This window comes from Erinaceus europaeus, chromosome 2, assembly GCF_950295315.1.
Source record: "Erinaceus europaeus chromosome 2, mEriEur2.1, whole genome shotgun sequence".
NCBI lineage: Eukaryota > Metazoa > Chordata > Mammalia > Eulipotyphla > Erinaceidae > Erinaceus > Erinaceus europaeus.
The window spans coordinates 3609450-3884569 of record NC_080163.1 but is presented as its reverse complement, the minus strand read 5'-3'; the positions used below and the strand labels follow the sequence as shown (position 1 = coordinate 3884569).

At 51.7% G+C, this 275120-nt stretch overlaps 10 protein-coding genes across 36 annotated transcripts in view; 4 read left to right on the top strand and 6 right to left on the bottom strand.

Annotated features, from left to right (window-relative positions):
• Positions 1–10839: 10839 nt before the first annotated feature.
• On the bottom strand, positions 10840–18763 carry DKKL1 (dickkopf like acrosomal protein 1). Of its 2 annotated transcripts, XM_060174668.1 has the most exons (6): positions 18596–18763; positions 18146–18317; positions 15761–15883; positions 14249–14389; positions 14054–14146; positions 10840–11191 (listed from the first exon to the last, which is right to left on the bottom strand). In XM_060174668.1, the coding sequence occupies exons 2-6, from the start codon at positions 18296–18298 to the stop codon at positions 10883–10885; spliced, it is 819 nt and encodes a 272-aa protein (XP_060030651.1). In that variant the 5' UTR covers positions 18299–18317; positions 18596–18763; the 3' UTR covers positions 10840–10882. The 2 variants fall into 2 exon arrangements, with proteins under 2 accessions (XP_060030651.1, XP_007536046.2); XM_007535984.2 differs by lacking the exon at positions 15761–15883.
• A 3467-nt stretch (positions 18764–22230) lies between these two features.
• Positions 22231–47963, top strand: TEAD2 (TEA domain transcription factor 2). 10 transcript variants are annotated; one of them, XR_009545277.1, is made up of 14 exons: positions 22231–22338; positions 24063–24300; positions 27422–27486; positions 27925–27999; positions 29353–29460; positions 29560–29618; positions 34327–34391; positions 36304–36452; positions 38176–38349; positions 40168–40311; positions 40358–40375; positions 43175–43293; positions 44220–44372; positions 47144–47963. XR_009545277.1 is itself a non-coding variant. In XM_060174521.1 (14 exons), the coding sequence occupies exons 2-14, from the start codon at positions 24069–24071 to the stop codon at positions 47255–47257; spliced, it is 1473 nt and encodes a 490-aa protein (XP_060030504.1). In that variant the 5' UTR covers positions 22231–22338; positions 24063–24068; the 3' UTR covers positions 47258–47963. The 10 variants fall into 10 exon arrangements, 9 of the variants coding, with proteins under 9 accessions (XP_060030504.1, XP_060030493.1, XP_060030477.1 ...); XM_060174521.1 differs by having other exon boundaries at positions 27925–27987; positions 43165–43293; XM_060174510.1 differs by lacking the exon at positions 40358–40375 and adding an exon at positions 40496–40513 and having other exon boundaries at positions 43165–43293.
• CD37 (CD37 molecule) lies at positions 47958–58546 on the bottom strand. 3 transcript variants are annotated; one of them, XM_016193833.2, is made up of 9 exons: positions 58418–58546; positions 58092–58169; positions 57900–57972; positions 52076–52200; positions 51915–51989; positions 51444–51557; positions 49900–50142; positions 49294–49377; positions 47958–48369 (listed from the first exon to the last, which is right to left on the bottom strand). In XM_016193833.2, the coding sequence occupies exons 1-9, from the start codon at positions 58478–58480 to the stop codon at positions 48292–48294; spliced, it is 933 nt and encodes a 310-aa protein (XP_016049319.2). In that variant the 5' UTR covers positions 58481–58546; the 3' UTR covers positions 47958–48291. The 3 variants fall into 3 exon arrangements, with proteins under 3 accessions (XP_016049319.2, XP_060030622.1, XP_060030625.1); XM_060174639.1 differs by lacking the exon at positions 58418–58546 and having other exon boundaries at positions 57904–57972; positions 58092–58161; XM_060174642.1 differs by lacking the exons at positions 57900–57972; positions 58418–58546 and having other exon boundaries at positions 58092–58234.
• Positions 58547–61611: 3065 nt separating this feature from the next.
• Positions 61612–97393, top strand: LOC103125223 (orphan sodium- and chloride-dependent neurotransmitter transporter NTT5). Of its 3 annotated transcripts, none has more exons than XR_009545255.1 (13): positions 61612–61703; positions 64562–64618; positions 72919–73687; positions 74030–74187; positions 74281–74407; positions 74621–74796; positions 75866–75976; positions 76124–76365; positions 88651–88837; positions 89432–89633; positions 89740–89899; positions 90554–90742; positions 96285–96399. XR_009545255.1 is itself a non-coding variant. In XM_060174301.1 (13 exons), the coding sequence occupies exons 2-13, from the start codon at positions 64589–64591 to the stop codon at positions 96833–96835; spliced, it is 2616 nt and encodes an 871-aa protein (XP_060030284.1). In that variant the 5' UTR covers positions 61612–61703; positions 64562–64588; the 3' UTR covers positions 96836–97393. The 3 variants fall into 3 exon arrangements, 2 of the variants coding, with proteins under 2 accessions (XP_060030284.1, XP_060030293.1); XM_060174301.1 differs by lacking the exon at positions 90554–90742 and adding an exon at positions 96587–97393 and having other exon boundaries at positions 96237–96441; XM_060174310.1 differs by lacking the exon at positions 90554–90742 and adding an exon at positions 96587–97391 and having other exon boundaries at positions 96285–96441.
• Positions 97394–101920: 4527 nt separating this feature from the next.
• Positions 101921–116937, top strand: LOC132533356 (orphan sodium- and chloride-dependent neurotransmitter transporter NTT5-like). 2 transcript variants are annotated; one of them, XM_060174159.1, is made up of 11 exons: positions 101921–102600; positions 104381–104538; positions 104646–104769; positions 105259–105437; positions 106894–107004; positions 107092–107330; positions 109728–109911; positions 112131–112332; positions 114256–114415; positions 114532–114697; positions 116114–116937. In XM_060174159.1, the coding sequence occupies exons 1-11, from the start codon at positions 102384–102386 to the stop codon at positions 116552–116554; spliced, it is 2181 nt and encodes a 726-aa protein (XP_060030142.1). In that variant the 5' UTR covers positions 101921–102383; the 3' UTR covers positions 116555–116937. The 2 variants fall into 2 exon arrangements, with proteins under 2 accessions (XP_060030142.1, XP_060030135.1); XM_060174152.1 differs by having other exon boundaries at positions 106894–107330.
• Positions 116938–129192: 12255 nt separating this feature from the next.
• Positions 129193–191105, bottom strand: TRPM4 (transient receptor potential cation channel subfamily M member 4). 6 transcript variants are annotated; one of them, XM_060174141.1, is made up of 26 exons: positions 191013–191105; positions 190687–190754; positions 176146–176320; positions 175685–175865; positions 175400–175563; positions 174503–174686; positions 173398–173459; positions 172853–173044; positions 172084–172183; positions 166237–166349; positions 163939–164277; positions 163596–163730; positions 159672–159801; positions 159276–159421; positions 155544–155656; positions 155115–155192; positions 154836–154973; positions 151817–152248; positions 135642–135774; positions 134471–134645; positions 133545–133722; positions 130525–130718; positions 130118–130250; positions 129856–129928; positions 129664–129769; positions 129193–129457 (listed from the first exon to the last, which is right to left on the bottom strand). In XM_060174141.1, the coding sequence occupies exons 1-26, from the start codon at positions 191034–191036 to the stop codon at positions 129453–129455; spliced, it is 3771 nt and encodes a 1256-aa protein (XP_060030124.1). In that variant the 5' UTR covers positions 191037–191105; the 3' UTR covers positions 129193–129452. The 6 variants fall into 6 exon arrangements, 5 of the variants coding, with proteins under 5 accessions (XP_060030124.1, XP_060030125.1, XP_060030127.1 ...); XM_060174142.1 differs by lacking the exon at positions 154836–154973; XM_060174144.1 differs by lacking the exon at positions 175685–175865 and having other exon boundaries at positions 191013–191078.
• A 3132-nt stretch (positions 191106–194237) lies between these two features.
• HRC (histidine rich calcium binding protein) lies at positions 194238–200595 on the top strand. The gene is made up of 7 exons (XM_060174126.1): positions 194238–195310; positions 195602–196513; positions 196603–196673; positions 197831–197899; positions 198137–198191; positions 200263–200299; positions 200474–200595. The coding sequence occupies exons 1-7, from the start codon at positions 194455–194457 to the stop codon at positions 200508–200510; spliced, it is 2037 nt and encodes a 678-aa protein (XP_060030109.1). The 5' UTR covers positions 194238–194454; the 3' UTR covers positions 200511–200595.
• A 117-nt stretch (positions 200596–200712) lies between these two features.
• On the bottom strand, positions 200713–245189 carry PPFIA3 (PTPRF interacting protein alpha 3). 3 transcript variants are annotated; one of them, XM_060174124.1, is made up of 29 exons: positions 245029–245189; positions 239812–240066; positions 239482–239583; positions 238937–239101; positions 235145–235219; positions 232376–232450; positions 230952–231173; positions 228989–229135; positions 228771–228905; positions 228049–228132; positions 227817–227948; positions 227384–227446; positions 227199–227278; positions 225106–225250; positions 224513–224700; positions 221417–221639; positions 219087–219250; positions 218848–218975; positions 215916–216009; positions 211924–212005; positions 209923–210123; positions 206013–206075; positions 205808–205834; positions 203973–204148; positions 203069–203166; positions 202523–202698; positions 202358–202426; positions 201986–202157; positions 200713–201578 (listed from the first exon to the last, which is right to left on the bottom strand). In XM_060174124.1, the coding sequence occupies exons 2-29, from the start codon at positions 240049–240051 to the stop codon at positions 201520–201522; spliced, it is 3585 nt and encodes a 1194-aa protein (XP_060030107.1). In that variant the 5' UTR covers positions 240052–240066; positions 245029–245189; the 3' UTR covers positions 200713–201519. The 3 variants fall into 3 exon arrangements, with proteins under 3 accessions (XP_060030107.1, XP_060030106.1, XP_060030108.1); XM_060174123.1 differs by having other exon boundaries at positions 224513–224706; positions 245029–245188; XM_060174125.1 differs by lacking the exon at positions 205808–205834 and having other exon boundaries at positions 224513–224706; positions 245029–245187.
• Positions 245190–246076: 887 nt separating this feature from the next.
• Positions 246077–253589, bottom strand: LIN7B (lin-7 homolog B, crumbs cell polarity complex component). Of its 3 annotated transcripts, XM_060174138.1 has the most exons (6): positions 253323–253462; positions 252968–253086; positions 252776–252847; positions 249037–249246; positions 246770–246933; positions 246077–246190 (listed from the first exon to the last, which is right to left on the bottom strand). In XM_060174138.1, the coding sequence occupies exons 1-6, from the start codon at positions 253357–253359 to the stop codon at positions 246169–246171; spliced, it is 624 nt and encodes a 207-aa protein (XP_060030121.1). In that variant the 5' UTR covers positions 253360–253462; the 3' UTR covers positions 246077–246168. The 3 variants fall into 3 exon arrangements, 2 of the variants coding, with proteins under 2 accessions (XP_060030121.1, XP_060030120.1); XM_060174137.1 differs by lacking the exon at positions 252968–253086 and having other exon boundaries at positions 253323–253565; XR_009545220.1 differs by lacking the exons at positions 246077–246190; positions 252968–253086 and adding an exon at positions 247314–247446 and having other exon boundaries at positions 246800–246933; positions 253323–253589.
• An 18654-nt stretch (positions 253590–272243) lies between these two features.
• The window catches only part of SNRNP70 (small nuclear ribonucleoprotein U1 subunit 70), a 20300-nt gene continuing 17423 nt past the window's right edge, over positions 272244–275120 (bottom strand). For 2 of the 3 annotated variants that reach the window (XM_060174118.1, XM_060174122.1), the window contains 2 exons: positions 273156–273243; positions 272244–273077 (listed from right to left, as the gene is read on the bottom strand). In XM_060174118.1, coding sequence (XP_060030101.1) covers positions 272411–273077; positions 273156–273243 — 755 coding nt within the window. In that variant the 3' untranslated portion in view covers positions 272244–272410. The remainder of the gene's footprint in view (positions 273078–273155; positions 273244–275120) is intronic. The other variant, XM_060174119.1, reaches the window with a different exon arrangement.

Sequence of the window (275120 nt, the reverse complement as noted above, 5' to 3'; positions counted from 1 at the left end):
TTCTAGCCTTCTGAGAGTTCTCCAGACTGTTCTCCACAGAGGTTGGACCAATTGACATTCCCACCAGCAGTGCAGGAGGGTTCCTTTGACCCCACACCCTCTCCAGCATTTGCTGCTGTTACCTTTTCTGATGTATGACATTCTCACAGGAGTGAAGTGATATCTCATTGTTGTCTTGATTTGCATTTCTCTGACCATCATCAGAGACTTGGAGCATTTTTTCATGTGTTTCTCGGCCTTTTGGATCTCTTCTGTGGTGAATATTCTGTCCAAGTCCTCCCCCCATTTTTGGATGGGGTTATTTGTCGTCTTGTTGTTGAGTCAGGCAAGCTCTTTATATATGTTGGTTATTAAACTCTTATCTGATGTATGGCATGTAAAGATCTTCTCCCATTCTGTGAGGAGTCTCTTGGTTTGGGTAGTGGTTTCTTTTGCTGTGAAGAAGCTTTTTAATTTGATGTAGTCCCATAGGTTTATACTTGCCTTAGTCTTCCTTGTAATTGGATTCTTTTCATTGAAAATGTCTTTAAAATTTATGCGGAAAAAAGTTCTTCCAATATTTTCCTCTAAGTATCTGATAGTTTCTGGTCTAACATCCAAGTCCTTGATCCACTTGGAATTTACTTTTGTATTTGGTGAAATAAAGTGATTCAGTTTCATTCTTCTGCATGTTTCAACCCATTGTTTCCAACACCATTTGTTGAAGAGACTCTGCTTTCCCCATGTAATAGTCTGGGCCCCTTTGTCAAAGATTAGATGTCCATACGAGTGGGGCCTCATTTCTGGGCTCTCAATTCTCTTCCACTGGTCAGTGTGTCTGTTCATGTTCCAGTACCAAGCAGTTTTGATGACAATGGCCCTATAATACAGTTTGAGATCTGGGAGTGTGATGCCTCCGGTTCTGTTCTTTTTTCTCAAGATTGTTTTGGCAATTCTAGGTCTTTTCTGGTTCCAGATAAACATTTGTGGCATTTTTTCTATTCTCCTAAAAAATGTGCTTGGGATCTTGATGGGGATAGCATTAAATTTGTAGATGGCTCTGGGTAATATATTCATTTTGATGATGGTAATTCTTCCAACCCATGAGCATGGAATATCTTTCCACTTCTTTGTGTCTTTTTCAATTTCTTTGAGTAGTGACTCATAATTTTCAGTATACAAGTCTTTCACTTCTTTGGTTAGGTTTACTCCTAGATATTTTATTGTTTTTGTTGCTATAGAAAAAGGAACTGATTTCTGGATTTCAATTTCTTCTAACTTAGTGTTTGCATAGAGGAATGCCACTGACTTTTGAATGTTAATTTTATAGCCTGACACATTACTGTATTGCCTGATGATTTCCAAAAGCTTCTTGCTGGATTCCTTAGGTTTTTCCATGTATACTATCATGTCATCTGCAAATAAGGAGAGTTTGACTTCTTTTCTTCCAATCTGGATGCCTTTAATTCCTTGCTCCTGCCTAATTGCTATGGCAAGAACTTCCAACACTATGTTGAATAGTAATGGTGATAGTGGGCAGCCAGCCCTGTCTAGTACCTGATCTGAGGGGAAATGCTTCCAGTTTTTCACCATTGAGTATGATGTTGGCTGTAGGTTTGCTATATATAGACTCCACTATCTTCAGGAATTTTCCATCTATTCCCATTTTTTGTAGTGTTTTGATCATAAAGGGATGTTGTATTTTGTCAAAGGCTTTCTCTGCATCTATTGATATGACCATGTGGTTTTTGGTCTTGCTTTTGTTGATATGGTGGATCACATTGATTGACTTACGTATATTAAATCAACCTTGCATGCCTGGGATAAACCCCACTTGGTCATGATGGACAATCTTTTTGATATACTGCTGTATCCGGTTGGCTAGAATTTTGTTCAATATTTTTGCATCTATGTTCATCAGAGATATTGGTCTGTAGTTTTCTTTTTTGGTTGTGTCCCTGTCTGCTTTTGGTATCAGGGTGATGTTGGCTTCATAGAAGCTGGCAGGGAGTATTCCAGTGTCTTCAATCTTCTGGAAGACTTTTAAAAGTAGAGGTATTAGTTCTTCTTTGAAAGTTTTGTAGAATTCATTTGTAAAACCATCTGGTCCAGGACTTTTATTTTTGGGAAGATTTTTGATAACTGTTTCAATTTTATTAGCTGTGATGGGCCTGTTCATGTTATCCACTTCCTCTTTACTTAGTTTTGGAAGTTGGTAGGTATCTAGGAAATCATTCATTTCTTCCAGGTTCTCTAGCTTGGTGGCATATAGTTGTTCATAGAAGCCTCGCATGATATGTTGAATTTCTGCAATGTCTGTTGTGATATCTCCTCTTTCATTTACTATCCGATTTATTTGGGTCTTCTCCCTTTTTTGTTTTGTGAGTCTGGCTAAAGGTTTGTCGATTTTGTTTACTCTTTCGAAGAACCAACATTTACTTTCATTGATCTTTTGTATGGTTTTCCTATTCTCAATGTTATTTATTTCTGCCCTAACTTTAGTAATTTCTGTCCTTCTGGTTGCTTTAGGATTCCTTTGTTGTTCTTCTTCTAGGTCTTTAAGATGTGCAATCAGGCTGTTTATTTGTGCCTTTTCTTGTTTCCTAATGTGTGCTTGTATAGCTATGAACTTCCCTCTTAGGACTGCTTTAGCTGTGTCCCAAATATTTTGATAGCTTGTGTCTTCATTTTCATTGAACTCTCGAGACATTTTGATTTCTTCCTTGATTTCCTCTTTGACCCAGAAGTTGTTAAGAAGTGTACTGTTGAGCTTCCACATTTTGGCACTGTTACTTTTGTTGATTGTTAAGTGTTAGTTTCATTCCACTGTGGTCTGAGAAGATGCTTGGGATGATTTCAGTGCTCTTGAATTGGCTGATGCTGTCTTTGTGGCCTAACATATGGTCTATCCTTGAGAATGATCCATGTGGATTTGAATGTGTATTCCAGTTTCTTGGGATGAATGACTCTGAAAATGTCCAATAGTTCTAGTTTATCTATCTCTTCATTTAGCTCCCTTATGTCTTTACTAATTTTCTTCCTGGATGATCTGTCAAGTTGAGATAGTGGGGTGTTGAAGTCCCCTACTATGATTGTGTTATTGTTAATATATTGCTGTAGCTCTTTCAGTAGAAGTTTGATGTATTTAGATGGCTTCTCATTGGGTGCATAGATGTTAATAATTGTTAAGTCCTCTTGATTGACTGATCCTCTGAGCATTAAGTAGTGTCCATTCCTATCTTTTTTAATCTTATCTATTTTAAAGTCTATCATGTCAGATATGAGAATAGCTGTTCCTGCCCTTTTTTGTGGGCCATTGGCTTGTATGATAGTTTTCCATCCTTTCACTTTAAGTCTGTGTTTGTCTTGTTGAGTTAGGTGAGTTTCCTGTAGACAACATATTGTTGGGTTGTGTTTTCTGATCCATCTTCCTACTCTGTGTCTTTTAATAGGTGAGTTCAGGCCATTGACATTTATTGATATAAAAGATTGAAGATATTTTAACGCCATTCTTGAAGAGTTTTAGAGTGTTTTGATATATGTCCTATTTGTGGTGGTCTGGTTGTTTATAGGAGACCTTTCAGAACTTCTTTCAGGGCAGGCTTGGTGATGGTTGCTTCCTTCAACTGTTGCTTGTCTGAGAAGGTTTTGATGCTTCCATCTAGTCTGAATGACAGTCTGGCAGGATATAGTATTCTTGGCTGAAAGCCTTTCTCATTGAGCACTCGATAGATATCTTGCCATTCTCTTCTGGCCTGTAGTGTTTGTATGGAGAAGTCTGCTGCTAATCTTATGGGTTTTCCTTTGTAGGTGACTCTTTGTTTTTCTCTTGCAGCCTTGAGGATCCTTTCTTTATCCTTATTCCTTTCCATTCTAAGTATGACATGTCTTGGTGTCTTTAGGTCTGGGTTAATTCTGTTTGGGACCCTCTGGGCTTCTTGAATCTTTATGTCTTTGGTGTTGTCTAGAGAAGTTTTCAGCTATTATGGCCTGGAGAATGCTTTCTTCCTCTCCTTCTCTTTCTTCCTCTGGTAAGCCAATAATGCGTATATTGTTTCTTCTGAAGTCATGCCATAGGACTCTGTTGTTGTTTTCAGCATCTCTTAATCTCTTTTTGAGATCTCTTACATCTTTTTTAGTTGTCTCTAATTCATCCTCAATCTTGCTAATTCTGTCTTCAGCCTCATAGATTCTATTCTCTCTGCCCTCTACTGCTTTCTGGAGTTCATCTATTTTGTTGCCCTGCTCTGATACTGTTTTAGCTTGTTCAGCTAGTTGCCTTCTTCGCTCAGCGATTTCAGCTTTCAGCTCTCTAATAACCATGAGATAATTAGAATTTTCTTCCATATTCTCATTTATTGTTCCTGCATTTCTGATTACAATTTTTTCAAAATCTCTACTCACTCCTGTTATTATTTCCTTAGCTAATGTTTGGATGTTGAACTCATTGTTTTGTGCTTCACCCTCTGGAGGACTTTTAGCTGGACTCTTGTCCTGGTTTGAGTCTCCAATATTTTTTCTTGTTGTTTTAACCATTTTATATATTATGAGTTCCCTTTATCAGTACTTTTCAAATTATTGATCACTATTGCCTGGATTGACTTGTGTCTAAGTAATTTAATTAAAGGCTTTACCGTGGTGGGAGTTAACAGTTTTTTCAATCCCTGAGTTGGAGCTCAGTGGTGTAAAAGCCTCTTTTTTTTTTCTTCCCTGTAGGCTATGGGAGCCTGAGGGCTTTTCAACTATCAATAGGCTTCTTAGCTTAATCACTGACTCCTGACCAAGAGATAAAGCAGGGTGTGGCAGAGATAATCCAGTGGTTATGCAAAGAGACTTTCACAGCCCCTCAGCTATGCCACTGAGGTATAGGTCTTCTCCTGAGTTTCCTGGTTAGATCTCTGTCCCCTGGTGTCCCTCCCTGCCACTGCTCCAGACTCTGAGGGTAGTAGCAATGGAGACTCAGAGTTGCACTTGGTGAGTCTCTGGGGAGTCCTCTCCTCCCTTCAGCTGTCCCCTTGTTGTGGAGCAGACTGGAGGTGGTGTCTCCACTGATAAACTGCTGAACTGTTAGCAGTCACTTAATCTCTCCTTAGGCCCCTCTCTCCTCTCTGTCACCAGCCACGCGTGTTTGTACTCACGGGTGATTTACTGGGTTCCTGTGGTCATTCTAGTCCTGTCTTGTTTCAGTCCGGGTGGTCTCCTTTGGTATTCCTAGTTGATCCAGGAGAGGAGAGAAGAGAGGAGAGGAGGGGAGAGAAAGCGATCTGCTGCTCGTAGCTCTGCCTCCGGAACAGGAAAGCCATTTATTTTTTATTGGCTAGGACAGAAAGAAACAGAGATAATGGGGTGGGGAGATAAAGATAGACACCTACAGACCTGCTTCACCACTTGTGAAGTGTCCCCTCACACCCTGCAGTTTGGGAGCTGGGGGCTCGAATGGGGACCCGGGGTCCTTGTCCTTCACACTATGTGCGTTTCAGCCAGTGCGCCACTGCCTGGGCATGACCCCACTCCTTTCTCTTCTTTTCAAGTGCTTTTATTATGTAGATGTGATTTTTTTTCCTCAAGGGTTATTGCTGGGGCTTGGTGCCAGCACTATGAATCCACTGCTCCTGGAGGCGATTTTCCCCATTTTGTTGCCCTTGTGGTGTTGTGATTGTTATTGTTGTTATAGCTGTTGTTGTTGGATAGGACAGAGAGAAATGGAAAGAGGAGGGGAAGACAGAGAGGAGGAGAGAAAGACAGACACTTGCAGACCTGCTTCACCGCCTGTGAAGCGACTCCCCTGCAGGTGGGGAGCCGGGGGCTCGAACTGGGATCCTTGAGCCGGTCCTTGTGCTTTGTGCCACCTGCGCTTAACCCACTGCACTAACACCTGACTCTCGTGATTTTTTTTTTAAAGTATATATTTGGGATAGTTCACCACTGATGCCATCTGGTCCTGGAGTTTTCTTTGTGGGAAGACTTGAAATGACAAAGTCGTGTTCTTGTATGAAAACACAACCACTCAGATGCTGCACTTTATTTCTGGCAAGTGTGGCTTCCACGGAATTTGTCCTTTTTATCTGAAAACTCAAATCACTCGCACCAAGCTGTTCCTCTTCTTATCACTTACGTATTTAATTTTTTTTTTTTTTGCCTCCAGGGTTATCACTGGGGCTCGGTGCCTGCACTACGAAGCCGTCGCTCCTGGAGACCATTTTTTCTCATTTTGTTGCCCTTGTTGTTGTTACTTTTATTGTTGCCATTGCTGTTGTTGTTGGATAGGACAGAGAGAAATCGAGAGAGGAGGGGAAGACAGAGAGGGGGAGAGAAAGACACCTGCAGACCTGCTTCACCTCCTGTGAAGCAACCCCCCCCCGCAGGTGGGGAGCCGGGGGCTCAAACCAGAATCTTTACGCCGGTCCTTGACTTCACACCATGTGCACTTAACCCACTGCACTACTGCCTGACCCCCTCACCTACCTATTTACATGAGAGCTAGAGAGGCATAAAGAGTGTGTATAAGAGATCAGCACCAGGGCGGAGGTAGACAGCATAATAGCTATGCAAATAGATTCTCCTGCCTGAGGCTCCCAGGTACAGTCCCACACACCACCAGAAGCCAGAGCTGAGCAGCACTCTGGGAAACTAATATAAAATAAATCTTTGAGTGTCAGGTGGTAGCGCAGAGGGTTAAGCGCAGGTGGCACAAAGCTCAAGGACTGGCTCAAGGATCCTGGTTGGAGCCCCCGGCTGTCCACCTGCAGGGAGGTTGTTTCACAGGCGGTGAAGCAGATCTGCAGGTGTCTGTCTTTCTCTCCCCTTCTCTGTCTTCCCCTCCTCTCTCCATTTCTCTCTGCCCTATCTAACAATGACGACATCAATAACAATAACTACAACAACAATAAAAAACAAGGTCAACAAAAGAGAAAATAAATAAATATATTAAAATGCCGGGATAGCCTGAGGGTGCTTCTTCCTGAGCAAGTGGAGAGAACTCAACTGGAGCCGATGAGGCTGCTGCGTGGGAGAGGGAGCAGGAACTCAGGCCGCACTAACTTTGCAGGAGATACACTCTGGAACTCTAGGAGCCGGAAAGCAATTCCAAGTGATTTTACTCAGAAAAGCAGCTTATATATATACTAGCCAAGTAGGGTGGAAACAGGGTGTGACCTACAGAGGGTGGAGCGACAAAAGATTGGTGAAAAACCAGGGTGTGACAAGGAGAGGGCACGGAGCAGGCGAGAATTCTACCACTGAACCACCAATGCCCTGGAGGCAGGGTGGTGCTTAGTTAACAGCGGTTTATGCAAATAGACCGCAGCTTTGAGTGGGATCAAACCAGTTCCCTGCAGGCATGCAGGTGCTTAGTTAAGCAGGATTAGAGACAGAAGCTTTAAGCCATGGGAACTGGCATACTACCCAACATTAAAAGATAAAACAAATCTTTAAAGAGAGAGAGAGAGAGAGAGAGAGAGATGGAGGTGTCACAGCTTTAGAGCTGACTTCACCACAGTTGGGTCAGAGCTCAAACCTGGGACTCAAGTGACAAGCCCTGTGCTATCCATCTGTTTATTTATTTCCTTTTTGTTGCCCTTTTTATTGTTGTAATTATTGTTATTGATGTCATTGTTGTTGGATAGGACAGAGAGAAATGAAGAGAGGAGGGGAAGACACAGAGAGGGGGAGAGAAAGACAGACACCTGCAGACCTGCTTCACCGCCTGTGAAGCGACTCCCCTGCAGGTGGGGAGCTGGGGGCTTGAACCGGGATCCTGACGCTGGTCCTTGCGCTTCAGCCACCTGCACTTAACCCACTGCGCTACCGCCTGACTCCCCCATTAAGCTGTTTTGCCAGCACTCTCATGCATAAAACTATCTGGTGAGTCGGATGGTAGCACAGTGGGTTAAGCACACGTGGCGCAAAGTGCAAGAACCAGTGGAATGAGCCTGGTTCGAGCCCCCGCCTCCCCACCTGCAGGGGGTTTGCTTCACAAGCCGTTAAACAGGTCTGCCTGCAAGTATCTTTCTCTCCCCCTCTCTGTCTTCCCCTCCTCTCTCCATTCTCTCTGTCCTATCCAACAATGATGACATCAATAACAATAAAAACAACAAGGGCACCAAAAGGGAAAATAAATAAATATAAAAAATAATTTAAAACAACTATTTATCTGAGGATGGTGAAGTAGCTTGCTTGGATAGTTTGCTGCTTAAGCCTGGAGTCCACCACACTGAAGGAAGCTTTGGTGCTGCAGTCTCTTTCACTCTCTCACTCACTCACTCTAATTCTCTGGTAGAAAAAAATGTATATATATATATATATATATATATATATATATATATAGAGAGAGAGAGAGAGAGAGAGAGAGCGCATAAATACACTAGCAAAACAGACAAAATCTATCCCAGATGCATCAGTTGAACAATGGCCATGGCAGTGGGAAGTACTGCAGCCTTCAAGCTCCAGAAATAACTGTGGATATATATGTATTGATCCATTTTATTCATCTATTCAAAGATTAGCTTTGGTTTTCAGGCATTTGGTTCTGTTTCTGGCAAGACTAATCAATAAAGAAATAAAAATAAAAAGATGCAGGTGCATTATACTGAGCTCACTTGTTACAATGCTCAAGGACCCAGGTTCAAGCCTCCTGGTCCCCACCTGCAGGGGGAAAGCTTTGCAAGCAGTGAAGCAGGGCTGCAGGTGTGTCTCTGTCTCCCTCCTCATCTCTCCACTTCCTCTTAATATCTCTATCCAAAAACAAAAAACGAGAACCACATCAGACACATTCTGTGCCTGGAATTAAACTTGGGACCTCATGTTTTGTTTTTCCATCAGGGTTACGGGGGTGTTGCTGGGCTGGGTGCCTGCATGACAAATCCATTTATACAGGAGGTTTCTTTTCATTGTCCTTCTTCTAGAAGAGAACTGGGGGGGGGGTAGGTGTTAGAGGCAGTAACTCTAGAATAGTTATAAGTATAGTTGCTTTGTGAGTTTGAGTTTTAAGAATAGTTTAAATATAGTTGCTTTTTGCCCTCCTGCCCAGTGAGGTGGGAAATTCCTTGCCCTTTTCCCCTCAACAGAACCTAAAAGGCCATCAATTATTTTAACAGACCCTGCATTGAACAGACCTCCTCATGACCTTTGCATAGGAATACTGTCACCAGGTAGTTCAAACAGATGGCCTGATGAATTACAAACAGATGGCCGGGTGGTCCCAACAAAGAGCAAAGGAATGTGGTGACCCCCTCCCACTTAGGCAGGGACCTATTGGTCTGGTGTGATGTTTAGAACTAGCCCATGCTTTATTCTGAATAGATCAGGCTATTGATAAGTTTGAAATGATTGGATATAGGCTAATAAGGTGATGTGTTCCCCCCTCCCTGAGTGGAGTCTGAATTCCTATAAATTGTGTGGTTTGAGCCTTGTTCAGGGTCGAGCTTGGTAGACTAACACCAGTCACCATCTCGGCCCGGATTGCAATTCGTCAATAAACATCTTTGCTTCCTTACAGTGGATGGTGGTTTGATTTTGCTCTTTAACAGTAGGTAGATAGGGAGAGACACTGGTAGCTCTGCTTCACCACTTCTGAGGCTCCCCCTCCCAGCCGTCTTGCAGATGGGGGGCTGGGGCTTGAACCTGGGTCCTTGTACACTATGATGTATAGCTCAGACATATGTGCCATGCCCTGGTCATTTTCCATTAATTTTTAATGCTTTTAAAGCTAACATTCACTAGGACCAAAGTCAAGCTCTTTTTCTCTTCCTTTTTTCTTAACTAATTTTTTTTTACTTTTTTCAACTTTTTAATATTTTATTTTCCCTTTTGTTGCCCTTGTCGTTTAACATTGTTGTTGTTATTGATGTCGTCGTTGGATAGGACAGAGAGAAATGGAGAGAGGAGGGGAAGACAGAGAGAAGGGGAGAGAAAGAAAGACACCTGCAGACCTGCTTCACCGCCTGTGAAGCGACTCCCCTGCAGGTGGGGAACCTGGGGCTCGAACTGGGATCCTTACGCTGGTCCTTGGGCTTTGCGCCAGGTGTGCTTAACCTGCTACGCCAAGCCCACTCCCAATTTTTTTTTTTTTTTTTTTACCAGAGCACTGCTCAACTCTGGCTTATGGTGGTGCTGGGGATTGAACCTGGGACTTTGAGGCCTGAGGCACGAGAGTCTCTTTTCATAACCATCATGTCTTCTTTCCTTTTCTTTCCAGAGTAATCCTCAGCTCTGACTTCTGGTGTTGTGTGTAGGGCTTGAAGCTGGGACATCAGAGTCTCTGGCATACAAGGCTTGTTGCCTCACCACTGTGCAACCTCCCCTGCCTACTAATTTTTCCCCCCTAGAGCACTGACCAGCTCTGGTATATGGTGGTGACGGGGACTGAACCTGGGAATTTGGAAGCCTCAGGCCAGAGAGTCTTTCTTCTGCATAACCATTATGCTATCTACCTATGTCCCTAAAGTAAATTTTTAATAAAATTTTCAAATTTTAAAAAATATTTATCTATTCCCTTTTGTTGCCCTTGTTGTAGCTATTATTGTCGTTATTGATGTCGTTGTTGTTGGATAGGACAGAGAAATGGAGAGAGGAGGGGAAGACAGAGAGAGGGGGAGAGAAAGATAGACACCTGCAGACCTGCTTCACCGCCTGTGAAGCGACTCCCCTGCAGGTGGGGAGCCGGGGGCTCGAACCGGGATCCTTAACGCAGGTCCTTGCGCTTTGCACCACCTGCGCTTAACCGACTGCGCTACCGCCGAACTCCCCAAATTTTCCATTTTTAATAAAAATGTCAATAGGCGCCACGTCTGACTGCACCCTTGGTCACATGGGAGGTGAAGCTAGCTAGCTAGATAGCCAGCCCCGGCAGCCGGATGGATGTAAGAAAGCACTTTATTTCCACTGGGGGCTGGGGTCAGTTTCCCTACAGCTGCTGGGAGGGCCTGAAGATGTAGAGGAAGCGGGCCTTGCGCACAGGCAGCCTGGCCCGCGGGGAGCCCTGGGCGCCCTCCTCCAGGTCCTCGCGGGTGCCCTCGCGGAGCCCGTCCCGGATGGCCTGCAGCCGGTGCCGCCTGTCACTCAGCCACGAGCCGCCCTCCTGGGCCTCGGGCCGGGCCCTCCGCCGCGGCAGCTTCATGATCCAGAAGGCCACCCTTGGGCGCAGCTCCCGCCGGGACGTGTCCTCGTCCTTGGGCTCCGGGACCAGCACCTCCCTCTCTTCTATCCTGGGTACCTGGGGGAGGAGGAGCGAGGCAAGGTGGGCGGCCCACCCCAGGGTGCTCCGTCTCCACTGGCGACTGTCAGTCTCCTCTGCCGCCACCAGGGGGCGCAGTGGGGCAGTTCCCCGCGCTCGCTCTGCCATGGACAAAAAGCCTTTGGGTCTGGGTTGAGGTCGAAGGGCCAGGCGGTGGCCCATCTGGCTACGCGCTCACATGACAGCACCCCGGTTCAAGCCCCCTGCAGGAGGAACGCTTCATGAGTGGTGGAGCAGGGCTGCAGGTGTCTCTCTCCCTCTCTCATTCCTTCTCCCCTCTCAATTTCTCTGTCTCTATCCAATAATAAATTTAAAATAAAAAGATTTTTAAAAATGTAAACAAAATAATAATACTCTGGCCAGGGATGCACACTTCACGATGCTGCATCTCTCTTGATTTCTATTCCTCCTTCCCCATTCAATTTCTCTGTCCTATCAAAAATAGAGAAATAAAGCGGTGGGTAGATAGCATAATGGTTATGCAAAGAGATTCTCATGCCTGAGGCTCCAAAGTTCCAGGTTCAGTCCCTTGTGCCACCATAAACCAGAGCTGATCTGTGCTCTTGGTAAATAAATGAATAAATAAGTAAATACCTGCCAGGAATCATTATGGAGGCATTAAGCCCTGGTATAACCCTGCTAGGGAAAAAAAAAAAAAAGACTTCTATCAGCAGGGAGGTGACCCAGGAGCTAGAGCACTGGGCTTTATAATTATCTGTAAACATTTTATATATATATATAATTTTATAAATATATATATACATTTAAATATATATATATATATATATATATATATATATATAGTGAGAGCAGGGGAGATAGCATAATGGGTCTGCAGATAGACTTTCATGCCTGAGGCTCTGTGGTCCCAGGTTCGATCCCCATACCACCATGAGCAAGAACTGAAGTCTGGTAAAAAAAAAAATCACTATATATATATATATATATATACACACACTGTTCAGCTCTGGCATATGGTGGTGCTGGGAATTTAACCTGGGATTGGAGAGCCTCAGGCATGAAAGTCTTTTTTGCAGAACTCCTGGGTCCCAGACTTTAAATTAAAAGCATGTGCTAGAGTGATGCTCTGATTCTCTTTCCTTCTCTCTCATGTTAATACTTGACTACATCTTGTATTTACAAGCAGTGAAACAATACTGCAGGGGTGTGTCTGCCTCTCTCCCTCCCTCCCTATTATTGGACAGAGAAATTGAGAAAGGAGGGGGAGCTGGAGAGGGAGAGACAGGGAGACACCTGCAGCCCTGTTTCACCATTTGTAAAGTTTCCCCCTGCAGGTGGGAGCCAGGGGCTTGAACCCGGGCTCTTGTGCATTGTAGCATGTGCGGTCAACCAGGTGAGCCACGACCTGGCCCTGGTTCATCCCTTTTGGCTTGGTGGCTGGGCAGTGGCACACCTGGTTGGTCGCACAGTTTACCATGGGCAAGGACCCAGGTTTGAGTCCCCACCCCACCACACACGTGTAGGAGAGAAGCTTCACAGGCAGTGGAGCAGGTCTGTAGGTGTCTCTCTGTCTCTCTCAGGTTATAGTTTTGTCCATGCTGAGTACATTTTAGAGGCTAGTGTCCTGGGTTCATGCGCGCAAGCCCCATCTGTTCCCCCTCTCTCCTCTCAATTTCTCTTGTTCTATTTAGCAAAATAGAAAGGAAAAAAGGGAGCCAGGCGGTAGTGCAGCTGATTAAGCGCACATGGCGCAAAGCACAAGGACAGGCATAAGGATCCTGGTTCGAGCCCCCGGCTCCCCACCTGCTGGGAGTTCGCTTCAAGGAGGTTCTGAAGCAGGTCTGCAGGTGTCTGTCTTTCTCTCCCCCTCTCTGTCTTCCCCTCCTCTCTCCATGTCTCTCTGTCATATCCAACAAAGACGACATCAATAACAACAACAATAATAACCACAACAATAAAAAAACAGGGTAACAAAAGGGAATAATAAATATTAATAAAAAGAAAATTATAAAATGCAAGAAAGGAAAGAAGAGGGAGTCGGGCGGTAGCGCAGTGTAAGCGCACGTGGTGCAAAGCGCAAGGACCAGCTTAAGGAATCTGGTTCGAGCCCCCGGCTCCCCACCTGCAGGGGAGTCGCTTCACAGGCGGTGAAGCAGGTCTGCAGGTGTCTGTCTTTCTCTCCCCCTCTCTGTCTTCCCCTCCTCTCTCCATTTCTCCCTGTCCTATCCAGCAACAACAACATCAATAACAACAATAATAACTACAACAATGAAAAACAACAAGGGCAACAAAAGGGAAAATAAATAACAGAAAGAAAGGAAGAAAGAGGAAGAAATGGCCACTGGGAGTGATGGATTTGTGGTGCCGGCACCAAGCCCCAGCAACAACCTGGTGGTAGGAAAAAAGATTTAAAAAAAAACACTTAAGGGTGGGAGTAGATAGCACAATAGTGATGAGAGACTCTCATGCCTGAGGCTCTGAAGTCTCAGGTTCAATACCCCGCACCTCCATAAACAAGAGTTGAGCAGTGCTCTGGTACAAAATTTTAAAAAAAAATTATTTTAATTGGCAGCAATTAAAACTGAGGGGTTGGATGGCGGTGTACCTGTTACAATGCGCAAGGATCTGGGTTCGAGCTTTGCGAGTGGTGAAGCAGGGCTGCAGGTATCTGTCTCTCTCCCTCTGTCTCCCCTTCCCCCCTTCCCTGTTGATTTCTGGCGGCCTCTATCCAATAAATAAAGATAACAAACACAAAACAACTCAGAGGCTCAGAGAGGTTCATCGGTTCCCTCCCAGAGAGGGAGACTGAGAGTCAGCTTGCTTCCTGCTCCTAGCGAGAGACTTTTTTTTTTTTTTTTTGGGGGGGGGTCAGTTTCTAACCTTCCAGGCAACTTCCCCTTTCCCCTCGGCCGGCTCCAGGGACGCCACCACCTTCTGAGAGATGAGTACCTCTCCTGTCTTGTTGTCAGTCACCTGTGAGGGGAGGAGAGAGAGGCCGCTGGATGTTGCTGATGGTGACAGGAGGATCAGGGAGGAGAGGGGCTGTGGGAGGGACCTCCCGGCGCAGACGGGCACCTTGTCTATCTGGAGGTGGCTGGACACGGTCCTGTTCCCCAGCCTGCGCTCCTGGTCCTCTTCCTGGTGGTAGTTCTTTGGGAGGCTCCGGAAGTCCATGGGGGTTGAGAAGAAGCTGCCTATGCCTCGGAGCAGATCATCCTGCGGCCAGAGGGGAGGGACGGGGGAACAGCTCCAACCTGAGACTTCCCAGAAGTCTGCTGCCCCGCCAGGGTGTCCCGGACGCCCTGCCTCCTGTCCCCGGGTCTCCTCCCCTCTCTTCTGACCCCTCAGTTCTTACCAGGTTACCCTCTGCCCCCTCTGTCTGTTACGATTTTATTCTCTTCTATTTATTTATTGGCTAAAGACAGAAAGAAATCAAGAGGGATGGGGGAAGATAGTGAGGAAGAGAGACAGAGACACACCAGCAGCCGTCCCTCACCAACTGTGAAGCTTTCACCCTGCAGGTGGGGGGGACTGGGGGCTCGAACCCGGGTCCTTGTGCACTAGAATGTATGCACTCAACCACATGTGCCACTGCCTGGTACCCCCTTTTTTTCCTTAAGATTTACTCTTTCCTTTTTAATTTCTTTATTGGGGAAGTAATGTTTTACATTCGACAGTAAATACAATAGTTCGTACATGCATAGCATTTCTCAGTTTTCCACATAACAATACAACCCCCACTAGGTCCTCTGTTCTTTTTTCTTTTCTTTTTTGCCTCCAGGGTTATTGCTGAGGCTCAGCGCACTATGAATTCACTGCTGCTGTAGCCATTTTTATTTTATTTTTTTGGATAGGACAGGAATTGAGAGAGGTGAGGAAGACAGAGAGGGGGAGAGAAAGATAGACACCTGCAGACCTGCTTCACCACTTGTGAAACGACTGCCCTGCAGGTGGGGAGCCGGGGGCTCCACAGGGATCCTTGCACTGGTCCTTGTGCCTCCTATCCTGTGTGCTGCACCCGCTGTGCCACCGCCCGGCCCCTGATTTACCTTTTTTTCTTTTTTTATAATTTTTACTTATTTATTCCCTTTTGTTTTTTATTGTTGTAATTATTGATGTCGTCGTTGTTGGATAGGTCAGAGAGAAATGGAGAGAGGAGGCGAAGACAGAGAGGGGGAGAGAAAGACAGACACCTGCAGACCTGCTTCGCCGCCTGTGAAGGGACTCCCCTGCAGGTGGGGAGCCGGGGGCTCAAACTGGGATCCTTCTGCCGGTCCTTGTGCTTTGCGCCACGTGCGCTTAACCCGCTGCACTGCCGCCGGAGTCTCAATTTACTTATTTTCATGAGAGACACAGAGAGACCAGAGCACTGCTCAGCATGTGAATCTGGTTGTCTACCACCGCACAATTTCCCCTGGTCTCTGTTATGTTTATTTATTTACTTAATTTTATTAAGGTTTATTATTGCGCTCAGCTTTCAGCTTGGAGGAGGCCAAGACACAACTTTCTTTGGCCTCCCTGAATCTGGGCTCCTTGGACACCAGCTGCCACCGCTGCTGTTTGACCCCAAGGAGATCAAAGCGGTACCTGCGATGCACTGGTGGGGAAGTCGGCGCCACGTCTGCCCTGGCCCCCAAGACTGGCCCGTTCGGTGTGTCTCCCGAAAAAGCTGGTGATGATATTGCCAAGTCTACCGGTGATTGGAAGGGTCTGAGGATGACAGTGAAACTGACCATCCAGGACGGGCCCAGAACGAGGTGATGCCACGTTCAATCCCCCACACCACCATAACCCAGAGCTGAACAGTGCTCTGGTAAAAACAAAACAAGACAAAACAAAATGATCATTACTAAGGAAGGGGGCCAGGTGGTGGCACACCTGGTCAAGTGCTCACATTATAGTGCACAAGGACCCAGGTCTGAGTCCCCGGTTCCCACCTGCAGGGGGAAAGCTACACAAGTGGTGAAGCAGGGCTGCAGATGTCTCTCTGTTTCTCTCTCTTTCTCTCTATCTCCCCTTCCCCTCTCAATTTCCCTCTGTCCTATTCAACAACAATGACAGCAATAACAACAATAACAGGGAGTCGGGTGGTAGTGCAGCGGGTTAAGTGCATGTGGTGCAAAGCGCAAGGACCGTTGTAAGGATCCCAGTTCCAGCCCCCGGCTCTCCACCTGCAGGGGTGTCGACTCACAGGTGGTGAAGCAGGTCTGCAGGTGTCTATCTTTCTCTCCCCCTCTCTGTCTTCCCCTGCTCTCTCTCTGTCCTATCCAACAACAATGACAGCAATAATAACTACAACAATAAAACAAGGACAACAAAAGGGAATAAGTATAAAAAACAAACAAAAAAAACAACAATAACAAGGGCAACAAAATGGAAAAAAAGAAGTACAAAGGAAGATGCTTCAGTAAAGGATTATTTGATAGTGTAAAAATTATACTATTATTATTATTATTTGGCTGGGGAGATAGCATAATACTTATGCAAAAAGACTCTCATGCCTGATTCACCAAGGTCGTAAATTCAATCCCTAACACCACCATAAACCAGAGCTGAGAAGTGCTCTAGTCTTTCTGTCTGTATCGCTTTCTCATTAAAATAAGATGAATAGGGAGTCGGGCTGTAGTGCAGCGGGTTAAGCGCAGGTGGCGTAAAGCACAAGGACCGGCATAAGGATCCCGGTTCGAGCCCCTGGCTTCCCACCTGCAGGGGAGTCGCTTCCCAGGCGGTGAAGCAGGTCTGCAGGTGTCTATCTTTCTCTCCTCCTGTCTGTCTTCCCCTCCTCTCTCCATTTCTCTCTGTCCTATCCAACAACGACAACAACAATAATAACTACAACAATAAAACAACAAGGGCAACAAAAGGGAATAAATAAATTAAATAAATATTTATAAAAAAAATAATAATAAGATGAATAGGGCCGGATGGGTGTGTACTTGGTTGAGCATACGTGTTACAATGCACAAGGACTGGGGTTCGAGCCCCTGGTCCCCATCTACAGGGGAAAAGCTTCAGGAGTGGTGAAGCAGAGCTGCAAGCGTCTCTCGCTTTGCTTTCCCTCTCTATCACCCCGGCCCCTTCCATCTCAATTTCTGGCTGTCTCTTCATCCAATAAATAAAGATAATACCAAAAAAAAATTTAAAATAAGAAATAAAGTATTTGTTCAAGTGATGGATCACTACTCTGCAATTTAAGAAGACGAGACTGTGTCCTTAGGGGCAAAAATGGATGGACCTGCAGGTGATTCTGCTTAGTGAGGTAAGGAAGAAGGCGAAAGGCGACTGCCATGGGGTACAGGGAACTCAATTGTCTCTTAAGATGCTGTGAGAGCTGCGGTGGTTATAGTTAGGGGTGTGGAAGGGCACATTACTGTACATCATTAAGAAATCACTAAAAAAGGGGCCGGCGGTGGTGGCGCACCTGGTTGAGCGCACGTGTTATAATAGTACACAAGGACCCAGGTTCGAGCCCCCAGTCCCCACCTGCAGAGGGAATGCTTTGCAAGTAGTGAAGCAGTGTTGCAGGTGTCGCTCTGTCTCTCCCTCTTTATCACCCCCTTCCCTCTCAATTTCTAGCTGCCTCTACTCAGTAAATAAAATAAAGATAAAAAAATAATAAAAAAAAAAAAGAAATCACTAAAAAAAAAAAAAAAAGGAAAAGAAAAAAGATAAGAGGTGAGAGAGATAGGAGGGAAGACACTACATCACCACTCAGGAGCCAAGAGCTCTGCTTCACCATTTATGAAGCTACCCCGCCCCCCATGGTAGAGACTGGGAGCTTGAACCCAGGTCCTTGCTCCTTGTGTGTGGTGATATGTGTGGGGACCAGGGGCTTGAACCCGGGTCCTTCTGCTCATAGTAAGTTTGTTCGCTCAACCAGAACCCCCCCCCCGGCATTTCCACCTCTTAGTCTCCTCCATCGGTCCCCACCCCACTTCTCTGTCCCCCCACCTAACCCCAGCCGGGGCTCACTTTCAGGAAAAGCCGAGTGAAGGTCTGGAACAGGCTTTGGAGGCCGAGGAAACCCGGGGAGCCCTCCAGCTCGGCTTCGCGGAGCGGGATCGCCCCGACGGGGCGCACGGCAGCCCAGGGCAGCAGCAGGAGCAGGGGCAGCGGGAGCCACATGCTGGGGCGAGCGGGGAGGCTGCGGGAGGGCGGGGCTCAGCCACGCCCACCAGGAGACCACGCCCACAGAAGCCACCTCCTCCGGCCACGCCCACGCAAAACCACGCCCCCACCCAGGTCCATTCCCCTTCCCTACCCAGGCCAGCTCCCCTCGGGGCGCCCCATCGCCCCTGTCCAGTCCCACCCACTCCAGCCTGTCAGGACGCCCCTCCTCCCGGGCCGGCCTCGTGGATTCGGCCTCGTCCTGGGATCCCTTCCTCACCTCCGTCCCCATTCATTCCCAGATCCCATTTGCACCTGCTCCCACGCCCCGCCCCTTCCTCCTGGACCCTGCCTTGTTGGCAGACCCACAGGCCGGTTCACTGGATTCTCCTGGACCGCAGCGTCCACGGACAGTTAAAGCCAAACAGCTGCGATCTCGAGCCCCCGCGGGGTACCTGGGGCGTTGGAGGGGGAGCTCCGCGAGCCGCAGCCCCGCCCCGTTTGTCTGACCACGCCCCACAGGTGACATCACCCGAAAGGCGGACCGCGATTGGGCGAGCACGGCCTCTAAGTCAGAGCCACGCCCCTCTCCTTTGTCGGACACGCCCCTGAGGTGAGGGCAGCTGGTTGGGTCAGCGGTCAAAGCCACGTGGTCGTGCCACGCCTCGGCCGCTTGAGCTCGGGGGTGGAGACCCGGCTCCCTTTCCTGGACAGATAGTCACAAACCCTGCACCTTGGGCTGTCTTCTCCAGGTCTTGTCCCCAACGCCCTCAAATCCATTCTCAAGCTTCCTCTGCTGGTGGAAGGTCGGGATCTGCACTGTCCTGCTCTGGGAGTCTACTCCTTAGGTTTATCTGTCTGTCTGTCTATCTTTCTATCTCTTAATAATCGAGAGAACCAGAGCACCATTCTGCCACATGCAATGTTGTGTTTGAGCTCCGGACCTCATGATGGACAGCTTCTTTCTCTTTTCTCCCCGCCCCCGCCCAGCACTCTCAGCTCAGACTAATGGAAGTGTTGGATTAATGGAAGTGTTGCATCATGAACTTGGGACCTTTGGTGCCTCAGGCATGAAAGGTTTTTTTTTTTTTTAATATTTTATTTATTTTTGAGAGAGAGAGAGAAACACCAGAGCACTGGCCAGCTCTGGTTTATGGTAGTGCAGGGGATTGAACCTGGGACTTCAGAGCCTCAGGCATAAGAGTCTCTCTCTTTCTTTTTTTTCCTCCAGGGTTATTGCTGGGGCTCAGTGCCTGCACCACGAATCCACTGCTCCTGGAGGCCATCTTTTCCCTTTTGTTACCCTGGTTGTTTTTATCATTGTGGTTATCATTATCGATGCTATTGATGTCGTTTTTGGACAGGACAGAGAGAAATGGAGAGAGGAGGGGAAAACAGAGAGCAGGAGAGAAAGATAAACATCTGCAGACCTACTTCACCACCTGTGAAGCGAGCCCAGGGGATCAAACCGGGATCCTTAAGCTGGTCCTTGCACTTTGCACCACCCGCGCTTAACCTGCTGCGCTACCACCCGACTCCCATGAAAGTATTTTTACATAACCATATGTTATCTCCCCAGCTCCTTTTACTTTAAAAAAAATGTGTGTGTGTGTGTGTGTGTGTGTGTGTGTGTGTGTGTGTGTGTTAAAACAAGAGCAACAAAAAGGGAAAAAATGGCCTCCAGGAGCAGTGGATTTGTATTGGAGGCACAGAGCCGCAGCGATAACCCTGGAGGCAAATATATATATATATATATGTGATAGGAAAGAGAAAACTGGTGCATGCAATGCTGGAGATCAAACTTGCAACCTCATACTTGAGAATCCAATATTCATTCTTATCCCAGACATCATGAATGAATAAAACTTGTGGCCAAGTAGGTGGCGCTGAGGACAAACTATGGACTCAACCACAGGTTCTAAATTCAATCCCAGCATTCACCTGTGTTGTGATGCTCCGGTTTGCTCTCACACTCTTTCTCATTAATAAACAAATCTTGGGCAGGGAAGACAGCCCAACAAATAAAGTATAATTTGTTTAAATTTATTGGATAGAAAGGGGAGGGCAGGGGTAGATAGCATAATGCTTATGCAAAGAGACTCTCATGCCTGAGGCTCCGAAGTCCCAGGTTCAATCCCCCACACCACCATAAGCCAGAGCAAAGCAGTGCTCTGGTAAAAACAAACAAAAATTCAGAGAAGTGAGTCAGGCAGTAGTGCAGCTGGTTAAGTGCAGGTGAGGCAAAGTGCAAGGACCTGGTAAGGACCCCAGTCGAGCCCCCGGCTCCCCACCTGCAGGGGAGTCGCTTCTCAGGTGGTGAAGCAGGTCTGCAGGTGTCTGTCTTTCTCTTCCCCTCTCTGTCTTCCCCTCCTCTCTCCATTTCTCTCTGTCCTATCCAACAAAGACCACAACAATAACTACAACAATAAAAAAACAAGGACAACAAAAAAAGAATCTTAATATTTAAAAAATTCAGAGAAATAGACAGGGGAGAAGATAGAAACACACCTACATCACTGCTTCTGCAGGGGAAGCCTGGGGACTTGAACCTAGGTCTTTACACACATGTGCTCTCAATCAGGTGTGCCTTTTATTTTTTTTCCTCCAGGGTTATTGCTGGGTTCGGTGCCTGCACCATGAATCTACCGCTCCTGGAGGCCATTTTTTCCCCATTTTGTTGCCCTTGTTGTTGTAGCCTCGTTGTGGTTATTATTATTGCCATCGTTGACATTGTTGTTGGATAGGACAGAGAGAAATGGAGAGAGGAGGGGAAGACAGAGAGGAGGAGAGAAAGATAGACACCAGCAGACCTGCTTCACCGTCTGTGAAGCGACTCCCCTGCAGGTGGGGAGGGGGGGGCGGGGGGGGGGGGCTCGAACGGGATCCTTCTGCCGGTCCCTGCGCTCTGCGCCACCCGCTGCGCCACCGCCCGACCCCCAGGTGTGCCATTTTTAAATAAAATATTTTTAAAAATAAATATTACATATATAAATGTATATACATCACTTAAACTCATAAAAAAAGAAAGGACTCAGGAATCATGATGCTAACACTCTCCTCTCAGGGTCTCCCTGAGATAGCTGCTCCCTCTGGCCCATCAGGGAGTGCGGCCTCAGGCATCTCCACTTCTTCTGGACTCCACGTCCTCTCTCTGCCCAGGACTCAGCTCCCTTGAGATCACAGGAAACAGAATTGCCAGCAATCCAAACTCGCTCCTCAATCCTCAGAAATAAACTTGCAGTTGAACAGAGAACCGTTCTTTTGTCCTTATACATCCCCACATGCACAGCATACAAACAGGCAGCGAGAGGGTGGTCAAAAGTCCGAGTCCCAGCAGACCCTTCTCCTTCAGACTCAGGACTATAGGCCCCCAGCCCCTCCTTTCGCAGACCTAGAGGTCCCCCAGGCCCAGTTTTCTCAGACCCAGGGGGCCCCCCAGGACCTCCACCCTCAAACTTTAAGGTCCCCTTAGGCCCTTTTTTCTCAGACCCAGGGGTCCCCCCGGCCCCTCCTCCCTTAGACCCAGAGGTTCCCCCAGCTCCTCTCCCCTCAGATTCAGTTGGCTATCACCAACTTCCTCGCTCAGACTCAGGAGTTCTTGGGGGGTGTCCCCCAAACCGTCTTCTCTTCCCAGGAACCCAAGCATGAGCACTCCATTTAGACTTGGCTAGGGGAAAAAAAAAAAGCAAAGAAACGAAAGAGAGGAGAGGAGAGGAGAGGAGAGGAGAGGAGAGGAGTGGAGAGAAGAGAAGAGAAGAGAAGAGAAGAGAAGAGAAGAGAAGAGAAGAGAAGAGAAGAGAAGAGAAGAGAAGAGAAGAGAAGAGAAAAGAAAAGAGAAAAGAGCCTCTGCAAAGTGTCAGGGTCGGACCCCTTCCCGTTGTCCGGCGCCGGGCCCGCCCCCCCTCGGTCCCTCCCACTTTTCCCAAACAAAGCTTCCCGCAACTTTGTGGCCGCGCCCCGCCGCCCGCCCGCCCGCCCGCCCGCCCGCGGCTGCCCGGCCCGGCCAGGCCGGGAGGTAGGAAGCGCCCGCGGGACCCGGGGATCCTGCTGTGGGCTGTGTGAGTCGGGGTGCTCGTGGGGGGACCCCGCTTTTGAGCTCGGGGGCGAGTCTGAGTGTGGGGCTGGAACTTTAGGCGGCGGTGGATGGGTGTGAGCTTTTTTTGGGGGGGTTCGGGAAGGTTGATGCGCCCCCTGGAGAAGAAGAGGTGACTTTGGGGGTGCAGGTCTGCGGCACTGAGGACTGGGAGGGAGCAAGCACCCCAGGGTGGGCTTCCGACCGAACTGGCTGCTGGGGGTCATTTGTTGGGCACCTGGCCCCTTTCGGGGAGGGACGCCCCCCGGGGGTGGGGGCGAGCCGGGGGGGCCTTTCTGGGGTCTTCATTCGGTTCTCTTCGAGGTCTGGGGCGGGACCTGCTCTCCCTCTGCTCCTCTGTCCCTTTGTCTGACCACATGGGGGAGAGCTGGGTTGGCTTTGGGGCCCCCGGGGTGGGGGGGGCTGTCCCGAGGCTGCTCCACCCAGCTGGGCCCGGGGTCTTTGTCTGGTCGGGGGCGCAGGTCGGGGTCGGGGCCTGGATCCCCGGGGTGCTGGGGGGCCGCGGTGGAGGCGGGATCGGCTGTGTTGGAAAAGTTTCCCCGCTCCCGGCCTCCGGAAAGTCACTGGAACTTGAGTTGGAGCCGAGCCCGCGGCGCCGGGGGGAGGGGGAGGGGAGGGAGGGGGAGGGGAGCGCTCTCGCCGGCCGGCCCCTCCCCCGACGGGGGTTGTGGGAAGCTGGGGGAGGGGACGCCTGGGCCCTTTGTTCTGGCTCTCCGAAGGCAGGGCGCCCCTGCCCCCCAGCCCGTGCTTCGGTGGGTCTCTACTGGGGCTTCTGCCCGTCCCTCTCTCTGTCCATGTCTCTACAAGTCCCCCCGCCCCGTGTCTATCCCCCATCTCTCTGGATCTCTCCCCCCAGTCGCTGTCCCCCACCCTCTTTTTTTTTTTTGTTAAACCAGAGCACTGCTCAACTCGGGCTTATGGCGGGGGGCTTGAACCTGGGACCTCAGAGTCTCAGGCATCGGAGTCTCTGTATAACCATTATGCTGTCTACTCCTGCCCTCCCTCTCTCTCTTTGGGTTTATGTTCTGTCTCTTTGGGTCTCTCCCCTTCTCTCTCTCTCTTTGGGTCTCTGTCCTCCTCTGTCTTTCCCCCTGTCTCTCTAGGTCTCTGCCCCCCTGTCTCTCTGGATCTCTTGTCTTCCCCCCGGGTTCATGCCCCCCTGTTTGCTCTCTGTGCCCCCATTGTCCCTCTGCCTGGCCGGGGCCTGTGCTCCCCCCCCACCCCCCACAGCTGCTGCTCACATCCGAGCACCTGTTCTTGCTGTGGAATTGAGATCTCGACTGTCCCTCTTCCCATGCTTGTCTTCTTCAAAACCAACTTCATACCCAAAGATTTAGCCCCTGTGGGCCTTGAGCATTAATCTCTGGGCCCTTCAAGACTTGGTCACAGCCCAGACCCTTCTGGCAACTCCCAGATCTCTCACACCTTCAGCTTCCTGTGAATCTGGCCCAGGAGTCCAGGCCCCCTGCCCCTCCTCTCTCACAAGGAAGGGCAGCCCCGTCTCCCTCACACCAGGGGCCGCCAGTCCCTCCTTCCTCACACTGGGCCCCCCAGTGCCTCCTCCCTCACACTCAGGGGTCCCCTAGCCCCTACCCCCAACTCGGTTGTCATAATCTAGACCACTCCAACCCTTCCAACCTTGCGCTCCCTCTGGGCAGGTCAGGGGAACCTTGCTCTGTGTTCCTCCAGGCCCAGATGGGGGAACCCCGGACTGGGGCCCCCCTGGACGATGGCAGCGGCTGGACAGGCAGTGAGGAAGGAAGTGAGGAGGGCACCGGTGGCAGCGAGGGGGCCGGGGGAGATGGGGGCCCAGATGCGGAGGGCGTGTGGAGTCCAGACATCGAGCAGAGCTTCCAGGAGGCCTTGGCCATATACCCGCCCTGCGGCCGCCGCAAAATCATCCTGTCTGATGAAGGCAAGATGTACGGTGAGTGAGTGCACCTCCGTGCTCTGCACCCACAAGGGGGTGACTCAGGTTTGATCCTGGCCTCCGCTGCACTAGCAGAAGCTTCGGTGTGTGGTGTCTCTCCCTCTTGTCTGTAAAAATCATTCTTGTGCGGGGCTGGGCGGTAGCACAGCAGTTTAAGCACACGTGGTGTGAAGCTCAAGGACCAGAGTAAGGATCCTGGTTTGAACCCTGCTCCCCACCTGCAGGGAGGGTCACTTCACCAGCGGTGAGGCAGGTCTGCAGATGTCTTTCTCTCCCCCTCTCTGTCTGCCCCTCCTCTCTCCATGTCTCTCTGTCCTATCCAACAACAGTGACATCAGTAACAACAATAACTACAACAATGATAAACCAACAAGGGCAACAAAAGGGGAACAAATAGCCTTCAGGAGCAGTGGACCGGGCTCCAGCAATAAACCTGGAGGCAAATAATAATAATAATAACAACAACAACAACAACAATGGTAATTCTTGTGGTCCGGGAGGTGGCGCAGTGGATAAAGCATTGGATTCTCAATCTTGAGGTCCTGAGTTCAGTCCCTGGCAGCACATGCGATGTCTAGTTCTCTCTCTCATGAATAAATAAACTTTAAAAAAATAATACTTCTCAATATTTACACAGCTGTAAACACTGTGGAAAAAATGTGTCCTGGTGCCACAATGATATTTTTTAAAGATTTTATTTATTTATTTATTTATTTATTAATGAGAAAGATAGGAGGAGAGAGAGAGAGAGAGGACCAAACATCACTCTGGTACATGTGCTGCTGGGGATTGAACTGAGGACCTCATGCTTGAGAGTCTAGTGCCCTCCTGGACCACCCACAGTGATTTAAATTTTTTTTATTATCTTTATTGGATAGATGCAGCCAGAATCAAGAGAGTAGGGGGTGATAGAGAGGGAGAGAAACAGAGAGACACCTGCAGCCCTGCTTTACAACTCACCAGGCTTTCCTCCTGAAGGTGGGGACTGGTGCTTGAACCTGGGTCCTCGCACATTGTGAATGTGCGCTCAGCCCGGAGCGCCACCACCACCCAATCCTTGCGCCTCAGTGATTAATTTATTATTTATATTACTGGATAGAGACAGAAATTGAGAGGGGGAGAGAATGAGAGGCAGAGAGATACTGTAGCCCTTCTTTACCACTTGTGAAGCTTTCCCCTTGCAGATGGGGACCAGAGGCTTGAACCCGGGTCCTTGTGCATTGTAGTGTGTGCGCTTAACCAGGTGCGCCACTGCCTGGCTCCAGGCCGCAGTGTTTTAGACGGGAGCTCTAGCCTTCCCCTCTGCTGCGGTGAGCAAACTGCAGAGAGATGTGCCTGGGGTCACACAGCCCATAAAGGCAGCTGGGATTTGTCTCTTGTCTTTCCTTTGGCCCCGGGTCCCAGCACATGTGCAGTTCTGCTGCTCCTTGTGGACTGAAGTTTATTTCTTATTATTTTTTAAATCTTATGTATTTATTATTGGGTAGAGACAGAAATTGAGGTGGGGAGACTGAGATAGGGAAAGAGACAGATGCCTGCAGCACTGATTCACCACTCAAGAAGCTTCCCCCTGCCCGGCGGGGTGGGGGGGGGACCAGGGGCTTGAACCCAGGTCCTTCCTTGCACACTGTTATGTGTGCTTAACCAGATGCGCCACTGCCTGGCCCCTTACTTTATTTATTTATTTTTGCCACCAGGGTTATCACGGGGGCTCAGTGCCTGTATTACTCCACTGTTCCTGGTGCCCATTTCTGTTTTCATATAGACAGAAGTTGAGATGGGAAGGGACGACTGAGACACAGATGCATTCACCTCTCATGAACTCCCCACTCCCCCCACCCCCTTGCAGGTTGGGACTGGGGCCTTGAACCTGGGTCCCTGTGCATGGTAGTGTGTGCCCTCTACAGGGTGTGCTACCATCCAGTTCCATATGTTTACTTCAAAAAAAGATTGATTATGGTTGGGGAGGTAGCATAGTGGTTATGCAAACAGACTCTGAGGCTTGAGGCCCTGAGGTCCCAAGTTCAGTCCCCCACACCACCATAAGCCAGAGTTTAGCAGTGCTGGGTGTGGGGGGTTCAAGTCCTTAGTCTCCACCTGCAAAGGGAAAGCTTCATGGGCAGTGAAGCAGGCCTGCAGGTGTCTCTCTTTTTCCCTCCCTGTCTCTTACTTCTCTCTCAATTTCTGTCTGTTAAGTAAGTAAATAAAATACAAAAAAAAAAAAAAAAAGGGAGTCGGGTGGTGGCGCAGCGGGTTAAGCGCACGTGGCACAAAGCGCAAGGACCGGCATAAGGATCCCGGTTCGAGCCCCCGGCTCCCCACCTGCAGGGGAGTCGCTTCACAGGCGGTGAAGCAGGTCTGCAGGTGTCTGTCTTTCTCTCCCCCTCTCTGTCTTTCCCCCTTTCCATTTCTCTCTGTCCTATCCAACAACGACAACATCAATAACAACAACAATAAAACTACAAGGGCAAAAAAAGGAAATAAATAAATACATAAATATTTTTTTAAAATTTTTAAAAAAGAAAAGATGCATTGTGGTCTGGGAGATGGCGCAGTGATAAAGCTTTGGACTCAAGCATGAGGTCCCGAGTTCCATCTCTGGCAGCACATGTGCCAGGGTGATGTCTGGTTCTTTCTCCTCCTATCTTTCTCACAAATAAATAAAATCTTTAAAAAAAAAAAAAGATTGATTAGCACAAAAGAGGGAAGAGAGAGAGAGGCACTCAGGCACATGCAATGCCAGGGATCGAACTCAGAACCTCATGCTTTCAAGTCTAGCACTCTAGTCGCTGCTTGTAAGTAAATACTTTTGTTTATTGAGTTGTTGAGAGAGAGACAGACAGACAGACGGGGGGAGGAACAAGAGCATCACTCCGGTATGTGTGGTGTGGGGGTCAAACCGGGAGCGTGCAAGCCCTCTGCTCTACCGGCTCAGCTGTCTCCCTACTTCTGGCTTTGGGACTTGAACCCAGCTGCCTGGCTCACAGGCTGAGGGTCTTAACTCTTTGCCCTCAAGGAGACCCACAGTCCAGCAGGCCCCAGGTGACTGGCACCTCCTTCCACGGTGCCCTCGCCGTGGGGAAGTTCTGCTGAGTGTCCTGCCCTCTTCCTGCTCTAGGTCGGAATGAGCTGATCGCACGTTACATCAAACTGAGGACCGGGAAGACGCGGACTCGGAAGCAGGTCTGGGGCCAGTGTGCGGGCCCCTGTGCGGGCGGGGCAGGTCCAGGGTCACAGCCGAGGAGGAGCCGTTGTGTGTACATGGTCTTTCTTGGCCGCTCCCCCCATGCGTGGTGAACAGTGTTAGAACCAGAAGAGGGAAGCGGGAGGGGAGGGTTGGGTAGGGTGGGGTGGAGATAGCATAATGGTTCTGCAAAGAGACTCAAATGTCTGAGGCCCTTGAGGTCCCAGGTTCAATCCCCAGTACCATAGGGAAAAAAGCACAGAAGACAGGTGACCTGGGTTTGCTGGGTTTGGGGGAGCCGAGCTGTATGAGCAGTGAGAGGGTGGATCTTGTTTTGAGCTCCGTGGCTGGCAGTTCCTTGGAAAGAGGGCCTGGCATTGGGTGTGAGGAGCCAGAGGCTGTGGGCTGAATGTGCTGCTTTCTCTCCCACTCTCCAGGTCTCTAGTCACATCCAGGTCTTGGCCCGAAGGAAATCGAGAGAAATCCAGTCCAAGCTCAAGGTAGGGGCCCCGGTAGATTCCTTCAGACCAGGGGCAGAGGCCTAGATAGAGGGAGGCAGTGTCTTCCGAGAGATGGAGAGAGACAAGAGACAGAGAGAGAGAGAGAAATGACTGAGACTTCAGGTGGGGGAGGTACAGAGATTCAGAGTGTGAACAGAGACCCACAGCAAGGGGGACAGAATTCCTTTAGGACAAGCAAGAAGAAAATAGTGAAAATCGTGTATGGGGCCTGTCCCCTGGCTTCTGCCCTGCGTCCCTGTCACTCCCCTTTCTGTCCCCTCTGGTGTCCTTGTCAGCTGTTCCCTCTCATGGCACAGGAATCTCTTCATCTCCGGCTTCCTTTCTTGTTTCTTGGCCCCTGTGCGTCCTGTCTGCTCTGTCTGCCCCCAGGTCTGCATTTTTATTTTATTTTATGGCCACGAGGATTATCACTGGTACACAGCTCTCAGTAGCCAGCTCCCCTTTTTTCTTTCTATTTTACTAGACAGAACAAAGAAATTGAGGGGAGGGGAGATAGAGAGAAAAAGAGACAACTGCAGACCTGCCTCACCGCTTGTGAAGTGTCTCCCCTGCAGGTGGGGAGCGGGGCCTTGAACCTGCGTCCTTGCACATGGTAATCCGTGTGCCACCGACCGGCCCCCTGCTCTGGGAGGTTTCACACCCACTTTCTCCTCTCTATTCTCTGAGCTTCCTATTCCTCCTTGTCTGGAGACCCTCACCTTCCCTTCTGGATGTGAGGCCTTTCCTCACTGGATTTCGGGACCATCACTTCCTGTTCTCTTTTGTGCCTGGAATCCTCGTTTCCTGTCACTCTACATCCAAAGGCCTTCCCAGCTGGTCTTTCTGTGATGGTTTCTCCCTCTCTCTAGCAAGAGCTAGGAAGTATTCCCGCCTATGCCCTCTGGGGCTGCAATTCTCATTTCCTGTTGCCTACTTGTCCAGAAAGCCTGCACTTCCTGCCCTTGCTTGACCTGGAAGCCCTTCTCACTGTCTTTTATTCTGGGCCTGCAAACCTTTTCCCCCCTCAGGGCCTGGCTGAGTCCACTCCCCTGTTCCATCTTCACCCCTGCTCAGCTCATGGGGGCTGGGTCTGGGCTGGGCTGGCAGGTGTGCGTGTGCGTGTGTATGTAGAAAGTTTGGGGGAGTCCAGGCCTCACTTCCTGTCGTGTTTTCTCTCCTTTGGCACCCTCCCCCACCCCCACGGGCAGGCCCTGAATGTGGTAAGTGTCCCTGCCTGTCCCCCCAGAGGGAGTCCCCCCGTCACCCCCACCCATGGTCTTACCTCCCCAGCTCCTGTGTCTCCCCACACTTGCCCCCCCCCCCCAGGACCTCCCCACTGACACCCGCCTCCTGCTTTTCCTCCAGGACCAGGTCTCCAAGGACAAGGCTTTCCAGACAATGGCCACCATGTCCTCAGCCCAGCTCATCTCGGCTCCTTCGCTCCAGGCCAAACTGGCACCCGCCGGTCCTCAGGTGGGCTGTGTTGGGGACCCTGGAGCTGGGGACTGGAGAGGGGGAGGGACCCTGGCTTCAACAGATACTCTGACTGACTCAGCTCTCTGTTTGCTCCAGGCCTCTGAGCTCTTCCAGTTCTGGTCGGGGGGCTCGGGCCCCCCTTGGAATGTTCCAGAGTGAGTACTTTCTCTTTTGTCTCAGTCCCTGTGCCCCACCTCTGCGCATCTGCTTTCTGCTCCCCGACTTCCGATTCTTAAATCGTAGGTTCTGGAGCCGGACTGTGTGGAGTTGGAGCCCGGCAGGGAGGCTGAGGTCATGTCCCCAGGGTGGGGACAAGGGCTGAGCTGGGATGCTGAGGAGGAGACAGGAGTGAGGAGGTGGTGTGGGCTGGGGAGGAAGCAGAAGGTCTCGGGGGGGACAGAGGAGATGGCTCACCCGGGGGAGCGTGTCCCTCATTTGTGAGGTCCTGACTGGAGTCCAAGCACTTCAGGGTGGCACCAGGGCACACTCTGTGGGTGATGGCGGAGTGGTGCTGTGGTCTCTTCTCTCTCTTTTTGAATTTATTGTATAGAGACAGTCAAAAATCGAGAAAGAAGGGGGAGACAGAGAGGAAGACAGGCAGACACCTGCAGCCCTGCTTCACCGCTTGCAAAATGGTGAAGCACTTCCCCTTCAGTTGAGGACTGGGGGCTCAAACCTGGGTCCTTGTGCAGTGTATTGTGTGTGCCTAACCAGGTGTGCCACTGCCCATCCCCTCTCCCCTCTCCCCTCTCTCTGAAACAAAGAAGGGGGGAAAATAGTCCAACTGGTAGAGCACAGGACTTGCACACCTGACATTCCTGATTTGATCCCAACTGCCACTTGTATCAGAGTAGTGTTCTGACCTCCCTTTCTCTCTCTCTCTTTTTATTTATTTATTTTTTAATTTTTTAAAAAATATATTTATTTTATTTATTTATTCCCTTTTGCTGCCCTTGTTGCCTTGTTGTTTTATTGTTGTAGTTATTATTGTTGTTGTCGTTGTTGGATAGGACAGAGAGAAATGGAGAGAGGAGGAGAGAAAGACAGACACCTGCAGACCTGCTTCACCACCTGTGAAGCGACTCCCCTGCAGGTGGGGAGCCGGGTTCGAACTGGGATCCTTATGCCGGTCCTTGTGCTTTGCGCCACCTGCGCTTAACCCGCTGCGCTACAGCCCGACTCCTTTTTTTTTTTTTTTAAAGATTTTATTTATGAGAAAGATAGGAGGAGAGAGAAAGAACCAGATACCACTCTGGCACATGTGCTGTCGGGGATCTAACTCGGGACCTCAATGCTTGAGAGTCCAAAGCCCTATCACTGTGCCACCTCCTGGACCTCTCTATCTCTCTCTCTCTTCCTGTGTATTTATCACTGCCTGCGAGCTGGAGCAGTGGCTAAAGCTCTGGACTCTCAAACACTAGGTCTCGAGTTCAGTCCCAGCATCTTATGTGCCAGTGTGATGTTCTGGTTCTCTCTGCTCACCTCTCTCTCTGATTCACAAATAACTGAGTTTTTACAAACGAATGAACACAAATCTTAAAAAAAAAAAAAGGGGGAGGAGTGGGTATGTGTGGGGGGTGCTGATGGCATACCCAGTAGAGTACATATACACACACTTTTTTTTTTGCCTCCATGGTTACTGCTGGGGCTTGGTGCCTGCACTATGAATCCACTGCTCGAGAAGCCATTTTTTCCCCTTTTGTTGCCCTTGTTTATCGTTGTTGGCTAGGACAGAGAGGGGGAGAGAAAGACAGACACCTGCAGACCTGCTTCACCACCTGTGAAGCGACCCCCATGCAGGTGGGGAGCCGGGGGGCTCGAACTGGGATCTTTACCCTGTCCTTGCGCTTTGCGCCACGTGCACTTAACCTGCTGCGCTTCTGCCCAAACTGCATGTACACATATTTTTATCGTGTGTGAAGACCTGGGTTCAGGCCCCTGGTCCCCACCTGCAGGGTGGACACCTCATGAATGGTGAAATAGTGCTGGTGTCTTTTTCTTTCCCTTTCTATTACTCTGTCTTAATTAATTAATTAATTAATTAATTAATTAATTAATTAATTGTTTTCCCTTTTGTTGCCCTTGTTGTTTTTCATTGTTGTTGTAGTTATTGTTGTTGTTATTGATGTCGTCCTTATTGGATAGGACAGAGAGAAATGGAGAGAGTAGGGGAAGACAGACAGGGGGAGAGAAAGACAGACACCTGCAGACCTGCTTCACCGCCTGTGAAGCGACTCCCCTGCAGGTGGGGAGCCGGGGGCTCGAACCGGGATCCTTATGCCGGTCCCTGCGCTTTGCGCCACGTGCGCTTAACCCGCTGCGCTCCCGCCCGATTTCCTCTCTATCTTTATTTTTAAAATATTTTTTAAATAATCTTTATTTATTTATTGGATAGGGACAGCCAGAACTCAAGAGTGAAGGGCAATATAGAGAGGGAGTCACCTGCAGACCTGCTTCACCGCCTGTGAAGCTTTCTCCCCCTGCAGGTAGAGACTGGGGGCTTGAACCCCGGTCCTTGGACATTATAATTGTGCACTCAGCCAGGTGTGCCACCACCCAGTCCCTATTTCTATCTTTATCAGAAAAATAAAGGAAAAAAAGGCTGATGGGCATGGTGGAATCGTAGTGCAGGCACTGGCCCCCAGTGGTAACCCTGCTGGCAAAAAAAAAAGAGAAAATCAAGAATGCAGTTGTCACGCCAGTTAAACATAAATAAAGAATGCATGGCTGTAGGCCGGGAGATTGTGCCATCGTGGGACTTGCAGGCCTTAGAAACTGGAGGACCCAGGTTCAATCCCTGGCATCACCACACAGTTGAGCAGTGCTCTGGTCTCTCTCTTATCCACTCATAGAAGATGAATAAGTGAATCTCTAGACTTAAGAAGAAGGAAGGAAGAAAGGTAACCCGGGAGATGGCACAGTGGATCAGGCACTGGACTCTCAAGCATGAGGTCCTGAGTTCAGTCCCCGGCAGCACATGTTCCAGAGTGATGCCTGGTTTTCTCTCTTCTCCTATCTCAAGCTCATTAATAAATAAATAAATAATATATTTAAAAAAGAAAGAAAGAATGAATGAATGAATGAAAGAAAGAAAGAAGGAAGAAATTAGACCAGTAAGGCCACTCGGCTGCACTATGGTGCCTGTGCATGTGTGAGGCCCTGGGTTCGGTCCTGGGCGCTCCGCTCCCCCAAGAAATAAAGGAGGAGTTGGGGAACAGGGTCTGAATTACCTGTGGAGATACCAGATTGAAGAGAACGCGAAAGCCTGTAAAGAGCCCTCTGGGTTCCGGGTGGAGAGACTTCTGAGGGCTGTTCTGAAGAGAAGGCCTCTCCGGGTTTTCCTGGGCCGCTGGAGGATGCCTACATTCGATGTTGATTGTGGGGCCTGCGCCCTGTGTTTGTGCTACTTCACCACTCTGGGCTGCCTTTGTTTTTTCTTTTCTGAATGAGAGAAATCGAGAGCGAAGGAGATAGAGAGATAGGAGAGCTCAGTGGTTATGCAAATGGTTCTGTTGCCTGAGGCTCCGCAATTCCAAATTCAATCCCCACCACCTCCACTACCATAAGCCAGAGCTGAGCAGTGCTCTGGTTCAAACAAACAAACAAACAGAGCGAGAGAGAAAGAGAGACACCTGCAGCTCTGCCTCACCACTTGGACCTGGATCCAATGTGGACTCAACCATGTGTGACCCTCAGCTGCTTTTTCACTCAGGAAGAAACTACAACATCAGAGCTTCCTCTGGTGCCATAGCACCTCCCATGTGGTGTTTGGGCTTGAGTCAGGGGCTGCACATGCAGGGCGAGTACCCTAGCTGGTAGCTAGCTGTCTCTCGCGTTTGAGGCGGGAGTATTCAGTTAACAGAGAGGTGGGAAGAAGAGAACCAGAGTGTCACTCTGGCACATGTGCCGGGGATTGAACACAGGACCTTGTGCTTGAGAGTCCAAGGTTTGGTCCACTCACTCTGCAGCCTCTTGGGCCACTTACTTGATTGTATGTATTAATTAATTATTATTTTTTAATTAATTTATTTTCCCTTTTGTTGCCCTTTTTATTGTTGTAGTTATTATTATTATTTTTTAAGATTTTATTTATTAATGAGAAAGATAGGAGGAGAAAGAACCAGACATCACTCTGGCACATGTGCTGCTGGGGATCGAACTCGGGACCTCATGCTTGAGAGTCCAAAGCTTTACCACTGTGCCACCTCCCGGACCACTTGTATTAATTTATTTTTATTAACATTATTATTCTGCCTCCAGGGTTGTCACTGGGGCTCGTACTGGCACTATGAGCCAACTGCTCCTGGTGGCCATTTCTTTTCCATTTTATTGGATGGGACAGAGAGGAGGGAGAGATGGGGAGAGAGAAAGATAGATACCTGAAGACCTGTTTCACCGCTCATGAAGCATCCTCACTGCAGGTGGGGAGTGGGGCCTCAAACCTGGGACCTTGTGTGGATCCTTGTGCGCAGTGCTATGTGCGCTTAACCGGGTGCACCACTGCCCAGCACCCTGAAAATTTCTATATACTAAGGAAAAACTAATATAGAGAGGGAGAGACACCCAGCAGCATTCCACCAAGTGCTGTCCCCACTGAGCTAGCTCTTGACCCCCACATGGGAATATTTGGGACAGAGACTCGTTCTTGCCTGGACCAGGCATGGATGTAGCCCAGTGGCAGGGTGTGTACTGCGTGTGTATGAAGCCCTGGGGTTCGGTCCTTGCAGAAAAGTTCAGTCAGCGACCTGTGCCCTGGTCCTGAGGTAGGAAGGGACGCTTTAGCTCCGGCATTAAGGGAGCGAGTGTTCGCTCCTCCACGAGAGACTTGTCACTGTGTTGATCCTGGCTTCCTTTTCTCCTCAGTGTGAAACCGTTCTCACAAACACCATTCTCCTTGTCACTGACCCCCCCATCTGCTGACCTCCCAGGTAAGAGCCTGCTCTCTCTCTCTCTCTCTCTCTCCCCCCCCCTCTGTCCTCTGCCTCCTTTCTTCCTCCTCAGCCCCAAACCGCCCCTCCTCCAGCCTTCCATTCTTTTTTTTTTTAATATTTATTTATTCCCATTTGTTGCTCTTCTTGTTTTATTGTTGTAGTTATTATTGATGTTGTTGTTGGTTAGGCCAGAGAGAAATGGAGAGAGGCGGGGAAGAAAGAGAGGGGGAGAGAAAGACAGACACCTGCAGACCTGCTTCATCGCCTGTGAAGCGACTCCTCTGCAGGTGGGGAGCTAGGGGCTCGAACCGGGATCCTTAAACTGGTCCTTGCGCTTTGCCCACTTGTGCTTAACCCGCTGCGCTACTGCCCAACTCCCCAGCCTTCCATTCTTAGTAAAGCCCAGCTCTGAGGTCAGCTATGGGGGTCCAGAGGGGTGGTACATGAGCCAGGCACCCTGGACTTGTGTCATTTTTTTAAAAAAGTAAATTTCCTAACTTTTGATTTAGAAATATTTTATTTTAGTGAGAGGGAGAGAGACTCAGAGACCAGAGTTTTGCTCTGCTCTGGCTGGTGATGGTGCTGGGGATTGAATCTGGGACCTCAGAGCCTCGGGCATGAAAGTCTCTTGCACAACTGTTTCTCCAGACCAGGAAAATTCTTTTCAACCTCAGCTGACTGAAACCCAAATCAGACCAGGGGTAGACAGCATAATGGTTATGCAAAGAGACTGTCATGACTGAGGCTCCCAAGTCCCGGGTTCAAACCCCTGCACCACCACAAGCCAGAGCTGAGCAGAGCTCTGGGAGAGAGAGAGAGAGAGAGAGAGAGAGAGAGAGAGAGAGATCCGCAGTGCTAACATCTGGACTCGCTCATCTCTACCTGCCTTTAGGGCGCCTTCACTCAGGGGCAGGCTCTGCCCAGCTGGCCAGAGATGGCTTCTTGAGGTCCATGCTGGCAGTACTCAGAGACAGTTTTTGTTTTTTTAAACATATACTACAGTTCTTTTATTTACTTTTAACTTTTAAAAATATCTTGTTATTACACTGAGAAGGAGAGAGAGGGAGAGGGGCCAGGCGGTGGCACAGCTGGTTTAGCACACAAATCACAGTGCACAAAGACACGGGTTCAAGCCCCAGGTCCCCACCTGCAGAGAGAAAGTTTCATAAGCGGTGAAGCAGGGCTGCAGGTGTGTCTCTCTTCCCCCCCTCTCAATTTCTCTGTCTCAATCCAATAATAAATATATACAATATTTAGAGAGCGAGATAAAGAGATAGAGATACTTGCAACATTGCTTCACTGCTTGTGAAGCTTACCTACCCTGTGGGTGGGGACCCAGGGTTTGAACCCAGGTCCTTGTGGGTGGTAACATGTGCTCAACCAGGTGTGCCACCACCCTGCCCCTGGAACTCAATTCTTGGGTGAACGGCATCCGTCAGGCTGCAGGAGATTTCCGACTAGGAATGCTTTGGGCTGCAGGTCACAGGATGCCTGCCCAGCTTATGGTGATCACTACTACTGCCTTCAAAAATGCAGCTTTTCAGGATTCCACGTAGTGTCATTCTGCCCCTGAGCGTCTGTCCTGCTGTCCCCACGATGGCTGTTTGGACTTCCGGGTACCATGTCCCAAACCGGACTTGGTCAGGGGCCAAAAGCTTTCTCCTCCCAAAGTTCTGTCTCTTTCATTCAGGAAGAAACTCCCTCTCAGAAGCCCCCCAGCAGACTCCCCCTAACGCCTCATTGGCCAGGACTGTGTCATATGGCCACCTCTAGCTGCAAGGGAGGCTGGGAAAGTGAGTATGGAGCTTTTTCAGCTTCTAAGTGGAGGCAGGCCAGAGAGCACACAGTGCCCGAGCTGTTCCACATGGGCCCAAGATGTGTGGCGTCCTTCCTCTCTCTCCGTCTCTAGGGTATGAGCCCCCCCAGACCCTCTCGCCCCCTGCTCTGCCCCCGCCGGCCCCGTCACCCCCAGCCTGGCAGGCTCGGGCCCTGGGCACTGCCCGCTTGCAGTTGGTGGAGTTCTCAGCTTTTGTGGAACCGCGGGACGCTGTTGATTCTGTGAGTGCGCTGTGGGGGTTGGTTCCTTAAGGGTGTGTGTCTGTGTCTGTATGTCTGTATGTCAAGGGGGCTGGGATGTAGACAGTTAGCCGAAGGGGAAGCATAGAGCAGAGGCTTTCACCTGTTAGCTTGTGTCACAGTAGAAAGCGGCTCATTCGGGGGCTGGATGGTGGTGCAGCGGGTTAAGCGCACGTGGCACGAAGAGCAGGGTACGGAATAAGGATCCCGGTTCGAGCCCCCGGCTCCCCACCTGCAGGGGAGTCGCTTCACAGGCGGTGAAGCAGGTCTGCCAGTGTCTGTCTTTCTCTCCCCCTCTCTGTCTTCCCCGCCTCTCTCCATTTCTCTCTGTCCTAGCCAACGACGACAGCAATAACAACGATAAACAACAAGGGCAACAAAAGGGAAAAGTAATAGCCTCCAAACCAGTGGATTCGTGGTGCAGGCACCAAGCCCCAGCAGAAAAAAAAAAGGAAGGGGCTCCTTCAGCCTACACTCGGGACCACCCTCCAGAGTCTCTGCAGCGGCCCCTGACTGAGCGTGCACGCCTGCCAGGCTCCCACATGGGCCCGATGCTGCCGTTCCAGGGCTTGGGAACCACTAGCTGCAGGGACTGGGGGTCACAGGGTTATGGATGGGGAAGCTCAGCTCTGGAAAAGTAGGACGTGCCTCATTCAGTCACCAGAGAGCTTGGGAGACCCGCTGTGGGCCAGGCTCTGGAGTGGGTGCTTGGACCCTGCGAGAAACAGAGCTTGTTTGTCTGCTCGAGCCTTCTTCTTGGGCCGACAAAATAGCTTGCTTGGACAGTGCATTGCTTTGCCTTGCGCTTGACCCAGGTTCAAGCCCGGCCCTCACCACATTGAAGGAAGCTTCAATGCTGTGGTCTCTCAGTTTGCCTTCTGGTTCTTCCCCCAGTTTGTCTTGTTCTAGGATGGAGATAGGTGTCAGATCAGTCAGGATGAACTAGCTGTTTGGAGAGACAACCTCTACTTCTAGGAACTGAGCACCGCAGAAATATATATATATATATATCATTTCTTTTTATTTAAAAATCTTTTGAGCAGGTTGTCGGGCAGTATTGCAGTGGGTTAAGCACACATGGCGCAAGCGCAAAGACCGGCATAAGGTTCCCAGTTTGAGCCCCGGGCTCCCCACCTGTGGAGGGGGGTCGCTTCACAGGCGGTGAAGCAGGTCTGCAGGTGTCTGTCTTTCTCTCCCCACCCTGTCTTTCCCTCCTCTCTCCATTTCTCTCTGTCCTATCCAACAATGACAATAATAATAATAACAACCATGACAAACAACAAGGGCAACAAAATGAGAAAAATCGCCTCCAGGTGCAGTGGATTCATAGTGCAGGCACCAAGCCCCAGCAATAACCTGGAGGCAAAAAAAAAAAAAAAAAAGAATATATTTTTTAAAATTCTTTTTTTTAAGCTTTATTTTACTTTATTTTTTTATATTTATTTTTTATTTTCCCTTTTGTTGCCCTTGTTGTTTTTTATTGTTGTAGTTATTATTGCTGTTATTGTCATCGTTGTTGGATAGGACAGAGAGAAATGGAGAGAGGAGGGGCAGACAGAGAGGGGGAGAGAAAGACAGACACCTGCAGACCTGCTTCACCTGCCTGTGAAGTGACTCCCCTGCAGGTGGGGAGCCGGGGGCTCGAACCGGGATCCTCTCACCGGTCCTTGCGCTTCGTGCCGCTCCTTACCCTGCCCCTCCTCAGTACCAGAGGCACCTGTTTGTCCACATCAGCCAGCACTGCCCCAGCCCCGGGGCGCCTCCCCTGGAGAGCGTGGACGTCCGGCAGATCTACGACAAGTTCCCGGAGAAGAAGGGCGGCCTGCGAGAGCTGTACGACCGGGGTCCACCCCACGCCTTTTTCTTGGTCAAGTTCTGGGTGAGTTCTGCCACCAGGTCCTGAGAGGTGGTGCAGAGGGTAGAGCGCGGGCCTTGCAGGCTCTGAGGTCCCGGCTTTGATTCCGGGTGTCTCCTGTGACCAGAGCTCACCATGATGGTCTCAAAAAATTTTATTTTATTATTATTATTTTGTTTATTAATTAGGTGCCGGAAGATGACTCCTCACTTTAGTGTGTGTACGTGTGTGTACGGGCATTTGGGCTTGAGCCTTGGTCTCCGCTGAGAGCACCTGCACGAGTGGCGGAGCAGGGCTGTGGGGTCTCTCTCTCTCCGACTTAAAAAAAAAAGTCTGTCAGCAGCAGTGGGATGTGCAGTCACCAAACACCAGTGAAGGGACCTGGTGGTGGCGGCACCTGGTTAAGCACACACATTACAGGGTTCAAGCCTCTGGTCTCTCCACCTGCAGGGGGAAAGCTTCATGCGTGGTACCGCTGAGCTGCAGGTGTCTGTCTCTCTCCCTCTGTATCTCCCCCTCTCCTCTCAATTTCTGTCTATCCAATAATAAATAAATGAAGTCAAACAAACAAAAGAGCACCAGGGAAAACCCCGCCCTTCCATCTGGGGCTCCCATGGGGTGCTTGTCCTTAAACCTGGGGTCTCACATGTTAGGCTAGATATGTACTCTGCTCACTGAACTGTCATGTCATATGTGCCCCCACCTCCCAGTCACTCTATGTAGCAGGGTTAAGTGGTTTCATGCAGCCCAGTGGGAGATCAGGTGTTGTGTTTTGATGATTTTCACCAGGGTTATCACTGGGGCTCAGCGCCTGCACAATGAATCAATTCCTTTCTTCCTTCCTTCCTCCCTCCATCCCTTCATTGCTTCCTTTCATATAGAGCCAGAGAAGTTGAAGGGGGCAGGGCACTGTTGGTGGGGACTGGGGACTTGAACTCTTGTCCTTGCATATGGTAATGTGGTTAATACCTGGGACTCGAGCTGACAGATCTTAGAACCCCAGTCACAAGACTGTTGCATCACCATTATGCTAGCTCCCTGGTCCTGGGAAGTCAGTTACCTACAGAGCAAAAGCTTGCCCCGTGCTGCAGTCTCTCTCTCTTTGGAGATTTATTTATTAGTGAGAATGATAGGAGGAGAGAGAACCAGACATCACTGTGGTACTTGTGCTGCTGGGGACTGAACTCAAGACCTCGTGCTGGAGAGTTTAATGCTTTATCCACCGTGCCACCTCCTGGATCACTTCTGTTTCTTTCCTTTTCTTTCTTTCTTCCTTCCTTCCTTCCTTAATTATCTTTGATTGCTTGGATAGAGACAGCCAGAAGTTGAGAGAGAAAGGGCTGGTAGAGAGGGAGAGAGACAGACACCTACAGCACTGCTTCACCGCTTGTGAAGCTTTCTCCCTGCAGGTGGGGACTGGGGGCTCAAACCTGGGTCCTTGTACATTGTAATGTGTGCACTTAACCAGGTGCGCCACCACCTGGCCCCACTTCTGTTTCTTTTTTAAAGATTTATTTATAAGTAACTGGAGGAGGAGGGGGATCAGAGTATCACTCTGGCATATATGATTCTGGGGATTGAACTTGAGACCTCATGCTTCAGAGTCCAGTGTTTTTTTCCACTGTGCCACTTCCCCAGCCAGGCTGCTGTCTCTGGAGACTCACTAAGTGCAAGCTGTAAGAAGGGTTATTTAACCAGTGACTGGGTGCTGGCCTTTTTGCCCCCATGTGGTGAAAGGAATCGCCTTACTCTGGGTGCCTCACATCGTGGTCCCTAGTTGCCGGAGATAAGCCTCCACTCAGGGCCTCTGACCTGTCTGTGCTTACCCCCCCCCCCCAACAGGCTGATCTGAACTGGGGCCCCAGTGGCGAGGAGGTGGGGGCCGGAGGCAGCACTGGTGGCTTCTACGGCGTGAGCAGCCAGTATGAGAGCTTGGAGCACATGACCCTCACCTGTTCCTCCAAGGTCTGCTCCTTTGGCAAGCAGGTCGTGGAGAAGGTGGAGGTGAGGCCGGAGGGCTGGAACCGGGCAGGTGGTGGAGAAGGTGGAGGTGAGGCCGGAGGGCTGGAACCGGGCAGGTGGTGGAGAAGGTGGAGATGAGGCCGGAGGGCTGGAACCGGGCTGGTGGTGGAGACGGTGGAGGTGAGGCCGGATGGCTGGAACCGGGCAGGTGGTGGAGAAGGTGGAGGTGAGGCTGGAGGGCTGGAACCAGGCAGGTGGTGGAGACGGTGGAGTGAGGCCGGAGGGCTGGAACCGGGCAGGTGGTGGAGACGGTGGAGGTGAGGCCGAGGGCTGGAACCGGGCAGGTGGTGGAGAAGGTGGAAGTGAGGCTGGAGGGCTGGAACCGGGCAGGTGGTGGAGACGGTGGAGTGAGGCTGGAGGGCTGGCACCGGGGTTGGGGGAGCACCCAGCTACCAGTCGATTTGTGGCAGAAGTCCGCGTGGGTGGATGGTGGATCTAGGATGCGGGGCTTGTGGAGAGTGTCCTGGCCTTGTTTCGCTTCTGCCACATGAGTTATCTATCACTGGGGCTCGGTGCTGGCCTTCTGAATCCATTGCTCCTGGTGGCCATATTTTCTTTTCTTTTTTTTTCCTCCTATTTTATTGGCTAGGACAGAGAAAAATTAAGAGGGGAGGGGGAGACAGAGAGAGAGACGCCTGCAGACCTGGTTCACTGCTCATGTTGTTTTCCCTTATCTGCAGGTGGGGATCGGGCCTCGAACTTGGGTCCTCGTGTGTGGCAATAATTGTGCACTCACATGGTCCCCAGCCTAGCTTTTTAAAGTTTTGTTACAGGGCTCACGCAGTGGGTTAAGTGCACATGGTGCAAAGCGCAAGGACTGGCAGAAGGATCCCGGTTCGAGCCCCCGGCTCCCCACCTGCAGGGGAGTTGCTTCACAGGCGGTGAAGCAGGTCTGCAGGTGTCTGTCTTTCTCTCCCCTCTCTCTCTGTCTTCCCCTCCTCTCTCCATTTCTCTCTGTCCTATCCAACAACAGCAACATCAAAGGCAATAATGACAACGAAATGGGGGAAAAATGGCCTTCAGGAGCAGTGGATTTGTGGTGGAGGCTCCGAGCCCCATTGATAACCCTAGAGGCAAAAATAAATAAATAAAGTTTTAGTCATATTTTATTTTTATTAGATTCTTTTTGGAGGCGTTTCCTTCTCCAGACATCTGGCTTATGGTAGTGCTAGAAAATGGACTTTATTTATTAACTTCTTTTAGAATTAAATATATATATATATATTTATTCATTTTGGATAGAAATTGAGAGAATAGAAATAGAGTGGGGGGAGAGAGAGATACCTGCAGCCCTGCTTCACCACATGTGAAGCTCTCCCCCTGCAGGTGGGGAGTGGGGACTTGAACTTGGGTCCTTGCACATTGTAACATGTAGTTAACCACATGTGCCACCACCTGGTCCCAGAAAGATTTATTAATTGAGAGTCACAGCATTACTCTGGAACATGCGGTGCCAGGGATCGAACTCGAGACACCTTGTGCTTGAGACTCAAGTCCAGTGCTTTATGTGCTGCGGTGCCTCCCAGGCCACTCCTGCTTGTTTTAAAATTTTTATTTCTATTTTTTTTTGTCCCTGGCCCTTTACCACTTGTCCAAGCCAGCTTTTTCAGATGCGGTGAGACAGACCTGTGAACTGGCCCACTTGGATAGTGTGATGTTTTGCTGTGTGCACAGCCCAGGTGCGAGCCCAGCCCCCACTGGGTTGAATCAAGCTTTGGTGCTGTGATCTCTTTCCCTCTGTCTTATAAAAAAGTCAAAACAGAAAGAATAAAGAATGTGGTGGAGCTTCCCCTGCTGTGGTAGAGGCCTGGCTTGAACCTGGGTTGTACACATGGCAAAGCAGACGCTCTATCCGCGGGAACTATCTTACCAGCCCTATTTAATTTTCTTGTACTTTATTTTGCCACCAGGGTTATCACTAGGGCTCAGTGCCTGCCCTAAGCATCTACCATTCCTTGTAATAATACTAACTTTAGGGGAGTCAGGTGGTAGCACAGCGGGTTAAGCCCACGTGGCACAAAGCGCAAGGACCGGCGTAAGGATCCCGGTTTGAGCCCCCGGCTCCCCACCTGCAGGGGAGTCGCTTCACAGGCAGTGAAGCAGGTCTGCAGGTGTCTGACTTTCTCTCCCCCTCTCTGTCATCCCCTCCTCTCTCCATTTCTCTCTGTCCTATCCAACAAAAATGTCCTCAGTAACAATAACAACAACAATAAAACAAGGGCAACAAATGAAATAAACAAACTTTAAAAAAAATACTAACTTTAAGTTTTCATGTAGTAGGGATTGATAAGAATCCAGTTAGTTCCTAGACAAGGTTCTTACTATGTGTGTGTGTGTGTGGGGGGAGAATCCACTGTTCATGATGGCCTCCCCCCCACCTTTCCTTTTTGTTTTATTGGATAAGACCGAGAAGTTGAGAAGGGAGGGGGAGCTAGAAAGGGAAAGAAGGTGAGAGACCTGCAACCCTGCTTCACCACTCGTGAAGCCTCACCTCTGCAGTTGGGAACCAGGGGCTAAAACCCATGTATGCCACTGCCCAGCCCCTCTATTTATTTATTGTTTAATGAGACAGACAGACATACTGGAGCACTGCTCAGGTCTGGCATGTGGTATTGACAATCCATCCTGGGACCTCTGGGACTCAGATGTGAAAGTCATGCACACTGACTGTTTATATATTATATTATATTATATTATATTATATTATATTATTTATTGAATAGAAACAGTCAGAAATCGAGAGGGAAGGGGAAAATGGGGGGAGAGGCACCTGCAGCTCTGCTTCACCACTCATGAAGCTTCCTTCCCTCCTGGGAGTGGGGACCAGGGACTCGAACCTGGGTCCTTGTGCATTGCAACATGTGTGCTCAACCAGCTGCGCCACCACCTGGCCCCCCGGCTGTATCCTGGCATCTGCAGCGCCAGGAATTGCACCAGCCGCCTCAGGTCAGCCGGTTCTTATTCTCGTGCTGAGCTGTCTCCCGTGCCCATCAGATCAATGGTCTTTGGGGATTTGTTGCATGGACTGAGAGCTCAGCTGGAGGCCATGTCACCTGTGGGTGTGGGAGTCCCTGAGAATTAATTCAAAGGTAAGACACGATCGAGAGACTTGGAGCCTTCGTATTTATTTATTTTTTTGCCACCAGGGTAATACTTGGGGCACTGGCACTATGAATCCGCTACTCCCTGGGTCCATTTTTTCATTTTCTTTTTTCTCTGACAGGACATAGAGAAATTGAGAGGGGGAGGGGAGAGAGGGAGAGAGAGAGAGAGAGAGAGAGAGAATATGGGAGTCCTGCACATCTAGGTCACCACTTGTGAAGCTTCCCCTCTGCAGGTAGAGAGCTGAGGGTTGAACCTGGGTATTTTCTCACTGGACATGTGCACTTAAGCACCTTCACCCCCACCCAGACCCTGAGTCATTGAGATTCAAAAGGCTCGTAGCCGGGAGGTGGTGCACCTGGCTAAGCCCATGTTATACAATGTGTAAGGAGGTGGGTTCGAGCCCCCGGTCCACATCTGCAGGTGTCTATCTCACTCTCTTTCTTCTCGATTTCTCGCTGTCTCTATCCAATAATAAATAAAAACTCAAAAGGCTCTTCTGGATAGGGCCAGTGAGCCCCAGGGCAAGGGGGTCCTGGGGTTACCTACAGGGAGGGGTTGCTGAGATCTCAAATTCAGAGGTTAAGTGGGGGCAGTTCTTTGGAGAGTTTGAGGATATCAAGGTTCAGAATGCGGTGACTTTGAGGGGCTGGAGCGGCCCCCACGCCAGGGCTCAGGGTCCCATCTCCAGTGTTTGCAAACTGGCCAGTGGAGGGGAGTGGTCATGAGGGAGACCCTTCATCAGCCCATCCTCCCCCCTTTGGCTTCAGACTGAGCGCGCCCAGCTGGAGGACGGCAGGTTCGTTTACCGTCTGCCGCGCTCACCCATGTGCGAGTACCTGGTGAATTTCCTGCATAAGCTGCGCCAGCTGCCCGAGCGCTACATGATGAACAGCGTCCTGGAGAACTTCACCATCCTGCAGGTAAGGCCCTAGCGGGGGGAGCGGCTGTGTGGAAACCCCCCCCACACCAGGTCTTGAGGGAGGGTCCCATAATAGTGTCTTCAGCCAGGGTACCCTCCACAATCCTGAGGACCCCAGTACAACCTCAGCCTGGGAGCCTAGATGAGGACGGGTCTGGGGGCCGGGCAGGGGTGCACCTGGTTGAACGCACACGTTAACCATGCCCAAGGACCCGGATTTGAGTTCTTGCTTCCCACCTGTGGGGGTTTGGGGGGAGCCTCACCATACAGGTGTCTATCTCCTCCGCTGTCAATTCTTCTCTGCTCTATCAAATGACATGTAAAGAAAAAAGAAAGGGGGCCAGGTGGTGTTGCGTCACAGTGACCTGGGTTCAAGCCCCTGGTCCCCACCTGTAGGATGAAAAGCTTCATAAATGGTGAAGCAGGCCTGCAAGTGTCTCTCTGTCTCTTTCCCTCTCTATCTGCCCTTTCCCTCTTGATTTCTCTTTGTCTCTATCCAGTTTTAAAAAAAAATGTGGGAGTTGGGCGGTAGTGCAGCGGGTTAAGCGCATGTGGCGCAAAGCGCAAGGACCGGCGTGAGGATCCCAGTTTGAGCCCCCGGCTCCCCACCTGCAGGGGGGTCGCTTCACAGGCGGTGAAGCAGGTCTGCGGGTGTCTATCTTTCTCTCCCCCTCTCTGTCTTCCCCTCCTCTCTCCATTTCTCTCTGTCCTATCTAACAACGACAACATCAATAACTACAACAATAATAACTATAACAACAATAAAAAAACAAGGGTGACAAAAGGGAAAATAAATATTTTTTTTTTAAATGTGTGTGTGTGGGGGGAGATAGCATAATGGTTATGCAAAGAGACTCTCATGCCTGAGGCTTTAGAGTCTCAGGCTCAATCCCATAATCCACCATAAGCCAGAGCTGGTTAAAAAGAAGTGTGGGGGCTGGCTGGGGGGTCACTTCACAAGCCGTGAAGCAGGTCTGCAAGCGTCTGTCTTCCCCTCCTCCCTCTCCCTCTCCCTCCCTCCCTCTCTCTCTCTCTCTCGTCCATCTCTCTGTCCTGTCCAACAACAGCAGCAGCAGCAGGTGGCAACAATAACAAGGGCAAGAAAATGGAGGGAACGGCCTCCAGGAGCAGCGGATTCGTAGTGCAGGCACCGAGCCCCGGCCATAACTTTGGAGGCAAAAAAAAAAGAAGAAGAAAGATAAAGGGGGGGGGGGCCGGGGGCTGGCATAGAGAACTGCATCTACGAAACGCTGCTCCCAGGGCAGGGCGCTTTATTTGGATAGAGACAAATAGGGGCAAGAGAGGGGGGTAGAATCGCGACACCCGCAGCATTGCCTCATCACTCTTGAAGCTTCCCCGGATCCTTGCTCACTGTGACGTGTAACAGTTGTGCACTACTCGGTCTGCCACCATCTGGTCCCACCTCGGTCCCACACAGGGCTGACAGGACGAAGACTCCACAGACGGCCCTCCACTTAGGGGACATGGCAGGGACAGCTCCTCTTCCTGCTCCCGGCACCACCTGGCTCTCCCGTGTGGCAGAGAGGAGCTTCCAGACCAAGACTGGTGAGGGAGGGCAGCTCCCATAGTCTTCTTTTTTTTTTTTTTTTTTGCCTCCTGCACCATGAATCCACTGCTCCTAGAGGCCATTTTTCTCCCTTTTGTTGCCCTTGTTGTTGTAGCCTTGTTGAGGTTATTGTTATTGTTGATGTCATTCGTTGTTGGATAGGACAGAGAGAAATGGAGAGAGGGGGAGAGAAAGACAGACACATGCAGACCTGCTTCGCCGCTTGTGAAGCGACTCCCCTGCAGGTGGGGAGCCAGGGGCTTGAACTGGGATCTGTAGGCTGGTCCTTGCGCTTTGCACCATGTATGCTTAACCCACTGCGCTACCACCTGCCCCCATAGTTTGTTCTTGTGGTTGCATTTAAAGAAGGTTTTGCTGGCCTGAGAGCTGGAATGCTTGCTCAGGAAGAGGCAAGGCCCTTTCTGTTTTTTTTTTTTTTTTGCCTCCAGGGTTATTGCTGGGGCTCGGTGCCCGCACCATGAATCCACCACTCCTGGAGGCTATTTTTTCCCCTTTTGTTGTCCTTGTTGTTGTAGCCTTGTTGAGGTTATTAATGTTGTTGATGTCATTGTTGTTGGATAGGACAGAAATGGAGAGAGGGGGAGAGAAAGACAGACACCTGCAGACCTGCTTCACCGCCTGTGTAGCGACTCCCCTCAGGTGGGGAACCGGGGGCTCGAACTGGGATCCTTACACCAGTCCTTGCGCTTTGTGCCACATGTGCTTAACCCGCTGCGCTACCGCCCGACCCCCCCCTTTTCTGATTTTGTTTACACCTCTTGCCCAATATCTTGGGCCGGACGGTCCACATCCTGTGCATATGGGAGAACAGAAACACCTCAGAGTAGCCTTACTCCCTGGGATAGGCATCCGAGAGAGAAAATCCCCTTGATTTAAGGAGCTGGTGTCTGACCATTGTTGGAGTCTGCTCACAAAGAGCTCTCAAATGGGGGGGGGGGGGCATATTTTAGTCAAGAGGGCCTGGTACGATGGGATTCCCCCTTACTTTGGGGAACTGTACAGAAGTGGGGGGCCCTCCCGTGACCCTGTCACTTGACAGTCTATTCAGCATCAGGGTGAGGCACGGTGTGTGTGGGGGGCAGATGGGTCCCCCTTTCCTAGGCACATGTTGCCCTGGTGAGGGAGGGCACAGTGCTCCCTTCCGGTCCAGGAGTTTCAGCCCTTCCTCCCGTTCTCCTCGGCAGGTGGTTACCAACAGGGACACGCAGGAGCTTCTGCTCTGCACCGCCTACGTCTTTGAGGTCTCCACCAGCGAGCGCGGGGCCCAGCACCACATCTACCGCCTGGTTAGGGACTGAAGGGGAACCCCGGCACTGGCTCCCCACATACACCCAGAACACCCTCCTCCTATGAGGGACCTCAGCTCTCCCCTTATTTCTTCCTCCTCATTTTGATGAGGGCTTGGTTGGTGAAGGCGGGGGAAGCAGGATGCTCCATTAGCTGGGAACTGAGGGGGCTTAAAAAAAAAAAAAAAAAGGATGGATGGATGGATCAGAACTCACAGGAGTGTGTCTGGAAGGACAGATCATTCCAGAACCTCAGGGACTGGGGTACAGGAATGAGACAACCCCAAAATCTAGCACTGGTTTCTCAGTCTCCAACAGATACCTCCCCACCACCACTCTCCTGGATTTTTATTTTATTTTTTAGGGGCGAGAGCTTTAGTGATACATTGGCTTACTCCCTCTCTGATTTTCAGCCCCTCTGTTTTCCCAGTCTGCCTCTTACCACTCCTCCCCTCTCACCCTGATCTGGGATATTTTTATGCAGGAGCAGAGCCAGGTGGGCCCTGGAAATTTCCTTTTATATATATTATATATAACAAGAGATATTTATAAGTGGGTGTTAGGGTCATGACTTTTGCTCGGCTGGGCAAGCAGTGAGGGGCTGCCTGAGGCTTCATCTCAGCCCTTTTCCCAAGTGAGCCCAAGCCCAGGCTTGCCTCCCTCCCCCCTGCCCCAAATGTGTTGGTTTGTGTCTTGACAGAGGATAAAGCTATTTTACCAAAACAACACAAGGGATTTATTTGGACAAGAGGAAAAAAATAATAATAAAGTCTTGTGGGAGGTAGTATAGAAGCAGGTAAGGCAAGGAAACAAAGTCTCTTTGGGGACAGGAAGGGGGGGGGCAGGAAGCCCCAGGTCCCAAGGGAGAGGTGACAGCAGGGGGGAGGGGCTGGCAGACACCTGGGTCCCCAGGGGACAGGACGCTGAGGGCTCAGAGGCTGGGGTGTGAAGTGAGGATTAAGGAAATCTTTACCCAGCTGGCTGGAGGGGAAGTACCCAGCAAGCACACGCTGGAGGAGGGTTTTGGGAAGGGGGTGGGGGGTGTCCTAGCGGTACCGAGCAAGCCGGTCGTAGACGTGGTCCAGGTTTCTGCACAGGAATATGGAGAGCATCATGAAGCTGAGCTACACGGAGAAAGGAGACGCGGTCAGAGAGATGGAGGGATGTCCGCCGGAGCGGTGCTGCTGCTGCCGCCGACTGCAGAAGCCAGGCTGCTCATCTCCAGCGAGAAAAGTTAGGGGCTAGGACCAGGGCAAGAAAATTAGGCAGGGTGGGCCAGGGGAGAGGCTCTGAGAGCTGGGTCAGAAAGGGGGGGAGGTGGCACCCCACTGCATCTAGCGCAGGTCTAGAGTCTGGGAAAGAGATCAAGAGCAAGCCCGGCGTCTCTTTATTGTGACTGCTTCTCTGTCTCCCCCTCGGGCTCTAGTTCCACCTCGGTGGTCTCCATCTCCACGCCCGTGCTCCCGATCTCTGGCTGCTGTTCCTCCTCTTGAGCCCAAAGGGACCAAGCTCCCAGGGCCACGGGCAGCTTACCCTGCGGGGCTTTGTCCCCCCAGTTGGGGCAGGCATTTGCCCTACCCCAGCCACCCCACAGGCTGCCGCTACGCCCGCCGCTCAGTATGTCAAAGCACCCGCTGCTGCTTTCTGCGCTCAGCCCGGGCGCGGGATTCGAACCGTCAGGGCCAGGCCCTTGCGCGTGCTCTTGCAGCCGGATTTCCCGGCGGCGCGCCAGGCGCTGCAGCCGCAGACTCAGCCCTGCCACACTCACCTGCGGGGAGGGGGGAGAGGGAGGGGCATGGTGGCCGCTAGCTGGGCTGGGCGCGAGGGAAGGCCAATGGGGACGGCACGGCGAAGGGCGGGAGCCAATCAGAGTTTGTGTAGGCTTAGGCTCCGCCCCCTGCTCCGTGGAGTGACAGGGCCGCCTGGATGGACCGGTAGCCTATCACGCGTGCGCCTTCCCCAGAGGTAGGGGGAGCAAGCTCTTTGGGGCAGGGCCGTCTACGGTCTGAGGATTGTAGGGATCAGGGGGGCGGACGGGGCCAGATCACCTCGAGTAGGCCGACGCCCAGACAGATCCCCACTATGGAGATTAGATTGTTGTGCAGCCACTTCTGGAGGCTGTGCTTGCAGCCCTGGAGGTGGGAATAGAGAAAGGTCATAAGTAGAGTTCACTTAGGGATTGGCTCGCCCTACAATACTGGCCGGCTCCCCCAGTTATTGGGGGGTCTTCTAGCCTCCTCGCTCCCATTCTAGTCATCAGTGGGGCAATCCTGCCCTCTTATTTTCTTATTTCACCAGAGCACTGCTCAGCTCTGTGTGGTAGTGTGGGGGACTGAACCTGGCACTGGAGAGCCTCCGCTATGAAAGTCCCTTTGCATAACGTGCTGTCTTTCATCTTGGCCATTTCTACAAGCGCCATCCTCCCGCTCCTAACTTTAGCCTTAGCACCGCCCACCGTAAGCCACGCCCACCCAGGCGCCTCCCCTGTGGCTTCTATAGGTCCTCCCGGCAGGTCCCGCCTTTCTGAGCTCCGCCCTCAAGGGACCACCCCTTCGAGTCCCCCCATAGGCTCCTACTTGGGCCACGCCCCCCGCACCAATGAAGGAAGCCACGCCCACAGGCTTCCCCCTTCCTAGCGATCCCGCTCTCCCCACCTGCGGGTAGATGTTGTCATCTGCAGGGACCAAGCAGAGGTCTGAATTGTGTGGGGGCCGCACCAGGGGTCCGAGCCGACTGAGCTGGGGGAAGGAGAGCTTGCCGAAGGTGATGGAGTCGGTGGCGGAGTAGTTGGTGGCAGAGGAGTTATAGCAGGAGCAGGGCACTCGATTTTCCGACTGGTTGCTCAATCTGGAGAGGTGGAACCAGTCCTGGGGAGAGTTCCAGCCGCAGCAGCGCAGCTGGAAGAGGGCGAGTCAGGCGGGCAGGGGCTGCGGGGCCGCAAGGTTAAGGGGGTGGGGGACGGATATAGGTCCTCTGATGGAGCCTACACTTTGCCGTGCTGGAAGACCTAGGTTTGAACCCCCAGACACGGCATGACAATGCCATGCACACCACCAGGGGAAACGTCATGAAGTGGTGTTCTTTGCCCCCACTCACTCCAGACTGACTCCCTCCCAACCCCAGATTGAGACAGAGACACCAGACCCCTCAAAGTTTCCTTCACTGTGGTGAGGGTTGAGCTCGAACCCCCCAAAAAAGCAAGCGAGCTAGCTATCTTGCCAGCCCCTCTCCTCTTAGAAAAAAAAAAAAAAGGTCAGGGAAAACCTGCCAAGAGCATCTGAATTGCACAGCATGAGGCCCCCACAGCTGCCCACCCCCACAGTGTGGTAGCCCACCTGTTTGAGGGCACAAACTACCATGCCCAAGGGCCCAGGTTCAATTCCCTGGTCCCCACCTGCAGAGGGAAAGCTTCACAAGTGGTAAAGCAGTGCTGCTGGTGTCTCTTCTTTGTGAAGCTTTCCCCCTGCAGATGGGGACCAGGGACTTGAACCTGCATCCTTGTGCACTGTAATGTGAGTACTTAACCAAGTGCACCACTGTCTGGCCCCTCTCAATTTCTGACTCTTATCAAAAATTTATTTATTTTTGTGATGAGGCTGGGGACATGGCATAAGAGTTATCCAGTGGTCCGGGAGGTGGCGCAGTGATAAAACTTTGGACTCTCAAGCATGATGTCCCAAGTTCGATCCCTGGCAGCTCATGCCTGAGAGTGATGTCTGGTTCTTTCTCATAAATAAATCAAATATTTTTATTTTAAAGTTATCCAAAAAAAAAAAAAAAAAAAGACATTCCTGCCTGAAGATCCCAGGTTCTATCCCCAGCACCACCACAAGCCAGAGCTAATCAGTGCTGTGGTCAAACAAAAACCAGGGGGAAGGGTTTCAGGAAACGGAGATAATGGAGGAGGAATGGGCTCGGTGGCGGGTGCAGGTTGGGTAGTCACAACAGTGTCAAGGAACATCGTTGGGGGGGGGGGCATCGGACTGGGAGGGATGGGTCCCGGTCTCCCCTCTCCCTGCCCTGGAGCTGGGGAGAACTAGGCTGCAGTGTGGTCAGGTGGGCAGTGCAGTGTAACTCAGCCTCATGCAGGGAGAGGCTCTGAGTGACAGGGGCGAGGGAACCTCACTAGGGTCTTGGGGCAGAGGGGGGTGTGGGACCATGCCAGGGCCCCAGAGCTAGTGCTGAGGGTATCACTCACCTGGAACTGCACATAGTCCCAACTCTCCTCGGCCTCCGTCTGCTTCGTCTGCTTGGGGTTTGTGCGGTAGGAATAAATCGTCCGCAACACGATGTCCTTCATCTTCCGTTCCAGCTATGGGGAGACGTGTGAGGCTGGGTCTGGTGTCCCTTCCCGACCGCACCCCATGGCCCGCTCTCTGCTTGTAGCACAGATTTCCTCTAGCTCTCTGTCTCCTTCTACCCTCTGACTTGTCTTTCTTTCTGGTTCTCCCATCATCTCTCTTTCCATCTCTGTCCTCCTGTTTCCCCACGTATGGTCTCCTAAAAATAAAATGGGTCGCGAGAAAACCTTTAGGTAAATGGACACTAGCGAAGTCGATCTAATGAGATGATACACATTTCAAATAAACCGTGACGGGGAGGGGAGGCAGAGCCGTTCCTTCTGTGAGGACAGGGAGGGCCAGTGGGGAGGGAGGGGAGGAAAGCTCACCAGGACCCGCTGGGTGGAGATGAGGATCCCCAGGGTGATCTCCGTGGCAAACAGGAGCAGCAGAATCCCAAAATACTGAGGAAGAGGGAGGGGCAGGGCGCAGTGAGGCCCCTGGGAGTGAAGCTGGGGTTGGTCGAAGGCAGGGAGGGAGCAGGACTCACCAGGCCCAGCAGGCAGCGGAACTCCTTGAGGGCCCCCACACAGCCCAGGAGGGCCAGGCCCATGGTGATGATCCCGCAGGTGGCCAGGGCCTTCGACCAGATCTGCAGGGGCATGAAGGACAAGCCTGGGGAGGGGTGGGTTGGGATGGGCACAGATCATTAGCCCTGTGGGCACAGCCACCACAGCCCCATCCCTCACCCAGGTGGAGGGCAATCTCCTGGGGTGGCTCTTTTTAAATTTTTTAATTATCTTCATATATTTATTGGATAGAGACAGCCAGAAATTGAGAGGGAAAGGGGAGATAGATCTGTAGCCCTGCTCCACCACTTGCAAAACTTTTCCCCTGAAGATAGGGACTGGGGGCTCGAACCCAAGTCCCTGTACATTGTAATGTGCTCTCAGCCAGCTGTGCCACCACCTGGCACCTGGTGGCTCTTTCTGACGCTGTTTTCTCTGGCCCTTCTCTCTCTTAAGTCTTCTATTCCCTCTCTGGATCTCTATTATATTTTCTTTTTTGTATTTTTATTTATTTTGGATAGAGACAGAGAGAAATTGAGAGGAAAGGGGAGATGGTGCCAAGGAAAGGGGGTGGTGCACCTAGTTAAGCGCACATAGTACTAAGCGCAAGGACCCAAGCAAAGATCCGGGTTCAAGGTCCTGGCTGCCCACCTGGGGTGGTAAGACCTCACAAGCGGTGAAGCAGGCTTGCAGGTGTCTGTCTTTCTTTCTCACTCTCTATCTCCCCCTCCTCTCTCTGTTTCTCTGTCTTATCCAATAAAAATGGAAAAAAAATGGCGGCCAGGAGCAATGGATTCATTGTGCTGGCACCAAGCCTCAGCAGTAACTATGGCAAAAAGTCTTTTAAAATAGAGAGGGAAGGGGAGATAGATAAATGGGTAACACCTGCAGGAAACACCTGCAGCCTCGTTTCACTGCTCGTGGGGACCACTGGGGACTAGAACCTGGGACCTTGTGCACTGTAATGTGTGCGCTCAAACAGGTGCGCCACCACCTAGCCTCCCATTAACATTATTACTATTTGTAATAATGTCACTGGAGTGTCACTGCTCCCAGCCCTTTTTTTTTTCATATAGAAGGACAGAAGGGTTGGGAAGGGGGCTGACACCACACTACTGAGGCTTCCCCCAGGGATCTGGGGACCAGCTTCAACCTGGATTGTGCTTGTGACAAAGCAGCTCGCGACAAAGCAGACGGACAGTCCTACTGAGCTATCTTGCTGGCCCCGTTATTATTATTATTTTATTATCTTTATTTATTTATTGGATAGATAGAGACTGTCAGAATTCGAGAGGGAAGGGAGGGAGAGAGACAGAGAGACACCTGCAGCCCTGCTTCACCACTTGTGAAGCTTTCCCCCTGCAGGTGGGGACTGGGGACTCAAATCTGGGTCCTTGTGCATCGTAACATGTGCGCTCAACCAGGTGTGCCACCACCCGCCCCCCCTCCCGTTATTATTTTATAAATACCCTGTAAACAAAAATTTATGGGGACCAGGAGATAGCAAAACAGTTATGCAAAAAAAAAAAAACAAACCAAAAAACTTCATGCCAGGGCTGGGCAGTGATGTACTGAGTTAAGTGCACACATTATCATGTGCAAAGACTTAGCTTTGAGCCCACACTCCCAACCTCGGGGGGTGGGGGGTGATTCACAAACTCTCTCTCCCCTCCCGTCTTATTTTCTCTCTGTCCTATCCTATACAAAATATAGAAAGAACAGGAGCTGGTGGCGGCGCACCTAGTTGAACGCATGTGTTTCAGTGCGCAAGGACCGGGTTTCGAGCCCGCCGTCCCCACCTGCAGGGGGAAAGCTTTGCGAGTCTGTCTCCCTCTCTTATCAACCCTTTCCCTCTCAATTTTTGGCTGTCTCAATCCAATAAATAAAGATAATTTAGGGAGTCAGGCAGTAGTGCAGCGGGTTAAGCGCACGTGGCACAAAGCGCAAGGACCGGTGTAAGGATCCCAGTTCGAGTGCCCGGTTCCCCACCTGCAGGGGAGTCGCTTCACAGGCGGTGAAGCAGGTCTGCAGGTGTCTGTCTTTCTCTCCCCCTCTCTGTCTTCCCCTCCTCTCTCCATTTTTGCACTACAAATCTACTGCTCCTGGAGGCTATCTTTTTCCCTTTTGTTGTCCATGTTGTCTGTTATCGTTGTTATTATTTTTATTGCTGTCATCGTTGTTGGATAGGACAGAGAGAAATGGAGAGAGGAGGGGAAGACAGAGAGGGGAAGAGAAAGACAGACACCTGCAGACCTGCTTCATGCCTGTGAAGCGACTCCCCTGCAGGTGGGAAGTCCGGGGCTCAAATCGGGATCCTTAGGCAGGTCCTTGCGTTTAGCGCCATGTGCGCTTAACCCGCTGCACTACCGCCCGATCCCCCCCAAAATCTTTAATGTCTGAAGCTTTAGACCCAAGTTCAATGCCCAGCAACACAATAAGCCAGAGATGAACAGTGCTCTGGTTTCTCGCTCACTTGCTGTCTCTCTCCCGTCTCTCTGTATCTTTCTCTCATTAAAATAAAAATAAGGGAGCCCGGCGGTAGCGCAGGGGTTAAGCGCACGTGGCGCAAAGCACAAGGACCAGCGTAAGGATCCTGGTTCGAGCCCCCGGCTCCCCACCTGCAGGGGGGTCGCTTCACGAGCGGTGAAGCAGGTCTGCAGGTGTGTATCTTTCTCTCCCCCTCTGTCTTCTCCTCTCTCCATTTCTCTCTGTCCTATCCAACAACAACGATAGCAATAACAACAATAATGGTAACAACAACGATAAACAACAAGGGCAACAAATGGGAAAAATTGGCCTCCAGGAGCAGTGGATTCGTAGTGCTGGCGCTGAGCCCCAGGAATAAACCTGGAGGCTGGAGGCAAAATAAAAAATTAGGGAGTCGGGCGGTAGCTCAGCGGGTTAAGCGCACGTGGCGCAAAGCGCAGTGACGGGGTAAGGATCCCGGTTCGAGCCCCCGGCTCCCCACCTGCAGGGGAGTCGCTTCACAGGCGGTGAAGCAGGTCTGCGGGTGTCTGTCTTTCTCTCCCTCTGTCTTCCCCTCCTCTCTCCATTTCTCTCTGTCCTATCTAACAACGACGACATCAACAACAACAATAATAAGAACTATAACAACAATGAAAATCAACAAGGGCAACAAAAGGGAAACTAAATAAATATATAAAAAAAATAGGGAGTCGGGCGGTAGCGCAGCGGGTTAAGCGCACGTGGCGCAAAGCGCAAGGACCGGCGGAAGGATCCGGGTTCGATCTGATAGAGAGCGAGCAAGCGGGAGGGAATTGAGCATCGCTCTGGTTTGTGCAGTGCCAGGGACTCAGTCCGGGCCCTCAGGTTTGTAAATGTTATCAGACCTGAACTATGTCCCTCTCCCTTCCCTTCTCTCCCTCCCTCCCTCCCTTCCTTCCTCCCTCCCTTTTATTTTTATTATCTTCATTTATTTATTGGACAGTGACAGAAATCGAGAGGAGGGCAGAGCAGGACGCTCCAAAGTTCCAGGTTCAATTAGTCTCCCGGAAACCATAAACTACCATAAACCAGAGCTGAGCGAGAGAGAGAGAAAGGGGCAAGACAGAGAGACACCTGCGACACTGCTTCACCATCCACAAAGCTTTCCCCCTGCAGGTGGGGACCCGGGTTTTGAACCCAGGTCCCTGTGCATTGTAACATGTGCACTCAACCAGATGCACCACTAGCTCCACTCGGCCCCTCTTTTTAAAAAACTGATTAGACCTCAGTTTACAATCTGATAAAATTTATTTTGGCAGTTGGGAGGCAGCGCAGCAGGTTAAGCGCATGTGGGGCAAAGCGCAAGGACCCGCAGAAGGATCCCAGTTTGAGTCCCCAGCTCCCCACCTGCAGGGGAGTCGCTTCACAGGCGGTGAAACAGGCCTGCAGGTGTCTGTCTTTCTCTCCCCCTCTGTCTTTCCCTCCTTTCTCCATTTCTCTCTGTCTTATCTAACAACGACAATATCAATAACAACAATAACTACAACAGCAAAAAGACAACAAGGGCAACAAAAGGGAAAATTAGTAAATAAAACAAACCAAAAATTATTTTGGGGGGCATAATTTCTCATATCTCTACGTGTATAAGACTCAATCCACCCACCACCAAAATTCCAGTGCCCTTGAACCAGAGATCCCCTGACCTCTGCGCTCGTGCTCTCTCTCCCTGTTTTTAAGGTTTTATTTATTTATTAATGAGAACGATAGGCAGGAGAGAGAGAAAGAACCAGGCAAGACTCTGGTACATGTGCTGCTGGGGATTGAACTTGGGACCTCATGCTTGAGAGTCCAGTGCTTTATCCACTGCGCCACCTCCTGGACCATCTGCCCCCATTCTCTGTCTCCATTCCCCTCTAATAACCACCATAGTTTGGGGTCCCCTGATCCTTTTCTCCCAGACTACTGCTCAGCTCTGGCTGATGGTAGTGCTGGGGACTGAACCTGGGACCTGAGAGCCTCAGGTATGAAGGTCTTTATGCATAGCCACCGTATTGTCTCCCTGTCCATCTGTCCCTTTTCCTCCTAGGCCACGCTCTCTCCTCCTTGTTCTCAGTCTCTACTCTTCCTCCTCCTCCAGCCCTTGTCTTGTGACACTGGCTCAGTCAGTGTCTTAGGGAGATGTGACAAGAGAATCTTTAAACATTTATTTATTCCCTTTTGTTGCCTTTGTTGTTTATTGTTGTATTGTTTTTGTTATTGATGTCGTCATTGTTGGACAGGACAGAGAGAAACGGAGAGAGGAGGGGAAGACAGAGAGGGGGAGAGAAAGACAGACACCTGCAGACCTGCTTCACCGCCTGTGAAGCGACTCCCCTGCAGGTGGGGAGCTGGGGTCTCGAACCTGGATCTTTATGCCGGTCCTTGCGCTTTGTGTCACCTGCGCTTAACCTGCCCTGCGCTGCCGCCTGACTCCCAGTAAGAGAATCTTAAATCATGTCCTCAATACACCGATTATAATTGAATGAATAAATGATCTCAAGCTTCCCTGAGCCCTGGGAGGTGATGGTTTCTGCCTAGATGCCTAGAGATTTTTAGGGATCTCGGGAGGCTGGCATTCAGCCCAGCCCTCAGTGGCGGCCACTTGTGAAACAGGAAGTGGGAGGGTTTTGAACTATCTCCTGAGTATTTTAATGTATCTCATTTCCCTTTGTCATCATCTCAACTTCACTTCTCCCTACTGATTATTTTTTCTTTCTCTCTTCCCTTTCTTTCTTTCTCCCTTTCTTTCTTTCTTTCTTTCTCCCTTTCTTTCTTTCTTTCTTCTAGAGACCTGAGACAGGAGCGAGGCAATGTCTCCACAGCACTAAAGCTTCCTCAGGCGTGTGGGCGCCGGGCTCGGACCCGGGCCGTGAACACGCCACAGCAGGAGCCCCTCCAGGTGAGCTGTGTAGCTGGCCCACCTTGGGTGTATTCCAGCACTGCTGCTGCTCTGCGTTCTATCTGCTCTATTTCCTGTCTCTCTGTGTGTCATCTAGTAAGTGACTTCCCTTCTCTGGCCCTCAAGGGAGGGGAAGGCTTGTGGCAGGATCTGATGAGCCTCACAGCACAAGCCCTGCCACATAGGAAGTGTCTGCGGAATGGCTGGTTTTTCTTTGTTATTATAGTAAATACCCACTTCTCACTTGCCAGAGGGAAACACAGAGCAGAACCTGGGACCTGGTGTGGTCACCTTGGGCCTCCCTGGGGACAAGCGAGAGAGCCCCCGAGGTCACTTGGTGCGAGAGGGGGAGAGGCTGGGTTCATGCCCGCTTCCAAAAGGAGGTAAGGGGGACCCTCCCTGGACTGGCCCAGCCCCCTCACCCACAAAAGACACAAAGCTGCTCTTGTCGATCAGAATCCAGATGCCGAAGCAGAAAATCAGACTGCCTAGGACCTGGGGAGAGAGGAGAAGGTGGCGGTGGGTGCTGGGTCATGCCTCTGGTGCTGGCATGGGGGGAGAGGGGTGGGGAGGGGGGAGGGTGAGGGGATGGGGAGACCCCTGGAGTGACTCACAAAGAAGAAGAGGTTGAAAACGAACAGGAGGTATTTGATGAGGCTGAGACAGCTGTCATGGGCCGAAGACATCTTCTCCTGGACGAGGGAGCCACCAGTGGAAAGGTCAGCGGAAGAGGTATTGGCGGCCGGGGAGAGGGGCAGAAAGACAGAGGTGGTGAGGGAGAGGAGAGAGCGAGCGAGCAAGAGAACGAGTGATAAGGCACACAGAAAAAGAGGAAGTTCCAGGGCTGACACCCCACCCCCTCCTTCTGCACACAAGGTGGCTTCCTTCCCCGTCTCTGTCCCTGTCACCCTCACTGTGGGACAGCCGCTGTCACCTCTACCTGAGTGTCTTTGGCCTTCGGAGATACCAAGGACACTGGAGGCAATCCCTCCCAGTTTTCCATGGCTCAGATTTGGGGGTCCCACACGGACTCCTGATTTACTTGTCCCCACTTCTACTGAACTCCAGGACCCCAGGCTGGACCTGGGCAGTAGTGACCTCACAGACACTCTGATGTCACTCACCCCCACTGGGTTCTGTCACCTCTGTCCCCACTTCCCACCCAGGGTTTCTGTCCCCCCATGTCTCTGTCTTCTCTTTATTTGGGTCTCTGTCTCATGTCTCTCTGGATCTCTGTCTCTCTCTGGGTTTCTGTGTCCCCCCCAGGTCTCTGTCTCTTTATCTGGGTCTCTACCCCCTGTCTCTCTGGGTCTCTCTTTCTCTCTCTCTGAATCTCTGTCTCTGGGTTTCTGTCCCCCCCCCCATAGGTCTCGTCTCCTCTTTCTCCTTGTTGATCAGAACCTTCTCTGAGTCTCTCTTTCTCTCTGTGTGTGTGTGTCTCTCTCCACCTCTCTTTCTGAGTTTCAGTGTTGCCCCCTGCCCTCAGTTTCTGCTTCTCTCTGGATCTCTGTCCCTAGCGCTCTGGTCTCTGCCCACCCTAACCCCATCTTTGCCCGCCCCACTGTGGGTCTCTATTACCTTCTCCTCTAACTCTATCTTCTCATTCTCTTGAGTCTTGACGCTTCCTCTCTATTTGCGCCCCCCGCCCCCAGCCTTTTCTCTCCTTCTCCTCTTTCTCAGAGTCTTAATCTGCTTATTAGACCACGGCAACAGGTGCAGACCACAGAGCTCCACGTGCTCGGGGCTCCAGAGGAGAAGTGAAAGTGTTGCAGGTCCCAAATGGGAAGGTCCCTGGAGTATGGGGGCAGCTGGGTGTTGCCAGCACAGCCCAGAAGGCTGAGCCCCTGGCAGCACTTCCTGCCTTGGCAGTGGGGCCCCAAGAGTAGGTGGCAGCCTGGCTCACAGGAGCCAGGGTCAGGTTTGGGACCTGCGTGGACTGAGCCTGGGCTGAGGGGTCTGGTGGGCTCTTGCCTGAGCTCCATCTGGCAGAGTTTGAAGTCTCTCCTCTGCACTCCCCACTGCTGCGGATCCCCAAACTGCTCACCCACTTCCAACCACAGGCATGATGATACCAGCCTGACCTCCACCCAGGCTTAGAGCCCCAGATATCTTATATGATGTTATATAATGTGTTTCCAGATCTCTTCTGAGAGGTCTCATTCACTTAACACCCCCCCTTTTGTTGCCTTTGTTGTTGTAGCCTTGTTGTGGTTATTATTGTTACTGTCGTTTGTTGTTGGATAGGACAGAGAGAAATCAAGTGAAGTGACTCCCCTGCAGGTGGGGAGCCCGGGGCTCGAACCGGGATCCTTACTTGGGTCCTTGCGCTTTGTGCCACGTGCGATTAACCCGCTGCGCTACCGCCCAACCCCCCAAAACTTTTTTTTTTAATTAAAAAGTATTTATTGTGATCTGGGAGGTAGCACAGTGGACAAAGCATTGGACTCTCAAGCATAAGGTCTTGAGTTCAATCCCCAGCAGCACATGTACCAGAGTGATCTCTAGTTCTTTCCCTCTTTTTTTAAAAAAAATATTTATTTATTCCCTTCTGTTGCCCTTGTTGTTTTATTGTTGTCGTTATTATTGTTGTTGTTGGATAGGACAGAGAGAAATGGAGAGAGGAGGGGAAGACAGAGAAGGGGAGAGAAAGACAGACACCTGCAGACCTGCTTCACCGCCTGTGAAGCGACTCCCCTGCAGGTGGGGAGCCAGGGGCTCGAACCGGGATCCTTATTGCCGGTCCCTGTGCTTTGCGCCACCTGCGCTTAACCCGCTGCGCTACAGCCCGACTCCCTCTTTCCCTCTTTTCTATCCCTCTCATTAATAAATAAATAATAATAAAAATTTAAAAAAATTCTTTTTGCAGCCTGGGAGTTGGTGCGGTGGGTAAAGCATGGGACCAGTGAGCCCCAGCCTGAGGTCCCAAGTTTAGTGTCCAACACTGCAGGTGCCAGAGTCATGTTCTGGGTCTCTTTCTTTCTACCTCTCGCAAAAATAAACAAACAAAGGGCCAGGCGGTGTCGCTCCTGGTAGAGCGCACACATTGCAATGCACAAGGTCCTGGGTTCAAGCCCTTGGTCCCCATTTGCAGGGGGAAAGGTGCACGAGAGGTGAAGCAGGGCTGCATGTGTCTCTCTTTCCCCTCTGTATTTTCCCTTCCCCTCTCAACTTCCCTTTTTCCTCTATCAACAATAAAATAAATGAATAAACGAGATTTCTTTATATCTTTTTTTATATTTATCGATTCCCTTTTGTTGCCCTTGTTGTTTTATTGTTGTAGTTATTATTGATGTTGTCGTTGTTGGATAGGACAGAGAGAAATGGAGAGAGGAGGGGAAGACAGAGAGGGGGAGGGAAAGACAGACACCTGCAGACCTGCTTCACCGCCTGTGAAGCGACTCCCCTGCAGGTGGGGAGCCGGGGGCTCGAACCGGGATCCTTACGCCGGTCCTTGTGCTTTGCGCCACGTGCGCTTAACCCGCCTGACTCCCATAAATGAGATTCTAAAATATGTATTTTTAAAAAATTTATGAAGGGGAGCAAGGACAACAACAACAAAAAATAAAAGGCCTCCAGGAGCAGTGGATTCGTAGTGGACGCACCGAGCCCCAGCAATAACCCAGGAGGCAAAAAAAAAAAAAATTATGAAGGGGGGCTGGGGCAGAGCTGGAGAAGGTTTGGTCCAGAGGGAAGCAACTGCGCATGCGCTCCCAAGCACCCGCGCCCTCAAAGTACGTCTAAGGGGCGGCGCTTCACCCATTGGGTCGGTAGGGGGCGCGCGAGGGCAGCAGCGGAACATGCCCAGGATAAAGCTCAAGGAGGTAAGGCGGAGAGGACTCAGTCACTTCGTGCGTGGGCGGTAGGCGGCAGCGCATGCGCAGAGGCCGAGAGACTAAAGTTTCGCGTGGTGGGGATGAGAAGCGGTCGCGCATGCGTAGAGACACAGCGGCCTAGAGGCGCGAGAGCGGGGGGGGGTGAGAAGCGGTCGCGCATGCGTAGAGACACAGCGGCCTAGAGGCGCGAGAGCGGGGGGGGGGTGAGAAGCGGTCGCGCATGCGTAGAGACACAGCGGCCTAGAGGCGCGAGAGCGGGGGGGGGGGGTGAGAAGCGGTCGCGCATGCGCACAGAGGAGGTGCCCGCGGGCCGGTGTGTGGGATCGCGTCTCGGTGGAGGTTGGTCCCCGCCTCTTCGCCGCCTGGAAAGTCTCCCCGGACCTGGAAGCCGGGGTGAGGGCGGCCCCAGGGAGCCCTGAAGCGCCCCTCCGGATTCAGGGTGCCTGAAGGGCGCCCCTCTCCCCGCCAGGCTTGGGGGTGGGGGGCCGGGGGTCTCCCTCCTCCGCCGGGAACCTGGACGCTGGCGTCACCCCTGACCCCTGACCCCTGACCCCAGCCGGTGCCGACCCCCCTTCGCACCTTTTGGGGGCACGCGCCCGTTGGGGGGCAGCTCTCAGGTGACACCTGCAAGTGCTCAGTCAGAAGTTAAATAATAAGAAAAGTGGAAAAGGAAAGAAAAAGGAGGGAAAAAGAAAAGGGGAGAAAGGAGTCGGGCGGTGGCGCAGGGACCGGCGGGAGGATCCCGGTTCGAGCCCCGGCTCCCCACCTGCAGGGGAGTCGCTTCCCGGCGGTGCAGCAGGTCTGCGGGTGTCTGTCTGTCTCTCCCCCTCTCTGTCTTCCCCTCCTCTCTCCATTTCTCTCTGTCCTATCCAACAACAGCTATAACAACAATAACAACTACAACAAACACAACAAGGGCAAAAAATGGGAAAAATGGCCTCCAGGAGCAGTGGATTCATAGTACAGGCACTGAGCCCCAGCAATAACCCTGGAGGCAAAAAAAAAAAAAAAAAAAGAATTGTACCCATGTGTCAATAATCGTAATGTAAACCACTAACCTCCCAATCAAAAAAGAAAAATAAATTAAAAATATTTTTTAAAATATTTATCTATTCCCTTTTGTTGCCCTTGTTGTTTTATTATTGTTATTGTTATTGTCGTCATTGTCGGATAGGACAGAGAGAAATGGAGAGAGGAGGGGAAGACAGAGAGGGGGAGAGAAAGACAGACACCTGCAGACCTGCCTCACGGCCTGTGAAGCGACTCCCCTGCAGGTGGGGAGCCGGGGGCTCGAACCGGGATCCTTAACGCAGGTCCTTGCGCTTTGTACCATGTGCACTTAACCCGCTGCGCTCCCGCCCGACTCCCACTAGGTAGTTTTAGTGTTGTAAATGTGTCAGAGGAAGGGCTGTAAGCACGCTCTGTACTCACAGAGCACCGAGGGGTCTGGGAGGAGGCGCCTTCCATGCTCAGTAAGGAAGTCCTGGCCTCTTAGTGTCTCTGAGCTTGAAACTCACATGTGGTTCTCGGAGTTTTAGAAAAGATTTATCTCTTTTATTTTAATGGAAGAGAGAGGGGAGAGGGAGAGATGCCAGAGCACTGTTCAGTTTTGGTTAATGGTAGCATCGAGGACTGAACCTGGGGCCTCTGGTGTCTCTGGCAGGACAGTCTGATGCATAGCCTCTGCACTACCTCTCAGGGAGCTCCCCCCCCCCCCCGACTTTCTTCTTAGGTGGGACAGAGTGGCTGGAGTGGGGTGGAGGTGGGTAGTTCTCTCCTCGCAGGAGAGTTCCATCAAGCTGACGTCTGTCTCCAGTGGTTTATTTTTTACTTATCAACCCATGCTTTCCTGATCATGAGATAACACACACTTTTCAGGCACCATACCAACTACAGATTAAATAGCAGAGAGCTGTAAAAATAGCTGTTATTGGCTGGGGGTGTGGATTGGCCCGTCCATGTGCAGTGGGGGAAGCAATTACAGAAGCCAGACCTCCCGCCTTCTGCACCCCACAGGATCCTGGGTCCATGCTTCCAGCGGTTTAAAGACTAGGAAAGCTTCCAATGGAGGGGGTGGGATACGGAACTCTGGAGGTAGGAATAGTGTGGAATTGTAGCCCTCCTGTCCTGCAGTCTTGTCGATCATTATTAAATCACTAATGCTAAGAGCAATGCCCGTTATCCTGAGAACCGCGAGGCGGCGTCTCTAGGAGAGTAAGCAGCTTGCCAAGCCCAAAGGCCTTCGCGCCCGGGAACCACATGGCAGCACCACGCAGAAGGGCGGCTTCTTGAGCGGTGGGCCACAGTGTCACTCTTGCCTTCTTCTTGTTCTCTCCTGATGCTCTAACTGAAAATAAAAAGAAAGAATTAAAAAAGAAAGTGGTAGAGACCGGCCATCGGCACACTGGATTAAGTGCATCTAGTACCAATAGCAAGGACAGGTGCAAGGATCCGGCCCCCCACCTGCAGGGGAACACTTTATAAGCGGTGAAGCAGGTCTGCAAGTGTCTATCTTTCTCTCTCCCTCTCTATCCCTGCCCCTCTCAATTTCTCTGTCTTATCCAATAAAATGGGGAAAAAAAAAAAAAAAGCCACGAGGAGCGGTGGATTTGTAGTGCAGGCACTGAGCCCCGGCTGTAACCCCCGGGGGGGTGGGAGGTGGAGTAGACAACATACTGGCTAGTCAGAGAGACTTTCATGCCGGAGGCTGCAAAGACCCCCAGGCTCAGTCCCCCACACCATCATAAACTGAGCTGAGCAGTGCTCTCAGGAAAAAGAAGATCCAGTAGGATCAGTAGAATCATGCGGGTGCAAAGTCTCGCCAGGAAAAAAGAAGTAAATTAAAAGATTTGTATGTGAGTTTTGCTTTTTTTTTTTTTCTGAGATGCTTTGGAGACAGTGTGTCCACCCACACCTGAGGACCCCCGAGGCCCAATGCCAGACACACCCCGGGCCCGCCACGGCCTGTCTGCAGTCGGCTCCCCCACGTCTGAAAGGACGCAGTTCCCTCACCCTTCCTTCCTCGACATTCTCCTTGTGGCCTCCTCCCTCTCTCTCTTTATCGGGGAGGTTAGTGGTTCACAGTGGACAGTAAAAGGCAGCAGCTGGTCCATGTGTCACATTTCTCAGTTCTGCACACAACACTCTGAGCCCCACTAGGCCCTCCCCCGCCATCATGTTCCAGGATCTGAACACTGCCCCTCGCAGAGCCCTTTCCTTTTGCTTAACACTCCCCGCTTTCTTTCCCCCAGCACCCACCTTTGTGAGGAGCCGTAGAAATGTCGACAGAGGCGCAGACGTCAAAGAGTGTCAGGTAGAGTGGGCAGAGCAGACAAAGCTGCGGAGGAGAGAGAGGCAGTGGCCGGAGGGAGGGGCAGGAGATGGGAACGGAGGAGGTGAGCAGCTTTGTGGAGTGGAATGGGAGCGGGGAGGGTGGAGAGAGTGGCGGGTGGGCAGGGGCTGTAGCGCTGGGCAGGGGGAGTCTCTGAGCGATTGCAGCCTGTGACGACGTCACGCCAAGGTTCAAGGTGGGCTCAGTGTTAGCAGACACGAATGAGCTTCAGGAGCTAGTGGACCAAGACCACTCTCTCAGGGGACGAGCTCTCCACAGATTCTTTTCTTTTTTTTAATTTTTAATTTTTTTTTTAAGAAAGGATTAATTAACAAAACCATAGGGTAGGAGGGGTACAACTCCACACAATTCCCACCGCCCAATCTCCATATCCCACCCCCTCCCCAGTAGCTTTCCCATTCTCTATCCCTCTGGGAGCATGGACCCAGGGTCATTGTGTTTTGCAGAAGGTGGAAGGTCTGGCTTCTGTAATTGCTTCCCCGCTGAACATGGGTGTTGACTGGTCGGTCCATACTCCCAGTCTGCCTCTCTCTTTCCCTAGTAGGGTGGGGCTCTGGGGAAGCTGAGCTCCAGGACACATTGGTGGGGTCTTCAATCCAGGGAAGCCTGGCCGGCATCCTGATGACACCTGGAACCTGGTGACTGAAAAGAGAGTTAACATATGAAGCCAAACAAATTGTTGAGCAATCATGGGCCCAAAGCTTGGAAGAGTGGAGAGGAAGTATTAGGGAGGTACTCACTGCAAACTCTAGTGTACTTCTGCTTTCTTACTTTGGTGCCATACTCCAAACTCAGTCAATTTCTGCTTTGCGTTTCTACTTTTTTTTTTTTACATGCCTAACATTCCCCAGATTCCCATTTAACAATACAACCCCCACTATTTCATTCATCATTTTTCATGGACCTGTATTCTCCCCACCCACCCACCCACCCCAGACTCTTTTACTTGGGTGTAATACTCCAATTCCATTTCAGGTTCTACTTGTGTTTTCTTTTCTGATCTTGTTTTTCAACTTCGGCCTGAGAGTGAGATCATCCCATATTCATCCTTCTGTTTCTGACTTATTTCACTCAACATGATTTTTTCAAGGTCCATCCAAGATCGGCTGAAAACGGTGAAGTCACCATTTTTTACAGCTGAGTAGTATTCCATTGTGTATATAGACCACAACTTGCTCAGCCACTCATCTGTTGTTGGACACCTGGGTTGCTTCCAGGTTTTGGCTATTACAAATTGTGCTGCCAAGAACATATGTGTACACAGATCTTTTTGGATGGGTGTGTTGGGTTCCTTAGGATATATCCCCAAGAGAGGAATTGCAGGGTCATAGGGTAGGTCCATTTCTAGCCTTCTGAGAGTTCTCCAGACTGTTCTCCACAGAGGTTGGACCAATTGACATTCCCACCAGCAGTGCAGGAGGGTTCCTTTGACCCCACACCCTCTCCAGCATTTGCTGCTGTTACCTTTTCTGATGTATGACATTCTCACAGGAGTGAAGTGATATCTCATTGTTGTCTTGATTTGCATTTCTCTGACAATCAGAGACTTGGAGCATTTTTTCATGTGTTTCTCGGCCTTTTGGATCTCTTCTGTGGTGAATATTCTGTCCAAGTCCTTCCCCCATTTTTGGATGGGGTTATTTGTTGTCTTGTTGTTGAGTCAGGCAAGCTCTTTATATATGTTGGTTATTAAACTCTTATCTGATGTATGGCATGTAAAGATCTTCTCCCATTCTGTGAGGGGTCTCTTGGTTTGGGTAGTGGTTTCTTTTGCTGTGAAGAAGCTTTTTAATTTGATGTAGTCCCATAGGTTTATACTTGCCTTAGTCTTCCTTGTAATTGGATTCGTTTCATTGAAAATGTCTTTAAAATTTATGCGGAAAAAAGTTCTGCCAATACTTTCCTCTAAGTATCTGATAGTTTCTGGTCTAACATTCAAGTCCTTGATCCACTTGGAATTTACTTTTGTATTTGGTGAAATACAGTGATTCAGTTTCATTCTTCTGCATGTTTCAACCCATTGTTTCCAACACCATTTGTTGAAGAGACTCTGCTTTCCCCATGTAATAGTCTGGGCCCCTTTGTCAAAGATTAGATGTCCATATGTGTGGGGCCTCATTTCTGGGCTCTCAATTCTATTCCACTGTTCAGTGTGTCTGTTCATGTTCCAGTACCAAGCAGTTTTGATGACAATGGCCCTATAATACAGTTTGAGATCTGGCAGTGTGATGCCTCCGGTTCTGTTCTTTTTTCTCAAGATTGTTTTGGCAATTCTAGGTCTTTTCTGGTTCCAGATAAACATTTGTGGCATTTGTTGTATTCTCCTAAAAAATGTGCTTGGGATCTTGATGGGGATAGCATTAAATTTGTAGATGGCTCTGGGTAATATATTCATTTTGATGATGGTAATTCTTCCAACCCATGAACATGGAATATCTTTCCACTTCTTTGTGTCTTTTTCAATTTCTTTGAGTAGTGACTCATAATTTTCAGTATACAAGTCTTTCACTTCTTTGGTTAGGTTTATTCCTAGATATTTTATTGTTTTTGTTGCTATAGAAAAAGGAACTGATTTCTGGATTTCAATTTCTTCTAACTTAGTGTTTGCATAGAGGAATGCCACTGACTTTTGAATGTTAATTTTATAGCCTGACACCTTACTGTATTGCCTGATGATTTCCAAAAGCTTCTTGCTGGATTCTTTAGGTTTTTCCATGTATACTATCATGTCATCTGCAAATAAGGAGAGTTTGACTTCTTCTCTTCCAATCTGTATGCCTTTAATTCCTTGCTCCTGCCTGATTGCTATGGCAAGAACTTCCAACAGTATGTTGAATAGTAATGGTGATAGTGGGCAGCCCTGTCTAGTACCTGATGTGAGGGGAAATGCTTCCAGTTTTTCACCATTGAGTATGATGTTGGCTGTAGGTTTGCTATATATAGACTCCACTATCTTCAGGAATTTTCCATCTATTCCTATTTTTTGTAGTGTTTTGATCATAAAGGGATGTTGTATTTTGTCAAAGGCTTTCTCTGCATCTATTGATATGACCATGTGGTTTTTGGTCTTGCTTTTGTTGATGTGGTGGATCACATTGATTGATTTACGTATATTAAACCAACCTTGCATGCCTGGGATAAACCCCACTTGGTCATGATGAACAATTTTTTTGATATACTGCTGTATCCAGTTGGCTAGAATTTTGTTCAATATTTTTGCATCTATGTTCATCAGAGATATTGGTCTGTAGTTTTCTTTTTTGGTTGTGTCCCTGTCTGCTTTTGGTATCAGGGTGATGTTGGCTTCATAGAAGCTGGCAGGGAGTATTCCAGTGTCTTCAATCTTCTGGAAGACTTTTAAAAGTAGAGGTATTAGTTCTTCTTTGAAAGTTTTGTAGAATTCATTTGTGAAACCATCTGGTCCAGGACTTTTATTTTTGGGAAGATTTTTGATAACTGTTTCAATTTCATTAGCTGTGATGGGCCTGTTCATGTTATCCACTTCCTCTTTACTTAGTTTTGGAAGATGGTAGGTATCTAGGAAATCATTCATTTCTTCCAGGTTCTCTAGCTTGGTGGCATATAGTTGTTCATAGAAGCCTCGCATGATATGTTGAATTTCTGCAGTGTCTGTTGTGATTTCTCCTCTTTCATTTACTATCCGATTTATTTGGGTCTTCTCCCTTTTTTGTTTTGTGAGTCTGGCTAAAGGTTTGTCGATTTTGTTTACTCTTTCGAAGAACCAACATTTACTTTCATTGATCTTTTGTATGGTTTTCCTATTCTCAATGTTATTTATTTCTGCCCTAACTTTAGTAATTTCTGTCCTTCTGGTTGCTTTAGGATTCCTTTGTTGTTCTTCTTCTAGGTCTTTAAGATGTGCAATCAGGCTGTTTATTTGTGCCTTTTCTTGTTTCCTAATGTGTGCTTGTATAGCTATGAACTTCCCTCTTAGGACTGCTTTAGCTGTGTCCCAAATATTTTGATAGCTTGTGTCTTCATTTTCATTGAACTCTCGAAACATTTTGATTTCTTCCTTGATTTCCTCTTTGACCCAGAAGTTGTTAAGAAGTGTACTGTTGAGCTTCCACATTTTGGCACTGTTACTAATCTTTTGTTGATTGTTAAGTGTTAGTTTCATTCCACTGTGGTCTGAGAAGATGCTTGGGATGATTTCAATGCTCTTGAATTGGCTGATGCTGTCTTTGTGGCCTAACATATGGTCTATCCTTGAGAATGATCCATGTGGATTTGAGTAAAATGTGTATTCCAGTTTCTTGGGATGAATGACTCTGAAAATGTCCAATAGTTCTAGTTTATCTATCTCTTCATTTAGCTCCCTTATGTCTTTACTGATTTTCTTCCTGGATGATCTGTCAAGTTGAGATAGTGGGGTGTTGAAGTCCCCTACTATGATTGTGTTACTGTTAATATATTGCTGTAGCTCTTTCAGTAGAAGTTTGATGTATTTAGATGGCTTCTCATTGGGTGCATAGATGTTAATAATTGTTAAGTCCTCTTGATTGACTGATCCTCTGAGCATTAAGTAGTGTCCATTCCTATCTTTTTTAATCTTATCTATTTTAAAGTCTATCATGTCAGATATGAGAATAGCTGTTCCTGCCCTTTTTTGTGGGCCATTGGCTTGAATGATAGTTTTCCATCCTTTCACTTTAATCTGTGTTTGTCTTGTTGTGTTAGGTGAGTTTCCTGTAGACAACATATTGTTGGGTTGTGTTTTCTGATCCATCTTCCTACTCTGTGTCTTTTAATAGATGAATTCAGGCCATTGACATTTATTGATATAAAAGATTGAAGATATTTTAACGCCATTCTTGTAGAGTTCTAGAGTGTTTTGATATATGTCCTATTTGTGGTTGGTCTGGTTGTTTATAGGAGACCTTTCAGAACTTCTTTCAGGGCAGGTTTGGTGATGGTTGCTTGCTTCAACTGTTGCTTGTCTGAGAAGGTTTTGATGCTTCCATCTAGTCTGAATGACAGTCTAGCAGGATATAGTATTCTTGGCTGAAAGCCTTTCTCATTGAGCACTCGATAGATATCTTGCCATTCTCTTCTGGCCTGTAGTGTTTGTATGGAGAAGTCTGCTGCTAATCTTATGGGTTTTCCTTTGTAGGTGACTCTTTGTTTTTCTCTTGCAGCCTTGAGGATCCTTTCTTTATCCTTATTCCTTTCCAATCTAAGTATGACATGTCTTGGTGTCTTTAGGTCTGGGTTAATTCTGTTTGGGACCCTCTGGGCTTCTTGAATCTTTATGTCTTTGGTGTTGTCTAGACTAGAGAAATTTTCAGCTATTATGGCCTGGAGAACGCTTTCTTCCTCCCCTTCTCTTTCTTCCTCTGGTAAGCCAATAATGCGTATATTGTTTCTTCTGAAGTCATGCCATAGGACTCTGTTGTTGTTTTCAGCATCTCTTAATCTCTTTTTGAGATCTCTTACTTCTTTTTTAGTTGTCTCTAATTCGTCCTCAATCTTGCTAATTCTGTTTTCAGCCTCATTGATTCTATTCTCTCTGCCCTCTACTGCTTTCTGGAGTTCATCTATTTTGTTGCCCTGCTCTGATACTGTTTTAGCTTGTTCAGCTAGTTGCCTTCTTAGCTTAGCGATTTCAGCTTTCAGCTCTCTAATAACCATGAGATAATTAGAATTTTCTTCCATATTCTCATTTGTTGTTCCTGCATTTCTGATTACAATTTTTTCAAATTCTTTACTCACTCCTGTTATTATTTCCTTAGCTAATGTTTGGATGTTGAACTCGTTTTGTGCTTCACCCTCTGGAGGACTTTTAGCTGGACTCTTCTCCTGGTTCGAGTCTCCAATATTTTTTCTTGTTGTTTTAACCATTTTAAATAAGTTAACAGTTTTTTCAATCCCTGAGTTGGAGTTCAGTGGTGTAAAAGCCTTTTTTTTTTCCCCTGTGGGCTATGGGAGCCTGAGGGCTTTTAAACTATCAATAGGCTTCTTAGCTTAATCACTGACTCCTGACCAAGAGATAAAGCAGGGTGTGGCAGAGATAATCCAGTGGGTATGCAAAGAGACTTTCACAGCCCCTCAACTATGCCACCAAGGTATAGGTCTTCTCCTGAGTTTCCCGGTTAGATCTCTGTCCCCTGGTGTCCCTCCCTGTTGCTGCTCCAGATTCTGAGGGAAGTAGCAATGGAGACTCAGAGTTGTATTTGGTGAGTCTCTGGGGAGTCCTCTCCTCCCTTCAGCTGTCCCCTTGTTGGAGCAGACTCGAGGTGGTGTCTCCACTGATAAACTGCTGAACTGTTAGCAGCCACTTAATCTCTCCTTAGGCCCCTCTCTCCTCTCTGTCACCAGCCACGTGTGTTTGTACTCACGGGTGATTTACTGGGTTTCTGTGGTCATTCTAGTCCTGTCTTGTTTCGGTCTGGGTGGTCTCCTTTGGTATTCCTAGTTGATCCGGGAGAGGAGAGGAGAGGAGAGAAAGCGATCTGCTGCTCGTAGCTCCGCCTCCGGAAAAAATGATGATTCTTTTCTTTTTTTAAGAAATATTTTTATTATATTTATTTATAGAGACAGCCAGAAGTTGAGAGGGAAGGGGAGCGGGGACTCGAACCTGGGTCCTTGTGCATTGTAACATGTGCGCTCAACCAGGTGCGCCACCACCTGGCCCCAAATTCTTTTTTTTTTAAATTTTTTAAACTTTTAAAAGATATTTTATTGGTTAAGTGCCCATGGTGTGAAGCGCAAGAACTGGCAGAAGGATCCCGGTTCGAGCCCCCGGCTCCCCACCTGCAGGGGAGTCACTTCACAGGCGGTGAAGCAGGTCTGCAGGTGTCTGTCTTTCTCTCCCCCTCTCTGTCTTCCCCTCCTCTCTCCATTTCTCTCTGTCTATCCAACAACAATGACAGCAGTAACAACAATAAGAATAACTACGACAACAATTAAACAACAAGGGCAAGAAAAGGGGAAAAAATGGCCTCCAGGAGCAGTGGATTCATAGTGCAGGCACCGAGCCCCAGCAGTAATCCTGGAGGCAAAAAAAAAAAAAAACATATATATATATATTATTAATTGGGTTGTTGGAAAAGTTGTGACTCATTTTTTGCATAGAAAACACAGGAAAGTATGCCATGACTATTCCTTTTTTTTTTTTTAATTATCTTTATTCCTTTAAGAATAGAGACAGACAGAAATCGAGAGGAAAGAGGAAGAGAGAGTGAAAGAGAGACAGACACCTGCATCCCTCGCAAAGCTTCTTCCCCTGCAGGTCAGATTAATGGGAGGATTACACCCGGTCCTTGTGCACTGCAATGTGTGTGCTCAACCACGTGCGCCACTACCTGGCCCCAAACCATTTTTATTAATTTTTTTTTTTTTTAATGAGAGAGAGACCAGGACACTGCTCTGTTTTGGCTTATAGAGGTGCCGGGGATGGAACCTGGGGCCTTTGGTGCTTCAGGCATGAACGTCATTTTGCATAACCATTATGCTGTCTCCCCCACCAGAGCGCTGCTCAGCTTTGGCTTATGGTGGTGCTTATGGGGATAGAAACTGAGTCCTCAGACTCTTAGGTATGGAAGTTATTTGCATAACCACTCTGCTGTCTCCCCAGACTGCACAGAATCGTGCTTTAAAAAATAAAGTGCTTGGGGGTCGGGCGGTGGCGCAGTGGGTTAAGCGCACGTGGCACAATGCGCAGGGACCGGCGTAAGGATCCCGGTTCGAGCCCCCGGCTCCCCACCTGCAGGGGAGTCGCTTCACAGGCGGTGAAGCAGGTCTGCAGGTGTCTGTCTTTCTCTCCCCCTCTCTCTCTCTGTCTTCCCCTCCTCTCTCCATTTCTCTCTGTCCTATCCAGCAACGACAACAAGAATAGCTACAATAATAATAATAATAAAAAACAAGGGCAACAAAAGGAAATAAATCAATATAAAAAAAAACCTTAGTTATGAGGTGGAGAGGGAGGGAGGGAGGACATGCTTACATGCTTGGACGCTGGTGGTAGGGACAAAATCAACAGGTTTGCTTTAAGGAACCGTCAAAGGTTATTTTGAAACCCTGTCACTCCCTAACTCTAATATTTATTTATTTGATAGGACAGATAGAAATTGAGGAGGCAAAGGGGAGACAGAGGGAGCGGGAATGAGAGGCACCCGCAGCCCTGCTTCCCAATTGTGAAGCCTCCCCCCTGCAGGTGGAGGCCTGTGCACTGAACTGTGTGTGCTCAACCGCCGACACTGCCCCGCTCCCCACACCTGACTCTAACACCAATAGCTTTTGGCGTCCTTCAGTTCCCTGCAGGAAGATGAGCCCGACCTTCGTAAAGCTGAAGCAGCTTCCGAAAGTCAGCTGGAAAAGAAGACGGAATCTTCAAGCCCGTCACTAGCCAGCCTGCCGGCTGCTGCCACAGGATTCTCTGTTTCTCCAAGAAGCCAGAGTCAGGAACCACTGGCCAAGTCCCCATCTACTGACACAGAACTCTCTGACTCTTTTCCAAAAAGCCAGATTTGGGAAGCGTTGGATAAATCCCTGTCTTCCAACACAAATCTCTCTGATTATATTTCAAGAAACCAAAATTTAGAACCACTGGTCGAATCCTCCTCTTCTGACACAGGACTCTCTGATTCTTTTCCAAGAAGCCAAGTCTGGGAAGCCCTGGGCATGTCCCCATCTACCGATACAGAACTCTTAGATTCTCTTGCGAGAAGCCACACGTGGGAACCCTTGTCTCTGCCACCCTGGGTTTCCGATACCCAGCTTCTGAAGGACCGGATTGCTAAGGCTGAAGCTTGGGAGGCTTATGCCTGGGTGGCCCAGAGAAAGATCAGCCAACCCAGGCAGAGTTCCACAGTGGACCTGCCACTTGCCCCAGTCATAAAAAATAAACGGTCCTTTGGGGCCATCCCGAAGGTCAAGAAGACAAAGGCCTTCGAGCGTCCGCTGTGGTCCAACAAGTTTGAATACATCCTGATCCAGCTGGGAAACACGCTGAGGCCTATTAACTTCTTCCGCTTCTCCTCCCTGTGGATCAACAACGGGAGCTGTGAGTCTGGGCCCTGGGCGTCAGGGGTTCTCCACACTTCACACACTAAGGCCTCTGGGATGCGAGGGGCTGGAGCCAGGTGCAGGGCGTCTGGGCCTGAGCACAGCAGGGCCAGAAGCCCGGCGCAGGGTTGTGTGGGTACGGGGTATGGGAGGGCATGTAGCTGGGTCAGCCAGGAGTGAGGCACCAGGGATGAGACGTTTGGGACCAGGACAGGTGTAGAAACGGGTGGACCCCGATGCTCTGACCCCCAAGGGGGTAGCAGTGGGCGGTGGTTTCTCTGGGCGCCTTGAGAAGGGCCGGGTGGCTCCCAGAACGCTCTTCCCCGAACGCCCCGCACAGGCATTTTCCTCATCATCTACGTTTTCTTGATGTTCCTGGTTGGACTTCCTCTCCTCTTCCTGGAGATGTCAGTGGGTCAGAAGGCCAAGCACGGCGGCATCGCCACGTGGAGGGAGATGAGCCCCTGGATCGGCGGTCTGGGCTACTCTTGCATCATGGTGAGGAGTCCCGGGCCACCCACCTTCTCCCCACACACACGGCCTGGCCTGTCAGGTCCCACCCTCGCCTCCTGGCCTTGCTCCCCGTCCCAGGTTTGCTTCATCACCAGCTTGTACTTGAACGTGACCAACAGCTGGGTCCTCGCCTACCTGGTCCAGTCCTTCCAGCACCCGGTCCCATGGGAGAAATGCCCCTTGCTGAAGAACTCCAGTGACTTCGGTGAGGAGGGCGTGAGGGGAGAAGGAGGGAGTGAAGAGGCAGGAGGGAGGGAGTCTGGAAGACAAGGGAGCAGGGTACACAAGAGGAAGCTCGGAGCAAAAGAGAGAGAGAAGTGGAGGGGTAGGAGGAAAGAGGAGAGGGTGACAGAGGACTGGAGAGGAAAAGGAGAGGTCGCCCCGCCTGGCAGAGGTGTCCAAAGCCAGGTCCCTCCAGACCCTGAGTGTGTGCACACGACACCCTCCACGTTCTACTGGTACCGCGTGACGCTGAAGGCCTCAGACAGAATCGAGGACGACGGGCCCCCAGCACTCAGCCTCATCCTGCCCCTGTTCGCCACCTCCAGCTTCTTGTGCATCTGCGTAATCAGCGGCGTCAAGTACACCGGCAAGGTGAGCCCCTTCGAGCGGACGCCCGCACAGCCTCTGACACTTAGGTGCTCACCCACGTTGGGACTCGCCGGCGATTTCTCCCGGGACTTGCACTCTCATCGGCCCCTGACCCTTCACCGAAAGCTCTCCCCCCCTCTCCTCCTCTTCTTGCCTGTTGCCACCAGGGCTAACGCTGGGGCTCTGTGCTGGCACCATGAATACATGGCTCCTGGTGGCCATTCCTTGTCTTTTCTTTTTTTCCTATTTTATTTGACAAAGAGATACTGAGAGGGGAAGAGGAGATAGGGAGGGAGAGAGGGAGAGAGAGAGAGAGAGAGAGAGAGACCTGCAGACCTGCTTGACTACTCGTGAAGCGTTCTGCTGCATGTAGGGAGCAGGGGCTTGAACCCGGGGTGTATTATGGATCCTTGTGCTTAGTGCTATGAGTGCTTAATCTGATGCACCCCCCCCAAGCGCCGTCCCCCCTCCTTGTATTTGATAAATAGAGAGAAATTGAGAGGGGGAGATAGAGAAGGAGAGACAGAGACACCTGCAGTCCTGCTTCACCATTCACGAAGCATCCGCCTTGCAGGTGGGGACCAGGGGTTTGAACCTGGGCCTTGAACACATGGCAATATATGCACTTAACCAGGTGTGTCACCACCTGGCTTCCTGAAAGCTCTTTTCTTTCCTTTTCTTTTCTTTTTACTTTCCCTTTTGTTGCCCTTGTTGTTTTTTAATGTTGTAGTAGTTATTATTGTTGTTGATGTTGTCATTGTTGATAGGACAGAGAGAAATGGAGAGAGGAGGGGAAGACAGAGAGGGGGAGAGACAGACAGACACCTGCAGACCTGCTGCACCGCCTGTGAAGTGACTCCCCTGCAGGTGGGGAGCCGGGGGCTCAAACCAGGATCCTTAGGCCGGTCCTTGCACTTCGCGCCACATGCGCTTAACCGGTTAATGCTGCACTACAGCCCGACTCCCTGAAAGCTCTCTTCTAACCCGTCCTCATTTTGGTCAGACCTTTTGATCCCTGTCGACTGGCCCCTGCTGGCTGTGTGGCCACCGCTGTGTCTCTCTGTTGCGCCAGGTGATGTACGCCTTCATCCTCCTACCCTGCCTCATCCTCATCAGCTTCTGCACTTGGAGCATACTGCTGAAAGAAGGGGTGATCGTGCGTCAGTTTCTGTTAGACGCCAACGTAAGTCTTGAAGTCTCTCAGTCTTGAAGAGCACCTCTGCTCTCTTCAGGGCGTCCTTCCCCCCACTGTCTTCATCTCTGTGCCTTCTTCTTGTTTCTGTTAAGGTCCCCTTCCTCGACACCTCTCATACGCCCCTCCTCCCCGTAGATCTCGGCCATCTACAACATCAACGTGTGGTACCATGCGGGGAAGCAAGTCTTGTTCACGCTGAGCCTGGGCTTTGGCTCCGCCGTCTCCATCTCCTCCCACGCGAAGCCCTACACTAACAGTTTCAGCGACGCGCTCATCGTGGTCATGATCAGCCTGACCACCACGATACTCTCCACAGTGTTCATCCTCGGGACCCTGGGCTTCTGGGCCACGGTCATCATACACCGCTGCCATGAGAAGTGAGACCCGGCCCTTTGTTTGTTTGGAAGTGCCGGCTTTTGTTACTATTATTATTATTTAAGCATTTAGTTATTGAATAGTGACAGAAATCCAGAAGGAAGAGGGTGGGAGACGGAGAGGGAGAAAGAGACCCCTGCAGCACTATTTCACCACTTGTGAAACTTCCCCCCTTGAGGTGGGGACTGGGGGCTTGGCCATGGGTCCTTACGGATTGTAGCATGTGTGTTCCGTCAGGTGCACCACTGTCTGCCCCTTCCTTTTCCCTCCTTCCTTCCTTCCTTCCTTCCTTCCTTCCTTCCTTCCTTCCTTCCTCTCTTTCCTTTCTCTCTTTCCTTTTGTTGACCTTGTTGTTTTATTGTTGTAGTTATATTGATATTGTTATTGGATAGGACAGAGAGAAATGGAGAGAGGAGGGGAAGACAGAGAGGGGGAGAGAAAGACAGACACCTGCAGACCTGCTTCAACGCTTGTGAAGCGACTCCCCTGCAGGTGGGGAGCTGGGGGCTCGAACTGGGATCCTTCCACTGGTCCTTGTGCTTTGCGTCACCTGCACTTAACGCTGTGCTACTGCCCAATCTCCCAGACCACTCCTTTTTTAATTTTTCTTTTAACCAGAGGTTTACGGTAGTTAGGAGGAATTGAACCTGAGATCTTGGAGCGTCAAACATGAGGATCTGTTTGCAGAACTATGATGCTGCTTCCCCACCCCCATCTTTTAGTTGAAGGTCCCAATATTAGGGAACTACAATTCCCGAGACCCTAGCCTTCAACACCTTACACAAAAGGCCGCCGCTGTGTCCCAGGGATGTGGTGTAGTGGCCCTGCGGAGCAGTTTCATGTTTGAGGCTCCAAGGATTCATGTTCAGTCCCTCCAACTACTATAAGCCAGAGATGAGTAGGGCTCTGGTTAAAAGAAGAAGAAGAAGAAGAAAAAAAAAGGCACAAAGATCCACATTGAGTGGTCCCAAAGGTGGCACAGTGGATAAAGCTTTGGACTCTCAAGCATGAGGCCTGGAGTTCAGTCCCCAGTAGCACATGTGCCAGACTGATGACTGATGTCTGTTTTTTTTTTTATTTAAATTTTTATTTATAAAATAGAAACACTGAGAAGACCATAGGATAAGAGGTGTCCAAGTCCCACCACCAGAACTCCGTATCCCACCCCCTCCCCTGACAGCTTTCCTATTCTTTATCCCTCTGGGAGTATGGACCCAAGGTCATTGTGGGGTGCAGAAGGTGGAAGGTCTGGCTTCTGTAACTGCTTCCCCACTGAACATGGGCATTGACAGGTCGATCCATACTCCCAGTATATTTCTCTCTTTCCCTAGTGGGGTGGGGTTCTGGGGAAGTGGGGCTCCAGGACACGTTGGTGGGGTCGTTTATCCAGGGAAGTCCGATTGGCATCATGGTAGCATCTGGAACCTGGTGGCTGAAAAGAGAGTTAACATACAAAGTCAAACAAATTGTTGACTAACCATGAACCTGAAGGCTGGGATATTGCAGATGAAGATTTGGGGTCTCCGTTTCGGAAATAGCTAGTAGGTCTATGTTAGGTATATTGCAAAGGGCCCATGGCTTTATTAATTTTTGCCTGAGCCTGACATCTGATATGCAGGTGGACTCAAGTTATTGTCTGGGGTGGGGGGTGATGTCATGGCTGGGAAAAGGGCCAGAAAGCTGGATCAGTGAAGAGAGTAGCTCCCAAATATGGGAAAAGTGTCTAAATATTGCTGATTGTAAACCCCACTGATTTGATCTGGGCTCATATTCAGCAAGGAGCCTGTGTGACCACATTCTGTGGTCCTGAGCAGGAGCATTCCATGGTGCACTAATTTCAGGACTCCTCTTCCTCAGGTGGTAGATAGAGCATGTTATTCCAAATCCCCTTCAGAGGATGGAACAGTTTCTACCATTGTTGGACCACATTGAGGGCAGGGTCCTATGGGGGCCCACAAAGGGGTCCATTATGTTGTTCCTGATGGAGATGACCAGTGACAATGGAGAGAGGCATCTATTCGAGGTCTAGGCCCAGCATGTCTGTGTGGGAATCTCAGGACTCCCCGACTAGGGCCCCAGCTGATGGGGTGGCCTGATAGTGACTAAAGAGTCATCGTTAAAGTCTGCCAGTCTTATTCAGCTTTTGTGGTCCTTGCTTTGTTTGATAATGTTGATGTCTGGTTCTTTCTCTCCTATCTTTCTCATTAATAAACAAATGCTTTAAAAACAAAAACAAAGATCTGCATTCAAACAGCTCAGGTGCACTTAACAATCCTTTATTTTCCCTTGTACTGAAAAAACGGAGATTCTTTTTCTGGTTCTAGAAGCCTTTAGACTCAGTCACCACTAAGACCCCCCTCAGAGTAACCCCACAGAAACAGCTAAAAGGCTTCAGATACTCAAGATCACACTAGTGCCAAGTATCACGGTGTCCGAGACCACACCTGTGCAGAGAGACGTCCACTCAACAGCACCCTCGTCCTTAGTCGTCAGCCACATGCACGGATTCCTGTCAGACAGCAAACACACTCAGCTCGCCAAGGGACTTTGCAAACCCCAGCCTGCCTTGTCTGCCTGTCCCTGCTCTTACTTCCCATCTGACTGTTAGACAAAGAGTTAGAATGTGTTTTTTGTCTACTACAAAGAATTAGATGGGTGGATTTTTAGTTTGGATGGAGGTGGGGAGGAGTACCAGGTCTTTAATCAGGCAGTCATCAGTCCAGACTGACCGGGAGCAGGAGTGTTGGGGAGCATGGAAGACCTCCCCCCTGGCCAATCTGAGTGGTGCTTTGCTTGCTTTCTCTGTACCTTCTACCTTTTAGTATAAGATACCAGGCACGTACTTAAGCCACGGAAGTACAGCCTGGGAGGTGGCAAGGAGGGTGTGTGTTGGACTCTCAAGCATGACGTCCCCAGTTTGATAAAACATTATTTATGATTATTATATATATTTTTTAGAATTCAAAATAATATATGCCTATTTTATTAAATAATATAGTACATTACAAAACCATGTTTGCCAGCAGGATTCTAAAATGACCCCCAGATTGCCAAACCTTAGTATACATGCATTCGCTAGTGCCCTCTCCTCTTTTTTAAAAATTTTTTTATTTATAAAAAGGAAATATTGACTAAACCTTAGGATAAGAGGGGTACAACTTCACACAATTCCCACCACCAGAACTCTGTATCCCATCCCCTCCCCTGATAGCTTTCCTATTCATTATCCCTCTGGGAGTATGGACCCAGTGTCATTGTGGGAGGCAGAAGGTGGAAGGTCTGGCTTCTGTAATTGCTTCCCCACTGTACATGGGCACTGGCCGATCCATACTCCCAGCCTGTCTCTCTCTTTCCCTAGTGGGGCAGGGCTCTGGGGAAATAGACCTCCAGGACACATTGGTTGGGTTGTCTGTCCAGGGAAGTCTGGTCGGCATCATGGTAGCATCTGGAACCTGGTGGCTGAAAAGAGAGTTAACATACACAGCCAAACAAATTGTTGACCAGTCATGAACCTAAAGGTTGGAATAGTGCAGATGAAGAGTTGGTGGGGGGGGTGCCCTCCATTCTGTAGATAGCTAGTAGGTATATTTTAGTTATATTCCAAAGGGCCTGTGGCTATACTATTTTTTTTAAATCTTTTTCTTTTTTCCCATGAGCCTGAAATCTGATATGCAGGTGGATCCAAGTTATTTTCTGGGGAGATGATGTCATGGCGGGAAAAAGGACCAGAAAGCTGGATCAGGGAAGAGAGAGTAGCTCCTTAATATGGGAAAGGTGTATAAATATTGTTGACTATAAACCCCATCGATTTGATGTGATCTGGGGCCCATACTCAGCTTAGGAGCCTATGTGACCTCTACATCCCTCTAGATCTGAGCTCACAATCTTTGGTCATGAGTAGGAACATTCTAGGCTGCCCCAATATCGACCCATCTTCCTCAGGTGGAGCATAGAGTATGTTGTCCATCCTCCCTTCAGAGGATGGAACATTCTTTGCCATTGTTAATCCAAGTTGAGGGCAAGGTCCCATGGGGACCCACAAAGGGGTCTGTTGTGTTGTTCCTGATAGAAATGACCGGTAACAATGGAGAGAGGGATTTATTTGAGGTCTAGGCCCATCATGTCTGTTTGGGAATCTCAGGACTCCCCGATTAGGGTCCCAGCTGATGGGGTGGCCTGATAGTGACTAAAGAGTCATTGTTAAAGTATGCCAGTCTCTTGCCCTTATTCAGCTTTTGTAGTCCTTGCTTTGATAAGGTTAGCTTTGGGGTGAGTGAGAGAACTGTAATAGGAAGTAGGTGAGGAGGGTATCTAATTATAAGTAGACACTATTTCATTATGAACTTGATACTGACTCACTACAGACTATTGTGTATTTTTGCTTTCAGGTATATATTTTACCTTAATTTATGGATACATGTGAACATATGCTCTAGCTTACAGGACCTGGTCTATATAGGTTTTGGGGCTTTGTTAGGAAGTGAACCACCTGGAATGGAATTAGAGAATCCTATGAAAGGAAAGGTCTTTCCCGAGTAATGAGGGTGAAGGGTTGGCATTCCACACCTGATGTCTCTGGACACAGTCTGAAGTGAAGCATGCTGGGGTGGTACTTGTTGAGTTGATTAGGTTGGGATCAGCGGATGCAATATCATTTGGTATGAACTGAGAGAAGCATGCAGGAAAGTGAGCCCCACCCTAGAGGTTCCAGAATTGGGGAAATATAGACTCTATAGAGGAAGTGGGAGGTTCCTGCTGTCTTAGGGTTTAAGAATACAATAAATAGTTATTGCTATAATCACCGTATTTGGCAATTGGGCTAACTTTGAGATATCCCTTTGTTAGAATTACTTGCTGTGTCATACACAACATCAACATAATTTATGTCCTTTGACATTATTTGTATATAGCTGTGCCACCGGTTGCTTCCATTCTCCCTGGTCTAAGCTTTTATTTATTTATTTTTTATTATTTTAAATTTTAGTTACTGCATAGACAGCCAGAGATTGAGAGGGAAGGGGGTGACAAAGAGGGAGAGACAAGAGAGACACCTGCAACAACACTGCTTCACCACTTGCAAAGCCTTCCCCCTGCAGCTGGGGACAGGGGGCCTGAACCTGGGTCCTTGTGCACCGTAACATGCTCACTCAAACACCACCCGGCCCCTGGTCTAAACTTTTAAGAGAGTCAACATATGAAAGACTCAGCCTGTGTATTAAAAAGACTCAGTGTGTGATTTTAAAAGTTTGAGACATTCAATCAATTTTCCCCTTCAATATCAATTAAATAGTAATTTATATGACTACAAATTGATAGGCGTGTACATAAACACCATTCCCACTCCAAAAGACTGTGTCCCATTCCATCCCCCCCCCCCCGCCCTGTGAAGCTGAACATCCACCCTCACCCTCAACCCAGGGTTTTTACTTTGTTGCCCTACTTATTATATATAAATAAATAAATAAATAAATAAATATATATATATATATATATATATATATATATATATTTAGAGAGACAGAGAAGTTGTAACTGCGAAGAGACCCTCATGTCTGAGGCTCCAAGGTCTCCGGTTCAATCCCCCTAACTGCTGTAAACCTTTGGTTAAAAGAAAAACAGAAAAACAAGCACAGGAGGGGTGGCGTGGCGGTGGTGCACCTGGTTGAGTTACATGTTACAAAGACCCAGGTTTGAGCCCCCTGCTCCTCGCCTGCAGGTGGGAAGCTTTGAGAGTAATGCCTGCAGCTGTATGTGTGTGTCTCTCCCTCTCTGCCACCCCTTTCCCTCTCAATTTCTGGCCGTCTCTATTTAATAAATAAATAATAATAATTTTTTTTAAAAAAGAAAGAGAGGGAGGCTGGGTGGTGGCACATGTTACAGTGACTACACAAGGACACAAGTTCCAGCCCCTGGTCCTCACCTGCAAGGGGGAAGCTTTGTGATTGGTGGTGACACAGGGCTGCAGGTGTCTGTCTGTCTCTTTCCCTCTCTACCTCCCCCTTCTTGGTTTCTGGCTGTCTCTATCCAAAAAATAAATATAATGATGATGATGATGATGGGAGTCAGGTGGCAGTGCAGCAGGTTAAGCACATGTGGCGCAAAGCGCAAGGACTAGCATAAGGATCCCGGTTTGAGCCCCCGGCTCCCCACTTGCAGGGGAGTCGCTTCACAGGTGGTGAAGCAGGTCTGCAGGTGTCTGTCTTTCTCTCCCCCTCTCTGTCTTCCCCTCCTCTCTCCATTTCTCTCTATCCTACCCAGCAATAATGACATCAATAACAGCAATAATAATTACAATAAAACAACAAGGGTGACAAAAGGAAATAAATAAATATAAAAATAATAATAAAGAAGTGAATGTCTTTATAAAAAAATTGAGAGGGGATGGTGAAATTGAGAGGATATAGAGGGAGGGAGAGAGAGAGAGACACCTGTAGCCCTGGCACTTGTGAAGCTCCCCCCGCCGCAGGTGGGGACCAAGGGTTTGAACTTGGCTCCTCGTACACTGTGATGTGTGTGCTCGGCAGGTGTGCCACTGCCTGGCCCTAAAACAGAAATATTTACAAGAGTCACACAGCAAAATATGCAGCATAAAGAACTATAAAATAATTCCAGTTTGAAGTAAGACCTAGAAGAGAGTTTTGCGTTCATTCATTTTTATTCCTCGGTTATTTTTTTTCATTATTTTATTTTATTTTTTATTTTTTTCCCTCTAGGGTTATCGCTGGGGCTTGATGCCAGCACTAGGAATCCAGTGCTCCGGTGGCCATTTTTTCCCCATTTTTATTGGATAAGATAGAGAGAAATTAAGGGGAGGAGGAGATAGAGAGGGAGAGAAAGACAGACACCTGCAGACCTGCTTTGCCTTTTGTGAAGCTCCCCAATGGGAAGCTGGGGGCTCGAACCTAGATCCTTGCATGAGTCCTTGTGCTTAGTACTCCGTGTGCTTAAGTGGGTGCACTACTGCCTGCCCCACCTCCAGTTATTTTTTAAGAATTTATTTTTCCGGGGAGTCGGGCTGTAGTGCAGCGGGTTAAGCGCAGGTGGCGCAAAGCACAAGGACCTGCATAAGGATCCCGGTTCGAACCCCGGCTCCCCACCTGCAGGGGAGTCACTTCACAGACGGTGAAGCAGGTCTGCAGGTGTCTGTCTTTCTCCCTCCTCTCTGTCTTCCCCTCCCTCTCTCCATTTCTCTCTGTCCTATCCAACAACGACAACAACAATAATAACTACAACAATAAAACAACAAGGGCAACAAAAGGGAATAAATAAAATAAATATAAAAAATATATATACATAAAAAGAATTTATTTTTCCTTTTTATCTTTCTTTTTCTTTTATCAGAGCACTATTCAGCTCTGGCTTACTATAGTGTGGGGACTGAACCTGGGACCTGCAAGCCTCAGGCGTGAGAGTCTCTTTGCATAACCTTTATACTATCTCCCCCACCCTTTTCTTTCCTTTTCTTTTCTTTTCTTTTCTTTTCTTTTCTTTTCTTTTTGCCACCAAGGATTATCACTGGGGCTCAGTGTCAGCACTCCAAATCCACCACTTTTGGAAGTCATTTTTCCTATTTATTTTCTTTCTATTTTATTTGATAGGATAGAGAGAAATTGAGAGGGAGGGAGACGCCAGCAGACCTGCTTCATCGCTTTGTGAAGATTTGCCCCTGCAGGTGGGGAGAGGGAGTTTGAACCCCAGACTTTGTGCCCAACCAGGTGAGCCACTGTCTGGGCCCCTGTTCTCTGGTTTTGATTATGTCAAACTTGAATGGTTAGATTTTGCTGTCATCGTGACTGGTGATAGTACCTAGTGATCTTATTGTATTTATTGGGGATTAATGGCTTACAGTCAACAATAAAATACAGTAACAAAAAACCCACAAAATACAGTAATTTGTGCATGTATAACATTTCTCAGTTTTGCACATAATACCCACTGACTTAATCAAACACCTAGGTGTTTCTGTGAAGATCAATAGTTCTGCATCATGGAGCCAAGTTGCTTCAGTAATCACCTCCAGGACTTTATTGCTCCAGGCTGACTTTTCCAGATAGAAAAAGTTAGACAGAAAGACAGAGACAGGGAGTCGGGTGGTAGCGCAGCGGGTTAAGCGCAGGTGGCGCCAAGTGCAAGTACCGGTGTTAAGTATCCCAGTTCGAGCCCCCGGCTCCCCACCTGCAGGGGAGTCGCTTCACAGGCAGTGAAGCAGGTCTGCAGGTGTCTGTCTTTCTCTCCCGCTCTCTGTCTTCCCCTCCTCTCTCCATTTCTCTCTATCCTATCCAACAACGATGACATCAATAGCAATGACAATAATAACTACAACAATGATAAAAAACAAGGGCAACAAAAGGGAAAATAAATAAATTTTAGAAAAAGAAAGACAGAGACACAAGAGAGTGAGAGAGATCTCAGAAGTTTACAGCTCAACGCAGTGGGTCTGCACCTGAACCTGGAACGCTCACGGCAAGGCAGCACACTGTCCAAGCCAGCAGTCTGGTGGACCCCACAGCTGCTCGGGAAATCCCTTTTCCTCTGATAACTCATTGTCTTGGCAATATTTCTATTCTTCTCAGAAGACTAAAAAAAAAAAAAAAAACACCTCTCCAAACTTTGCCGTTATTTTCAGTGACAAGCTGAGTCCAGATATTGAACCTGCCGTCCCCAGCAGGACCTGTAGTCAGGCTGCTGGCCTTTCTGAAGCCTGGATTTCCCTCCTCTTACCAGTGAAGTCATAGCAGGCCTTCCCCTTGAGGTTTCTGGTCCTTCTGCCAGCCATGACATCGCCTCCCCAGAGAATAATTAGGACCCACCTGCATATCAGATTTCAGGCTCAGGCAAGGAAAAAAAAAAAACAACCAAACAGTAGTATAGTCACAGGCCCTTTGGCATGTAACTAAAATAGGTCTACTAGCTATCTACAAAATAGAGGACCCGGGAGTCGGGCTGTAGCGCAGCAGGCTAAGTGCAGGTGGCGCAAAGCACAAGGACCGGCATAAGGATCCCGGTTCGAACCCCGGCTCCCCGCCTGCAGGGGAGTTGCTTCACAGGCGGTGAAGCAGGTCTGCAGGTGTCTATCTTTCTCTCCCCCTCACTGTCTTCCCCTCCCTCTCTCCATTTCTCTCTGTCCTATCCAACAACGACAACAACAATAATAACTACAACAATAAAACAACAAGGGCAACAAAAGGGAATAAATAAATAAAATAAATATAAAAAAAAGAAAAAAAAGAAAAAGAAAATAGAGGACCCCCCCCCCATCTCTTCGTCTGCACTATTCCAGCCTTTAGGTCCATGATTGGTCAACAATTTGTTTGGCTTTGTATGTTAACTATCTTTTCAGCCACCAGGTTCCAGATGCTACCATGATGCCGACCAGACTTCCCTGGACAGACAACCCCACCAGTGCGTCCTGGAGCTCCGCTTCCCCAGAGCCCTGCCCCACTAGGGAAAGACAGAGGCAGACTGGGAGTATGGACCGTCCAGTCAACGCCCATGTTCAGCGGGGAAGCAATTACAGAAGCCAGACCTTCCACCTTCTGCCTCCCACAATGACCCTGGGTCCATACTCCCAGAGGGATAATGAATAGGAAAGCTATCAGGGGAGGGGATGGATACAGAGTTCTGGTGGTGGGAATTGTGTGAAGTTGTACCCCTTTTATCCTATGGTTTAGTTAATGTTTCTTTTTTTAAAAAATATTTGTTTATTTATGTATTTACTCCCTTTTATTGCCCTTGTTGTTTTATTGTTGTAGTTATTATTGTCGTCATTGTTGGATAGGACAGAGAGAAATGGAGAGAGGAGGGGAAGACAGAGGGGGAGAAAAAGGTAGACACCTGCAGACCTGCTTCACAGCTTGTGAAGGGACTTCTCTGCAGGTGGGGAGCCGGGGGCTCATAATGTTTCCTTTTTATAAATGAAAAATTTTAAAAAAGATACAGGAAAATCGAGATGGAAGGGGGAGATAGAGGGAGAGAGACAGAGAAACACCTCTCGTGAAGCTTTCCCCCTGCAGATGGGGACCAGGGGCTTGAACCTGGGCCTTTGAGCACTGTAACGTGATGCCTGGCCTGCAATGAGTTGAGGCTTTTTTAAATATTTTATTTATTTTCCTTTTTTATTGCCCTTATTGTTTTTTATCACTGTTGTGGTTATTATTATTGTTGTTATTGAAGTTGTTCTTGCCAGATAGGACAACAAGAAAGGAGGGGAAGACAGAGAGGGGGAGAGAAAGACAGACACCTGCAGTCCTGCTTCACCGCCTGTGAAGTGACCCCCCTGCAGCTGGGGAGCCGGGGGCTCAAACTGGGATCCTTACGTGGGTTGCTTAACCCGCTGCGCTACTGCCTGACCCCCATGAGTTGAGTTTTTTGTTTTGTTTTTTCTTTTTGTTGCTCTTTTTTTTTTTTTTTTTAAATATTTATTTTATTTATTTATTCCCTTTTGTTGCCCTTGTTGTTTTATTGTTGTAGTTATTATTGTTGTTGTCGTTGTTGGATAGGACAGAGAGAAATGGAGAGAGGAGGGGAAGACAGAGAGGGGGAGAGAAAGACAGACACCTGCAGACCTGCTTCACCGCCTGTGAAGCGACTCCCCTGCAGGTGGGGAGCCGGGGGCTCGAACCGGGATCCTTATGCCGGTCCTTGTGCTTTGCGCCACCTGCGCTTAACCCGCTGCACTACAGCCCGACTCCCTGTTTTTTGTTTTTTAAATTTATTTCTTTATTGGGGAATTAATGTTTTACATTCAACTGTAAATACAGTAGTTTTTACATGCATAACATTCCCCAGTTTCCCATTTAACAATACAACCCCCACTATGTCATCAATCATCCTTCATGGACCTGTATTCTTCCCACCCACCCCAGAGTCTTTTACTTTGGTGCAATACGCCAATTCCATTTCAGGTTCTACTTGTGTTTTCTTTTCTGATCTTGTTTTTCAACTTCGGCCTGAGAGTGACATCATCCCATATTCATCCTTCTGTTTCTGACTTATTTCACTCAACATGATTTTTTCAAGGTCCATCCAAGATCGGCTGAAAACGGCGAAGTCACCATTTTTTACAGCTGAGTAGTATTCCATTGTGTATATAGACCACAACCTGCTCAGCCATGAGTTGAGTTTTTAAGGTTCCACAGGACATGTAGTGCTTCAGTATGAACAGAGAGAGTGTGGACTATGCAGCGAAAGGCTGGCAGGAAGACCAGGCAAGGCTAAAGAATCAGCAGGCCTCAGACAATGTCTTGGAGCATATGGGGGAGCCAGCACCACGGCTCTGTAAAGAGGTGCCCCTACCTGGGGCTCCCAGTCTCAGGCTCAATCCCCAGAACCCCCCAAAACTAGACACAAGCAGGGCTCTGGTAAAATAAATTAGTTAATTAATTAAAGTAAAAAAGTACTGAGGGACTGGAGAGGCTGCATAATAGTGATGCAGAAGACTCATTCTCCTGCTTCCAGGTCCTGGGTTCAATCCCCAGCATCACCAGAAGCCAGAGTTGAGCAGTGCTCTGGTCTCTGTTTAAAAAAAAAAAAAAAAATATATATATATATATATATATATTGCCTCCAGGGTTATCACTGGGGCTTGGTGCCTGCACTATGAATCCACTGCTCCTGGAGGCCATTTTTTTTCCCTTTTGTTGCCCTGTTGTTTACTGTTGTTATTATTATTGTTGTTGTTGGATAGGACAGAGAGAAATGGAGAGAGGAGGGGAAGACAGAGGGGGGAGAGAAAGACAGACACCTGTAGACCTGCTTCACTGCCTGTGAAGCGACCCCCCTGCAGGTGGGGATTCGAGGGCTTGAACTGGGATCCTTATGCCATCGCCTGCCTCCCCCATCTTTTTTTTAAGTGAAAGAAACAGTTGAACCTAGCAGAGCTGGGTAGCACAAGATGGCCCTTCAGTGCTCCCTGGAACCCTCCAGAAGTTTTTTTTTTTAAATATATTTATGTATTCCCTTTTGTTGCCCTTGTTTTATATGGTTGTTATAGTTATTATTGTTGTTGTTATTGATGTGGTCATTGTTGGATAGGACAGAGAGAAATAGAGGAGGGGAAGACAGACGGGAGAGAAAGACAGACACCTACAGACCTGCGTGACTGGCTGTGAAGCGACTCCCCTGCAGGTGGGGAGCTGGGGGCTCGAACCGGGATCCTTAAACTGACCTTGCGCTTTGCTCCACCTGTGCTTAACCCGCTGCACTACCACCGGACTCCCGGCTTTTTTTTTTTTTTTTAGAATGATACATTGGGCCACCGACTCACTTTCTTCCCCCCCTCCCCCCAGGAATGCTGAAACGATCACAGATTTGGTCATCAAGGGCAAGCTTCCTGCTGAGGCCCTGCCTCCTGAGTACCTGAACGACAACCCGACCCAGGTCTTCACCTCTTGGTTTAACAACCTCCCCCAGAGCACCAGGGACCTGGTCCTGAACTTCCTGACAGAGTGCAGCTTGGAGAAGCAGCTGGAAAAGGTCGGTACCATAGGTGGCAGGGGCCCAGCTTCCCTCGGAGCCTTCAGCAAGACGGAAACTGCGGCTTTGCCGAACACCAGGGCCATTAAATTCCCAGAAGCCCCACAACTGTGTCCCCCAGGGGAAAGCCAGACAGGGCTGATTGCCCCATGCCCCGGGCGGGCACCTAGCTGCTCGCTTCCTTTCTCTTTCTTTCTTTGCTTTTTTCTTTTTTTTGTGTGTGTCTCTCTAGGGCTGCCCCTGGGGCCTGATACCTGTACTACAAATCCACTGCTCCTGGGGGCTTATTTTTCTTTTTCTTTTTCATTTTTGTTGTCCTTGTTTTTGTTGTCGGCTAGGACAGAGAGAAATGGAGAGAGGAGGGGAAGACAGAGAGGCGGAGAGAAAGACAGACACCTGCTTCACTGCCCCTGAAGTGACCCCCCCCCCCCCCCCGCAGGTGGGGAGCCGGGGCTGGAAGCCAGATCCTTACACCTGTCTCTGTGCTTCTCGCCCTGTGCGCTTAACCCGCTGCGCCACCCCCTGGCCCCGGCACACCTCTGTGCCGTCAGCTTTGCTGCGCGCACATTTCAAGGCCTCTTCCCCCCGGCACAGGTCGGGGACGGCCCAAGCTTCGCGTTCCTGGTGTTCACTGAGGCCATGTCATTCATCCCCGGCTCCGTCTTCTGGACCATCCTCTTCTTCGTGTTCCTGTTGTCGGTGGGACTGAGCTACCTGGTCGCCATCACACAGGCCATCATCACCACGCTCCAGGACACCTTTGCCACTTCCAGGGACTGTACGAAGCTGCTCTCCGGTACTCTGACCTGCACCCCCACTCCTCCCAGCGACCCTCCCGCAGCGGGGGCCTCTGCCTCGCCCCGGCCCCCTGTGACCTGGCCCCCAACCCACTGTCTCTCCAGTCATCATCTTTCTGCTCCTGTTCCTGTGCGGCCTCTTCTTCATCCGCCCTGCGGGCATCTACTACCTCAGGCTACTGAGTGAGTACTGGGCCATCTTCCCCGTGACCGTCATCATGATACTGGAAACCGTGGCTGTGGTCCAGGCCTTAGGGGTCCAGAGGTGAGAGTCTGGGATCTGGAGGGTGACCCTTTCTTGTCTCACTTCTCACCCAACTCCAGGGACTTGGGGACCTTAGACTTTCAGGGCCTTCTTGATTTTTTTTTAACCTTTCTGGGTACTTACGGTGTGTGTGTGTGTGTGTGTGTGTGTGTGTGTGTGTGTATGTGCATGAGTATGCCAAGTACCCCAGTCCTCAGGAAGTTGGCATCCTAGTGGCAGAGGTAGATAGGGGTGGGCATGGGTGTGGGTGGGTAGCTCAGGCACAGTTGTGGCAGGGTCTTCCCAGTAAGGGGAGTGGACTCCTGAGTGAAATAGAACAGAAGAAGCCATGGCAAGGTGCGTGTGCGTGTGTGCGTGCGTGTGTTTAATGGTAGGTCACAGGGTCATGGGCTCCGCACTATACTCACCAGCAAAGCCCGTGCCCTACTCTCCCACCTCCCAGAGATAACCACCAGAGCTCTCACACATCTTAGAAACTGTCTACTTGCTTCTGTTGTTGTGCCCTCCCAAGGTCATCTGATCTCTGGATTCTGCAGATGAGTGAAGCTGTCTGGTAGCTGTCTTTCAGCTCTTTGTTTATTTTGCCAAACGTCACCACCTCTGGTTCCATCCATTTTGTTCCCAAGGATGTACTGTTGTCATTTTTGATTGCAGAGTAGTATTCCACAGAGTGTGTCCCAGAACTTCTGCAACCAGTCCTCTGCTGACGGGCATTTAGACTGCTTCCACTCTCTGGTGTCATGGGTGACGCAGCTGTTAACTCAGGGCTGCACGTGTCCCTTCCAGCTAGTGTCCGAGTGTCCGCTGGACAAATACCTAAGAGCACTGTTGCTAGATCATAAGGTACTTACATTTTTTTGTTTGTTTAAAGACACTCTCTTTTAAAAATGTTTTTATCTTATTTATTATTAGGTAGATATAGAGAGAAATTGAGAGGGGAGAGTGAGATAGAGAGGGAGAGAAACAGAGAGACATCTGCAGCCCTGCTTCACCACGCATGAAACTTTCCCCTTGTGGGTGGGGACCAGGGGCTTGAACCTGGATTCTTGTGCACTGTAATGTGTGCATTTAACCAAGTGTGCCACTGCCTCCCCCCTCCATTTTTTTTTTTTTTTACCAAAGCACTAATCAGCTCTGATTGATACTGGTGGGGGGAGATTGAACCTGGGACTTTGGAGCCTCAGCATGAGAGTCTGTTTGCATAACCATATGCTATCTACCCCTGCCCTTTAAAGACCTTTCCATACAGTCCCCCCAAGGGGCTGCGCCAATCTGCATTCCCACCAGCAACGTAGCAGAGCCCCCTTTGTACCCTACATGGCAAGGCTTTAAGAACACGTTCCAGGAGTAGAAAGAGCAAGTCCCAGGGGCCAGGTGGTGGTGCCTCTGGTGAACCACACACACACACACACACACACACACACACAAACACACTCACACACACACACACACACACTCACACACACACTCACACACACACACTCACACACACACACTCACACACATACACACTCACACACACACTCACACACACACACACACACACTCACACACACACTCACACACATACACACTCACACACACACACACACACACACTCACACACACACACTCACACACATACACACTCACACACACACACTCACACACACACACACTCACATACACACTCACACACACACACTCACACACACACTCACACACACTCACACACACACACACTCACACACACTCACACACATACACACTCACACACACACTCACACACACACACTCACACACACACACACACACACACTCACACACACTCACACACACACACTCACACACACACTCACACACACTCACACACACACACTCACACACACACACACTCACACACACACACACTCACACACACACACACTCACACACACACACTCACACACACTCACTCACACACTCACACACACACACACTCACACACACTCACACTCACACACACACACACACACACACTCACACACACACACACACTCACACACACACACACTCACACACACACACACACTCACACACACACTCACACACACTCACACACACACACTCACACACACACACTCACACACACTCACACACACACACTCACACACACACACACTCACACTCACACACACACTCACACACACACACACACTCACACACACACACTCACACTCACACACTCACACACACTCACACACACACACTCACACACACACACACACTCACACACACACTCACACACACACACACACTCACACACACACACAAACACACACACACACACACTCACACACACACATACACACTCACACACACACACACTCACACACTCACACACACTCACACACACACACACACACACAATGCGCAAGGACTGGGTTCAAGCCCCTGGTCCCCACCTACGGGGGGGAAGCTTCACGAGTGGTGAAGCAGGGCTGCAGATGGCTCTCTGTCCTCTTCCCTCTCTGTCTTCTCCTCCTCTCTTTATTTATTTGCCTCCAGGCTATCACTGGGGCTCGGTGCTTGCACTATGAAGCCACCGCTCCTGGAGGCCATTTTTCCCATTTGTTGCCCTTGTTGTTGTAGTTATTGTTGCCATTGCTGCTGCTGCTGTCATTGTTGTTGGATAGGACAGAGAGAAATGGAGAGAGGAGGGGAAGACAGAGGAGGAGAGAAAGACAGACACCTGCAGACCTGCTTCACCGCCTGGGAAGCGACTCCCCCGCAGGTGGGGAGCAGGGGCCCGAACCGGGATCCTTACGCCACGTGTGCTTAACCCGCTGCGCTACTGTTCAGTCCCCCTCCCATCTTAATTTCTCTCCGTCTCCATCCAGTAATACAGACGAACAAACAGAACAGGTCCCAAAGGCAAGCGGAAAGAGCCCTGCCTGGAGGGTTTTGAGGGACACAGAGACCAGAAAGGTTGGATTAGAAGGTCAGGTGACGACACTGGACGGGTCGTGGGAGCCTTCGAGCACGTTCTCTCCCTGCAGGATGGGGGGAGGCCCTGGCGAGTTGTGAGGCGGTAGACAATCATACTCAGCCTGTGTTTCTTTCGTCTGTCTGTGCCAGGGCCTTGAGCATGAGCAATTCCATAGCTCTCAGTGGACTTTTTTTTCCTTCTAATTTCAGAAGACAGAGAGACAGGGAGAGAGACACCCGTGCACCACGGTGCTGTTCCCGGAGCCCCTGCCAGTGCTGCACACGACGCTGCCCTGTGGCACTGGGGGCTCCGACCTGGGTCCTTTTGCAGGGGCAAAGGGACTGTAAACCTGCCCCCCATCCTTTTCCTTTAAAGGTATTTAGGATTGCTGTGTGGCAAGCAGACTCTGAGGAGTCAGGGTTAGGGCAGGGGAGCATCTGGCAGCTAGTCCTGTGTGTCCATGCCTGAGGACGTGGTCGTGAGGGAGAGATGCTCCGCTCTCTCACAGAAACCGAAGAAGACATCGTTAAAATGAGAGCTGACGCCAGCTCGGACTGTGACTGCACTGGGGGATGTGGTCGAATTCCTTTTCTTTTCACTGGGTCTCCGTGCTTGCACAATTGCAGACTCTCCCTACCTTCCTCCCCTCCTTTCTCCTGTCTTTCTTTATTTCTTTTCTTTAGAGAGTGGGGTTTAGAGAAAGAAGGTGAGGTACCACAACACTGCTCCACAGCCCATGAAGCTTCCTTTTCTCATGGGCGCCCGTGTGACGGCTAGGGACTTCAACTGGGGTCCCCACGCATGGTCACGCGCATGCTCTACTCACTGAGCCATCTTCTGACCCTCTAGTCTGCTTTGTTTGAAAGATGTGTGTATGTGTATGTATAGTATATGTGCCTGTGCCTGTGCCTGTGCCTGTGCCTGTGCCTGTGCCTGTGCCTGTGCCTGTGCCTGTACCTGTACCTGTGCCTGTACACAGAGAGAGAGACGCCACAGTACTGAAACTCCCGTCAGTGCACTGGGGGTCAGGCTTGAACCTGGGTCAAGCATGAGGCAAAGCAGCGCCCTCCCCCAGCGAGCTATTTCACTAGCCTATGGTCTAATTCTTCTCCTCCTCCTCCTTCTCTTCTTCCTCCTCTTCTTTCTCCTCCTCCGCTACCTCCTTCTTCACTTCTCTTCCTCCTCCTCCTCCTCCTCCTCCTCCACCTCTCCCTCCTTTTCCTTCTCCTTTCCCCACTCCTCCTCCTCTTTGTGTACCTTCTCCTCCTCCTCCTCCTCCACCTCTCCCTCCTTTTCCTTCTCCTTTCCCCACTCCTCCTCCTCTTTGTGTACCTTCTCCTCCTCCTCTTCCTCCTCCCCTCCCCTCCCCTCCCCTTCCTCCTCCTCCTCCTTTTCCCTTCTCCCATTCTCTTCGCTACAGGCTTATTATTTTTTTTATTGGGGGATTAATGTTTTACAGGCAACAGTAAGACAGTAAATACAGTAGTTTGTACATGCATAACACCTCCCAGTTTCCCACATAACAAAACAACCCCCACTGGGTCCTCTGCCATCATGTTCCAGGACCTGAACTCCCCGCCCCCCCAGAGTCTTTGACTTGGGTGCACTACACCCACTCCAGTCCAAGTTCTGCTGAGTGTTTTCTTTTCTGATCTTCTCTGCCACAGGCTTATTTCTGGGGCTCACTGCCTAGAAGACAAATACCACCGTTCCTCACAGCCATCCCCACCTTTTTTTTCCTTCAAAATTATAATATAGAGAGAAATAAAGGAACAGAGAAATTGAGAGGGGTGTGGAGAGAGAGAGAGAGAGAGAGAGAGAGAGAGAGAGACCTGCAGCCTGTTCCACCGCCAGGGAGCAGGTGGTTCAAGGGCAGAAGACAGAGGTGCAGAGAGCGAGGGGGACCAGTTCCTGGAACCAGCTCACGTATTCTCGAGGTCACTCAGCCACTCAGTGGTTTCCAGAGACTTTCTCCGTGTCAGGAAATCCGGGTGGGTCTGGAGTCCAAATGATGATGAGTTACTCCTCTCAGAGGACAGAGGGAAGCATTTATAGACAGACACTCGCGGCACAAGGCAGGCTTCTGGACAGAGGTAGAAAGGGAGCGGCACTGTCGGCCAGAGCCCACCCACGCTACTCCTGCAGGTGGTGCAGAGGCGCCCAGAGAAACTGCATGTGTGCGTGGGTTCCCTGAGGATGGGCAGCTTTCTTCTTTAAATACGTTTTGTTGATTGATTTGATTTGATTTGATTTTGCCTCCAGGGTTATCACTGGGCCTCGGTGCCTGCATAATGAATCCACTGCTCCTGGAGGCCATTTTTCCCATTGTTGTTGCTTTTATTGCCCTTGTAGTTGTTATTATTACTTCTATTGTTATTAGATAGGACAGAGAGAAATGGAGACAGGAGGGGAAGACAGGGAGGGGGAGAGAAAGACGGATACCTGCAGACCTGCTTTGCCGCTTGAGAAGCGACTCCCCTTGCAGGTGGGAAGCTGGGGGCTCAAACCGGGATCCTTACACCAGTCCTTGCGCTTTCACACCACGTGTGCTTAACCCGCTGTGCTACCGCCTGACCCCCAATTTATTTATTTAATATTTATTTATTTATTTCCTTTTGTTGCCCTTGTTTTTATTGTTGTAGTTATTGTTGTTGTTGTTGATGTCGTCCTTGTTGGCTAGGACAGAGAGAAATGAGAGAGGAGGGGAAGACAGAGAGGGGGAGGGAAAGACAGACACCTGCAGACCTGCTGCACCGCCTCTGAAGTGACTCCCCTGCAGGCGGGGAGCCGGGGGCTCGAACTGAGTCCTCACGCTGGTCCGTGTGCTTAACCTGCTGTGCTACTGCCAGATTCCCGATTTATTTACTTTTTAATGAAAGAGAGAAAGACCAGAGCACTGCTCAGCTCTGGCTGATGGTGGTGCTGGGGGTTGAACCTGGGACCTCAGAGCCTCAGGCAGGAGTCTTTTTGTGCTATATCCCCAGTCCTTTCTCTTTTTTAATTTTATTTATTTATTTATTTATTTACGAGCCGGGGAACACACAGCAGAGCTTAGCTTTGGCACATGCAATGCCAGGGTTCAGACTCGAGACCTCATGCTGGAAAATCGAGCGCTCTGCACTGTGCTGCCTCCCAGAATGCCCTTCCCTTTGATTTTTGTGTTTGCCGCTGGGTACCGAGTCCCTGGCACATGTTCACGGACTGAAGGAGAGGGGAGACTGGGTCTTTGTCCTGAGGGCATTGGGCACCAGTAGAAGTTTCCAGAACAGAAGAAGGTCTGGCATCTTTTCTTGACGTGGGATGGGATGGGAGACCGACTAGAAGGGGCGGAGGCCAGGCTTGAGGGGACACGGACCAGTTGCAAGGTGCTGACGCTGGGCTGGGGGACAGGTCAGGCCCCAGAGGCCCTCCCAGCAGCTCCGGGCGCTTTTTTCCCAGGCTTCTCGGCAACATACCGTTTCCCTGCCAGCACCCCGTCTCCTACTTCTGGATGTGGTACTGCCTGATTCTTGTTCTGCTGCTCAGCCTGCTGGTGATGTCTCTGATTCGCCTGTACCATTACCCCATGACCTACGTAGCCTGGGACTCCAAAACCGTGAGCCTCTCTCCCACCCTCCCCAGCCCCCCGCCTTTGGGGGGGGGCACACTCCCTGTCTCCCCCACCCTCGCCTCCTCCCTCCACAGCCCTTCCTCTCCCAGGAGCCTCAGAGGCTCTGACCCTCCCTCTCATCTCTCCACAGTCCACCAAGGTGGTCCGAGACTTCCCCCTGGTGTACGTGTTCTCCCTGGCCGGCCTCTTCACCATCGTCGTCCTCCCAGTCCCCGGTTACTTCATATACTGCCTCATCCAGGGCATTCCCTTCAACCCTTCCATCGGGAGAGACTCCTCGGCGTCCCTCAGAAGCCTGACCCGAGGCATCAAGCAGCCTTTCAAATTCATGCAGAGGAAGAAAGTGCTCAGTATCAGCCGGGACAACGGGACAACGTGACTTCCTAACCGGGTCCTTCCTTGGCTCACAGGGTCTGGTTGTTAAAACCTCCCTCCCCACGAGGCCATACCTTCCCTTGTGGTGTCCTCTCCCCAGCCCCCCAGCTTCAGTCGTACAGCCGCCCAGCTCAGCAGGACGCGGCCTCCCAGACCCAGAGCTCCAGGGGCGGGCGAGTCGCCACCCAATAAATGAGTTGTTGGAACCTGGACTCCTTGTGAGCAGATTGTGTGTTCTGTCCCCCACTTCCCCCAATTCTTTCTTTTTTCTTTTTTCTTTTTTTAAGAGAGAGAAATTGAGAGGGAAGGAGGAGATAGAGAAGAAAGAGAAACTCCTGCAACTCTGCTTCACCCCTCGTGAAGGTGAGGTTGGGGCGCTTGAACCTGGGTCTTTGAGCATGGTAAGAGCTGCACTCAACTGGGTGCATCGCTAACTCGGCCGCTAAGAACTGGTTTTAGAGAGAGACGCCAAGCTATCTGTGCACTGAGTGTAGTTTGCAGAAACCGCACATTTGGGGGGAACTGGATGAGGTGCAGCTGGTGAAGCGTCATTGCCATACCAGAGGACCTGGGTTCCAGCACCCCTCTCCCTGCTCTCCACCTGCAGGGGGGCAGCTTCACGGGCAGTGAAGCATGTCTGCAGGTGTCTGTCTCTCTGTCTCCCCCTCCCCCTCAATTCTGCCATATCAAAAAAAAAAAAGAGAGAGAGACTGTCAGGAGCAGTGGATTTGTTGTGCAGGCCCCAAGTCCCAGCGATAACCCTGCTGGCAATACAACAAACAACAACACGAACAAAGAAGGGCCGGGTGGCTGTGCACATGTTACAATGTGCAAGGGCTTGGGTTCAAGCCCCCAGTCCCCACCTGCAGGGGGAAAGCTTTGCGAGTGATGAAACAGGTCTGTGGGTGTCTCTCTGTCTCTCTTATCACTCCCTTCCCTCTTGATTTCTGGCTGTCTCTAGCCAATAAATAAATAAAGATGATGCCAAGACCATATTTAAAAACAACAACAACAAACAAAGAGCAGACATTTCACCCACAGTGAGCGAATATGTCATCTGTTTCTACTGCGCTCTTTCTCCATCCTGCGTCTGGAACCCTCATGTGGGTGCATCTTAGGGGTCTGACTAAGGAGCTGGGTTTGGCCAGGGAACATAGAATGTACTGTTATATGGGGAGGGGCGAGCAAGGGGAGGGGTGTAGGGGGAAGAGAGGGGACGCCATCTGCTCCACGGCCCGCCAGAATCTGCCTGGTAACTGATGACGTCAAGGATCTCCTCCCCAGGCCCGCACCCCCCAAACCAAAGAAGTTGAAAGAAGCTGCTAGCGGGAGTTGACCCCCCGCAGAGGTCAGGTTTCTGCAGAGCTGGGGTGGCTGGGGACCCCAGGGAGGCGGCCCCGGGTTCAGAGAGACGGGGTCCAAGGGGCGGTAGAGGACCCTGAACTTGGGGTTCAGAGCTCAGACCTGCGAAGCTCCCAGGGAGGGGTCCGGGTTCTCGGCGTCTGGGGGGTCCCCGGTTCTCAGCGGCTAGGGGGTCCCCGGTTCTCAGCGGCGGGGCGGGGTCCCCGGTTCTCAGCGGCTGGGGGGTCCCCGGTTCTCAGCGGCTGGGGGGTCCCCGATTCTCAGCGGCTGGGAGGGGGGTCCCCGATTCTCAGCGGCTGGGAGGGGGGTCCCCGATTCTCAGCGGCTGGGAGGGGGGTCCCCGATTCTCAGCGGCTGGGGGGGTCTCCGATTCTCAGCGTCGGGGGTCCCCGGTTCTCAGCGGCGGGGGGTCCCCGGTTCTCAGCGGCTGGGGGGTCCCCGATTCTCAGCGGCGGGGGGTCCCCGGTTCTCAGCGTCGGGGGGTCCCCGATTCTCAGCGTCGGGGGTCCCCGATTCTCAGCGGCTGGGGGTCCCCGATTCTCAGCGGCTGGGAGGGGGGTCCCCGGTTCTCAGCGGCTGGGGGGTCCCCGATTCTCAGCGTCGGGGGTCCCCGATTCTCAGCGTCGGGGGTCCCCGGTTCTCAGCGTCGGGGGTCCCCGGTTCTCAGCGGCTGGGGGGGTCCCCGGTTCTCAGAGGCGGGGGTCCCCGGTTCTCAGCGGCGGGGGGTCCCCGATTCTCAGCGGCTGGGGGGGTCCCCGGTTCTCAGCGGCATCTCCTGCGATCTTAGGGGGGTGTCGCCTGCCTCGCGCGGGGCTGAGCCCCCCGGCCGCGCGCCCCCCCCCCCGCACCCGCTCCAGCGACCGATGCTCCAGACACGCGCATCGGTGGCGGGTAAAGGGGGCGCAGGGCTCCTGCCTCCCAGCTCCCGGCCTCTCTGCGGGCCCCGCCTCTGCTCCCCCCCACCCTCCACCTCTGCATCCCGACCCCTTGCCGCCCCTCCCACCTCCCCGGCGTCTCAGGAGTCTAGGGGCTCCGGATGCCGTGAGTGGCCCCCCCCCTTACACAGGAGGGGGCTCACAGCGGGGGCGCAGGCGGGGGGGGGGGGGGGACACCGAGAGCCCCCACCCCACCCGCCTCACCCCCACCCCACCCCGTGTGGCGTCAGGCCTGGAGCTCAGCTCAGTGGTGACAGCAGAGGTATGAAGACCAGGGGCGGCCGCGGGGTGCGGGGCAGCGGCGGGGGCACCCAGGGGTGCAGGGGCGGCCTGGCAGGCCACAGAGCGGTGTGCTCCCTCACACGCACATACACTGACTAGTTCAAAACGAAACAAACCAACCCAAACAGCTGGGGGCAGCCCAGGAGCTGGCACGAGTGACTTGCAAAAAAACTGCGTCCCAATATATATGTGGGCTGGAGGAGTCAGGGAGATAGCTCAGCAGGGTAGAGCACAGGACCTGCACCGTGCATGCCCGAGACTCCAGAGGCTGCAGGTTCAACCACCTGACACCACGTAATGCCAGAGCAGTGGGATGCTATGGTATCTGTCTATATGTCTGTCTGTCTGTCTATCAAAATAAGTTTTTTGGTTTTTAAAAAATTTTTTTTAATTTTATTTTATTTTTGAGAGAGATGCAGAGAGAGAAAGACACAGTGGTTATGCAATAAACTCATACCTGAGGCTTTGAGGTCCCAGGTTCAACCCCTGGTACCACCAGAGCTCAGAGCTGAGCAGGGCTATGACTTTAAAAAGTGTACTCCCTTCTCTCTCTCTCTCTCTCTGACTTGATTTACTAGTTGAAAACTGAGCTGGGGGGGGGGGCAGGCGGTAGTGCACGGAGTTAAGTGTACAGGGGACAGGTATAATAAGAACCCCGGTTCGAGTCCCCGGCTCCCCACCTGCAGGGGGGTCAGTTCACAGGTGGTGAAGCAGGTCTGCAGGTGTCTGTCTTTCTCTCCCCCTCTCTGTCTTCCCTCCTCTCTCCATTTCTCTCTGCCCTATCCAACAACGACAGCAATGACAACAATAATAACAATGGCAACTAAATGGGGAAAAGTGGTCTCCAGGAGCAGTGGATTCATAGTGCAGGCACCAAGCCCCAGCGATAACCCTGGAGGCAAAAAAAAAATAAAATAAATGAAAAAAAAAAAAAAAAAAAACGAGCTTGGTGTGGCCAGGCAGCTGGACTGACAGGCCTGAGGTCCTGAGTTTGATCCTGCCGGATCCAGATCCCGCTGTCACTTGTGCCAGAGAGGCTCTCTCCTCTCACTCTGTCACTCATAAAGCTTCTTACAAAGCTGACAGGGGAGAGCTTCAATGGGAGAAGTTACACGTGTGGGAGCCTCTTCCTGAGTTCAGTCCCTGGCACTGCATTTTTAAAAAGGAGATGACGGGGGATGGGAGGCACAGCAGAATAGCTCTCACCTGGACAGCTCTCCCGCACCACCCAGGTTCAAGCCTGGTCCCCACCAGTCTGGAAGAAGCCTGTGTGTGCTGTCTTTCCCTCTCTCCCTCTGCGTATTTCTCTCTCTCTTTCTTACAGATTGTTTTTGTTTGTTTGTTTGTTTGTGATAGGAGAGAGAGAGCAAGAGAGCACAGCACTCTGGCACAGGTGCTGTCGGGAATGCACCCTCAGACCCCATGCTTCTGGGTCTAGTGTCATCACGACTCGACTGTGCCAGCCCACAGCTCTGGGCGTGTCTCTCTCTTTCTTTCTTACTTTCTTTCTCTCTCTCTCTTTCTTTCTTTCTTTTTTAAATTTTAATTTATAAAAAGGAAACACTGACAAAAACCATAGGATAAGAGGGGTACAACTCCACACAGTTCCCACCATCAGAACTCAGTATCCTGTCCCCTCCCCTGACAGCTTTCCTATTCTTTAACCCTCTGGGAGCATGGACCCAGGGTCATTGTGGGATGCAGAAGGTGGAAGGTCTGGCTTCTGTAATTGCTTCCCCGCTGAACATGGGCGTTGACAGGTGGATCCATACTCCCAGCTAATCTCTCTCTTTCCCTAGTGGGGCGGGGCTCTGGGGAAGTGGAGCTCCAGGACACATTGGTGGGGTTGTCTGTCCAGCGAAGTAAGGTTGGCATCATGCCTGTGTCTGGAACCTGGTGGCTGAAAGAAAAGTTAACATATAAAGCCACACAAATTATTGACTAATCATGAACTGGAATATTGCAGATGAAGAGTTGGGGGGTCTCCATTTTGTAGAGAGCTAGTAGGCCTATTTCAGTTATATTCTAAAGTGCCCATGACTATACTACTTTTTTTTTTTTCTTGCCTGTGCCTGACATCTGATATGCAGGTGGACCCCAGTTATTGTCTGGTGAGATGATGACATGGCTGGGTCATGTCTCTCTCTTTTTCTTTTTTTACTATTTATTTATTTATTCATTTTTGTTGCCCTGTTGTTTTATTGTTGTAGTTATTATTGTTGTTGTCATTGTTGGATAGGACAGAGAGAAGGGTGAGAGGAGAGAGGAGGGGAAGACAGAGAAGGGGAGAGAAAGACAGACACCTGCAGACCTGCTTCACCGCCTGTGAAGCGACCCCTCTGCAGGTGGGGAGCCGGGGGCTGGAACCGGGATTCTCATGCCGGTCCCTGCGCTTTGCGCCACACGTGCTTAACCCGCTGCGCCCCCGCCCGACTCCCCACCATGTATCTTTCTATCTGAAAGAGTGGTGGTGGCGGTGCACCCTGTTAAGTACACGTGGTACAATGCACAAGGACCTGGGTCCGAGCCCCACTCTACACTTGCAGAGGGGAAGCTTCATGAGCGGCACAGTTCTCTGTTAACCTGCTGTGCTGCTGCCCTCTTTCAGTTTCAATTCCTTCCTTCCTTCCTTTTTTTTTTTTTTTTTTGATAGGACAGAGAGAAATTGAGAGGGAAGGGGAATAGAGAGGGAGAAAGAGCAAAAACCGCCTACAGCACTGCTTCACCACTCACGGAGCTTGCTCAGCCAGGCGCACCACCAACCAGCACCCCCAGTGCGTTTTTCATTCATACCAGACTGCTGGAGCTTCTCCTGGTGCCATGATCCCCCCCCGTGGGGTGCCAGGGAGCAAGTCTGGACCCCACGCATGGCAAGGCACGCGCCTGGCCCAGCCAGCTCTCTCTGCAGCCCGATCCCGCCATTCCTGGTGACTCCAAGGTTCTCTCAGCAGTCAGTGGTCCCGTGAGCAGGACATGGAATCCCTGGAAGAGATATCCAAGGACTCCGCACACGGGCCGCCCTCAAAGCCCCCGGCCTCAAGTCTTACAGTTAAGGAGATTGTGGCTGCCAGGCACCTCAGACACTGCCCCCAGACCAAGAGGACTGTGGACATCCTGACCCACACGGTCTTCACCGTGGGCATGGGCTGCATATGGCGCTTCCCCTACCTGTGTCACCGCAACGGAGGAGGTAAGGCTGGGGGCCTGGGGCCTGATCCTGAGGAAGGCAGAGCTGGGCACAAGGCCCTGGGTTCAAGCCCCCAGCCCCACCTACAGGGGGGAAGCTTCACGAGCACTGGAGCAGCGCTGGAAGTGTCTATCTCCTCTTCCCATGTCAGTTTCTGATTGTATCAAAAGATTCAAAAAGGGGGAAAAACGGGAGTCAGTGGTAGCACAGCGGGTTAAGCGCACATGGCGCAAAGCACAAGGACCGGCATAAGGATCCCGGTTCAAGCCCCCGGCTCCCCACCTGCAGGGGAGTCGCTTCACAGGCGGTGAAGCAGGTCTGCAGGTGTCTGTCTTTCTCTCCCCCTCTCTGTCTTCCCCTCCTCTCTCCATTTCTCTCTGTCCTATATAACAACAATAACAACAATAATAACCACAACAGTAAAACAGCAAGGACAACAAGAGGGAACAAATAAATAAATATCTAAAAAAAAATTTTTTTTTTAAAAAAGGGAGAAAAACACGGCTACTGGGAGCCACGGGTCCTTGTGCAGGTCCCAAGGCTGACCCTGGGGAAGGGCTAGAAAGACAGCATGCAGGCCGAACAGATTTTAGTATCTGGGGCTCCAGTTTCCCAGGTTCAATCCCCAGCACCACCATAAGTCACAGCTCTAGTAAACAAACAAACAAAACAATTCCTGGTGACAATAAAAAAAAAATTAAAGGGAGTCGGGCGGTAGCGCAGCGGGCTAAGCGCAGGTGGCGCAAAGCACAAGGACCGGCATAAGGATCCCGGTTGAACCCCGGCTCCCCACCTGCAGGGGAGTCGCTTCACAGGCGGTGAAGCAGGTCTGCAGGTGTCTGTCTTTCTCTCCCCCTCTCGGTCTTCCCCTCCTCTCTCCGTTTCTCTCTGTCCTATCCAACAACGACGACAACAATAATAACTACAACAATAAAACAAGGGCAACAAAAAGGGAATCAATAAAATAAATATTTAAAAAAAAAAAGAAAAAGAAAAGAAAACATCAGCCCCGGAGGGGCCGAACAGAGCACACAAGAGACCCTGGGACAGTAAGAAAACAAATCTTAATTATAATAAAATGACAACGGGGCTGGTCAGTGGGACACCTGCTAGAGTGAGTGCTCACATCACCATGCTCAAGGACCAGAGTTCAAGCCCTTGGTCCCCACCTGCAGGGGAAGCTTCATGACTGACAAAGCTGTGCTGTAGCCTCCCCTCTCTCCCCCCCTCCTCTTCCCCTCTCAATTAACCCTGGTGGCAATAAAACAAACAAACAAAACACCCAAAATGGGAGTTGGGTGGTGGCGCAGCAGGTTAAGCGCATGTGGCGCAAGGCACAAGGACCCGATGGATCCCGGTTCGAGCCCCCAGCTCCCCACCTGCAGGGGAGTCGCTCCACAGGCGGTGAAGCAGGTCTGCAGGTGTCTGTCTTTCTCTCCCCCTCTCTGTCTTCCCCTCCTCTCTCCATTTCTCTCTGTCCTATCCAGCAACAATGATATCAATAACAAAAATAATAATAACCACAACAATGTTAAAACAACAGGGGCAACAAAAGGGAAAATAAATAAATATATAAAAAAGAAAAAAAATCACCTGTAAAAAAAGCAGAAGTAAGGAGAGCAGACATCCCTCCCGCTCCGCTCCAGCCGCAGTATCCAGCAAAAGGTCCACAGACACACCGCCAGCATCAGGGGTTCCCAACATGGAGTCACAGGCAGGACGAAATCGGGGAGTGGGGACCCCAGAGGTGTCTGGGGCCTCACAGCCCTCACCCCGGCTGCAGGCAACTACATCCTGATGTATTTCTTCATGTTGCTGCTGCTGGGCGTACCCCTGCTCTACATGGAGATGGTGCTCGGCCACTGGCTGAGGGTGGACCACCTGCACATCTGGAAACAGCTGGTGCCCTGGATGGGCGGCATCGGCTATGCCAGCATGATGGTGAGGGGGTGCCCAGCTCTCCCCCAGCCACCCCTGCCCCCCTGCGCCCTCCCACCCCCGTCGCCCCTCACCCCACCTGGCCCCAACCCCCCCGTGCGTCCCCTCAGGTGTGCTTCCTGGTGACCTTGTACAACAGCATTGTGGTCACCTGGACCTTCTCCTACCTGATCAGCTCTTTCTCGAGCCCTGTGCCCTGGGGCTACTGCCCGCTGGAGACCGTCAACGCCTCTGGTGAGGGGGGCCGGGGGCGGAGCCAGCATGTCATCACGTACACTTGAGGACAGGGTTCGAGCCCCTTGTTCCCGCATGGGGCAGCTGCCGGGAGGAAGAAGCAGTGGGGGTCGTGGCGCTGAGGTGGCTCTCAACCTCGATCTGAGAGAAAGGGGAGGACGTGGGTGCTGGCGCTTACCAAACCAAGTGCCACCAGCCCTGGGTGCCCCCCTTAGTGGGGTGGGGAAGCCGCCTGAGTCGTGAGCCCCAGCAATAACCCTGGTGCAGTTGGAGAGAAAAAACGGGCTGGGGAGACAGCATCGTGCTTCTGCAGAAGATCTGTGCCTGAGGGTCTGAGGTCCCAGGTTCAGTTCCCAGCACCACTGTCAGCCAGAGCTGAGCAGGGCTCTGGGGTGTGTGTGTGAATTAACTAATAGGCTCAGACAGCAGACAGAGTGGCACCCAAGCCCTGACACCCCTCCCCCTTCCCCCCCCCGCCCCCCCGCCCAGGTATCTCTTGCCTTCAGGCTGGGCCCCACCAGTATTTCTGGTACCACACCACCCTGCAGGCCTCCGGCCAGATTGAAGAAGGGGGCCACTTCCTGGTGCTGAACCTCACGGCGGGCATCTTCACCATCTGGCTCCTCCTCTTCCTGTTCATGGTCTTCGGGTTGCGTGTGTCCTTGCCCGTAAGTCCCTCCCCGCTCCCACCCCACCCAGAGCCCCAGCTGCCAACCCCAGAGCTCGGGGAAGCTCACCTGGGGGTGGGGAGATTTATCCTGCATGAGGTCCGGGGTTCAAGCCCCAGTACCATCTGGGAGTACGATGGCCAGTGGTGGAGTGTTGCTGTAGTCCCTCTCTCTCCCTGAAAAGGTCAAAGAATGAAAATCCCAGCCAGGGAGTCGGGCGGGAGCGCAGCGGGTTAAGCGCAGGTGGTGCAAAGCCCAAGAACCGGCGTAAGGATCCAGGTTCGAGCCCCCGGCTCCCCACCTGCAGGGGAGTCGCTTCACAGGTGGTGAAGCAGGTCTGCAGGTGTCTGTCTCTCCCCCTCTCTGTCTTCCCCTCCTCTCTCCATTTCTCTCTGCCCTATCCAACAACAACAACAACAATAAAACAATAAGGGCAACAAAAGGGTATAAATAAATTAAATTAAAAAAAAAAGGGGGGGAGAGAAAGACAGACACCTGCAGACCTGCTTCACCGCCTGGGAAGCGACTCCCCTGCAGGTGGGGAGCCGGGGGCTCGAACCGGGATCCTTAGGCCGGTCCTTGCGCTTCGTGCTATGTGCAGTTAACCCGATGCACTACCACCCGGCCCCACCATTATTATTTTTATTTGGGGGGATTAATATCAGCAGTAAATACAGTTGGTATTTCCTATTCTGCAAGACACTCTCCCTCTGCTGGGTCCTCCTCCACCATCAGGCACCGGAACCTGACCCCCTTCCCCCTACCCCAGGATCCTTTACTTAGTGCAATGCACCAACTCCAGTCCCAGTTCTGCTTTATGTTCCCCCTTCTGTTGTTATTTCTCAACTCCTGTCTATGAGTGAGATCGTCCCCTATTCATCCTTCTCTTTCTGGCTGATCTCGCTTCCCGTGATTCCTTCAAGCTCCATCTAAGACGAGGTGAAGAAGGTGACTTCATCATTTTCAATAGCTGAGTGGTATTCCATGGTGTGTACAGACCACAACTTGCTCAGCCCTCATCTGTTGTTGGACACCTGGGTTACTTCCAGGTCTGGGCTCTTACAGTGTGCTGCTGTGAACACAGGCGAACACAGATCTTTGGGGGTGGATGCGTTTGCATCTATCCAGGAGAGGGACTGCAGGGTCATAGGGCAGGTCCACTTCTCCAGCCTGCTCTCCACAGGGCTTGGGCCGAGCGCCATGCCCACCAGCGGTGCGGGAGGGTCCCTTCGGTGATAGGTTTTCTTCCCCTCAGTCAACACTGCTGCCCCCAGAGTGATCCCGCTCTGTAGTCCCTCTTGCTGTCCCCAGGCCACCCGGGACCCGGACCCGGGCGGGCCAGCTTCCTGCCCCCGGCCCCCCAGAGTGATCCCGCTCTGTAGTCCCTCTTGCTGTCCCCAGGCCACCCGGGACCCGGACCCGGGCGGGCCAGCTTCCTGCCCCCGACCTCCCGCAGGTGCTGGCTGGCTTCCTGGTGTTACCCTACTTCTTCCTCCTCTGCTTCCTGGTCCGCAGCTTCCTGCTGGATGGCGTGGCCCCCAGCCTGCAGAGGATGCTGAAAGTGGAGGTGAGGTGGGCTCCCCAGGCCTCCCAGAAGCCCGTCTGCCCCCCCCCTGCTGTCCACCCAGCTCCTCTCCCGCGCCCCTCCGCACAGCTCTCAGCCTGGACCTCCCTGGACCTGTGGCGGCAGGCGGCCAGCCACACCCTCTACTCCCTGGGCCTGGGCCTGGGCCTGGTCAACCTGCCCTCCTACAAGGTCCTCGGTGGCAACTACCTCCAGGTCGCCCTGCTGGTGGCCGTGACCAACCTGGCCACCTCTCTGCTGGCCACATGTATCGTCTTCACTATTCAAGGCTTCTGGGTCAACAACAGCGGCCACATCTGCGTGGAGAAGTGAGTGGCGGGGGGTGGGCGTGGGCATGGGGGTGGGGATGGGCGTGGGGTCGGGGTGGGCATGGGGGTGGAGGTGGCGCACCTAGTAGAGCACACACGTCAGCAGGCTCCAGGACCGGGGTTCAAGCCCCCCCCCTTCCCACCCGCAGGAGGCAAACTTCTCGAGTGGCGAAACAGGGCTGCAGACATCTCTCTGTCTCTCTCTCTGTCTCTCTCTCTCTCTCTCTGCTCCTCCCTCTCACTTGCTCTCTGTCTCTATCCATTAAGATAAAACAAACAAGAAAAACAATGACCAGGCTAGAGGGTAGAAAATTGATTCATGGGAGTCGGACGGTAGCGCAGCGGGTTAAGCGCACGTGGCGCAAAGCGCAAGGACAAGCATAAGGATCCCAGTTCGAGCCCCCGGCTCCCCACCTGCAGGGGAGTCGCTTCATAGGCGGTGAAGCAGGTCTGCAGGTGTCTGTCTTTCTCTCCTCCTCTCTGTCTTCCCCTCCTCTCTCCATTTCTCTCTGTCCTATCCAACAACAAACAACAATAATAACAACAACAACAAAACAACAAGGATAACAAAAAGGGAATCAATAAATATTTAAAAAAAGAAAAAAGAAAATCGATTCATGGTGGGTAAGAGTCTGTGCCTTTCTCTTAAAAAAATAAAGGGGGGGAGAAGTGATGGGCACAGCTGTGCCGGCACAGAGAGCCCCCCACCCCCACCCCAGCAGCCCTCAACGTCAAGGCCCTTCCAGCTCCAACCTCTTCAGAAAGAATCACAGTGAGGGCAGCAGGGCAGCGGGCGGGCCACCTGGTAGAGTGCATACCTCACCAGACCTGAGATGCTGGTGGGAGATCCAAGATCAGTGCAGTGGTCTGGGGGTGGGGAGGGGGTGGGGAGAGGGAGAGAGGGAGAGAAGGAGAGAGGGAGGCAGGCGGAGGTGGAGGGAGAGAGAGGCCAAGGCAGAGAGAGAATGAGAGGGGGACAGGTGGTGGCACACGTGGTTGAACACATGTTACAGTGCACAAGGATCCAGGTTCAAGCCCCCGGTCCTCACATGCAGGAGGAAAAATCTTCACTGAGCTGTGAAGCAGGTCTGCAGGTGTCTCTCTGTCTCTCCCTTCCCTCCCTCCATTTCTCTCTGTTTCTATCCAATAAGTAAATAAAGATAATTTTTTAAGACTTTTTTTTTTTTTTACTGCTCCTGTGGCCATTTTTCCCCCATTAGTTAGAACAGAGAGAAATTGAGAGAGAAGAGGGGAGAGAGAAAGACAGACACCTGCAGACCTGCCTCACCGCTTGTGAAGCGACTCCCCTGCAGGTGGGGAGCCGGGGGCTCAAACCTGGATCCTCACGCAGGTCCCTGCGCTTTGTACTATGTGCACTTAACCCAGTGTGCCACCGCCCAGCCCCCAGTAAGTAAAGATGATTTTAAAAATTACAAGAAATTAAAGAAAGAAAGAGGGGGCCAGGTGATGGCACATCTGGTTAAACGTTCACATTACACTTCACAGTGACTCAGGTTCAAGGCCCTGGTCCCCACCTGCAGGGGGAAAGTTTCACAAGCGATGAAGCAGGGCTGCAGCTTCACTTCTCTGTCTCTCTTCTCCCTCTTCCTTCTCTTCTCCCTCCTCCTCCTCCTTTTTTTGCCTCCAGGGTTATTGCTGGGGTTTGGGGCCTGCACTTAGAACCCACTGCTTCTGGGGGCTATTTTTTCCCTTTTGTTGCCCTTGTTGTTTATTGTTGTCGTTATTATTGTTGTTGTTGTCGTCCTTGTTGGATAGGACAGAGAGAAACGGAGAGAGGAGGGGAAGACAGAGAGGGGGAGAGAAAGATAGACACCTGCAGACCTGATTCACTGCAGGTGGGGAGCCGGGGGCTCGAACCAGGATCCTTACGCTGGCCCTTGGCTTTGTGCCATATGTGCTTAACCCACTGTGCTACCACCGACCCCCTGTCTTCTTTTCCTTTTAAAACATTATTTATTTATTATTGGATAAAGACAGACATGGAGGGGTGGGGGAGAGAGGGAGAGAGACAGAGGGACTTGAACCAGGGGCTTGAACCTGCGTCCTTACACCCTGTAATGTGTGCACTTAACCAGTGTGCCACCTCCTGCAGTGGACCCGCCTCTGCAGCCCTCAAACAGTGATGCTGGGAGCGGGGCCTGGGGCCCAGGCGTGACCTCCTGGGCTCTGAGGGGTTGCGCTGTCTCCCGGGCCCTAGCCCTGTCATTCAGACGTGCTGGACCGCATCCTGGGACCCTGAGGACTGTTGTCTGTGACGACAAGTACCAGACCCTCTGCCCCTTGAGCAGGACCCAGCTCCCCCCACACCCCTGTCGGGGCAGCTGACACCAGGCTGCCCGCCCCCAGCACCTGTCCACCCTCCACTTCCCCCCTCAGGGGCATCTCCAAGCTGCTGCGGCTGATTGAAAAGGGGGTGCTGTCCCCGGCCGCCAAGCCCCCCAGCAACATGGAGCTCCAGCCTGTATCCAACTACCTGGACTGGATCCAGAGCCTCCCTGAATTCCTCTCGTCCCAGGTGGTCCACAGCTCCCCCTCCTGCAGCATCAGGGCGCAGGACAAGGTGTGCTGGGGCTGGGGGGGGGGGGGGCAACGAGAGCTCAGCGGGCAGAGTGCACGCTGTGCCTGTGTGGAGCCATGGCGTCCCGTCCCGGGCTCTACGTGGGAACCTTCCATGGACGGCAGAGCCAGGCTGCTCCCTCTCTCTCTCTCTCTCTGACCCTAAACATAAACAACCAGAGGCCTGGAGATAGCTTACCAGGTAGGGCGCACCCCGGCCCTTTGTCCTGCCCAGGTTTGAGCCCCGGGGAAGCTCCAGTGCTGGGCAGTATCTCTCTCTCTCTCTCTCTCTCTCTCTTTTTCTCTCTCTCCCTTTCTGAATGAAGTGGTTGACCAGGGAGCAGTGAAATGAGGTCGGTGTGAGGCCCTACCTCTGTAAAAGCTAAAGTAAAACAAGCCAGAACCAAGCCAGCATTTCCTGCCTGTACAAGACCCTGCCTCCGGTCCTCGGCTCCATGATTTAAAAAAATATTGTTTCAGAGGGGTATTTTCTTTTCTCTTCCTTCCTTCCATCCTTCCTTTTTTTTTTTCTTATTTACTTATTTATTTACTTACTCCCTTTTGTTGCCCTTTTTTATTGTTGTAGTTATTATTGATGTCATTTTTGTAGGATAGGACAGAGAGAAATGGAGAGAGGAGGGGACGACAGAGAAGGGGAGAGAAAGACAGACACCGACAGACCTGCTTCACCGCCTGTGAAGCGACTCCCCTGCAGGTGGGGAGCCGGGGCTCGAACCGGGATCCTTATGCCGGTCCTTGTGCTTTGCGCTACATGCGCTTAACCCACTGAGCTACCGCCCAACTCCCACTTTCTTTCCCTTTCTTTTCTTTTCTTTTCTTTTCTTTTCTTTTCTTTCTCTCTCTCTCTTTCTTTTTTTCTGCCTCCAGGGTTATCACTAGGGCTCAGTGCCTGCACTACAAATCCACTGCTCCTGGAGGCCATTTTCCCCATTTTGTTGCCCTTGTTGTGTTGTTACCATTATTATTGGTATTGGTATTGCTGTTGTTGGCTAGGACAGAGAGAAATGGAGAGAGGAGGGGAAGACAGAGAGGGGGAGAGAAAGACAGACACCTGCAGACCTGCTTCACCACTTGTGAGGCGACTCCCCTGCAGGTGGGGAGCCGGGGGCTTGAACTGTGGGATCCTTGTGCTAGTCCTTGCGCTTTGCTCCATGTGAGTTTAACCTGCTGCTTAATCTGCTGCACCACCTCCTGGCCCCCCAGAAGGTCATTTTCCAGGGGACACTGGGAAGTGTCCTAGGAGCGCCAGGGACCCCCAAGTCCTTCCCAGGCATCACTGCCTGCTGGGCCTGTGCTGAGTGGTCATCTGGTCATCTGTTGATTCGCTGTCACTGGGACTACTGTGTCTGCATGACTCCACTGTTCTACCTGAGCATTTGTTTTTCTTTCTTTTTTCTTAGAATGTGAGAGACAAGGGGGTCGGCCGGTGGCGCAGCGGGTTAAGCGCACGTGGCGCAAAGCGCAGGGACCGGCTCAAGGATCCCGGTTCGAGCCCCGGCTCCCCACCTGCAGGGGAGTCGCTTCACAGGCGGTGAAGCAGGTCTGCAGGTGTCTGTCTGTCTCTCCCCCTCTCTGTCTTCCCCTCCTCTCTCCATTTCTCTCTGTCCTATCCAACAACAACGACATCAGTTTCTATAACAATGTTAAACAACAAGGGCAACAAAAGGGAAAATAGATACATATTTAAAAAATAAAAAAATAAAATAAATATATATCCTCCATCAAGGGGGGAGCCCTCTAGCCCGCCCCCAGGAGGAGCCCCCAGCACTGCCACAGCTGCTGAGCCTTCTCCCCACCCCCAGGTCATGGAGGGGCCCGGCCTGGAGCCCCCCGCACTGCCACAGCTGCTGAGCCTTCTCCCCACCCCAGGTCATGGAGGGGCCTGGCCTGGAGCCCCCGCACTGCCACAGCTGCTGAGCCTTCTCCCCACCCCAGGTCATGGAGGGGCCCGGCCTGGAGCCCCCACACTGCCACAGCTGCTGAGCCCTTCTCCCCCACCCCAGGTCATGGAGGGGCCCGGCCTGGAGCCCCCGCACTGCCACAGCTGCTGAGCCTTCTCCCCACCCCAGGTCATGGAGGGGCCCGGCCTGGAGCCCCCGCACTGCCACAGCTGCTGAGCCTTCTCCCCACCCCAGGTCATGGAGGGGCCCGGCCTGGAGCCCCCGCACTGCCACAGCTGCTGAGCCCTTCTCCCCACCCCAGGTCATGGAGGGGCCCGGCCTGGCGCTTGTAGCCTACTCCCAAGTCATCTCCTTCTTCCCCGGTTCCTTTTTCTGGGCCATCATCTTCTTCCTGTTCCTGCTGGCCCTGGGGCTGAACACCCTGCTGAGGATGGTGGAGGGCATCACCTCACCCCTGCAGAGCACCGTGCCCATGTTCCAGCAGTACCCCAAGCTGCCCTTAGGTAACTGCCCCCTACTCCTTCCCCCAAGTTATTCTCCCCAGAGCCCTGCTCAGCTCTGGCTGATGCTGGTGCTGGGGAGTGAGGCTGGGGCCTCAGAGCCTCAGGCAGGGAGCCTGTTTGCAGAACCACTCTTCCAAGATGTATTTACTTGCTACTAGGGTTGTTTGTTTCAAATATTTATCTATCTGTCTCATCTATTTATTGTTGGATAGAGACAGACAGAAATTGAGGTGGAGAGGGAGAGAGACAGAGAGACACCTGCAGCCCTGCTTCACCTCTCATGAAGCTTTCCCCCGCAGGTGGGGACCAGGGGCTCGAACCTGGGTCCTTACACACTGTGATGTGTGAGCACCAGATGCGCCACCGCCTGGCCCAGGTACCAGGATTTTCTTTTCTTTCTTTTTTTTAAATTTTTATTTTTACTGGATAGAAACAGAGAGAAATTGAGAGGAAAGGGGAGACAGAGAGGGAGAGAGAGAGAGAGAACTTGCAGATGTACTTTACCACTCATTTAAAAATATTTTATTTAAATTTCATTATTTATTTATATATATTATGATTATCATTCTATCAGAGCACTGCTCAGCTCTGGTGTACGGTGGTGTAGGAGACTGAATCTGGGACTCTGGAGCCTCGGGCATGAGAGTCTGTTTGTGTAACCATTATGCTGTCGACCCCCCTTCCTGCTTCACCACTCATGAAGCTTCCCCCTGCAGTTGGGGACCAGGGGCTTGAACCCAGGTCCTTGTGCATTGTGATGTGAGCGCTTAACCAGGTGCGCCACTGCCTGGGGTTTTACTGGTGGTTCAAAACTGCACAAATCCTGAGTTCTTTGTTGATTTTTTTTTTTTTTTAAGCAGACAAGCAGAGAGGGAGAGATAGCGGTGAGACACAGAGAGAGAGTACAACATTTCTCTGTGGCTTGTGAGTTTTCCCAGTGGAGGTGCTCCCAAGTCTTGGCCAGGGCTTGAACCCAGGTCCTTGTGCATGGTGAAGTACCGCTCTACCAGGGGACCTGTGTGGGGGGGGGCACTATCCAGCTCTGGCACAAAGTGGTACTGGGAATTGAACCTGGGACCGTGGAAGCTCAGGCTTGAAGACCTGTGCTCTACCACTGTGCTCTCTCCCCAGCCCTCATTACTTATGTAATTTTTTTTAAAGTGTCCCTACCAGAGCACTGCTCAGCTCTGGTTTATGGTGGTGCTGGGGATTGAACCTGGGACTTCTGAGCCTCAATCATGAAAGTCGTATTGCAAAACCATTATGTTGTCTCCCCAGCCCTCACTTAATTCATTCTTCTCCTCCCCTCTCCTCTCTCCTTTCCTCTCTCCTTTTTTTCTTTCTTACCAGAGGCCTACATAGCTTTAGATGATGGTGGTGCTGGGGATCAAACCTGGCACCTCAGAGCCTCAGGCAGGAGAGTATGTTTGCAGAAGCATGATGCTGTCTCCCCCACTGCCTTATTTCAGTTTTCTTTAAATAAAAGTTTTGTGGGGGACCAGTTGGTGGCGCACCCAGTTAAGCGCACATATTATCAAGCACAAGGACCCGGGTTCAAGATCCCGCTCCCCACCTGCCAGGGGTCTGTTTCCCAAGATGAAGCAGGTCTGCAGGTCTCTCTCTCTCTTCCTCTCTCTCTCTCTCTCCTCATCCTTCCTCAGTTTCTGTCTGTCCTACCGAATAAAAATTAGGGGATCCAATGAAACTTTCTTCTTATTCTGAGAAAGGATGAGAGGGATGAGAAAGAGAGAAGAAAAGAGAGAGGACGGGGTGGGGGGTGAGAGAGAGAGAGAGAGAGAGAGGACAAGACCAGGGAGCTGTTTAGTTCCGCCGGGAGTCTCAGTGCACAAGTCCTGCACTGACCCGAGCTGCCTCCCCAGCCCGGTCACCTGGCCGCCTCCACCCTGTGCCCCTGCCCCGCAGTGGTCGTCTGTCTGGCCGGCTTCCTGGGCAGCCTGGTGTTCACCAGCCGCAGTGGGAGCTACATCATGTCCATGTTTGACGACCACCTGGTACCGCTGATGCTGGCGGCCATCATGACCATCCAGACCGTGACTCTGGCCTGGATCCATGGCGCCTGGAGGTGCGGGCCCAGCCCCGGTCTCTGAGGGGGAGCGGGGTATCCGTGTGGAGGACGGGCGGTGGGGGGCTGGCAGGACGGAGGCCGCGTCAGAGCCCCCCCCCCCGCCTGGTCCCCAGGTTCAGGGACCAGCTGTTCATCTGGCAGGGCCACCTGCTCTGGTCCTTCCTCACGGTGCTGTGGTGCGGCATCAGCACCCCTGGAACGCTGGCGCTGCTCGTCCTCTGCCTGCTGCAGCTCTGCCGGTGGCCGCCGGGCTCCTACACGGCCTGGAACAGCACCGCGGTGAGAGTCGCCCCTCGCTCCCCTCTGGGGCTCCCCAGCTGCCTCTGCCACCCACCCCGGTCTCCTGACATCACAGTCTTCCAGAATCCCTCCCTCTCTCTCTCTCTCTCTCTCTCTCTCTCTCTCACACACACACACACACACACACACACACACACACACGCACACACACGATCTGATTCCAGCCTCCCAAGGACTAATGCATCCCCAGATGCTCTTTCTTTTAATATGTATTTTATTTATTCATTCCCTTTTGTTGCCCTTGTTTTATTGTTGTTGTTCTTGATGTCGTCACTGTTGGATAGGACAGAGAGAAATGGAGAGAGGAGGGGAAGACAGAGAGGGGGAGAGAAAGACAGACACCTGTAGACCTGCTTCACCGCCTGTGAAGCGACTCCCCTGCAGGTGGGGAGCCGGGGGTTCGAACCGGGATCCTTACGCCGGTCCCTGCGCTTTGCGCCACATGCGCTTAACCCGCTGCACTACCGCCCAACTCCCACTTCTGTTGTTTTATCCTTGTTGTGGTCATCATTGTTGCTATCGATGTTGTTGCCCTTGGATAGGACAGAGAAATGGAGAGAGGAGGGAAAGACAGGTGGGGGGAGAAAGACAGACACCTGCAGACCTGCCCCACCACCCGTGAAGCACCCCTCCTCCTGCAGGTGGCGAGCTGAGGGCTCAAACCAGGATCCCCACGCCTGTTCCGACACCCTGCACCACATGCGTCCAACCTGCTATGACACTGCTTGACCTCCAATCTCCAGATCCTATCCCAAAGCTTGAAGCTCCCCTCCCCAGAATCTGACCCCAGCCCCCTAAGACCTGAGCTCCCCTCCCCAAAATCTGACCCCAGCCTCCTAAGGCATGAGCCCCTCAGTCTGAGTCTGACCCCTGCCCACCAAAAGCCCAAGCCCCCCCAGGCTGACCCCAGGCCCCCAAGGCCTGAGCACCAACACCAGTCTGATCCCAGCCCCCCAAAATCCAAGCCCCCCCAGTCTGACCACAGCCCACCAAAGGCCTGAGCCCCCTCAGTCTGACCTCAGCCCCCAAAGGCCTGAGCCCCTCCAGCCTGACCGCAGCCCCCAAAGGCATGAGCCCCCCCAGCCAGACCCCAGCCCCCCAAAAGCCTGAACCCCCACCCCCTCTGACCCCAGCCCCCAAAGGCTTGAGCCCCCCCAGGCTGACACTAGCCCCCAAAGGCCTGAGCCCCTCAGTCTGACCCCAGCCCCCCAAAGGCCTGAGCCCCCCAGGCTGACCCCAGCCCCCCAAAGGCCTGAGCCCCACAGGCTGACCCCAGCCCCCCAAAGGCCTGAGCCCCCCAGGCTGACCCCAGCCCCCAAAGGCCTGAGCCCCCCAGGCTGACCCCAGCCCCCAAAGGCCTGAGCCCCCCAGGCTGACCCCAGCCCCCCACCCCAGGGCCAGGAAGTGCAGCAGCCTCACCAGAGGAGCAGCCTGACCTGGACCATCCTCCTCAGCGTCCTCGCCTTGCTGCCCATCCTGGCCCACCCGCTCTCCCACTGTGACTTCTTCTCCTGGGTCCTGTCTCCCAAGAGCCACCTGGGGAGCCATCTGACCAGACAGAACCGCCCAGCCCCCAAGCCCGTCAACTGGCCCAAGCGGAAGCTGGTGAGCCCCAGGTTGGGCAACCCGAGCGAGGTCCCCAAGTTCAGCCTGCCCTACAGCCGCACCATGGACCTCACCTCCCCCTGGAACGTCAGCATGCCCTCCAGCAAGACCACCAACACTTACTCCTGGGTCAGCCTGCCCCCCACCTTCAACAGGTTCCAGATATTCAAGAGGAACACCAGCGTCTCCCCCTGGTCGGAGTCCTCCAGCAGGATGGGGCCACTGACCTAGTCTGCAGTGGGGTGGAGTCCGGACGGAGAGGGGCAGTGGCCCCACGGTGGGCAGGGAGGACCCGGCCGGCCTTCTGGGGCTCTGCGAGGTGGGGACCTGGCTGCCCCCATGGTCCCGGCCCCCCACAGGAGCCGGCTGTGTGGGTGGGACGGCAAGACGGCCTGCCATCACCACAAGGGGTTCCACCGACCCCCAACCCTGCTCTGTGTGGACCTGCCTCGGACATGAAGCCAGAACTGAAGCGTCAGCTGTGTGAGCGGCTGGTGGACGCTCACCTGCAGGCTTTACTTCTGATCATTTTCAGGTGGCGTCAATTCCTTCCCAGACGCCTGGAGTGGCCGTGCTGGGAACCAGGACAATAAAAATCATTTCTGTTTTCTGTCCTTCTAAAGATTGATTTACGGGGCCAGGCGGTGGCACACCTGATTAAGCACATACACTGCAGTGCACAAGGACCTGGGTTCAAGCCCCTAGTCCCCACCTGCAGGGGGAAAGCTTCACAAGTGGTGAAGCAGGGCTGCAGGTGTCTCTGTCTCTCTCCATCTCTATTTCCCCTTCCCCTCAATTTCTCTCTGTCTTTATCAAATACATTAAATGAAAAAATGAGGATTCAACTTCCAGAGGCGGAGCTACGAGCAGCAGATAGCTTCCTCTCCTCTCCCCTCCCCTCCCTCCCCCCCTCCCCTCCCTCCCCCCCTCCCCTCCCCTCCCCTCCCCTCCCCTCCCCTCCCCTCCCCTCCCCTCCCCTCCCCTCCCCTCCCCTCCCCTCCCCTCCCCTCCCCTCCCCTCCTCTCCTCTCCTCTCCTCTCCTCTCCTCTCCCGCATCAACTAGGAATACCAAAGGAGACAACCCGGACCGAAACAAGACAGGATTAGAATGACCACAGGAACCCAGTAAATCACTGGTGAGTACAAACACATGTGGCTGGTGACAGGAGAGAGGGGCCTAAGGAGAGATTAGTGACTGCTAACATTCAGCAGTTTATCAGTGGAGACACCACCTCCAGTCTGCTCCACAACAAGGGGACAGCTGAAGGGAGGAAAGGACTCCCCAGAGACTCACCAAGTGCAACTCTGAGTCTCCATTGCTACTACCCTCAGAATCTGGAGCAGCAACAGGGAGGGACACCAGGGGACAGAGATCTAACCGGGAAACTCAGAAGACCTATACCTCGGTGGCATAGCTGAGGGGCTGTGAAAGTCTCTTGGCATAACCACTGGATTATCTCTGCCACACCCTGCTTTATCTCTTGGTCAGGAGTCAGTGATTAAGCTAAGAAGCCTATTGATAGTTTAAAAGTCCTCAGGCTCCCATAGCCTACAGGGAAGAAAAAAAAAAAAAAGAAAGAGGCTTTTAAACCACTGAGCTCCAACTCAGGGATTGAAATAACTGTTAACTTCCACCACTGTGAACCCTTTAATTAACTTACTTAGACACAAGTCAATCCAGGCAATAGTGATCAATAATTTGAAAAGTACTGATAATATATAAAATGGTTAAAACAACAAGAAAAAATATTGGAGAATCATATCCAGGACAAGAGTCCAGCTAAAAGTCCTCCAGAGGGTGAAGCACAAAATAACAAGTTCAACATACAAACATTAGCTAAGGAAATAACAGGAGTGAATAAAGAATTTGAAAAAATTGTAACCAGACATGCAGGAACAACAAATGAGAATATGGAAGAAAATACTAATTATCTCATGATTATTAGAGAGCTGAAAGCTGAAATCGCTGAGCTAAGAAGGCAACTAGCTGAACAAGCTAAAATAGTATCAGAGCAGGGCAACAAAATAGATGAACTCCAGAAAGCAGTAGAGGGCAGAGAGAATAGAATCTATGAGGCTGAAGACAGAATTAGCAAGACTGAGGATGAATTAGAGACAACTGAAAAAGAAGTAAGAGATCTCAAAAAGGGATTAATAGATGCTGAAAACAACAAAGTCCTATGGGATGACTTCAAAAGAAACAATATACGCATTATTGGCTTACCAGAGGAAGAAAGAGAAGGGGAGGAAGAAAGCATTCTCCAGGCCATAATAGCTGAAAATTTCTCTAGTCTAGACAACACCAAAGACATAAAGATTCAAGAAGCCCAGAGGATCCCAAACAGAATTAACCCAGACCTAAAGACACCAAGACATGTCATACTTAGAATGGAAAGGAATAAGGATAAAGAAAGGATCCTCAAGGCTGCAAGAGAAAAACAAAGAGTCACCTACAAAGGAAAACCCATAAGATTAGCAGCAGACTTCTCCATACAAACACTACAGGCCAGAAGAGAATGGCAAGATATCTATCGAGTGCTCAATGAGAAAAGCTTTCAGCCAAGAATACTATATCCTGCTAGACTGTCATTCAGACTAGATGGAAGCATCAAAACCTTCTCAGACAAGCAACAGTTGAAGGAAGCAACCATCACCAAGCCTGCCCTGAAAGAAGTTCTGAAAGGTCTCCTATAAACAATCAGACCACCACAAATAAGACATATATCAAAACACTCTAAAACTCTACAAGAATGGCATTAAAATATCTTCAATCTTTGATATCAATAAATGTCAATGGCCTGAATTCACCTATTAAAAGACACAGAGTAGGAAGATGGATCAGAAAACACAACCCAACAATATGCTGTCTACAGGAAACCCACCTAACTCAAGACAAACACAGACTTAAAGTGAAAGGATGGAAAACTATTATACAAGCCAATGGCCCACAAAAAAGGGCAGGAACAGTTATTCTCATATCTGACATGATAGACTTTAAAATAGATAAGATTAAAAAAGATAGGAATGGACACTACTTAATGCTCAGAGGATCAGTCAATCAAGAGGACTTAACAATTATTAACATCTATGCACCCAATGAGAAGCCATCTAAATATATCAAACTTCTACTGAAAGAGCTACAGCAATATATTAACAGTAACACAATCATAGTAGGGGACTTCAACACCCCACTCTCTCAACTTGACAGATCATCCAGGCAGAAAATCAATAAAGACATAAGGGAGCTAAATGAAGAGATAGATAAATTAGAACTATTGGACATTTTCAGAGTCATTCATCCCAAGAAACTGGAATACACATTTCACTCAAATCCACATGGATCATTCTCAAGGATAGACCGTATGTTAGGCCACAAAGACAGCATCAGCCAATTCAAGAGCATTGAAATCATCCCAAGCATCTTCTCAGACCACAGTGGAATGAAACTAACACTTAACAATCAACAAAAGATTAGTAACAGTGCCAAAATGTGGAAGCTCAACAGTACACTTCTTAACAACTTCTGGGTCAAAGAGGAAATCAAGGAAGAAATCAAGATGTTTTGAGAGTTCAATGAAAATGAAGACACAAGCTATCAAAATATTTGGGACACAGCTAAAGCAGTCCTAGGAGGGAAGTTCATAGCTATACAAGCACACATTGGGAAACAAGAAAAAGCACAAATAAACAGCCTGATTGCACATCTCAAAGACCTAGAAGAAGAACGACAAGGGAATCCTAAAGCAACCAGAATGACAGAAATCACTAAAGCTAGGGCAGAAATAAATAACATTGAGACTAGGAAAACCATACAAAAGATCAACGAAAGTAAATGTTGGTTCTTCGAAAGAGTGAACAAAATCGACAAACCTTTAGCCAGACTCACAAAACAAAAAAGGGAGAAGACCCAGATAAATCAGATAGTAAATGAAAGAGGAGATATCACAACAGACACCTATCATGCGGGGCTTCTATGAACAACTATATGCCACCAAGCTAGAGAACCTGGAAGAAATGGACGATTTCCTAGATACCTACCAACTTCCAAAACTAAGTAAAGAGGAAGCAGATAACATGAACAGGCCCATCACAGCTAATGAAATTGAAACAGTTATCAAAAACCTTCCCAAGAATAAAAGTCCTGCAACAGATGCTTTTATAAATGAATTCTACAAAACCTTCAAAGAAGAACTAATACCTCTATTTTTAAAAGTCTTCCAGAAGATTGAAGACACTGGAATACTCCCTGCCAGCTTCTATGAAGCCAACATCACCCTGATACCAAAAGCAGACAGGGACACAACCAAAAAAGAAAACCACAGACCAATATCTCTGATGAACATAGATGTGAAAATATTGAACAAAATTCTAGCCAACCGGATACAGCAGTATATCAAAAAGATTGTTCATCATGACCAAGTGGGGTTTATCCCAGGCATGCAAGGTTGATTTAATATACGTAAATCAATCAATGTGATCCACCACATCAACAAAAGCAAGACCAAAAACCACATGGTCATATCAATAGATGCAGAGAAAGCCTTTGACAAAATACAACATCCCTTTATGATCAAAACACTACAAAAAATGGGAATAGATGGAAAATTCCTGAAGCTAGTGGAGTCTCTATATAGCAAACCTACAGCCAACATCATACTCAATGGTGAAAAATGGAAGCATTTCCACTCAGATCAGGTACTAGACAGGGCTGCCCACTATCACCATTACTATTCAACACAGTGTTGGAAGTTCTTGCCATAGCAATCAGGCAGGAGCAAGGAATTAAAGGCATCCAGATTAGAAGAGAAGAAGTCAAACTCTCCTTATTTGCAGATGATGTGATAGTATACATAGAAAAACCTAAAGAATCCAGCAAGAAGCTTTTGGAAATCATCAGGCAATACAGTAAGGTGTCAGGCTACAAAATTAACATTCAAAAATCAGTGGCATTCCTCTATACAAACACTAAGTTAGAAGAAATTGAAATCCAGAAATCAATTCCTTTTACTATAGCAACAAAAACAATAAAATATCTAGGAGTAAATCTAACCAAGGAAGTTAAAGACTTGTATACTGAAAATTATGAGTCACTACTCAAAGAAATTGAAAAAGACACAAAGAAGTGGAAAGATATTCTATGTTCATGGGTTGGAAGAATTACCATCATCAAAATGAATATATTACCCAGAGCCATCTACAAATTTAATGCTATCCCCATCAAGATCCCAAGCACATTTTTTAGGAGAATATAACAAATGCCACAAATGTTTATCTGGAACCAGAAAAGACCTAGAATTGCCAAAACAATCTTGAGAAAAAAGAACAGAACCAGAGGCATCACACTCCCAGATCTCAAACTATATTATAGTCATCAAAACTGCTTGGTACTGGAACATGAGTAGACACACTGACCAGTGGAATAGAATTGAGAGCCCAGAAGTGAGCCTCCACACCTGTGGACATTTTATCTTTGACAAAGGTGCCCAGACTATTACATGGGGAAAGCAGAGTCTCTTCAACAAATGGTGTTGGAAACAATGGGTTGAAACATGCAGAAGAATTAAACTGAATCACTGTATTTCACCAAATACAAAAGTAAATTCCAAGTGAATCAAGGACTTGGAATGATAGACCACAAACTATCAAATACTTAGAGGAAAGTATTGGCAGAACTCTTTTCTACATAAATTTTAAAGACATTTTCAATGAAATGAATCCAATTACAAAGAAGAATAAGGCAAGTATAAACCTATGGGACTACATCAAATTAAAAAGCTTCTTCACAGCAAAAGAAACCACTACCCAAACCAAGAGACCCCTCACAGAATGGGAGAAGATCTTTACATGCCATACATCAGATAAGAGTTTAATAACCAACATATATAAAGAGCTTGCTAGTCTCAACAACAAGACAACAAATAACCCCATCCAAAAATGGGGGGAGGACTTGGACAGAATAGTCACCACAGAAGAGATCCAAAAGGCCAAGAAACACATGAAAAAATGCTCCAAGTCTCTGATTGTCAGAGAAATGCAAATAAAGACAACAATGAGATACCACTTCACTCCTGTGAGAATGTCACACATCAGAAAAGGTAACAGCAGCAAATGCTGGAAAGGGTGTGGGGTCAAAGGAACCCTCCTACACTGCTGGTGGGAATGTCAATTGGTCCAGCCTCTGTGGAGAACAGTCTGGAGAACTCTCAGAAGGATACAAATGGACCTACCCTATGATCCTGCAATTCCTCTCCTGGGGATATATCCTAAGGAACCCAACACACCCACCCAAAAAAGTCTGTGTACACATATGTTCTTGGCAGCACAATGTGTAATAGCCAAAACCTGGAAGCAACCCAGGTGTCCAACAACAGATGAGTGGCTGAGCAAGTTGTGGTCTATATACACAATGGAATACTACTCAGCTGTAAAAAATGGTGACTTCACCGTTTTCAGCCGATCTTGGATGGACCTTGAAAAAATCATGTTGAGTGAAATAAGTCAGAAACAGAAGGATGAATATGGGATGATGTCACTCTCAGGCAGAAGTTGAAAAACAAGATCAGAAAAGAAAACACAAGTAGAACCTGAAATGGAATTGGCATATGGCACCCAAGTAAAAGACTCTGGGGTGGCTGGGTGGGGAGAATACAGGTCCATGAAAGATGATAAATGACATAGTGGGGGTTGTATTGTTAAATGGGAAACTGGGGAATGTTATGCATGTACAAATTATTGTATTTACTGTTGAATGTAAAACATTAATTCCCCAATAAAGAAATAAATTTTTAAAAATGAAAAAATGAAAAAAAAAAAAAAGACTGATTTACTTAGGAGAGAGTCAGGAAGCTCGCTGTGGTACATGCGACACTGGGGGTTGAACTCAGAGCCCCTCGCTTCAGAGTCCCAAGCTTTCTCCACTGTGTTACCTCCCAGATTGCCTGCCTGCCTGCCTGCCTGCCTGCCTCTCTTCCTCTCCCTCCCCCTCCCTCTCCCTCTCCATGTCTCTCTCTCTCCCTCTCTCTCCTTCACTGTCTTTGTTCTCAATACCAATGTTCTCTGTGATAAAGTGGATACACTGCTCAGGAAGCTTCTCCCCTGCAGGTGGGACCAGGGCCTTGAACCCGGGTCCTCGCGTGAGGTGATGTCTGGGGCCGGCACTGAAGTCACGGCCGCAGGTGGTGTCGGGCTCCCGCTGACCTGCCCCCGCCCGGGTGGGGGTGCGAGCTTCCTGGCTCTCTCCTAAGTAAATCCATGTTTAGCGGGACAGAAAACAGAAATGATATTTTTCCTCCAGGGTTATTGCTGGGCTCGGTGCCTGCGCCATGAATCCACCGCTCCTGGAGGCCATTTTTTTCTCCTTTTGTTGCCCTTGTTGCTGTAGCCTCGTTGCGGTTATTATTGTTGATGATGTCCATCGTTGTTGGATAGGACAGAGAGAAATGGAGAGAGGAGGGGAAGGCAGAGAGGGGGAGAGACAGACAGACACCTGCAGACCTGCTTCACCGCCTGGGAAGCGACTCCCCTGCAGGTGGGGAGCCGGGGGCTCGAACCGGGATCCTTATGCCGGTCCCTGCGCTTTGCGCCACATGCGCCTAACGCGCTGCGCTCCTGCCCGACCCCCAGAAATGATTTTTATTGGCCTGGTTCCCAGTATGGCCACTCAAGGCTTGTGGGAAGGAATTCACACCACCCTGAAAACCCATCGCAGGCTCACTCAGGGGCCAGAGACAGCTCAGCGGGTGAGGCACCAGCCCCGCGTGGCTGCAGCATCGCTCTGGGGAGTCCTGGACCCGGCCCCTCTCTCTCTCTCTCTCTCTCTCTCTCTCTTTATCCCCCCCCCCCCCGTGTCTCTGAATGAAAAAGTCAGCTGGGGAGCAGTGAACGGCTCTGCTAAAAGAATACTACTACTAAATACTACTACTAAATACTACTACTAATGCTAAATACTACTAAGAATTCTAATACTAATGAAATCGCCAGCACCCATGAACTTGCCTTTCCCCGGCGAGGCGCAGTGCCGGCCGGAGCCGCTAGGTGGCGCTGCTGTGCCGGGAACAGGCCCCTTGCGCCCAGGGCCTGGTCCAGCCTGGCAGGAGCTCGCTGAGCTCAGTGGGTGACAGCACCGCCAAGACTCGGTTTCGAGACCGCAGTCCTCACCCGCGGGGCGGGGCGGGGCGGGGTGATTGATGAAGCTGGACTGCAGCTAGCGCGCTCTCTCTCTCTCTTTTTTAAAAATATTTATTTTATTTATTTATTCCCTTTTGTTGCCCTTGTTTTATTATTGTAGTTATTATTATTGTTGTCGTTGTTGGATAGGACAGAGAGAAATGGAGAGAGGAGGGGAAGACAGAGAGGAGGAGAGAAAGACAGACACCTGCAGACCTGCTTCACCGCCTGTGAAGCGACTCCCCTGCAGGTGGGGAGCCGGGGCTCGAACCGGGATCCTTCTGCCGGTCCTTGTGCTTTGCGCCACCTGCGCTTAACCCGCTGCGCTACAGCCCGACTCCCGTGCTCTCTCTCTCTTAATCTCTCTCTCTCTCTCTCTTTCTCACCCCTCTCCTCTTGATTTCTCTCTGAGCTATCAAATAAAAAAAAAATGAATAAATTGGGTCGTCAAGATAGCTCAGTTAGGGGCGGGTTAAGCGAGGTGGCGCAAAGCACAAGGACCAGCTGAAGGATCCCGGTTCGAGCCCCCGGCTCCCCACCTGCAGGGGAGTCGCTTCACAGGCGGTGAGGCAGGTCTGCAGGTGTCTGTCTTTCTCTCCCCCTCTCTGTCTTCCCCTCCTCTCTCCATTTCTCTCTGTCCTATCCAACAACGACAACAGCTATGACAACAATAACAACTACAACAAGTGCAACAACAAGGGCAACAAAATGGGAAAAATGGCCTCCGGGAGCAAAGTCCCAGCAACAAGAAAAGTAAAATTCGAAGTTGACCTCCCCACCCACCCACCCCCACCCCCACAGACACACAGACACAAGGACACATGGACCCACCACCCGCAGCACAGGGAAAGCTCCATGAATGACATACAGAGTGGCACCGTCGTGTCTCCTGTTTCTGTCTGAGCTAGAAACAACACAGTCTGGGCTGGAGGGACAGCATGATGGCTATGCAGGGTCCTTACGCGAGAGACGTGTGTGATCAACTGGGCCCTCCTGTTGATGGGCTTCAAGGCCCATCCAGACTTATTTACTTATTGATTTATGTATTTATTTCAGATAGAGACAAGAGAGACACTGAAAGGGAAGGGGAGACAGAGCGACACCTGCAGCACTGCTTTACCCGTCATGACACACCCCCCTCATAGGTGGGGGTCGGGGCTTGAACCCAGGTCCTTACACACTATATAACATGTGAGCTCAACCAGGTGCACCACCGCCTGCCCCTCCATTGTCCTTGGGCTCAGAGAGGGACAGAGATGCAGATGTCACCTACAGTGAGATACCACTTCCCAGCACCCCCCAAACCTGAAGAAAATGTGTGTCGGCCTGGGGAGGAAGAAACAGGTGCCCCGACTGTGGCTGCCGGGATGTCAGCTGTATTCAGGGACTGCAGGGCGGTGGAGGAAGTGGCCCAGATGGCAGAGTGTTGGACTCTTGTGCCTGAGGCTCCTGGTTCGATCCCCAGCACTGCACACTCTGGTGTGCCGCTGTGGCTCCTGTCTGTCTGTGTCCTCGCTCGTGTAGGGGCCAGGCGGTGACACGCCCAGTACAGCATGCCTGTCACAGTGCACGGGGACCTGGGCTCAAACCCCCGGTCCCCACCAGCATGAGCAGAGCTGTGAGTGTCTATCTCCCACTTCCCTCTCAATTTCTCTCACGCTCTAGCCAACATCTAAATAAAATAAAATATAATGCATAGATAAATCTTTAAAAATAAATAAGCTTCGGGAGTTGAGCGGTAGCACAGCCTGTGGTGCGAAGCGCAAGGACCGGCGTCAGGATCCCGGTTCGAGCCCCCGGCTCCCCACCTGCAGGGGAGTCGCTTCCCAGGCGGTGAAGCAGGTCTGCAGGTGTCTGTCTTGCTCTCCCCCTCTCTGTCTTCTTCTCCTCTCTCCATTTCTCTCTGTCCTGTCCAACAATGACGACATCAATAACAACAGTAACTACAACAACAATAAAAACAAGGGCAACAAAAGAGAAAATAAATAAAATTAAAAATATTAAATAAATAAACAAGCTTCAGGGTGAGGGAGGGGGTTGAGGTCTCACTCATGAGAAGGCACCAGGGGCAAAGAAAGCATCTATCACAAGGTAAACTTATTTATTATTGGATAGACAGAGAAATTGAAAGGGAAGGAGACAGAGAGGGAAAGAGAGGGAGACACCCGCAGACCCACTTTACCACTTGTGAAGCTTTCCCCTGTTGATGGGGGCCAGGGACTTGAACCCGGGTCCTTGTACACTATATAGTGTGTGCTTAACCAGGTGTGACACTGCCTGGCCCCTAGTAAATTTATTTTATATGAAGAGAATGAAGGAAACCGGAAACCAGAGTACCTCGCTGGTGTGTGCAGTGCTGAGAACTGAACCAGGAGGCCCAGGCAGGCAAGTCTCGTGTCCGCCAGCTCAGTTCTCCCCGGCACTCTGTCCGGCACATGTGACGCTGGAGATTGAACTCGAGACCTCAGGCTTTTATGTTCAATGATTTAGCCACTGTGCCACGACCCAGCCACTCATATTCAACTTTTTAAAAAATTTTTATATTTATTTTCCCTTTTTTGTTTTGTTGTTTAACTTTGTTGTGGTTACTGATGTCATTCTTATTGGATAGGACAGAGAGAAATGGAGAGAGGAGGGGAAGAGAGAGAGAAGGAGAGAAAGACAGACACCTGCAGTCCTGCTTCACCACCTGTGAAGCGACTCCCCTGCAGGTGGGGATCTGGGGCTCGAACCGGGATCCTTACGCTGGTCCTTGCATTTTTTTGCCACGTGCACTTAACCCACTGTGCTACCGCCCGACTCCCTACATTTGACTTTTTTCTCTTTTTATTTATTTATTCACGAGAAAGATGGGAGAGAAAGAACCAGACATCACTCTGGTACATGTGCTGCCGGGGATCGAACTCAGGACCTCATGCTTGAGAATCCAATGCTTTATCCACTGTGCCACCTCGTCTTTTATTTAACATTTGTTTTCATTTTATTTATTTCTCCAGAGCACTGCTCAGCTCTGGCTGATGGTGCTGGAGCTTGAACCTGGGACCTCAGAGCCTCAAGGCCTGAGAGAACCACCGTGCTGCCTCCCCAGACACTTTCTAGCTGGGGGGCCTTATGTGAGTCACTGGGTGTATCTGTCCCTCTTCTCTGAGTGGTTGATTTTTTTGCTGGTTTTCCTGTTGTCTCCCCTGGGGTTTTGCTGCTCTAGGATGACATTTTCAGGGAGACACGGGGAATGACAGCACAGCACCCCAGCTCCTCCATTGTGACAGGGGGGCCAAGCAGGCGCATTAGCCTCAGGAGCTCCCCCGCCAGCCCCTTGCTCCCACTCTCTTCTCAGCGCCACCCCCATCTGGCAGTCACGCGGATTCAGGAGTCTGGGTGTTGGCTGAGGTCGCCTCCCTGGGCACCGTGACTCTGTCAGCGTGAAGGAAGCCGGTGTTTTCCGGAGACGGCTGGTTGCCGCGCGACCCCGAGCCACTGGGCAGAGCTCCAAGGCGACTGTGCACCCAGAGCGGAGCAGGAAGGGCTGGAAAGCCTCCAGCAGGGGGGGGGAGGAGGCCGCTGGCGGCTGGAGCCTCTGTCTGCACTGCACGTGGCTTTCTCCAGGAGGAGGAGTCGCCCAGCATTCTGCCTTGTCATTACCAGCTTAGTTTGTTGTGGGTTGTTTAGTTAAGCTGCCTGCATAATGATGCTTATTTGCCTCAATTGTGCCTGTGCGTGGCCTGCAATTTCCCCCTGATTAGACTTTTTAAAGACACATATGCAGTTAACTACTCAGACTTACAGCGTCTGCTCCCCCCTGGACCAGAGCAGATGTGGAGAGCGCCCGCCTCCCCTCCCCACCCAGGAAACCACTTGCCTCTTGCCAGACTCCTCTCTCCTTTGGAACAGAGACACTGGGGGGGGGGGGGGGGGGCAGGCAGGGGGCACAGATGGTTGGCGTTCTCGTCCACTGAAGGGAGACTACTGAGTCAGACAGGAACAGTGGGGCCGGCCGGGCCAGTGGGTCTGCGAGGCTGTTTGAGCCCACCCCCAGCCATGCTGCAGGAAGCCAGGATGCCACTGTATTCTTCTCTCGTTCTCTCTTTCTCAAGAAGTTGGCCTGGTGGTCCAGGAGGTGTTCCACAGTTGGATAAGGCATCGTCTATCCATCAAACATGAGGCCCCAAGTTCAGTTCTGGGCAGTGCCTCTGCCAAAGTGATGCTCGTGTTTTCTCTCTCTCTCTCTCTCTCATCTTTCTGATTTATAAATAAAATCTACTGAGGCTGATGGGGGCACAACAGACCAAGCACACAGCGTACTATGCTCAAAGACCCGGGTTTGAGCCCGGCTGCCCACTTGCAGGGACACTTCACAAGTGGTGACAAGGTCTGTCTGCAGTTTGTGCTTCTTTCTCCCTTTCTATCTTCCCCTCCACTCTCAATTTCTCTGTCATGTTGAATAAAATGAAAAAGTAAAAAAAAAAAAAAGAAAAGAAATGGCTGCCAGGAGCAGTGACCCTGGAGGCAACAAAACAAAACGAAACGATTGAGAAAGTAATAAAGTTGGTCTGAAATGGGGAAGCCCCAGCAACTGCCCGCGAGGCCCAGAGTAGACCCCAGACGTACCAAGCAAGCCCACCTCCCCCACTCCAGCTGCAGCCCCAACCCCAAAGGACTCGGCCACCCATCAGTCCCCCAGCAGCGCAGCACCCGGACCCCACTCCTCTCAAATGGCTTTATTTCCCCAGTGTGGGGAGCTGGACTATTGTGGTGTGAGGCTCTCGGCCCCCAGGAGCCTTCAGAGGGGCCCCACCTGCGCCCCCAAAGTCTGGGGCGGCCGGCTCCCGTGGTCCCAACAGTGGCCCAGATGCCTGGCAACCCGCAGGCACGGGGGTCACCAGGAGTCGGGGGCTGCGGGTCTCACTCTGGGACCCGGGTATCCCACCGACAGTGGTTGTTCCTTGAGTCCTAGCAGCAAGGCTCAATCTGCGGGAAGGGGGAGAGAGAACAGGATGGAAAGGGTCAAAAAAAAATTAAATTAAATTAAAATTTTAAAAAAGGAGGCCGGAAAATGGAGAGAGAAAAGGCATGGCGGGCCCACAGACAGAGACCCCCAAGGACAAAGAGTGGCCCAGGGAGCACAGACGGCGACGGAGACCCGACACACACACAGGCGGCCCCTCCACACTGACCTCTGGGCCGAGGAGGGGCTGGGGGTGGCAGCCCCCCAGGGGGCAGCATCGGAGAGCGGCTCAGGGCCTCGGCCACCCAGCCCAGGACACGGCTGCAGTGCTGGACCTGGCGAGCGAGGGGACATCAGCCCGCTGGATCGGAACCTCCCCTAGCGCTGCCCCCCCCCCCCCAGCCTGGCCTGGGGTCCTCACCTCCTGCTCTAGCCCCTTCAGTCGCTGCTCGTAATCCCGGATCTGCTTCAGATGTCTCAGCGCTGTGTCCACCCTGGGGGTGGGGGGTGGGGGCATCAGGCCAGTGACAGCAGCTCAGAGACCACGTCCCCTGGGAGGACCCCAGAACTCGGCTTCCCAGGACACACCCCCACCCCACCCCCGCCCAGTCTCTGCCCCTGCCTGGGCCCTTCGCAAGCCCCCAGCTCTGCAGTCACAGGCCCTCCTCAAACCCCGTCCTCACTTCTGCGAGGTGCGCTTCAGGCGCTCAGAGTCACTCTCCCGCTTGTCCCGGGCCCGCGCCAACAGGAAATTCTCCTTCTGCACCGACTCCCAGGTCAGCAGCCTCCGCTCCCCTTCCTTGGAGAGGTAGACGCCTGGGGGCGGGGCCAGGACGTGAAACCACGCCCCAACGCGCCACGCCCCCGCACGCCGAGCTCCCATTGGGCCTCCTGGAGACACGCCCACTAGAGACCACGCCCCGTAGAACCAGCCCCTTGCGCTCCCCGACCACGCCCACCTAAGCCACGCCCCTTGCGCTGTAAGCACCGCCCCCTGGCGCATCCTGCTTCCTCTCCACTTCCCGCCCCCGCCATGTTTCTCCTTTTAATTTATTGTTTTTTTTTTTTAAAGTCGCAGGCTGGCTCTCACGGAAATGCTGGATGACTGGGGAGGAGGGCATGCTGGTGCGACGTCGGTGCCAATGGCGGAGGAGGAGGCGCACGTGGGAGATAACGATCAAGGGCGGGGCCAGCGCGGGCCGGGAGTGGAATTCCCGGATGAGGCTGTAGCGCTGCGCCTTCCAGTAGAGGTCGCTGTTGCCCTGCACCTTGCTGAAGGTGTAGCTGGAGGAGGATAGGGCCAGAGGTCAGGGTCAGCGAGGTCAGGCAGCAGGGGGCAATAAGGTCAGAGGTTATGACAGGAGCTTGGGTTAAGAGGTGAGGCTCGGGCTCAAGTAGAAAATAAATAAATAAAAATGGGGCCTTACAGAAATAACGAGGCTTCTTCTATCAGTACCCCCCCCCCCGCAATTGTATTCCAACACGTTAAAGGACCTCATCACCCAGATGAAAGGAACAAACCCTTCGAAGCAGGTGGTCTAGAAGAACTATTAGCAGAACAATGATTCCATCATCAATCAAAAATTTCCCCAAATGGGCTGGTGACATAGCAGTCTGCAGAAGCCCAAAGATGTGAAATCATACATACAAGAAACAGGTGCTAACAAGGGAAAAGGGCAATAAATAAAGAAGGAAAGACAATGACAGACAGGGGCCAGACAGTGGCACACCTGGTTAAGCACACACATTACAGTGCACAAGGACCCAGGTTCAAGCCCCAGGGCCCCTCCTGCAGGGGGAAAGCTTCACGAGAGGTGAAGCAGGGCTGCAGGTGTCTCTCTGTCTCTCTACCTCTCTACCTTCCCCTCCCTAAATTTTTCTCTATCCAATAATAAAATAAAAAATAAGATAACATAAGGAAATAAGTTTTAAAAAGAAAAGGAAAATATAGACAGTACCACATCACACACATACACATATGCAAAAGGCATCAAAAAATCTTAGAAAATAAAACTGTCACATATTTAAAGCATTATACACTCTGAGCAAGTGGGATTTACCCCAGGAATTCAAGGATGGTTCAACATACAAAGTCAGTCCATGCCATGTGCCACGTTAATGAGGAGAGGGGAAAATGAACAAACAAAAACACTTGATCATCTTAACTAAATACTGAGACACAGAAAAGGGATTTGACAAAAACATACTTTTTCATGACTAAAACAAACTCAAAAAGTAGGAAAAGAGCAAAGTTCACTAACATGAAAACCTACAGCGAACAGAAGGTGCAAGAGAGGCTCAACACAGTGCCCTCAGGTGAGGAGGACAGAGAGGCCCGCTTACACCACAGCTGCTCTAGCCAACGCGACAAGACAAGAATCAGAAGTTAAATAAAAGTCACAGAAATGGAAGAAGTGGCACTGGGTCACAACATAGCTCAGTGTCAAAGGACAGGACTTGCACCGTGTATGGCCCAGCAGGGCCTTTGCACCATGATGTGGGAGAGTTGGGCAGTGCTCTTGTTCCCCCTCAAATAAACAAACAAATAAAACTTTTCAGAAAGACAGTAAGTTTGAGAAGTATGCTCGGCATCATTAATCGTTAGGGAAACAGTGATCCAAGTCACAGTGAAATGCCAGTCGGTACCCCGTACGTAGGATGGCTGTCATTTTTTTTCTTTTTAAATAAAAATAACAGTTGTGGCTTGGGAAGTTGTGCAGGGGGTGGAGTTCCCGACATGCAGGTGTGAGATCCTGAGCTGGACCCTGGCATCGAGTGTGCCTGAGTGATGTTATTATCAAATCATTATCAAATGACTGAATGAATCTTGAAAGAATAACAACAATTGACAGCAGGGAGTGGAGAAATCAGAACGACTGTATCGCCTTGTAGGATGCAAACCCATATTTAAAAAAACTTTTTAAAAAAATTATATGTATTTATTATTGGTTAGAGACAGAGAAATTGAGAGAGGAGGGGGAGAAGATAGAGGGGAAAGAGACCACTTGTGAAGCTTTCCCCCAGCAGGTGAGGACCAGGGGCTTAAACCCAGGTCCTTGTGCCCTGTCGTGTGTGCACTTAGCCAGGAGCGCCACCTCCTGGCTCCCACTTTTTTTTTAATATTTATTTACTTATTTATTTTCCCCTTTTGTTGCCCTTGTTGTTTTTGACTGTTGTTGTATTTATTATTGTTTGTGTTCTTGATGTCATCGTTGTTGGACAGGACAGAGAGAAATGGAGAGAAGAGGGGAAGACAGTGAGGGGGAGAGAAAGACAGACACCTGCAGACCTGCTTCACCGCCTGTGAAGCGACTCCCCTGCAGGTGGGGAGCCGGGGGCTCGAACCGGATCCTTAGACCGGTCTTTGCGCTTTGTGCCACGTGTGCTTAACCCGCTGCGCTACCGCCTGACTCCCTACTTTTTTTTTTAAAGTTTTTATTTATTTATTAATGAGAAAGACAGGAATAGAGAGAGAAAGAACCAGACATCACTCTGGTACATGTGCTGCCAGGGATTGAACTCAGGACCTCAAGCATTAGAGTCTAATCCTTCATCGACTGTGCCACCTCCTGGACCACTTTTTTTTTTAAGATTGATTTATTGATGACGGGGCATGTGGAACTGGAGCATTGCTCTGGCACATACAGGCAAGAGATGAAGCTTGGGGCCTGGTGCCTGCAAGTCCTGCACTCTACTTGGTACACCACATCTGGGTTGCTGGGTATTTAAAATTTCTCTTTATTACGTTTGTTGGCAGAACCAGAGTCTTGCATGTATCCACCTTCCCCACTCCTGGAATGACTTGTTTTATTCTGACAGGGAGAGACAGGGTGGAGGAGCACACAGGAGGGACAGAGAGAGACCCCAGAGCACTGGGGTTTCCCTTGATGCCGGGGTTCTCCTGTATGGTGCCGGGTTTGAACTGGGGGCTGGGCCACACAGATATCAAGGTACTCGCCCTTCCTAGTGAGCTCTCAGGCCACCAGCCCAGATCTGAATTCCACAAGAGGCTGAGATCAGGGACTCAAAATAGACCTGAGTAGCTCGGGTTCTGGGGCCAAAGGTCGTGCTGAGGTCAAGGGCGAGCTGAGCAAAGCCGCTGGGCCTCACCTGAACATGGCGATGAGCAGGTTGAGCAGCAGGATGTTGGCCACCAGCAGGAAGATGATGAGCAGCAGCACCACCAGCCAGTTGGCGTAGAGGGAGACACAGGCACTCTCCTCTGTCTCGCTGGGGCATGCCCAGGAGCCGTGGTCCCACGAGCCGTTTCTGAACTTCATTAAGGTCACTGCAGAGGGAGACCCACAGAGATGCGGCCAGTGATGCTGAGAAGACCCAGTAAGGGCCCAGAGAGACAGACAGAGACAGAGACCCAGAGAAAAGAGAGAGACAGGAACTCAGATAAGAGAGAAGGGGGCAGAGACCCAGACAAGAGAGGGGGACAGGAACCCAGATGGGGGGGGTGGTCGGGCGGTAGCGCAGCGCAGCGGGAGCGCAGCGGGTTAAGTGCAAAGCAAGGACCGGCGTAAGGATCCCGGTTCCAGCCCCCAGCTCCCCACCTGCAGGGGAGTCGCTTCCCAGGCGGTGAAGCAGGTCTGCAGGTGTCTGTCTTTCTCTCCCCCTCTCTGTCTTCCCCTCCTCTCTCCATTTCTCTCTGTCCTATCCAACAATGATGACATCAAAAACAACAATAATTACAACAACAAGGGCAACAAAAGGGGGGGGATGGCCTCCAGGAGCAGTGGATTCATGGTGCAGGCACTGAGCTCCAGCAATAACTCTGGAGGCAAAAAAAAGAGGGGGGCAGAGACCCTGAGAGAGAGACAGACAGAGGCCCAGACAGAGGGAGGGAGACAGAGACCCAGAGAGAGGGGGATAAGAGATTAAGAGAGAGAGAGGGAGGGAGACAGAGACCCAGAGACGGGGGAGAGACAGAGACCCAGAGACTGAGAGAGGGAGACAGAAGCCCAGAGAGAGAGACAGAGAGGTGGGGACCGAGTCCCAGAGTGAGCACGCTCGGTGAGACGCCTCCTCACCATCCATCTCATCCTGGGGGATCTGCCCGAAGATCTGCAGGTAGGGTCGGTAGAAGACCCGGCGCAGGATACTCGTGAGGTCCCGTTCTCGGGGCCTCAGCAGCCCCTCTGTGGCCACCCCGTAGGCCACCAGCCACACACCCAGGAAGAAGAGGAAGAAGAAGACATCCTTCATCTACGGGAGAGAAGAGCCCCAGTCTGGTCCAGCCTCGCATCCAGACAGAGGCCCGCCGCCACCCGCAGGGGCAGCAGAGGGTCCTGACTCCGCCCTTCTCCCCAGCCCCGCCCCTCCACGCAAGCCCCGCCCCTCCGTGCACCGCATGTCGCACGGCTCCTCCCTTTGGCCCCAGCCCCGCCCCTCCACGCAAGCCCCGCCCCTCCGTGCACCGCATGTCGCACGGCTCCTCCCTTCGGCCCCAGCCCCGCCCCTCCACGCAAGCCCCGCCCCTCCGTGCACCGCATGTCGCACGGCTCCTCCCTTCGGCCCCAGCCCCGCCCCTCCACGCAAGCCCCGCCCCTCCGTGCACCGCATGTCGCACGGCTCCTCCCTTCGGCCCCAGCCCCGCCCCTCCACGAAAGCCCCGCCCCTCCGTGCACCGCATGTCGCACGGCTCCTCCCTTCGGCCCCAGCCCCGCCCCTCCACGAAAGCCCCGCCCCTCCGTGCACCGCATGTCGCACGGCTCCTCCCTTCGGCCCCAGCCCCGCCCCTCCACGCAAGCCCCGCCCCTCCGTGCACCGCATGTCGCACGGCTCCTCCCTTCGGCCCCAGCCCCGCCCCTCCACGAAAGCCCCGCCCCTCCGTGCACCGCATGTCGCACGGCTCCTCCCTTCGGCCCCAGCCCCGCCCCTCCACGAAAGCCCCGCCCCTCCGTGCACCGCATGTCGCACGGCTCCTCCCTTCGGCCCCAGCCCCGCCCCTCCACGAAAGCCCCGCCCCTCCGTGCACCGCATGTCGCATGGCTCCTCCCTTCGGCCCCAGCCCCGCCCCTCCATGCAAGCCCCGCCCCTCCGTGCACCGCATGTCGCCCCGCCCCTTCCCTCTGGTCCCGCCCCATCCACCCACATGTGGTGAGACCACGCCCTTCTCCACCAAGCCCCGCCCCTCCCTCTCTGGCCCCACCCACCGCGTCTCGCCCCGCCCCGCCCATTCTCGTCGGCCCCGCCCCTTACCATCTTGTTCACGATGACGATCTTGGGGCCCAGCTGTTTGTTGACGGTGAAGATGTGCAGCAGCCGCAGCGTGAAGACCATGAAGTCGAGGCAGAGGACAGCCTGGCCCAGGTCATACAAGCCCGGGCTCAGCCTGCAGAGGGAGCCAGGTGCAAAGGAACAGGCGAGTTTCCCAGCCGCCCAGCCCCCGCTCCAGGTGAGGCTGTGGCCTCCCCTCCCACACACCCAGCTGGGACTCGCTCAGCACCCATGGAATACCGGCTGAAAGGAGCCTCGGCAACAGGCGTGGGGAAACTGCTGTTCTCCCCCTTTTTCTTAGGTAGGACGGAGAGAAATTGGAGGTGGGGGAGGGAGAGAGACAGAGAGACACCTGCAGCCCTACTGCCCCACTCGTGAAGCTTCCCCCCTGCGGGTGAGTTCAAGGTGTTCAAGCCACGGGTCCTTACCCACGGTGACGTGTGTGCTCAACCAAGTGCGCCACTGGCAGGGCCCCCTGCTGTAGCAGCTTTTTAAAAATATATATTTAGTTATTTCCTTTCTGTTGCCCTTGTTTCCATTGTTGTTATATTTACCATTATTGTTGATGTCATCGTTGTTGGATAGGACCGAGAGAAATGGAGAGAGGAGGGGAAGACAGAGGAGGAAAGAAAGACAGACACCTGCAGACCTGCTTCACTCCCCTGCAGGTGGGGAGCCGGGGGCTGAAGCGGGATCCTTACGCCCTTGTGCTTGGCGCCACCTGTGCTTAACCCTCTGCGCTACTGCCCGACTCCCTGTTGTGGTTATTATTGTTATGGATGTCGTCGTTGTTGGATAGGACAGAGAGAAATGGAGAGAGGAGGGGGAGACAGAGAGGGGGAGAGAAAGACAGACACCTGCAGACCTGCTTCACCGCTTGTGAAGGGACTCCCCTGCAGGTGGGGAGCCGGGGGCTCGAACCGGGATCCTTACGCCGGTCCTCGCTTTGCGCTTAACCCGCCGCGCTCCCGCCCAGCTCCTGCTGTAGTATCTTTAAAGCTCTGTTTATTCATTGATGAGGGGAAGAGGAGAAAAGCAGAGCATCACTCTGGCACACAAGATGCCAGGGACCGCCCTCAGGGCCTCATGCCTGCAAGTCTAAGGCCTCAATTCCCTGAGTCACTGAGGTTAAAGCTGCTGGAGTATGTCTCTAACTTAGAAAAGGCAGAATATAGAGACTTCCTGTAACTCGCTGAGCAGAAGGGCTGGGAGATCGCTCACTCAGAGGAGTGCACGCTTCTCCCGGTGTGAAGACCCCGGTTCAAGCTCCCAGTATCACGGGGGAGCACCGCACAGCAAAAGGACTATTCAGAAGACTTGGGGAGGGCTGGGGACGTAGAATAATGGTTTGCAAAAAGATCCTCGTGCCTGAGGCTCTGAGGTCTCGGTTCAATCACCTGCATAAGCCACAGTTGAGCTGTGTTCTGGGGGAAAAAATACTAGAGACATAAAAGTCAAAGGAATGAAGGAGAGAGTTGCCCCAGATTGTTGAAGACTTAGACGTGGGCCCAGGTGGGGGCGCACCTGGTTGACAGCACATGTTACAATGCGCAAGGACCCGGGTTGACCCCCAGTCCCCACCTGTAGGGGAAGCTTTGTGAGTGGTGAAGCAGGGCTGCAGGTCTTTCTGTGTCTCTCCTACTTTCTCTCCCCCTTCTCTCCCTATTTCTGGCTGTCTCTACCCAATAAATGAAGAAAGAGAGAAGACGGGGGCTGGGCAGTAGCGTAGTGGATTAAGCGCATGTGGTGCAAAGTGCAAGGACTGGCACAAGGATCCTGGTTCGAGCCCCCAGCTCCCCACCTGCGGGGGGGGGTCACTTTGCAAGTGGTGAAGCAGGCCTGCAAGTGTCTGTCTTTCTCTCCCCCTCTCTGTCTTCCCCTCCTCTCTCCATTTCTAGAGAACATTCCTGTCCAACAACAACTACAGCTGTAACAATAATAACAACCATAACAAGGGCAACAAAACGGGAAAAACAGCCTCCAGGAGCAGTAGATTCCTAGTGCTGGCACTGAGCCCGAGTGGTAACCCTGGAGAAGTCACAGCCACTGGTGCTGATGTGGGTTCTTGCGCCCGTGGAGCAGAGCTGGGCCACTGTTGGGACAATAGGTGACACTGCAGTTTGGGTGGAGAGTGACATTAAATCTCCTGCTTTGGGTATTTTAGAATGTTGACCTTCGGAGAATTGGGCGGAAGGTGTAACGGGGACCCTGTTCGGTCTGGTCTGGTCTGGTTTACCAGCACTGCTCAGCTCTGGCTGATGGCGGTGCTGGGATGGACCCTGGGACTTCTGGGGCCTTTGTTCTGTTTGCATAACCATTATGCAATTTCCCCAGCCTTTGCCATATTTTTTTATAAGCTGTAAATGATTTCAAACTGAGGAATTAAAGAATAAAATCAGGTTTAAAGTAAAATACAAGAAGCCAGGAGGTGGGGGGGTCAGGCGGTGGCGCAGTGGCTTAAGCGCATGTGGTGCAAAGCGCAAGGACCGGCATAAGGATCCTGGTTCAAGCCCCCGGCTCCCCACCTGCAGGGGAGTCCCTTCATAGGCGGTGAAGCAGGTCTGCAGGTGTCTGTCTTTCTCTCCCCCTCTCTGTCTTCCCCTCCTCTCTCCATTTCTCTCTGTCCTATCCAACAATGAAGACAGACAACAATAATTATTACAACAATAAAGCAACAAGGGCAACAAAAGGGAATAAATAAATTTTTAAAAACTTAAAAAAAAAAAAAAGAAGCCAGGAGGTAATTCAGCAGGGACAGTACCTGGCTTCCACGCTGTGGCCCAGGGTCCGGGCCCTGCAGCACAGGACAGCACTAAGAACGTAAATTTGTGGGTGGTGGCAGCACACCTTCTCTCCCACCCTCCCTAAAAATACAGAATAAGATGGGGGCCCAGGTTGAGTGCACATGATATAATGCGCAAGGACCCGGGTTCGAGCCCCTGGTCCCCACCTGCAGAGGGAAAGCTTTGCGAGTGGTGAAGCGGTGCTGCAGGTGTGTCTCTCCCTATTTCTCCCCTGAAGTCCCAGTATCTTTTTCTTTTTTTCCAGAGCCCTGCTCAGCTCTGGCTTATGGGGTGTGGGGGATTGAACCTGGGACTTTGCAACCTCAAGCATGAGAGTCTCTTTGCATAACCACTATGCTGTCTCTCCTGCCCCTCTCTCACCCTTTCTTTTTTTTTAATATTTATTTATTTATTCCCTTTTTGTCGCCCTTATTATTTTATTGTTGTTATTGATGTCGTCGTTGTTGGATAGGACAGAGAGAAATGGAGAGAGGAGGGGCAGACAGAGAGGGGGAGAGAAAGACAGACACCTGCAGACCTGCTTCACCGCCTGGGAAGCGACTCCCCTGCAGGTGGGGAGCCGGGGGCTTGAACCGGGATCCTTACACCGGTCCTTGCGCTTCGCACCACGTGTGCTTAACCCACTGCGCTACCGCCCGACTCCCTCTCTCGCCCTTTCTATCAGCCTCTTTCCTCTCAATTTCTGGCTGTCTCTATCCAATAAGTAAATAAAGATAATTTAAAAAGTCATAGAGTAAGAATCGGGCCAGATCGGGTGGGTGGCAATACACACCCAGCTGAGCACTCACATTGCAGTGCACAAGGACCTGGGTTCAACTCCCTAGTCCTCACCTTCAGGGGAGAAGCTTCGTGAGTAGTGAAACTGGGCTGCAGGTGTCTCTCTGTCTCTCTCCCTCTCTATCTTCCCCTCCCCTCTCAATTTTCACTGACAGATCAAATACAAATAAATAAGAAGTGCAGAAACCACACAAAAAAAGATCACATACAACAGCAACAATGAAGCCAGAGGCTGAGAGAAGACATTTGGAACAAAGCCACCAACAAGGTGACCCCAGTGGAGGAGTGAATTCCAGGCAAGTGCACAGATGTGACAAGAGTCTTTAAACAGGGCAAAGAGTGACAGGAGGAGGGCCTGGCGGGGCCGTGCCTGGCTTAGCGCACATGGTATACAGCACAAGGACCTGGGTTCAAGCCCCCAGGCCCCACTTGTAGGAGGGAAGCTTCTGGAGCAGCAAAATATTTGCAGGTGTCTCCCTGTCTCTCTCCCTCTCTATCTCCCCCTCCCTCTAGATTTCTCTGTCTTTATCAAACAAAATATTGTCTTAAAAGAACACCAAAAGCTCGCTGATAGCCACCCTGGAGGGGATGTGGTGGCCTTGCAAATACGAGGTCCTAAATAAGGCTGTCTTTAGAAAAGCGATCACTCACAGGAGCACATGGACAACTACAAATGAAAAGTTGCCCAAGCTAACTAGCGTCTGAGACGCACACAGCCGGGGAGGTAACACAACGGTAATGCACAAGAGTCTTGGGCCAGAGATCCTAGGTTCGATCCCCAGCACCATCAAGAGCCAGAGCTTAGCAGTGCTCTAGGAAATAAATAAATGTGTGGATGAATAGTCATGTTGATCTAACAGATTAACAACACCTGGAAAAGTGCAGCTTGAAAGCTGCAGTGACCCGGGAGGTAGCACAGTGGATAGTGTTGGATTCTCAAGCCTGAGTCCCAGAGTACATGTGCTCTCCAGCATCACAGTGTGCCAGAGGGGTACTCTGGTTCTCTTTGCCCTCATCCCATTAGTGGGTTAATGAATCTTAAAATATAAAGAGAGAGAGCTGGGAAAGAAGAGAGAAAGAGAGAGAGAGAGATGGGAAGGAAGAGAGAGATGGGAAGGAAAAGAGACAGAGAGAGATGGGAAGGGAGAGAGAGAGATGGGAAGGAAGAGAGAGATATGGGCAGGAAGAGAGAGAGAGAGATGGGCAGGAAGAGAGAGAGAGATGGGAAGGAAGAGAGAGAGAGAGATGGGAAGGAAGAGAGAGAGATGGGAAGGAAGAGAGAGAGAGAGATGGGAAGGAAGAGAGAGAGAGAGATGGGAAGGCAGAGAGAGAGATGGGAAGGAAGAGAGAGAGATGGGAAGGAAGAGAGAGAGAGATGGGAAGGAAGAGAGAGAGAGATGGGAAGGAAGAGAGAGAGAGAGATGGGAAGGAAGAGAGAGAGAGAGATGGGAAGGAAGAGAGAGATGGGAAGGAAGAGAGAGAGAGATGGGAAGGAAGAGAGAGAGAGAGATGGGAAGGAAGAGAGAGAGAGATGGGAAGGAAGAGAGAGAGAGATGGGAAGGAAGAGAGAGAGAGAGATGGGAAGGAAGAGAGAGAGATGGGAAGGAAGAGAGAGAGATGGGCAGGAAGAGAGAGAGAGAGATGGGCAGGAAGAGAGAGAGAGAGATGGGAAGGAAGAGAGAGAGATGGGAAGGAAGAGAGAGAGAGATGGGAAGGAAGAGAGAGAGAGAGAGAGATGGGAAGGAAGAGAGAGAGAGAGATGGGAAGGAAGAGAGAGAGAGATGGGAAGGAAGAGAGAGAGATGGGAAGGAAGAGAGAGAGATGGGCAGGAAGAGAGAGAGAGAGATGGGAAGGAAGAGAGAGAGATGGGCAGGAAGAGAGAGAGAGATGGGAAGGAAGAGAGAGAGATGGGAAGGAAGAGAGAGAGAGAGATGGGCAGGAAGAGAGAGAGAGAGATGGGAAGGAAGAGAGAGAGATGGGAAGGAAGAGAGAGAGATGGGAAGGAAGAGAGAGAGATGGGAAGGAAGAGAGAGAGAGAGATGGGAAGGAAGAGAGAGAGAGAGATGGGAAGGGAGAGAGAGAGATGGGCAGGAAGAGAGAGAGATGGGAAGGAAGAGAGAGAGATGGGAAGGAAGAGAGAGAGAGAGATGGGAAGGAAGAGAGAGAGAGATGGGAAGGAAGAGAGAGAGAGAGATGGGAAGGAAGAGAGAGAGATGGGCAGGAAGAGAGAGAGAGATGGGAAGGAAGAGAGAGAGAGAGATGGGAAGGAAGAGAGAGAGATGGGAAGGAAGAGAGAGAGAGAGATGGGAAGGAAGAGAGAGAGATGGGAAGGGAGAGAGAGAGATGGGAAGGAAGAGAGAGAGAGAGATGGGAAGGAAGAGAGAGAGAGAGATGGGAAGGAAGAGAGAGAGATGGGAAGGAAGAGAGAGAGAGAGCACAGGCAAGAAAGAGAAAGAGACTGAGCAACATATTTTCAGACTACAATTACCCCATGCTGTCAGGTGTGTCTGGGGCGCTCTCTTGCCTGATGATGGGACATGGACAGATGAAGCTATCTGACAAGGGAATCATCAGCCAGAGCAGGTCTCTATCTTTCTCCGTATATATCACCAAAATAAAATTGTTTATAAAATAAACTAAAATATTGCCAGAGGTGGGGCTATGGAGAAGCAGCAGCTGTGTTTCTCTCCTCTCCTCTCCTCTCCTCGGTCAACTAGGAATACCAAAGGAGACACCTAGGACTGCAACAAGGCAGGACTAGACCGACTTCAGGAACGCACTGAATCATCAGAGTGAGTGACTAAACTAAGAAGCCTACTTAGAGTTTAAAAGCCCTCAGGCTCCCATAGCCTACAGGGAAGAAAAAGAACAAAAGAAGTTTTAACAGCCACTGTGCTCCAACTCAGAGACTGAAATAATACTGAAACAGGGGCCGGGTGGTGGCACACCTGGTTGAGTGCACATGTTATAGTGCACAAGGACCCAGGTTCGAGCCCTCAGTCCCCACCTGCAGGGGGAAAGCTTCACAAGTGGTGAAGCAGTGTTGCAGGTGTCTCTGACTCCCTCTCTATCCCTCCATTCCCTCTTGATTTCTGACTGTCTCTATCCAATAAATACATTAAAAATTTAAAAAATTGAAACAACTGTGAACTCTTTAAGTACCTTACTTAAATACAAGTCAATCCAGGCAAGAGTGATCAGTAATTTGAAAAGTATTAAGAAAGGGACCTCATATAGAGAAAGGGACCTATATAGAATAGTTAAACAACAAGAAGAAATATTGGAGAAATGAACCAGGACAAGAGTTCAGCTAAAAGCCCCCCGGAGGTTGAAGCACAAAATAATAAGGTCAACATCCAAACACTAGTTAAGGAAATAATCACAGGAGTGACTAAAGAATTTGAAAGAATTGTCATCAGAAATGCAGAAACAATAAATGAGACTCTAGGGAAAAAAAACACAGCAGTTATATCAAGGTTATTAGAGAGCTGAAAGCTGAAATAGCTGAGCTAAGAACACAACTAGCTGAACAAGCTAAAACAGTATCAGAACCGGGTAGCAAAATAGATGAACTACAGAAGTTAGTAGAGGAGAGAGAGAATAGAATAAATGAGGTTGAAGACAGAATTAGCAAGATCGAGGACGAATTAGAGATAACTAAAGAAGGTGTAAGAGATCTCAAAAAGAGATTAAGAGATACTGAAAACAACAAATGAGACATATGGGATGACGTCAAAAGAAATAATATACATAGTATTGGCTTACCAGAGGAAGAAAGGGAGGGAGGGGAAGAAAGCATCTGCAGGGCATAATAGCTGAGGACTTCTCTAGCTTACACAACATAAAAGACATAAAGGTTCAAGAAGCCCAGAGGATCCCAAACAGAATTAACCCAGACTTAAAAGACACCAAGACACATCTTACTAAGAATGGAAAGGAATAAGGATAAAGAAAGGATCCTGGGGGGTCGGGTGGTGGCGCAGTGGGTTAAGCGCATGTGGTGCAAAGCGCAGGGACCGGCGTAAGAATCCCGGTTCGAGCCCCCGGCTCCCCACCTGCAGGGGAGTTGCTTCACAGGCGGTGAAGCAGGTCTGCAGGTGTCTATCTTTCTCTCCCCTTCTCTGTCTTCCCCTCCTCTCTCCATTTCTCTCTGTCCTATCCAACAACGAATTGCGTTAGCAAGGGCAATAATAATAGCCACAACGAAGCTACAACAAGGGCAACAAAAGGGGGAAAAAATGGCCTCCAGGAGCGGTGGATTCATGGTGCAGGCACCGAGCCCAGCAATAACCCTGGAGGAGGAAAAAAAAAAAAATTAAAAAAAAAAAAAAAAAAAAGAAAGGATCCTGAAGGCTGCAAGAGAAAAACAGTCACCTATAGAGGAAAACCCATAAGATTAGCAGCAGACTTCTCCACACAAACTCTACACGCCAGAAGAGAATGGCAAGATATCTATCCAGTGCTCAATGAGAAAGGTTTTCAACCAAGACTACTGTATCCTGCTAGACTGTCATTCAGACTAGATGGAGGCGTAAAAACCTTCTCAGACAAGCAACAGCTGAAAGAATCAACTATCACCAAGCCTGCCCTGAAAGAAGTTCTGAAAGGTCTCCTATAAACATTCATACCACCACCATAAATATGCCATGTATCAGAACATTCTAAAAATCTACAAGAGTGGCATTAAAATATCTTCAGTCGTTGATATCAGTGTCAATGACCTGAATTCACCTATTAAAAGGCACAGAGTAGGAAGATGGATCAGAAAACACAACCCAACAATATACTTTCTACAAGAAACCCACCTAACTCAACAAGACAAACACAGACTCAAAGTGAAAGGATGGAAAACTATCATACAAGCCAGTGCCCCACAGAAAAAGAGCAGGAACAGATATTCTCATATCTGACACAATAGACTTTAAAATAAATAAAATTTAAAAAGATAGGGATGGACATTACTTAATGCTCAGAGGATCAGTCAATCAAGAGGACTTAACAATTATTAACATCTATGCACCAAAATACATCAAACATCTACTGAAAGAGCTAACAGCAATACAGTCATAGTAGGGGACTTCAACACCCCACTCTCTCAACTTGACAGATCATCCAGGCAGAAAATCAATAAAGAAATGAGGGAGCTAAATGAGGAGATAGATAAACTAGAACTACTGGACATTTTCAGAGTCATTCACCCCAAGAAACTGGAATACACATTTTACTCAAGTCCACATGGGTTATTCTCAAGGATAGACCATATGTTAGGCCACAAAGACAGTATCAGCTAATTCAAGAGCATTGAAATCATCCCAAGCATCTTCTCAGACCACAGTGGAATGAAACTAACACTTAACAATCAACAAAATATTAGTAAGAGTCCCAAAATGTGGAAGTTCAACAGTGCATTACTTAACAACTACTGGGTCAAAGAGGAAATCAAGGAAGAAATCAAAATGTTTCGAGAGTTCAATGAAAATGAAGATACAAGCTATCAAAATATTTGGGACACAACTAAGGCAGTACTGAGAGGGAAGTTCATAGCCACACAAGCACACATTAGGAAACAAGAAAAAGGCACAAATAAACAGCCTGATTGTACATCTTAAAGACCTAGAAGAAGAACAACAAAGGAACCCTAAAGCAACCAGAAGGACAGAAATCACTAAAGTTAGGGCAGAAATAAATAACATTGAGAATAGGAAAACCATACAAAAGATCAACGAAAGTAAATGTTGGTTCTTCGGAAGAGTGAACAAAATCGACAAACCTTTAGCCAGACTCACAAAACAAAAAAGGGAGAAGACCCAGATAAATCGGATAGTAAATGAAAGAGGAGATATCACAACAGACACTGCAGAAATTCAACATATCATGCAAGGCTTCTATGAACAACTATATGCCACCAAGCTAGAGAACCTGGAAGAAATGGACGATTTCCTAGATACCTACCAACTTCCAAAACTAAGTAAAGAGGAACTAGATAATATTAATAGGCCCATCACAGGCAACAAAATTAAAACTGTTATCAAAAACGTTCCCAAGAATAAAAGTCCTGCAACAGATGCTTTTATAAATGAATTCTACAAAACCTTCAAAGAAGAACTAATACCTCTACTTTTAAAAGTCTTCCAGAAGATTGAAGACACTGGAATACTCCCTGCCAGCTTCTATGAAGCCAATATCACCCTGATACCAAAAGCAGACAGGGACACAACCAAAAAAGAAAACCACAGACCAATATCTCTGATGAACATAGATGTGAAAATATTGAACAAAATTCTAGCCAACCGGATACAGCACTATATCAAAAAGATTGTTCATCATGACCAAGTGGGGTTTATCCCAGGCATGCAAGGTTGGTTTAATATACGTAAATCAATCAATGTGATCCACCACATCAACAAAAGCAAGACCAAAAACCACATGGTCATATCAATAGATGCAGAGAAAGCCTTTGACAAAATACAACATCCCTTTATGATCAAAACACTACAAAAAAGGGGAATAGATGGAAAATTCCTGAAGATAGTGGAGTCTCTATATAGCAAACCTACAGCCAACATCATACTCAATGGTGAAAAACTGGAAGCATTTCCACTCAGATCAGGTGCTAGACAGGGCTGCCCACTATCACCATTACTATTCAACATAGTGTTGGAAGTTCTTGCCATAGCAATCAGGCAGGAGCAAGGATTTAAAGGCATACAGATTGGAAGAGAAGAAGTCTGTCAGACTCTCCCTATTTGCAGATGACATGATAGTATACATAGAAAAACCTAAAGAATCGGGGGTTGAGTGGTAGCGCAGCGGGTTAAGTGCATGTGGCACAAAGCGCAAGGACCTGCCTAAGGATCCTGGTTCAAGCCCCCGGCTCCCCACCTGCAAGGGAGTCACTTCACAGGTGGTGAAGCAGGTCTGCATGTGTCTATCTTTCTCTCTCCCTCTCTGTTTTCCCTTCCTCTCTCCATTTCTCTCTGTCCTAGCCAACAACAATGACATCAATAACAATAATAATAATAACTACAACAACAATAAAACAACAAGGGCAACAAAAGGGATAAAGAAGCAAATTAAAAAAAAAAAACCTAAGGAATCCAGCAAGAAGCTTTTGGAAATCATCAGGCAATACAGTAATGTGTCAGGCTACAAAATTAACATTCAAAAGTCAGTGGCATTCCTCTATGCAAACACTAAGCTAGAAGAAATTGAAATCCAGAAATCAATTCCTTTTACTATAGCAACAAAAACAATAAAATATCTAGGAATAAACCTAACCAAAGAAGTGAAAGACTTCTTTATTTTATTTTATTTATTTATTCCCTTTTGTTGCCCTTGTTGTTTTATTGTTGTAGTTATTATTGTTGTTGTTGTTGTTGTTGGATAGGACAGAGAGAAATGGAGAGAGGAGGGGAAGACAGAGAGGAGGAGAGAAAGATAGACACCTGCAGACCTGCTTCACCGCCTGTGAAGCGACTCCCCTGCAGGTAGGGAGCCGGGGTTCGAACCGGGATCCTTATGCGGGTCCTTGTGCTTTGCGCCACCTGCGCTTAACCCGCTGCGCTACATCCCGACTCCCGTGAAAGACTTGTATACTGAAAATTATGAGTCACTACTCAAGGAAATAGAAAAAGACACAAAGAAGTCGAAAGATATTCCATATTCATGGGTTGGAAGAATTAACATCATTAAAATGAATATACTACCCAGAGCCATCTACAGATTTAATGCTATCCCCATCAAGATCCCAACCACATTTTTTAGGAGAATATAACAAATGCTACAAGTGTTTATCTGGAACCAGAAAAGACCTAGAATTGCCAAAACAATCTTGAGAAGAAAGAACAGAGTTGGAGGCATCACACTCCCAGATCTCAAATTGTATTATAGGGCCATTGTCATCAAAACTGCTTGGTACTGGAACATGAACAGACACACTGACCAGTGGAATAGAACTGAGACCCCAGAATTTAGCCCCACACCTGTGGACATTTTATCTTTGACAAAGGTGCCCAGACTATTGAATAGGGAAAGCAGAGTCTCTTCAACAAATGGTGTTGGGAAAAATGGGTTGAAACATGCAGAAGAATGAAACTGAACCACTTTATTTCACCAAATACAAAAGTAAATTCCAAGTGGATCAAGGACTTGGATGTTAGACCACAAACTATCAGATACTTAGAGGAAAATATTGGCAGAACTCTTTTCCGCATAAATTTTAAAGACATTTTCAATGAAACGAATCCAATTACAAAGAAGACTAAGGCAAGTATAAACCTATGGGACTACATCAAATTAAAAACCTTCTTCACAGCAAAAGAAACCACTACCCAAACCAAGAGGCCCCTTACAGAATGGGAGAAGATCTTTACATGCTATATATCAGACAAGAAGCTAATAACCAAAATATATAAAGAGCTTGCCAAACTCAAGAACAAAAAAATAAACGACCCCATCCAAAAATGGAGAGAGGACTTGGACAGAATAGTCACCACAGAAGAGATCCAAAAGGCCGAGAAACACATGAAAAAATGCTCCAAGTCTCTGATTGTCAGAGAAATGCAAATCAAGACAACAATGAGATACCACTTCACTCCTGTGAGAATGTCATACATCAGAAAAGGTAACAGCAGCAAATGCTGGAGAGGGTGTGGGGTCAAAGGAACCCTCCTACACTGCTGGTGGGAATGTCAATTGGTCCAGCCTCTGTGGAGGGCAGTCTGGAGAACTCTCAGAAGGCTACAAATGGACCTACCCTATGATCCTGCAATTCCTCTCCTGGGGATATATCCTAAGGAACTCAACACACCCACCCAAAAAAATCTGTGTACACATATGTTCTTGGCAGCACAATGTGTAATAGCCAAAACCTAGAAGCAACCCAGGTGTCCAACAACAGATGAGTGGCTGAGCAAGCTGTGGTCTAGATACACAATGGAATACTACTCAGCTATCAAAAATGGTGACTTTACCGTTTTCAGCCCATCTTAGATGGAGCTTGAAGAAATCATGTTGAGTGAAATAAGTCAGAAACAGAAGGATGGATATGGGATGATCTCACTCTCAGGCAGAAGTTGCAAAACAAGATCATAATAGAAAACACAAGTAGAATCTGATCTGGAGTTGGCGTATTGCACCAAAGTAAAAGACTGGGGGGTGGGGAGGGGAGAGTACAGGTCCAGAAAGAATGGCAGAGGACCTAGCGGGGGTTGTACTGCTATGTGAAAACCGAGAAATGTTACACATACACAAACTATTGTATTTATTGTCAAATGTAAAACATTAACCCGCAAATAAATTTTTAAAAGAAAATAAACAACTAAAAAATAAATGAATAAAAATATACTAAAATATCACTGGTGTGGCCCAGGAGATAGCACAATGCATAAAGCATTGGAATCTCAAGTATGAGGTTTTGAGTTCGATCCCCAGTAATGTATATGCCAGAGTGATGCTCTGGTTCTCTCTCTCTCTCTCTCATAAAATAAATGAATATTAAAAATAAATAAAGCACCACTGACTTTAGTCCTCTCATTTCCAAGGATACTTCACACAAGAAACAGGACCAGACACAGCTGAGTTCCACAGAGGTCTTATCTGGCTGTCAGAATGAATTATTCAGGTCGGCTACCTTGTAGCGGCTGCAGGTCTCTCAGGGCTCACAGAGAAAGGAGCCGGAGTGGCTGCGGCCGCCTTCAGATCATAAAGGGGACAGTGGGACCCTCCATCTTACCCAGTGTCTGCCCCTTCAAAGGACGAGTCTCCTAACTGCCAAAGAAAGGAGGAAGGAAGAAAAGGAAGAAGAGAGAGGGGAATAAGTAATAAGTCAGAGGGAGAGGAGGGGAGAGATGGGGAGGGGAGAGATGGGGAGGGGAGGGGAGGGGAGGGGAGGGGAGGGGAGGGGAGGGGAGGGGAGGGGAGGGGAGGGAAAGGGGTTGATGGTGGCTCGGGTGGAGTGCACACCTGGCATGTGCAGAGTTTGGAGTGACAACCATCATGACGAGGAAGTCAGAATAAAACCAGCAGGTGTCGTAGTGACCAGGGCAGTAGGTAAACATGAGGACCTTAGTTTGAGCCCCGGCATTGTATGTGCCAGACTGCTGCTCCTGTTCTCTCTCTCTCTCTCTCTCTAATCCATATATATATATATTTAAATATTTATTTATTAGCAATACAGAGAGAAAGAAAGACTACAGGGAGTCGGCAGTAGCGCAGTGGTTGAGCGCCCATGGCATGAAGCACAAGGACCGGCATAAGGATCCTGGTTCAAGCCCCGGCTCCCCACCTGCAGGTGTCTATCTTCACAAGCGGTGAAGCAGGTCTGCAGGTGTCTGTCTTTCTCTCCCCCTCTCTCTCTGTCTTCCCCTTCTCTCTCCATTTCTCTCTGTCCTATCCAACAATAACAACATCAATAAAAAAATAATAATTACAACAATAAAACAATGGCAACAAAAGGGATTAAATAAATAATTTAAAAAACAAAAAAAGAAAGAAAGACTAGAACCCTTCTCAGCTCTGGCTGATGTTGGTGCTGGGGATTAAACCTGGGACTTCAGAGCTTCAGACATGGAAGTCTTGCAGGATCATAATGCTGTTTCCCCAGCCTTAACCAATACATAAATATTTGCCTCACAGGTTATCACCGGGGCTCAGTGCCTGCACCACGAATCCACTGCTCCTGGAGGCCATTGTTCCCATTTTGTTGCCTTCACTGTCCCCTTTGTTGTTTTCACTATTATTGTTGTTGTTATTGCTGTCATTGTTGTTGGACAGGACAGAGAGAAATGGAGAGAGGAGGGGAAGACAGAGAGGGGGAGAGACAGACACCTGCAGACCTGCTGCACCGCCTGTGAAGCGACTCCCCTGCAGGTGGGGAGCCAGGGGCTCGAACTGGGATCCTTGTGCCGGTCTTTGGGCTTTGCACCACGTGAGCTTAACCCGCGGCGCCACCGCCCAGCCCCACCAATATTTTCTAATGAAGTGTCGTAAAGGGTGCGGTGCTGCTCCGGTACCCCACGCACAGAGTTTCTGATCAGCATCAGCAGGTCAGCCTGCAGGAAATGACTGAGGGCCTCCCTGTCTTGTGGAGTTGGTTCTGTTGTTTGTTTTTCTTGTTTAATTTTGTGTTTTGTTTTTTTTTAACTTTTTACATTTGTCTAGTTTTACTTCTTTATTTATGGGATAGAGACACAGAGAAACCCAGAGGAGATGGGGAGATAGGGAGAGACAAAGAGAGAAATCTGCACACCTGCTTCTCGGCTCTTAACACTTCTCCCCTGCAGGTGGAGAGCGGGGGCTCGAACCCAGGTCCTTGAACACTGTAACATGTGCACTTCAACCACCACCTGGTCCCATTTTATTATTCTTAGAGAGAGAAAGAGTGAGGGAGGACAAAAAAGGGAGGGAGATCACAACTCCACTCCACCGTCAGGGGCCTCCCAGAGGAGTCTCCATGATACACCCATGTGGCAGCAGGGTTTGGACCCAGGGCCCTACACATGGCAAGCAGATACTTTACCTGGTTGGTCAGCTAGCTCCCACCGCAACACACACACACACACACACACACACACACACACACCTTTAAAGAGGAAAACAGAGGGTGTTGGGCAATGGCGCACTCAGTTAAGTGTGTACATCTCCATGAGCAAGGGCCCAGTTCAAGCCCCCACTACCCACCTGTGAAGGGGACACGTCATGAGCGGTGAAGCAGATCTGCAGGCGTCTCTGTCTCTCTCCCTCTCTATTTCCCCCGCCCCTCTCAATTTCTCTCTGTCCTATCAAATAAAAATAAAGTAAAAAGGGAGTCGGGCGGTAGTGCAGCAGGGTTAAGCGCAGGTGGTGCCAAGCGCAGGGACCGGCGTAAAGATCCCGGTTTGAGCCCCCGGCTCCCCACCTGCAGGGGAGTCGCTTCACAGGCGGTGAAGCAGGTCTGCAGGTGTCTGTCTTTCTCTGCCCCTCTCTGTCTTCCCCTCCTCTCTCCATTTCTCTCTGTCCTATCCAACAACAATGACAACAATAACAACAACAATAAAACAACAAGGGCAACAAAAAGGAATAAATAAATAAAAGACTGTCAGAACATATAACAGAAGAGGCTGGGCCATGACGCACCTGTCTGAGCACATGCACCACGGTGCACAGACGCTGGGCTCAAGCCCCTGGTCCCCGCCTACAGGGGGAGAAGCTTCAGGAGCAGGGCTGCAGGTGTCTCTCTTTCTCCCTCATTCTCTTTTCTTCTGTCTTTTTCATAAGAAAGACGAATAAAGAGGCCAGGTGGTGGTGCACCTGGCTGATCGCACATGTTACAATGCACAAGGACCTGGGTTCGAATCCTCCAGTCTCACCTGGAGGGGGAAAGCTTCACGAGTGGTGAAGCAGGGCTGCAGATAAGTTTCTCTGTCTCTCTCCCTCTCTATCTCCCCCTACCCTTTCCATTTCTGGCTGTCTCTATCCAATAAAGATATAAAATAAAATACCAATACCAAGAGGAGAGTCATCTGTTCAGAGCACAGAAGCCAAGAGTTGAGACCCCAGCCCTGGGCAGCACGGCTCAGAGTCACCAAGGCCACTCACCGGCAGGCCACGCCCAGGATGAAGCAGGTGAGGGCCACCAGGTCGCACTGGTTCCAGGTGTCAGAGAGGTAGAGGTGCAGGCGGTGGCGCAGGGGGACGGGGCCCGGCCCCCCGGGGCCCCTCGCGGACAGGTTGCCCCAGCCTCCGCCCAGGCCCTGGCGGAACTCCTCACAGAGCAGCGTGAGGGCCCAGAAGTAGAGCAGCAGCTCCGGGGCCCCGGGGGACTCGGGCTTGTCGTCCAGCAGCAGCACGTGAGCAAACAGCAGCAGGAACAGCAGGTAGCTGACCACGTTGCCCAGGAAGGCGGTCACCGGGGCCCCCCAGAACTGGGGCCAGCGGCGCAGGCGAGGGGGGCAGCCCCCGCAGCAGCCCCTGCGTCTGGGGTGGGTCTGCGTCCCCCGGGGTGCCTTCTCCCAGGGGGGCTCTGCTGGCCTGGGGGTAGGGAGGGCGCAGGTCAAATGGCCTTGTCCTTGAGTCTCGACCTTCATTCACCCTTGCTGTGCCCTCTGACCTTTTACAACTGACCCCAGACACTAAGACACTCCTCCTTCCTTCCTATCTTCCTTCCTTTCTCTCTTCTCTCTCTCTCTATTTTGAACAGAGACAGAGAAAAGATGAGAAGGGAGGAGGAAACAGAAAAGGGGGAGAAGGGGGTCAGGTGGTGGTGCACCTGGATGAGCACATATGTTACAATGTGCAAGGACCCCGGTTCAAACCCCTGGTCCCCATCCGCAGGGGGAAAGCTTTGCAAATGGTGAAGCAGGGCTGCAGGTGTCTCTCTGTCTCACTCCCCCTCTCTCTCTCCCCCCCATTTCCTCTCAATTTCTGGCTGTCTCTATCCAGTAAGTAAATAAAGATAATTTTAAAAGGAAAGAAAGGGGGAGAAAGAGACGCCTGCAGTCTTGCTTCATTACTTGTGAAGCTTTCCAGGGGCTTGAACTCGAGTTCTTATATATTATAACGTGCTCTCTCTACTGGGTGAGCCACCACCCAGCCCCTAATTATTTATTTACTTACTCATTTGTTTAAGAGAAATTGAGAGAGAGAGAGAGAGAGAGAGAGAGAGAGAGAGAGGGAGAGAGAGAGAGACTCCCCAGAGCAGTCCTCAGCTCTGGCATAAGGTGGTGTGAGGGACGAGAACTGGGGCCTCAGGCGCGTGCTGTCTCTCTGCCCCTTCTTCTTAACTTTCATTCTTTGATCTAGTCTGCCGTCTGCTGACCTTTAGGCTGACCTCTGACTCCTGCTGACTCCAGATCCCAGTCCCTCTCCTTCCTTTGACCTTCTCCTCCCCACCACCCCGAGTCTGTCTGACCTTGGGCCACCCACCTGACCTCTGATGCCCCCGGGTGGTTTCGGATCCCCTGGACTTACTTTGGTTTTTTTACTATTTGGTGCTTGAGAGAACACATCTAGGGGGCTGAGCAGTGGCGCACCAGGTTAAGTGCACACAGTGCAAAGCACAGGGACCCATGGAAGGATCCCAGTTTGAGCCCCCAGCTCCCCACCAGCAGTGGCGTCACCTCACAAGCAGTGAAGCAGGTCTGCAGGTGTCTTTCTCTCCCTTGCTATCTTCTCCACCTCTCTCAGTTTCTCTCTGTCCTATCCAACAACAACAACAAAAATGGGGAAAAAAAAATAAAGGTCACCAGGAGCAGTAGATTTGTAATGCAGGCACTGAGCCCCAGCAATAACCCTGGAGGAAATAAGTGAGTAAATCAGTCAAACGAATACACTCCTGGGTCATGTAAGGCTGTTCTGGCTGAAGGAGAACGCATGCTACACGGTGGTCACCAGCCACAGCCCCGACTGAAGGGGGCTGCACCGTCAGGTTCGTGGTTACACTCTCTGACGTTCACACAGCGAGAAGAAAACCAGCTGATGTGCTTTCTCGGGATGTGTCGCCTTCGTTAAGTGACGCGTGACCTCTTCCACAAGCTTACAGGAAACAGCCGGGGCGGGGCGAGGCCTCCTGTCTTTACAAACCAAGCAGAAAGGTAAGAACCTACAAGCGAAACAGGCTGGATGCCCGTCAACAAGTGGAGAGTGGGTGGGTAGGATGCGGTCCATCTGCCCGATAGAATATGACTCAGTAAGATGAGTGGGCAGCGGGGAGTCGGGCGGTAGTGCAGAGGGTTAAGCGCATGGGGCGCAAAGCGCAATGACTGGCATAAGGATCCCGGTTCGAGCCCCAGGCTCCCCACCTGCAGGGGAGTCGCTTCACAGGCAGTGAAGCAGGTCTGCAGGTGTCTGTCTTTCTCTCCCCCTCTCTGTCTTCCCCTCCTCTCTCTGTTTCTCTCTGTCCTATCCAACAATGATGACATCAATACAACAATAATAATAACTACAACAATAAAAACAACAAGGGCAACAAAAGGGAAAATAAATACATTTTATTGAAAAAGTGAGTGGGCACAATGGTGCTGCAAAGACTCTCCTGCCTAGGGCTCTGAGGTCCCAGGTTCAATCCTCGACACTACCATGTGCCAGAGCTGACCTGTGAGTGCTTTAATAAAATAGTAATAATAGTTAAGTAAAAAGCAGACAGACTGAGAGGTGGATAGGGAGGTAGAGATAAGCTAGTGAGAGGCCCTTCAATGCACCAAGACCACATCCACTTAGTACTCATAGCAAGAAGCGAAGCCCTGCAGGGCAGGCTAACAGTGAAATGAAACGCTCCCCAACTCCACAGTGGACAGACAGGCGGGTCCGCCACACCCGCGTTTCAGCAAACCTAGGCAACTAGCAGTGTCACCAGTCAAAGCTAAGTCTTTCCGTTTTGCAGAAAGTCACCAGTCAGATTCCTCCCCTGCCTCGGTGGATGGGTTGAGTGTGGAATGTAACCATCCCCCCCGCTTTTACTTGCACCTTGATGACTCACAATGTAACTGATCCTGTCGCACCTTCCCCTAGTACCTGCACACACCTGACCGGTGCACCCTGTAACCAGTCAAAATGTACCTTTTCCAAGGCCCCCCTGTAACTCATCAGTGCACGCGCACCCGGTTTGATGGGAACATACGCGGCTTTCCAGATCATGCGGACAGCCGAGCGTGGCAGGAGTCCACTAGATTCTGCCAGCGTTAAATAAAGTATCTCCCTGGCCTCCACACGGTCCTTTGGGCCTGCTGCACCCTGGGGCTGTAACTCGCAGATATTTCTGTAACAAGAGGAGCTCAGCCTTGCATCTGGCAGCGCGGAAGCTCCCTTGGTATTTCCGGTAGCTTCACAAAATCAGTCTCCTTGCCTTCCCCGCACCACTCCTCCCCACTTCTCCTGACAGTGTGGAGGCTCCACTCACCGGACAGGCCCCTCGCCATTGATGACCTCGTCCAAGTCAAACTCCAGGTCCTTCTGGGTAGATTCTTCCTCAGGCTTCCTGGTGTGGAGAGAAACAGAGACCCAGAGTGGGAAGTGAAGGGGAGAAGGGGTAGGGGTTTGGGGAGGGCCTGAATTTTCCAGAGACACGGCAGGAAGGTGACATGACCTCCAAGATTCACAAAGGGACCACCCTCCCAAGCAGGAGAACTGCCCCCCTTAGAGGCCCAGAGAGCACCCCCCACCCCACCCCAGAAGCTAGTTGTTGCCCCAGAAGGTTTCAGTCTGGGAAAGCTAAAGACAGTGAACCAGGGGAGGGATGTGCAGACCAGACCCCAGAGACAGGCAGCTGGAAGGCAGCAGGAAGGGTAAGCTGGGACCCCGCCTGCCAGTCCCAGCCCGGAGGACTGACCTGAAGGTGATGAGGTCAGTGTAGATGAGTGGGGGGCAGAAGAAGGTGAGAAGCAGGGCCCAGATGGGCGTGGTGCTGTCCATCTCCCCCCACCACTTCTGGGTCAGCAGAGACTGTGGGGTGTAGGGAGGAAGGATCAGAAGCCTTGGTCTCCTCAGGGCCCTGTCCCGTCCGGCTCAGGCGGGAGCATCCCCTGGGCCAGGTGTGTGCTCCCAAGAGCTGGGCAGATACCGGCACTGAGGTCTGGGCACAGCTCGGCCTGTCAGAGCACCAAATTGCACGCCTGAGCCCCAGAGGCCCCAGGTTCAATCCCCAGCACCGCTTTATGCCAGAGCTGAGCAGTACTCTGGAGTCTCTCTCTCTCTCTCTCTCTCTCTCTCTCTCTCTCTCTCTGTATCTCTCTTTCTGTCTTTCCTCCTCAATCAATTTCTCTCTGTCCTATCCAACAACAACAACAACAACATCAATGGCAACAATAACAATAATGACAACAACAAAGGCAGCAAAATGAGAAAAAATGGCCTCCAGGAGCAGTGAGTTCATAGCGTAGGCACCGAGCCCCAGCAATAACCCTGGAGGCAAAAATAAATAAATAAATAAATAATAAACAAATTGAATATTGGAAAGAGAGGAGAGGAGAGGAGAGGAGAAGCTGTACATGCAGGAGGCAGGGTTAGCCCTCTGCTGAGCTCAGCTCACTGAACCCCCTCACACCCCCAGGGAGACAGGGCTGTTCTCTCCCTCTTTACAGACTGGGTGCAGGGAGATGAAGAGACCCCCACACTGGGATCCAGAAGGGTAGCCACCATGCATGGCAGAGGACTCTCTGGGTAACCACTTGAAATGTCCTCCAAACCGTTCCAGCAGCTGAGGCTGGGACTTGCTGGGGGTGTGGGGTGAAGGGTGGGCTGGGCTTCCTGTCCTGAAGGCCTGGCTCTCATCAGCCTGTCAGAGTGACAGGAAGCAGGCTGAGAGGCTTCCTGGCAGGCGAGACCATGGGCATCCCCACAGGAAGGGTGGGATTTCCTGCCCCATTTGTATCTCAAACAGGATGCTATTGTTCAGCGGGGCTTTACTTCACATGGAGGCAGAGAAATTGAGAGGGAAGGGGAAAGAGAGAGAAAGAGTTGTTGGGGGAGACAGTGTCATGGTTCTGCAGAGAAGCTCTCAAGCCTGAGCCTCAGAAGTCCTAGGATTTCCCCCAGCACCACCATAAGCCCGAGTTGAGCAGTGGTCTGGTGAGAGAGAACGAGAGAGATTTGCAGCACTGCTTCACCACTCACAAAGCTTTCCTCCTGTAGGTGGGGACCGGGGGCTTGAACCTGAGTCCTTCTGCATTATAACATGTGCGCTCCACAGGGTGTGCCACCATACACCCTCCCCTTTCTCTTTATTATGTTTCTAATGAGAGGTAGAGACAAAAGCCCTGCTCAGCCGGCTGATGGTGGTGCTGGGGGTTGAACCTGGGACTTCAGAGCTTCAGGTGTGAGAGTCTTTTGCAGAACCATGATGCGGTCTCCTCAGCCTCACTGAGGCCATTCTAACTGTTGAGACTTGGGGCCCAGAGTACAGGCCTCACCAAGTATCCGGCCCCGGCCTGGAGCCCCGGACTCGTACATGGGGGCACCAGACGGGAGCCACACAGCACCAGCGGAAACTCCACAGATGGCAGAGAGGGCTACACTACCTCGCTCTCTCACTCTCTCTCTCTTCACCTAATCTGTTACTATCTATTTACTTATTTTAATTCTTTGTTTCAGTTTTCTTATATCTGATAGGACAGAAAGCAATTGAGAAGGACGGAGACACACAGAGAGAGAGAAACAGAGAGAGACTTGCAGCCCTGCTTCACTGCTTGTGCAGCTTCCCCCCTAACAGGTGGGGACCAGGGGCTTCAAACCTGGGTCCTTGCATATCTAATATTTTTTAGAATGAAAGTCAGCCTGGGAGCCGAGGACTCTTGCCTGCACTAGGCCTCGGCTGGACAGACACACACACACGGAGAATGCTTAGTTGTTGAAGTGGGAGGGACATGCGACTGAAGTCCTGAAGTCCTGAAGTCAGGACTCCCGGTGTCTGGACTGGCTCTCTTTGGGAGGGGGGGTCCCAGGAGGGTGGGGGAGGCACTGCTGGGCCTCGACATGCTGAACCTTCTTTTTCAGACAGAACGAGAGAGGGAGGAGATAGCTCAGCTGGTAGAGTGTGGGTTCCTGGTGGGACCCCCAGCACTGCGTGCGCTGGAGTGGCACTCTGGCTCCTCTCCTCCTCTCTACCTCATGTGAAGCCCATGTGCAATAAATCAAAATTTTTTTTTAAAATTTTGTTTATTTTCCCTTTTGTTGCCCTCGTTTTTTATTGTGGTTGTAGTTATTGTTGTTGTTGTTATTGATGTCGCTGTCGGATAGGACAGAGAGAAATGGAGAGAGGAGGGGAAGACAGAGAGGGGGAGAGAAAGACAGACACCTGCAGACCTGCTTCACCGCCTGGGAAGCGACACCCCTGCAGGTGCTCGAACCAGGATCCTTACGCGGGTCCTTGTGCTTCGCGCCACGTGCGTTTGACCCCTGCGCTACCGCCCGACTCCCAAATTAAAACATTTTAAGGTAGCAACAGAGAGGCACACAGAGAGAGTGAAATTGACTATGGCACCAAAGCTTCCTCCAGCATTATGGGGTCTGAGCTCAAAGCTGGTAAAGGAAGTTTACGAGCCATGTGAGCTTCTTTACTGGCCCTGTAACAAACTTTTTCATTTCATTTCATTTCTTTTATTGAAGCACTGCTCAGCTCTGGCCTACGGTGGTACTGGGGGATTGAACTTGGGACCCTGGGGCCTCCTCAGGAATGAGAGTCCATCTCCCTGCCTAAAATAAGTCTTTAAAAGAGAAAAAAATAAGTCTTTAAAAGAGAAAAAGAAGCACTATAGGAGGGAGAGGAGTGAGGCTTCCGACAGAGCATTGTCCATGCTGGGAGAGGCCTGAGATATGAGTGTGAGTGTGTGTGTGTGTCTGTTTGTTGTGTGTGTGGGGGGGGACAGTGTGTTGTCTGTATATCTATCTGTGTGGTGTGTTTGTGTTGTGTGTATCTGTTGTGTGTTTTTGTGTGTGTATCTGTTGTGTGTGTGTGTGTGATGTGTGTATCTGTTCGGGGGGGTGTGTGTCTGTGTGGTGTGTGTATCTGTTTGGGGTGTGTATGTGTGTGTGTGATGTGTGTATCTGTTTGGGGTGTGTGTCTGTGTGGTGTGTGTATCTGTTTGGGGTGTGTGTGTGTGTGTGTGATGTGTGATGTGTGTATCTGTTCGGGGGGTATGTGTCTGTGTGGTGTGTGTATCTGTTTGGGGTGTGTGTGTGTGTGATGTGTGTATCTGTTTGGGGGGTGTGTGTGTGTGTGTGTGATGTGTGTATCTGTTCGGGGTGTGTGTCTGTGTGGTGTGTGTATCTGTTTGGGGTGTGTGTGTGTGTGTGTGATGTGTGTATCTGTTCGGGGTGTGTGTCTGTGTGGTGTGTGTATCTGTTCGGGGTGTGTGGTGGTATGTTTGTTGTTGTTGTTGGTGGTGGTGTGTGTGTGTTTGTTAGGGGAGGCTAACCAAGACCAGAGACCACCCACCCACTCCGGATGCTGCCCAGACACAGCGAGCGCCCCGCTCACCGGCACCCCCCCAGCTCACCTGCACCCCCTTCACCTGCACCTGTACCCCATCCTGCACCCCGCCCTTCACCTGCACCCCACGCTCACCTGCACCCCGTCCTGGGCAAAGAAGGCGCGGGCATCGGCCTGCATAGCGAGCTGGAGGCAGGTGGCATCGCCCCAGAGCGGGCAGCGGCGCAGGAGCAGGCGGTTGGCGCGGTCCTCGCTGCTGCGGTAGCACTCGCCGAAGAGGTCTGGGGTGTGGGGGGGAGTCGGGGCTGCAGGGCCGCACCAGGAGGGGTGAGACATACACCCACCCCCTCCTTTATTTGTAACTAGACAAAGAGACACCGCTGCGCCACTCCACCACTCATGAAGCTTCCCCGGGCAGTGCAGGGGCTCGAACCCAGGCCCCCTGCATGGCAATGCGCGTGCTTTACAGGGTGCGGGGTCTCCTGGGCCCCAGCTTACGCCTCACCCCCTGGCAACCCGGGGGACACGCACCGGCGCCCAGGCCTTCAAACTTGGTGGCCAGGTCCTTCCTGCGAGCAGCCTCCTCCGCTTCCGACTCCAGGCGGGCGAGCACCCGCAGCAGCAGGCAGGCCCCCAGCGCCGAAGCCACGGCATTGGAGCCCTGGGGAGACAGACAGACAGACAGGAGGCTCAGGATGGGGTAGGGAGAAGGGGGAGGAAACCTGTGGTGCAGGGTAAGGACAAAGGGGAGCTGGGGGCGATTCACAGACTATCCAGGGTCTTCAGAAGCCAAGATCGGGGAGTCGGGCGGTAGCACAGCGAGTTAAGCGCACGTGGCGCTGAGCGCAGGGACCCGCGTAAGGACGCCGGTTCGAGCCCCCAGCTCCCCACCTGCAGGGGAGTCGCTTCCCAGGCGGTGAAGCAGGTCTGCAGGCGTCTGTCTTTCTCTCCCCCCTCTCTGTCTTCCCCTCCTCTCTCCATTTCTCTCTGTCCTATCTAACAACGATGACATCAATCACAGTAAAACAACAAGGGCAACAAAAGGGAATAAAGAAAAAAATATTTTAAAAAAGCCAAGGTCTCCCCCTTTATTTTATTTTCCCAGAGCCCTGCTCAGCTCTGTCTGATAGTGGTTCTGGAGATTGAACCTGGCTTCTCAGAGCTTCAGGCAGGAGAATCTTTGCAGAACCATTATCTCCCTAGTTTGCTTTCTTTTCTTAATTTCTTTCTTTCTGTCTGTCTTTCTTTCTCATTTTATTTTATTTGGCCTCCAGAGTTATCACAGGGCTTGGTGCTAGCACGACAGATCCACTGCTCCTAGAGGCCATTTTTTCCATTTATTGAATAGGACAGAGAGAAATGGAGAGAGGAGGGGAAGACAGAGATGGGGAGAGAAAGACAGACACCTGCAGACCTGCTTCACCGCCTGGGAAGCGACTCCCCTGCAGGTGGGGAGCCTGGGGCTCGAACTCAGACACTTATGTAGGTCCTTGTGCTTAGTACTATGTGTGCTTAGCCTGGTGTGCCTCTGCCTGGCCCTCCTTAACTCCCTTCCTTAACTCCCTGCCTGTGTACTTCCCCTATTCCTGATGGACTGTCTTGTTGTTTTTGTTAGGTTTGATTTTTGCTTTTCTTTCAGACTGAAGGTTAGAGAGAAGAGAAACAGCAAAAGCAGTGCTCACCACTCATAACACTTCCCTTGTGAAGTGACGCTCCCAGGTGGTGGCCAGTCGTTCAAGCCTCGGCCCTTGGGCCTGGAGAAGTCTGCACTCGACCAGGTGAGTTATCACCCCTGTGTTTCTTTATATATATATATATATATATATATATATATATATATATATATATATATATGAATGCAGGCTGGGAACCAACACGATAGTTACTCAAATAGATTCTCCTGCCTGAGGCTTTAAGGTCCCAGGTTCAATCCCCAGCACCACCATGAGCCAGAGCTGAGCAGGACTCTGGCTAAAAACAAAACAGTGATGGCCACTATATGTTTCTGCCGCCTGCCCTGCCTCCCAGTGTTGGGCATTATGCCAGCGCCCCCCCCCCCCATGCTGCATTGCTGGATGCTGTGGTCTGTTTACATAATCACTGTTTTGTCTGAGACCCGCCCTGCCTGCAGGGATTGGTGTAATCCCCACTGGTCAGATGGAAGCTTGCTACCTTTGTGCTCTTTTTTCTGCTCTGCCCCCTCTCCTAGCCATTTCCTTTTCCAACCTGCCACTTCCACTTCAGAAGATATAAAGGCATTTTTCCTCTGATCAATAAAAGCATTGCACTGTGTTCCAGCTCAGCCACGAGAGCTCCTGGTTCCTCTCCCGCATCACTGAGTAAGCAGCAGCCTAGGTTGGCTCTGCAGAGTTCTCTCCAACCCAGAGAGCATGTGTCCGGGAAGAAACACCCTCAGGCTAGCCGGGCATCCAGCACTGAGGTGCTGAGGAAGAATAAACTAGCAGCCACAGGAGGCATTGTTTAAGGATGGCATCTCTGCATTTACAAGGAACAAGGCCACCAGGCTCTGCTCACTCACTCAAGACAAGGCCCCTCCAGCTGGATTCTCTGACGCCCTCGGACCCAGCACCCCACCCTTTATAAACCCTGAACCCTGGCCTGAGAGGAAGATGGCCTTGTGTGAGTCCCCTTCTCCTCAGGCTGTGCTGGCCCCTGGTAAAATCTGTCTTCTCAGAACCTCTTGACTGATTGGTTTTGTGAGTACTGAGCCCGCCTTTGGGGAGCACTAGCAGCGACTGAAAACCTGTGAAAAAATGTCCAAAGTCACATGGTTCAGGTTCATTCAGAATATGAATGTGGGCCGGAGTCAGGATGCGGTCAAGGGTCAAGGGCAGGTCATGAAGCCACTGGCGATGTCACCTGAGGTGACAGAATAAAGAGCTTCAAATTTCCCTGGCTGGGCCCGCCAGAGAGCATAGTGGGAGCCCAGCACACTGTCCCGCCTGAGGCTCTGAGGGCCCAGGTTCTACCCCCGGCACCACCATCAGCCAGAGCTAAGCAGGGCTCTGGTGTTTCTGTGTCTTTCTCTCTGTGCTACATCATTAAAATAAAATATTTAAAAGGAAAAAAGAGGCGCAAATCACAAGGGCCGGCCTAAGGATCCCGGTTCGAGCCCCCGGCTCCCCACCTGCAGGGGAGTCGCTTCCCAGGCGGTGAAGCAGGTCTGCAGGTGTCTGTCTTTCTCTCCCCCTCTCTGTCTTCCCCTCCTCTCTCCATTTCTCTGTCCTATCCAACAACGACAACATCAATAACTGCAACAATAAAGCAACAAGGGCAACAAAAGGGAATAAATAAATAAATATTTTTTAAAAAGTTAAAAAGGGGCCAGATGGTGGTGCACCTGGTTGAGCGCACACATTACAGTGCACGAGGACCGGGGTTCGAGCCCGTGGTCCCCACCTGCAGGGGGAAAGCTTTGCGAGTGGTGAAGCAGGGCTGCAGGTGTCTCTCTGCCTCTCTCCCTCTCTATCACCCCTTTCCCTCCTGATTTTCTGGCTGTCTCTATCAAATAAAGATAATGATTTTTTAAAAAAAGTTAAAAAGGAAAAAAGAGCTAGGCAGTGGCATACCTAGTGAAGCACACTTGTCACCATGTGTGAGAGCTCAGGCTCAAGAACCCAGTCCCCACCTGCAGGGAGCGAGCCTCACAAATGGTGAAGCAGGGCTGCAGGTGTCTCTCTGCCTCTTCTCCTTCCTATCTCCCCCTTCCTCCACTCTCCTCTTCTATCTCTATCCACCCCCCAAAAAATTATAGATAAAATAAGTGATCTGGGAGATGGCGCAGTAGATAAAGCGTTGGACTCTCAAGCGGGAGATCCTGAGTTCCATCCCCAGCAGCACATGTTCCAGAGTGATATCTGGTTCTTTCTCTCACTTCTCCTATCTTCTTATGAATAAATAAAATCTAAAAAAATAAATAAAATGGTAAACGCCATACCTCCACATTAGCTGGGAAACAAAAAACCCATCACTCACAGGCATTTTCAGGAGTCTGGAATTTAAGATTTTAAAAATCACACAAGGAGACTGCTTAATGGAGAAAAGAAATGCTAAACCACAGAGTAGCACAGTGGCATTTTAACTAATCTGTTTACCTCCCCTGGTGGCGGCAGCCTTGAAGCCGGCCCACATTCCCGGCTCAGCTGTCGGCCCCAGAGGGAGGGAGCGGGCGGCTCTCCTTTGGGAATGATTGCGGTTGGCAGAGGCCTGGGAGCTGGCGCAGTGGAGAAAGCGCTAGACTCTCAAGGCCGGGGGCTCGAGTTCCACTGCCAGCACCGCATGCGGCAAAGTGGTGTTCTGGTTCTCTGTCTGTCGGGCAACAAATAAATCTCTAAAAATAAACAAACAAAAGAGACCAGAGGACAGGGGCAGGGGCAGGGGCAGGGGATCAGTGGGAAGGAAGAAGGCAGAACTACAGTTCCAGGCCGGACTCACCATCTCCCAGAAGTACAAGGCCATCTGAGCCCTGTTTAGAAGCACGGCCCACAGGAGCAGGTCACTCCAGGGCGCCTGGCCCAGCACCGCGTCCAGCGTGACCTCCAGGGGGGCCTTGTCCCAGAGCAGGCAGCTCTGCAGGTGGAGGGGGCGTGGTGAAGACGCGCCCCGCCCACACTGGCCACACCCCTTGGTGGGATCCACCAGCCCCGCCCCCCATCTGACCACACCTCTTCGGTCCTAGCCTCCACGCTGAGTGGCCCTGCCCCACCGGCTAGCCCCGCCCCTTATCATGACCACGCCCCCTCCCGTCCTCCTTTCTCCAGCCCCGCCCACCCCTTACTCTCTCCTTGCAGGAATGGTCCTGATGGTCCCCGGCGCCCTCGGTGCGGTATTTCGGTGCACAAGTCTCCCCCAGCAGCATCCGCAGCAGCTGCCCCACGTTGGGGGGCCGGGGCTGCCCGCTGGGCTTCAGGACTTGGGCTTTGGTGCCCGCACCGTGGGACACCTGGTCCAGAAGGCCGCGGATGGTGGAGTTGGGCGGCGCTGCGCTGTAGAGCTGGGCCAGGCGCTTGGGGGTCAGGAAGTGGTCCAGGCTGAGCCCGTGGGAGATGAGCAGGCGCACGAACTCCGGCCGGTCATTCAGGAGGGCGTCCATGAGGGAGGCCTCCAGGTGGCAGGACTGGCGGGAGGGAGGGCGGGGGGCACAGACACAGGTCAGGTGAGGTCCGAGGCCATGGGCAAGAGACAGACAGGGTTCAGAGCCCAGTGATGGATGGGTGGATGGAAAGACGGATGATGGAGGATGGATGCATGGGCAGACAGGTGGATGGAGAGATGAGTGGATGGATAGATGGATGATGGAGGATGGATGGATGGGTAGATGGGTGGATGGAAAGATGGGTGGATGGATGATGGAGGATGATGGATGGGTAGATGGGTGGATGGAAAGATGGGTGGATGGATGATGGATGGGTAGATGGGTAGATAGAGAGATGGGTGGATGGAAAGATGGGTGGATGGGTGGGCAAATGGATAGGTGGATGGATGGGAAGATGGGTGATGGATGAAAGGATGGATGGAAGGACAGACGGGGTTCAGAGCCTACTGATGGATGGGTGGATGGAAAGATGGATGATGGAGGATGGACAGATGGGTAGATGGGTGGATGGAAAGGTGGATGGATGGGTGGGCAGATAGATAGATGGATGGGAAGATGAGTAATGGATGGAAGGATGGATGGATGGGAAGATGAGTGGAAAAGTGAGTGTTGAATGTATTAATGGAAAGATGGGAAGATGGGTGGAAAAGTGAGTGCTGAATGTATTAATGGAAAGATGAGTGGGTGGATGGGAAGATGAATGGATAGATGGATGGAAAGATGAGTGATGGATTGGTGGAAGAAAGGATGGATGAACAAATGATCAGATGGATGCATAAGTGTGAACGAATAAGTCCCCCAAGCTGATTCACTTAGAAATCCCCCTGTATAGAAAACTAGGTGATTTTAGCAATTAAGAGCAAACCTTCAGAGGACCAGATAATGAGGGGATGTCCCCTTTCCCCACCCAAGGACAGCAAAGAATTTGTGATTAACTAAGAATGTTACCGAAACCCATCTGTCTTGTAACCTTTGTGCCATGATGGTTGTCACTAACCTGCCCGCTCCCTTCCTGGCACTGCATGGTAGTTTCAGAATGTTCGTTCTAGGAATGTACTCATGTGGCCCCCTTGAAGCCTCCCACTCCCATTCCCTTTAAAAGGAGATGAGCGGGAGTCAGGCGGCAGTGCAGCGGGTTAAGCGCACGTGGCGCAAAGCACAAGGACCAGGGAAGGATTCCGGTTTGAGCCCCCAGCTTCCCACCTGCAAGGGAGTCGCTCCACAGGCGGTGAAGCAGGTCTGCAGGTGTCTGTCTTTCTCTCCCCCTGTCTTCCCCTCCTCTCTCCATTTCTCTCTGTCCTGTCCAACAATGATGACATCAATAACAACAACAATAATAACTACAACAATAAAACAACAAGGGCATCAAAAGGGAATAAATATATATAAAAAATTAAAAATAAATAAAGGAGACAAGCTCCCAGCCTCTGGGTCTCTGTCCCAAACAATGGGGCCACTGATTGGCACTCCAGCTTGGGGGGGGGAACCCCTCAGGTCTCCTGAGGTCCCAGTGTTCTGTGTCTGTTCTGGGTCTGCACATGCGTAAGTTTGTAATAATGACTACTCTATGTGTTTGTGTGAATAAATACTTCAACTTCCTCTGTTTCTTGTTTGGGCCTCAGTTTGTCTCAGTTTGTAATGGATACAGTCAGAAGCAAAATACTTAACTCATGGTGATTGGCTGAACTGAAGATTAAACCGCTGGAAGGATGAATGCAGAATGGATGGATGGTCAGATGGAAGGATTTAAGGACAAATGAATGGAGCGAGTGATGGAAGGATGGAGAGCTGAGTGGACAGCTAGAAGGAAGGATGGATCAACTGACTGACACATGAGTAGGTGGGGAGAGAACCACGGTAGCGCGGAGGAACGATTAGGAGAAGGCCAGACAGGCCGTCCCGGGAGACCAGAGGGTGAAGTCGGAGGGAGGAGAGCGCTGCCCTGCGCAGTGTGCCCAGCCCCAGGCTCCACGCCCTCACCCGCCACTGGATGTCTCCCCGGAAGAGTTCACTCTGGGCAATGTCCACACGGTTCCAGGCCACGGCCAGACGCAGCTCATCCAGGTAGGCTGAGGCCTCGGAGCTGCCACAGGCTGAGAGGGTGAGTGAGCAGGAGAGGCAGAAGTCAGGGGCGGGGACACCGGATACCTAGCATGCATTCATTCATTCATTCATTCATTCATTCATTGTCACCAGGGTTGTCGCTGGGACTCTGCAGTGCCTGCATGATGAAGCCACTGCTCCTGGTGGCCATTTCCCCCTTCCCCACCCCACCCCACCCATTTTTTTTTCTTTATTTGATAAAACAGAGAAACTGAGAAGGGAGGGGGAGATAGGGAGGGAGGGAGACAGAGAGACGACTGCAGTACTTTCGTCATTGCTCATGAAATATCCCCCCCTGTAGGTGGGGTGTTGGGGGCTTGAACTTAGGTCCTTGCTCAACGTGTGCACTCAACCAGGTGCACCTCCGTCTGATCTCAGGATACCTAGCATCCAGGGGCGGCACAGTGGATACAGCACTGGACTCTCGAGCATGAGACCTCAAATTCAACCTTGCTATTGCATGTGCCAGAGTGATGCTCTAGCTCTCTCTTTCTCCCTCCCTCTTTCATTGATAATAGGTAAATCTTAAGGAAAAGAAAGAAAGAGGGGGCACTGGGTTAAGTGCACATAGTGCAAAGGACAAGGACCAGCGCAAGGATCCCCGTTCACAAGCGGTGAAGCAGGTCTTCAGGTGTCTGTAACCCCTCCCCCCATCTTCCCCTTCTCTCTCCATTTCTCTGCCCTATCCAGCAACAGCAGCAGCAGCAGCAACAACAATGGGGGGAAATGGCCACAGGAGCAGTGAATTAGAGTGCCGGCACCCAGCACCAGTGATAACCCTGGAAGCAAAAACAAAAAATAGAAGAAGAAGAAGGAGAAGGAGAAGGAAGAGGAGAAGGAGAAGGAGAAGGAGAAGGAGAAGGAGAAGGGGAAGGGGAAGGGGAAGGGGAAGGGGAAGGAGGAGAAGGAGGAGGGGTGGTCTGAGAGGTGGCAGAGTGGATAAGGCGCTTGACTCTCAAGCATGAGATCTTGAGTTCAATCCCAGGCAGCACATGTCCCAGAGTGGTATCTGGTTCTTTCTCTCTCTTCCTATCTCTCTCATTAATAAATAAACAAAATATTAAAAAGAAGAAGAAGGAGGAGGAGGAGGTGGAGGAGGGTAGGAACGACAGCGTAATGGTTATATAAAGAGACTCTCATGCCTGAGGTTCTGTGGTCGCAAGTTCAATCCCCAACACCACCATAAACCAGAGCTGAGCAATTTTCTGGTATCTAGCTAGCCTAGCTCTCATTAAAATAAATACAGAAAGTATCTGTTTTTATAAATATATATATATATTATTTTTTACATTTTTAACTTTATTTTACTTGACAGAACAGAGAAAGTGAGAGGGAGTGGCGAGACAGGGAGAGACACCTGCAGCCCTGCTTCCCTGCAGCCCTGCTTCCCTGCTGGTGAAGCTTTCTGTCCGGCATTAAGCCCGCTCCCCTGCATTCCTGATACTATGGTCTATTTACATAATCATTGTTTTGCCTGAAAGATCCCCACCCAATTCCATACCTTTGATCTATCTTCTTTCTACCTCGAGACCCGCCCTGCCTGCAGGGTAGCATTAATCCCGCCTGTTGAAACCTTCACAATAGTTGCTGAGGAAGTTTCTCCCTTAGCCCGCTTTTTCCTTTTGTCCACCCCCTTTCCTAGCCATTTCCTTTTCCGACTTGCCACTTCCGGTTCTATCCTATAAAAGCATTGTCTCTGATCAATAAAGACACACTGCATTCCCACTCCGCCACGAGCTCCTGGTCTCTCTCCCGCGTCGCTGAGTAAGCAGCAGCCCAGGCCGGTTCCGGTCGAGTTCTCTCCAACCCAGAGAGTAAGCGTCTGGGAAGAAGGCACCCCCACACTAGGCCGGCAGCTTTTCCCCTGCTGGTGGGGACCAGGGACACAAGCCCTGGTCCTTGTAATGTGTGCACCTAACCAAGTGTACCAATACCTGGCCCCCATAAATTTTTTGTTTAAATAGATTCCTGAGTTCTACCTCCAGAATTTCTGTATTGAGAGAAGAGGGGGTGGGATAGCATAATGGTCATGCAAGATTTTCATGCTCCGAAGTCTCAGGTTCAATCCCCAGTACTACCATTGGCCAGAGCTGAGCAGGGCTCAGGTCTCTCTGTATCTCATTTGTTATTATTATTTTTTTAATATTTATTTTATTTATTCCCTTTTGTTGCCCTTGTTGTTTTATTGTTGTAGTTATTGATATCGTCATTGTTGGATAGGACAAAGAGAAATGGAGAAAGGAGGGAGAGAGAAAGATAGACACCTGCAGGCCTGATTCATTGCTTGTGAAGTGACTCCCCTGCAGGTGGGGAGCTGGGGGTTCAAACTGGGATCCTTAGGCCAGTCCTTGCACTTCGCGCCATGTGCGCTTAGCCCGCTGCACTACCACCCGACTCCCCTCTTTTTTTTTTAACAACAGCACTAATCAGCCCTGGCTCATGGTGGTGTGGGGTACTAAACCTGGGACTTTGGAGCCTCAGGCATGAGAGTCTCTTTGTGTAACCATTATGCTATCTATTCCTGCCTGGTCTCTCTGTATCCCTCTCTCTCTCTCTCTCTCTCTCTCTCTCATTAAAGTAAAACAAATAGAATATTTTTTAAAAATCTTCTTCTTCTTCTAGCGTTTGCCCTTCTTCCGTAGCCAGTCAACAGCATCAGGTTGAGCCTGATGTAAAGTTTCGAGACCTCCTTTGAATCTGGAGAGGTGGCAGTCATTGACTATGTGGGTCATAGTCTGTCTGGAGCCGCAGGGGCAGATTTGGGTCGTCTCTGGCTCCCCAGCGATGGAACATAGCGGCGCACCGGCCATGGCCTGTTCGATAGCGATTGAGGAGGGCCCAATCATAATGTGCTAGGTCAAAGCCGGGTTGACGCTCGCAGGGGTCTGTGATGAGGTGTTTGTTCTTTACCTCAGCTGACTGCCAGCTCTGTTTCCAAAAATAATTTAAAAAATAAATAGATAAAAGAAAAAACTCTCTTGTATGTAATAATCATCATTAAAAGAGAAAGGAAAAGGCTGGGCAGTGCTCTGACACCACCCACACTTGTCACCTGGGTCTTCCCTTGTCCCCACACCCCAAACTGAGCTCAGTGACTCACTCCAAAGTCTGTTCCCTCTGGGCACCCCATGTCAGGGACATCACCCTTCACAAAGACTTTCTTATTAACTTGTACGACAGAGAGCGGCCAGGACGCTACTCAGTTTTGGCTTCATTGGTGGTGCTGGGGCTTGAACTTGGGGCCTCTGCCATGCAAGTCTTGTGCTCTGCAGTGAACTCTGAGGTTGCCTCATTTGTCCCCTCAGTCGGAGAACTCCCAGCTGCAGTTCTTGAGCCTGCCTCCCCTTCACATCAAATGACCCACCTATCTCCGAACCCTGGCTCTCTGGCCACCGACTGTGACCATGTTCCCAGAACCACCCCTGACTCTGCTCTGCCTCTCAGGACCAAGTCTCACTGAAGTCCTGGGGAGCAGAGGGAGCTGGGCTGCCCACCTCACTGGCCCTGTCTCTGGCACATCCACCTGGCCCTCACACGCCCCTGCCCCCTTGCAGTGCAGTTGGGTCTGACAGACCTGAAGCCAGACCCTGACTCCCTGTCAGGGAGATAGTGAAGCAACGGAATGCTGCCCTCTCCCTCTCATACAAAAGAAAAATTAGGGAGTCGGGCGGTAGCGCAGCGGGTTAAGTGCACGTGGCGCGAAGCACAAGGACCGGTATAAGCATCCCAGTTCGAGGCCCCGGCTCCCCACCTGCAGGGGAGTCGCTTCACAGGCGGTGAAGCAGGTCTGCAGGTGTCTGTCTGTCTCTCCCCTTCTCTGTCTGCCCCTCCTCTCTCCATTTCTCTCTGTCCTATCCAACAACAATGACATCAATAACAGCAACAATAATAACTACAACAACAATAAAAAAAAAGGGCAACGAAAAAGGGAAAATAAATTAAAAAAAAAAAAAAGAAAAATTAATAGCGGGCCGGGCAGTGGCACACTGGGTTAAGCGCACATAGTACAAAGTGCAAGGACTGATGACGCAAAGATCCCGGTTCAATCCCCCAGGTGCCCCCTGCAGGGTATGGGGGTCGCTTCACAGGCAGTGAAGCGGGTCTGCAGGTGTCTACCTTCCTCTCCCCCTCTCTGTCTTCCCCTCTGGTCTCAATTTCTCTCAGTCCTCTCCAACCACCACAACAACAATGGGTAAAAGCTACTGCCAGGAGTGGTGGATTCGGGGCACAGGCATCAAGCTCCAGCAATAACCCCGGAAGCAATTTAATTAATTAATTTAATTTAAATGAATTTTAAAAATTGCAGGAGCGCTGGGGACCTAGCACATATGAAATGCTACCACTCCAGGGCTGATCCCCCCGATTATTTTTACCGGAGTGAGAAGGGGAGTAACCACAGCTCAGGTCCACTGCCCTCAGAGCTTCCCCAGTGCCATTCCTCACCCTCACACTTCTTTTGAAAATTTCATTAATTTATTATTGGACAGAGACAGAGAGAAACTGAGAGGGGAGGAGGAGGGAGAGAGACAGAGAGAGACCTGCAGCCCTGCTTCACCACTCATGAAGTTTTCCGCCCTGCAGGTGGGGACCAGGGGCTTGAACCCGGATCCTTGCACACTGTGATGTGTGCATTTAACCAGGTGTGCCACCGCCTGCCCCCACCCCTGTGCTCACACTTGACTACACACAGCAACCGCCACATAGACACCCCATGCCAAGGGGAGCCATCACTGGGGTGGAGCAGTGCTGTACTGTCTCTCTTGCTGTCTCCCTCTCTGTCTCTCACCTCCTCTCTGAAACAGCAACAGAAAAAAGCAAAACAAAATCCTCCCCCCCATGAGTGGCAGAATTGTACGCCTGTGAAAATTCTGGTAGAGGAAAAAAATTGTTTTGCTTTGTTTTGTTTTGATTCTGGATCCCTGTTGCTGTGTGTGACCTTGTCACTTCCCCCCTTTCTCTGAGCCTCAACTACCTGGTTACCAAGGAGCCCAGAGGAGTGGGGGATGGGGGGCGAGAAGGCAGGTCCACTGCTCCGCACAAGGCCTGGCTCAACCCGGGTCCTGAGCAGGTGTGTATGTGTGTGTGTGTGTGTGTGTGTGTGTGTGTGTGTCCCATCCCTGCTCTGCTGAAAGCCCATCCTCTGTGCACTCTGCCCATGCTGTCAGCCTCTCACACCCCTGCAGCCGTGGTGTACAGAGCAGCCCGCAACCTCAGAGGATGCTGGGAGTTAATGTATCTGCAGAGTCCAGCTTGCCTGCTGCCTACTACCCCATATTCCAGGCTGTGCCCTGAGGGGAATGCCACCCCTCCCTGGGTCGCTGCTGGGCCGAGAGGCTGGCCCTGATGGCACTCTCCAAAAGGACTACTTCCTTTCTTGCTTCTTTATTCTTTTGTGTATTATTTATTTATTTATTTATTTATTTACAATGAAAGAGAGATGGAGAGTTGAAAGATACAGAGAAATTGAGCCCTGCACAGCTCGGGCTTATGGTGGTGCTAGGGACTGAACCTGGGACCTCAGAGCCTCAGATGGGAAAGTTTTTTTGCAGAGCCATTATGCTAGCTCCGCAGTCCTTTCTTTCTTGCTTTCTTGCCTCCTTTCCACTGCACAGTGAAAATGATATAAAAAGAAACATTTGAGACCCTAGATTTGAGAATGGATAACATGGCCAAACCAGGAACGATGTCAAAATCAGGCAGAACCTGGGAGACCCAAGATCTTACCCTTCACGAGGGCCCTTAAAACAACGGTCTCAAATTCCTCAGGGCCGTCCTCAGTTGAGTAGATGGTCAGGAGCTGCTTCCGGGTCATGATCCTCTCCACCTTCAGGTAACAAACGCTGTATCCCCAACCTGGCTTTCCTGGGCCCTGACTCACAGGAGGCCCTGTGTCCCCCTAGGACAAAACCCTCTGTCCCAGAAGCCAGGGTCCAGACTGCCAGCAGGGGCTTCTCCCTGCTAACTCACACCTATGGGTCCCCCAGCCCCTCCTCCCTCAAACCCAGGGGTCTCCGGCCTCTCCTCCCTCAGAACCACAAGTGTGGGTCTCAGCCTCTCTGCCATTGGAATCAAGACTCTGCATCCTCAGCACCCCCACCTTTTAAAAAATTTGTTTGTTTGTTTGTTTGTTTTTGGTCTTTTATATTTACTTACTTTCCCTTTTGTTGCCCTTGTTGTTGTAGTTATTGTTATTGATGTCATTGTTGTTAGATAGGACAGAGAGAAATGGAGAGAGGAGGGGAAGACAGAGAGGGGGAGAGAAAGACAGACACCTGCAGACCTGCTTCATGGCCTGTGAAGCGACTCCCCTGCAGGTGGGGAGCCGGGGGCTCGAACCAGGATCCTTATGCAGTTCCTTGTGCTTCACGCCACCTGCGCTTAACCAGCTGCGCTACCGCCTGACTCCCAGCACCCCCACCTTTTGAGACTCAAGTGCCCTGATCCCCAATTCCCTCCCGTCTCAGGAAGCAGCCTTGGGTCCCCAGTGTCATACCTGGGCCTGGAGAGCCTTGGGGTCCCCGTTGGGGAAATACCGCCTGACGCTCTCCTGGGCTCCGCCACGCCGGCCTCCCTCACTGCCTGGTGCCACAATGTCTTCCAGAATCTCAGCCAGACAGTCAGCAGCACCCCCGGAGCCCGCCACTAGGAGGCAGGGGAGCCTCTCCTGAGTGGCATCCTCTATCCGCTGCAGGATGAAAGAGCGTCACTTCAGAAAGGAGGTGCCCACCCCACCTGGAGCCCTACACCCCCAGACCCCTGCTCCTCTGGCCTTAGGATGCAAGAGTCCCTCCCCCTGGAAATGGGGGCATCACAGCCCTGATACCTTCTTGTTTTATTTTGTTTATGGGATAGAGGCAGAGAAAAGGAAGGGAAGATAGAGAGGGATATATATAGAGAGAGACCTACAGACCTGTTTTCCCACTCGTGAAGCCTCCCCCCAGATTTGAGGACCAGAGGCTCGAACCCTGGTCCTGAGGCGTGGTAATGTGTGCACCACTCTGCCAGGTGCACCACCACCCAGCCCCGCAGCTCCTATACCTTCAGCATCTTCTCATCACCATCAATCAGGAGGAGCAGGACTGGGATGTCAATTCCTGTCCCTAAGGAGAGAACAGATGGGGGGGTCACCTCCCATCAGCCTTTGCAAGAGATGGGTGAGAACTACATTTCCCAGGTGCCCCTGGGGCAAATGCCAGCTTCTGGCTAATCCACTGTCAGAGGAGTGAGCACATGGGGACGGGCCAGGCCGGGATGACTCCCTGACTCCCAGGGGGTGGCAGCTGCAGAGGCCTTGACCCCTGGGACCCTGAGGGAGGCAGGCGTCTGTGACTTGCATGCGTCCTGTGACTGATTAACCTCCTAGGAGCCAGGAGAGGATGAGAAGTCAAACAGAGACAGAAGGAAATGAGGCCAGGCGAGGACTATTCAAGCGCCCTGCAGACGCGACCCGGGCAGTGACTTCCCCACAGCTGAATCAGCTAAGATAGCGTCACACTAGCTCGACCCCCATTCAAACAGGACATTCAAACGGGGAGTGAGATGCTGAGACTACGCTCCTCCACTGCAGTTCTCGCTCCTGACGCAAGGCCAGGGCATGCTAGGAATGACAGCTGGAATCTTTCTGCGTGTGCAGAGCCAGAGACTGGGGCCGGGGGGCCGGGGAGCCGAGGGCGGGGGTGGGGGTGGGGGGGTCACCACCCCAGCACTTCTGCATAAGCGCACATATTACCAAGTATAAGGACCCGGGTTTGAGTCCCCACTCCGCACCTCCAGGGCATCCACTTCACTAAGAATGAAGCTGGTCTGCAGGTGTCTCTCTTTCTGTCTCTACTTCCCTTCTCATTTTCTGTCTGTCCTACTGAATAAAATGGGGGAGGGTAGCCACCAGGAGCGATGGAATCGTGGGTGCTGCACCAAGCCCCAGCGACTGGAGGCGAAAGAGACAGAGAGAGGAGAGACACCACAGCATGAGGTCCTGAGTTCATGCCTCCAGCATCCTGTGCCGCAGCAATGCTCTGGCGCTCGCGATCTCTCTCTCTCTCTCTCTCTCAGAAAGGGGGAGAAGGTGATGGGAGAAGGCGTTTGAGTAGAGAGACCTCCTGGTGCAGCCCCCAGATGAGCGGGGCGGTGGGGAGCGGCTCACCGGCCAGGCCCGTCTTCTGCAGGGCCACGTAGGACTCAAAGCGCAGGCGGAAGCCGTTCTCGCCACCCCAGCGCCCGTGGGTGCCGTCGTCCACCAGGAGGAAGGCCGAGTAGTTGTAGTCCAGGTGAAACTCCAGCCCGTCCTCGGGGTCCCCGTGCCACCGGTACCTTGCAGGGAAGGAGCCCTGGGGAGCAGGTCGGGTCCTCCCTCAGAGGAGAGGAGACGCCAGATGCAGGGCCGCCTCGTCCATCCACCTACCCTGCACTGGCCAAGGCTGAGCAGTGTGAGGGCCAGGGGCGGGCTACTGGCTGGTACAGTCACGGTAGGGTTAGGAGTCCAGAGCCCAGGCCCTCCCCCCGCACACCCAGGGAACCCCAGCCCCTCCCCTCACACCCAGTGGCTCCCAGCCCCACCCCTCACACACAGGGGCCCCCAGCCCCTCTCCTCACACCCAGGGGTCCCCAGCCCCTCCCCTCACACCCAGGTGTCCTCCAGCCCCTCCTCCCTCACACCCAGGTGTCCCCCAGCCCCTCCTCCCTCACACCCAGGGGTCCCCAGCCACTCCCCTCACACCCAGTGGCTCCCAGCCCCACCCCTCACACACAGGGGCCCCCAGCCCCTCCCCTCACACCCAGGGGTCCTCCAGCCCCTCCCCTCACACCCAGGGGTCCTCCAGCCCCTCACCTCACACCCAGGGGTCCCCAGCCCCTCCCCTCACACCCAGGGGTCCTCAGCCTCTCCCCTCACACCCAGGTGTCCTCCAGCCCCTCCTCCCTCACACCCAGGTGTCCTCCAGCCCCTCCTCCCTCACACCCAGGGGTCCTCCAGCCCCTCCTCCCTCACACCCAGGGGTCCTCCAGCCCCTAGCCTCTCCTCTTCGAAGACCCTGGGTCCCACCTTGGGGTTGGTGAGGGTGTCTCTGTTCCGGACCACACCCCAGGGAGCCACGCCCATGGCCACCACCTTGGTGCCCCCCGTGCTGGCCATCTGGTGGTCCCGCACTGCCACGCCTACGTGTCGGCCAATGCCTGTGTGCAGGCCGCCTGTGACGATCCAGGCCCCTGGACAGAGACACAGAGACAATGGACTCATGGAGAGAGTGAGAGACAGCGTGAGAGCCCTCTGGAGACGGAGGAGGCAGGTGTTGGGAGTAGGGAAATGGGGTCCGGGCCCCCCAGTCACCTGTGCTCTGGGCTGCCCGCACCAGCCCACGACGCAGCAGGTCTTGCAGCCAGGTGTGCAGGGCTGGGGCCCCTGAGCCCCCCAGCACAGACACCACCAGGTTGGGGGCCCGGAGACCCCATGTGCGTGTGACCAGGTTATAAACTGTAGCTGGATCCGTGCGGTCAGAGAGCCGGAGGAACTGCAGACACACAGAGGATGGGACATGGGGGAGAGGACAGAGACTAATAGGGGGACAGAGACATGGAGGGACAGAGACCCAGAGAGGGAGTCCCAGAGAAAGGAGACAGAGAACCAGAGAGAGAAGGAGACAGAGACGGAAAGACAGACACAAGAGCAGACAGAGTGAAGGTGGGAGCCGGGAGGGTGCAGGCAGGGGCAGGTGACAGGGGCCCAGTGCTCAGCTGGGGTGCCAAGGCCCTGGCAGGGGAGCCCCCCACCCCCAGTTCTACAGGTCTCACATTGCTTGGCCTCCGTCCTGCACCCGTGAAGTCCAGGTCCCCGTAGGCGTCCGTGGGCTTCTCGGTCGTGTGCACACTGCTGTCCCACGAGGTCACCACGGCCGCCCCGAAGGCGTCCTCCATGGCCACCGCTGGGTGGGCACTCCGGTCTCGCCCACATTGGCACAGGGTCCCTCTGGGGTGGGGGGGAATGTGAACCCCAGGGATGTCCCCGACCACCCCCCCACCAATGCCCTGGAAAGGTGTCCCTGTTTCTGTGTGTCCCCCAGAGGCCGGCAGGGACCACACCACCCAGGACCCAGCTGCATGCCGGAAGGGAAACGGGTGGGCACAGGGCCACTGGGTGCCTTCCCTGTCCAAACACAGCCCTCTGGCCAATAAAGGGGAAGCCCTGGGGCCGGGTGGTGAGGCACCTGGTTGTGGGCACGCATTACTGTGCACAAGGACCTGGGTTCAAGTCCCCAGTCCCCACATGCAGGGGGGAAGCTTCACAAGTGGTGAAGCAGGTCTGCAGGTGTCTCTCTGACTCTCCTCTCTCGGTTTCTCTCTGTCTTTATCACACACACACACACACACACACACACACACACACACACACACACACGCTGGAGAGAAAGCATAATGGTTCTCAAAGAGACTCTCCTGCCTGAGGCTCTGAGGTCTCAGGTTCAATCCCCAGCACCACCATGAGCCAGAGCTGAGCAGGGCTCTGGAGGAAAAAGAGGAGGAGGAGGAGGGGGAGATAAGAGAGGAGAGGGAGGAGGAAAAGGGAGAGGAGCTAAAAGGCAAGAAGGAATAGAGAAAATAGAAGGAGAAAATAGAAAGAGGACCCAGGAGATGGCGCACCTGGTTAGGCGCACACATTATAGTGCCCAAGGACCTGGGTTCAAGCCCACCAGGCCTCACCTGTGGGGGGAAGGTTTCATAGGTGGTGAGGCCGTGCTGCAGATGTCTCTTTCTTCTCTATCTCCCTCTCACCTCTTTCCCTCTCAATTTATCTCTGTCATGCCAAGATAAGTAAATAAACGTTTTGTTTTTTTTTAAGTTAAAAAAAGAAAAGGAATCCAGAAGCGATTCAGACAGCCCAGGTGACAGAAGCCTCAACAGCTGTGTGACTTTGGCCAAGTGGCCACACCTCTCTGAGCCCACACCTCCACCCAGTAATAAACAGCCCACTTCACAGGACGCCTCGGAGGAGGCACGGTGGTGACGTTTCCTGAAGTGAAACGCAAACCAGAGCCCGGGGGAGAGGCGTTTCGGCACCAGCAACACACGGGGCTTTAAATAACTTGGAACAGCACAGTGAGAAAGAAGTCACTTGGCGAGATTGCCAAGAGCGGCTCAGCTGGGTGCTGGGGTGGCTTTGCTGCCTAGCCCTTGGCTGTTGTGTCTTTCTTTTCTTCTAGGAGAGGAGGAGGAGGAAGAGAGAGAGAGAGAGAGAGAGAGAGAAAGAAAGAGGCAGAGCAGCCCCCAGGCGGGCATATGCGGTGCCAGGGGTCAAAGTGGAGGCCTCACACTGGAGAGTTCAGTGCTGTAACCACTGAGCCACCTCTGGGGTGGCATCACTGGTTGCTTTTCACAGAGGAAAACATGAGAGCTGGGAAGATGGCCCAGCCTGTTAAAACCCACCTGCACACCTGACACTCCAGGGGCTACATGTCTGATCCCAGGCACCACCTCATACCACAGCTGTGCAGAGCTATTGTCTCCTCCCTCCTCTCACTAAAGATGTAAACACACGGGGGTCGGGCGGTGGCGCAGCGGGTTAAGCGCACATGGCACAAAGCGCAGGGACTGGCGTAAGGATCCCGGTTCCAGCCCCCGGCTCCCCACCTGCAGGGGAGTCGCTTCCCAGGCGGTGAAGCAGGTCTGCAGGTGTCTGTCTTTCTCTCCCCCTCTCTCTCTGTCTTCCCCTGCTCTCTCCATTTCTCTCTGTCCTATCCAACAACAAAGCAACGTCAACAATGGCAATAATAACCGCAACGAGGCTGCAACAACTAGGGCAACAAAAAGGGGGGGAAATGGCCTCCAGGAGCGGTGGATTCATGGTGCAGGCACCGAGTCCAGCAATAACCCTGGAGGAAAAAAAAAAAGATGTAAACACACAGATCTTTGCTAGTGAGGGGGATACACGGAGGCAGAGCACCTGACTTGCCAACATGAGGTTCTGAGTTCAATCCCCAGCAATACCAGAGTGTTGCTGGTCCTCTCTCTTTGCTCATAATAAATAAATCTTTTTTTTTCCTTTTTCTTTTCTTTTTTTCTTTTTGCCACTAGGGTTATTGCTGGGACTCGGTGCCTGCACTACGAATCCACTGCTGCTGGAGGCTATTTTTCCCATTTTGTTGCCCTTGTTGTTGTGCTTGTTATAGTTGTTATTATTGTCATAGCTGTAGTTGTTGATGGATAGGACAGAGAAATGGAGAGAGGAGGGGAAGACAGAGAGAAGGAGAGAAAGACAGACACCTGCAGACCTGCTTCACTGTTTGTGAAGGGTCCCTGCTGCAGTGGGGAGCAGCAGTGGCTCAACCTGGATCTTTGCGAATGGTAATGTGCCCTTTCATTCACTTATTCTTTCTTTCTTTCTCTTTCTTTTTTCTTGCCTCCAGCTGGAGCTCAGGGCCTGCATTATGAATCCACTGCTCAGGGCCTGCATTATGAATCCACTGCTCCTGGAGGCCATTTTCCCCATTTTGCTGCCCTTGTTGTTGCTACTGTTGCCATTGTTGTCGTTGTTGTGGATAGGACAGAGAGAAATGGAGAGAGGAGGGGAAGACAGAGAGGGGGAGAGAAAGACAGACACCTGCAGACCTGCTTCACCGCCCGTGAAGCGAACCCCCTGGAGGTGGGAGCTGGGGGGCTTGAACCAGGATCCTTGTGCCGGTCCTTGCACTTTGTGCCATGTGCGCTTAACCCTCTGCACTACTGCCTGGCCCCCAGTAATGTATGCTCTTAACCAGGTGCACCACTGCCTGACCCCCGAGAAATACCTTTAAAAAACATTAATAGGGGGCAGGTGGTGATGCACCTGGTTGAGCGCATGTATTACAGTGCGCAAGGACCCTGGTTCGAGTCCCTGGTCCCCACCTGCAGGGAGAAAGCTTTATGAGTGGAGAAGCAGGGCTGCAGGTGTCTCTCTGTCTCTCTCCCTCTCTATCACCCCCTTCCCTCTTGATTTCTGGCTGTCTCTATCCAATCAATAAAAAGAAAACATTAAAGAAAAACATTTATTTATTTATTTATTTTGAATAGAGACATAAAGAGATTGAATGGGAAGAGAGAGAGATTAAGGGAGCGGTGGGGGAGATGGCATAATGGTTATACAAACGACTCTCCTGCCTGTGGCTTCAAGGTCTCAGATTTAACCGCCAGCACCACCATAAACCAGGGCTCCAGTTAACAAATTGAATTGAGCAGGGCTTCAGTTAAAAAAAAAAAAAAGAAAAAGGTGAGGAGAGGAGAGGAGAGGAGAGGAGAGGAGAGGAGAGGAGAGGAGAGGAGAGGAGAGGAGAGGGAAAGAAATACACCTGCAGCCCTGCTTCACCACTTGGGACACTTCCCACAGCAGGTGGGAACTGAGGGCTTGAACCCTTGTACACTTTTGCACACTGTAATGTGGGCACTCAACCAGGTGTGTCACCACCTGCCCCGCCCCCTTTTTAATCCAGTTCATTGGATAGGGACTGAGTTCTGGGGGACAGAGCTGCCGAGGGCCCCCTCTGCACCTCTCAGCTGTCCCTCCTCCCCTCCCTCCCTCCTTCCCTCCTCCCCCCCTTCCCTGCCTCAGAGACTGAAATGGCCCCTGATGGTATCAGCAGCTACCTGCCTGCCTGGCCCAACACAAGAGCCTCCATTCAGGTCTCCAGTGGCGGCTCACTGGGAGGGGCAGCTCGCCCACCCGCTCTCCACACTCTCCTTGGCGGAGTGCGCTCCCTCCCTGCCCTCTCCCTCTGGGCTGCTTTGTCTGCACTGAGTGAGGTGCTGCCCCAGACATGCCTTGCCCTCCCCAAGATGGTGTCACCCTCCCAGACCCAGAGACCAGAGGAGTGACTTCAAGTAGACTTGGTGGGAGAGGAGAGACAGGGTGCTTTGCTGACTTCAGAGACCTGCTTTTCCTAACACTCTTCCAGCCACAGACAGAGCACAATGATTTATATAACAGACTCTCAAGCCTGAGGCTCTCAATCCCCAGTTTCACCATCAATTGGAGCTGAGCAGGGCTCTGATTAAAAAAAAAAAAAAAAAAAAAAAAGCAATAGTGATGATGAATAAGCACAACACTCATCTATAAAAAGTTTGAGCACAGAGTTGTCAGTTTGTGGGGCTGAGTGATAGCTCACCCAATAGACCATACGCTTGGCCGTGCAGGAGGACACGGGTTCAAACCCTGGCACATATGGGGGCATGGCGCTGAGACTCCCTGGATGGTGGGGCAGTGCTGTGTTGTCTGTATGAAATGAAGGGGGAAAAATGGAATAAATATTGATCCAAAAGTGGTAGAAGACGCATGAGAGAGAGAGAGAGGAGGAGGAGGGAGAATAGGGGGAGGAGGAACAGGAGAGGAGGACCTGGTTGAGCACATGTTCCAATGCGTAAGGACCTGGGTTCAAGCCCCCCCCAGTCCCCACCTGCGGGGGGGGGGGGTAGACTTTTGTGATTAGTAAAACTCTGTCTCTCTCCTCTCTATCACCCCCTTCCCTCTTGATTTCTGGCTGTTTCTCTCCAACAAATAAATAAAGATAATAAAAAATTGAAGAGAGAGAGAGGAGAAAGTGGAGAAACCAGGGAAGCAGGCCAGCTGGTAGGTAGCACACAGGACTTGCACGTGCTGAGAGGCCTGTGGTGGTCCAGCTTCTCTGTGTCATGTGGAACTCTATCTGGCATTAAAACAGAAAATTCTCACAGAGGGTAGATATCATGATGGTGATACAAAGACACTCTCATGCCTGAGGCTCCAAAACCCCAGGTTCAATTCCCCACACCACCATAAGCCAGAGCTGAGCAGTGCTCTGATAAAAAAAAAAAAAAAAAAATTGGGTGTCGGGCGGTAGCGCAGCAGGTTAAGTGCATGTTGTGCAAAGCGCAAGGACCCGCATAAGGATCCCGGTTCGAGCCCCCGGCTCCCCACCTGCAGGGGAGTCGCTTCACAGGCGGTGAAGCAGGTCTGCAGGTGTCTGTCTGTCTCTCCCCCTCTCTGTCTTCCCCTCCTCTCTCCATTTCTCTCTGTCCTATCCAACAACAATGACATCAATAATAACTACAACAATAAAACAACAAGGGCAACAAAAGGGAATCAATAAATATTAAAAAATCTAAAAAAAACTTTTCTCCACCACTGGGGCTTCATGACTGCACAACTCCACTACTTTCTTCCTCTCTTCCCTCATTCTCTCCTTTCCCTTCATAGCTCCTTTTTTTTGTCTCCTGGGTTACTGCTGGGGCTCAGTGCCTGCACGATGAATCCACTGCTCCTGGAGGCTTTTTCCCTTTTGTTGCCCTTATTGTTTATCATTGTTGTTGTTGTTATTATTGTTGTTGTTATTGATGTCATTGTTATTGGATAACAACGGCTCGAACCCAGATCCTTATGCTGGTCCTTGTGCTTTGCGCCACGTGCGCTTCACCGGCTACACTACCGTCCGACTCCCCATTTCATCTTATTTTAAAGCAGAGCACTGCTCAGCTCTGGTTGATGGTGGTGCTAGGGACTGAACCTGGGACTTTTGGAGCCTCAAGAATGAGAGGTTTGTTTGTTTGTTTGTTTGTTGCAGAACCATTGTTGTGTCTCCTCAGCTCTCAGCAGACTCTTTTCTAAGATGGAAAGTGGTCACAGGATGGTGGGGAACACACTTAGGGGTCTGAGGATACAGATGCCAAAACCTCTTCTGACACTGCATAGATAACTTTAAGCTCCTTCATTCAAAGATGGAAAAGATAAGACAGGAATTTTGCAGTCTCCAAGAAAGAAAGAAAGAGTGGTCCGGGAGGTGGCGCAGTGGATAAAGCACTGGACTCTGAAGCGTGAGGGCCTGAGTTCAATCCTTGGCAGCACATATACCGGAGTGATGTCTGGTTCTCTCTCTCTCCTTCTACTTTCTCATTAATAAATAAAACCTCAAAAAAAAAAAAAGGAAGAAAGAAAACTAGTGAAATAAATTATCTTAAATGATCTAAGAAGCAAACAGACAAATAGCAGGTGAGAGACAGAGGGGAGAGAGAGAGAAAGAGAGAGAGAGAGAGACGCCCACAGCACTGCTCCACCTCTCATGAAGCTCCCCCGTGCACATGCTTCCATGTGGTGCTCGGGGCAAAGTGTGTGTTTCACCAGGTGGGCTACTTCCTGGCCCCTAAACAGTTAATGATTGACTGATTGATCAGTTAGTCTGAGAGAGAAACTGAGAGGGGAAACTGGTCCGGGAGGTGGCGCAGTGGTAAAGCTTTGGACTCTCAAGCATGAGGTCCTGAGTTCGATTCCCAGGAGCACATGTGCCAGAGTGATGTCTGGTTCTTTCTCCTCCTATCTTCCTCATTAATGAATAAATAAAATCTTTAAAAAAAGAAAAGAAAGAAATTGAGAGGGGAGGGAGAGAACGAGACACCTGCAACACAGCTTCTCCCTGCAGGTGGGGACAGGGGGCTTGAACCTGAGTCCTCGCACATTGTAACATGTGCTTGGGTTCAACCTGGTGTGCCACCGCCCAGCCCCTCAAAAGTAAATAATTTATTATTGTGTCACCAGGGTTATCCACAGGGCTTGGTGGCTGGATGACTCCACCATACCTGGTGGTTATTTCTCTCCCTTTTTTGCTAGGTGAGGGACAGAGAGAAAGAGAGAGAGAAAGAGAGAGAGAGAGAGAGAGACACCTGCAGCACTGCTCCACTGATGGTGAAGCTTCTCCCCTGCAGGTGGGAACCCGGGACTTAATCCCAGGACTTTACACACAGTAATGTGTGCACTCTACCAGATGCACTACCCCTAAGAAATAAACAGAAAGAAAAGAGAGAGAGAGAGAGAGGAAGGAAGAGGGAAGGGCCCTGAGTGACGGCAGCCTTAGGAGACTGAGACATGCGACTGAGTACCAGGACTCCGCTTCAAGCCTCTCGCCCCAGTCACCACACAGAAGCTTCCTGACTGGCGGAGCAGCGCTGCAGACATCTCTCCTTCTCCCTCCCTCTCCATCTCTCTCTGTCTTTCACCTTCTTTTTAAAAACTGGCCAATGGACAAGCCCCTGGTCCGCACCTGGAGGGGAAGGAAGCTTTACCAAGTCACAAAAGCTGCAGGGATCTCTCTTTCTCCCTATCTTCTCTCTCTCTCTCTTTCTCTCTTTAGTTCTTTTTTTTCTTTTACTATCTTTGTTTACTTATCAGATAAAGACCATCAGAAACTGAGAGGAAGGGGGAGAGAGAGATAAGGAGAAAGACAGAGCTAGCTGCAGCCCTGCTTCATCACCTGTGAAGCCTTCCCTCTGCAGGTGGGGCCTGAAGCTGGGTTTTTGCGCACTGTGATGCGTGCGCTTAACCAGGTGTGTCACCATCCAGGCCCTTCTGCTCTTTCCCTCTCAACTTCTGTCTCTATCAAATGAAAGAAAAGAAGGAAAGACAGGAGGAAAGACAGAAGGAAGGAAGGAAGAAAAAAGGGAGGCAAAGGAAAATAGTCCCCAGAATTGGTAGATTCACTGTGCAGACACTGAGCACCAGCAATTACTCTGTTGATTTAAAAGAAAAAAAAGTGGTGGGAGTCGGGCGGTAGCGCAGCGGGTTAAGCGCAGGTGGCGCAAAGCACAAGGACCGGCATAAGGATCCCGGTTCGAGCCCCCAGCTCCCCACCTGCAGGGGAGTCGCTTCCCAGGTGGTGAAGCAGGTCTGCAGGTGTCTGTCTGTCTCTCCCCCTCTCTGTCATCCCCTCCTCTCTCCATTTCTCTCTGTCCTATCCAACAAAGACGACATCAATAACAACAACAATAAAACAACAAGGGCAACAAAAGGGAATAAATAAATAAACATTTTAAAAAATGGTTGCAAGTAACAATAGAGTCATGCAGGCACCTACACCACCTCCAACACTTTTTTTTTTCTGGTGGCAAATAAGGAGAAAAGAGAAAGAAACAGCCAGCTTGCAAACACCCCTCCCCCACACCATGCACTTCTCAGCTGTGACATCTCACCTACTCCCACAGTCCCATGGCCAGGACTTTCTCCAACCCTGGATAAAAGTCTCCGACACAGACCCGCCCCCCCTTCCTTCTTCTCTCTCTTTCTTTTCTATTTTACTGGCTAGGACACAGAGAAATTAAGAGTGAAAAGGAGATAGAGAGGGGAGGGAGGGAGAGACCTGCAGACCTGCTTCACCACTCATGAAGCTTCCACCCTGCAGGTGGGGAGCCGTGGTAACACGTGCCCTCAGCAGGCCCGACGACACTCAGATTTCTGAAGACCTCAGGTTCCTACCCTCCTGCCCCCAGCCCAGGTACAGAATCCATCATCCAGGAATGTCAGCAAACCTGCCAGCCCGGCTCTCCCTCTTGCCTTCCCTACCCTGGGCACAGCCCCACTGTCTGCCCCTCCAGTCCCCGGACCAGCTGTCTATGGGGCCTGCCCAATTCCCTTGTGCTCCCCAAGCCCATGGTCCCCAAGTTTGCTTCTGTTTTTTTTTAAGTAAATTGTATTTATTTATTTATTTATTGGATAGAGATAAATTATATTTATTTATTTATCGGATAGATTTATTTATCTGGAAATTGAGAGGGTAAGGGGAGGTAGAGAGAGGGAGAAAGACATCTGCACAATGCTTCACCACTTGCAAAGCTTTCCTCTTGCAGGTGGGACCGGGGACTGGGGACCGGAACCCGGGTCCTCGCGCAGAGTAACACACACGCTCAATCAGGCACGTCACCACCTGGCCCCAAGTTTGCCTCTTTTAAAAAATGTTTTGTTCCGGAGTCTTGCGGTAGCGCAGCGGGTTAAGCGCACGTGGCATGAAGCACAAGGCCCGGTGTAAGGGGAGTCACTTCACAGTTGTGAAGCAGGTCTGCAGGTGTCTGTCTTTCTCTCCCTGTCTTCCCCTCCTCTCTCCATTTCTCTCTGTCCTATCTAACAATGACAACGTCAATAACAACAACAATAATAACTACTGTAACAATAAAAAAACAAGGGCAATAAAAGGGAAAATAAAATTTTAAAAAATGTTTTGTTCATTTTAATGAGAGAGACACAAACACAGAGAGAGAGAGAAACCAGAGCCATGCTCAGCTCTGGCTGATAATGGTGCTGGGGACTGAATCTAGGACCTCAGAGCCTCAGGCATGAGTCTTTTTGCAAAACCACTCTGCTATCTCCCTAGTCCTGTATATTTTTTATTTAATATGTAACTTAGTTTATTTTCATGAGAGAGATACAGAGAAAGATACAAAGAAAGACCAGACCCCTACTCAGCTTTGACTGATGGTGCTGGGGACTGAACCTGGGGCCGCAGAACCTCAGGTATGAGAGTCTTTTGCAGAACCATGGTGCTGTCACCCCAGCCCTCCCCCTCCCATCGCTACCTGTCCCTTCCTTGTGTCCTCATAGCCCTGCCCTGGCCCAGCCTCTTCCCCAGTTCATCCTCACATGGCCCCGAGGGTCTCTGCCCTCCCCATCTGCCCAGCACCCCAGGAGAATGTCCCAGCACCCTCCTCTCTCGTGACAGGGCTCCGTGCACTCTGAACTCTGCTCTTTCTTCCAGCTACACCACGGAGGAGGGGGTGCTCGGGGCCCATAAACTCTGAGAAGCCGGCCTCGAGTCGACCTTCTCCCCGGGTCGGGAATGAGTCAGGACCCACCCAGCCCCCGAGGCCGCAGCTGAAGTTGCCCAGGGAGGGGACCATCGTCTGGACCATGAACCACCCGGATGTACAAAGAGCAGGTGCTGGACCCCGTCCGCAGCAGAGTGGGGAGCAGGGCGGGGAAGACTTTGCTCGATTGCTGTTTGCTTGAGCAGAGATAACAGAACAGAAGATATGGCGGTCGAGGTACTCTGCCTTGTACGACTCCTAGGAGTATCATCTCCGGTCTCCCCTTCGCCTGCAACGCTCTGCGCTGGGGGCCAGGAGATAGCTCAGCCTGTTAGAGCACAGGATTTGCATGCCTGAGCCTAGAAGATGCAAGTTCAATCCCCAGCATCACTTTATGCCAGAGCTGAGCAATGCTCTTCTCTCTTTCTTGTGTGTGTGTGATTCTGAATGGAGACAGAGGAATTGAGAGGGAAGGGGGAGATAGGAAGAGAGAGAGAGAGACACCTGCAGCCTTTCCTTCCTTCCTTCCTTCCTTCCATCCTTCCTTCCTCCCTTCCTTCCTGCCTTCCTTCCTTCCTTCCTTCCACCAGAGCAGTGCTCAGCTCTAGTTTATGGTGGTGCTGGGGATTGAACCTTGGACTCTGGAGCCTCAGGGATGAGAACTACTATGCCATCTACCCCCCCCCCCCACCCTCTTCTCTTCTCTTCTCTTTGCTCCCTCTGTCTCTGTCTTCTTTTTACCTGGAATGAAATAGTTGCCTCAGAGTGGCGGTGAAGCCCCAGAAATAATACAACAACCAAAGCCTCTGCACTGGGACCTCATACCTGGAGTATTTATTTCTCAGCTGTCTCAGGCTGTTCCCAAGCTCAAGTCTCATTTGACTGTTTCCTCAGTTTGCCCATTTGCAGCTCACTTAGGCCCTTTGCACAGGCTCCTCCTGGCCCTGGGACCACCCGCACCCTCCTCTCCCCAGCCACCTTGAGCCACCAGCCACCTGTGGCCTGTCCTGTGGCCATGTCCTCCGCAACCCCTGCTCTATTCTCACAAGCTTCCACTGCCTGACAGGACAGAGGCTCCTAAACTTCCTTTCTAAGAAACAATAGTGGTCTGGGAGGAGGCACAGTGGATAAACATGAGGTCCAGAGTTCAATCCCTGGCAGCACATGTACCAGAGTGATGTCTGGTTCTTTCTCTCTCTCTCCTCCTGACTTCTTAATAAATAAATAAAGTCTTTAAAAATAAAAGAAACTCCCCTGAACCACCGTAAGCCAGAGCTGAGCACTGCTCTGGTTTAAAAAAAAAAAAAGGAGGGGCCAGGTGGTGGCGCACCTGGTTAAGCACTCACTTTGTGGTGTGTAAGGACCTGGGTTCAAGTCCCTGGCCCCCCACCTGCAGGGGGAAAGCTTCACAAGTGGTGAAGCAGGGCCGCAGGTGTCTCTCTCTCTCTGTCTCTCCCCTTCTCTATCAACTCCTTCCCTCTTGATTTTTGGCTGTCTCTCTCCAATAAATAAATAAAGATAATAAAGGAGGAAAGCTCCATGAATGGTGAAGCAGGGCTGCAGGTGACTCTCTGTCTCTCTCCCTCTATCTCCCCTCCCCCTCTCAATTTCTCCCTGTCTCTATCCAATAATAAGTAAATAAAAATTTTTTTTAGGGAGTTGGGTAGCGCACGTGGTGCAAAGCCAAGGACTAGCGTAAGAATCCCGGTTCAAGACCCCAGCTCCCCACCTGCAGGGGAGTCACTTCACAGGTGGTGAAGCAGGTCTGCAGGTGTCTGTCTTTCTCTCCCCCTCTCTGTCTTCCCCTCCTCTCTCCATTTCTCTCTGTCTTATCCAACAATGACAACATCAATAACAACAATAATTACTACAACAACAATGAAAAACAACAAGGGCAACAAAAGGGAAAATAAATAAATATATTTTTAAAAAAAGACTCTCCTGCTCTGAGGTCCCAGGTTCCATCCTCAGTACCACCATCAGCCAGATCTGAGCAGAGCTCTGGCAAAAAGAAATGAATAAATAAGTAAAACTGTGAAAGCCTCTTGACCTCACTCCCTGGAGCAGGAAGTCTCTGGACACTCATTTAACGTTTATCAGTTTGTTCAGAGATAATTGTGAGCGATCTGTTCACCGCAAAACACACTCCCTCAGTGAGAGGCGGTAACATCGCCCACAGCACAAAGATCTGTCTGCAGCTGGCTCAGCAGGGGAGCGCACGCCCTGCCGAGGAGCCCAAGCCTCGGCTCTCCAGCACCCATGGGGGCCACCAAGGATGGCTCAGGGGAGGGGCGGAGAGGGGGCTCACAGATCACGGGTGCCTCTCCTCCTTTTTCTGCCCTCATCCACCCCTCTAAAAAGTATAGAGTTAGGACAGAACAGGTAGCTCAGGACTTTTCTGCCTGAAGCTGAGGGCCCAGGTTCAATTCCCAGCATCATCATCAGTCAAAGCTAAGCAGGTTCTCGTGTCTCTCTCTCTCTTTTATTAATTAATCAATTAAAAATATTTTATTTATTATCAAATAGAAACAGAGAGAAATTGAGAGGAAAGAGGAGACAGAGAGGGAAAGAGACAGAGAGAGACCTGCAGCCCTGTTTCACCACTCATGAAGCTTTCCCCCTGCAAGTGAGGACCAGAGGCTTGAACCTGGGTCCTTGTGTACTGTAACATGTGGATTTAACCAGGTGCATCACTGCCTGGCCCCTCCTTGAAGACTTTTTAAAAATATAATAAAAATTCAGGGGTCGGGCGGGGGCGCAGTGGGTTAAGCGCACGTGGCATGAAGCGAGCGCACGTGGCACGAAGCGCAAGGACCGGCATAAGGATCCCAGTTCGAGCCCCCGGCTCCCCACCTGCAGGGGAGTCACTTCACAGGTGGTGAAGCAGGTCTGCAGGTGTCTGTCTTTCTCTCCCCCTCTCTGTCTTCCCCTCCTCTCTCCGTTTCTCTCTGTCCTAACCAACAACGAACAACATCAACGATGGTAATAATAATAACCACAACGAGGCTACAACAACAAGGGCAACAAAAGGGGGAAAAAATGGCCTCCAGGAGCGGTGGATTCATGGTGCAGGCACCGAGCCCAGCAATAACCCTGGAGGAAAATATATATATATATATATAATAAAAATTCAGAATGAAGTCCTGAAGCTCTGTGAGGGTGTCAGACACCCTCCCAACAGCTCGTGGCTCCCCCCACAACAGATACACACACACACACACACACACACACACACAGACGCACACAGGCACACACACGCCTGTGCACACCCATGCAGGGCAGTAGTCGCCACCTTCAAACAAGTCCCAGAGCTGACTGTGCTGCCTGCAGCTTCAGTCTGCCCCAGGCACAGACTTATTAAATCCTCACAATAACCCCAGCAAAAGGTGCGGCCTGACTTGGAGCCCAGAAGCCTGATGAGGCCCAGAGAGGTGAACCAATTGGCCCAAAGCCACACAGCATGGCCCCAGGCTCTTTCTAAGGAGGCTCCTTTGAAAGCACAGGGTGTAGGCTTCTTGGATGAACGGGGTGAAGGAAAAGGACAGGAAATAGAAAAAGGGAGCTGGGCAGTAGCACAGTGGGTTAAGCGCACATAGCCCGAAGTGCAAGGATGGCATAAGGATCCCGGTTCAAGCCCAGCGGCTCCCCACCTGCAGGGGGGTCGCTTCACAACCGGTGAAGCAGGTCTGCAGGTGTCTGTCTCTCCCTCTCTGTCTGCCCTTCTCTCAATTTCTCTGGGTCCTATCCAACAACAACGACAACAATAACAACAACAAGGGCAGCCAAAAAAAAAAAAAGTTAACAGAAAGAGGAAAGGGGTCCCAGCAAAGGACACAGGAGGGTTAGAAGAGAGTGCTGCTGCGGTCCGGGAGGTGGCGCAGTGGCTTAAACATTGGAGTCTCAACCATGAGGTCCTGAGTTCAATCCCCAGTGGCATATGTGCCAGAGTGATGTTCTTCTCCTATCTCTCTCATGAATAAATAAATTCTTTTAAAAGAAGAAGAAGATGGAGGAGGAGATAGTGCTGGCATAGAAGAACCCAGAATTTGCAGGCAGAGGTCCTGGACAGAGAGAAATTGAGCGGGAAGAGGAGACAGTGAGAGAAAGAGGCAGAGAAGACACCTGCAGCCCTCCTGCAACACTCCTGAAGCTTCTCACCCCCTCCCTGGCAGGTGGGGACCCGGGGGCTCAAACCCACATCCTCACACTTGGTCACTTGTGTGCCACTGCCCTGCCCCTAGATAATTACATGTTTAAAAAATAATGTGGTGGTCTGGGAGGTGGTGCAGTGATAAAGCTTTGGACGCTCAAGCATGAGGTCCTGAGTTCGATTCTCCGGCACCACATGTGCCAGTGATGTCTGGTTCTTTCTCTCTCCTCCTATCTTTCTCATTAAAAAATAAAATCTAAAAATAATAATAATAATGTGGGGGTGGGTGTGCTACCCGGCAGGGTGACACAGTAGTCAGAGCACTGGGCTCTCAGTATTGAGGGCCCCAACATCGCATGTGCCAGAGAGGTGCTCTGGTTCTCTCATAAATAAATCAAACATTTTTAAGGGCAGGGAAAGGGCAGAGACAGACGGGGACCAGCCCTGGGGTTACAGCTCTGACTCGGGGCAGGAAATGCGGGCGGGGGGGGGGGCTGGCCGCCGGCACAGGCCGCCCTGGGGAGCCGGAACGCCCTTGGGAGCAGCAGCCGCAGTGACAGCGACAGTGATGGGGGCGGGCGGGCCTCGGTCCCGGGTGGGTGCTGGGGCGCCCTCCTCACCCCGCATCTGTGGGCTCGGCGATGAACGTGGTGCAAGTCTTCTTCTTGAAGATCTTGGGGATCCAGCTCTGGGGACAGGAATGCGGAGTGCAGACCCCATGCAGGGGCCACCCCACCCACCCGGGACCCAAGAGGGGCCCCGCACCCCAGACCCCGGCTGCCCCGCGCGACACTGGGCCCAGGGCCCCACTAGCCCGCACCCCAAGTCCCAGCCCAGCACCGGGGATCCGGCGCGCCCCTGGTGGGACCCCCGGTCGCCCCCACACCCAGGCACCCGTCATGCCTGCACCCTGGGTCTCCAGCACCCAGCCCGCCGGCCGCCGTACCTGCTCCTTCTCCGCACCCACCATGCCGCCGCCGCCCCGCAGCTCCCGGCTCCGCGCCTCCCTCCACGCAGCCGGGAGAACCGGATCCGCCACTTCCCGGCTTGGGCGGGGCGAGGCCTGCGGGGCGGGAGCCCTGGCGCTAGGGAGGGCGGACAGGCCAGGCTGCTGCTCAGAGACCAGGGAGACGGGGACAGAGACCCAGAGGGACACAGAGACCCAGAGGGACACAGAGACCAGAGAGATAGGGACCCAGAGAGACAGGAACAGAGACCCAGAGGGACACAGAGACCAGAGAGATAGGGACCCAGAGAGACAGGAACAGAGACCCAGAGAGACACAGAGACCCAGAGGGACACAGAGACCAGAGAGATAGGGACCCAGAGAGACAGGAACAGAGACCCAGAGGGACACAGAGACCAGAGAGATAGGGACCCAGAGAGACAGGAACAGAGACCCAGAGGGACACAGAGACCAGAGAGATAGGGACCCAGAGAGACAGGAACAGAGACCCAGAGGGACACAGAGACCAGAGAGATAGGGACCCAGAGAGACAGGAACAGAGACCCAGAGAGACACAGAGACCAGAGAGATAGGGACCCAGAGAGACAGGAACAGAGACCCAGAGGGACACAGAGACCCAGAGGGACACAGAGACCAGAGAGATAGGGACCCAGAGAGACAGGAACAGAGACCCAGAGGGACACAGAGACCAGAGAGATAGGGACCCAGAGAGACAGGAACAGAGACCCAGAGGGACACAGAGACCAGAGAGATAGGGACCCAGAGAGACAGGAACAGAGACCCAGAGAGACACAGAGACCCAGAGGGACACAGAGACCAGAGAGATAGGGACCCAGAGAGACAGGAACAGAGACCCAGAGGGACACAGAGACCAGAGAGATAGGGACCCAGAGAGACAGGAACAGAGACCCAGAGAGACACAGAGACCCAGAGGGACACAGAGACCAGAGAGATAGGGACCCAGAGAGACAAGGACAGAGACCCAGAGAGATGGGGACAGAGACCCAGAGAGACAGAAACCCAGAGAGACAGGAACAAAGACCCAAAGAGTGGGAGTCAGGTGGTAGTGCAGCAGGTTAAGCGCAGGTGGCACAAAGTACAAGGACCAGCTTAAGGATCTTGGTTCGAGCCCCCGGCTCCCCACCTGCAGGGGAGTCGCTTCCCAGGCGGTGAAGCAGGTCTGCAGGTGTCTGTCTTTCTCTCCTCCTCTCTGTATTCCCCTACTCTCTCCATTTCTCTCTGTCCTATCCAACAATGACGACATCAAATAACAACAACAATAATAACTACAATAATGAAACATCAAGGGCAACAAAAGGGAATAAATAAAATAAATATTTTAAAAAAAAGACCCAAAGAGACAGGGACAGAGACCCAGAGAGACAGGGACAGAGACCCAGAGAGACAGGGACAGAGACCCAGAGAGACAGGGACAGAGACCCAGAGAGACAGGGACAGAGACCCAGAGAGACAGGGACAGAGACCCAGAGAGACAGGGACAGAGACTCAGAAACTGAGAGACAGAGAGTGTGAGGTAGGGGAGATGAGGATACAGAGACACAAGTTAGAGGTGCGTGCGGGGTGGGGAGGAAACAAATGCATGGGGGCACAGAGACCCAGAGAAAGAGGAGGAGAGAGACTCAAACTCAGAGTGAAAGGGAGACAGAGACACAGAGAAAGAGGAGGAGAGAGACTCAGAGTGAAAGGGGGACAGAGACCCAGAGAAAGGGAGGAGAGAGACTCAGAGTGAAAGGGGGACAGAGACCCAGAGAAAGGGAGGAGAGAGACTCAGAGTGAAAGGGGGACAGAGACCCAGAGATTGAGGAGGAGAGAGACTCAGAGTGAAAGGGGGACAGAGACCCAGAGAAAGAGGAGGAGAGAGACTCAGAGTGAAAGGGGGACAGAGACCCAGAGAAAGAGGAGGAGAGAGACTCAGAGTGAAAGGGGGACAGAGACCCAGAGAAAGGGAGGAGAGAGACTCAGAGTGAAAGGGGGACAGAGACCCAGAGAAAGAGGAGGAGAGAGACTCAGAGTGAAAGGGGGACAGAGACCCAGAGAAAGAGGAGGAGAGAGACTCAGAGTGAAAGGGGGACAGAGACCCAGAGAAAGGGAGGAGAGAGACTCAGAGTGAAAGGGGGACAGAGACCCAGAGAAAGGGAGGAGAGAGACTCAGAGTGAAAGGGGGACAGAGACCCAGAGAAAGGGAGGGGCAGAGACATGGAAGAGAGTGCTAGAAGTGAGGGAGGGGCTACATTGATTGGGGGGAACCAAAAAAATGGAAACAGGAGGAGCCTAAAGATTCAGAAGGAATCTGAGAGAGGGAGGGGGAGGGGAAGACAGAGGGGGGAGGGGGAGGGAGGGGAAGGGAGGGGGAGAAAAACCGCTCTGGGTAGGGGCACAAAGTCCCCAGGGAGGGAGCCAGAGGCCCAAGGAGAGTGCGTGACAGATGGGGGAGGTGACACACTAACCCAGAGGAGGGGGTCCGGAGACTTAGATGGAGGTAGAGAATCAGAAAGAAGGGGTCAGAGATTTGGAGAGCATGTTGGGAGAGATTTGAGGGGACACTCAGGTGAGCAGAGAGCCAGGATCCTGTAAAGACGGGTAACAGGGACTCTGCCAGTACAGGGCCCCTGGGCAAGAGCTGCAGTGGCAGGACGGGGGGGGGGGGGGGGGGGGGGGGGGGGAGACGTGTCTTCTGCAGCAGCGCTGGGTGACAGAGACAGCTGTGGCTGTTGGGTAACCTGAGCCCCCCACCCCCTCGCAGTATTAATAGCCCTGGCCTGGCTGGGTGCCCCCACCAGGGATAGGAGGTCATGCACCAGGGACTAGTTCCCCTAACCCTCTCCACACCCACCGGCTCTCTGCAGAGCTCCCCTTGCGAACAGAAGCTCCCCATCATCTAAGCCCCCATAATTCCACGCTGTGGGGGGCTCTCCCCCACCCACCCCTGGCTGGCTTCAGGTCCAGTCTTTGTCTTTGCAGCTGCCAGATGTGGACTTGTTGACTGTTCAAAGTCAAGCCCCCTTGCTCCCCGCCAGCCCTCCTAGGACCCCCTCATGTCAAGGCAGACCCCAGCTCCCAGCCCTGCCCAGTGGGGAGGAGGAGGGGCAGGCAGTCCTCCCCAGAATAACTCAGGGCCCGGAGTAAATTTAGCCACAAAGAGGGGAGGGGAGAGACCCTATTGGCTGGGAAGTGGGGAGGGAGGGCCCACAAGGGCGGTCAGGGGGCTCCTGAGCCAGCCCCAGAGGGGTGTCCAGAGCTGGGAAGCCAGGGCCGGAGGAAGGCAAGTGACACCGGGTGCAAGGCACAGCAGGGAGACAGAGAGAAGGGGAGAGAGAAGGACCCCAAGCTCTGCCCTCACAGCTGGAGCCAGGCCGGGGCCAGCCAGCCTGTACTTCCGTCCATCTGTCCGTCCGTCCCCATGGGCCGCCCTGGGCCTGGGCTGCAGGTTCCCCTCCTCTGGGCCGCCCTGGCAGGTCTGCTCCTCCCCCCAGCAGTCACCCAGCAGCTGAGGGGGGAAGGGCTGGAACCCAACACCAACGCGGGGCTGGAGAGACCCTCGGAGGATGCGTCCACAGAGCTTGGCCATGCCGGCCACAACCGAGAGGGTCACAGAGGCAAGAGTGAGGAGGCGTCTGTGGGGACTCATCTCTGGAGCCACAGGGGAGAGGACAGAGATGTCTTCCAGGATGATGGCCATGGAGCCCAAGGCCACGAGAGCAGGGAGGAGGAAGAGGACGAGGACTTCACACGCCACACACAGCCGGCCCACAGGCACAGAGGTCACGGGAAGGAAAGCATAGGAGACTCAGCCGAGCACAAGAGGCACCGCTCCCCCAGACACAGAAGCCACGGCCAGGAGGACGAGGACCAAGTTGTGTCCAGCGAGGGTCACCAGCCCGCCATCAGGCACGTACACCGAAGCCATGGAGGAGACGGTGATGATGACGAAGAGGAGGAAGGGGAGACCCATGCCCACCAGCACCCAGCTCATGGGAAGCTGGGAGAGGATGAAGATGACTCAGAGGAACATCAGTATCGTGACCAAGGACACCCAGGCCACAGACAAGGAGAAGAAGATGAAGAAGAAGAAGAAGAAGAAGATGATGATGATGATGATGACGCCTCCATGGAGTATGGCCACCAGATCCATATGCACCCTGGACACGGGATGGAGGATGATGAAGGTGACTCAGAAGAACACCACCAGCACCATGTCCCAGGCCACGGACTCCGAGCCCACAGAGAAGACGATGATGATGAAGATGAAGAAGATGGTGAAGCCTCGGATGAGTATGGACACCAAGTCCACAGAGACCAAGAGGATGAGGAGGATGAGGAGGAACGTGAGCACCACAACCAAGGCCGTGGACACCGAGGCCACGGACACCGAGGCCACGGAGAAGACGATGATGATGAAGATGAAGAAGATGGTGAAGCCTCGGATGAGTATGGACACCAAGTCCACAGAGACCAAGAGGATGAGGAGGATGAGGAGGAACGTGAGCACCACAACCAAGGCCGTGGACACCGAGGCCATGGACACCGAGGCCACGGAGAAGGAGAAGAAGATGGTGATGGTGGTGGCGATGATGGCGATGATGGTGATGATGCCGACACCTTCACAGAGTATGGACACCAGGCCCACAGGCTCTGGAGCCACAGAATGGAAGAGGATGATGATGACTCAGAGGAACACCACCACCACGTCCCTCTCCAGGGACATCGAGGCCACGGGGGTGAGGGAGGTGAGGAGGATGAGGATCATGAGAATGTGTCCACTGAACACTGGCACCCAGCTCCCAGACACACCCACCAGATGCTTCGACAGGAAGAGGAGGAGGAGGAGGAGGCCATCACAGTCAAGTTCACCCCCCCTGTAGCCAGCCACCAACCCCAAGGCCACAGGGAAGAAGACGAGGACTCCCCAGATGAGTATCACGTGGTCCACGGCCGGCACCACCACGAAGTCCCCCGGGAGGAAGAGGAGGACATCTTCAGCCATGAGGCTCCCAGCCTCAGGCAGCAAGGACACAGGGATGAAGGGACAGCTCGCAGAGAGCCCATCAGAGAGGAGACTGGTCCACAGCCCCCAGGACATAAGGAAGACAAGACGGAAAGCCACTCACGGGAGGGAGAGTCTGAAGAGGAGGAAGAGGACCGGGCGTCCCAGGAGGAAAAGGATGAGGGCCAGGAAGAGGGAGAAGACATCCCCCTGGGCAGCCTGGAGCAGAAGGACCAGGAGGATGAAGAGGAAGGTCACGGCCTTGTTCAGAGCCCAGAGGACGAGGAGGAGGAAGAGCAGGAAGACAGGGCTGAGGTTCTGTCCCCTCTGGGCCAAGCTCACCAGGAAGAAGAGGAGGATGAGGAGGAGGGCCTGGAGGAAGATGAGCTCCCCTTCAGCATCATCCCTGACCCCCTGACCTTGAGGGAGGCTGCTGGCGGGGGCTCCAGTGAGGAGGACAACAGTGAGGACATGGGTAAGTGCCGGGTGGCAGGGACAGGGTGAGGGGGTGGGGCGGGGCGGGGCCAAACCAGCCTGGGTCACGCCCCCCTCCTGTCCCCACAGGTTCTAAGGACGTCCAGGAATATGGCAACTACCAGCCAGGGTCTCTGTGTAGCTACTGCTCCTTCTGCAATGTATGTCCCCAACCCTCCTCCCCAGCCCCAACCCCCCCCCCCCCCGCCCGCCACACACAGCTGTCCTTGGAACGTGTCCCAAGTCCTCCCCCCACCCCTGGGCGTATCTTGGGAGGATGCTGGGTAAAAGAAGGGACATGGAGCAGTTCCAGATGAGGTGGGGGACACTTCTCAGAGCATGTGGGGGCCAGATGGGAGGTCTGGACCTGTGGGTGTGGAGACAGAGAGGAGGCCGTGGCAGAGTTGGGGAACAGGAGGGACACGACGGGAACCACAGGTTCTGAGAGCATCCAGAGGCCCGGTCCAAAGTGGGGGGTGAGGGGGGCTGTGGCCTGGGAGGTGGAGCGATAGCAAAGCAGAGGGCATGCAGGCATGAGGTCCGGAGTTTGATCCCTGGCACCGGTGTGCCTGAGTGATGCTCTGGCTCTCTCATCCCCTAATTAATTAATAAATACATTTAATTAAGTAATTTTGCCGTTAGGTTTAAGCACTGGGAATCCACTGCTCCCAACAGCCATTTTTCCTTTTCTTTTCTTTTCTCTTTTTGGTCTTTATTTGATAGGACAGAGATAAATTGAAAGGGAAGGGGGAGGGAGATAGGGAGAGAAAAGACACCCCCCATAGTACTTGTTTCACTGCTCAGGAAGCCGCCCCCTGCTGGTGGGGAGTAGGGGCTTGAACCCAGGTCCTGTACACTGTAATGTGTGTGCTCAACCAGGTTCAATACCACCCGGCGCCATAAATACATTTTAAAAAATATTTATTTTTCCTTTTGTTGCCCTTGTTTTGTTGTTGTTGTTGTTATTGATGTCGTCGTCGTTGGATAGGACAGAGAGAAATGGAGAGAGGAAGGGAAGATGGGGGGGGGAGAAAGACAGACACCCGCAGACCTGCTTCACCGCCTGTGAAGCAACTTCCCTGCAGGTTTGGGGCCTCGAACCAGGATCCTTCTGCAGGTCCTTGCGCTTTGCGCCCCGTGCGCTTAACCCGCTGCGCTTAACCCGCTGCGCTACCGCCCAACTCCCCAGAAATACATTTTTTAAGTGGGGGTAGGACATGAAATCTGCCTGCAATTGAAAATCAGAGTGACAGAGTGGAATAACTGGTGATGGGTGGTGGGGGGTAGGCTTCCTCTGACGCGGTCTTTGGGTCCCCAGCGATGCACTGAGTGTGAGAACTGTCGCTGTGATGAGGAGCACATGGGAGAGCACTGCGACCAGTGCCAGGTGAGGACCGCCCTGGACTCAAAGCTCCCCTCGGCCCAGGGTGGCCCCGGGGCACCCGAGCACCCCCAGCTGCCCAGCTCTCCCCACCCCCGTCCCGCACACACACCCATCCTTAGCCCTAATCAGCATTGACTCCCAGCCCACGGCCGGCCGGCTCTGACCTTCAGCGAGCAGGCCTCCGCCCTGTGCGCCCCGCCCGGAACTGACCGGGCGCCCTCTCCTGTCGCCCTCCCCCAGCACTGCCAGTTCTGCTACCTCTGCCCGCTGGTCTGTGAAACCATCTGCTCCCCAGGTGAGCGCCAGCCGGGCCCAGCGGGAACCTTGGGGGCGGGGCCAGAGCTGTGGGCGTGGTTTAGCGCAGGTGGAGGGGCGGGGCCAAAGTCAGGGGCGGGGTCTGTGCCGGTGGAGGGGCGGGGCTGGGGAAGGTTGGGGACTAAGGCTGAATCCCAGGAGGGTGAGAATGAGTGGGTGGAGGAGGGCCTGGGAGGTAGTTCAGCGGTGGAGCGCCATTAGTGAGGCTCTGGGTTTGAGATTAAAAAAGAGAGAAGCCTGGAGAGCTTGCAGCAGTAGCAGCAAGCAACGGACTTTCCTGCCTGAGGTAGTAGAAGTCCCAGGTTCAATCCCTGGTGCCACCATAAACCAGATGAACAATCCTTTGGCTTATTCTATATTTATGTATAAAATGTTTATGGGCACACCCGGTTGAGCACATCACCATGCACAAGGACCAGGGTTCAAGTCTCTAGTCCCCACTTATAGAGGGGAAGCTTCACAAGTGGTGAAACACAGCTGCAGGTGTCTCTCTCCCTCTTTCCCCTCTCTTTCTCCACCTTCGTTCTTGATATCTTTCTGTCGTGTTTTTTTTTTTTTTTTTGCCTCAGGGTTATTATTGGGTCTCGGTGCCTGCACTAGGAATCCACTGCTCCTGAAGGCCATTTCTTTTTTGTTGCCCTTGTTGTTATCATTATTGTTGTTGTCAGTGCTGTTGTTGTTGTTGGACAGGACAGAGAGAAATCAAAGAGAAGAGGGGAAGACAGAGAGGGGGAGAGAAAGACAGACACCTGTAGACCTGCTTCACCGCCTGTGAAGCGACTCCCCTGCAGGTGGGGAGTGGGGTTCGATCCAGGATCCTCACTCCAGTCCTTGCGCTTTGCGCCATGGCCATGTGCACCCAACCCGCTGCACTACTGCCCAGCCCCCTCTTTCTGTTCTTTCAATAAAATTTCCCTTTCTTTTTTAAAGTTATTTTTATTTATTTATTAGAGACAGAGAGAAATTGAGAGGGGAGGGGGGAGAGAGAGGGAAAGAGACAGAGACACCTGCAGCCTTACTTCACCACTCATGAAGCTTTACCCCTGCAGGTGGGGACCAGGGGCTTGAACCTGGGTCCTTGCACACTGTAATGTGTGCACTTAACCAGGTGTGTCACCACCTGGCCCCCAATAAAATTTTGTTATTATCTTTTTTATTTATTAGAGACAGCCAGAAATTGAGAGGAAGGGGGGGGACAGAGACAGAGACACACAGAGAGACATTGCAGCCCTGCTTCACCACTCATAAAGTTTTTCCCTTGCAGGTGGGAACCAGGGGCTTGAATCTGGGTCCTTATGCAATGTAGTGGTGTGCTTAACCAGGTGTGCTACCACCTGGCCCCTCAATGAAATTTAAAAAAAAAAAAAAAAACATGGCAGAACTTTAGTGGGGGGCATGGTGTGGAACTATACTTCTTTTATTTCCTAATCATATAAATCCCTAGTAAAAACTTAAAGCATTTAAAAAAAAGATAATGGAGGGGTCAGGAGACAGTATAATGGTTATGCAAAAGAACTTTCAAGCTTGAGACACCCCAAGGGCCCAGGTTCAATCCCTCTAGCGCCACCTTAAGCCAAAGCTGAGCAATACTCTGGAAAACAACACAACAGAACAAACGAATGATGAAAACTTGGGTCTAAGGACAGACAGAGCAGGACTACTGCAGAATGGGAACACCTGGAGCGAGCTATTTATATATTTCCCCCACCAGGGTTCTTCCTGCGGGCTAATTGATTTATTTTAGATGGAGGATGAGAGACAGAGCGAGGAGGAGAGACACAGCACCGCTCCACTCCTAGTGCCGCTTCCGGGACAGCTGCTCCCTGTGGCGGCCAGGGGCTTGCACCCAGCTCCTCATGCATGGCTCGGTGTGCGCTCTACCGAGTGAGAGCTGACTCACAACCCTGCCAAGGGGGGCTTGGAGGGTCCAATTCAATAGTAGGCCCTTCGAACGAATCTCGATGGCAGACTTGGGGGAAGGAAGTGGGAAGAGGCTGCTCTAAGGCTCTGTGACAAGGGCCCCCACCCCCAATTTCTCTTCTCCCCCACAGGAAGCTACATTGACTATTTCTCTTCATCTCTCTACCAGTAAGTTGGCTGCGGTGGCTGGGGGTCGGGGGGTAAGGGTCCTTCCTGCTTGGAGGTGCCTTTTGCTCTGGGATTCTGGACCAATGAGCAGGGCCGCGATCTCCAAGCGTCCCGGAGTGAACCCTGGACCCTTGGGCCGCCTAACCCGTATCCCCCCCACCCCCACCCCTGCAGAGCGCTGGCGGGCGTGCCGGAAGCTCAGGAACCCTGACCCCACCCTGCGGCGCACCCCGCTGACCCTCCGAACCCCCGTCCACGAGCCCTATTTATTTCTCTGAATAAACGTGCTCCCGGAACCTCGGCAGGCCTGGGGGTGCAGGTGGGGGTGGGGAAGGTGTCAGAGACCCTGGCCGGAGACAGGGGAGGGGGAGGAAGGGTCTGCACTCTTGGAAGAAACCAGTCCACACGGGGGCTTGTTGAAACAGTTCTCTTTACCCGTGATCGCGGAGTGACGAGGGGAGGGGGGCAGGGAGGCCGACCGAGAGTCGGGGCGCGGGCCCCCCCCCCCGCCGTCCTCCCTCTCCCTACGCCTCGTCGCCCAGCGGCATCGTGGAAAGAGGCTTCTCCCATGCAAACCCCGGAGCCGGAGGGGGGCCGGGGAGCGTACTGCTGCGCCCCCGACCCCCGGGGCACGACACAGCCACACCACGGGGGGGGGGCGGGGGCCCCGGGGACACGAGACACGGGGTGCAGGGAGGGGAGGAGGGGGCCCCGCCCGCAGCGGACCCGGGGAGCTGAGAGGCCGGGGGGCGTGGCTTGTAGCAGCGAGTCCCCCGCCCCCTCCTCGAGGAAGACTTGGGCCCCGCCACGGGGGCGGGGGGGGGGGCGGCCTCTCCCCGCATGCGGCCCGGGAGGGGAGCCCCGCGCCCTCTCCGCGGGAAGCGGGCACCCAACCCCGTCGGGAAACGGATCAATAAATTACAAAGTTGGAGGAAAGGGAGGCGGGGGTGCGGGGCGGGAGCAGGGGTCGCCACCCCCCGTCCGGTCGGCGTGGTTTGGTCCAGGCGGGGTGCGCGCCCCCCCGCGCGTCGGTGCGGATGGTCCAGTCCGCGGCACCCGCTCCCCCGCCCGCGGGGCCGGGAGAGACCATCGTCCGGGCGGAGGGGTACAGCCCAGCCTCTGGAAGGCTCTTCGTTCGGCGTGCGGTCACCTGCGCGGGCGCCAGGGCGGTGGCTGGAGCCGTGCGGAGCTGGGGCCCCGTCCTCACCTGGAGGCCGGCACTAGCAGGAGTAGGTCCGGACCGAGACGCCGTCTGCCCGGGAGCTTCCAGAAGTCTGGCCTGGAGGGAGAGCGAGCTGCGGTCCAGCCCCCAGCACGCAGCCCTGACCACCCCGTCACTCTCTGCACCCCCCCCCCAAACTCTCCAAATCTCAACCCCAGGCGTGCGTCCCGGGACCACGCTTCCCGAGATGGCCACGATGCCCTGACTCCACGCCGCCTTCCCTCCCTTCCCCGCAGCCCTGGGGACCCCGAGGTGTCCCAGGTGACACCGAGCGAATTCACGGGGGGTGGGGGTGGGGGAGTCTATTTGGGGTGGGAGGGGGCGTGGAGAAAGGGTCAGATCGTTTTGACAGTCTGGGGCAGGGAGGCTTGTTTCTGGAAAGTTAGGGGCTCCTTCGGCCATCCTCCCCCCACCCTGCCGCCCCCAGGAGGGTGCAGGGGCTGTGGCCTCTGGGAGCCGCCCACCTTCGGGCTGCAGCTTGCGGAGGGGGAGTCCCGGCGAGCCCAGGGCTCCTGCTGCGGCCGAACGAAAGTTGGGGGGCAGCATCTCAGCTGAGTCGGGGGTTACGCCTCGGAGGTCCTTCTCTCGGAACATCTTCCGCCAGGATGGGGAACGGCTGAAGGATTTGGCGCTGTCCTAGAGGTACAGGGGCGAGCAGCCAGAGTGGGAACCCCGGCGGTGACCACGCCCACCAGCCCGAGGCCACGCCCCTTCGCTCGCGGTCTTCCCCGCTGCCCCGCCCCAACCATGATTGGCACCGTACAGCTCCACCCCTCGGGCTCAGTCCCAGGAGTGGCAGCTGGCAGTCCAGCCTCCAGGTCTGCTGCCCTGCCCACCTCGTCCAGCCGTCGGTCTGTACCCAAGGAGATGAGGTTGCTGAACTCCTTCTCCAGGAGCTGCCGGGCCTGGGGAGCACAGGGTGGGGGGCGGGGGGGGCATTGCAGGGTGCAGTCTGGCAGGCCGGGTTGGCCCTGCAGCCCCGGGGCTGAGCAGCGGCTCACCTGCGCGTTCTGCGTGGGGATCTGCAGGAGCAGGGCAAGGTCCGAGTAGTCGAAGGTCTCGTCCAGGGCGAGCAGCGCCCCGTGCACCCCGCTCTCCGTGAGGTTCGTGGCGAATTCTTTCAGGCCTAGCCCGGACACCCAGCCCATGACCCGCTCATTGGACCACACCATCACGTCTGGGGAACGGGAGGGAGCGACATTCAGCGGCGTCGCTCCAGGCACCAGAAAGAACCTTGCAGATTAAGCCCAGACCCCCCCCCCCACCACCACCACACACACACACACCCGCATCATTTTCTCCTGACCACACGCCCCTCTGTATGCTGGGCCCAACCCCTGAACTCCTTTCCTCTTTCCTGGCCACTCCCTCACGCTCACCCCATCTCTGGAACCCCTTCCCTGGCCACCTGACATGCTGGCCTCCTCAAACCCCACCCCCTACACACACCCTGTGGGGGATGCTACCTCCCCCCTCCATCCTCTAGTCAGCGCCCCCCCCCAGTCTGGCTCTATACCCCCTCACCACACCCCTGGCTCCCAAGGCACCTCGGATCTGGCTCTGACTCTCTTCTCGCCTCCGCTCCAAGTCCTTGCGGTCATAGTTGAGCCGTTTCAAACACATGATCCCGTAATGCAAGCTCACCCTGAGCAGCAGGGGAAGTGAAGTCACAGAGGAGCCTTCACAGACCCAAGGGGCTCCGACTGCACCCTGCCCATGGCTGGGGGCTTCAGGAGGGGTGGTGACTCCTGTCCACTGCATGTGCGACCCAACGGGCCAAGGTGGCCAGCCTAGTGCAGCGTGGGGACAACTAATCATATGTCAGGAGATGTAGATTTTCTTTCTCCTGCTGGGTCACTGTACTGTGGTGGCAGAGGAGTGAGGATGTTCAGGGGGGCAGGGCAGCGATGCATCTGTTACTAGGCACAAGGACCCGGCTTCATGCCCCCAGTCCCCACCTGCAGGGGGCAAAGCTTCACAAGTGGTGAAACAGAGCTACAGGTGTCTCGCTTCTTTTGTAAATCTTTTTAAAAAATATTCTTATTGACTTATTGGCTAGAGACAGAAATTGAGAAGGGTGGGGGAAATAGAGAGGGAGAGAGACAGAGAGTCACCTTCAGCCTTTCCCCTTGCAGGTGGGGACCAGGGGCTCGAACCTAGGTCCTTGCGCACTGTAATGCGTGTTCTCAACCAGGCGCGCCACTGCTTGGCCCCCTGCAGGTGTCTGTCATTCTCCTCTATCTCTTCCCTCCCCCTCTTGGTTTCTCTGTCTCAATCCAATAAATAAATCAGGATTACCTGCGAATCTGCAGGTAATCGGAGGCCTTTCCCTTATGCTAGTCCTTGCGCTTTGCCCGGGTGTGCGCGGTTAAGCCGCTGTGCTACCCGCCGACCCCGCAAGGCCTTTGCCATCCCCAGTCCCATTGGCAGAAGGCTCCAGGCCCCACCCACCTGTGGAAGCTGTCCACCATCTTGAGCTGGCCGCGGAGCTCCTTCTTGTTCAGGTGGTCCAGCATGCGGGCGTCCACCAGCGACTCCATGAAGTAGCTGCGGTACTGCGGCAGCCCCAGGCTGGGCAGCCAGTCGTTGCCCACCCACTCGTGGTTCATGTCGCCATAGGCCAGGATCTGGACCGGGGAGGGGGGGGGGGACAGGGCTCAGGTCCTCCACCATTTCCCGTGTGTGCCATGCCAGTGCCACCCCCCCAAACACACACCCAACCCAGGTCAACTACCATCTCTGCTCAGGACGGGGGGGGGGGGTGACCCCAGCTAGTCCTCTGCTCCTCCTGAGGACTGAACAGACACACTGCTTTCTCAGAGGGAGGCCATGGCCTCAGCCTCCTCACCTGGGAACCTGCTGGAATTGTAGGATCTAGGGCCCAGGCGGTGGCACACATTACAGTGCACAGAGACCTTGTTCGAGCCCCTGGTCCCCACCTGTAGGGGGAAAGCTTCACGAGTGGTGAAGCAGGGCTGCAGGTGTCTGTCTGTCTGTCTTTTTCTCTTGATCTCTTCCCCATTTCAATTTCTCTCCGTTTGTATCCAATAAAGATACTTAAAAAGGGGAGTCTGGCGGTAGCGCAGCGGGTGAAGCGCAAATGTCTCCAAGCGCAAGGACCGGCGTAAAGATCCTGGTTTGAGCCCCGGCTCCCCACCTGCAGAGGAGTCGCTTCATAGGCGGTGAAGCAGGTCTGCAGGTGTCTGTCTTTCTCTCCTCCTCTCTGCCTTCCCCTCCTCTCTCCATTTCTCTCTGTCCTATCCAACAACTATGACGTAAATAACAACAACAACAATAACTACAACAATAAAACAAGGGCAACAAAAGGGAATAAATATTTTTTAATTTTTTTAAAAAATACTTGAAAAGGAAGGAAGAAAGAATTGCAGGATCAAAACCTTCCTCCAGGCCCCTCCGATGCAGGCTACTGGATCGGAATCGACGTGCTCACAAACTCGCCAGTGCTCTGGACTCTGGCTGTGGCCCCAGAGGTGGTGCAGTGACAAGCCCGAGTTTAACCCAGGGGCTGTATCCGCCAGAGCGATGCTCTGCTTCTCTCTTTCTCGTTAATATTAACTTGCGATGGGGCAGGGGCGGGAGGCAACATGCCTGGCTGAGCACACATAGTGCACAAGGAGCCAGGTTCAAGCCCCCTGCAGGGAAAAACCTTCAAGAATAGTGAAGCAGTCCGCAGGTGTCTCTCTCTACCTCTTTATCTCCCTCTTCCCTCTCAATTCCTCTCTGTATCATACATAAAGAAAATACAGCTTTAAAACATACTTTTTTTTTAATTTGAAAAAGAAAAAGCACACTTGTCTTAAGCATCTTGCTAAAACCCAGGGCAACGTCACTACTGCCCCTCACCCCACCCCAAAACGCAGTGATGGAAAGTCTGTATTCCACGGTGAATTCCTGCCTCTCCCTTCTTGTGATTAAAGTGTAACTTCTCCTCCTGAGCTCCACAGCCTGACGACTTCTCTCCTCCCTCCCAAGAAGCTTCCCCCATGACACCAGTTCCATCAGCCCATCTGCCTCAGTGCAGAGGGACCCCCCCCCCACACACACACACACACTTTCTATATACATCCTATGAGAATGGAATGGGCGGTACACCCCGCTTAAAAAAATGTTATGAGTGGGTTTTCCACCGACTCCAAGTTCCAAAGAAACAGCCCCCCCAAGCCCCCACCCCAGTGGTCAAGAGTGGTCTCCGGGGAGGGAGAGGGAGGGAGGACCATCCATGCAGCGTGCCTGTTCATGCGCCCACGGCCGCCCCGCGCCCCTACCTGCTCCCAGCTGATCTCCTTGGTCTCCTGACCCGTTAGTGGGAAGAGGGGAGAGAAGGGGGTGGGTTAAGGGGCCGGCAGAGAAGGGAGGGAGGACCCACGACCAGACCAGACAGAGGAACCAGACAGTCCCAGGCTCGCCTCTGCCCCATCCCGCCCCACAGCGAGTTGGTGCGGCCCCAAGGCGCCCAGAGAGGGCACTCACAGGCTTGGTGGTGGCGGTGAGGGACTCCATCTCCTCGTGTGTCATCCACACGTTTCCTGTGGACTGAGGGGCGGGGAGCGTTAAGGAGGGTTGACACCTGGTGAAATGCTCCTGCTACCATGCACAAGGACCCAGGTTCAAGCCCCTTGGCCCCCCCCATGCAGCAGGGACACTTCACAAGCAGTGAAGCAGGGCTGCAGGTGTCTCTTTTGCTTTCACTATCTCCCTCTTTTATTTGAGGTTTTTTATTTATTTTTTTTATTTACTTATTTATTCCCTTTTGTTGCCCTTGTCGTTTCTTTTTATTGTTGTAGTTATTGTTGTTGTCGTCGTTGATGGGCAGTACAGAAAGAAATGGAGAGAGGAGGGGAAGACAGAGGGGGACAGAAAGACAGACACTTGGAGACCTGCTTCACTACCTGTGAAGTGACTTCCCCTGAAGTTGGGGAGCTGGGGGCTCGAACCGGGATCCTTAACGCCAGTCCTTGCACTTTGCACCACCTGAGCTTAACCCACTGTGCTACCGCCCGACTCCCTCATTTGAGTTTCTGTCTCTAGCCAATAAATCAATAAATAAAAACAGATAAATAGGTAGTCGGGCGGTAGCGCAGCAGGTTAAGCACACATGGCGCAAAGCGCAAGGACAGGCGCAAGGATCCCGGTTCGAGCCCCCGGCTCCCCACCTGCAGGGGAGTCGCTTCACAGGCGGTGAAGCAGGTCTGCAGGTGTCTGTCTTTCTCTCCCTCTCTGTCTTCCCCTCCTCTCTCCATTTCTCTCTATCCTATCCAACAGTCACATCATCAACAATAATAATAACTACAACAATAAACAACAAGGGCAACAAAAGGGGAAAAACAGATAAACAAATAAACCTGGACCGAGTGGTGAAGCAACTGGTTAAGTTGCATGTGTTCCCAGGCACAAAGACCTGGGTTCAAGCCCCTGGTCCCCACCTGCAGGGGGGGGGCTTTACCAGCGGCAAAGCAGTGCTGCAGGTGTCTCGGTTTCCTCTCACTCTCAACTTCTCTGTGTTGTATAAAATGAAATCAATCCGGGGTGGGCAGTGCTAAGTGCACATAGTACTAAGCACAAGGACCTGCACAAGAATTGGGACTCCAGCCCCCCTACTCCTCACACGCAGGGGGGTCGCTTCACAAGCAGTGAAGTAGATCTGCAGGTGTCTGTCTTTCTCCCTCTCTATCTCGCCCTCTTGTCTCAATTTCCCTCTGTCTCATCCAGTAAAAATGGGGGAAAAATTGCCACAGGAGCTGTGGATCCATAGTGCAGGCACGGAGTCCCAGTGATAACCCTGGAGGCAAATAAATAAAGTTTAAACATAATAGATTAAACATTTCCCTTTTCCTTTTTTAATATTTATTTATTTATTTATTCCCTTTTGCTACCCTTGTTTTTATTGTTGTAGCTATTGTTGCTGATAGGACAGAGAGAAATGAAGAGAGGAGGGGAGACAGAGAGGGGGAGAGAAAGTCAGACACCTGCAGACCTGCTTCACCGCCTGTGAAGCGACTCCCCCTGTAGGTGGGGAGCCGGGGGCTCGAACCTGGGATTCACACGCCGGTCCTTGTGCTTTGTGCCACCTGCGCTTAACCCGCTGCGCTACTGCCCGACTCCCCCCCTTTTCTTTTTTATGAGGGCCTTGGGAGGCAGCCCAGGAGGAGGCCCGTGGGTAAGATGTTGGAGCATGAGGTCCTGAATTTGAGCCCTGACATTGCTCTTGCCAGAATGATGCTCTGGTTCTCTCTCATAAACAAGCAGACCTTGGGGGCCTGGCGGCGGTGTACGTGCACCTGGTGAAGAGCGCACAGTGCTGGGAGTCGGGCGGAAGCGCAGCGGGTTAAGCGCAGGTGGCGCAAAGAGCAAGGACCGGCAGAAGGATCCCGGTTCGAGCCCCCGGCTCCCCACCTGCAGGGGGCGTCGCTTCACAGGCAGTGAAGCAGGTCTGCAGGTGTCTGTCTTTCTCTCCCCCTTTCTCTGTCTTCCCCTCCTCTCTCTATTCCTCTTTGTCCTACCCAACAACAATGACATCAATAACAACAATAAAAACTACAACAATAAAACAAGGGCAACAAAAGGGAATAAATAAATGAGTATTAAAAAATAGAGTATAAAAAAGAGCACACAGTACTAAGTGCAAGGACCCACGCAAGGATCCTGGTTCAAGCCCCCGGCTCCCCACCTGGAAGAGGGGGTCACTTCACAAGTGGTGAAGCAGGTCTGCAGGTATCTCTCTCTCTCTCTCTCTCCCTCCTCTCTCAGTTTCCTTCTGTCCTATCCAATAAAATGGGAAAAATGACCACCAGGAGCAGTGGATTTATAGTGCAGGCACTGAGCCCCAGATAACCCTGGAGGCAAAATAAACAGATCTTAAAAAAATAAATAAGAGAGAAGGCAGGGAGATAATGTAGCGACAGCACATTAGACACACGTGCCTGAGGCCTCAGAGGCTGCATGTTCAATCCCCAGCAGGAACACTCTGCTAGAACCAAGAAGTGTACTTGGTGTCTCTGCTGAAAAATAAATATTTATTGACTTGCTTGTTTATTTTTATAGTCAGGGCCTTACGCACAATTTCACTTAAGGGTTGCTCTTTCTGTTTGTTTTTTAATTCTAACTTTTATTAGGACAGAGAAATTGATAAGGGAGAGGGCGACAGGGAGAGAGGGGCCAGATGGTGGCACACCAGGTTAAGCACACTTAGTATGAAGCACAAGGACCTGCTCAAGGACCCCGGCTCCCCACCTGCAGGGAGTCACTTCACAAGCAGTGGAGCAGGTCTGCAGGTGTCTGTCTTTCTCTCCCTCTCTCTATCTCCCCTCTCCTCTCAATTTCTCTCTGTCCTAGCCAATAAAATATGAAAAATGGCCACAGAAGCAGTGGGTTTGTAGTGCTGGCACCCAGCCCCAGCAATAACCCTGGAGGCAAATAAAAGGAAGAAGAGATAGACTACTGCAGACCTGCTTCACGAGTCCCGAAGTGTGTCCCCCACTGCAAGTGGGCGCAGGGGCTCTGACTCGGGTCCCTAGCCTGAGTTGTGCACATGGCACATGTACCGCTCAGTGGACTCTCTTCCTCTCATATATATGTCAGCTCTGGATTATGTTGGTGCTTCAGGCATTAAGAGTCTTTTGCAGAATAACTATACTATCCTCAGGCACCCCCCCATTTTTTAAAAAAAAATATCTTGCATGGCTGAGACTCCACAGGCTCCAGGTTCAGCCCCAGGCACCACCTTCTGCCAGGACTGAGCTGAGCTCTGGTGTCTCTCTTTTCATTAATAATAAATAAATTGGGGCCACGTGATGGTGCACCTGGTTGAGGCACATGTCACAGTGCGCAAGGACCCAGGTTTGATCCCCTGGTCCCCACCTGCAGGGGGAAAGCTTTATGAGTGGTGAAGCAATGCTGCAAGTGTCTCTCTGTCTCTCTCTCCCTCTCTATCACTCCCTTCTCTCTTAATTTCTGGCTGACTCTATGAAACAAATAAAGATAATTTAAAAAAAGAAAAGAAAGCTTTAAACTGTAAAATAAAACATTGCTTTTAATATATATATATATATATATGTATATGTATATGTATATGTATATGTATATGTATATATATATATATATATATATATATATATATATATATATATCCATCCCCCAGCACTAATCAGTGCTGGTCTCTCTGTATCTGTCTGATTAATATATATATTTATATTATGTATATGATGAGAAAAAGTCCGAGCTGGTTGGAGCTCCAAGGCGAGCAGCAGGGCTGAAGGCGGGAGGAGGCAGAAAGGGTCCGGCAGCGGGGTCCCGGGATGGGGCCGGGGGCGTCCGGATTGGCTGCTCCGCGGGAGTGGGCGGGGCCCTGGCGCACCGCGCGCGGGGATTGGCCGGCACTCACCGTGCGGGAGGAGGCGGGCGCCGAGGGCGAGGTGAGCGACACCATCTCCTGGATGGCCAGGCGCAGCTTGAGCCGGTGCAGCGGGTTGCTGATGCCGATCTCGCGCTGGATCTCCGTGTCCGACAGGTTGGCCATGATGGCCCCGCTCTTGACATTGGCCCGGCAGGCGGCCACGTACCACGCGGGCATGCCTACCCACAGCTGGGGGGAGACAGAGACGCGGAGACACAGAGATGGGGAGACAGAGACGGGGAGACAGATGGGGAGGAGCAGAGACAGTGACAGAGACGGGAGACAGAGACGGGGAGACAGAGACGGGGAGACAGAGACGGGGAGACAGAGATGGGGAGACAGAGATGGGGAGACAGAGATGGGGAGACAGGATGGGGAGACAGAGATGGAGAGACAGAGACGGGGAGACAGAGATGGGGAGACAGATGGGGAGACAGAGAGATGGGGAGACAGAGAGATGGGGAGACAGAGATGGGGAGGAGCAGAGACAGAGATGGGGAGACAGAGAGATGGGGAGACAGAGACGGGGAGACAGAGATGGGGAGACAGAGAGATGGGGAGACAGAGATGGGGAGACAGGATGGGGAGACAGAGATGGGGAGACAGAGATGAGGAGACAGAGATGGGGAGACAGAGAGATGGGGAGACAGAGATGGGGAGACAGGATGGGGAGACAGAGACAGGGAGACAGAGACAGGGAGACAGGATGGGGAGACAGAAACGGGGAGGAGCGGAGACAGAGACAAGAGATGGGGAGACAGATGGGGAGGAGCAGAGACAGATGCAGAGAGGTAGAGATGGGGAGACACAGAGATGGGGAGACAGATGGGGAGGAGCAGAGACAGTGACAGAGATGGGAGACAGAGACGGGAAGACAGAGATATGGGGAGACAGAGATGGGGAGGAGCAGAGACAGAGATAGGGAGACAGAGAGATGGGGAGACAGAGACAGGGAGACAGAGAGATGGGGAGACAGAGATGGGGAGACAGAGACGGGGAGACAGAGAGATGGGGAGACAGAGAGATGGGGAGACAGAGATGGGGAGGAGCAGAGACAGAGATGGGGAGACAGAGATGGGGAGACAGAGATGGGGAGGAGCAGAGACAGAGATGGGGAGACAGAGATGGGGAGACAGGATGGGGAGACAGAGATGGGGAGACAGAGATGGGGAGACAGAGAGATGGGGAGACAGAGATGGGGAGGAGCAGAGACAGAGATGGGGAGACAGAGAGATGGGGAGACAGAGATGGGGAGACAGAGATGGGGAGACAGGATGGGGAGACAGAGACGGGGAGGAGCGGAGACAGAGACAGAGATGGGGAGACAGATGGGGAGGAGCAGAGACAGATGCAGAGAGGTAGAGATGGGGAGACACAGAGATGGGGAGACAGAATGGGGAGGAACAGAGACAGGGAAGGCAGAGATGGGGAGACAGAGATGGGGAGACAGAGACGGGGAAGAACAGAGACGGGGAGACAGGATGGGGAGGGGCAGAGACAGGCGAGAGCAGAGATGGAGACAGAGACAAGGGAGTGCAGAGACGGGGAGAACAGACAGAAAGACACAGAGATGGGGGAGAGGAGACAGGAAGAGGCAGACGTGAGAAGAGATGGGAGACAGGGAACCAGATGTGGGGAGAAAGAACAGAGTCAGAGAGAGACAAAGATGGAGAGAAACCGAGAGTCCAAGGGGAGAGAGAGGGGCAGGGAGAGACAGAGACAAGGGAGAGAAAGGAGTGAGAGACATTGTGAGAGAGATGTAGGAAGACCCAGAGATATGAGAGGAAACAGTCATAAAAACACAAGGATGACCAGAGAGAAAGTCAGACAGAAACCACAGACAGAGGGGTAGGGAGAGAGAGAACAGGACAGGGGAGGTGTAAGGGGAGAGAAGCAGTTTCGGGGAGCAGGAAGCCAGAGCCCCTCCCAGGACCACCACCCCTGTGCTAGGAGAACCCCCAGCCAGGAACGTGTTTCTGGGGTCAGTACCTCAAGCCAGGAGACCACGGTGGGGCCATCCCAGGCAGCAAAGGGCAGGCCCTGGCGGCAGGCTTCTTCCAAGAGCTCGTGCCTGTGGGGGGTCAGGTGTGGAGAGGCCCAGCCCTCTTGGTCGGTCCCCTTCAACTCCCCCCAGCGCGCGCGCGCGCACACACACACACACACACACACACACACACACACACACACACTGTAGCTGAACACTTAAAAAAAAAAAAAAAGTGACAGAGTTGGGCGGTAGTGCCGCGGGTGAAGCGCACATGGCGCAAAGCACAAAGACCGGCATAAGGATCCCGGTTTGAGCCCCCGGCTCCCCACCTGCAGGGGAGTCGCTTCACAGGCCGTGAGGCAGGTCTGCGCAGGTGTCTGTCTTTCTCTCCCCCTCTCTGTCTTCCCCTCCTCTCTCCATTTCTCTCTGTCCTATCCAACAACGACAACAAAAATAACTACAACAATAAAACAACAAGGGCAACAGAAGGGAATAAATATTTTAAAAATAATAATACTAAGTAAAATAAAGGGATGATCGCACATGCTTGATCACACAAAGACCCAAGTTTAAGCCCTCAGTTCCCACTTGCAGGGGGGAAGCTTCACGAGCGGTGAAGCAGGGCTGCAGGTGTCTCTCTGCCTTTCTCCCTATCTCCCCCCTACCCTCTCAAATCCTCTTTGTCTCTATCCAGAATGAACAAAAATACACAAACATGTAATTACTTTTTATTATGTTTATTTTTCCCTTTGTTGCCCTTTTTATTGTTGTTATTGATGTCGTTTGTTGTTGGATAGGACAGAGAGAAATGGAGAGAGGAGGGGAAGACAGAGAGGGGGAGAGAAAGACAGACACCTGCAGACCTGCTTCACCGCCTGGGAAGCGACTCCCCTGCAGGTGGGGAGCCGGGGTTCCAACCGGGATCCTTATGCCGGTCCTTGTGCTTTGCGCCACGTGCGCTTATCCCGCTGCTCTACCACCTGACTGCCAGCTAATTAATTTTAAATGAGAGAGAAAAGACCAGCTCTAACTTATGGTGGTGCCAGGGGTTGAACCTGGCACCTCAGAGCCTCAGACATGTGAGTCCTTTGCATAACCACTAGGCTGTCTCCCTTGTCCTATATAAATATGCATTACCGTCTCCCTCTCCTATATAAATATTTTTAAATACAAAATTTTAAAGTGGGCATATAATTGAAAAAAGAGGGGTCTGGTGGTGGCGCACCTGGTAGAGCACACATATGACAAAGCACAAGGACCTCGGTTCAAGCCCCCAGCCTCCACCTGCAGGGGGAAAGTTTCACAAGTAGTGAAGCAGGGCTGCAGGTGCCCCTCTCTCTCTCTCCCCCTTGCTCTCAATTTCTTTATTAATAAATAAATAAAGATAATTTTAAAAATACAAAAAAAAATAAATAAAAGGTGACTGGGCTCTTGGGTGACAGGAGGCTGATGGGACAAGCAGGACCCAGAGCCACCGTGCCTGTCACACAGTACGCTGGTGCTCTGGGGAGAAGGAGTAGACAGGGAGGTGCGCAGTGAAGACAGTGCAGGAAGCTGCAGACATGAGGTTCCAGGTCTTGAGCCTGATGCCAGAGCAATGTTCTGGTTTTCTCTCTCATTCATATTCCCTCTCCCTCCCTCTCTCTCTCTCTCTCTCATTATTAATAAAGAAGAACTCTAGGGGTCAGGTTTTTTAATTATTTATTTATTTATTTATTTATTCCATTTTGTTGCCCTTGTTGTTTTATTGTTGTAGTTATTATTGATGTCGTCATTGTTGGATAGGACAGAGAGAAATGGAGAGAGGAGGGGCAGACAGAGAGGGGGGGAGAAAGACAGACACCTGCAGACCTGCTTCACCGCCTGTGAAGGGACCTGCCTGCAGGTGGGGAGCCGGGGGCTCGAACCGGGATCCTGACGCCGGTCCTTGAGCTTAGCGTGTTTTTTTTTTTTTGCTTCCAGGGTTAGCCCTGGGGCTCAGTGCCTGCACTATGAATCCACTGCTCCTGGAGGCCATTTTCTCCCATTTTTCTTGCCCTTGTTTTATTGTAGTTATTGTTACTGAGGACATTGTTGTTGGATAGGACAGAGAGAAATGGAGAGAGGAGGGGAAGACAGAGAGGGGGAGAGAAAGACAGACACCTGCAGACCTGCTTCACCGCCTGTGAAGCGACTCCCCTGCAGGTGGGGAGCCGGGAGTTGGAACCAGGAACCTTATGCCGGTCCCTGCGCTTTGCGCCATGTGCGCTTAACCCGCTGCGCTACCACCCAGCCCCTAGGGGTCAGTTTTAATTCTTTAAATTCTCATTCTCTCCCTCTCTCTCTCTCTCTCTCTCACTTTCTTAATAGAGAAAAACTCTAGGAGGGGCCAAGCGGTGGCACTCCTAGTTAAGCAATCACAGTATAGTGTGCAGGGGCCAGGGTTCAAGCCCCCAGTTCCCAACTGTAGGGAGAAAAATCGTCCTGAGCGGTGAAGCAGTGCTGCAGATGTCTCTCTCCCTTTCTATCTCCCCCTCCCCTCTCAATTTCTGTCACATCCAATAATTAATGAGACAATTTTCAAAAAAGAAGAAGAAGAAGAAGAAAAACTCTAGGGGCCAGGAGACAGCTCAGTGAGTAGAAGCCTGGCCCAGTGGGCACTGCCAGGCACCACATGGGAGTGCCAGGGGAATGCCACAGATGGTGTCACCTCACCCCTCCACCTTTCTCTCTCTAAGTAGATTTTTAAAAATACAGTCAGGAGGCAGAGGCTGAGCACTGGTGCACCCAGCTGAGGGTACAAGGACCATAGTGTGCAAGGACCTGTTTGCAAGGCCGAGGCCCCACCTGCAGGCTGAAGCTTCACGAGTGGTGACACAGGGCTGCAGGTGACTCTCGAAGTGTCCTCCTCTCTATCTCCCCTTCCCTCTCGATTTCTCTCCGTCTCTACCCCAATGAATAAAAAATAAAAGAGGCCATTTGGCAGTATCATGCATGTGTGAGGCCCCTGGGTCATTCCTCACTGCTCTAATTTTTCTGTAAAAAAAAAGTCTAAGTAGGGGGAGTCGGGCGGTAGCACAGCGGGTTAAGCGCACGTGGCGCAAAGCGCAAGGACCCGCTTAAGCATCCCGGTTCGAGCCCCCGGCTCCCCACCTGCAGGGGAGTCGCTTCCCAGGCGGTGCAGCAGGTCTGCAGGTGTCTGTCTTTCTCTCCCCCTCTCTGTCTTCGCCTCCTCTCTCCATTTCTCTCTGTTCTATGCAGCAACAATGACAATAGTAACCACAACAATAATTAAAAAACAAAAGTCCAAGGGGTCAGGTGGTGGCGCACCTGGTTAAGTGTACACATGACAGTGCACAAGGACCCGGGTTCAAGCCCCTGATCCCCACCTGCAGGGAGGAAGCATCACGAGTGGTGAAGCAGGGCTGCGGGTGTCTCTCTGTCTCTCTCCCCTAAATCTCTCCTTCCTCTCTCAATTTCTCTGTCTCTGTACAATAATAAGAAAGAGAGAGAGAAAGGAAGAAAGGAAGAAAGGAAGAAAGAAAGCAGGCATTCTCTAATTGAGGTGTGTGTTTATAAAGTAAATAAATAAAAGTCTAAGAGTTCGGGGGTCGGGCGGTAGCGAAGCGGGTTAAGCGCAGGTGGCGCAAAGCGCAAGGACCGGCAGAAGGATCCCGGTTCGAACCCCGGCTCCCCACCTGCAGGGGAGTCGCTTCACAGGCGGTGAAGCAGGTCTGCAGGTGTCTGTCTTTCTCTCCCCCTCTCTGTCTTCCCCTCCTCTCTCCATTTCTCTCTGTCCTATCCAACAATGATGATATAAATAACAACAATAATTACAACAACAATGAAAAATAACAAGGGCGACAAAAGAGAAAGTAAATATAAACAAAAAAGCTTTAAAAGTCGAAGAGTTCAGTCACCCAGACAGACAAGTTGTGAATCTCCTCAGGTTTCACCCCAGCATTTTCTCCTCAGGCCCATGGCCACCAACCATCCCCCAACACCCCCCACTCACTTCCGCTTGTTCCTCCGGTCCTTGTCTCCCGGGCCTGTCAGCTTGGCGAGCCCCAGAGGGTCGGTGGCCAACGTCTCATCTGAAGGCGTCCCAGCTAAAGGGGAGGGAGGGCAGGGGGGGCAAAGTATGGAGTCTCAGTAGGGTGGAAGAATGCCAAACACCGGGAGTCGCGCGGGAGCGCAGCGGGTTAAGCGCAGGTGGCGCCAAGCGCAAGGACCGGCGTAAGGATCCCAGTTCGAGCCCCCGGCTCCCCACCTGCAGGGGAGTCGCTTCACAGGTGGTGAAGCAGGTCTGCAGGTGTCTGTCTTTCTCTCCCCCTCTCTGTCTTCCCCTCCTCTCTCCATTTCTCTCTGTCCTGTCTAACAACGACATCAATAACAACAAGAACTCTAACAACAATAAAAAAAAAAAAGGGCAACAAAAGGGAAAATAAATTAATTTTTTTAAAAAATGTCAAACACCAGGCAGGACGGGCAGGGACTCTGGGGGAGCGGAACATGAAGCCACACAGAGGCGGATGCAGTCAGATGGGCCACGTGTCCCCATGTCGCCTGGCAGCAGGGTAGAGACAACCCCCCAACAGGGCCGTGGGCCTTGGGGTGCTGGTCAGTGCTGACCAACCGGCTCCCATGGAGGAAGGGCTTGACCTGTTGATAGCCATGGTACGGCTTACAGAGCGCCGGAGCAGTGACTGGACCTGGCAGGTGTCAGTTCCCCAGAGGGAGGGGTCCTGCCTTGGGATGCCCCCCTTTCTCTGGTTAGAAAATAAGGAAATGAAGGGTCAGGTGATGACACACCAGGTTGGGGGCACACGTCACTGTGTACAAGGACTCAGGTTTGAGCCCCTGCTCCCACCTACAGAGAGGACAATTCCCAAGTGGTGAAGCAGGGCTGCAGGCCTCTTTCTCTTCCTTCCTCTCCCTTTTAATTTTATTATTTTTTTATAATTTTAAAAAATTTTTCTTTATTCCTTTTTGTTGCCCCTGTTTTTTTTATTGTTGTAGTTATTGTTGTCGTCGTTGTTGGATAGGACAGAGAGACATCGAGAGAGGAGGGGAAGACAGAGAGGGGGAGAGAAAGACAGACACCTGCAGACCTGCCTCACCGCCTGTGAAGTGACTCCCCTGCAGGTGGGGAGCCGGGGGCTCGAACCGGGATCCTTATGCCGGTCCTTGTGCTTTGCACCACATGCACTTAACCCGCTGCGCTACTGCCCGACTCCCAAGATTTACTTTTATTTATTGCCTCTGGGGTTATCGCTGGGGCTTAGTGCTTGCCTTATGAATCCACTGCTCCTGGTGGCCATTTTTGCAATTTAATTGGCTAGGACAGAGAGAAAGTGAGAGAGATGTGGAGATAGAGAGGCAGAAAGACACCTGCAGACCTGCTTCACTGTTGGTGAAGTGACCCCTGGTCAGGTGAGGGCCGGGAGCTTGAACCCAGGTCCTAGTGCACTGTAACATGCCCGGTTCCATGGCTGCCAGTTCTTAGCAACATCGCCCCGCCAGATATTCGTCGGGATGCGGCATCATCTAAGTTCATTTCCCACGTCTACGCTCGACCGGACCTGCCAATATACGCGGATATCTTCGCCCACCCTGTCCAACGCTTGACGTCTCGTCACCCAATCTGGTCCCCTACGCCTACACTGAACTTCTCTGTTCCAGACTCTTGGAAACAGAGTTGGCAGTCAGCCGAGGTAAAGAACAGACACCTCATCACAGACCCCTGCAAGCGTCAACCCGGCTTTGACCTAGCACGTTATGATCGGGCCCTCCTCAATCGCTATCGAACAGGCCATGGCCGGTGCGCCGCTATGTTCCATCGCTGGGGAGCCAGAGACGACCCGAACTGCCCCTGCGGCTCCAGACAGACTATGACCCACATAGTCAACGACTGCCACCTCTCCAGATTCAAAGGAGGTCTCGAAACTTGACATCAGGCTCAACCTGATGCTGTTGACTGGCTACGGAAGAAGGGCAAACGCTAGAAGAAGAAGAATGCCATTCACTGACTTAGTGCACCACCACTCAGGTTCTACAGGGCCTTTTTCTTTTTTCTTTTTTGCCTCCAGGGTTATTGCTGGGCTCAGGGCCTGCACCATGAATCCACCCCTCCTGGAGGCCATTTTTCCCCCTTTTGTTGCCCTTGTTGTAGCCTCGTTGTGGTTATTATTATTGCCATTGTTGATGTTGTTCGTTGTTGGATAGGACAGAGAGAAATGGAGAGAGGAGGGGAAGACAGAAAGGGGGAGAGAAAGACAGACAATTGCAGACCTGCTTCACCGCCTGTGAAGCGACTCCCCTGCAGGTGAGGAGCCGTGGGCTCGAACCGGGATCCTTACGTCGGTCCTTGCGCTTTGTGCCACCTGCGCTTAACCCACTGCGCCACCACCCAACCTCCAGGGCCCTTTTCCTGTCCCTCTTCTTCCCCTCTCTCTCAGCTAAGATCTGTCTCTCTCTTAGCCAAGCTCTGTCCCATCCACATTCTTTTTTTAAAATGCTTTTTTTATATATTTATTTACTTTATTTTCCCTTTTGTTGCCCTTGTTGTTTTTATTGTTGTTGTAGTTATTGTTGTTGGATAGGACAGAGAGAAATGGAGAGAGGAGGGGAAGACAGAGAGGGGGAGAGAAAGACAGACACCTGCAGACCTGCTTCACCGCCTGGGAAGCGACTCCCCTGCAGGTGGGGAGCCGGGGGCTCGACCAGGAGCCTTAAGCTGGTCCTTGCGCGTCACACCACATATACTTAGCCCACTGTGCTACTGCCCGACTCCCCCCATCCACATTCCAAATCAATTACCCAATAAGTGAAGATGTGAAGGACTGTCAAATGAATATATTCAGAAAGGAAAGAAGGGAAGGAGGGAGGGAGGGAGGGAGGGAGAAAGGACAAGGGTTGAGGGGAGGGGAGAGCACCTGCTTCCTTACCCAGGGAAGAGCTCTCCCGGCCAGGGGGTCCCATCCGACCCTTCTCTTTCTTGCCAAAGAGGCGACCAATGGAAGACTTGATGCTTTTCTTCTTGGGAGCTTTGTGCAGGGAATCTGGGGTGCCCTCACTGGGTAGGCAGGACCGAGATGTCAGACACCACGTGGGAAACCTCATCTCCACCTAAACCCCTGCCCACACCCGTCTCATCCTCCCTGCCGCACCCCTCATCCCTGCTGACCTTCCCCGTGTCGGGCCCCCATCATCCAGGGACCCTGCCTGCAGGGCCAGGGCCTGGGTCATCCGCTCCAGGCGGGCAGAGCGGGGGGTGGGAGGTGGGGTGTCTCCTGGGATGGCAGGTCCCTCCCCTCGAGGAACCCCAACTTCCTCCTTGGGGACGTGATTCTGGAGACAAGGAGGAAGATACAGTGGGTTGGATTGGGGGTGTCATACAGGGAGGCTTGTTAGTTAGGCGGTAGGGGGTGTGGAGCTGGTGGTGTGGGGCATTTCTTCTCAAGATGACCCAGTAAAGTGGGGTGAAGAAGCCTGGGGCGGTGGATCCAGGCCCCCTGGAACTTAACGGGTCTGTACTCAGACTCTTTGGCTTCTGTGGTGGTGGTGGGGGCGCTGCTCAGCCCTCTGAGGAAACCCAAGAGAGTTCTGGAAGCAGCAAAGCAGAGTTTAAGGCAAGAAAACAGAGCAACAGACTGCCTTGGGCCTGCTTCTAAGACCCCACCCCCACCCCCACTCCCATCCTGACTCTCGTGGTGCTTCTCAAAGGCAAAGTTAGGAAGAAAAGCATTACAGGTTGTAAAAACAAACATGGCAGAGGGCTGGGGAGACAGCATCACGGCTCTCTAAAAGACTTTGATGCCTGAGCCTCTGAGAACTCAGGTTCAATCCTCGCCACACCATCAGCCGGAGCCCATCAGTGCTCTGCTCTGGACTCTGACTCTCTCTCTCTCTCTCTCTCTCATTAAAATACAAACAAATATGGAGTCGGGCAGTAGCGCAGCGGGTTAAGCACATGTGGCGCAAAGTGCAAGGACCGGTTAGGATCCCGGTTCAAGCTCCCGGCTCCCCACCTGCAGGGCAGTCGTTTCACAGGCGGTGAGGCAATTCTGCAGGTGTCTGTCTGTCTCTCTTCCTCTCTATCTCCCCCCTCTCTCAATTTCTCTGTCTATATCCAATAACAAATTAATTAATTAATTAAAAAATACAAACAAATAAAATATCTTTCAAAAATTATAGAAATCTCATGGGCACACAGAACTCTGGTGGTGGGAACAGTGAGGAATTATAAACCTATTACCTCATAATTTCATAAATCAATATTAAATCACGAATAAAAAAATTACAGAAATCGGGGGCCAGGTGGTAGTGCACCTGGTTAAGTGCACACATTATAAGGCACAAGGACCCAGGTTCAAGCCCCTGGTCTCCACCTGCAGGGGGAAAGCTTCACAAGTGGTAAAACAGAGCTGCAGGAAGGGAGTCGGGCGGTAGCACAGTAGGTTAAGCGCACGTGGCGCAAAGTGCAAGGACCAGTGGAAGGGTCCAGGTTCGAGCCCCCAGCTCCCCACCTGCAGGGGAGTCGCTTCACAGGCGGTGAAGCAGGTCTGCAGGTGTCTTTCTCTCCCCTCTCTGTCTTCCCCTCCTCTCTCCATTTCTCTCTGTCCTATCCAACAATGACGACATCAACAGCAATAATAGCTACAACAACTATGGAAACAACAAGGGCAACAAAAAGGAAGTAAATAAATAAATAAATAAATAATAATTTTTAATATTTATTTTCCCTTTTGTTGCCTTTTTGTTGTTATTGTTGCCCTTTTTATTGTTGTTATTGATGCCGTCATTATTAGAAGGGACAGACAGAAATGGAGAGAGGAGGGGAAGACGGGAGGGGGGGGAGAGAAAGACAGACACTTGCAGACCTGCTTCACTGCCTGTGAAGCGACTCCCCTGCAGGTGGGGAGCTGGGGGCTTGAACCGGGATCCTTATGTTGGTCCTTGCGCTTAACCCGCTGTTCTACTGCCTGACTCCCAATAAATAAATATTAAAAAAAAAAAGCTGCAGGTATCTGTCTCTCTCTCTCCCCTCTCAACTTCTCTCTTGTCTCTATTCATTAATAAATAAATAAAAATATTTTTAAGATCCAGAAATCTGATGGGGGTAGATAGCAGAATGGTTAGGCAAAGAGACACCTGAGGCTCCAAAGTCCCAGGTTCAATCCCCCCCGGCACCATCATCAGCCAGAGCTGAGCAGTGCTCTGGTAAGAAAAAAAAAAAAAAAGAAGAAGAAAGAAATTACAGAAATCCTATGCAGAAACTTCATGCACAAAATAGGGCAAAGCAGAGCAGGTGGGACTTAAGGAATAAAGCACAAGTTTGGGTTAAGGAATTCAATGGCCCGGCCACCCCTATGTCCTTTGAGCTGGGACTTAAAACCAATGGCTATGGGGTGACTGTTGCCGCTTACTGGGGAGCCCTGCTTCTGACCCCACCCCACCCCACCCACCCTCCACCTCACCCGCACCCCCATGCCCGGGACACTTTGGGACACTCACGGCTTTGTCGGTGCCCTCTCGGGCAGGGCTGGGGGGTGCCAGTCTGGGCGTGGAGTGGCCTGAGCTGGGAGGGGAGGGGCTGGCCAGGGTGGAGGTGGTGAGGGAGGGGGGCAGCGAGCAGCTGCTGCGATAGCGGCCCAGAGAGTCGAGGCCCGAGCCCGACACCCTGCTCTCCAGCTCCTCTGCCCTCTGCTCCGTCGTCTCCTTCTCCTCCTGGATCAGCCTGACAAGGGGGATGGGGTGCGGGGAGGCCAGGTGAGAGGGCGCTCAGAGCGTGGGAGAGGGCGTCTGGGGGCACAGAAGGTCAGGGGGGCTCTGTGGGGAGAACTAAGAGAATTCTGGGGAGTTGGTGGTAGTGCAATGGGTTAAGCGCACGTGGCGCAAAGCACAACGACTGGAGTAAGGATCTCAGTTCGAGCCCCGGCTCCCCACCTGCAGGAGAGTCTATTCCCAGGCGGTGAAGCAGGTCTGCAGGTGTCTGTCTTTCTCTCCCCCTCTCTGTCTTCCTCTCCTCTCTCTATTTCTCTCTGTCCTATCCAACAACGACAACATCAATAACAACAACAATAATAACTACAACAATAAAACAAGAAAAGGGAATGAATAAATAAATATTAAAAAAAAAAAAAAAGAATTCTGGGGCTGGGGAGACAGCATCTTGGTTCTGCAAAGAGACTTCAGTGCCTGAGGCTCCAAAATCCCAGGTTCAATTCCCAGCATCACCATCAGCCAAAGACAAACAGGGCTCTGGTAAAATAAATAAATAAATAAATAAATAAATTCTGGGGTGTGACCCGAGAGGTGGCACAGTGGTTACAGAGCCAGACTGGCAGTCAGGAGGTCCTGTGTTCCAACTCCGACATTGTCAGTGCCAGAGTGATGCTCTGGTTCTCTCTCCTCTTCCTCCCCTCTCTCTCATAAATAATCTAATAATATATCATAAATATTTTTAATGAGCAAATAAATAAATCTGAGCCAGAAAACAGCTCACTGGGTAGCATGTGTACCTTGTTATGTGCGTGGCCTTGGTTTAAGCCCTGGCTCCACCAAAAAAAAAAAAGAAGAAGAAAGAAAGAAAGAAAGAAAGAGAGAGAGAGAGAGAGAGAGAGAGAAACTGGAGTGGTGCTCGCTGTTTCAAGCCCCTGGTCCCCACCTGCACGGGGGATGCTTCATGAGCAGAGAAGCAGGTCTGCAGGTGTCTCTCTTTTTCTCTCCCACTCTATCTTCCCTCCCAGGTTCTCTCTGTCCTGTCAAAAATAAAGTAGAAAGGGAGAAAAAAGGAACCGGGTGGGAGCGCGGTGGGTTAAGTGCACGTGGTGCAAAGCGCAGGGACCGGCGGAAGGACCCCAGTTCGAGCCCCCGGCTCCCCACCTGCAGGGGAGTCGCTTCACAGGCAGTGAAGCAGGTCTGCAGGTGTCTGTCTTTCTCTCCCCCACTCTGTCTTCCCCTCCTCTCTCCATTTCTCTCTGTCCTATCTAATGATGACATCCATAACTACAACAATAATAACTGCTACAACAAGGGCAACAAAAGGGAAAATAAATAAACAAATATATTTTAAAAAACAAAGAAAGGGAGAGAAAAAAAAGGAAAAAATGGCTGCTAGGAGTTGTGGATTAGTAGTGCTGTCATACAGCCCCAGCAATAACCCTGCTGGCAATGAAAGAGAAAGAAAGAAAGAAAGAAAGAAAGAAAGAAAGAAAGAAAGGAAGAAAGAAAGAAAGAAAGAGAGGGGGAAACTGAAGAAAAAAAAAAGCTTTTTTTTTTTAGGGTGGGGTTGATAGCCTAATGGTTATGCAAAGGGACTGTCATGCTTGAGGCTCCAAAGTCCCAGGTTCAGTCCCTTGTACCACCATAAGTAGTGGTCTGGGAAAAAGTTTTGTTTGTTTTTTTTTTTTTTTGCCTCCAGGGTTCTTGCTGGGGCTCAGTGCCTGCACCACAAATCTACTGCTCCTGGAGACTATTTTTTCCCTTTTGTTACCCTGGTTGTTTTTTTTTTTTTAATCGTTGTTGTGGTTATTATTATTGTTGCTATTGATGTTGTTGTTGGACAGGACAGAGAGACATGGAGAGAGGAGGGGAAGACAGAGAGGGGGAGAGAAAGACAGAGACCTGCAGGGTGGTCGGGCGGTAGCGCAGCAGGTTAAGGGCACATAGTACCAAACACAAGGACCTGTGCAAGGACCCCGGCTCCCCACCTGCAGGGGAGTCGCTTCACAGGCAGTGGAGCAGGTCTGCAGGTGTCTTTCTCTCTCCCTCTCCCTCCTCTCTCAATTTCTTTCTGTCCTACCTAATAAAATGGGGGGAAAATGGCCACCAGGAACCATAGATTTGTAATGTCGGCACGGAGCTCCAGCCATAACCCTAGAGGCAAAAAAAGAGAGAGAGAGAGAGAGTGTGTGTGAAAGAGATAGACACCTGCAGACCTGCTACACCACTGGTGAAGCTGCCGTCTGACAAGTGGAGAGCGAGGTCTTGAACCTGGGTCCCTATGCATGGTAATATGTGCACTCAGCCAAATGCAACACTGACCTACCCACCCCCAATTTTCTTTTCAGAGTGCTGCTCAGCTCTGGTTTATGGGTACCAGGGATTGAACCTAGGACTTTGAAGCCTGAGGTAGGAGAGTCTCTTTGTTTTTTGTGGTTGTTGTTGTTGTTTGTTTTTGCCTCCAGGGTTATCACTGTGAATCCACTGCTCCTGGAGGCTATCTTTTCCATTTTGTTGCCCTTTGTTTATCATTGTTGTTATTGTTGTCGTTGTTGTTGGATAGGACAGAGAGAACCCGAAAGAGGAGGAGAAGACAGACAGGGAGAAAGATATAGACAACTGCAGATTCACCACTTATGAAGCAACCCCCGTGCAGGTGGGGAGCTGGGGACTCGAACCGGGATCTTAAGCCAGTTTTTGGGCTTCGGACCATGTGCGCTTAACCTGTTGCGCTACTGCCCGGCCCCTGGTAGGGGAGTCTCTTTGCATAACCATTATGCTATCCACCCTGGCCCTAGAAAATCTTTTTTTAAAAAAGAAGATAGATGATAGATAGATCAGATAGATAGATAGACAGACAGACAGACAGATGACAGACACACTCACTTGATCTCCTTGTTGATGGCCTCCAGCTGCTCCTGCAGCATGATGGCCAGCGTCTGCACGTCCGCCTGTCCGCTGGGGGAGAGCAGCTCAGCCCCAAACATCCCCTCTGCCTCCTCTTCGTCAGATCCGTCCAGCTCCCCTGGGAATGGGGGTGGGATGGACCCCGCAGGAGCAGCCCGATCCCAGTCCTGTTTCTGCGTGGGGACACAAGACCTCCCGGTCAGGGGGCACTGGGCCTTGCCTCTTTCACCCCTCCTGATGCTGGCCACTGCCCAGAGCCCAGCTTCCCCTCCCTAGGGCAGCCCTCTGGCTTCATGAGACCCCCACCACCACCACGGGAAGCACGCCCATGGCCCAGCCCCCCACTGTCTGAAGGGTCTCACCAGGCAGGCAGCATGGCATCCACACACGAGGGGACATCCAGGCAAGCGGGACAGAGGGTTTGCAGAAGAGGGGACAGTGTGGGACCAGGGGACCCTGCATCTCCACCCAGCACCCCTGGCCCGTCCAGAGTCCCACACACTAGGCTCCATTTTCCCCACTGCTGGCCCCTAATGCCCTGCCCCATCCTGGCCCCAGAAGTGTCCACTGACCTTGGACGATTCATCCTTGACCCCTGACCAGCGGCCCCTCTTGCCTGTTCGGCCACTGCCACCCCCATAGGGGTCCAGGTGGGCACCAGAGGGCAGTGTGGGTGCCTGGGAGTAACGGAGCTCCAGGGCGCTGCCAGGGAGAGACCTGCAAGCCGGGGACAAGACAGTCAGAGACCAGCAGGTTGGGAAAAGGGAACAGAAGTTAGAGGTCCGGCATCCAGGAAAGGGCTCTGGGAGTCAGTGCAGCAGGTGGAATGCTGAGGCTGCGTGGAGAAAGTGCACGGGGGGGGGGGGGGGGGGGGTTGGCGGTGGAGCACCCGGTTAAACACACACTTTACTGTGTCCAAGGACCTGGGTTTGAACCCCTGGTCCCCACCGGCAGGGGAGAAGTTTCAGGAGTGGTGAAGACTGCTGCAGGTGTGTCTGTCTGTCTGTCTCTCTTCGTCTCTAACTCCCCCTCCCCTCTCAATGTGTCTCTGTCCTATCAAGTAAAAGGAGCAGGATAGGGGGGTAGATAGCATAACGGTCATACAAAAAGACTCTCATGCGTGAGGCTCCAAAGTCCCAGGTTCATCCCCCGCACCCCCATAAGTCAGAGCTGAACAGTGCACTGGTTAAAAATAAAAATAAAAAAATAATAATAATAGAAGTTACTTTATCATGTAGAAGGAAAAAAAAAAAGGCCTCCCAGAGCAGTGGATTCAAAGTGCTGGCACCCAGCTCCAGCAGATGCCTATATGCCAGAGCGATGCTCTGCTTCCCTCTCATTAACAAGTAGAACAAGGTCGGGGAGGTTGCACAGAGGTTAGAGCACAGGAACGAGATGCTAGGAAGACAGCACATGGGACTTGTATGTGAGAGGTCCCAGGTTCAATCCCTGGCACCACCAATAGCCAGAGTTGAGTGGAGATCTGGTCAGTCAGTAAATGAATAAGTAGCATTTGGGTGGCCCGGGAGGCGGCGCAGTGGATAAAGCATCGGACTCTCAAGCATGAGGTCCTGAGTTCAATCCCCGGCAGCACATGTACCAGAGTTATGTCTGGTTCTTTCTCTCTCCTCCTATCTTTCTAATAAACAAATAAAATCTTTTTATAAAGGGAGTCGGGTGGTAGCGCAGCAGGTCAAGTGCACATGGCTCTAAGCACAAGAACTGTGGAAGGATCCCGGTCGAAGCCCCCGGCTCCCCACATGCAGGGGGGTCGCTTCATAGGCGGTGAAGCAGGTCTGCAGGTGTCTGTCTTTCTCTCCCCCTCTCTGTCTTCCCCTCCCCTCTCCATTTCTCTCTGTCCTAACAACAACGACATCAATAACAACAGCAATAACTACAACAACAATAAAAAGGGCAACAAAAGGGAAAATAAATATAAAAAGATTTTTTAAAAATCTTTTTAAAAATTAATTAATTAGTTAATTAATAGGGGATCAGGCGGTAGCGCAGTGGGTTAAGTGCATGTAGTGCAAAGCACAAGGACCGGCATAAGGATCCCAGTTTGAAAGCCGGCTCCCCACCTGCAGGGGGGTCACTTCACAGGAGGTGAAGCAGGTCTGCAGGTGTCTGTCTTTCTCTCCCCCTCTCTGTCTTCCCCTCCTCTCTCCATTTCTCTCTGTCCTATCTAACAACAACGACATCAATAACAACAGCAATAACTACAACAACAATAAAAAGGGCAACAAAAGGGAAAATAAATAAATATAAAAAGATTTTTTTTAAATCTTTTAAAAAATTAATTAATTAATTAATTAATTAAATAGGGGGTCAGGCGGTAGCACAGCGGGTTAAGTGCATGTAGTGCAAAGCACAAGGACCGGCATAAGGATCCCAGTTCGAACCCCGGCTCCCCACCTGCAGGGGAGTCGCCTCACACAGGCGGTGCAGCAGGTCTGCAGGTGTCTGTCTTTCTCTCCCCCTCTCTGTCTTCCCCTCCTCTCTAGATTTCTCTCTGTCCTATCCAGCAACAATGACATAAACAACAGCAATTAAAAAGCGCAACAAAAAGGAATGCATGAATCAATAAATAGCATTTAAAGGGGGTGAAGGGCAGAGAAGAGGGCACCGGGAGGACCAGGATGGGCGGGCGAGAGCTCACTGTGACCTGGAGTAAGAGGGCGGTGGCCTCCCTCGCAGCTGGTCGATCTCCATCTGCATCCGCTCCATCTCCGCCAGGAGCTGCTCCTGGGGGTCGGTTGCAGGGGTGAAGTCAGAATCGGCCCCCAGCCATCAGCCGCGCCCCCCCACCCCCCCGTCAGGGGGCTCCGGCGTCGGGCGCCGCCCCCTCACCTTGTTGAGCAGCAGCTCATCCTGAATCTTCTTCATGTTGGCGATCTCCTCGCTCAGTGAGTTCTGGGGGGACAGGCGGGCCATGAGCAGGCGGGGTGTGGGAGGGCCAAGCTCCAGTGCAGACACCGGCCCGTGGGGACTCCAGGGTGCTCAAGGTGGGGTGCACCTCACTGAGGTGAGGGGGGTGGGCGGGATCCCAGATGTCTCAGGAGGTGCGCGCCAGGAGACCCCCAATTTCTGCATCTTGTGCGATCTCTGAGGGCGCTTATGTCGAGGGGTCAGAGAGTTCGAGGTTGGGGAGAGGCGGAAAAGCATAAACTCGGGCACACAGGCGCGCTAGAACCTAAGCTCTACGGATGTGCACACGAGACACACGAGCGGGATGATGAATTTGGGGTGCCAGGAGCTGTGCGAGGGCGAGTCTGGGGCGCACCTTCTCCTCCAGCGCCCCCATGCGTTCCTTGAGGTGCAGCTGTAGCCGCTCGTTGGACTCGCTCAGCAGCTTGTCCACCGTCTCCGAGAGCCGCTTATTGTGGTCGTCGTTCATCTTCTCCCGCTGCCGGGCCTGCGCAGAGGACAGGGGGGCAGAGGTGCTCAGACCCCCCCCCCCCCCCGGCGGCGCAGCCCCTGCCCCGCAACCCCCCCTGCAGACACCTGCCCTTTACCCGCTGCAGCTCCTGGTTCTTCTCCTCCAACTGCGCCTCCAGCTGCCGGAGCCGCTCCTCAAAATTCCCGTGTCGTTCCTCAGCCTGGTGGGTGCAATCCAGGGTGTCTGACTTGGTCCCGCGGGGATCCTGGCCGGAGCCAGGCCCCGCCCCCTCTGCTAGGCCCCGCCCCTCCCCTGCTAGGCCACGCCCCCGATGTTCTGCTCCACCCAGACGCCCCCTTACCTAGGTTTGGTTTTGTTCTGTTTTGTTTGTTTTACCACAACACAGCTCAGCTCTGGTTTATGGTGGTGCGAGGGATTGAATCTGGGACCTTTAGAGTCTCAATCATGAGACTCATTATTATTGTTATTTATTGGGTAGAGACAGACAAACTGAGAGGGGAAGGGGACTAGAGGTAAGGAAAGAGGCAGAGAGGCACCCTGCAGCCCTGCTTCACTACTCGTGAAGCTTTCCCCTTGCAAGTGGGGACCAGGGGCTTGAACCTGGGTCCTGAGCGCTGTAACGTGCACACTTAACCAAGTGTGCCACCGCCTGGCCCCCTGAGGATCTCTCTGCATCACTATCCACCTCGCCTGAGCCCCTAGGTATTCTCGTGATCAGAGCCGTGCGTGCTCAGCTCTGGCTGACAGTGGTGCCGTGACTGCGCCCGGGACCCCGGAGTCTCAGGCACGCAAGTCGGCCGCGAAGCCGCCACGCTGTCCCCCTGGGCCTCCCCTCACCTTGTTGAGCGCCGCCACTCGCTGTGCCAGCTGCGCCTCGATCTCAGGCAGAGTCTCCGCCTTCTGCAGCGTTTGCTGCAGCTTCTGCTTGGCGTCGTCCAGCCACTCCGCGAGCTGCCGGCTCTTCTCTTCGCTCTGCAGGAAGCCAGAGACAGTGAGGAGACATGAACCAGGCACTTCCCGGCCTCCAGCGCCCAGCCCTGGGCCTCCACCCCCACCTGTCGGTACAGCGACTCCTTGCTGGCCAGCTCGTTCTCCAGCTTGTCGTTGGCGTCGTGCAGAGACGTGGCCTCACGCTGAGCACTGAGGTAGCGCTTCTCTAGAGTGGTGATTCGCTCCTCCATGTCCTCTCTTTGCGCCAGCGCCTGCAGAGGTGGCCAAGGACCGTGTGGACTACAACTCCCAGAAGGCCTCGGGGCCGCCCGGGCTTAGTACCCCAGATCGGTCACCCCAGCGTTTCCTGGGAAATGTAGTCCCAGTAACAGCAAGCCTCGGGTCCCTTGCCACCTGAGCGTTAACATGGTGTTAATAAGCAGTTGGGGAGGTGACTTAGCAGGACACGGGACCTGGATGCACGAGACCTGGGGTTCAGTCTCCAGCATCACATGTTCCAGTGTGCTCTCTCTCTCTCTCTTTGAGTCTCTCTCTCTCTCTCTCAGTAGATAAGCAAAACTTAAAAGAAAGAGAGAACATGGACTGGGTGGTGGCTCACCTAGTTGAGTGCACATACCACAATGTGCAAGGACCCAGGTTCAAGCCCCTCAGCCCCCACCTGCAAGGTGAAAGCTTCATGAGTGGTGAAGCAGGGCTGCAGGTGTCTCTCTTTCTCCCTCCCTCTTTATCTCCCCCACCCATTCTCTCGACTTCTGGCTGTCTCTATCCAATAAAAAAGATAATTTTAAAAAGAAAGAGAACAGAAAAAACAAAAGAATCTAGATTTATTTTATTTTACTATTATTTAAAATATTTTTTTAAATATATTAATGAGAGGGATAGGAAGAGAAAGAGAGAACCAGACATCACTCTGGTACAGATGCTGCTGGGGACTGAACTGAGGACCTCATGCTTGAGAGTCCAGTGCCATAACCACTGCACCACCTCCCAGACCACAAGAATCCAGAGTTTACACTTCTCATCAGCCCCTAGGGTATGAAAGGTAGGGTTGGGAGTCAGGTGGTGGCGCAGCAGGTTAAGCGCATGTGGCACAAAGCACAAGGACCGGCGTAAGGATCCCGGTTCGAGCCCCCGGCTCCCCACCTGCAGGGGAGTGGCTTCCCAGGCGGTGAAGCAGGTCTGCAGGTGTCTGTCTTTCTCTCCCCCTCTCTGTCTTCCCCTCCTCTCTCCATGTCTCTCTGTCCTATCCAACAACAATGACATCAGTAACAGCAACAATAATAACTACATCAATAAAACAACAAGGGTAACAAAAGGGAATAAATAAATAAATATTAAAAAAAGAAGAAAGTTAGGGTTAAGAGGCCGAAATCAGGATGGCATAAAATGCAGACAAAAGAATTCAATTTGCGGGCCGGCAAAATAGCTCAGTTGCATAATGCATCGCTCTGCCATGTGTGTGACCCGGGTTCAAGCCCAGGCCCCACTATAGTGAAGGAAGCCTTGGTGTTGTGCCCCCCATCTCTTCCTCCCTCTCCCTCTTTATCTCTATCTGTCTGAAAAAAGTCATCCCGGGTGGTCCGGGAGGTGGCGCAGTGATAAAACTTTGGACTCTCAAGCATGAAGTGCCGAGTTCGATCCCCGGCAGCACATGTACCAGAGTAATGTCTGGTTCTTTCTCCTCCTGTCTTTCTCATAAATAAATAAAATCTTTAAAAACAAAAAAAAAAGTCATCCTGGATCAGTGAAGTCCCAGTGATGACCAGAAAAATTCTAATGATAATAATAATTCAGCTTGTGGCAAAAGACAAGAGAAGTTTCCAACAAAGACATCATGACTAGTCTGGTTACTCAGTGCCTACCGTGTACACACCACATGCCAGCTTCTGCCAAGTGCCCTGAATCCCATTTCACAGGTGAGGAAGCTGTGCTTGGAGAAGCTGAGGGCGCACACAGCTTGTGGCCTGAATCCCAGTGGGCACCACGCTGGAGCTCCGGGGACTCTGGAGCAAGGGGACGGGAAGGGGAGAGGGGCAGAGGGCAGCCCGTGAGCCGCTCTGGTCTCACCTCCTTGAGGTCTCGCTGCAGCTTGGAGTTCGCTTCCTCCGCCTTCCCCAGCTCGCGGTGGGCGGTGCCCAGCTCCTCCTCCAGCTGGCTCATCTGGCGGCACAGCACTGCCAGGCGCTCCCGCAGCTGGCACACCTCTGCTCGCTGCCGCTCCAGGGCCTCCTCCAGCTCCGTGGTGCGGCGGCTGGAATCCGCACTGGGACCCAGGCCATTGGCTAGATTCTGGAGTGGGGGGATTGGAGAAGGAAGAGACAGGGCCGAGGGTGTGCAACAGAGATAGAAAGGGTGGGGATTAGGAGTCGAGCTGTAGCGCAGCGGGTTAAGCGCAGATAGCGCAAAGCGCAAGGACCGGAGAAAGGATCCCGGTTCGAGCCCCCGGCTCCCCACCTGCAGGGGAGTCGCTTCACAGGCCGTGAGGCAGGTCTGCAGGTGTCTGTCTGTCTCTCCCCCTCTCTGTCTTCCCCTCCTCTCTCCATTTCTCTCTGTCCTATCCAACAATGACGACAGCAATAACAACATCAATAACAACAACAATAAAACAAGGGCAACAAAAGGGAATAAATAAATATAAAAACAACTTTAAAAAATACACTGCTCCTGAAGAACATTTAAAAAAAGAAAAAGAAAATAAAAAGGTGGGGGTAGATAGCATAATAGTTATGCAAAGAGACTCCCATGACTAAGCCTCTAAGGTCCCAGGTTCAGTCCCATAAGCCAGAGCTGACCAGTGCTCTGATAAAGAGGGAAAAAGAGAGAGAGAGAGAGAGAGAGATGGAAAGAGAGAAAAAGCAGATGGTGAGGGAAGGGGATGAAAGGTCAATGAGGCGACCAGTCAACGCCCATGTTCAGCGGGGAAGCAATTCCAGAAGCCAGACCTTCTACCTTCTGCAACCCTCAACGACCCTGGGTCCATGCTCCCAGAGGGATAGAGAATGGGAAAGCTACCATGGGAGGGGGTGGGATATGGAGATTGGGTGGTGGGAATTGTGTGGAGTTGTACCCCTCCTACCCTATGGTTTTGTTAATCAATCCTTTCTTAAATTAAAAAAAAAAAAAAAGAAAGAAAGGTCAGTGAGGGTCAAGGAGCTCACAGGAGTGAGCTAGGTGGGGGCCGTCCAGTGGCATACCCAATAGAGCACACACCTTACAGTGCTCAAGGACCCAGGTTCAAGCTTCCGGTTCTCACCAGCAGGAGAGACGCTTCACAAACTGTGAAGCAGGGCTGCAGGTGTCGTCCACCCCTCCCTCTTTATCTCCCCCTCCTCTTTCCATGTCTCTCTGTCCTATCAGATATAAGGAAACTAAAATAAAGGGGGAAAGAAAGACCTTCACAAATGTAAGAGACTCGAGCAGGGGGGGTCACAGGAGTCACAGGGACGAGGGTCAGTGGAGACTAAGAAGAGATAAAGACATCCACCTCTTACCTGCCCTTCCCCATCCTTGCCGGGCTCTTCCAGCCCTGACCTGCGCCTGGACAGCTGCTCTCGAAGGTTCAGAGTCTGGCAACAGGAAAGGGAGGTCAGGGACGAGAACCCACTGGGCCTGCTGAGAGCATCCCATTCCAAAGTCACCCGTAGCCTCCTACACAAGTGTTTGTGTGGTTTTTTTTTTTTTTTTTTTAATATTTTATATTTTGTTGGATAGAGACAGAGAGAAATTGAAAGTAGAGAGGGAGGTAGAGAGAGAAAGAGACAGAGATGCCTGCAGCCCTGTACCACCACTTGCAACACGTTTCCCCCTGCAGGTGGGGACCAGGGGCTTGAACCTAGACCCTTCAGTACTGTAACATGAGCACTCAACCAGCTGCACCACCTCCTTGCCCTCCCCACAAATGTTCTATTTCTCTCTCTCTCTTTTAAAGATTTTATTTATCTATGAGAAAGATAGGGGGCCAGGCAGTGATGCACCTAGTTAAGCACACGCACTACAGTGCACAAGGAACAGGGTTCAAGCCCCTGGTCCCCACCTGCAGAGGGAAAACTTCACAAGTGGTAAAGCAAGGCTGCAGGTGTCTCTCTGTCTCTCTCTCTATATATATTCCCCTTCACCTTTCAATTTCTCTCTGTCTCGATTCAATAATAAGTAAAAATTTTAAAAATAATAAAGTTGCTTTAAAAAAAAGGTATTAGAGAGAGAGAGAGAAGAGGAGAGAGAGACAGAGACAGACATCACTCTGGTACATGTGCCTGAGAGTCTAGTGCTTTATTCACTGCGCTGCCTCCTAGACCACTAACCATGACTTTCTTTTTTTTTTTTTTTAACATTTTATTTATTTACTGTTGAATAGAGACAGAGAGAAATTGAGAGGAGAGAGGGTGATGGAGAGGGCAAGAGACTGAGAGACACCAGCAGCCCTACTTTACCACTAGTGAAGCTTTACCCCTGCAGGTGGGGACCAGGGGCTTGAACCTGGGTTCTTGAACACTATAATTTCTGCACTTAATCAGGTGTACCACTGCCTGGCCCCTAAAAATTTCAAATTAAAGTTATTGAGTTTTTTGGTTTTAACCAGAGCACTGATCAGCTCTGGCATATGGTGATGCGGGGGATTGAACCTGGGATTTTGGAGCCTCAGACAAGAGTCTCTTTGCATAACCATTGTGCTATCTATCCCCACTAACCATGAATTTCTCTCTCTCTCTCTCTCTCTGTCTGAGAACATTGCTGTCTTATCAGAACATTGCTCAGCTCTGATTCATGGTGATGCTGGGGATTGAGATTGAGTCTGAGACTTTGAGGTCTCAGGCAGGAGACTTTCTTTGCATTATGTGGTCTACCTCGTCCCTCCTTTAATATTTTATTTTGTATAGAGACAGTGTGAAATCAAGAGAGAAGACAGAGAGGGGCCGGGTGGTGGTACACCAGGTTCAGTGTCCATGTTACAGGGCTCAAGGACCCGGGTTCAAGCCCCCAGTCCCCACCTGCAAAACTTTGCAAGTGGTGAAGCAGGGCTACAGGTGTCTCTCTCTGTGTCTCTTCCTATCACTCCCTTCCCTCAATTTCTGGCTGTCTCTATCCAATAAATAAATAAAGATTAAAGAAAATTAAACCTTTAAAAAAAAAAAGAGGGAAGATAGAGAGGGAGAGGGAAGTGGTCCAGGAGGTGGCGCAGTGGATAAAGCATTGGATTCTCAACCATGAGGTCCTGAGTTTAATCCCCGGCAGCACATGTACTGGAGTGATATTTGGTTCTTTCTCTCTTTCCTATCTTTCTCCTAAATAATTGAATTCTTTTTTAAAATTATTTGGCATATATATATATATATTTATTTATTTATTACCTTTACTTATTTATTGGATAGAGTCAGCCAGAAATCAGGAGGGAAGGGGGGATGGAGAGGGAGAGAGGCAGAGACAGGCACCTACAGCCCTGCTTCACCACTCGCAAAGCTTTCCCCCTGCAGATGGGGACCAGGGGCTCCAGCCTGGGTCCTTGCGCACTGTAACGTGTGTTCAATCAGGTGCGCCACCACCTGGCCCAATAAATAAACTCTTAAAAGAGAGAGACGGGGTTGGGCGGTAGCGCAGCGGGTTAAGCTCACATGGCGCAAAGTGCAACGGCCAAGCATAAGGATCCAGGTTCCAGCCCCCCGCCTCCCCACCTGCAGGGGGGGTCGCTTCATGAGCGGTGAAGCAGATGTGCAGGTGTCTGTCTTTCTCTCCCCCTCTCTGTCTGGCCTCCTCTCTCGATTTCTCTCTGTCCTACCAACAACAACGACATCAATATCAAAAATAATAATAACCACAACAATGATAAAACAACCAGGGCCACAAAAGGGGAAAAAAATAGCCTCCAGGAGCAGTGGATTCCCGAGGATCCCCAGCAATAACCCTGGAGGCAAAAGAGAGAGACGAGGAGGCAGGGAGAGAGAGAGAGAGAGAGAGAGACCGCTTCAACACTCCTGAAACATCCCACCTGCAGGTGGGATCCCGAGGCTTGAACCTGGATCCTCGAGCATGGTAACATTTGCACTCAGCCAGGTGCGTCACTGCCCGACTATCTCCATGCAGCCATTTCCTGTGTCCAGTTCTCTCTCTCAGTCCCACACCAGGCTGTCATCCCAGGTCCATGCTCCCTGGGCAGATCTCCCACCGCTGCCCCGCTGCCAACAGACTCGGAGCCAGAAGCAGCCCCACGCCATTGGTGGCCCCTGGCCCCGCCCCCGCGGCCCCGCCCCCGCCCCCGCCCCCACCTCCTGATTGCTCAGCTCCAGCTCTTCCTCCAGCACCGCCACGCGCTCCAGCGCCATCCGCAGCCGCTCTCGGACCTGGAGATGCAGACAGGCCTGGGTGAGATGGAGTTCAGACCCCATCTAGGACAGCTGGGTGACACGAACACCCCTCTGGGAGCTGACAGGGCAACGATAGGGTTACTAAGTAGGACGCTGGTAGATAGCATAATGGTTATGCAAAGAGACTCTCATGTCTGAAGCTCCAAGGTGTCAGGTTCAGGCCCCTGCACCACCATAAGCCAGAGTTGAAAAGCACTCTGGTAAAAAAGAAAAAAAAAGTTCCTGGGAGTCTCTCCATTTCTCTCTGTCCTATCCAACAACGACAACAACAATAATAACTACAACAATAAAAAACAACAAGGGCAACAAAAGGGAATAAATAAATAAAATAAATTAAAAAAAAAACAGCAAAGGCAACAAAAGGGAAAATAAATAAATATAGAAAGGTTTTTTTTTAGTGGTCCAGGAGGTGGCACAGTAGATAAAGCACTGGATTCTCAACCTTAAGGTCCTGAGTTCGATTCCCCCTAGCACATGTACCAGAGTGATATCTGGTTCTTTCTTTCCTCCTCTCTCTCTCATAAATAAATAAAAACTTTAATTTTTTAATATTTATTTATTCCCTTTTGCTGCTCTTGTTTTTTTATTGCTGTAGTTATTGTTGTTGATGTCCTTGTTGCTGGATAGGACAGAGAGAAATGGAGAGAGGAGGGGAAGACAGAGAGGAGGAGAGAAAGACAGACACCTGCAGACCTGCTTCACCGCCTGGGAAGCGACTCCCCTGCAGGTGGGGAGCCGGGGGCTCGAACCGGGATCCTTACGCCGGTCCTCGCGCTTCATGCCACGTGCGCTTAACCCGCTGCGCTACCGCCAGACTCCCAAATAAAAACTTTAAAGTTCCTCTTTAATAAGTGTAGCCATTGGGGACCAGACGGTGGCACACCTGGTTGAGCCCACACATTACAGTGCACAAGGACCCAGGTTCAAGCCCCCAGTCCCCACCTGCAGGGGGAAAACTTCACAAGTGGTGAAGCAGGGCTGCAGGTGTCTCTCTGTCTCTCTCCCTCTCTGTCTCCCCCCTCCGCTTTCAGTTTCTCTCTGTCACTATCCAGTAAATCAATAAAATAAAAAAATAAAATAAGTGTAGCCATGACCAGCCACTAAAGCAGCACCACCCACTGTTCACGACTCTCTCTCTCTCTCTCTCTCTCTCTCTCTCTGGCTCTTGCTGGGGCTCAGTGCTGACACTATGAATCCACCATTTCTGGTAGCCATGTTTTCCTTTTTCTTTTCCTTTTTATTATACTCAGTAGCACAGGGAGAAATTGAGAAGGGAGGGGAGACAGGGAGAAAGAAAGAAGGAAAGAAAAAAAAGAAAGAAAGAAAGAAAGAAAGAAAGAAAGAGAGAGAGACACCTGCAGACTCACTACACCACTTGTGAAGCCTTCCCCCTGCAGGTGGGGAGTGGAGGCTCCAACCCCAGTTCTTTGCACATGATAATATATGCTCTTGACCAGGTGCACAACCGCTCAGCCCCCATTTTCTCATTTCGCCAGCATCATCTCTTCTGTGTTCATATTTTAAAATATTGTTGTTTTTTTTATTAACAGGGAGAGAGGACAAGGACGGGAGCATCACTTTGGCGCATGCTATGCTGAAACTTGCCTTAGAAGCTCACGCTCGAGAGTCCAGAATTCTCCCCCACACCACCTCCTAGGACACCATTTTTAAAAATTTTCTCTCCCTTGATGCCCCCCCCCTTATTTTATTTTATTTTATTTTATTAGATTTATTTGCTTGCTGTCAGGGAACTAGCTAGGCTGACAGAGCACCAGGTTTGCACGCCTGAGGTTCCATTTCATCTCCGACACTGCTCGGACCAGAGAGGCGCTCTGGCTTGTCTGACCTTCTCCAGGTCAAGTCTCTCACATGTAATCAATATCTTATTTTTATCTATTTGCCTTTTTTAAATTCCTTTACTGGGAGATTAGTGGTTAATAGTCAGTAGTAAGATACAATAGTTTGTACCTGTGTAACATATCTCAGCTTTCCACGTTTTCAGTCAACCCCCACTAGGTCCTCCTCTGCCATCCTGTTCCAGGACCTGAGCCCTCCCCCCACCACAGAGTCTTTGACTTTGGTGCAACACACCAACTCCAGTCCAAGTTCTGCTTTGTGTTTTCCCTTCTGTCCTTGTTTTTCAACTTCTATCTGTGAATGAGATCATCCCATATTCACCTTTCTCTTTCTGGCTGATCTTAACATGATTTGTTCAAGCTCCATCCAAGATGGGGTGAAGAAGGTGAAGTCATCATTTTTTTTTATTCTTATTCTTTTTTTAAATGATTACCAAAGCACTGTTGAGCTCTGGCTTATGGTGGTGCAGGGGCTTGAACCTGGGACTTTGGAGCCTCAGGCATGTGAATCTGTTTGCATAACCATTATGCTATCTACCCTCCGTCCTAAATTTTTTTAAATATTTATTTTCCCTTTTTGTTGCCCTTGTTTTTCGTTGTTGTAGTTATTATTGTTGTTGTTGATGTCGTCATTGTTGGATAGGACAGAGAGAAATGGAGAGAGATGGGGAAGACAGAGAGGGGGAGAGAAAGACACCTGCAGACCTGCTTCACCGCCTGTGTAGCGACTCCCCTGCAGGTGGGGAGCCGGGGGCTCGAACCGGGATCCTTACGCTGGTCCTTGCGCTTTGCGCCACGTGCGCTTAACTCACTGCGCTACAGCCCGACTTCCCGCCCTAAATTTTTAAAGATACTTATTTATTTATTTTCCCTTTTGTTGCCCTTGTTGTTTCCTGCAGATGGGGAGCCGGGGGCTTGAACCAGGATCCTTAAGCCATCCTTGTGGTTTGCACCACGTGCACTTAACCCACTGAGCTACTGCCTGACTCCTGAAGTCAGCATTTTTAATAGCTGAGTAGTATTCCATTGTATATACATACCACAGTTACTCAGCCAATCATCTGTTGTTGGACAGTTAGGTAACTTCCAGGTTTTGGCCATTACAAATTGTGCTGCTATGAACATAGGTGTACATAGATCCTTTTGGATGGTTGTGTTTGGTTGTGCTCTGGCTTATGGTGGTGCAGGGGACTGACCCTAGGATGTCTGCTCGAGCCTTAGGTATGAAAAATCTTTTGTATAATCATTTTACTAGTTCCTGCATCCAAAAGATGTATATATATTTTTAAATATTTATTTATTATCTTTTCTTGCTCTTGTTGTTTTATTGTTGTAGTTATTGTTGTCATCGTTGTTGAATAGGACAGAGAGAAATGGAGAGAGGAGGGGAAGACAAAGAGGGGGAGAGAAAGATAGACACCTGCAGACCTGCTTCACTACTAGTGAAGTGACTCCTGTGCAGGTGGGGAGCTGGGGGCTCGAACCAGGATCCTGACGCCGGTCCATGCGCTTTGGGCCACCTGCGTTTAGCCCGATATGCTACCGCCCGACTCCCTCAAAAAATATTTTAATGAGAGACCAAAATACTGCTCAGTTCTGGCATATTGTCTGTACCAGGGATTGAACCTGAGACTCTGGAGGTGCTAACATTCAATATATCCCTTTCTCCATTTTTTCCTATTATTCAGCAGACAAACCCCATTCTATGTAGCCAAGTCCAGTCCCTGTCAACACTCTTCCCATTTAGGACATCCCTTTCCATCCACACGCAGAACCTCTCCCATTCTGGACATCCCTAGCCACCCACTGATCCCCACTCTGTATCCGGGGTTCATACCTTCTCATCCAGGGCCTTGTGGTGCTCAAAGAGGGATTTTAGAGCCTTGAGCACCTCCACCTCGGAGGAGACGCCGCCCGGGGACTGGGCCTGGCGCTTCACCACGGTCATGCGCAGCGACCTCTCGTGCCTGGACACCAGGCACTCCAGATGTTCCAGAAGAAGCTACAGGGGTGAGTTGCCGAGCCAAGGGGAAGGGGCGAAGGAAGACAGGGTCGTGGAAGAGCGTGGTTCCGGCAGGTGGGGTGACACATGAAAGGAAGTACCGAAAGGAAAGACAAAAGGTGAGGGAGAGACGCAGGTCAGAAAAAAAAAAAAAAAGGGGGGGGGAGGTTGTAACAAGTCCATGTAAATTGTCAAAAAATCAATTGAGCAAAGAGAATGGTTATAGAGATAGGGCCAAGGACTTAAGGAGGACCAGAAGTGAGAACAGAGACGAGAAGACAGGAACGGGAAGGGCAAGGTGGGAAGAGATGGGTCAGGCCGCTACAGCCCAGCCCCCACCTGCCCCTTTACACTCTGCCGCCCAGCCCGGCACCCCTCACCCTTGTGTTGTTCCGCTCCGCCTTCAGCTCCGCAATCTCTTCCTCCCGCTCCAGCAGCTGCTCCCGACATAAGTTCAGCTCCTTGGTCAGAGCTGCAAACTCCTGTTAAGTCGTGGACAGACAGGTCAACCCTTTTCTGCCTCTCCCGCACTCCACCGGGCTGAGACCTTGAAGGCCCCGCCCCTCCGCGATAAACCACGCCCACCTGCCGGGCCCGGCCCCGCCCGCCACGCAAGGCCACGCCCCCAGACGCCGCGGTCCTGTCCGTCACGTAGCCACGCCCCCTTTCGACCCGGCCTCCCCCCCCATTAGCCGAGGCCCCGCCCCGACCTGGGGCAGCGCGATGCTGAGCTGGCGCTGCAGGGAGTCCTTTTCGTGGCCCAGTTCGCGCAGGCGCAGCTGCGCCGTGGCCAGCCCGTCCTGCGCCTCGCGCAGCGTCTCCAGCAGGCGCTCGCGCTCGGTGAGCATCGTGACCATGAGGCGCTCCAGCTCGCCGCCCGCCTCGTCCGGGCCCAGCGCCGAGCCCCGCCGGCCATCCTCGCTGATGGTGGGCATCACCTCGCACATCATGGCGGCGGTGCCGGCCTGCGGGGGGGAGGGGGGGCGGAGGGGACGGGAACAGAGACCAGCAGGGTCAGGGCACCGCCATGGGGCTGCCATGCGGCGGCGGCACAGTCCATCGCACGGGAGAGACGGAGGCCGGTCCACGGTGGGCATGGCCCTGCAGGAACGGGAACCCACGGCTCTCGGGAGAGCAGACCCAGCTGCCCGAGTCACAGCAGCTGGGGAAACTGACAGCAACTCAGCGGAGAAGCCAGCGCTGGGGAACTCAGCGTTGCCCCAAGTGGGCAGAGCAGCCTCTGTTCCTGGGCACCAGCCTCCTGCCAGCCCACTGCGTGGCCGAGGCGACGAGGAGAGCCCTGCCTGCTGCCGGGGGTCCCAGCACTGGGAACAGATGCACAGTCACCTGTGTGATGTCACAGGGGCGGCCCTCACTACCCCGAACAATTCTCGCCTCCTTTAATCTCCCAGCTACCTAGACCCCACCTCCAGAAGAATTTAAAGACTCAGGAGAAAAAAAAGAGGGGAAAAAAACAAACAAAAAAACAAACATGGCATCTGGCCATGCTAACCACCTCCCTCTTCACCATCCAGGAGTCCTGAGACTCAGCGCCTTCCTCCCTCAGCCCACAGGAGGCTAGGTCCCCAGGCCCAAGGGACAGAGCCTCCAGTCTCCCCCAAAACCCAGGAGTCAGGAATCACACACCCCCTCCTCCCTCGGGACACAGAATCTGGATTTTAAACCTCCAACTTTTGGCCCAGGCCCCCAGGACACAGGAGTCTGGATGCTTGGACTGTGGGCGGAGAGGTTTCTGGGACTCCCAAGCCACTCCCTCCAGACACATCAGGTCCAACGGGTCCAGCTGGCCCAGTCGAAAGCAGGAGGGACTTTCACTCCCTTCCCTCCTTTCCTTCTCTCTCCCCCTTCGGGCAGTGGCATAACCGGTTCTGAAATGGATAATTCCCAGCCGGCCGCACCCAGTGTTCAGTTTATGTCAAAAGCTTGGGACTGCTGGAGCCTTGGACTCCTGTGAAGAGAGGAAGGGACTGAGCGCCCTGCGGCCTGGGAGAGGAGGTGATTGGATGCCTGTATCCTCAGGGTCCCTGCATCGGTGTATTTGGAAAGCTAGACACTTCAATCCCAGCACTCCCAGGGGTAGGAAAATGTTCCCAACCTTATGGTCCAAACCAGCCTGGGAGCCAAAAGCCACAACCTCCTCGGGAGATGCCACCCAGCTGCTCTAGAACCTCCGACTCACTGAGAAGCAACTAAAGCAAATAGCTAGGCTGGGTGCGGAATGAAGACTGCCACTGCCATAAAGACAACACAGGTGCGGGAGGTGGTGCAGTGGGAAAGCTTTGGACTCTCAAGCAGGAGGTCCCGAGTTCGATCCCTGGCAGCACATGTGCCAGAGTGATGTCTGGTTCTTTTTCTCTCCTCCTGTCTTTCTCATAAATAAAAAAATCTTAAAAAAAAAAAAAAAAAAGACAACACAGAGTGCAAAAGGGACTTCCACATTTACAAGGTGCCTGGGGCAAGAGCCACACTAGCCGCCAAAGAGAGGGAAGCACAGATGAGATGCAGATCCAGAACCTTGAACCAGCCAAGAGGAACCCTATAACTTACTATCAGAATCCCAAACACAGAGCAGAGCATAACATCTTACAACAGACCTAAGGTGATGCATAAAAAGCCCGATCAGAAGATTTCTCCTATGACTCAAAGCATCTGGAGATATTGGGAGAGGGGCAGTCTTGATTTTGTCATGTATTTGGGTAATGCTACAACTCTTAAGATAGAAGATATGTTCTAGAATTCAGAACAGGACCTGGAGATGAGAAAAACCTAGAAAGTAGCAAGGAGTTTGCTTGGAACTTAAAAGTGTCTGGGTGTGTGTGTGTGGGGGGGGTACAGCAAGATGCATGCTGGGAACTGAGAATTTACTGGCATAAGGACTGAGCTGGCAAAGGGGGGCAGGGATGTTCTGAAAATGAGGACATTTTGAGGCTGAAGTCTCCAGAAGAGGAGAGAGCCTAGAATCTGCTTAGAATGCTGAAGTGGCAGATGGAGGAGAGAACCCACAATCCACCAGGAGACAAGTTCTAAAATTAAGGTCACACTAGGAAAAGAAGGACCGAGAAGGTGGGAAGGAATGGACTTAGATCCTAGAATCTGCGGAAGGGGTAAGATAGAACACATGGGGTGGGGGGGGCATCCTCTAGGTTCAAGAGTGTAGAATCAGAACTTTATTTTTTTATTATTATTTTTTAATTCAACTTTATTTTTTAAATATTTATTGATTTATTTATTCACTTTTGTTGCCCTTGTTGTTTTACTGTTGTAGTTATTATTATTATTGATGTCGTTATTGCTGAATAGGACAGAGAAATGGAGAGAGGAGGGGAAGACAGAGAGGGGGAGAGAAAGACAGACACCTGCAGACCTGCTTCACCACCTGTGAAGCGACTCCCCTGCAGGTGGGGAGCCGGGGGCTCGAACCGGGATTGTTACTCCGGTCCTTGTGCTTTGCGCCATCTGCGCTTAACCCACTGCGCTACAGCCTGACTCCCTCAACTTTATTTTTAAATTTTTTTTATATTTATTTTCCCTTTTGTTGACCTTTTCATTGTTGTTCTAGTTATTGTTGTTGTTATTGATGTCATCATTGTTGGATAGGACAGAGAAATGGAGAGAGGAGGGGAAGACCGAAAGGGGGAGGGCGGAGATAGACACCTGCAGACCTACTTCACCGCCTGTGAAGCCACTCCCCTGCAGGCGGGGAGCCAGGGGCTCGAACCAGGATCCATATACTGGTCCTTGTGCTTTGCGCCACGTGCGCTTAACCCACTGCGCTACCGCCCGACTCCCCAGATGGAACTTTAAATAGGGATATACATTCTAAAATTGGTAGTGTGATGTGGAGGAAGGCTATAACATATCATTAAAACACACACAATTCTATAACCTCAGATGCATTCAGGTAGAGAATAGCATCTAGTGGTCTGGGAGGCGGCGCAGTGGATAAAGCACTGGATTCTCAAGCATGAGGTCCTGAGTTCCATCCCCTGCAGCACATGTACCAGAGTGCTGTCTGGTTCTTTTTCTCTCTTCTATCTTTGTCATTAATAAATAAATAAAATAATTAAAGAAAAAGAATAGCATCTAGAATGCACCTAAAAATAAAATCTCTGCAGAGAATAAGGATCCATGTCAAGGAAAAAGAAAAAAAAAAAAAAGAGAGAGCATGACAAAGGAGGTGATGGGATCGGGATTTGGTCTGGGAGCACTATCTAGATTCGCCTATAGGGAAATCTCCACCTAGAACTTCATGTCTAGCCTGGACCCCAGAGCATTCCGTGGGTGAAGATGGAGCAGCAGTGATGGCCGGCTTTAGAGCTTAGCAGGAAGCTATGGCACGGAGCTCTGTGAGGGCAGCTGCTTCACTGCAAATGTGCGTTCTAGATCACTTGATGAGAACACAGACACCCCTAAGGCAAGGAGTGGACACTGGGTTCATGGGTCCAAGAGAGTGTGCTCAGAGATGGGACAGCATGAGCGGGGTCTGACAGGAGGCAATGGGATCCCAGAAACATCTCAAGCAGCTGGGTCTCTGGGAAGGAAGCAGAGCAACTAAGTGTCTGAGGTGCGATGGGGATGAGGCAGGCACCAGAGGTATGAAGTTGGTGGGAAGAGGTCATGGATTCATGAGGGACTGGAGTCCCTAGGAGTAAAAACTAAGCAGAGAAAGCAGAGTCGAGCTGGGGCCCTGGACTCCCCGAAATACTTGTGGAGGTAAAGGACAGGGCAGATGGATTCTGGAATGGCCAGTGGGCAGTACAGACAGGGGAATCGGAACCCCGGGGGTCCCTGAGAACATGCAGGACTGGGGGCAAGGCACCCAGGGAGCCAGGGAGGTAGAAACAGTAGAACTGCATTAAGAATTGTATTCTGAATCCCAGAAAGGAGGGAGTCATGGCGCCTGAATTCCTAAGGGGGCCGATGCTGGGGTGCCATGAGACTAGGCATATTTGTCTGAGGGGCGTGTGTGTGTGTGTGTGTGTGTGTGTGTGTGTGTTGTGTGTGTGTGTGTGTTGGGGGGGGCAGGTGGTGAACTGGCTCCTGACAGCTGTAAAGGCTGGGGAACTGGCTGCATTGGGTGCTTTAGCCAGACACGGCGCCCTGAGCAGGTGGAAGCTAGGTACCCCAATGGCCAAGGTCCCCAAGGTGGACCCAAGCAGAAGCAATCGGAAGCCTTGACTCTTCATGAAGGGAATGGGCTCTGGGAGACCTGGGGTGTCTGGATGGAGCTTGGCCAGCGGAACCCTGAGGCCCCCGGGTCAGGCCGGGTCGGGTCGGGTATTCCCTGGTCAAAGGCGCGGCGCTGGGGGGGGGGGAGGGGGATCCCCGCGCCTCCTGCGCCCCCTCCCCGGCGGCGGCGGCAACATAGGAGACGGGGAAGGCGAGGCTGCCGAGAGCGCTGACCATGGACAGCTCCAGAGCGGGCCTGCGTCCAAGACGGCCGCCCAGCCGGCCTGCACCGAGGAGGGACCAGCGGCCGATCCGGGCTGGACATGGGCAGCCGGGGTGCACGAATCGGGGATGGGGGCTCTGCGGGAGCCACGGGGAGGGGGTGGGGGCGGCCGGCCCTCGCCCGGGGAGTATGACCAGCCGGGGCGGTGTCAGCGGCTCCGGAGCCGAGGATCTAGGACGGGGGGGGGGGGGGGGGGGGGCAGGGGTCCCCTGGGCAATCCGGGCTCCAGGGCCCTGTAGGAGGCGCAAGGCGGCAGGACGCCTGGGATTCCGGGGTTCGGTTGGGGACTCTGAGCACCGGGAGGGGCACGCCGGGGTTGTCTGGGGTTAGGCTGTGAAATCGACGTTCTGGGCACCCCGGGGAAGAGGAAGGGATGCCGGGGAGGCGGAGGGGAGGTGCTCGGCGAGGGGTCCCCGGACTGGGCGCTGCCTGGCGGCTGGGGCCCGGCTCTTACCTGGTCCGCGGCGGCTGCGGGCGGAGCTGGGCTGCAGGAGGGACGCGGGGTGGGGGGTGGGGGGGCCGGGCGGGGCCCCTGGCGGCGGCCGGGGCCCGGCTCTGTGGCTCCCGAACCCTGTCTCCGCCGCTCGCGCGGGCTCCGCGTCGCTCGCTCCGGCTGGGGCGCTGGGGACCCCCCTCCCCCTCACGGCCTCGCCGCGCTCTACCCCCTAAAGCACCCCCCTGTCCCTGTCACCGCTCAGCCTCCCCCCGCGAGGCCGCAGCCGCCGGATCCAGGGGTGCCCACCAGCGCCCCCCAAAATCCCACTATTTCCCCCCCTAAAAAAAAAAAAATTCTCCTCCCCCCCCCACCAGCTCTGGGGCAGTCGTGGCCCCTTTAACAGAAGACTGACAGACGGCGCCGAGCAGCCAATGGGAGGTTGGGTCCGCGCCGGCCGGCAACTAGACCCCGCCTCCGCACGGGCCGGGCGGGGCCGCGCGGGCGGAGGGCGGGAGGCGGTGCTCGGGGCGCGCGGGCCAATCGGCGCGCGGCGTGCGGCGGCTGGGGCGGAGGGCGGAGCCCGGCAGGAGGATGATGTCACCGGGAGCGAGAGGCGCTCAGCGCGATCCCGGAGCGCGGAGACTCCCGAGCGGCCGGCGGCGAGGGCTGGGCAGCAGCGGCGGGGCGGCGGGGCGGCGGGAGCCCCTCATGCTGCACACCCTGCGCCCACGTCGGGAACTGCATGCGCGCCCCACCTCCTCCGCCCACGGCGGTGCGGCAGCCCGGCTCCCCCGGCGGACCCCAGATGGTTCGCCCCGCCCCCGCGGGGGCCGCCCACCCGCCCTGCGGCGTCCAGACCCCCAGCCCCGCGGGCCTCGAGGGTCGCCCCTGCCCTCTAACCCAGGTAGGGGCCGGGGGCGTCGTCTTCAGCCTCCCCCTTACTGGGCCCCAGCCTCCGCCTTCCACCCCGGGAGAGTCCCAGAAGGGGCTCCTCTCCTCCACACCCCTGCAACCCCATCTCAAGGCATGCTTCACCCAGGGTGAGGACAGACACACAGACACTCAGTAAGGGTCAAAGGTCTTTAAATAAGGGGCCGGTGCCAATAAATACTGTACAGGGTAGGAGGGGGTTGAGGGTGAGGGTCTGGATCTGTGGTTTCAGCCTCGAGACTCCAAGGACCTGCAAGGAAGGTGAAAAAAGGGAGCCAGACTCAGAGGAGGCTCAGTCAGGGCTGGGGTCCAGCGCCCAGGAAGTGGGCTGCGCCATCCTGGAGAGGGTGGGTTCGGATCTGGGGGGCGGGAGGGAGCTAGCAGTTGCCCGAAGGGTTAGAAGGCCTGGCTTAGGGTTAAAACCTGGGTCATGGGAGTCGGGTGATAGCGCAGCGGGTTAAGCGCAAGGATCCGGGTTCGAGCCCCCGGCTCCCCACCTGCAGGGGAGTCGCTTCACAGGCGGTGAAGCAGGTCTGCAGGTGTCTGTCTTTCTCTCCCCCTCTGCCTTCCCCTCCTCTCTCCATTTCTCTCTGTCCTGTCCAACAACGACGACATCAATAATAACTACAATAAAACAAGGACAACGAAAGGGAATAAATAAATAAAAAACTAGGTCATCCTCCAAGTTTCTGAATCCCCATGGCGAGGACTCAGGGCCGGGGGGTGGGGTGGGGGGGATGGGTGGCCACCCACGTCACCCACGCTGGTGTGGGAGTCTGGAGGTGGGGAAAGGGTGGAGGTCCCGGGGCCCCTGTGGCCAAGGGCTCACGAGTAGCTCTGGTGTTGCTGGCGCCTGCGGGCGGAGCGCATCTTCTCGAAGCGGGCCTCCATCTCCTCCAGCACGCGGGGTGTGTAGCGCACCACCAGCTTCACCGAGCCCTGGGCCGCCTTCAGCAGCTCCACTGCCTTCTCGTGCTGCTCGCCCTCCACGCTCTGCAGGGCAACAGGAGCACAGGCAGCCTCGCCTGGGGCCCACGGCTCTCCCCCTGCCCCCGTGCCCAGCCCCAAAACAGGACCAATCCCTGGAGCTTGGCAGCAGCCTCCGGAAGCCAAGGTCTCTTGGGAGAGTCAGCACGGCTGAAGCTCCCAGGTCCCCCCATAGGTCTGTAGTCACTAAGCCAACATTCTAGGCCCAGCTCCGTCCCTTCCCTCACCAGGCCAGCCCTCCTGCCCTAATTCCCAACCCCTCCAGCCCCTTTTTTGGCCAAGATTTATTTACTAACTGAGGTAGGGAGAGGCACCAGAGCATCACTCTGACAGTGCTAGAAGTCAGGACCTCATGATTCCAACACTTTATTTATTCACTGGGCCACCTGTTGAGACAAGATTCTCTTCCTTGCTTGCACGGTTCCGATCCCAGGTCAAGCCTTGTCATTTCCTCACTGAACTCCCCAAGCCTCCCTGGTTTCTGTGCTCCAGTCTCTCACTTCTATTCATCCTCCCGTCCTGAGAAGTCAGGGACAGGACTCAGCGATAGCATCCCAGGCACTGGGTTTGATCCCCAGCACAAAAAGCAAACAAACTGAGAGTCCCAGAGGGGTCTCCAAGCTGAACTGCTCTCACCCTTGAGACAAAGTTCCATGTTCTCAGGCTGGCTCCACCCGCCTGTCTAGCTGCCCTCAACTACCCTCAGCACTCTCTCTTTTACTTTTTATTTTTATTTTTATTTTTACCAGAGCACTGCTCAGCTCTAGTCTATGGTTGTGTGGGGGATTCAACCTGGGACTTTGGAGCCTCAGGCATGAGAGTCTCTTTGCATCATCATTATGCTGTCTACCCATTTCATTATTATTATTTGCCTCCAGAGTTATTGCTGGGGCTCAGTGCCAGCCCTACAAATCCAATGTTCCTGAAGACCACTTTTTCATTTTTTTTAAATTTTAACAGGATAGGACAGAGAGAAATTGAGAGAGGAGGGGGAGATAGAGAGGCGGAAAGACACCTGCAGACCTGCTTCACCGCCTGTGGGGAGCTGGAGGCTCAAACAGGGATTCGTGAGCTGGTCCTTGCCCTTCGTACTATGTGCATTTAACCCAGGGCGTCACCAGCTGACCGACCCCACATTTTCTTTATTTTTCTTTATTTTTTTGCCTCCAGGGATATTTCTGGGGCTCGGTGCCTGCAATATGAATACACTTCCCCTTGATTGTTGTTGTTATTGCTATCATTATCGTTGACCAGGACAGAGAGAAATCTAGAGGAGGGAAAGACAGAAGGGGAGAGAAAGACAGACACCTGCAGACCTGCTTCACTGCTTGTGAAGCGCCCCCCCCTACGGCCCCCCCCCCCCCCCCGCAAGTGGGGAGCCGGAGGTTTGAACTGAGATCCTTACGCTGGTCCTTGCACTTTGCACCATGTGCGCTTAATCTGCTGTGCTACTGCCCGGCCCCCCACATTTTCTTTTTTACCAGAGCACTGAATAGCTCTGGCTTATGGTATCGCCTGGAATTCAATCTGGGGCCTCAGAGACTAAAGCACGAAGGTCTTTTTGCAGAACCATGGTGCTGTCTCCCTAGCCCTACTTATTTTTGTGAGGGAGAGACCAGTCAGTCAGCTCTGGTATACGGGAAGGATGGGGGCCTGGGCCCTCAGGCTTCAAGTCCTGTGCCCCACTGCCGTGTCAGGCAAACATAGCAATTCAATAACCGGCATGGCCCAGGTCTCCAGCCAAAAGGCAAGCCCTTTCTCTTCCGCTTAGAGCAATGCAGAATGACAGCCCCCGCCTCCAACACCCCAGACAGTAAGTAACACCCTTCTCCACCTTGTCCTGGCGCCCTCTGACACCCCGCAATGCTTCGTGAGTTTTCCATAGTTCTCCCCTCGAAGAGCACTGTTTGAGTCAGAGGCATCAGGCCTCACTGGAGGGGAGTCCTGTGTCTCTACTCCCACAGCCGCAGCACCTGCTCTCCGGGACTGCAGCAGCCCCCAGCACAGGGCCGGACACAGACGGGGCTCAGTGTCGCTGAATGATGTGGGCACCACCTCGGACACCCCGGGTCCCCGCCCTGCCTCAGCCCCCACCCCACCGCCACTTACCACACCGTTCACTGACAGAAGCTGGTCCCCACGCTTGAGGCCTCCTTGGCGGTCGGCCACGCCCCCCGGGATGACTCGGGAGATGTAGATGGGCGAGTTCTGCTCCTTGCCCCCCATAATGTTGAAGCCCAGGCCCTCATCCGTCTTGGGCAGCTCCACCACCCTGGGATGTGCGTGGCCCTCGCTCGCTGTGAAGGCGGCCACCGTGGCCTGAGAGAGAGAGAGAGAGCGAGGGGGTGTTGAGGGCCCCTTCGCAGTGGGCACAGGCACTGGGGGTGAAGGCTTGAGGCCAGGGAGAGGGGCTCAGTCAGGTGACTTCTCCTAAGCTCAGGGTGCCTGCTGGAACTCAGGTCAAGAGAGCTTTGTAGGGGCCGGGCGTTGGCGCACCTGGTTAAGCACACACATTACAGTGTGCCAAGGACCAGAGTTCAAGCCCCTGATCCCCACCTGCAGGGGCATAGCTTCACGAGGGGCGAAGCAGGGCTGCATCTGTCTTTGTCTCTTCCCCCTCTCCCCTCTCTCTTTTAATATTTCTATTTACTTTTACTATTGGAGGCAGAGAAATTGAGAGGGGAGGGGGAGGTAGAGATAGGGAAGGAGACAGGGAGACACCTGCAGCCCTGCTCGTGAATCTTCCCCCCTGCAGGTGGAGACGGGGGGCTTGAACCTGGGTCCTTGCGCACTGTCATATGTGTGCTTAACCAGGTGTACCACCACCTGACCCTCTCTTTCCCTCTCCTTTCAATTTCTGTTTGTCTCTGTCCAATAATAAATAAATAAAAAGATTAAAAAGAAAAGCAAGCAAGCTCTGTGATGACCTTGTGTCCCCTCGCCATATATTAAACCTGGGACTTTAGAGCCTCAGGCAGGAAAGGTTTTGCATCACCGTTATTATTACTGTTTTCTTTCTTTTATTTTAATGAGCGAGAGAGAGCAGAGCCCTGCTCAGCTGTGGCTGATGGTGCGGCTGGGCATGGAACCTGCCCAGAGCCTCAGGCAGGAAGCCTTTTTGCACAAACAGGGCGCTGTTTCCCTGGCGCTCCTTCATGCCCGCTTTAAATGCTTCTGAGTCTCCATTTGGTGTAATTTTGTGGCTTATTCAGCACTCAGCAGTCTCGGTTTTTCTTTTTCTTTTGTAATGATTTACTATTTATGTACTGACTTTAGTGAGACAAAGAGAGAGGCCGGAGTGCTGCCCGGCACTGGCATCGACAGTGCCGGGACTGAACCTGGGAGCTCCTAGCCTTAGCGGCGAGTCTGGTGTGCTAGCTCCCTGAGCCTTCATCTTGCTGTCTGTTTGTTTGTTTGCATTCACTGTGGTCTCCCCTTTCTAGAATGAATGTTTCAGATAGAGACATGGATGGAAATCATGGCGCTGAAGGTCCCGCTGTGCGGGGAGCCGGGTTCACCCCAGAATCATGGGCCTCTTAGCCTTCCCCAGCCCCACTCCCCGGAGTTAGCACTGGGCCTCAGCACTGCACAGCACCACCATTCCTTACGCCGGTCCTTAACCCGCTGTGCTACCGCCCAACTCCCTGCACCATTATTCCTAATGGCCTTTTTTTTTTTTTTTAAGATGGTGAGACAGAACTAGAGATGGAGTGAGGAGGAGAAGCACCTGCAGTTCTATTCCACGGCTCTTGCAGGTGGGAACCGAGGGCTTGAACCTTTGAACCTGTGTCTTCTGGCATGGTAGCGTGTGCTCTACTGATAAAACCACCACCTAGCCTTACTTTTTCTTTTCTAGAGTTTTTTTTTTAAGTTCTATTTATTTATTTATGAGAATGTGAAGGGGGGGGAAGAGAGAGAACCAGAGCGAGAGGGGTCAAACTTGGGACCTGACATTGGACAGTCCAACGCTTTTATTCATGGTGCCATTTCCTGACTGCTAATTTTTTTTTTAAATATTTATTTATTTATTTATTCTTTTGTTGCCCTTGTTGTGGTTATTGTTGTTGTTGTTGATGTCATTCATTGTTGGATAGGACAGAGAGAAATGGAGAGAGATGGAGAAGACAGAGAGGAGGAGAGAAAGACAGACACCTGCAGACCTGCTTCACCGCCTGGGAAGCGACTCCCCTGCAGGTGGGGAGCCGGGGGCTCGAACCAGTATTCTTATGATGGTCCTTGTGCTTTGCGCCACCTGCGCTTAACCCTCTGTGCCACCGCCCGACTCCCCTGACTGCTAATTTTGCTTTTTATCTTTGCTTGTTTGTTTTTAGGTTTTATTATGGAGAGAGAAAAATTGAGAGAAAGGGTGAGGTAGAGACACCTGCAAGACTGCTTCACCACTTGTGAAACATCCCCCCTGCAGGTGGGGACTGGAGGCTCGAACCCGGGTCCTTGTGCACTGTAGCATGTGCGCTCAGCCAGGTGCGCCACCACCCGGCCCCTCATCTTGCTTTTTAACACAGAAAGAAACAAGACTTGGAAGGAGGTGGGAGCCTCCAGGAGGCAAGCAGAAACAGCACCGAGAGGCTGGGGGACGGCTCAGTGGGTAGAGCCAGGAACTCCCCGCGGAGCACCATGAACTGCCCGAGCTCCATGGGTGGCTGTGCTTTGACGTCTCTCCCGTCTACTCGTCTTTGTCTAAACATATGGAATGAAAACGAGGCGTGGGAGGCCACTTGACCGGCACACACTTGTGCAGAGTCCTCGTTTCATTGCCCAGTGCCACATGAATAAAACGTAGAAAAAGAGAGGAGAAGGGAGTGTCGACAAATTCAGTAAGATATCAGTGCGCAGGCGGTCGGGCGGTGGCGCAGCGGGGTAAGCGCACGTGGCTCCCCACCTGCAGGGGAGTCGCTTCACAGGAGGTGGAGCAGGTCTGCAGGTGTCTGTCTTTCTCTTTCCGTCTTTGTCTCCCCCTCCTCTTAATTTCTCTCTGTCTTATCTAATAAAAAAAGGGAGGGTTGGGCGGTGGCGCAGTGGGTTAAGCGCATGTGGCGCAAAGCGCAAGGACTGAAAAAGAAAAAGATATCAGTGCGTGACGCCTCCTTTCCTGTACTGAGTTTTAGGTCATCTTCCAACTCGACGTGAGGCACGAATGGCCGTGCTGTTGGCTTAGGTTTAAGATGGGAGGAGGCTTTTTTTTTTTTTTGCCTCCAGGGTTATTGCTGGGGGCTCGGTGCCTGCACCATGAATCCACCGCTCCTGGAGGCCATTGTTTCCCTTTTGTTGCCCTGTTTTTTTTTTTATAGTTGTTGTGGTTATTATTGTTGCCACTGATATCGCTGCTGTTGGATAGGACAGAGAGAAGTGGAGAGAGATGGGGAAGACAGAGAGGGGGAGAGAAAGACAGACACCTGCAGACCTGCTTCACCACTTGTGAAGCGACTCCCCTGCAGGTGGGGAGCCGGGGGCTCGAACCGGGATCCTTCTGCCGGTCCTTGCGCTTTGCGCCAGGTGAGCTTAACCCGCCGCGCTACCGCCCGACCCCCACGACCCCCGGAAGGAGGCTTTTAAAGGGAAACAGTTGCGGGGGTGACAGGTGACACACAGTGGATAAAGCGCAGAACTTTCAGCACGAGGTCCCGAGTTCCATCTCTGTCACCGCATGTGGCAGAACGATGCTCTAGTGTTCTCTCTCTCTCTCCTCCTCTCTCATTAATAATTTTTTTGAAGAAGAAAAGAAAAAAATAGTGGGGGTGGAACCCGGATTTGGCAAAAGTCGGGAAGGAGGAAACAGCTGTGACGACACTGGGGAGCTAGCGGGGGCGGTGCGGGGGGCGGGCCCTACCTTGGCCGTGGCGTGGGCCCGGGTCTCGGGGCTGCCCGTGATGTCCAGGGTGTCGTACAGCTGCTCGTACACCTGGGGGAGGTGGCGCGCTCAGCCGCCCGCAGGCCGGCGGAGGGGCCGCCCCCGCGCCCGCCCCCCGCAGCTCCCAGACCCGCAGAGCCGCGCGGGCACCCCGGGGCGGGCGGGGCTCACCTCCCGGACGGCGGAGCAGAAGCGGCTCTGCAGGACTCGCTGGAGGGCCTGCAGCTTCTGCGGGGGCAGCTCCCCGCTGCGCTGGAGCCGCTCGAGCAGCTCCACCGCCCGGGACACGTCTGCGGGGCGGGGGCGGGGCGGGCGCAGAGCCGCGGGGTCAGAGCCGCCGGCGCGCAGCGGGGCTGGGGCGGCACCCCGAGCCCCCCGCACCCGCGCGGGGGCGCCCCTGCCCGCCGACCCTCCCGCGCCCACCCCGCGCCCCGCCCACCCGCCCGCGGGCCCTGCGGGAGAGGCCGGCGCCGGGTCCGGGACGCAGGCCGCGGGCGGGCGGGCGGGCAGGGCTCCCCGCGCTTACCCCGCTCCAGCCCGAGGGGCTCCACCAGCGCAGCCATGTCGGCGCCACCAGCCGCCAGCCTCCCGCTGCCCAGTCGCGGGCGAGGAGGGCGGGGCCGCGCGAGGCCACGCCCCTGGCGCCGGTCGGCGGGGCGGGGCCTATCGCGAAGCCACGCCCCTCCATGGGTCTCGAGGGCGGGGTGCTAGAGGCCACGCCCCCTTAGGGCGGCCCACGCGGGGCGCCTGAGTCCTTCCCTCCGGGTGGGGGCGGGCATCCTGTCGCGTCCCGTCCGCACCTTCTCCTACCTCTATCTGCCCTTCCTGGCACGGCTGTCTCCTCTGTGTCCCCTTACTGCAGTCATCGGATCAAGCTACGTTCAAACTCTGGGGCACTGTGGACGGGGCAGACAGACGCACTGCCCTCCCGCACAACTCAGCCTGGGAGGCAACTAGCGCTGATGAGAAAGGGGGGGCATGATGGTCGCGGGGCGGGCGCGCTCCCTGCCGACAGCGCCAAGTGCTGGGCACCCAGCGAGAGACACGCTGGGGTTTGGGCTTCTTACTCTCAAGAGTGAAACGGCCCAGTCCCAGCGCGAACCCTGGTGGCAACTGGAAAGAAAGTGAAATGGCAAGTGAAGGCGGTTTTCAAGTATTTCTGGCTGACCCGTAGGGGGCGCAGTGGCTCAGTGTCGGACCAAAGAGCATGAGGTCCCTAATTGCATCCTGTCTCCCTCTCTGTCCCCACCTCCACCTCTCTGTTAATAAATATAACTTCTAAAAAGCTAAGTAAAATAAATATAGCTTCCGGTGCCCTTCTCTAGAATGGTCTAAGCTTCCGGTGGATATTTGAATTGGAGGAGCCCTAAGTAGTCCAGGGAACTTCTGGAATAGGTCTGGAGCTTAGAACCACCGCCTGCAACCATCTGACCTCAGCGTGGGTGGGGGGAGGTCCTCCTGGCCTAGTGCACGGCCTTCGGCCTTCGCTTAAAGCCCCCGGTCCCCACCTGCCGGAGAAAGCTTTACAAGTGGGGTATTGCTCTTTCTCCCTCCCTATTTCTCTCACCCTCTATTAAGAAAGGGGGAGATACAAGGGAGTCCTGGTTAAGCTGGCGTGGCGCAAAGCGCAAGAACCTGAGTAAGGATCCCGGCTCGAGTCCCCGGCTCCCCACCTACCTGGGAGTCGCTTCACAGGCGGTGAAGGAGGTCTGCAAGGTGTATTCCTCTCTCCCTCTACCTTCCCCTCCTCTCTCTGTTTCTCTCTGTCCTAACAATGACGACATCAATAAAAACAAGGGCAACAAAAGGGAAAATAAGTAAGAAACAGGGAGATACCATAGGAATTCGTCCCGGAGCCATGAGGTTCCAGGTTAAACCCCAGCACCACCAGTTTAGCAATGCTTTAGTAAAATAAATAGGAAGAATGGTCACTGGGAGTGGTGGAGCTGTATAGGGACCAAGCCCACATTAACCACGGTGACCAATTATTAAAAGGGCAGGGAGGTGGCGCAGTGGATAAAGCATCAGACTCTCAAGCATGAGGTCCTGAGTTCAGGCCCCGGCAGCACGTGTATCAGGGTGATGCCTGGTTCTTTCTCTCTCCTCCTGTTTCTCAATAATAAATAATCTTAAAAAAAAAAAAAAAAAAAAGGCAGGTGATCTGGGAGATGGCACAGTGGGTTTAAAGCATTAGACTCTCAAGCATGTTGAGTCTGATCCCCACAGCACATGTGCCAAAGTGATGCCTGATTCTTTCCCTCTCTCCTACCTTTCGAATATTAAAAAAAAAAAAAAAAAATTAAATGGCAGGGGTAGATAGCATAGTGTTTATGCAAAAAGACTTTCATGCCTGAGGCTCCTGGTCCCAGGCTCAATCCCCCTCATCATCATAAAACAGTTGAGCAAGGCTCTGGCAATATATATATATATATATATATATAATTTAGGAGGGGAAGACAGAGAGAGGGAGAGAAGGATACACACCAGCAGACCTGCTTCACCGCCTGTGAAGCGACTCCCCTGCAGGTGGGGAGCCGGGGGCTTGAACCGGGATCCTTACGCCAGTTCTTGCGCTTTGTGCCACCTGCGCTTAACCCATTGCGCTACTGCCCACTCCCATATTTTTTTTTAAATCAAAATATATTTCAATTTAAAAACCTTGGGCAAAAGGGGCAAGTAAAGCCAAGAAAGGTGTGGCAAGAAAATATAAACTCTATGAGAGAAATCCCCCCAATGGCTAACAATGAGAAGCCAGAAGGCAGACTGGGAGGCTGCAGAGTGGACAGAATGTTGCACTCTCACGCATGATGGACTGAATTCAATCTCTGGCCACAAGTATATGGAGTGACGTTCTTGGGCTCTTTCTCTGAATCATGAATAAGTCTCCTTTGTTTGTTGGATAGGACAGAGAGAAATAGAGAGGAGGGGAAGCCAGAGATGGGGAGAGACACCTGCAGACCTGCTTCACTGCTTGTGAAGCAACTCCCCTGCAGGTGGGGAATGAGGGTCTCAAATCAGGATCCTTATGCCGGTCCTTGTGCTTTGCACCACCTGCACTTAACCTGCCATCGGATATATTCTTTTATGTTAAACTGTTGGATTATTTTAGAAATCTCGCCCCTTTTGTGTCGGACTGCAAATTGAGCTTCCTCCTCTCTAGACCATTTCACAACTAGGACCGAGAATGTATGTCAAAGTTCTGTGACAGTACTGAAGGAAAACAACTCTTGATGTATAGCTTCCAAAAGGGAAAAGCACAAAATAGTAAAAAGACGAAAGACACCCCCCCTTTTTTTTGTACCTCCAAGGTTATTGCTGGATCTCGGTGCCTGCACTACAAATCCACTGCTCCTGGAGGCTATTTTTCCATTTTGTTGCCCTTGTTTTTTATTGTTGTTGTGGTTATTACTGTTGTCGTCATTGTTGGCTAGGACAGAGAGAAATGGAGAGAGGAGGGGAAGACAGAGAGGGGGAGAGAAAGACAGACACCTGCAGACCTGCTTCACTGGCTACGAAGCGACTCCCCTGCAGGTGGGGAGGGGGCTTGAACCAGGCTTTGCATCATGTGCGCTTAACCTGCTGCACTACCTACGGCCTGACTCCCTGCTTTCTTAGTTTTTAAAAATGTCCTGAGGAGAGCAACAAAAGGGAGTAAGTAAATTTTTTTTTTTAATTTTTTTTAATTTATTTTATTTATTTATTCCCTTTGTTGCCCTTGTTGTTTTATTGTTGTAGTTATTATTGTTGTTGTCATTGTTGGATAGGACAGAGAGAAATGGAGAGAGGAGGGGAAGACAGAGAGGAGGAGAGAAAGATAGACACCTGCAGACCTGCTTCACCGCCTGTGAAGCGACTCCCCTGCAGGTGGGGAGCCGGGGGCTTGAACCGGGATCCTTACGCCAGTTCTTGCGCTTTGTGCCACCTGCGCTTAACCCATTGCGCTACTGCCCACTCCCATATTTTTTTTTAAATCAAAATATATTTCAATTTAAAAACCTTGGGCAAAAGGGGCAAGTAAAGCCAAGAAAGGTGTGGCAAGAAAATATAAACTCTATGAGAGAAATCCCCCCAATGGCTAACAATGAGAAGCCAGAAGGCAGACTGGGAGGCTGCAGAGTGGACAGAATGTTGCACTCTCACGCATGATGGACTGAATTCAATCTCTGGCCACAAGTATATGGAGTGACGTTCTTGGGCTCTTTCTCTGAATCATGAATAAGTCTCCTTTGTTTGTTGGATAGGACAGAGAGAAATAGAGAGGAGGGGAAGCCAGAGATGGGGAGAGACACCTGCAGACCTGCTTCACTGCTTGTGAAGCAACTCCCCTGCAGGTGGGGAATGAGGGTCTCAAATCAGGATCCTTATGCCGGTCCTTGTGCTTTGCACCACCTGCACTTAACCTGCCATCGGATATATTCTTTTATGTTAAACTGTTGGATTATTTTAGAAATCTCGCCCCTTTTGTGTCGGACTGCAAATTGAGCTTCCTCCTCTCTAGACCATTTCACAACTAGGACCGAGAATGTATGTCAAAGTTCTGTGACAGTACTGAAGGAAAACAACTCTTGATGTATAGCTTCCAAAAGGGAAAAGCACAAAATAGTAAAAAGACGAAAGACACCCCCCCTTTTTTTTGTACCTCCAAGGTTATTGCTGGATCTCGGTGCCTGCACTACAAATCCACTGCTCCTGGAGGCTATTTTTCCATTTTGTTGCCCTTGTTTTTTATTGTTGTTGTGGTTATTACTGTTGTCGTCATTGTTGGCTAGGACAGAGAGAAATGGAGAGAGGAGGGGAAGACAGAGAGGGGGAGAGAAAGACAGACACCTGCAGACCTGCTTCACTGGCTACGAAGCGACTCCCCTGCAGGTGGGGAGGGGGCTTGAACCAGGCTTTGCATCATGTGCGCTTAACCTGCTGCACTACCTACGGCCTGACTCCCTGCTTTCTTAGTTTTTAAAAATGTCCTGAGGAGAGCAACAAAAGGGAGTAAGTAAATTTTTTTTTTTAATTTTTTTTAATTTATTTTATTTATTTATTCCCTTTGTTGCCCTTGTTGTTTTATTGTTGTAGTTATTATTGTTGTTGTCATTGTTGGATAGGACAGAGAGAAATGGAGAGAGGAGGGGAAGACAGAGAGGAGGAGAGAAAGATAGACACCTGCAGACCTGCTTCACCGCCTGTGAAGCGACTCCCCTGCAGGTGGGGAGCCGGGGGCTTGAACCGGGATCCTTACGCCAGTTCTTGCGCTTTGTGCCACCTGCGCTTAACCCATTGCGCTACTGCCCACTCCCATATTTTTTTTTAAATCAAAATATATTTCAATTTAAAAACCTTGGGCAAAAGGGGCAAGTAAAGCCAAGAAAGGTGTGGCAAGAAAATATAAACTCTATGAGAGAAATCCCCCCAATGGCTAACAATGAGAAGCCAGAAGGCAGACTGGGAGGCTGCAGAGTGGACAGAATGTTGCACTCTCACGCATGATGGACTGAATTCAATCTCTGGCCACAAGTATATGGAGTGACGTTCTTGGGCTCTTTCTCTGAATCATGAATAAGTCTCCTTTGTTTGTTGGATAGGACAGAGAGAAATAGAGAGGAGGGGAAGCCAGAGATGGGGAGAGACACCTGCAGACCTGCTTCACTGCTTGTGAAGCAACTCCCCTGCAGGTGGGGAATGAGGGTCTCAAATCAGGATCCTTATGCCGGTCCTTGTGCTTTGCACCACCTGCACTTAACCTGCCATCGGATATATTCTTTTATGTTAAACTGTTGGATTATTTTAGAAATCTCGCCCCTTTTGTGTCGGACTGCAAATTGAGCTTCCTCCTCTCTAGACCATTTCACAACTAGGACCGAGAATGTATGTCAAAGTTCTGTGACAGTACTGAAGGAAAACAACTCTTGATGTATAGCTTCCAAAAGGGAAAAGCACAAAATAGTAAAAAGACGAAAGACACCCCCCCTTTTTTTTGTACCTCCAAGGTTATTGCTGGATCTCGGTGCCTGCACTACAAATCCACTGCTCCTGGAGGCTATTTTTCCATTTTGTTGCCCTTGTTTTTTATTGTTGTTGTGGTTATTACTGTTGTCGTCATTGTTGGCTAGGACAGAGAGAAATGGAGAGAGGAGGGGAAGACAGAGAGGGGGAGAGAAAGACAGACACCTGCAGACCTGCTTCACTGGCTACGAAGCGACTCCCCTGCAGGTGGGGAGGGGGCTTGAACCAGGCTTTGCATCATGTGCGCTTAACCTGCTGCACTACCTACGGCCTGACTCCCTGCTTTCTTAGTTTTTAAAAATGTCCTGAGGAGAGCAACAAAAGGGAGTAAGTAAATTTTTTTTTTTAATTTTTTTTAATTTATTTTATTTATTTATTCCCTTTGTTGCCCTTGTTGTTTTATTGTTGTAGTTATTATTGTTGTTGTCATTGTTGGATAGGACAGAGAGAAATGGAGAGAGGAGGGGAAGACAGAGAGGAGGAGAGAAAGATAGACACCTGCAGACCTGCTTCACCGCCTGTGAAGCGACTCCCCTGCAGGTGGGGAGCCGGGGGCTTGAACCGGGATCCTTACGCCAGTTCTTGCGCTTTGTGCCACCTGCGCTTAACCCATTGCGCTACTGCCCACTCCCATATTTTTTTTTAAATCAAAATATATTTCAATTTAAAAACCTTGGGCAAAAGGGGCAAGTAAAGCCAAGAAAGGTGTGGCAAGAAAATATAAACTCTATGAGAGAAATCCCCCCAATGGCTAACAATGAGAAGCCAGAAGGCAGACTGGGAGGCTGCAGAGTGGACAGAATGTTGCACTCTCACGCATGATGGACTGAATTCAATCTCTGGCCACAAGTATATGGAGTGACGTTCTTGGGCTCTTTCTCTGAATCATGAATAAGTCTCCTTTGTTTGTTGGATAGGACAGAGAGAAATAGAGAGGAGGGGAAGCCAGAGATGGGGAGAGACACCTGCAGACCTGCTTCACTGCTTGTGAAGCAACTCCCCTGCAGGTGGGGAATGAGGGTCTCAAATCAGGATCCTTATGCCGGTCCTTGTGCTTTGCACCACCTGCACTTAACCTGCCATCGGATATATTCTTTTATGTTAAACTGTTGGATTATTTTAGAAATCTCGCCCCTTTTGTGTCGGACTGCAAATTGAGCTTCCTCCTCTCTAGACCATTTCACAACTAGGACCGAGAATGTATGTCAAAGTTCTGTGACAGTACTGAAGGAAAACAACTCTTGATGTATAGCTTCCAAAAGGGAAAAGCACAAAATAGTAAAAAGACGAAAGACACCCCCCCTTTTTTTTGTACCTCCAAGGTTATTGCTGGATCTCGGTGCCTGCACTACAAATCCACTGCTCCTGGAGGCTATTTTTCCATTTTGTTGCCCTTGTTTTTTATTGTTGTTGTGGTTATTACTGTTGTCGTCATTGTTGGCTAGGACAGAGAGAAATGGAGAGAGGAGGGGAAGACAGAGAGGGGGAGAGAAAGACAGACACCTGCAGACCTGCTTCACTGGCTACGAAGCGACTCCCCTGCAGGTGGGGAGGGGGCTTGAACCAGGCTTTGCATCATGTGCGCTTAACCTGCTGCACTACCTACGGCCTGACTCCCTGCTTTCTTAGTTTTTAAAAATGTCCTGAGGAGAGCAACAAAAGGGAGTAAGTAAATTTTTTTTTTTAATTTTTTTTAATTTATTTTATTTATTTATTCCCTTTGTTGCCCTTGTTGTTTTATTGTTGTAGTTATTATTGTTGTTGTCATTGTTGGATAGGACAGAGAGAAATGGAGAGAGGAGGGGAAGACAGAGAGGAGGAGAGAAAGATAGACACCTGCAGACCTGCTTCACCGCCTGTGAAGCGACTCCCCTGCAGGTGGGGAGCCGGGGGCTTGAACCGGGATCCTTACGCCAGTTCTTGCGCTTTGTGCCACCTGCGCTTAACCCATTGCGCTACTGCCCACTCCCATATTTTTTTTTAAATCAAAATATATTTCAATTTAAAAACCTTGGGCAAAAGGGGCAAGTAAAGCCAAGAAAGGTGTGGCAAGAAAATATAAACTCTATGAGAGAAATCCCCCCAATGGCTAACAATGAGAAGCCAGAAGGCAGACTGGGAGGCTGCAGAGTGGACAGAATGTTGCACTCTCACGCATGATGGACTGAATTCAATCTCTGGCCACAAGTATATGGAGTGACGTTCTTGGGCTCTTTCTCTGAATCATGAATAAGTCTCCTTTGTTTGTTGGATAGGACAGAGAGAAATAGAGAGGAGGGGAAGCCAGAGATGGGGAGAGACACCTGCAGACCTGCTTCACTGCTTGTGAAGCAACTCCCCTGCAGGTGGGGAATGAGGGTCTCAAATCAGGATCCTTATGCCGGTCCTTGTGCTTTGCACCACCTGCACTTAACCTGCCATCGGATATATTCTTTTATGTTAAACTGTTGGATTATTTTAGAAATCTCGCCCCTTTTGTGTCGGACTGCAAATTGAGCTTCCTCCTCTCTAGACCATTTCACAACTAGGACCGAGAATGTATGTCAAAGTTCTGTGACAGTACTGAAGGAAAACAACTCTTGATGTATAGCTTCCAAAAGGGAAAAGCACAAAATAGTAAAAAGACGAAAGACACCCCCCCTTTTTTTTGTACCTCCAAGGTTATTGCTGGATCTCGGTGCCTGCACTACAAATCCACTGCTCCTGGAGGCTATTTTTCCATTTTGTTGCCCTTGTTTTTTATTGTTGTTGTGGTTATTACTGTTGTCGTCATTGTTGGCTAGGACAGAGAGAAATGGAGAGAGGAGGGGAAGACAGAGAGGGGGAGAGAAAGACAGACACCTGCAGACCTGCTTCACTGGCTACGAAGCGACTCCCCTGCAGGTGGGGAGGGGGCTTGAACCAGGCTTTGCATCATGTGCGCTTAACCTGCTGCACTACCTACGGCCTGACTCCCTGCTTTCTTAGTTTTTAAAAATGTCCTGAGGAGAGCAACAAAAGGGAGTAAGTAAATTTTTTTTTTTAATTTTTTTTAATTTATTTTATTTATTTATTCCCTTTGTTGCCCTTGTTGTTTTATTGTTGTAGTTATTATTGTTGTTGTCATTGTTGGATAGGACAGAGAGAAATGGAGAGAGGAGGGGAAGACAGAGAGGAGGAGAGAAAGATAGACACCTGCAGACCTGCTTCACCGCCTGTGAAGCGACTCCCCTGCAGGTGGGGAGCCGGGGCTTGAACTGGGATCCTTATGCGGTCCTTGTGTTTTGCGCCACCTGCGCTTAACCCGCTGTGCTACAGCCCGACTCCCGGGAGTAAGTAAATATTTATAAAACTTCAAACTCCCAATTATCAGGCCCTGAGTTTAATCCCTCACACAGCATGTACCACTGTGACTTCTGATTTCTTTCTAATAAATTTAAAATGATTTAATTTTTTTTTTTCCCTCCAGGGTTATTGCTGGGCTCAGTGCCTGCACCATGAATCCACCGCTCCTGGAAGCCATTTTTCCCCTTTGTTGCCCTTGTTGTAGCCTCGTTGTGGTCATTATTATTGCCATTGTTGATGTTGTTTGTTATTGGATAGGACAGAGAGAAATGGAGAGAGGAGGGAAAGACAGGGGGAGAGAAAGACAGACACCTGCAGACCTGCTTCACCGCCTGTGAAGCAACTCCCCTGCAGGTGGGGAGCCGGGGGCTCGAACCGGGATCCTTACGCCGGTCACTGCACTTTGTGCCACATGCGCTTAACCCACTGCGCCACCGCCCGACCCCCATGTTTTAATTTTTTAAAAAGTATTTATTTCCCCTTTTTGTTGCCCTTGTTTTTTTATTGTTGTTGTTCTTGATGTCCCTGGTGGCAAAAATAAGAGTGTGAAATATTATTTTAAATTTATAAGAGCAAAAGGAGAAGGAGTTGGGGGGTCGCTTCCCAGGCGGTGCAGCAGGTCTGCAGGCGTCTGTCTGTCTCTCCCCCCCTCTGTCTTCCCCTCCTCTCTCCATTTCTCTCTGTCCTATCCAACAACGATGACAACAAGAATAACTACAACAATAAAACAACAAGGGCAGCAAAAGGGAATAAATAAATATTTATAAAACTTCGAACTCCCAATTATCAGGCCGTGAGTTCGATCCCTCGCACAGCATGTACTATAGTGACTTCTGATTTCTAATATATTAAAAATGTTTTAATTTTTAAAAAATATTTATTTTCCCTTCTTGTTACCCTTTTTTTATTGTTTTTGTTCTTGATGTCGTCGTTGTTGGATAGGACAGAGAGAGATGGAGAGAGGAGGAGAAGACAGAGAGGGGGAGAGAAAGACAGACACCTACAGACCTGCTTCACCGCCTGTGAAGAGACTCCCCTGCAGGTGGGGAGCCGGGGGCTCGAACTGGGATCCTTACCCATCCTTGCGCTTCACACCACATGCACTTAACCTGCTGCACTTCTGCCCGACTCCCAAAATGTTTTAATTTCTATTCCTTTTTTTATAGAGGAAATGAGAAGGGAGGAGATAAGGAGACAGGCAACTGCGGCGCTGCTTTACCGCTCGTTAAAGCTTTCTTCCTGCAGGTGGGGACCAGGGGTTTGAATCTGGCACCAGTAAATAAAACTAAGTGCTTATTTATTTATTTATTTATTTATGAGAAAGACAGGAGGAGAAAGAGAACCAGACATCACTCTGGCACATGTGCTGCCGGGGACTGAACTCAGGACCTCATGCTTGAGAGTCCAAAGCTTTAACACTGCGCCACCTCCTGGACCACAGGACTTTTTTCTTAAAAAAAAAAAAAAATTATTTAAGTTGTCAGAGTAATTGAGAGTGAAAAGGCAGAGGGAGAAAGAGAGACAAAAATGACACCTGCAGCACAGCGTCACCACCTGTGAGACTTTCCCCCTGCAGGTGGGGACAAGGGGCCTAGGGCCTTGTGCGCTGTGGTGTGCGCACTTCAACCAGCTGCAGTAGCACCTAGCCGGAAACAGCAACTGGAAAACTAACGCAACTGGTAGAGCATCAAACTGGCATGTCTGAAGTCCCCGCCTGATTACCAGCACCACAGGATGACATGAGAATGACAGGGTTTCTCTCGGTTCTGTGTCTCGTGTGAAACACTAACTAGCAACAAATAAAATACATCTTTACAGAACAAGGGGCCAAGCCATGGTGTGCCTGCTTACGGGCACACAGTACAGTGCGGGAGGACCCAGGTTCAAGCCCCTGGTCCCCACCTGCAGGGGGGAAGCTTCATGAGTGGTGAGGCAGGGCTGCAGGGGTCTCTGTCTCCCCTTGCCCTCTCAGTTTCTCTTGGTCTCTATGCAGTAATAAAAATATTTTTTAGAAAATAAAAATAAGGGGGGATGGGGGGTGTAGATAGCATAATGGTGATGCAAAGAGACTTTCATGTCTGAGGCTTCAGAGTCCCAGGTTCAATCCCCTGCACCACCATAAGCCAGAGCTGAGTAGTGCTCTGGTGAAAATAACTAACTGGCACACCTGGTTGAGCGCACATGTTATAATGTGCAAGGACCCAGGTTCGAGCCCCTGGTCCCCCCTGCAGGGGGAAAGCGTCACACGTGGTGAAGCAGGGCTGCAGGTGTCTCTGTCTCTCACACTCTCTACCCCTCCCTTCCGTCTTGATTTCTGGCTGTCTCTATCCAATAAATCAATAAAGATAATTAAAAAAGAAAAGAACTAAGTAACAGTAACAAATAAGCAGGGTCAGGGAGTGAAGCTACAGGTAGGAGACACGTGACCACACACAAGGACCTGGACTCTGCAGGTCTCCGCCTGGAGGGCAAAACAACGTGAGCAATGAAACAGCGCCGAGCGCCTCTCTCTTCCCGCTCCCAGTCAGTCTCTGCCATCAAGAAAGAAAAAGTGGGGGAGCCGGGCGGTGGCGTGGCGGGTTAAGCGCAGGTGGCGCCAAGCGCAAGGACCGGCAGAAGGATCCCGGTTCGAGCCCCCGGCTCCCCACCTGCAGGGGAGTCGCTACACAGGCGGTGAAGCAGGTCTGCAGGTGTCTGTCTTTCTCTCCCCCTCTCTGTCTTCCCCTCCTCTCTCCATTTCTCTCTGTCCTATCCAATAACGACGACATCGATAACAATAATAACTACAATAAAACAAGCACAACAAAAGGGAATAAATATTTTTTAAAAAATAGGGGAGGATGTTGAGTGATAGTGCACCTGGTTAAGCACACACATTACAGTGTGGAAGGACCCAGGTTCAAACCCCCAGTCCCCACCTGCAAGGAGAAAGCAGTGTCGCTGTGCTACAGGTGTCTGACGGAGCTGACTGGTCAAGAGTGTACGTGCGGGAGTCGGGCGGTAGCGCAGGTGGCGCAAAGCACAAGGACCAGCCTAAGGATCTCAGTTCGAGCCCCCGGCTCTCCACCTGCAGGGGAGTCGCTTCACAGACGGTGAAGCAGGTCTGCAGGTGTCTGTCTTTCTCTCCCCCTCTCCGTCTTCCCCCCCTCTCTCCATTTCTTTCTGTCCTATCCAACAATGACATAAACAACAATAATAACTACAACAATAAAACAAGGACAACAAAAGAAATAAATAGATAAATATTAAAAAAAAAAAGTTTGGGAGTCAGGCGCAATGGGTTAAGTGCACGTGGCGCAAAGCACAAGGACCGGCGTAAAGATCCCGGTTCGAGCCCCCGGCTCCCCACCTGCAGGGGAGTTGCTTCACAGGCGGTGACGCAGGTCTGCAGGTGTCTATCTTTCTCTCCCCCTCCCTGTCTTCCCCTCCTTTCTCCATCTCTCTCTGTCCTATCTAACAATGACAACAATAATAACTAAAACAATAAAACAATAAGGGCAACAAAAGGAAAGAAATATTTAAAAGAGAAAGAAAAAGCAGCTGCCAGGAGCAATGGAGTTACTGTGCAGGCATTGAGCCTAAGCAATAACCACGATGGGGGAGAGGAATAAAAAAAAGAGGAAATCACACAGAATGTGAAGCCCAAGGACCAGCTAAGGACTCCCACTCCGCACCTGCAGGGGGAGGGGTCGCTTCACAGGTGGGGAAGCAGGTCTGCAGGTGTCTCTTTCTCTCTCTGTCTTCTCCTTCTCTGTCCTAACAACAGCAATAACAACAAAATGGAACAGATTTGTAGTGCAGGCACCGAGCCCTGCTAACCCTGGAGGCAAGAAAATAATACAGATTTTAGAAAGGAAGCGGAGGCCATAGAAGTGGCTCAGTAGTAGAGTGCAGGCTTTGCAGGCACTAGGCCCCAACATCCAGCTCCAGAACTGCTTACTTCAGAGGCATCCTCCGAGTCTGTCATTAAACAAATCTTTAAAAATGAGCTGCTGGGAGTCGTGCGGTAGCGCAGCGGGTTAAGCGCAGGTGGCGCAAAGCGCAAGGACCAGCAGAAGGATCCCAGTTCAAGCCCCCGGCTCCCCACCTGCAGGGGAGTCGCTTCACAGGCAGTGAAGCAGGTCTGCAGGTGTCTCTCTCTCTCTCTCCTCCTCTGTCTTCCCTTCCTCTCTCCATTTCTCTGTTCTATCCAACAAAGACGACATCAATAACAACAATAAAAACAAGGGCAACAAAAAGGAAAAATGAATATTAAAAAAAAAAGGAGCTGGGTGGTGAGTGGTGTGCCCAGCAGAGGGCACACATTAACCATAGTAAGGACTCAGGCCCAAGCCCCCAGGCCCCATCTGCAGGGGAAAAGCTTCGTAAGTGGTGAAGCGGGGCAGCAGGTGTCTTTCCTCCCTATCTCCCTCTTCCCTCTCAACTTCTATCTCTGTCCAAAATAATTAATGTATATATATAATTTTTTAATTAAAAAATATATATATTTTAAAATTTAAAAATATATAATTTTCGCTTTTTTATAGACCTTGTTTTTTACTCATTGTTGTGGTTATTATTATTATTGTTTTGATTTTTTTTTTTGGCCTCCAGGGTTATTGCTGGGGCTTGGTGCCTGCACCACGAATCCACTGCTCCCGGAGGCCATTTTTTCCCTTTTGTTACCCTGGTTGTTTTTTATCGTTGTTGTGGTTATTATTATCGTTGCTATTGATGTAGTTGTTTTTGGATAGGACAGAGAGAAATGGAGAGAGGAGAGAAAGACAGAGAGGGGGAGAGAAAGATAGACACCTGCAAACCTGCTTCACCGGCTGTGAAGCGACGCCCCTGTAGGTGGGGAGCCGGGGGCTCGAACCAGGATCCTTACGCTGATCCTTGCGCTTTGTGCCACGTGCGCTTAACCCACTGTACTACTGCCCGATCCCCGTGGTTATTATTATTGTTGTTGCCGTATAGGACAGAGAGAAATGTGGAAAGGAGGGGAAGACAGAGAGGGGGAGAGAAAGACAGACACCTGCAGACCTGCTTCACCGCCTGTGAAGCGACTCCCCTGCCAGGGGCTCGAACCGGGATCCTTAAGCTGGTCCTCGAGTTCCGTGCCATGTGCGCTTAATCCGCTGTGCTACAGCCCAACCCCCAAAGTAGATTTTTAAATAAAATTTAAAATATAAGAATACGAAGAGCATTATCAAATACTCTAAGCAAGGCTGAGGAAATGTAGGAAAAAGTGGCTAGTTGGTGGAGCATGTCTGGAGTCACGCATTGCCTGGTTCAAGACCCCAGACCCACCTGCACGCGGGGAAGCCTCACCAACAGCGAAGCAGATCTGAAGATGTCTCTCTCTCCTCTACCCCCCCCCCCCCCCGGTCAACTTCTCTGTTCTATCAAATACGATAAAGTTAAGACGCCAGGCATGGTGAAGCACACACAGTACAGTGCACAAGGATCCAGGGGTTCAAGACCCTGGTCTCCGCCTGCAGGGGGAAAGGTTCGAGAGTGGTGTAGCAGGGCTGCAAGTGTCTGTCTCTCTCCTCTCTCTATCTCCCTTTCCCACTCAATTTATCTCTATCCAATAATAAGTAATAAATTAAAAGATAAAAAACGTAATAAAAATGTCACAAGACTTTGAATAGCCTTGCCCTACTATTTTCTGGGTTAGCCGGGTTTAGAGAGATATGGAGTCCAAAAGGGGGCTGTTTCAGGAGAGGGGGTAGATAGCATAGTGGTTATGCAGAGAGACTCTTATGCCTAAGGCTCCAAAGTCCTAGGTTCAATGGCCTGCACCACCATAAGCCAATGCTGAGCAGTCTCTGGTCAGAAAATAATAGTAATGGGGGTCAGGCGATAGCGCAGCAGGTTAGGCCCACGTGGTGCAAAGCACAAGGACCGGCGTAAGGATCCCGGTTCAGGCCCCCGCTCCCCACCTGCAGGGGAGCTGCTTCAGGTCTGCAAGTGTCTGTCTTTCTCTCCTCCTCTGTCTTCCCCTCCTCTCTTGGTTTCTGTCCTATCCAACAACAAAGAACATCAACAACAACAATAACCACAACAAGGGCAACAAAAGGGGGAAAAAAAAGGCCTCCAGGAGCAGTGGAGTCATGGTGCAGGCACTGAGACCCAGCAATAACCCTGGAGGCAAAAATAAAAATCATCATAATAAAACAAAAAAGTAAAAAGGGACTGTTTCAATTGGGAGTTCAGAGCAGGCTTCTCTCGTGGCTTCATCAATCTTTGTCACAGCCAAGGCTTCCCTGCTCTGAATCAACTGTTTCAGGCAGAGAAGGAGAGAGAGGGCAAGACCTCGTCGTGGTGGAGTGTGGTGGGGGCCGTGGGCATGAGGGAGCAGGCGCACCACCCCGCCAAGAGATTCATCGTGCTGCGCCCTTTTCGGTTGAGAAACACAAAAGTGGGCCCAGCAAGTCAGTTCACTTAGAGAAGGCACTGCTTTGCCGCGGCTCCCCGACCCCCACCCCAACCCCTTCTCTCTGGAAAATAAGTCAGCCCGGACTGGCGATGTCTGGAGACGACCGACAAAATTAAGAAATATTTCTGAGTTGTAAAATAACGCAAACACGGGTCAGTAAAGGAGCCTAGAGCCTAAAAGCTAAAGCCCCAGGTGCGGTGGAAGGGCAGAGAATAGAAACAAATACTACAGAGGGTTAACAATGCCAAGTGCCAGCTTATCTTTTTCCTTCCCGCTCCAAGAGGCACCCTGTATCTTTAATCTGTCCACCGGCAACTTCTGTGTAAGTAACGGGCTGTTCTCCAACATCAACACTTGAAATGCCCCATGATTGATTTTTTGGCTCTTCCCTTTCCCAGAATCCTCTCTGGGCTTCAAGGTACGCGAACACTGGGACAAAACGCTCACATTATGACTAAGCTGTTCAGAGTGCCAGGGCAGTTCTCAGATTCCCTTTCTCCAACAGCTTGCTGTCTTTCCGCCATTCTGCCTTCTTCTCTCACCACACAATGGCTTCCCCATTCCCTACCACAACAAACATGTCAAATACACACACATATACACACATGCTCGGCGCCGTTTTCCCTTTTTTGATGGTTGTGACGGGAGCTACACCTCTCTTGCTGCCCTTCCCCCCGAACCCCGAAGTGCTTTTTTTTTTTTAATATTCATTTTTTCCCTTTTGTTGCCCTGGTTGTTTTGTTGTAGCTATTCTTATTGCTGCCGTTGTTGGATAGGACAGAGAGAAATGGAGAGAGGAGGGGAAGACAGACACCTGCAGACCTGCTTCACCGCCTGTGAAGCGACTCCCCTGCAGGTGGGGAGCCGGGGGCTTGAACCGGGATCCTTACAGTGGTCCTTGTGCTTTGTGCCACATGCGCTTAACCTGCTGCGTTACCGCCCGACCCCCCTTCCAAGTGCTCTTATGTGGCGACTGGCCCAGATCCTCATGTAAGTTGTGGGTGAGCCACCTCCAGGCACCACGACAGGCGTTACTGTCTTTCTAGCCGGAAACTTCAGTCTTTTGAGCCAATCTGGACAAGCTCTCTAGACACTTCCATCATGGGAATTCCCTTCACTGCTTTGCTTCTAAAAGTGTCCTCAGGTTACTTTCCAAAAAAAGGTGGCAAGGTTTCTCTCAAGACTGGTGACTTAGCTGAATGACTGTGGCACTCTGGGGGTCCCGTGACCTCAGCCGGGATGGTCAACTTCAGGTTCCCGCTTCGCCTCTTGGGGTCCTGCAGCGGCCACCAGCTCTGAGCTGGCAAGTGCTGTGAGGCAAGGCTCCGGGAGCTCTGGCTGCTCACGTGCCCTCCACCCCAACCTCTCGGCCCCGCCCCGCCCCCAGACTAACCTGCCCAGGGTCTTCGAGGAGCGAGTGAGATCAGGTGAAGACAGCCATGTCCTTGTTTCTGTGGGGAGACCCTGCTGCACTAGCCCCTCCCCCACTGTCCCCTTCAAAGGTGTTTTTCTGTATTTAGTCCAGTCTATGTCAGGCTGAACCCATCAGGCCCGTTGCCGGCAATGCCAGCTGGGCAACTAACAGGTATCTGTTCTCTCCTCCCCTTTCTTCCAGGACCACTTTTTGCTTCTTTTCTTTTCTAAGATGCCCGTGATTCCTGCTTGCACACTTAGAGACCCAGGGAGTAAGGAAGCCAGCTGACCGGCGGCGCCTGTCACTGACACTAAGCTGAGGTGGCCTCTACTGCCTTCAGGCTGTGCCGTGCTCAAAGGTAAAGGTGGGTTTGCATTTTGCCTAGGCAGCAAAGGCCGAAACTCCTGAGCAGCGAGCAGCTACCTGGCAGCTCTAAGTGCCACCCTGCCCGGCCGTCCCCCTGCTCTTGATGGGGCACCGAGTAGGGGCTGTAAGGACACTGGGGATACAGTGCTGAACGCAGCTGCCTTCCAAATGGGAGCTGCATCATCGTTTTTTTTTTTTTTTTTTTTGCCTCCAGGGTTATCGCTGGGGCTCGAACCAGGATCCTTGCATTTCATACTATGAGCGCTTGATCAGGTGTGCCACCGCCCAGCTGTTACATCACTTTTAAAAATCTTTTGTCCAGAATTTGCTGACATCTAAATCGGGCTGATGGTTTGTCTCGCTCCACAATCGCTACTGTTGGCGTCATTACTGCGTGCAAACCAAGCCTGTTCTCGCCTTTCCCCACGCTGGCCCTGTCTACAGCGGCCTGACTGTCCTGTTCTCGCCTTTCCCCACGCTGGCCCTGCCTACAGCGGCCTGACTGTCCTGTTCTCGCCTTTCCCCACGCTGGCCCTGTCTACAGCGGCCTGACTGTCCTGTTCTCGCCTTTCCCCACGCTGGCCCTGTCTACAGCGGCCTGACTGTCCTGTTCTCGCCTTTCCCCACGCTGGCCCTGTCTACAGCGGCCTGACTGTCCTGTTCTCGCCTTTCCCCACGCTGGCCCTGTCTACAGCGGCCTGACTGTCCTGTTCTCGCCTTTCCCCACGCTGGCCCTGTCTACAGCGGCCTGACTGTCCTGTTCTCGCCTTTCCCCACGCTGGCCCTGTCTACAGCGGCCTGACTTTCCTGTTCTCGCCTTTCCCCACGCTGGCCCTGTCGACAGCGGCCTGACTGTCCTGTTCTCGCCTTTCCCCACGCTGGCCCTGTCTACAGCGGCCTGACTGTCCTGCAGTCGAACACAGGCTCAGTCAGTTGCAGCTTCTTGCGTCATCAGGTGCCCACCCCAGCCCCACTGGGACTATGTGGAGACGGGGAAAATAAATCGGCAAGAGACCAAGGGCCCTGGAGGGGACTTGCTTCTTACCCTGCTCTGTACTGAGCATAGCTTCAGTCTTAGGCCAAAAAGCTCGACGTCTATAGACTAAGGACGGGGGTTGGGTGGTGGCAGACCTGGTTGAGCGCGGGTTACAAGAGCAAGGGCCCAGCTTTGAGCCGGTCCCCACCTGCAGGAGGAAAGCTTTGAGTGGTGAAGCAGTGCTGCAGGTCTCTTGCTCACTCCCTACCTCCCCCGCCCCTCTCAGTTCCTGGCTGTCTCTAATAAATAAAAATACTTTTTTAAAAAATTTATTTTATTCCCTTTTGTTGCCCTTGTTTTATCATAGTTATTATTGCTGTCATTGATGTTGCAGTTGTTGGACAGAACAGAAATGGAGAGAGGAGGAGAAGACAGAGAGGGGGAGAGAAAGACAGAGACATGCAGACCTGCTTCACAGGCTGTGAAGCGACTCCCCTGCAGGTGGAGGGGCCTGAACCGGGATCCGTAACGTCGGTCCTTGTGCTTTGCACCACGTGTCCTTAACCCGCTGTGCTACCGCCCGACTTCCGACTTTTATTTTTTTAATATTTATTTATTTCCTTTGGTGTCCTTGTTGTCATTATTGTTGTCGTTGTTGGATAGGACAGAGAGAAATAGGAGGGAAAGAGAAAGACACCTGCAGACCTACTTCATGTGAAGCCACTCTCCTGCAGGTGGGGAGCCGTGGCTTGAACCGGGATCCTTCTGCCGGTCCTTGCGCTTTGCGCCACGTGCGCTTAACCTGCTGAGCTACCGCCCGACTCCCCCTACATCTTTTTTTTTAATATTAAAAAGAAAGTACGAAGTAAGAAGGCAGGTTGTTTGTATGGGATGCCAACCTTTGGGGAACTATTGGTACCAGGAGGACAGGAAGCCAAGATACCAGTTATCAACAGGAAATTAATTTTATTCTTAAATCCCAGGGGCCAGAACAAATAAGGAGACTCCTACCCTTGGCTGGCGAACTTATGTGACCAACAAAGTCGGGGAGAGAGGCTGGCTGGCAGCGGGGTGGGCGGCACTCGTCCACAGGGAGCCGACGGCCGGTCCTCCTCACTCGGGCGCAGCCTCCATCAAGTAGCCGTTCTCGGGGGCCAGGTAGCCGTCGCCCCCCTCCGGCTCCAGGTACACGTCTCGGCCATCGCCGCCCATGCCCTCCAGCCCGTTGTCCTGGCTGCCGCCCCCACCCCCGCCCCGAGCCTCGTCCCTGCCCCGCTCCCCACCTCGCTCCCCACGCTTGTGCTCCCGGTCCCGATCTCGGTCCCGATCCCGGCGTCGGTCCCGGTCGCTGCGGTGGCTCCTGCGACGGTCACGGTCTCGATCCCTGCCCTTCTCCTCGGGGCCGTCAGGGCCGTCGGGCCCCAGCTCCCCGGAAGGCCCGTCGTCAGGGGGCGCGTCTCCAGCCTCCGAGGGCTCGGCCATGTCGCCGCCGCCGCCGCCGCCGCCGCCGCCGCCCCGCGTCTCTTCCTTGCGTTCGCGCTCCCGCCTGGCTCGCTCGCGGCTCCGGCTGCTGCGCCGCTTGCGGTCGCGGTCCTTGTCCTTGCTCCGCTCCCGCGAGCGCCGCCGCTCCTCCTTGTCCCGACTCCGCGAGCGCCGCCGCCGGTCCCGGGAGCGGGAGCGCCTCCGCTCTCGCTCCTTGTCTCGCTCGCGGCTCCTCTCCCGCCGCTCCCGCTCGCGCTCGCGGTCCCGATCCCTGTGGGGCAGCGGGGAGGGGCCCGGCCTGGATGAGGGGGCGGCGGTGTGTGGCCCGGCTCCCCCATGTCACCGCCCGGTCCCCGGCCCCAGCGCCCCGTCTTACCTCTCGTCGTAACGGGAGGTGTCGTCCCGGCCTGAGTGCCGGATGTTCACATCGGCCCCGCCTCTCCTGGTGCCACCGAGGCCACCTCCTAGGGGCGAGGGGCCATGGTGAGCGGGCTGGGGGGCACTCCAGGCAGGACGGGGGGGGGGGGGGCAGCAGGCCCACCCGCACACCAGGTCACCGAACAACCAGCTGGTGGGTGGAGCTGGGGCTTCCGGCTCGGGCAGACCTGCTCAGGCAGGAGATGCCACAGCTCCCCGCATCTCTGTCCCGCCGAGCACCTCCCCGGGTGAGGCCCCTCGGCCCGCCTGCCCTGGGCACCCTGCTGCCGCTGGTCTTTCAAAGTCCAAGCGACCCACTGTCTAAGGATCCCTTCCAACTCTGCTTCTCGCCAGTTTGGAGGCTCCTTCGTCTCCTGCGCCCCTGCAATTTCATTCCCTTTGTTTTCACCTCACCCATGTCCCCTCAGCCTCCCCTGACCTGCCAGAGACCAACACTCATGTCCCCCTGGGCAGGAACCTCAACCCCCAGGTAAGACATGCTCAAGCCCCTCTGTGCAACGGTGCCCGTCGGTTTGAGCTGTCCACGCCTCAACTCCAGGGAGAGAAAGAAACTGTGACGACTCTTGAAAAGCATGTTCTCAGGATAGCAATCACTAAGAGCAAAGGGCTGGGAGTCAGGTGGTGGGGCAGTGGGGTAAGTGCACGTGGCACGAAGCGCAAGGACCGGCCTAAGGATCCCGGTTCAAGCCCCCGGCTCCCCACCTGCAGGGGAGTCGCTTCACAGGTGGTGAAGCAGGTCTGCAGGTGTCTGTCTTTCTCTCCCCCTCTCTGTCTTCCCCTCCTCTCTCCATTTCTCTCTGTCCTATCAACAACGAATACAACAATAAAATAATAAGGGCATCAATAACAATAATAGTAACTACAAAACAATAAAACAAGGGCAATGAAAAGGAAAAATTAAAAAAAAAAAAAAAAAAAAAGCAAAGGGGCAAAAGACTGCATAGTGGTCGAACATGACTTTCACCACTAAGGCTCCAGAGGAGTCCCAGGTTCGGCCCGGGAGGTGGCACTAGACTCTGAGTCCCGGGTTCAATCCCAGGCACCATGGTAAGAGCGGAGCTTTGGTGAAAACAAGGCCAAAACTACTGTTTCCACTAGGCCACCAGAACCAGTCAGTTTTCTTCATGGCACTAGCACACAAGGACACAGGGACACACACACACACACACACACACACACACACACAGCGCAAAAAACTTACCAACCCTAAGGAGCAAACTTCCTAGAAGGAAGCAAACCCAGACCATCTAAGACGCCTGCCGCCGGGGACCGGGCACCTCCTTGCCAGCTTTCTGTGGGATCTGCCCGCTCCCACGACCTGGCACTTTGCTGGGGCAACGAAAGCCACAGCCTAGCAGGGTGCGATCAAACAGGTAGAGTGAAGAAAGCTGCTTAGATTACACAGGAAGATGTCCACAGGACCACGGAGAGAAGGGAGAATACTTGGGGAGCCGGGCGGTAGCGCAGCTGGTTAAGCGCACATGGCAGAAAGCGCACAGACCAGCATCAGGATCCCGGTTCGAGCCCCCGGCTCCCCACCTGCAGGGGAGTCGCTTCACAGGCAGTGAAGCAGGTCTGCAGGTGTCTTTCTCTCCCCCCGTCTTCCCCTCTCTCCATTTCTCTCTGTCCTATCCAACAACGACAACAGTAACAACAACAACGATAAATAATGGCAATGAAAGGGAATAAAAATTTTTTAAATGAATAAATATAGAATTTGGAACAGAATGGAAAGCAATCCTAGAATGCACTGTCTGTATAAAGGTCAATGTCGGGGGCCAGATGGTGGCGCACCTGGCTGAATGCACACATCACAGTGCACTCAGACCCAGGCTGGAGCCCCTGGTCCCCACCTGCAGGGGAAAAGCTTTGAAAGTGAAGCAGGGCTGCAGGTGTCTCTCTC

Bases quoted from the DNA above. Each gene is read 5' to 3' on its own strand.
- DKKL1 (XM_060174668.1), bottom strand. From the start codon at position 18,298: ATGTGGCTCCCGCTGCCCCTGCTCCTGCTGCTGCCCTGGGCTGCCGTG. The intron at 15,884-18,145 runs GTGAGCCCCGGC...TGTCATCCTCAG, and splicing joins TCACTCGGCTTTTCCTGAAA to ACCCTTCCAATCACCGGTAG. The intron at 14,390-15,760 runs GTACCGCTTTGA...CTCTGGCCGCAG, and splicing joins TCCCCACCAGTGCATCGCAG to GATGATCTGCTCCGAGGCAT.
- TEAD2 (XM_060174510.1), top strand. From the start codon at position 24,069: ATGGGGGAACCCCGGACTGGGGCCCCCCTGGACGATGGCAGCGGCTGG. The intron at 24,301-27,421 runs GTGAGTGAGTGC...TTCCTGCTCTAG, and splicing joins TGATGAAGGCAAGATGTACG to GTCGGAATGAGCTGATCGCA. The intron at 44,373-47,143 runs GTAAGGCCCTAG...TCTCCTCGGCAG, and splicing joins AGAACTTCACCATCCTGCAG to GTGGTTACCAACAGGGACAC.
- CD37 (XM_016193833.2), bottom strand. From the start codon at position 58,480: ATGGAAAACTGGGAGGGATTGCCTCCAGTGTCCTTGGTATCTCCGAAG. The intron at 57,973-58,091 runs GTGAGTCACTCC...CTCTCTCCCCAG, and splicing joins TTTTCAACCTCTTCTTCTTT to GTCCTAGGCAGTCTGATTTT. The intron at 50,143-51,443 runs GTGAGTGATACC...GCCCTCTTCCAG, and splicing joins GGGACTATGTGCAGTTCCAG to CTGCGCTGCTGCGGCTGGAA.
- LOC103125223 (XM_060174301.1), top strand. From the start codon at position 64,589: ATGTCGACAGAGGCGCAGACGTCAAAGAGT. The intron at 74,797-75,865 runs GTGAGCCCCTTC...CTGTTGCGCCAG, and splicing joins GCGTCAAGTACACCGGCAAG to GTGATGTACGCCTTCATCCT. The intron at 76,366-88,650 runs GTGAGACCCGGC...CCCTCCCCCCAG, and splicing joins ATACACCGCTGCCATGAGAA to GAATGCTGAAACGATCACAG.
- LOC132533356 (XM_060174152.1), top strand. From the start codon at position 102,384: ATGGAATCCCTGGAAGAGATATCCAAGGACTCCGCACACGGGCCGCCC. The intron at 114,416-114,531 runs GTGCGGGCCCAG...CCTGGTCCCCAG, and splicing joins TGGATCCATGGCGCCTGGAG to GTTCAGGGACCAGCTGTTCA. The intron at 114,698-116,113 runs GTGAGAGTCGCC...CCCCCACCCCAG, and splicing joins CGGCCTGGAACAGCACCGCG to GGCCAGGAAGTGCAGCAGCC.
- TRPM4 (XM_060174141.1), bottom strand. From the start codon at position 191,036: ATGGTGGGTGCGGAGAAGGAGCAG. The intron at 152,249-154,835 runs GTATGTTCCCAT...CCCTACCCCCAG, and splicing joins CGCATGATCTGGAAAGCCGC to GCCAGCAGAGCCCCCCTGGG. The intron at 135,775-151,816 runs GTGAGTGGCCTT...CTCCCTCTGCAG, and splicing joins ATCCTGGGCGTGGCCTGCCG to GCTGAGCCCGGGCTTGTATG.
- HRC (XM_060174126.1), top strand. From the start codon at position 194,455: ATGGGCCGCCCTGGGCCTGGGCTGCAGGTTCCCCTCCTCTGGGCCGCC. The intron at 195,311-195,601 runs GTGAAGCCTCGG...GAGAAGGAGAAG, and splicing joins TGATGAAGATGAAGAAGATG to AAGATGGTGATGGTGGTGGC. The intron at 200,300-200,473 runs GTAAGTTGGCTG...CCACCCCTGCAG, and splicing joins TTCTCTTCATCTCTCTACCA to AGCGCTGGCGGGCGTGCCGG.
- PPFIA3 (XM_060174123.1), bottom strand. From the start codon at position 240,051: ATGATGTGCGAGGTGATGCCCACCATCAGCGAGGATGGCCGGCGGGGC. The intron at 239,102-239,481 runs GTGAGGGGTGCC...TCACCCCTGTAG, and splicing joins CGGAGCGGAACAACACAAGG to CTTCTTCTGGAACATCTGGA. The intron at 206,076-209,922 runs GTGAGTGCCGGC...CCCGCCCCTCAG, and splicing joins CGCCCGCCTCCTCCCGCACG to TCCACAGGAAACGTGTGGAT.
- LIN7B (XM_060174137.1), bottom strand. From the start codon at position 253,484: ATGGAGGGGCGTGGCTTCGCGATAGGCCCCGCCCCGCCGACCGGCGCC. The intron at 249,247-252,775 runs GTAGGGCCCGCC...TCTCTCTCTCAG, and splicing joins GGGCCCACGCCACGGCCAAG to GCCACGGTGGCCGCCTTCAC. The intron at 246,934-249,036 runs GTAAGTGGCGGT...GTTGCCCTGCAG, and splicing joins TTCTGTCAGTGAACGGTGTG to AGCGTGGAGGGCGAGCAGCA.